At 36.2% G+C, this 277,028-nt stretch overlaps 19 protein-coding genes and 6 long non-coding RNA genes across 40 annotated transcripts in view; 15 read left to right on the top strand and 10 right to left on the bottom strand.

Moving 5' to 3' along the window:
* Positions 1 to 9,322, bottom strand: part of LOC106088421 (solute carrier family 12 member 6) — a 56,088-nt gene extending 46,766 nt beyond the window's left edge. For all 3 annotated transcript variants that reach the window (XM_013253938.2, XM_013253937.2, XM_013253936.2), the window contains exon 1: positions 9,175 to 9,322. In XM_013253938.2, the coding sequence (XP_013109392.1) occupies positions 9,175 to 9,289 (115 nt within the window). In that variant the 5' untranslated portion in view covers positions 9,290 to 9,322. The remainder of the gene's footprint in view (positions 1 to 9,174) is intronic.
* Positions 9,323 to 63,476: 54,154 nt separating this feature from the next.
* LOC106088424 (uncharacterized) lies at positions 63,477 to 72,190 on the top strand. 2 transcript variants are annotated; one of them, XR_001221446.2, is made up of 4 exons: positions 63,477 to 63,583; positions 63,662 to 63,780; positions 63,844 to 63,981; positions 72,021 to 72,190. It is a non-coding gene; the product is annotated as an uncharacterized LOC106088424 (long non-coding RNA). The 2 variants fall into 2 exon arrangements; XR_001221445.2 differs by having other exon boundaries at positions 63,662 to 63,776.
* On the bottom strand, positions 65,886 to 123,132 carry LOC106088422 (potassium voltage-gated channel unc-103). Of its 2 annotated transcripts, XM_013253939.2 has the most exons (14): positions 122,862 to 123,132; positions 121,732 to 122,770; positions 118,338 to 118,581; positions 112,921 to 113,102; positions 105,253 to 105,273; positions 96,060 to 96,214; positions 83,913 to 84,033; positions 83,558 to 83,678; positions 83,360 to 83,478; positions 83,041 to 83,231; positions 82,822 to 82,964; positions 70,873 to 71,066; positions 70,702 to 70,796; positions 65,886 to 66,863 (listed from the first exon to the last, which is right to left on the bottom strand). In XM_013253939.2, exons 2-14 carry the CDS (start codon positions 122,731 to 122,733, stop codon positions 66,728 to 66,730), a joined length of 2,724 nt encoding a protein of 907 aa, XP_013109393.1. In that variant the 5' UTR covers positions 122,734 to 122,770; positions 122,862 to 123,132; the 3' UTR covers positions 65,886 to 66,727. The 2 variants fall into 2 exon arrangements, with proteins under 2 accessions (XP_013109393.1, XP_013109394.1); XM_013253940.2 differs by lacking the exon at positions 105,253 to 105,273.
* LOC106088423 (uncharacterized) lies at positions 86,048 to 107,689 on the top strand. The gene is made up of 3 exons (XR_001221443.2): positions 86,048 to 86,514; positions 106,710 to 106,860; positions 106,939 to 107,689. It is a non-coding gene; the product is annotated as an uncharacterized LOC106088423 (long non-coding RNA).
* A 1,854-nt stretch (positions 123,133 to 124,986) lies between the features above and the next one.
* LOC106088440 (uncharacterized) lies at positions 124,987 to 126,122 on the top strand. The gene is made up of 2 exons (XR_001221449.1): positions 124,987 to 125,436; positions 125,557 to 126,122. It is a non-coding gene; the product is annotated as an uncharacterized LOC106088440 (long non-coding RNA).
* A 7,644-nt stretch (positions 126,123 to 133,766) lies between these two features.
* Positions 133,767 to 140,086, bottom strand: LOC106088439 (stomatin-like protein 2, mitochondrial). Its single transcript, XM_013253964.2, has 7 exons — positions 139,965 to 140,086; positions 139,788 to 139,892; positions 139,461 to 139,668; positions 135,695 to 135,894; positions 135,488 to 135,632; positions 134,160 to 134,275; positions 133,767 to 134,098 (listed from the first exon to the last, which is right to left on the bottom strand). Exons 1-7 carry the CDS (start codon positions 140,001 to 140,003, stop codon positions 133,799 to 133,801), a joined length of 1,113 nt encoding a protein of 370 aa, XP_013109418.1. The 5' UTR covers positions 140,004 to 140,086; the 3' UTR covers positions 133,767 to 133,798.
* Positions 140,087 to 142,288: 2,202 nt separating this feature from the next.
* On the top strand, positions 142,289 to 143,679 carry LOC106088420 (uncharacterized). Its single transcript, XM_013253935.2, has one exon. It carries the CDS (start codon positions 142,353 to 142,355, stop codon positions 143,475 to 143,477), a length of 1,125 nt encoding a protein of 374 aa, XP_013109389.1. The 5' UTR covers positions 142,289 to 142,352; the 3' UTR covers positions 143,478 to 143,679.
* A 4,595-nt stretch (positions 143,680 to 148,274) lies between these two features.
* On the top strand, positions 148,275 to 150,529 carry LOC106091935 (uncharacterized). Of its 2 annotated transcripts, XR_001222068.2 has the most exons (4): positions 148,276 to 148,527; positions 148,598 to 150,040; positions 150,128 to 150,218; positions 150,283 to 150,529. It is a non-coding gene; the product is annotated as an uncharacterized LOC106091935 (long non-coding RNA). The 2 variants fall into 2 exon arrangements; XR_009398501.1 differs by having other exon boundaries at positions 148,275 to 148,527; positions 148,598 to 150,218.
* On the bottom strand, positions 150,419 to 152,629 carry LOC106091934 (nucleosome assembly protein 1-like 4). 4 transcript variants are annotated; one of them, XM_059370056.1, is made up of 4 exons: positions 152,500 to 152,629; positions 151,907 to 152,073; positions 150,941 to 151,736; positions 150,419 to 150,880 (listed from the first exon to the last, which is right to left on the bottom strand). In XM_059370056.1, exons 2-4 carry the CDS (start codon positions 152,050 to 152,052, stop codon positions 150,656 to 150,658), a joined length of 1,167 nt encoding a protein of 388 aa, XP_059226039.1. In that variant the 5' UTR covers positions 152,053 to 152,073; positions 152,500 to 152,629; the 3' UTR covers positions 150,419 to 150,655. The 4 variants fall into 4 exon arrangements, with proteins under 4 accessions (XP_059226039.1, XP_013114095.1, XP_013114096.1 ...); XM_013258641.2 differs by having other exon boundaries at positions 152,495 to 152,629; XM_013258642.2 differs by lacking the exon at positions 152,500 to 152,629 and adding an exon at positions 152,265 to 152,390.
* A 2,369-nt stretch (positions 152,630 to 154,998) lies between these two features.
* Positions 154,999 to 155,620, top strand: LOC106093370 (DNA-directed RNA polymerase III subunit RPC10). The gene is made up of 2 exons (XM_013260424.2): positions 154,999 to 155,331; positions 155,390 to 155,620. Exons 1-2 carry the CDS (start codon positions 155,191 to 155,193, stop codon positions 155,573 to 155,575), a joined length of 327 nt encoding a protein of 108 aa, XP_013115878.1. The 5' UTR covers positions 154,999 to 155,190; the 3' UTR covers positions 155,576 to 155,620.
* A 13-nt stretch (positions 155,621 to 155,633) lies between these two features.
* Positions 155,634 to 156,487, top strand: LOC106093368 (threonylcarbamoyl-AMP synthase). Its single transcript, XM_013260422.2, has one exon. It carries the CDS (start codon positions 155,634 to 155,636, stop codon positions 156,387 to 156,389), a length of 756 nt encoding a protein of 251 aa, XP_013115876.1. The 3' UTR covers positions 156,390 to 156,487.
* On the bottom strand, positions 156,376 to 157,250 carry LOC106093369 (mitochondrial inner membrane protease subunit 2). 2 transcript variants are annotated; one of them, XM_059370057.1, is made up of 2 exons: positions 157,049 to 157,250; positions 156,376 to 156,978 (listed from the first exon to the last, which is right to left on the bottom strand). In XM_059370057.1, the coding sequence occupies exons 1-2, from the start codon at positions 157,134 to 157,136 to the stop codon at positions 156,578 to 156,580; spliced, it is 489 nt and encodes a 162-aa protein (XP_059226040.1). In that variant the 5' UTR covers positions 157,137 to 157,250; the 3' UTR covers positions 156,376 to 156,577. The 2 variants fall into 2 exon arrangements, with proteins under 2 accessions (XP_059226040.1, XP_013115877.1); XM_013260423.2 differs by having other exon boundaries at positions 156,376 to 156,996.
* Positions 157,251 to 159,015: 1,765 nt separating this feature from the next.
* On the top strand, positions 159,016 to 161,616 carry LOC106093359 (LIM domain-binding protein 2). Its single transcript, XM_013260408.2, has 2 exons — positions 159,016 to 159,118; positions 159,632 to 161,616. The coding sequence occupies exon 2, from the start codon at positions 159,654 to 159,656 to the stop codon at positions 161,385 to 161,387; it is 1,734 nt and encodes a 577-aa protein (XP_013115862.1). The 5' UTR covers positions 159,016 to 159,118; positions 159,632 to 159,653; the 3' UTR covers positions 161,388 to 161,616.
* A 1,598-nt stretch (positions 161,617 to 163,214) lies between these two features.
* Positions 163,215 to 163,795, bottom strand: LOC106093361 (large ribosomal subunit protein eL39). The gene is made up of 3 exons (XM_013260410.2): positions 163,685 to 163,795; positions 163,470 to 163,573; positions 163,215 to 163,414 (listed from the first exon to the last, which is right to left on the bottom strand). Exons 1-3 carry the CDS (start codon positions 163,778 to 163,780, stop codon positions 163,366 to 163,368), a joined length of 249 nt encoding a protein of 82 aa, XP_013115864.1. The 5' UTR covers positions 163,781 to 163,795; the 3' UTR covers positions 163,215 to 163,365.
* A 662-nt stretch (positions 163,796 to 164,457) lies between these two features.
* On the top strand, positions 164,458 to 172,144 carry LOC106093360 (gamma-soluble NSF attachment protein). The gene is made up of 7 exons (XM_013260409.2): positions 164,458 to 164,582; positions 170,710 to 170,777; positions 170,838 to 170,953; positions 171,081 to 171,275; positions 171,344 to 171,414; positions 171,482 to 171,869; positions 171,931 to 172,144. The coding sequence occupies exons 1-7, from the start codon at positions 164,530 to 164,532 to the stop codon at positions 172,018 to 172,020; spliced, it is 981 nt and encodes a 326-aa protein (XP_013115863.1). The 5' UTR covers positions 164,458 to 164,529; the 3' UTR covers positions 172,021 to 172,144.
* A 1,591-nt stretch (positions 172,145 to 173,735) lies between these two features.
* On the top strand, positions 173,736 to 174,397 carry LOC106093374 (bolA-like protein 3). The gene is made up of 3 exons (XM_013260427.2): positions 173,736 to 173,841; positions 173,901 to 173,969; positions 174,036 to 174,397. The coding sequence occupies exons 1-3, from the start codon at positions 173,821 to 173,823 to the stop codon at positions 174,297 to 174,299; spliced, it is 354 nt and encodes a 117-aa protein (XP_013115881.1). The 5' UTR covers positions 173,736 to 173,820; the 3' UTR covers positions 174,300 to 174,397.
* Positions 174,398 to 174,432: 35 nt separating this feature from the next.
* Positions 174,433 to 174,973, bottom strand: LOC131997820 (uncharacterized). Its single transcript, XR_009398438.1, has 2 exons — positions 174,795 to 174,973; positions 174,433 to 174,720 (listed from the first exon to the last, which is right to left on the bottom strand). It is a non-coding gene; the product is annotated as an uncharacterized LOC131997820 (long non-coding RNA).
* A 459-nt stretch (positions 174,974 to 175,432) lies between these two features.
* Positions 175,433 to 183,948, bottom strand: LOC106093372 (uncharacterized). 2 transcript variants are annotated; one of them, XM_059369522.1, is made up of 4 exons: positions 183,866 to 183,948; positions 177,911 to 177,972; positions 177,579 to 177,832; positions 175,433 to 177,509 (listed from the first exon to the last, which is right to left on the bottom strand). In XM_059369522.1, exons 1-4 carry the CDS (start codon positions 183,894 to 183,896, stop codon positions 175,514 to 175,516), a joined length of 2,343 nt encoding a protein of 780 aa, XP_059225505.1. In that variant the 5' UTR covers positions 183,897 to 183,948; the 3' UTR covers positions 175,433 to 175,513. The 2 variants fall into 2 exon arrangements, with proteins under 2 accessions (XP_059225505.1, XP_059225506.1); XM_059369523.1 differs by having other exon boundaries at positions 175,433 to 177,336; positions 177,571 to 177,832.
* Positions 183,949 to 198,131: 14,183 nt separating this feature from the next.
* Positions 198,132 to 207,426, top strand: LOC106093373 (carboxylesterase 5A). The gene is made up of 2 exons (XM_013260426.2): positions 198,132 to 198,643; positions 205,896 to 207,426. The coding sequence occupies exons 1-2, from the start codon at positions 198,193 to 198,195 to the stop codon at positions 207,323 to 207,325; spliced, it is 1,881 nt and encodes a 626-aa protein (XP_013115880.2). The 5' UTR covers positions 198,132 to 198,192; the 3' UTR covers positions 207,326 to 207,426.
* Positions 207,427 to 209,088: 1,662 nt separating this feature from the next.
* On the top strand, positions 209,089 to 216,771 carry LOC106093365 (protein rigor mortis). The gene is made up of 9 exons (XM_013260417.2): positions 209,089 to 210,601; positions 210,669 to 211,020; positions 211,088 to 211,256; positions 211,321 to 211,480; positions 214,341 to 215,167; positions 215,592 to 215,763; positions 215,834 to 215,984; positions 216,053 to 216,310; positions 216,392 to 216,771. Exons 1-9 carry the CDS (start codon positions 209,188 to 209,190, stop codon positions 216,501 to 216,503), a joined length of 3,615 nt encoding a protein of 1,204 aa, XP_013115871.2. The 5' UTR covers positions 209,089 to 209,187; the 3' UTR covers positions 216,504 to 216,771.
* On the bottom strand, positions 211,482 to 214,087 carry LOC106093366 (cilia- and flagella-associated protein 206). Of its 3 annotated transcripts, none has more exons than XM_013260420.2 (5): positions 213,253 to 214,087; positions 212,799 to 212,952; positions 212,389 to 212,738; positions 212,082 to 212,324; positions 211,482 to 212,012 (listed from the first exon to the last, which is right to left on the bottom strand). In XM_013260420.2, the coding sequence occupies exons 1-5, from the start codon at positions 213,883 to 213,885 to the stop codon at positions 211,521 to 211,523; spliced, it is 1,872 nt and encodes a 623-aa protein (XP_013115874.2). In that variant the 5' UTR covers positions 213,886 to 214,087; the 3' UTR covers positions 211,482 to 211,520. The 3 variants fall into 3 exon arrangements, with proteins under 3 accessions (XP_013115874.2, XP_013115873.2, XP_013115872.2); XM_013260419.2 differs by having other exon boundaries at positions 212,389 to 212,729; positions 212,799 to 212,973; XM_013260418.2 differs by having other exon boundaries at positions 212,799 to 212,973.
* A 2,408-nt stretch (positions 216,772 to 219,179) lies between the features above and the next one.
* On the bottom strand, positions 219,180 to 223,760 carry LOC106093375 (protein disulfide-isomerase A3). Its single transcript, XM_013260429.2, has 5 exons — positions 223,574 to 223,760; positions 220,825 to 220,912; positions 220,408 to 220,760; positions 220,234 to 220,347; positions 219,180 to 220,164 (listed from the first exon to the last, which is right to left on the bottom strand). Exons 1-5 carry the CDS (start codon positions 223,726 to 223,728, stop codon positions 219,399 to 219,401), a joined length of 1,476 nt encoding a protein of 491 aa, XP_013115883.1. The 5' UTR covers positions 223,729 to 223,760; the 3' UTR covers positions 219,180 to 219,398.
* Positions 223,761 to 225,988: 2,228 nt separating this feature from the next.
* On the top strand, positions 225,989 to 226,891 carry LOC106093362 (proteasome assembly chaperone 2). Its single transcript, XM_013260411.2, has one exon. It carries the CDS (start codon positions 226,032 to 226,034, stop codon positions 226,767 to 226,769), a length of 738 nt encoding a protein of 245 aa, XP_013115865.1. The 5' UTR covers positions 225,989 to 226,031; the 3' UTR covers positions 226,770 to 226,891.
* Positions 226,892 to 235,029: 8,138 nt separating this feature from the next.
* On the top strand, positions 235,030 to 235,588 carry LOC106093708 (uncharacterized). Its single transcript, XR_001222393.2, has 2 exons — positions 235,030 to 235,183; positions 235,247 to 235,588. It is a non-coding gene; the product is annotated as an uncharacterized LOC106093708 (long non-coding RNA).
* Positions 235,589 to 253,280: 17,692 nt separating this feature from the next.
* On the top strand, positions 253,281 to 272,748 carry LOC106093710 (putative inorganic phosphate cotransporter). Of its 4 annotated transcripts, none has more exons than XM_013260839.2 (3): positions 253,281 to 253,636; positions 268,418 to 269,091; positions 271,868 to 272,748. In XM_013260839.2, exons 2-3 carry the CDS (start codon positions 268,468 to 268,470, stop codon positions 272,594 to 272,596), a joined length of 1,353 nt encoding a protein of 450 aa, XP_013116293.1. In that variant the 5' UTR covers positions 253,281 to 253,636; positions 268,418 to 268,467; the 3' UTR covers positions 272,597 to 272,748. The 4 variants fall into 4 exon arrangements, with proteins under 4 accessions (XP_013116293.1, XP_013116292.1, XP_013116294.1 ...); XM_013260838.2 differs by lacking the exon at positions 253,281 to 253,636 and adding an exon at positions 256,725 to 256,866; XM_013260840.2 differs by lacking the exon at positions 253,281 to 253,636 and adding an exon at positions 258,842 to 258,984.
* Positions 272,749 to 277,028: the final 4,280 nt, after the last annotated feature.

Consider the following 277,028-nt stretch of genomic DNA (forward strand, 5'->3'; position numbering starts at 1 on the left):
TCTATATCCAAATCTGGACCTATTTGGGCTAGATTGAAAAAAGATGTCGAAGGGCCTTATACAACTCACTGTCCCAAGATTCAGCGAAATTGGACAATAAATGCGCCTTTTATGAGCCCAAGACCTCAAATCGAGAGATCATTCTATATGGCAGCTGTATCCAAATCTGAACCAATCTGGGCCAAACTGAAGAAGGATGTCGAATGGCCTAACACAACTCACTGTCTCGAATTTCATTAAAATCGGATAATAAATGTGGCTTTTAGGGGGCTAAGACCTTAATTCGGTAGATCGGTGTATATGGGGGCTATATCAAAATATAGTCCGATATAGCTCATCTTCAAACTTAACCTGCGTGTGGACAAAGTTTCAGCTCAATAGCTCTATTTTTAAAGACTGTAGCGTGATTTCAACAGATAGACAGACGGACGGACATAGCTAGATGGTCTTAGATTTTTACGACAATCAAGAATATATATACTGGAGGCCACCGTAGCTCAGAGCTTTGCATGTCCGCCTATGACGCTAAACGCCTAGCCAGACCATCAGAAAAAAATTTCAGCGGTGGTTTTTCCCTCCTAATGCTGGCAACATTTGTGAAGTACTATGCCATGTAGAACTTCTCTCCAAAGAGGTGTCGCACTGCGGCACGCCGTTCGGACTCGGCTATAAAAGGAGGCCCCTTATCATTGAGTTTGAATTTGAATCGGACTGCACTCATTGATATGTGAGAAGTTTGCCCCTGTTCCTTAGTGGAATGTTCATGGGTAAAATTAGCATAGGGTCTAAAATGGATATTTGAATGTTTTGCAAGCGAAATGAGAAAATGAACGTACCGCCATCCTTCGGTGGTGGGTAAAAAAAGGGACTATCGAGAATTAATTGAAGTTTTGATAATATTTCTTGGTGGAGACCCAGGTAATACCCCAGACAAATAATTATATGTGCATTGTATAAAACTGCGCTAAAAATTAAAACTTCTAGGAACCGAACAAGGATGATCGAGAGACCGGTAGCAATATCAGTTTATATACTGATTTGGACCGTATTTGGCAAGTCGTAACAGAACACCGCATGCAAAAATGCAGCCAAATCGGACAAAAATTGCGGCTTCCAGGGGCTCAAGAAATCAAATCGGGAGATCGGTTTAAATGGGAGCTATATCAAGTTATATACCGATTTAGACCGTACTTTGCACAGTTGTTGGAAGTCATAACAGAACACTTCAGACAAAATTTCAGGCAAATCAGACAAAAATTGCAGCTTCCAGAGGCTCAAGAAATCAAATCGGGAGATCGGTTTATATGGGAGCTATATCTAAATCTGAATTGATAAGACCCATTTGCAATCTCCAATGACCTACATCAATATTGAATATCTGTGCAAAATTTCAAGCGGCTATCTTTACGCGTTCGACCGCTATCGTGATTTTGACAGACGGACATGGCTAGATCGACTGAGAACGTCGAGACGATCAAGAAAATATGTACTTTATGGAGTCTTAGATGAATATTTCAAGGTGTTACAAACGGAATGACTAGATTAGTATACCCCCATCCTATGGTGGTGGATAAAAAAATATTACTAGTAATCTCTCAGTTCGAAATTCCTGACAGAGATAAATCTGCTCTATTGGACAGCGATGAATAGGCATCGCAACATTTTGCGCCAATGCTTGGTGCTCGGGCCCCGACATCCCCCGCCCCCTCCTGGCTACATTCCTGGTGTAGGATATTATATAGTCACCGCAGCTTGTCTCTTACCAGGATAAAAGAGAGATCTTATGTTTGTTTAAGCCTTCAACATGGGTGTGGTCGATCAATGCGATCTACCAAAGACCAAGTAGTTGTAATTGCATGCATATGAGGGAAAAAACTGCAAAAGGGGAAATCATTTTGTCATACAACACAAAGCAAAAACTGTGTTTTGCATCTACACATGTGCGTGTGCGTGTAGCACATCCTGGCATATAAAATTTGTTTTCAGTTATTTTTTATTATTTTAGTACTCGTAATACTGTTCGATTTGTCGCTGAGAAAAATAGATACACACATATACACACCATTATAAAAAAAGAGAAATTCTTAAAAGCACACATAAACGCACACATAGACCATATAGAGACCAACAACAGCGACTAGGTGGTATTGTTTCTCAATACATGTTCGGTTGTTCGTTAGGTCCTATCGTTCGTTTTCAGCCAGAACTGACCAAGTCAAGTTTTTTTAATCCGGGCCGACGAAGGTGACTAAACTCAAAATCCTATCAAGCAAAAGCAGGTGTTGTTGCGCATTTAGAAGCAGTGTTTGATGATGACAATTGCGAAGGCATATAAATTTTCTAGCATGCGATTCGACGAAGGTACGAATGGAACAAAAACAGCAGCAGGCCAGCAAGCAACCAACGCCTTTGATCTGTAAATCTGTGAAGCTTACAATTGGGGTAGGTAGTGTGTGTGCGATTTGAGTTTGCAGAAAAACGGACTTGGCTCATTTTGTTTTGCAACTCGAAGATGATAGGTAATGTATGGGGATTTATACTAGATGTGCGGTGATGAGTATGATGATGATGATGATTATGTGAAGAGCACAATCTCGAGTGTATGATGTGGCTCTGTAAAAGCCTCCTTCCCCCCTCCCTCTCCAATGGGCATGTGAGTGTGTGTATGACAGATTTTTATCATAATTTATGTAAAATATGTAGATTATCGAATTTAGCACTTGCATCTACTTATCGCCTGGCTAAATTTTAATTATTGTTTTTATTGTGGCTGCTGCTGCTGTTGTTGTTGTTATTGTTTATTGCTGTCGCCCTTGCCATTGTGTTGTTTTTCATTATTATTAACATCAAGTCAAAAAACAAAAAATGTATTAAATTTCCTTTGGATTTGACATTTTCCTGTGAGCTTGAGGTAATGTGGAAGACGGCGTGAGTGTGAACAAGAGTGGGAGAGAGTGGGGAAGGACATGGGGCTGGGATTGAGGTTATAGATTTGTAGTGCAGTTGGTTGGAAATGAAAAATGCCTTCAGAGTCAAGTGGTAGTGGGGATGAAGGTAGTCCACACGACTGTCGTCTGTTTGTTCGTTTGTAGGCATGTATGTCTGTTGGTTCTTTGTGTGGTTGTTTGTTTGTGTATGCGATGTACGGCAGGTACTCAACTTTGACAAAGAGAAAATCTGAAATGTATGGGATTTTTGTGTTCGTTTCGCTTGCAAAGCATCTCTGAGTGAGTGTGTGTATCACACGCACACGCACACGCATACATCTAACTTTGCAAATGTGTATGTATAGAGTTGTGTTGGGATTTTCTCATGTTTTTCCACTTTTGTTTTTCTTTTTTGTATTTTTTTTTTGAGAACTTACCATTTTGGTTAGATTCAATATTTGATTCATTTAATTTTGTATCCACAGAGGATGAGTTGTCGTCTCCCACAATATTTTCCGTCATTTTTAGGCAGGGCAGTGGACGTGTTGCACCACAAAAATTTCAAACAGTTAGACGAAAATTCCCACCAAAGCCAAAGACGAATTAAATCGAGTCCTGTCCACTAATCGTTTGTTGGAGCAAAATTTTCTTTGTTTTAGTCTTTCACACACCACTTTGGATTCTCGCCTCACCGTGAGTGGGGAGGGGGAATCCTGCTTATTTCGTCCTGGGGCTTTGGCTGACTTGGGATTTGCGCTAGACACACATTGAGAGTAGTCTGGCCAGGGATATTTTTGTTTGCTTTTGCTTTCGATCGGGGGCCAAAGGGCAAATAAGACGTGCTCCTAATTCATGGCAAACGTTTTCAGGCCTTCAGTATCTTCCTATTATCGCCAGATCTTTCTCTGAGATGTAAGTCTTCATTTTCTGAGTGTTTTTAACTCTTGGAAAGGTTACAACAATTTTTATTGGTTGATTTTCTTTTTTTTTTACTTTAATTTGTTAACAATTGTAGTTTTTTTTGGGTTTTCTTGTTTTTTTTTTTTTTGTTCGTTTGGAAAAGGAGGCTACCGAGCGAGCTCTCCCCGTTTAGAAAGTAAATTGCTTATGTAATTTCGGTTTTGTCAATTTTTAAATGTTATCATTAACCATTAAATAAATGCAAGTTTTTCAAAATCATTTTTCTTTTTGTTGGCAAATACAAAACGAAAAACGCCCTCGAAAGATCCTGGGAGGGCAAAACCACAAAAGATTTCGGGCTAGAAACTGGATATTCTTGTTCCTTCCCTAGATGCTTTTGATGGAACTGGAGGAGGTGATTTGTACTAGTTTTTCTTCTTCGGTTATCTTAGTCCATTTTTGCGAAAGACTTATTTTTATGGCGCTTAATATTAAGAGTCAAATGTTTGTGCTACTTAGTGAAAATTCGAACTAAACTGACTTGACTTTTCCCCGAAAAAACAACGAAAAGTGTATAGACTTGCTACGGATGCTGCCGTTGCTGCTGCCGCTGCTGCGGTGATAGCAGCTGTAAAAATTCTTGAGAGTGGTCCATGTTGTGCTGGATAAAGGACCTGCGTAGTCGATGGGAAACTGGTAATTTTGAGCGCGTACAACATTTCGCATCTCATCAAAATCCTTGATAACGAGTTTAAATGCGAAAAAAGCTTGCGAGGCCTATTGCCAGCGGCCAGTATTGCCACCTAGACGAGAACAAAACGAGAGACAGAGGGAGCGGGTGAGTGGCGAGAGAGAAGTGAGAAGTGCTGCGATGGCTGATGGTAGGCCCATACATATCCTGTTGGAAAAAATGTGGTAGAGGTCAGGCCTGCCTTTCGAACACCACCAACTCCCAACGCTCCCCCAAAATCTTTCAAAACAAATCACTGAGTATTCTTGTGTGCGAAGAGCTTTCTGCCCAGCATTTGTGGGTCACTGGGAAATGCTGTTTCAAACCATAAGCATCATCTCAGCTTCATCAGGGAGCTTTTTGTGAGATACCCATTAAAGAGAGAGAGAGAGAGAGATGTGAGCAAATCTAGGGACTCTTGTTTTCTCATATCATCTCATCGTCATCATCAGGCAGCAAAGCCATGTTAAGGGTAAAAAGCTTTTGTGGCAGCATAACCACTCCCCAGTAAGAAATTATGTAAGTTTTTTCATGTTGACCATTGCCGTTGCTTTTCAGGCATCCCTAGATTTTTATCAGCCACAAAGCAAGAGATGATGATGCTCCTCAATTGGAAGTCATCATGAAAAAACCTCAGCGAGCACATAAACTGGGAGAAACATTGCGAATACATACGGGTGACTGTGTATATATGTCAAAAATTTACATTTACACATGTTGTTCGATAACAACATCAGCAGGAGTAGCAGCAGAAGCAACAACAACAGCCAAAGGACAAACATAGCCAGGACAAAATAAGTTGGATGAAAATGAAAACAGAATACATGGTATTTCTGTGTGAGAGTGTGCAAAACGAACAGTAGGTCAGTAACACACACACACGCAGCCTAAGCTGCTTTTCAGCACAGAATAACATGAAATATGTAGAGGTGGGTACAGCATAGGGTTGCCGTTTTGATTTTGTCCGGACTTTCTCGGATTCCATAGAAGCTTATGGGCCTGCTTATGAGTCAATAAAGGATTTGTATAAAGTTGTAGCCTTAAAGACACATAAATGTGCCATTTGCGAAATGCTTTATCACAAGACTATTACCATTATCTATAGAGAAGAGCACACATAGCACACCCTGTGATAATGGTATGAGGGACAGAAGGAGAAAATCAGTCTGATATTTTTGAACGGATAGGAAAATCTTTATAAAACTTAAAATGGATGAAAATTAAGAGTCCGTAGGTTAGGTTGAAAAGAGGGTGCGGACATAAATCCCTCCCATGTCTTTATTGACATAAACCTAAACCAGGTTTAGAAAATTTTAAGTTCGGAATTCCTCAAACTCATGTCGTGTATTGTGTCCCCACCTAAGTAAGCATCTTTCAGTCGCGAAAGCCGTGCCATAACATAGGAAATGCTCCAACATCTCATATGCAGTGGGTGGGTGGGTGTCACTTATTGTATTTAAACGTAGAATGAAATTTAAAAAGACAGCCGGTTATGAATGATTTTGCTCAGTCAAAGTAACTAATTTTGTGGCTATACTATGCACTCAATGAACAAAATAGTTGGTGTATAGTTTAAAGAAGTAGGGGAGAGGATGCAGTATTTTGCAATATTTGATGGGCTCATATCTTTATTGTGTACAAAAAAAAAAAATAATTTTCTTTTTATTTGTATGTCCATGTGGATGACGTAATCTATTTTCTTGAAATGTTCGCAATGAATAATGACTCTGTAAGGATATATGTGGTAGGTCGCCTTTCCACGAACATACCCAAAAAGTATGTACATATCCGCTTTGGGTTTGTTAGAGGTAATGCGACAAAAGGCGTGATCAAAGCATTAAGGTGTCACAAATAGAAGGTCTAACGAATTTGACATATAAATATGGCGTCATATGCCTGAGGACCATCCCAGCCTCTAAAACTAACGCTCATGATAAGGTAGCACTCAACTGCGAGGGGTTTAGAAGTATGGTATCAACCAAATATCAAAATATGGATTCATCTTTCAGAGAGCCTTAACCCCAATAGGGATTAAGGGAAATATAACCTAATAATGACAATATGGGATTCAAATTCCAGATATTTTAGAGCAGTGCACGAATTTGATATCCTACTTTTTGGGTCAAGTACCTCAAGGGCCATCAATCATAGTTTCAAATAACAGGGTTTTAGGAGTGGAATACGAACGGACATTGACCATATATGGTCAAGTATCTGAGCACCCATTTTTTCTTAAAATGGTAATAAACGGACCTTTAACCCTGTCATAATATTTTGGTTTTAATTAAAATCATTTAGAAGTGAGGACATAAACGTTTTAGATCAAGTACTTTTCTTAGACAAGACTAAAATATAATTAATTTAAGCATATTTTAGGCCTGCCGGTCGGGTTTTTTTAAGAAGAAAAAATTCCCAAGTCATCCAACTTCTTCACTAAGACAGTTTCAGCATGGGTTGGGCGAAGGTAAATGCCTAACAGTATGGGAACACATTCTTCATTCCACAAGCACAAATTATATGTATATACTATTGGATTTATTGTATATCCGGATCGTAAATACTATCTTTTTACTGGTGTGGAACAAAACCAACTTAGGTGGATTAGCGTATAGATATTACTTTCTGGTAGAGAAAAAAAATTTGGCCAATGAGTTCAAATCGATTTTTTTTTTTGATAAAAATTTGCTGAGTTTTTGATGTTTGATAATCGAAGATCCCACATGGGTGGTTTTTGGGCTTGCGAAGGTTAATAAAACAAGTAAGAAGACATAAATTTCGGCCGGACGGATATCGGATATATATTTTAACCACCTTCGTTAGAATCCGGTGAAATATGCATTATTTATGAACCCATAGCAGCTATATTGAAATATGGCACCCACACAGTTTGTAGAGCAGAATATTGGTTTTTATGGCAGCTATAACTATATATATATAGTTATGTCATATATGGCACGGATGTCGAAAAGCATCACATGGGTCGCTATGCCAAATTTCAGCGAAATATGGCTTTTATGGGCTCAAGGCCTTAACTCGGTAGATCGGTCGCTATGGCAGCTATATCCAAATATAGACTGATGGAGGACATATTGAACGCGGCTTTCGAAGGGCTTTACACAGCTCACTGTGCCAAATTTCAGCAAAATCGGGTAATAAACGCTGCTTTTATGGGCCAAAGGACTAAAATCGGGAGATCGGTAAATATGACAGCTATATCCAAATATAAAGGGAAGAACGCACCGTAGCGTGATTTGAGTTACTTTTTTGAATACAACTATCTGAATTATTGAAATGGCATATGATAAATAAGTATTCAGCCTATAAAATTAATGCTTGAAAAATGTGCTACATTTTAGGTGCTTAGTCATGGCTCATCAGAGTCAAAATTTTTAGAAAATGGTAACTAAAACATTTATTTTTCAATTTTAGATATTTTTTTATTCTTTTTAGGGCTCTTATATTCCAACACTGTTAACCAAACCTTAAAAAAAATGATTCGTACTATATTTTTTTTTTTTCAAAAATTTCAAGTTGCGAAGCGTATAACTTTTAGTAGGAAAGATCGATATTTACCAATTTTTTCCTTTAATAATTAGGAGACTTTTGTAACCTTTACAATGGTGTAATCAGATTTGCAAATGATCAAGAAAAATTCCAGACATTTAGGCATTCGCGAGCTCTATCTTTTGCAAAAAGATCATGATGATCGTCCGATTAATGCTTATTTGGCGGCACTTCAAAATCTGAAATGATCGAGTTGGCCAACATTAATGCTTCGTGTCAGGGCTCTAAATTTTGCATACCTATTGGACGCTATCTCCACACTATCTCCACTATATCAAATGTCATGTAGATATCGTAATCTGTTCAAATGTTTTAGAACTATTCCAAAGTTTTTTCAACTGTGGGACATGACCTCCAAAACACTTCTTGAACTATGCATTTTTTACATTTTTTGCCTCTGAACGAAAATGGGCCAAGTACGAACAGATAAACTCTTTTGAATTATGTTCAGGTACAGTCAAAAAGCGTTTTTTTAAAATATGGCGAGGGTATAAAAGAGCTAATTTTTTTATTTGCCATCAAAATTAAAAAATAGTGACCATTTGATATTTTTTAAATAAGGATTAGCATCTCTAAGCCCGAAGAAATTAAGTATATCCAACAATAGAAAAAAGGGTATTAAAAGCTACAAAAATTGCTCAATTTAATTGTTTTGTGGCAACACCGGTTCATAGCACACATACGCACCCACTGCCATAGCAAACAGATGTAGGTTAAACGAACAACAAAGTTTTTTTGCTGGCTGGTCTTGTTTTGTACATGAACGCAAACACTAGCACACACGTACGCATGTGGGCATTGGAAAAAAAACTTCACCACCCTCTTACGGTCGCCACTAAGGATGCCTAAACTGATTAATACAGCAGCACCAGCAGCAGCAACTGATACAGGTGTTTTTGTTTTTCTTTTCTTGTCGTTTTTTTTTTCGTTCTTCTTCCCTTGCGCTTATCTTAATAATTGTTGTTGCAACAGTTTACAAAAGTTTTATGAATTTAGAAAGGGAAGCACACTTGCATACACCCAACACACACTTACTCACTAACTCAGACTTACCGTTATCACTTAAATCGTTTAATAATTTGCCAGTGCAGGACTCTTCTAAGAGATAGTCGGGGGCAGCATCACTCTCTTCAGTCTTCGTTACTATAAATCTATCCGTCATTGTCATGTGTGTTGCGTCTTTGTGAAGATATGCACAGTTCTGAAACGAGCAAATGGAAATGTTAAGAGGTAAGCAAATGATAATCATAATTCTCTTAAGAAAATTCGAACACTTCTATAAGAAAAAAAAAAAATATAAGCAAAGCTATCGTAAATGATAATTAATTACAGATACAGATGCGGTCTACGATAATGGCATGGCATTAAAAATTTATAAATAGTTATGTACACTTTGTCGCTTGGCCGTTGCCTGGAATGTGAGTCTTCATTCTTCTCTCTTGGTTTACGTTGGGGGGGGGGGTGTTGAACCACAAAAGATAAACAGCCAATATAAATTTCAATTTTGTATATTAACAAATTGTATATGCATATATACACACCTACATACATTGTATGTATTTCTGTGTGCATATGTATGTATTTACAAGCAAATATACAATCTTAAGGACAACAAACAAAATGAAATTGAAAATTATGAATGTACTCGTATATGTTGTGGATGACAGAGATTGGCAATGTTGTTTTTTTTTCAACACAACCATATTAATGACAAAATATGAATTGGTGTTTTTTTTTTGCCTTAGGCTCTGTAAGCATGAGAAAACAAAATTAAATGTTTTGCCATTAATAGTGGCACATGGAGGCCACTCGCAGTGCAGAGGTTAGTATGATGCGGATGCGGAACGCCAAAGTTCTAATTCTGGCAAAAACATCAATAAAAGTTTTCAGCGGTGTTTAACCCTTCTAATGCTGGCTTCATTTGTAAGGTATAATGCCATGTTAAAACTTCTCCCCAAAGAGGTGTCGCACTACAGCACGCCGTTCGGACTCTGCTATAAAAGCAAGGTCCCATATTATTGAGCATAAATTTGAGCCGGAGAGCATTCATTGATGTGTGAGAGTTTGCCTTGCTCCTTAATGGAATGTTTATATGCAAATTTGGCAAATGTTTCTTCTTAACTTCGGTTTAACTAAGAGTTTTTCAGTTTCATAGTGAAACATGTTTATTTTTAAGTTTTTGAAGATTTTTGTACATGAAATCACTTAAGGAAATTCGAAGAAGGGTTTGATATATAAATGGCAATAATTACACTTTTCAACAAAATGAAAAAAAACTTGGCTGTTTCCTGTATACGCATTATTTCCAAATCTAGCTAATAAAACTAGATAAAGCTTAGGGCCATAATTTACGATTTTTACCCAAGTTTCCTCTTTTTAGATACTAAAATATTTAGTAGTTTTTTTTTCGATATAAGTTTGCAAAGATGTTGTGTGTATTGATCCAAATTGTTTTCGATACATATGTGGCGTGTATATATTTGAAAAATGTAAGTCTTTATACTTTAGAATAGAATTACGTCATTAGGACAAGCCATGGGTTCCGGATATTATGTTTAGTGGAAGAAAACTATGCGATAAAGTGCGTAGCGTCAATGATTTGCATTTTTCTTTGAAAACAAATTATTGTGAAGTATTTTCATATGGGAAATGAGTGACCAAGGTGGCGTATGACATATGACATATTATCGAAAAGTTATCATACACCCCCATGTCCATTGAATTCAATGACTTCTTTGCCAACCCTTATCGAAAATAATAGTTGTAAATTATGGACTAAAACTATATCTCCAAACCGAGAGCTGTTCGAGTAAAATTGTTGATAGAAACACTGAGGAATCAGAGGAAACATGGCAGCCGGTTGTACATACCGGATTGATCCGATGAATTCCTTTATCGGCAAAGGCTGCCGCCTCAGTGTGCAACACTGCTACAACAACGGAGGAAACAAAAGTTGTGCTAACCAGTGTTATCATCGTTTTTTCTAAGGACTTTTCTGCAGCAAATTTATTGAATCTTTATGGTGTGGAGGGCTAAAAAAAACCAGTAGGGAATGGCAAAAGTTGGGCGGTGCCGATTATATAATACCCTACATCTACCCTATAATTATAATGTGAGAGCTATATCCAATTCTGAACCAATTTTGATGGACCTCTGCGTATGTTTCCAAATGGGTTATTAAATAATCCGTATCATATTTCGGGCAAATAAGTTCAAATTGTAATAACTACGGTTGACAAATGACAACATTAATGCAAATTACCCAAAATCTGACGAACATATACACCGGTGCTATATATATATCTGAACCGATTTCTACGAAATATTAAGAGTTATAAGAGTTATATAAGCATTATTACTGCAAATCGGAAGAACATATATATGGAAGCTATATCCAAATCTGATCCGACTTCGAGCAAACTTCTTATTGTGGCAGTCGTCGAGGAAAGCTTTGTGAAAAATTTTAGCAAGATTGGTCAATAAATGCGCTTGCTAAAATCGGGCGATATATATACACTAGAGCTATAGCTAAATCTGAACTGATTTCCATGAAATTCACCAGTAATGTCGAGAGTCAAGACAAAATCCTTCTTGCCATATTTCTAGAGAATCAGGCAACAAATGACCATTTTATTGCTGTATTACTGGAAATCGGGCAACTTATTGTGGTAAGTTGCCCGATCCGCAATTACTTTTTGGTTGCCCAAAAAGTAATTGCGGATTTTTTAAAAGAAAGTAAATGCATTTTTAATAAAACTTAGAATGAACTTTAATCAAATATATAATTGCCATTTTGTTCGATAACCTTTTGCCATCTTCCTGGCAAATTTAGTATTCCACGCTCATAGAACTTCTGGCCTTTATCTGCAAAAAACTGAACCAAGTGCGATTTTATAGCCTCATCATTGCCGAAAGTTTTACCATTTAAGGAGTTCTGCAAAGATCGAAATAAATGGTAGTCTGATGGTGCAAGGTCAGGGGTATATGGTGGATGCATCAACAGTACCCAGCCAAGCTCACTCAGTTTTTGGCGAGTGACCAAAGATGTGTGCGGTCTAGCGTTGTCCTGGTGGAATATGACACCTTTACGATTGACCAATTCTGGTCGCTTCTTCTTGATGTCTGTATTCAATTTGTCCAATTGTTGACAGTAAACATCCGAATTAATCGTTTGGTTACTTGGAAGCAGCTCAAAATATACCACACCCTTCCAATCCCATCAAACAGACAGCATAACCTTCTTTTGGTGGATATCAGCCTTTGAAGTGGTTTGAGCTGGTTCACCATGCTTGGACCATGATCGTTTTCGACTAACGTTGTTGTAAACAATCCATTTTTCATCTCCAGTTATGATTCGTTTTAAAAACGGATCGAATTCATTGCGTTTAAGGTGCATATCACAAGCGTTGATTCGGTTTGTTAAATGAATTTCTTTCAATACATGTGGTACCCAAATATCAAGCTTTTTCACCAGTCCAAGACTTTTTATGTGATAATGAACGGTTGATTTCGGTATATTTAAGTTCTCTCCTATCTCACTTTTAGTTACATGACGATCCAATTCGATTAATGCTTTGATTTGGTCATCATCAACTTCATTTGGCCGACCTGAACGTGGCTCATCTTTAAGTGAAAAATCTCCAGAACGGAATTTGCGAAACCAATTTTGACACTGTCTTCCTTTTAAGGCTTTATCACCATACACATCTCGTAACTTTTTAGCAACCTGCTCCGCGTTTTTTCCCTTACGGAAATAATAAAGTAAAATATGACGAAAATGCTCCTTTGTGGGCTCCATATTAAAATTGACGCCAAACAAACAAATGTAAACAAAATTTCGCGCACTTTTTTTCTAAAGCAAGCTAAAAGTAACAGCTGATAACTGACAGAAGAAAGAATGCAATTACAGAGTGACAAGCCGTTGAAAAAATTTGTCAACGCCGACTCTATGAAAAATCCGCAATTACTTTTTGGGCAACCATATATAAAAGCTATATCCAAATCTGAACCGATTTTTTCCAATTTCAATAGTCTTCTTCTCTAGGCCGAAAAACATGCCTCCACAAAATTTTAGGACGCTTGAAAACTGCGACCTGTATTTGATACACAAATTAACATGGACAGACAGACGGACAGAGAGACAGACAGACAGATAGACAGACAGACAGATAGACAGACAGACGGACATAGCTAAATCGAATCGTAACGTGATTCTAAGTCGATCGGTATACTAATCGATGGGTCTATCTCCCTTCCTTCTGTGTGTTACAAACAAATGCACTAAGTTATGTACCACAGTAGTTGTGTATTATTAGATAATTAGTATAATTAGAAACTAAAAATATACATTTCTACGTCAATATAAATGCTCGAAATAATGATCATCAAAATGGGACAAGGAAATCGAGGCTCGGACGTTAATGGGTAAATGTGTCTTCTAATTTCGGGACCAGGAAAAAGTCGCAGGACGTCAAATCCAAGGCATGCGTACGATAACCCCTTCGTTAAAAAAGCTAAAAACCAACAATTACGAGGGTGCAGATGCAATATCGTGAAGCAGATAGCTCCCGTTTAAACTTATCTCTTTCAACAATTATTTAACTTAAATTCACAAACCCTCTCGTAAGACCTTTAACAATACAACAGAAGAGTGACACATACGAAGTTTTGACACAAATAAAACTTCTCATCAATTGAAGGTATTGATGAAACCAAACTGCAGTTAATGTTCCAAGTGTATCTGTAATAAAGTGCCAACAAAAAATTCCTGCAACTGTAAAAGTGTACGCAAAACTTTCTATACAATAATTGAGCACTGCATTGATTGCCATCGATTTTCCGCAAATATGCATACATTGTCTCGATATCAACATACATTGGCGCTTCTAATTGCAATAAAATAAGGAGACAAATGCACAGAGCAATCATCACGTTTAACTCAATTTGCAAATCCGGTGCAAATGCTATTTGCTGAGACGTCACACACAAACAACGTGATAAAAGTTTGCTTTTAAAAACTCAACTCTGCCGCGTTCGGACGTTTAGTCTCTTTGATATTTAAATAAAAAGACACGAATTTCCCATTTTGCAATTAGCACTCGTACTGAATCAGTCTAATGGAACATTTTATAGAATTTTAAATTGTTTGAAAACGTTTTAATGTAAACAAAGTGGCTGATGATAAAATTGAAAAAGCCTATCGTAGTCAGAAGAGCGATTAAGTCTCATTAGTTCATGACATAAAAAATAATTCGATTTGGTTGAAGAGGATGAAACGATTACTTTGCTCGTCCCCTCCTCTGGAACAAAGACAAAAGTTGCATTTGCATTTTGCAAGCCAAAAAATCAATCGGCGGTCTTTAAAGGAAATTTCGTTGAGATTCCATATTTTATGGGAAACTACTTTAAAATTTAGGTGTTGCAGATTTGCAAATTTTTGCCCATGAACATTCCACTAAGGAACAGGGGCAAATTTCTCACATATCAATGACTGCAATGCCGATTTGCAGTAATAGTGCAGAGAATTGTTAACCGATTCTCTCGAAATTTGGCAGGAAGGAATTTCTCTTGACTCTCAACATTACTGATGAATCGATTCAGTTTTAGGTGTAGCTCTCATATTTATATATCGCCCGATTTTCACTTTCAGAACCACTGCAAGCGCATTTATTGACCAATCTTGCCAACACTTTGTAAAACGCTTTTTTCGACCACAACCACAATATCTGCAAAATTTTCTCCAAATAGGTTCAGATTTAGATATAGCTCCCATATACATGTTCGTCTGATTTTAAGAAATATTGCAATAAAGTGCACATATGTTAACCGATTCTCTCGAAATTTGGCAAGAAGGATTTTCTCTTGACTCTCGACATAACTGGTGAATTTAATGGAAATCGGTTCAGATTTAGACATGGTTCATGTATATATTGGGTTGCCCAAAAAGTAATTGCGGATTTTTTAAAAGAAAGTAAATGCATTTTTAATAAAACTTAGAATAAACTTAAATCAAATATACTTTTTTACACTTTTTTTCTAAAGCAAGCTAAAAGTAACAGCTGATAACTGACAGAAGAAAGAATGCAATTACAGAGTCACAAGCTGAGTCACAAGTGAAAAAATTTGTCAACGCCGACTATATGAAAAATCCGCAATTACTTTTTGGGCAACCTTATATCGCCCGATTTTAGCAAGCACATTTATTAACCAATCTTGCCAAAATTTTTCACAACGCGTTCCTCGTTGACTACCACAATAAGAAGTTTTCGCGAAATCGGTTCAGATTTGTATATAGCACTCATATATATATTCGTCCGATTTTGAGAAATATTTGCAATAAAGTGCTCATTTGTTAACCGGTTCTCTCGTAATTTGGTAGGAGGGATTTTCTTATAACTCTGAATATTTCGTAGAAATAGGTTCAGATAAAGATATAGCACCGGTATATATGTTCGTCAGATTTTGGGTAATTCGCATTAATGTTGTCATTTGTCAACCGTAGCTATAACAGTTTGAACATATTTGCTCGAAATATGATACGGATTGTTTAATATCCCATCTGAAAACATACGCAGATGTCCATCAAAATTAGTTCAGAATTGGATATAGCTCCCACATTATACTTACAGGGTAGATGTAGGGTATTATACAGTCGTTACCTCCTGACTTTTGCCCATCCTTACTGGTTTCTTAATGTGCGGGATTAAAAAGAAGTCATTGGGCACCAAGTTAGGGCCGTGCGGTAGACGACCCATCAATTTGACTCTTTGGCAGAAAAAATTCCCTGGTTTGAGCCGATGTGTGAGGGTTCGCATTGATATGATGAATAATGATTCGTTCGTTTCTCGTGTTCGTTTTACGAGTTTTTTTTTAAATTATTTTTTTCCAGTTTTTTTTAATTCTTTTTTTGCTGGATAGTGCTCAACAATATCCACTAGTTTCGGGGGTACACGAGTTTTAATTTTTATTTGTTGAAGTTTTGGCCGAGATTGGCTTTGTATTTCGCAATTTGTGAAGGCATTTGTGGTTTGATTTCCATTTTTGTACATGTCTTGAATTTGTGACAAAATTACAACGCAATAATTGTCCAAATCTGCTTAGTCAGTTAAAAGTTATGCAGTTCGGAAGTAAAAAAAAATAGTAGAAGTGCTAATTGCATTTTTTGGTAAAAAGAAGTATTTTGATTGATAAGTCTTTATTGAAAAAAACTTAAAAAAAAAGCTTAAATACCTTATTTCTATACCCTCCACCATAGGATGGGGTATACTAATTTCGTCATTCTGTTTGAAACTCCTCGAAATATTCATCTAAGACCCCATAATGTATATATTCTTGATCGTTCATGACATTTTAAGTCGATCTAGCCAGGTCCGTCGTTCGTCCGTCCGTCTGTCTGTCGAAAGCACGCTAACTTTTGAAGGAGTAAAGCTAGCCGTTTGAAATTCTGCACAAATTGTTCTCATTAGTGTAGGTCAGTTGGGATTGTAAATGGGCTATATCAGTCCATGTTTTGATTTAACTGCCATATAAACCGATCATGGATCTTGACTTCTTGAGCCACTAGAGAGCACAATTCTTATCAGATTCGGCTGAAACTTTGCATGAGGTGTTTTATTATGACTTCCAACAACTGTGTTGAATATGGTTGGTTGAATATGGATATGGATATGGATCGGTCCATAACCTGATATAGTTGTCATATAAACTTCTCTGGGGTCTTGACTTCTTGAGCATCTAGAGGGCGCAATTCCTATCCGATTTGGCTGAAGTCATAACATAACACGACGTCCTTAGTTATGAATTCCAACTACTGTGCTAAGTATGCTTGATATCGGTTCATAACCTGATATAGCTGCCATATAAACCGATCTGGCATCTTGACTTCTTGAGCCTCCAGAGGGCGTAATTATTATCCGATTTGTACAACGGCTTCTCCCATGACCTTCAACATACGTGTCAAATATAGTCCGAATCGGTCCATAGCCTGATACAGCTCCCATATAAACCGATCTCTCTATTTTATTTATTGAGCCCCTAAAGGACGCAATTCCTACTCGAAATGGCTACAATTTTACACAAAGACTTCTACTATGGTCTGCAACATTCAATTCAATTATGGTCCGAATCGGACTATAACTTGATATAGCTCCAATATTAAATCAATTATTTTCTTTTATCCTTTGTTTGCCTAAAATTCATATCGGGAAAAGAACTCGACAAGTGCGATCTATGGTGGAGGCCGGCCGCTTTTACTTTACTTGTTTTCTTTTATTGCTTGTAGAGAGGACATACTGTAGATGATTTTTAAGTGAAATTTGAACAAGATATGTTAACTTAAACAGGTGCTATAGGCAATGTTTTATTAATCCAGTAAGGAAAGGCAAAGTCGGGACGAATATATAATACCCTATAGCACATAGTCTGCGTACTACTTTCAATATATATGGAACTTATTGCCAAATCTAGTCAGACTTTAATTTTGGATACCTATTGAAATATCGAATAGAAGCTTGAAAAGATTTTCTTACGATAGAACAAAAATTATGGATTTCTACAGCCTTAGAAGGCCATATCGGATGAAAGATATATATGGGAGCAATATCTAAATCTGGGACCCCAAATATAATATCTCATGCCAAATATTGAAGATATCTTACCAAAATTATGGCTTTTGCTGCCTTAAATATATATATATTGGATGAAACATATATTAGGGAGCTATACATAAATCTGGACTGATTTCTATGAAATTTTTTCTGAGCCGAAAATCCTGTGGGCGATAAGAAGTTTCGACTCCTTTAAGTCGCCAGGCTCTGATGATGTATCACCGGTTGAATTACAAGCTGTATCTGATAGATTGGTTCCCTGGCTTAGACAGATATACTCAGCTTGTATCAGAATGTCATATATACCTGTAGGATAAAGGGACACGAGGATCATTTTCATTCCGAAAGCAGGAAAACCCTACTACACGAAGACTCTTGAGAGGTTGTTAGAAACATATCTTAGGGCAAAGATCCCTGGAGATCACTTGTCGCGGCAGCAGCATGCATATAGTAAAGGTAAATCCACTGAAACAGCCCTTCACGACCTAGTCGGCTACATAGAGGGGTCTCTCGCTGTCAAGGAATATACAATGGTAGCTTTTCTTGACATTGAAGGTGCTTTCAATACTGTAAAACTGAGGTCAATCATGAAGTAGTTAGAGTTTTTAGGTATCAACACTACCGTAAAAAAGTTTCTAAATAACTTACTTACTAAAAGATGCATTACGGCAGGCTTGGGATCTGTGGATCTAAAAAGATGGGTCAGCAGAGGAACACCTCGGGGAGGTGTACTGTCTCCTCTACTTGGAATAAAGCCATTAACAATATATTATTGTCTCTGGAAGAAAAAGGCGTAAAAGTGGTCGCGTATGCTGATGACTTAAGGATGCATTACAAATAATATTACGATCATTTATATTTTTGTATCCAAATATTGAGGTTTGTAGAAAAAAATCTTGGCTCATGTTAAGAAAAATTATAGTAAAAGCAACTTCTTGAAAAAAAATCCGCAGACTCTAAGTATATATTATATCATCAATATAAGTTAAAAATATACTGGCACTTATACACTCATGCCAAAACGCATCACTCGTCCAAAATGGTCTAAAAAAATATATATAATATACTACATAGACTACACCCCCTGAGAGTCATTGCATAGAAAAATGTATATAAACTAGAAAATTACTCATTATTAAAGTGAGTATGTGAAGGTATGTCAATCCATTGGAGACAGGTGGTCCTAGGTCAAATTGTGATTTTCTCAACCCGTGAATTCTTTTAACAAAAGCAAATTTTTGCCAAACTATTTAAACAAAAATTGAACTCTTATATTTTTAATTGAAACAAAATAACATTGGGTCTAAAGCTGGAAAATATCCATCCAGTTCTTCTGTTCCTCGATATTTACAATACTTGGTGCAATTGGTGTTGGGCTAAGCCTTCTGCCAAAGCAACTGGTCAGTTCATTTTGTAATGGACAAATCACATTAAGACATTGTGCTAGGTCTATAAAATGTTTGTGTGTTTGCATGCCATCACCAACAGCCTAAAGAATTTAATGAATTTTCATGGCACAATAAAAATGTTCATGAAATATACTAACTGGGAGAAGGTTTATATACTTATTGTATACATGCATGCACATATGTACGCTAGACTTGTACAAGTTATTTAACATTACGGTCAATACACGATAAAAGAAATTCGTTAACTCTTTGTGTGTGGCTGTGCACAACCCCCCATTCATGGGCCCGTGCTGTACGCTTTTATTAAGTCTCCGCTCTTTGAGGTCATTTGCCTGAATACTTTTTAATTTTATCTTTTTTTATTCTCTGCCCAATGTGTATGTATTGAGAATGTCCCCAAGAAACAGAAACGTTTATCAGCTACAATGATTTCAGCCAACTTCCGTAATATTAATTGCATTTCTTTTTATAGCAAATGCAAATGTTGCCCATGAACATTTCATTAAGAAACAGGGGCACACTTCTCAGTTATCCATGAGTGCTGTCCCATTCCAGTTTAAGCTCAATGACAGGGGGCCTCCTTTTTATAGCCGAGTCCAAACGGAGTGCCGCAATGCGTCACCTCTTTGTGGAGAAGTTCATACAGTAACTCACAAATGTCGCCAGCATTAGAAGGGAATAACCACCGCTGAAAATTTTTTCTGATGTTCTCGCCAAGATTCGAACCCAGGCGTTTAGCATCTTAGGCGGACAGGCAAACCTCTGCGCTATGGTGGCCTGCAGCATTTTATTCTATTCACTTAAAAAATAAAAAATATACGTATACGAGGGTTGCCTTTTATATTTCGGGATTGGACAACCCTTGTGTTGCAATCTGCAAACTGACAGCTCTATCGCAAGGCTTGACATTTTTGAGGTTATACGTACTCATAACGTTTTGACATACGAACGCTATTTGTGTAGCTTATAGTAACTTGAAAGATTCATCTCGGCCAAAAAATGGAATAAATCGAGAACATTTTTATGCAATTATTTTTTACAACTTTCGATGTGGATTAACGCATCGAAGAACTTAATTCAATTTTTGGCGATCAAGCTCCATCGAGGACCAGTGTTTATCGATGGTATGATGAATTCAATCGAGGTTGTAGTTCACTCCAAGGGGAACTGCGTGAAGGTTGTCCAACTTCAGTTGTTGTTCCAAAAACCATTGATGCTGTGCTCCAACTGATATTGCAAGATCGTCGTGTGACCTATCGTGAGAATGAGACAATTTTTAGGCATAAGTGGGACCAGCATCCATTCAATATTGCATGAACATTTGACCGTCAAAAAAATTTGTTTGCGTTGGATCCCACACAATTTGTCATTCGCTCAAAAAAAGGCTCGTGTCGATTGGTCAAAATAAATGCTCCAAAAATACTATCGTGGTGTTTCGAAATGCGTCTATGACATCATGACAGGTTATGAATCGTGAGTTTACGCGTATGAGCCCGAAAGTAAACAGCAGTTGACTGTATAAGTGTTTCAAAATGAATCAAATCCAACAAAAGTTGATCGCGCACGAAGCAATTCCAAGCAAATGATCGGAAAAACTGTACATGTCGCAATCGTACCACTAGAAACACGCAGAACAATCAATTCTGAGTGGTACACAACCATTTGTTTGCCAGTTGTCTTTCAAGAAATCAGCAAAACCAACCGCCGAATACGGATCACTCTTCACCACGAAAATGCGAGCTCTCACACATCGGCTCAAACAATTGCATTTTTGAGCACTCTGAACATCCGTTTGATGATTCATCCGCCGTATAGTCCGGACTTGGTACCGAACGATTTCTTTTTATTCTCGTACCCAAAAAAATAAAATGAGAGGTCAACGTTTTTCGACACCTGAGAAGCGGTTGATGCGATCAGAATGCATGTTTTGGAGGTACCTCAATCAGCGTGGGAAAAGTGCTTGCACAATTGGTTCAAACGCATGCAAAAGTGTACAAATGTTAATGGAAAATATTGTGAAAAACAACAAAGCGATTTTGTTTTTGTTCTGTAATCCCGAAATATAAAAGGCAACCCTCGTATATGTGGCAAGAAACGGTGTGTTAATACAAATTAGGGGACGATTTCCTTAAAGTAGCTATGTCACAGTCATTCTCAGTAGAATAATTCCATGAAAATTAATCCTGAGATGTAGGGATAGGAAAAAAGGGAGCGTAGCCGATTATGTTATAGCCTACTGAGTGTAGTTACTTTTAATTAGAACCAAATAGTCGATTCCAAAATAGGCAAGCCCACATATCTTGTGCTGCTTTAACTGCCTTATTGAAAACATCGATTTTTTACGAAAACCCTCAATCATGTCTAATTTCGAAATAAGATCATTGCTATAACTATATATTTTTTTCTCCAATCTGTAAATTTTCTGACTAAAGTGAACATGCATTGCAATAATTAGTTCACTTTATTCCAACTATACTATGCATATAATTTACCGAATCACATAAGTATACATTTTGTGGAGTAACAAACGGATCGGATGTACCCACCACTGGTATATAAAGATAACTTTTGTTTGGATGTTAATTCAACACTTTTTTCTCAGTGCACCTCTCACACCTGATCCCCTGGGTTTCAAATCAGCTATAAATCGATAGATAATCTGATGTTTATGAGACATACACTGTTACCCGAGTGCTATCAGCTATAAATTTGTTTTCATTAAGTTCCTTAACTTTGAATGTTCGTATGTATGTATACATATATGAGTGTGTATCTCGTTAATATCAACAACGAAATTATGTGTATGTTACGGTTGATTACACTTCTCGCACAATGATCGGTTAAAAACAAACATTTAACATCAAATTGCCGGCATTGCGTCACATGGTCGCCTGCAAGATTATTTGGCGATAGCCCCTCCCATGCGCCATTCCATTTTCCTTTATTCCCCCCTCAGCGCAATTATTAATGTGAGCACAAAATTCACACAATAACCACATTTCTTGGCTCTTTACAGACCAATTAACCATGTGTGGGACGTGGGGGTAGATATGCAAGCATGTGCGACTGAGTGCGCCAAGAACTCGTAAACAAAATAAAATCCATGAAAACGATATCAAGGCAAACAAAAAAAACCAAAAATTGAGGAGCGCATTGCGAGCACAGTTTATATGTGTGAGAGTGTAGCGGATAACTGGATGCCGCTGGATGAATTTTTGCCACAATCTTTTTTTTTTCACTGCTTGCGAACAAACTTTTGTTTACTTGCATATGTATGTGTGTGCCTTAAAGTCCATCGTTTTAGTTTTTCCTCATTTGTAATGGTATTAAGCACACATCTGGCAGCTAGTAAATACTTGATTCTCACTAAACACACACAGACAAACCCTTACACACATGCATACATCAAAAGTATGTTCAGTTATCTATTTCTCCCTTAACTGACATTGATAAGGGTCTCTATCATAGAAGGGTTTGAGTTATTCGCCTATTCGTAACGTCATTTCCAAATCTGTTGTTGCGTTAAAGGCAATAATCTCATAGACATATCGTAGCCATTGTCACGTGACCAGGTCGATAACATGGCAATGCATAGTGAGCTAGAAACATCGGCAAAGCATATCAAATTACAGTGTTTGTTTGCAGATTTAAAAATTCGTATGGTAAGATGTACATTAAGAGTCGACTAAAATAGAATCTAAAATCCAAAGAGTCCTTATATCTTAAAAAAAATAAATATCTGTGGACATTTAAAAAAAACTTATCTCGAGATAAGACAATTTTCCAGGATTTTTATTATAAATGTATCCTTTGAAGGCGGTTCTTTCTGTGCCACCAGAGTCTTTCTACAATTTGGTCAAATCAACAAATCTTCGTTCTTTTGTGAAATTCCATATGACAAAGAACATAAATCAATTTAGTTGCCCGTTTTTCAAAAGATTCGAAAAAGTCCTTTTTACAAAATAACTTATTTCAATGTAATTGGTTTTTTTCAAGAGTGCTTTTGACAAAGCAACATATTTCAATATATTTCCACTTTTTATTGAATGTCAGTTTCATAAAAGGCCACCGTAGCGCAGAGGTTAGCATGTCCGCCTATGACGCTGAACGCCGGGGTTCGAATCCTGACGAGACCATCAGACAAAATTTTCAACTGTGGTTTTCCCCTCCTAATGCTGGCAACATTTGTGAAGTACCTTTCCATGTAAAACTTCTCTCTAAAGAGGTGTCGCACTGCGACACGCTGTTCGGACTCGGCTAAAAAAGGAGGACCATTATCATTGAGCTTAAAACTTGAATCGGACTGCACTCATTGATATGTGAGAAGTTTGGCCCTGTTCCTTAGTGGAATGTTCAGGGGCAAAATTTGCATTTGCAGTTTCATAAAAAACATAATTCAATATAGGATGCCATAATTTCATTTTTGTTGCTTAATATAAATTTGACAAAACAACATATTTTATTATATATAAATTTTTCAGAAGCGGTTAGTTCTTGATATTGGAAACCTCGTGTGAGAATAGACGACTTTATCTTATTAGCCGCCCATATTTGCTTACATTGATACACAAAAAGTTTTGTATACCATTTTAGGTGTTTTTTCGCTCTACTGTAAAATTCGTATTTTCGAGATAGGTTGTTTTATCAAATGTCCACATATATGGTACAGCAATGCAGACTGATGATGGAGCTTAGTTAGCTTCGAAATCGTGATCTCTTCAGCCTGCCCAATGCATTAATCGCAACCACATTTTGCCTAAAACTTTTTAAAAAAGGTTTTATTTTGCTTACTATTCTTAATAGAAACAAAAACAAACCCTACATTGGTTTCAGTTTGAAAAGAAAATCTAACAACAACTTTTTACATTATATTAAAATATACTTTTATATTATATTTTTTTATTTATTCCTGCATAATATTGCTGCGTTTTTTCAGTATGAGGAGGAACATTACCGGCGGATCCGAACATTTCAGTTTAATTTCAGCCTTAATTAGAACAAAAAAAACTTTCTTCTCTCTAATATCCAAGGAGAAACATCATTAACTGCCTGTCCCATTAACTTTGTGTCACTGAAAGTGAGTGGTTTCATTTCGCTTTAATGTCAAAACCAGCTGATTTCATAAAGGAAAAAGATATGTTTGAGTGACTCGAGTCACTCATTTCAGTGAAACAAAATTAGTGGGATAGGCAGTAAGTCTTTGGAGGCTTATGAAGTCACATTGGGGTAACGGAGAACAGTTGTAAACCTATCTGGACTGTATTTAGTAAGGATGCTGAAGGGCACTTCCTTAATATGGAAGTCAAGTCAGAAGTCATATCATAGGCAAAATTTCAAATGCATATTTTTATCCGATTCAAGTTTAAGGTCAATGATAAGGGGCCTCCTTTTTATAGCCCAGTCCGATCGGTGTGGCGTAGCTCGACATCACTTTGAGAGAAGTTTGCACATGGCTGCCATACCATTTTTTTTAAATGGCGTGGTTCCTCAAAAATTTCGCCAGCATTAGGAGGGGATAACCACAGCTGAAATATGTTTTCTGATGTTCAAGCCAGGACTCGAATCCAGGCGTTTAGCGTCATAGGCGGATATGCTAACCTCTGCGCAACGGTGGTGTCCGTCAAATCATAGGATTCATTTATATAATGATTATATCTAAATATACAACCCTCATGACCCTATGATCAACATTGATAATAAGTGTGACAAAAAGTCACGAAGATAATTTTATTTGAACGCTCTCATAGAGGGGCGAACGGTGTAATCTTCGTATAAAATTAAATTTGAAGTGGATAAAACAACTACGTGGCTCGCAAAGGCCAAAGCCTGCGACAAAGCGCTTGAATGCATGAAAAAACTTACATCCATTTTTTCCATACCTTAAACTTTGTTTGAAAAAAAAGCTTTGCAATCAGTGTCTTTCACTAAGCCTAAACAATAAACACCTGAAGGTCCTATGAGAATTAACTACTTTAGTCGCTTTATGGTGATACACATCCCCGTTCTCTTTTTTTCACGTTTACGTTACCACATGTTGTACTTAATGAAAATCTGAGTATCTAACGATACGCAAGAGAATAACTGAGGCCAAGAAATCACCACAACGAAATGTAATGGCGTGTTCCTTTCCTATTTCTACTCAATGCCGACCTACACAACCCGCAGCACCCGGAGTAAGTCCGTCATTCAGTAAATCGACTAAAGATAGATAGACATCATTAATTGTCGTGTTTTCGCGGCACACAAACCACACTTCTAAGGTGTACATAGGTATGAATGTGTCAGTGTGCGTGTGTGTGTGTGTGTGCGTGTGCATGTTGAACTATGTAAACAAATACAATGTCTTCGTTTCCTAGTTTTTAATCCTTCATCGAGGGGTGGCGATGAATTAAGTCTGTTATTCACTTGGTAGCAGCACCATGGAAGAAGAACTTATTTGATGCCTCCACTCTTAGCTTGTTGATGGGTATTAAATGGGCGAATATACATGCACACTTACATATGTTTATTTGACTAACGAATTGTCTGCGTGTGTCTGAGTGTTGAAGTGAATATCTGTGTCGATGGTTTTTTTCCCTTGACTTGCCCATTTCCCGCCTTTTCAGTGTGTTTAATGGTTTCTGTATTTTGTCCACAGCCTTTCTTCACAAGCGCTCCATTCCCCCAAGGAGTTGTAGATAATATCTGAAACGCATTAATATCGTGCGATAATGCCGATGACCGACAGCACACAATATAAAAAATATTCAGTATACGTCACCGGCACCCCAAGATAGAGCAAAATATGCTGCTGCTTCTACATGACCTATAAAGTGTGTGCGTGTGTTGCTACGGTGCGGTAGGTAATGCCTCGACACCCCGAACGGGAAGAACTCATGCCTGTATTGTCTGTTCAAGGGTGTCAGTCAGTCATGTATTCACAAATAACTTTCAAAACGAATTGTTTCCACTTCAGTTGGTAAGGACATGGAAATGTCATTTGTACACAGAATTCAGGCACATGAAGTTAATATGACCCAGCAACAGCTAAGACCAAGTTGGGCAAATGAGTGGAAGCAACAATTATCCACAAACCTCTGTCCCAAAGTCTACTTAATGGTATGTCGGGGAATAATACCATACCACTTTATAAAATAAGAGTTTCATGGCAATGCATTAAGCAACATTTCATAGCAATGGTATCTGCAAAAGCAATATGCCTGCGATACTATCCACACACACTATTAAAAATTTTGCAATTTCAAAGTATTTTCAGTAAACATATTAAAAAATCTAAAACTAACGTTTTTCCACAATATATAAAAAAAATTAAATTAAAATGTACCAAAATATATTTAAAATCGAAAGGGAAAATTACTTTACATTTGAAATAAGGTATGAAAAAGGAACCTTCCTATTATTGACCTTAAAGTAAATGGGACAGACTACATAGTATCGTCATCGTCATTCCCTATGCATAGGAATGACGAATCGTCATGCTGATTTCATTAAATGTTATATTTTATGATGAAATTTAAATAAAATCACTATGTCATTAAGCCATTAAAGTTGACATTATCTATCAGAGGTGTGGATGCTTAGGTACTCAGATACACTACAAGTGAAGATATGTACAATGTGAATTTTTGAAGTTTACTACTTAATGTGATCATATTGAGACGTAGAACTAGTGGTTGAAAAATATTAAGCAAAAAAAACCTATTTTTCCATTTTGTTTTATTTAACACTCTTTTATATCAAAATTGCAAAAAAACATGTGCCATTTAGTAAGCATACTTCATAAAAAATCATACGCCCATTCTCTTCAGCTTTCTCAACATTCACACAAACTACTCGTTCGATTAAAAACAAAACACATCTATTATTTGATAAATTTGTATACATACATTTATAACTTTATCTATTTCAAACTATAAAGACATTGTTTTCTTAAAAATCAAAGAGTACCAAAAAAAGTGTAAATGTGAGCCATAAAATAAAATACCCCTATAAAAGTTTATTAACAATAAAGGAGACTTTTAACGATAAGCTTTCTGTGCTAAGGAATTGAAAAAAAAAAACTTAGTTCCAAAAATGTTGTGTTAAATTAATAAACATAGAATTAAATTAAAGAAAAACTCAATTATTCTTTTATTTGCTCCATATAAGCTGAGTTGTAACAAAAACTTAGAAAACAAGAGCCATTGGTCTATTATTATGGAAAAGTCCAAAAACCGTGCTTGTGTAGCCTCCCTCAAAAACTTTATAAGATGGCCAGAAAGAATGAGTTACCAACACTGAATTGATTCGTAGAGTTAAGAAATGTAAAAGGAGAAACAGAACAGTTTATTTGGCTAAGTAGAGAGACTTCGGTGAAAAACAGAGATACTACATTTCACAATGGAATAGAGTGCAACTGAGCGATCTGAGGTGACCCAGAATGATGTTGTGCAGGCTGTAGATTCTGTAAAGTCATCATCTCTTGGCCCAGATGACATAGATGCACGATTATTTGAGATTCTTATGCCATATATACTTCCACATCTTAAGAACATTTTCAACACATTCTAATGACATGTCGTCGGCCTAATACTTACTATCTTGATCCATACTAATTTTTTCTAAAATTTTTGAGCTAGGATCAGTTTCAGGGGTTTCACAGTAAGTCCTCTCAGAAATTTCAAGAAATATTTGCATATCTCCTTTAGTTTTCGAGATGTATATCAACTTAAAAAAAAGACTGTGAATATTGATCCTTTTCATAAATTTCTGCACGTGGTTCAAAGTTACATATAGACATACCAAATTGATAGTGCTATTATGTTACACGTGCTCAATTTATTCAGAATTACAACTTAAAGCAATAATGAAACGACATTTCATTGGAATAGATAATGTCAGAAGGCGTTTAAACTCGTAAATTCTTAATTTGAGACTTTACATAAGGGTTGGAGACCGTAGCGCAGAGGTTAGCATGTCCTCCTATGACGCTGAACGCCGGGGTTCGAATCCTGGCGAAACCATCAGAAAAATTTTTCAGCGGTGGTTTTCCCCTCCTACTTCTGGCAACATTTGTGAGATACTATGGCATGTAAAAGTTCTCTGCAAAAAGTTCTCGCACTGCGATACGCCGTTCGGACTCGGCTATAAAACACAGGCCCCTTATCATTGAGCTTAAAAAATTGAATCGGACTGCACTCATTGATATGTGAGAATTTTGCCTCTGTTCCCTAGTGGAATGTTCATGGGCAATATTTGCATTTTACATAAGGGTTTGAAACCAACGAATGTGAAGTGTGACCAAACTAATGCAGCATTTCATCATGCATTTATGTGTACCATAAAATTGCAATCACAAAACCGGTACCGCATTCCAATATTTCTGTCTTTTCTCACTCAAAAATTTTTTTGAGACTGACCACTAGAACTAGAAAAATATCGATGGCACTGTCGATACTATCGGTATTTTATTTATCGATTGACATTTTCCCATCGATACTATTGGCAAAGTGAAGGCCACCGTAGCACAGAGGTTAGCATGTCCGCCTATCACACTGAATGCCTGGGTTCGAATCCTGGCGAGACCATTAGAAAAAATTTTCAGCGGTGGTTTTCCCGTCCTAATTCTGGCAACATTTGTGAGTTACTTTTCCATGTAAAACTTCTTTCCAAAGATGTGTCGCACTACGGCACGCCTTTCGGACTTAGCTTTAAAAAGGATATTTGTTATCATTGAGCTTAAACTTGAATCGGACTGCACTCACTGATATGTGAGAAGTTTGCCCCTAAACCTTAGTGGAATCGTCATGGGCAAAATTTGCATTTACTATCGGCAAAGTTAAATTTGTTGTAAAATTTAACAAAAATAGAGGGGGCAATTTTCAACCGACTGGGCTCAAATTTTGTACAATGATGATTTCTGAACTGACTATATTAAATAAGCCTTTCGTGACGATTTCCTGATTTTTACTTCTTATTTTCGTTTGAAATATAGGTAATGAAAAGTTAACGATAGTATGAAGATTTATGCTAGTGGTGACTCTGTACGCCACAACAAACTGGTGTACGGGGTGGGTTGAAGAGATTTGAAAGTGTAACACCATTTGTCCAAGGGGTTTTATGGTATGGATTTTGCAATGTTGTTAGAGTTAAACATTTCACAAAATTATATACACAGCTGAATCTTAGTACTTATATGATATGTTGTTTTTCTCAAGATCTGCCAAGTTAAACGTTATTATACCAATAAAAAATCGATACCTCAGTTCTGAGAAGCAATTTGTTATAAATACTGTTCTTCTTTGATGCCCTATGTTCCACTTAACATTTTACTATTGGTCATATTTTATTGTAATATATTTAATATACTCCAACTGTAAATAAAGGACATATATATATATACTCTTCGTCTTTGGAACCACCTCCTCCGAGATTGAGATTATAATATTTGCATGATTTAAACATTTATATATGAATATTAAAGTTTTTATTATTTTTTAAATTAAGTTTTTAACTTAATTTTTTTTCTTTTTTTCAAGTTTTTTGCCTGTTAGGGAGAGATCATTAAATTTTACAATTTTTGTTTGTGTCTCTTTCGGGACGAGCTGATCATACAGATGCAAATGGAAAAGGAAAGCCAAAGATAGCAACACACACCAACGTCTTTGGTTAGAAGACTTTTCAACCATATTAGGTGTGATGGCTTCAAGAGCCGTGCATTGATATGTTGTATTTGAATCGTATTAATAGCGAAAACGCATCTATGATACAATTACCACACTAACCAAGCTCGACACAGTCCGGTCAGGATTCGAACCTGGGACCACGGCGAGAGCCATTGCCGTTGTCTTAGCGTTCGAAGCCATCAATACAACTTCCAACAGATGAACAAAATCATATGTAGTACGGAAGAAGTGGGTGCAGCGCGAGCTCACAATCGACCAAAAAGATCAGCGAATTGATGATTCTGAGGTGTGTTTAAACCTGCTTAATCATAACAATTCTTAATTTATGTGCCAACAGGTGATAATGGACGAAATATGGCTCAATCATTTCACACCAGAGACTATTTGACAGTCAACGGAGTGGGCTGCATGTGATGAACCAACTCCAAAGCGTGAAAAGATGTAATCATCAGCTGGCAAGTTTATGAAATCATCAAAAGCCCCCAAAAAACCTAAGAACGTCCTTCTTAAACAGGACAACACAATGCACGTATTCGCTGGCCAGAAATGTAGGCCTATTTTTTTCTTTTTGCTAAAGATTTGTCCTTGCCATTTTAAAAACGATATCGAAAAATTTTATGAACTGCTATAATCGTTGTATTGCCCTTAAAGGATAAAATACGGAATAACTGTTAACAATAATCAGGTTTTAATCGGATTTGTCAGGATTTTCCTAAAATTTTGCTACGATATAGTTTTCTTGAGAGGCAACTTGTGAATCCAAGAAGAAATTATTGGATGCTTTTAGTCGGTATGCCAGCAGAGTCTTCTATAATATATTGATGACGACCTTCGTGAATATATGATGAAAATGTTAAAACCTAGCCCAAGATAAACCAAATCCTATAGAAAATGTGTGAAATTCAATAATGATCCATGCTGATGAACACCATATGAATAGAGTAGCAGAAACCAAATGCAAATTTTGCCCATGAACATTCCACCAAGGAACAGTGGCAAACTTCTCACATATCAATGAGTGCAGCCCAATTAAAGTTTAAGCTCAATGATAAGGGGCCTCCTTTTTATAGGCGAGTCCAAACGGTTTGCCACAGTGCGACACCTCTTTAGAGAGAAGTTTTACATGGCATAGTACCTCACAAATGGTACCAGCATTAGGAGGGAAAAACCACCGCTGAAAATATTTTCGGATGGTCTCGCCAGGATTTGAACCCAGGCGTTCAGCGTCATAGGCGGACATCTAACCTCTGCGTTACGGCGGCCTCCAGTAACAGAAACCGGTTTACAACAAACATTCGGCCGGTAGTCCAGACTTTTGAAGGTTCTTATGTAGATAGACTGAGGCCACCGTAGCTCTGAGGTCAGCGTGTCCGCTCTTGACGCTGAACTCCTGGGTTTAAATCCCGCCAAGAATATCAGACAAAATATTTCAGTGGTATTTATCCCCTTCTAGTGCTGACGCCACTCATGTAAACTTCTCTAGTAAGCGGTGTCGCTCGGCGTTCGGACTTGGCATAACAAGAAAATCCGCTTTCATTAAGCTTAAACTTGTATCGGACGGCACTCATTGGCAGGTGTTTGCAAATGGTGGGACACACACACAAACAATTTTGAAAAATTAAAAATTTTATACTTGATCGAAGGATTTTGAGGCAAAAAATAAAAAACCAAAATAGAGATTGTATCTAAAAATTTTAGACTTTACACATTAATGGACCCAAGCTTTGGTGTATAATTTCGTTTCCTAATTCTCATTTCTTTACCATACACCACTACTGTGGTATAGAGTATTATAACTTAGTGCATTTATTTTCAACCCAGAAGCGGGAGAGATTGACCCATTAATGTTATTCAGAATCACTTTATGATTCGATTTAGCTATGTCCGTCTGTCTGCCAGTCAATGTTAATTTGTGTGCATAGAGTAGGTTGCAATTTTCACTTCTTCAAATTTGGCACAGATATTTTCTTTGGTCTAGAGACGAAACTTATTGAAATTGGGAAAATTGGTTCAGATTTAGATATACATAGCTTCCACATACTTAAGAATATTCTTGTTCTAATTTTAAAGACTCGGACCAAAGATAAGCAAACTTAATTTGAAGGAAAGCAATTTTCCAACTTTTAAGGAAACTTTTTCTTTGGTGAAAGATATTATCCCTGATATTAAGAATTTTTTATTTTAAATGATATGTAAATAAATCCTTAAGTTTACGTCTTGCGATTAAAGATAAAAAAAAAAACCAAAATGGAGATCAAAATATTGTTGTAAGCTAGAAAATTGACTAAGGTATAAGTCAGTGTATCTTTTGACTTACAAATAGGAGCATCTTTAAATGTTTAGTTTTTTAGGTGGAGATGCTGACTTAAAAAAAAGGATTTTTCAAAAAAATAACAACTTGACTGTTATCTGTGAAGTAAAATAAGAATCAATCAGCAATCGAAATTTGAAATTGGAAATAAAATTAAATTTAAAGAGAGCATCTTTATTTTAAAATGTTGGTTCTTGGACTAGCTTCCATTGCTTAAACCCTACACATGTTCACCATATACACATTTTTACCGTGTACACATGTTCACCGAGTACAAATGTTCACCGCGTACACATGTTCACCGTGATTTTGACTAATGTTGCAATAATGTGGTCATTTGCTAGCCGATCTGCCCGAAATTTAGCAACAAGTATATTCGTATAACTCTTGACTATGACGACGAGTTTCATCAAAATGGGTTCAGAATTAGATACAGCTCGTATATATATGTATCGCCCGATTTTCGCTTTTAGAGCCTTTGTAAAAATTTTGCACAATAACTTCTTTTTTGACTTTTACTATTTTTTTTACCGATTTTGGTCGAAATCGGTTCAGATTTAGATACACATTTTCGTCCGATTTTGACTAATATAATAATAATTTAAGCGAACCTAACAAATGAAGCACGAAAGTTTATCTCACGACTCTATATAAAAAGGAGGCCCCTTATCATTGAGCTGAAAATTTGAATTGGATTGGACTCATTGATATGTGAGAAGTTTGGGCAAATTTTGCATTTGCATGTAGACATACCTGTGCTACTGCATATGAGTATCTTTAGAACCCTCAAACTTAAAAATTAGTATTGTTCTTTTTATTCACAATTTCGTGACATCTAAGTATAGATAGCCACATTTCCACACCATTAACAAAATCGGAATTTTCCTCCCTTTTAATTTGACGAAAAAGAAAACAAAATCGCATTTTCCTTTTAATGTAAATATTTTTCAATTTCTGTTGTAAATGTTTCATGATGTCAAAGTTACAATATATTTTTCAATTGTTTTTTTTTTTTTTAATCTAAAACATTTGCTTTAGTTTTGGATGTTGAACGTCTAACCTTTTATTGAAATAAAACTTGGAAATAATTAGTTCCCTTTTTCTTTTCTTTTTTAAGCAGAATAGAAAAAAAATATTTTTTTAAAAGGCATGACAAGAACAACACATCACATTGAGCCATTAGATGGTATCCTGTCACTTTGCATTATTCATTTCCCTATGTGTGGGTGTATGCGGGTGTTTATGTAACTTTATGCACGCCTACAACTGCGATTGCATACGTGACCACCAAAACCGAATAATTGTTGATTGCGGTGCCTTGCCCAAGGACTTGATAAACGCAAACTAAAGATAGCAGCCCTCCAGCAATGACGAATGCACAAAAACAACCTCTCGCTTTCCTTGGATCAATAATCCTCGAGGATATCCTTTCATTTCTTCGCTGCGAATTTTCAACTTTGAGGTGTATCGATTTTTTTGCAGCCGTTGCAGTCTAGACTTGATCACACGAAGAAACCTTCACAGCAAATGCAAGCAGAGCGAGTCATATTTCTTTATATGTTTTTTTTTTGTTTGTATTGAGCAAGTTGCGATATGGTCATTGGAGGCAGTGGCCGCAGGCTGCCACCAACTTGTCGATTGATATTGTTTTGCTACCTACAAAAAAATCACTGATTTTTTCCTGAAATAATTGACGTTGCTTTTCATTGTGTTTTTATTGATATCAATTGAGGTAAATTGTAAATTGTTCAAATACGCAAGAATTGCAAAAAAGTGGTCACTGTCAGCCACACGCGATAATTGGTCAAATTCTAAAGAAGAGGAGCAGCAATAGAAAAGACAACCGTAGTGCTGGTCTAGGGGTTTCGTTATTAAAGAAATTTCAAAATATATTTAGTTTAGGAACTAAAGAACTTAGCCTTACTTGTTACATGCAGACTAGCAGGAGCGGCAGGACTTTCAAAAAGTCCTTGATGGTGAAACGTAGCGGTCACTAGTTTTTATTCCAATGAGTATTTTCATCAATTCAACACACACATACACACTAAAAATATTTGGGATTATTAGCCTTTTATTTTTTTTAATTTATTTTTATTTATATTTGTTGCTTCGAATTATTGGCGGATGTTATCAGAGTCCCAGATTATTAACCCTTAAACACCGCGAATTTAAAATATTTTTTTTTTGTTTTTTTTTTTAATTTTCCTTTTTTTGTAAAATAAATTTTTATTTATTTTTTTGTTTGCTTTGATTTTGTTATTATTATTATTTTTTTTCCCCTTTTTAGCTTTTCTGTTTAAGGCAACTTTTCAAACGAACGTCTATGCGAAAACTAATGTTTTGAAAAGCGCATGAGTAATACGAAATACGACGACGACAACGACAACGAAAACAGTGACGACGGCGACGATGGCGGCAAATGAGTGAGTGAATTTCCAACCGCGAACAACGGTACGTACGTACGTCCAACGGAATGCTATCGGCTAGTCGGTCGATTGATGATGACGTTATTTAGCTTTTTGATTTAGGTCTAAATGGTTAGCCAAATAAAATGTTTTTTTCGTTTTTGTTGTTGTTGCTTTATAACTATAATAATTACAAAAACGACATGAAACGACCGACGCGATGGAGGAAGATTCAAACGACACACTCACACGCATTCAAAACACTGGAAATTAAGAAATATCAGAAAAAATCGAAAGGGAGACGAATCGAAACAAAACGCAAGAGGCGACAATTTACAAGCAATCCGAATAATTGTGTATCTGTCTCGAAAGGGGTTCGTCACCAACGACGTTGGTGGCGACGAAGGCAACCACATACACGACCACCACAATAACCATGGGCAAGGGTAAAAGATATGCAAGGCAGCGGCCGGCGACCGAAGAGAGGACCTACCGAACGATGCACGGATATATGGACTAACTGGCAACAGCACCAGACGGATATTGTGGCGGCCTTCGCTGGGCTATTTAATGCCTGTTACGAAAGCGTAATCGGGAGATTTTGCCGCGAGAAAGTGTTAACCGTTGTTTACTTGACAAATATCAACCGTCTCTGAGAGCTACGTTTTCCGCCACATATATGTGATCAGTCATGCTTTGTACACACAAGAGAGTACGAATGATAACACACACAAATCAATAGTAGGAATAAAATGTATTTAACAAAACAAATATACATACATATATACATACATACACACACATTACACACAGAACTATGCACTATGATTGTGCACAATTTGTTTTTTTTTTTTTGTTTTTAGCTGGAAAAGATGTGTCTATTTGTTTGCGACTCTATTGGTTTTTTTTGTGCAAGCTTTAAAGTTTGCCTTTCGTTATCCCTTTGAGTTCGTTGCCATATGCATTTGCATATGTGAGTTGCCTTAAGTACCAAGAGCTCTCTTTCATGGTCGTCATATCGCCCACAAATGTCTGCATGCCCCAAGCGAAATGAAAAAGAACTTTTAATACAAAATAGAAAAAAAAAAACAACAACCAAAAACACTGCAGCAAGTGCGTGTCTGGAAGTTTGCTTTCAAAAGCTCCGTAATACACCATCCTATCCATTATAATTTTGTGAGAAGTTTAAGCTCTAAACAAATATCGCATATCGATCAGATGACACTTAGCAAGAGCGACATGAGGTGCGGAATTTGTCAAGATCCCTTTGTTCGATACCTTTGCATAAGTGACGAATATCCCTAAGTACACTGAAAAAATCGACTACTTAACACCAAGGCGGTTAATGACAGTTGGTTTGAAAAGATTTAGGGCTATCTCAAGCAGAATCGATTCGGTCACACCTCACTTTTTAGCCCCTTGGACTATAGTGACATGTGTTGGATTCCAAATAGGATTGTGCAGAAGTTTGTCACATGCCCATAAACGAATTAAGAGTATTCGCATAACTAAACAAAGAAGCAACAATCGGAATTAGAAAGACAACAAACACTGGTAGTTATAAAAACTTAAAGTTGAGTGAAAATGTAGAAATGATGAATTAATTCCACCGAAATGAAAGAAAGTCTTAAGTTTAAAACCTTAACTCGAGCATTAAACATCGATTACTCATCGGTTGCATATTTGAGTGCTTTATAATCTATGGCTTGGTATACGTCAGTCCATTTCTTTTGGTGACGTAATAAAGATATGGATCAGATGAATATCAACGTGTCCAGAAACAAGTTAAAATGCATTAAGTTTGGCCGAGCAGAACTTTTGATACCCCTCACCTTCGATATGTACCTTGTCCACATTTCGTCAAAATTCGATGAAAATTCACCATTTATCCATAATCAAATAACATTTAATCTGAATCATATACAGCACACATGTTAATGCTAATCGAAAGATCAGTCTATAATAGGGTTATTTCCGAATATATTGTCATCCATACCATACAGGACACTAATAGCGAGGATCTAACGCAACTCAGTATGTCAAATTGAAGAGAAATAGGGAAAAATGCTATTTTTCCAAGCTCAAGACATTATATCGGGAGGTCGGTCCATATGACAGCTATATCCACATCGGATCCGATCGGTATCATATTGATTGCTTATATCGAGATGATTCGTATATATCGCACTGTTCCCAACTTCAGTGAAATCGAATAATTAATGTGTTATGAGCCTAAGACCCTTACGGGAGCACAGGGGTCTAATGTTTTGTACCAAATATGTATACATCATCTCTTAAGCATCTCCAAAGTATACATGTGATTAATTCATTCTAACGGCACTCTTTAAGAATATAACCAAAAGGGAGAAGATGATATTACTTGCTTTCAGACGTGAATTAGGTGCAAAATCAAGTGAAAACAAAATATTCATAAAAAAAATAAATCAAGTTTATATTGACAAAATCTATCATGAATATTGGCAAGAAAGCTATTAACATAGGTTTTATGTAAATAAATGCCTTAATCTAATCCCATATGATTTTTTTTGGTCTATGAATTCGCTCAAGGGTTTTAGTTTGAATGTTAGGTGTACTCTACTCTTAAAATGTTAGATTTAAGAGTGTTTTCGAGGGTGAGGCGGTCCCCCCGGCACTTAGCTCTGAAAAAAAATTAAAGCATAGTTCTCTACCCTCAAATACAGAGATGGTCCGTAAGACGATTTTTTAGGTTTCCGACTGTCAAAAAGTTGTAAAAGTCGAAAACGTCGTATACTTGTATAAAACGTAGAAAAAGTCGCAAACGTCATAAACCTTAATAACTCAGTGTAAAAGTTTGATTTTTAACAAATATTATTGTCACTTATTTGTTGTATATAGAAGAGTTTATATGTAAAAAAATTTCGCAACAAAAGAAATATTAAGTTTTTTTAATTTTTGCATTTACATTTTTCACACAATAAATTGGAAATATACGCAAATTTCAAGTCAATTTATAAAGTAACGTTTAAGGATTTTTTGTGAAGCAAAAAATCAATAAATTATTAGTTTTCATCAATTATATTTAGAAATTGCAATTATTTTGTATCCTTTTGCAAAATTATTTGCTTCTCCCGTTTTAATTTGCTTTTTGAAAGCTGTTGTAAACGACATATGTATGTTAAAAATGCATGACATCTGAGGAAGTGTCAAGTGAAATGGTACATGGAGTGTTAATTATGTTATTCAAAAACAATACTTAAAAATAACTTTACTTATTCAATAAAATACTTAACACGCCATCTTCCATTTCACTTGACATTACCTCACATTAGCATACTTAACACGCCATCTACCATTTCACTTGACACTACCTCAGATGTCATTCATTTTATAACAATATTGGTAAAAATCGTGTAAACCTACGGTAGCTTTTTCTAATTCTGAACCGATTTTTTCCAATTTCAATATTGTTCGTCTCCAGGAGGAAAAAATTACTTATGCCAAAATTTTTAGTTAATCAGATCAAAAATTCGACATATTTTCGTTCGAATTTTTTTTTCTGTCAGAAACCTAGTTTTTTGGCTAGGTTTACGACGTTTTCGACTTATGTAATATACGTCGGAAATGTATGTCATATACGTCACTGTTTCTGACAGGCCATCTCTGCTCAAATACCATTTATTTAAACCTCATATTGTTATTGGATTAAGGAAATTTTATGGGATTAGGAGTCCCCAAACACTCGTAAATTTGGTTATCAAATTCGTTTTCAAATCCCCAATACCTTTCATTTGAGCCATACATTGCCATGGTAGGTAAATTTTTACTTTTTGGGGGGTGTTTTGGGGAAGGGACGGTGCCCCAAATACATGGTCTCACATTTCTATATCAGATCCGTATTCTACTCCCAAATAGCTTTGTTTGAGCCCATAGTAAATAATTGCTGTTTGTGGGTATTTTGGAAAAGAGGTAGACCCCCAGAAAATTGGTTCCGAAAGTGGGTATAAATTTTGTGCTCTACTCCCTAATACCTTTCATTTGAGCCCCACACTGACATGGTCGGTAAATATGTCCGATTTAGGGAGCGGTGTGGTTCGCCGAACACTTAGCCCTAAAAATAAATCAGCATCGTGCTCTACTTTCAAATATCATTTATTTGAACCCCATATTGCCATTGGTCTCAAAATTGGATATCAAATTCGTTTTCTAATCTCAAATACCTTTCATTTAAATCGCTTATTGGAAATGTCAGCAAATGTGTCCGGTTTGGGATAAGGCCCTAAATACTATGGTAACCAAATCCGTACAATTTGGGGGCTGTTATGGGGGTGGGACGTCCCTTAGACAGTTGGTTCCGAATGTTGAAATCACATTCGTGGTCTACTCCCAAATACCTTTTATATAAGCCCCATATTTCCATAGTAGGCAAACATGTCCGGTTCGGAGGGTGTTTAGGGGGATGGGTCGGCCACTCAGTGACTTGGCCCTGAAAAACATATCTCAGATTCGTTTTATACTACAAAAAAATCTCTTATTTGAGTCCCATAATGCAATGATCAGCAAATACGTCCTATTCGGGTGGTGTTATGGGGGTGGGGTGGCCCCATAGACACTTTTCCCAAATTTTGACATCAGATTCGTGCTTTACATCCAAAAATCTTGAGCGAAAATATCCAAAAGCTTAATGTAACTCACTGTGTTCAAATTTGGAGAAATATCACAGAGACCATTTTGTAGTTAATTCCCTACACCATCGGTCAAAATGGCAGCTATATCGAGGTTAGGTTGGGTTGAATGGGTTTCCCACCATAGGTTAGTTCATTCGGAGGCCAGCTTGGCTCACTGTGATACCCTAGAAAAATAGAAGATGTAATACCTCGGATCATATCCAGAGGTGATGCACAAATAAAAGAAAATGGAAGAATGGAGAGGAGGCCACTGTAGCCCAGAGGTGATGCACAAATAAAAGAAAATGGAAGAATGGAGAGGAGGCCACTGTAGCGCAGAGGTAAGCAGTCCGCTTATGACGCTAAACGCCTGGGTTCGAATCCTGGCGAGACCATAAGAAAAAAAATGTCAGTGATAGTTTTCCCTCCTAATGTTGGCGACATTTGTGGTGGTTCGGACTCGGCTATAAAAAGGAGGCCCCTTATCATTGAGTTTAAACTTGAATCGGACTACACTCTTTGATATGTGAGAAGTTTGCCCCTGTTCCTTAGTGGAATGTTCATAGGCAAAATTTGCAATTTAGAAGAATGGAGAACTAGATAGAAGGGTAAAAAAAGCATATCTCTCACGCAAGGTGCAATAAGATCTGGCAAAGGTACATACGTGCACCTTTGCCGGATCTTATTGCACCTTCTGTCGCAACCATCCCGTGCACAAATCTCAGAATACATCCTAGAGGTACGTTCACAAGATCACCCAGATCGAAAAAGAACCGCCTCCCCAGAAAGGAGAGCCGGCATCCCTGCAGACCCGGACATAAGCAGAGCATCCCTGAGGGCCGCCATATATGTATAGTGATTTCGAAAGCTGTAAATCCCTTCCCAGAATTTCCTTTGTGGCTATGTTTATGGCACAGAGCACTGTCCGAAAAAACATACAATCGTCCGTCCAATCCGGTCGCTGTCTCCATCTTGGAGCTATCTATAAAAACCGAGGTATCATTCCCTTCAAACACAGGTTTCGCTTCCGATTCTTCCCTTCCGGGGAAGCTTAAAGCGTCTCCTTATCGCCCGCCTTCTGACTACATTATCTCCGAAGTCCGCGTTGAAAGCTTTGTCACATACCATACAGTCACACAGGGAGAAACTCAGTTCGTAACCCGTGCTGTTCAGGACAGTGACTCTCGACCCATCATCTCGTTATTAAATGCCCTTTCAATATTCAGGAAAGCCGCCATCGTCTGCTCGTTCAGTAGGAGAGACGACTTCTCGCACCACTTCGTGGATTGCCGTCTCCCCCGACCTGCCCTTGAGGTATGCCTGAAGGTTTCCGACGTCAATCCCAACCCCACCTGCAAGTCTTTTCTGTTAATAAAATTGATTCATTTATAATGTCAAATGCTACGTTTTATAATAAGCATAATTCCCTCTTTATAATGTCAAATGCTACGTTTTATAATAAGCATAATTGCCTCTTTACATGTACGATACATTTATTTTACATGTATTGTACATTTACGAGAGCATAACCCGGCCTTTAGAACAATTAATCGTAGTGTAATATCAATGTAAAATTGAATTATAGTACAAAAAATTTCATGTAATTATATTTAAAAAAAATTATGATATTTTGTTAAAGTTTTTCGTCACAATTCTAACAAGTAAAAAAGGTGGGTATAAAAAGTTCGGCCGGGCCGAACTTTGGATACCCACTACCTCGGGTATATATGTAAACTACCTTTCGTCAAAATCCGGTAAAAAGGCATTAAGTTCGACCGGGCCGAACTTTGGATACCCACCACCTCGGGTATATATGTAAACTACCTTTCGTCAAAATCCGGTGAAAAATGCATACCTTATGCCCCATAACAGCTATACTGCAAAATTTTCCGATTTCGACCAAATACAATATTAATAAGTACAAGTCATTGTTCAATTGTGTATAACAAAATATTGATCTTTTTAGTAGATATACCCAAAAATACACCGATCTGAATCATATACGACACGGATGTCGAAAAGCCGATTTGGCCCAAATTGAAGAAGGATGTCGAAGGGCCTAACACAACTCACAACTCAATGCTCCGTTTATGGCCCCAAAACCTTAAATCGAGAGATCGGTCTATATGACAGCTATATCCAAATCTGAACCGATCTATACCATATTGCAGAAGTATGGGGAAGGGGCTAAACTTGACTCACTGTCCCAAATTGCGTCGACATCGGGCAATAAATGCACCTTTTATGGGCCCAAGTCCTTAAATCGCGAGATCGGTCTATATGGCAGCTATATCCAAATCTGATCTGATCTGAGCTACATTGAAGAAGGATGTCGAGGGGCCTAACACAACTCACTGTCCCAAATTTCAGCGAAATTGGATAATAAATGTGGCTTTCGTGGGCCTAAGACCCTAAATCGGCGGATCGGTCTATATGGGGCCTATATCAAGATACAGTCCGATATAGCCCATCTTCGAACTTAACTTGCTTATGGACAAAAAAAAGAATATGTGCAAAGTTTCAGCTCAATATCTCAATTTTTAAAGACTGTGGCGTGATTTCAACAGACAGACGGACGGAAATGACTAGATCGTCTTAGATTTTTACGCTGATCAAGAATATATAGAATATATATACTTTATAGGGTCGGAAATTGATGTTTCGATGTGTTGCAAACGGAATGTCAAAATGAATATAGCCCCATCTTTCGGTGGTGAGTATAAAAACTGAAAAGAATACATGCTTCGGGCGCACAATGGTGACGCTGGTCACCAATGCTTAGACCATTTTGTTTAAATTTTGCATTTGCACAACATGTTTACGACCTGAATCCTGAATCAAATTGTTATCGTTCCAATGGAGCCAAACCAAAAAAAAAATTCACTACTTTTGCTGTTTCCAAAATAAAAAGACCCACGAATGGAAGTTATTATTCGAAAACTGAAGAAGATCAAAAAGCCGGAATAGCTGATAGAGCTTAGGATCATTGCAAGTACCTTTAGGAACTTATTTGATGATTGGAGCCAAACGCTTGCTCATCTGTGGGCTAGCATGTAACTACCACCAACAAGTTGTTAATTTTCTAATCATGCCCACTTTGAAGTGCTCATGTATTTCCATTGATCATTCATTTCCTGCAAAATAGAAGTTTTTTCTTTTCATCTAGTAAGCACTAATTGCCTCAAGTAAAAACCTTTTTGCTTGGGCAGAACTGCGACTGTTTTAGATCTCGTCATAGTTTTCTGGTATGATACACTTCAAAGCCAAATAGTTTGTAAGGGTTTTGAATCATAGAGTGCTTATCATGGTGCTCCAGTTGGGTCTGCGTGTTAAGCAATATAAGCTCCAGCGTTTATACTGTGTCAGACTGTACCAAAAACCACATTTTCTACCAGAATTATTAAAAACTAATTTTTCTTTATATAGCATTTGGACGGAAACGTTTACACCATCCAATTCTTTCACATTTACAAAATAAGCCAAATTGAGTTCTTTTTTTACCTTGTATTTGTTTTTGCTTTAGAATTACGTCAATCACAAAAACTAGATAAAATGAATTTTTTGAAAATCGTTTGCAGCATGCATCTGTAATGCATAGCCAATGTATTTTAAACACATTTCTACATAAATAACACCGAGCGGGCATATTGCTCACATTCAGTGACATTTTTATGACATGAAATTTTTAATGCCAAAAATTCATATTTTTCGATCGATAATCGACAAATAACAGAAAAATTGGTTTGTTTCTTGAGATGAAAAAATTAAAGGAAAATCTTTGATATAAAAAATTAAATTTGGAAAAAGGGAATTTTTTAATTTATTTCTATTTTTTACAAAATAATGACTAAATCACAATACAATGTAACTATGTAAGACTCAACAACATTTCTGCAGACTAATTTTAATCTGGCGAAATTTGTCCCTGTATCCCTTAATGGAATGCTCATGGGCAAATTTGCATTTGCAATTTTAACGAAAACATATCTTTTAAGCAAATGAAAGTTCTCGTTAAATATTTTCACCGTTTTCTAGCATTCATTATTCTGCGTGTAGCAATGCAATGCACATATCCATGCAAACTGCAATATTTTTAAATCAGAGTCATCATTTACTCTGATGCCAAGAGCAAAATTGGCTATTTTAAAATGTTCTTGGTTAAATAGAAATTAAATAAACAAAATTTGTGGAAATAAAAGCACACATGCATGTTAAATAAAAAAATAAAAAAAAAAAACGTGGGCAGTGTATATAACAAAATATATATTTTAAATCCATATTACATTTGAAAGCAGAGAAAGAAGAAGAGGAATAAAATGAAATGAACCGACAAATAAAAAAAATGTTTTTATGACTACACAACACTTTCAAGAATTTATATAAAGAAGAACATTTGAAAGGAAAATAACTTTAGGAACTGGTAAACAGGGATGCTCCTTATAGACCTTGAATGGCAGTAGCGATTATGGAGAGCATCGGTATTATGATCAAGTGAGTAACGAACATTTTGAGCGATTCACATTAGTCTGTATGTCCTAGGAGCAAATCAAAATGCAAATAGCGATCGCAATTGTGGTCCTAGTTAGTTAAATTAGTCTAACAAGTCGAAAGTGGTCAAAACTGGACATAAATATTAGGGAAGAAAATGCAAGGGTGAATTGCAACGGCTTAGAACAAACTATCCTACAAACACTTCAGCCGTTGCGAAGAAAACACATCTAAAGCTTCTATGCTCCATACATTGGACTGTTTAACTATGTATGTACATTTGCCCGGAAACGCTGGAAACGGACAATGCAAAGCTATCGAAAAAATTGTCACTGAGTCAAGAATTCTTTGGGACAGTGCACAATATTAATCACAGCCAGTGTTGCCATTTGTGGTGGGTTCCTACCAAAATTAGTAGGTTTTTATCCTCTTGGTAGGTTGATAGGCTGATCTCAATTGTTGGTAGGTTTTTCCAACATACATATACGAATATACCAAGTTAATTACTGAAAAAATCGCCGGGAATAACTCAAAACTAATTCACTTCATGTCGTTTCTGTGTATTCGTTAGGAGTAAAAAAATTGCAAATTTTGCCCATGAACTTCCACTAAGGAACAGGGGCAAACTTCTCACATATCAATGAGCGCAGTGCGATTCAAGTTTAAGCTCAATGATAAGGGGCGAGTCTGAACGGCAAGCCGCAGTGCGACACCTCTTTGGAGAGAAGTTTTACATGGCATAGTACCTCACAAATGTTGCCAGCGTTAGGAGGGGTAAACCACCGCTGACAATTTTTTCTGGTGGGTTTGCCAGGATTCGAACCCAGGCGTTCAGCGTCATAGGCGGACATGCTAACCTCTGCGCTACGGTGGCCTCCATTCGTTAGGAGTGTAGAAAATAAAACCATGGATTTTACTGTTACAAGGGGTCTTACTGATTCAAATTTCAGGGAAAACGGCGTGAGTTTTGATACTGACTATAACAGGTACGAGTGTTAAGGAATTTCTTCTAGATTTCGTAAATCTGGGTAGAAAATGCGGCAAATTAGTACAAAAGGTTTAAAATCAAGATACAGGGCATTTTTGAACATAATATTGTTGGCTTGTGGAAAATTTGGTAGGTTTTGGTCTGGTTTGGTAGGATTTTTCTTAAGTTTTGGTAAGAAATAATTTTCTTGATTGGCAACACTGACCACAGCAGTAGAATTACAAGGAGTGTTCAGCAGACTGACTGACTGCTTGCCATTTGGCATTTCGTATATTTCTCATAAGTCTGTCATTGTTTGATGTAAAAAACTAAGGAGAGGTCAATAAATACATATCTCAGACCGAAGATTGGTGAAAATCCCCGATTTCGACAGCAACATGCTAATGTTATACACTGTGGCGGCAGCATTTGCCGATAAAAGATTTCTACGCGCCAATTCAATACATACAACCGGCTGCCAAGGGATTGAGCATGCTTATAGACAGGGCAGATGCAATCAAGCCTCACTTGATGACCAAGTCGGCTAAAAAGAGTTTTTTTTTTAATTTCAAGATCTACACTCAGAAAAATGCCTACCGTAACTACCTCTTAGTTACATAATACACTTTAGTTCATGATCTTTACTCATGTGTGGATAAAAATTCTTAAAGGGTTAGAAAATTAACTTGGTACATATTCAACCAGCGTATATATGAAATCGTTTAAAACTCATGTGGTGTTAGTAATTTTACTTAAAACAATTTCAATGTTGGAAAATTGTTGACCCCTTAATACCCACCACCGAAGGATGGGGGTATATTCATTTTGTCATTCCGTTTGCAACACATCGAAATATCCATTTCCGACCCTATAAAGTATATATATTCCTGATCAGCGAAAAAATCAAAGACGATCTAGCCATGTCCGCCCGTTTGTCCGTCTGTCTGTTGAAATCACGCTACAATCTTTAAAAATAGGGATATTGAGCTGAAATAAAGCTGCCATATAGACCGATCTCTCGATTTAAGGTTTTGGGCCCATAAAAAGCGCATTTATTGTCCGATGTCGCCGAAATTTGGGACAGTGATTTGTGTTGGGCCCTTCGACATTCTTCTTCAATATGGCTCAAATCGGTCCAGATTTGAATATATCTGTCATATATACCGATCTCTCGATTTAAAGTTTTGGGGCCATAAAAGGCGCATTTATTGTCTGATTTCGCCAAAATTTAGGACAGTGAAATGTGTTAGGCTCTTCGACATTTTTCTGCAACTTGGCCCAAATTGATTCTGATTTGGATATAGTTGTCATATAGACCGATAACTCGATTTAAAGTCTTGGCTCCATAAAAGGCGCAATTATAATCCGATTTCACTGAAATTTGACACAGTAACTTATGTTAGACTTTTCGACATCCGTGTCGTATATGGTTCAGATCGGTTTATTTTTAGATATAGCTATTTTTCTATACACAATTGAACAATGACTTGTACTTATTAGTATTTGGTCCAAATCGGAACATATTTCGATATAGCTGCTATGTAGCATATCTTATGCATTTTTTCACCGGATTTTGACGAAAGGTGGTTTACGTATATACACGATATGGTGGGTATCCAAAGTTCGGCCCGGCCGAACTTAACGGCTTTTACTTGTTATTTTAAATATATGCGATATTTATATTCGTTAAACCATAACGAAGTTCATTTGATGTAATTATATTTTAGATCCACATTAACTATAACCGAATGAAAATGTCTTTAGCGCTATATGAAGTTCAATTATATTCGAAAGTAGTTTATTTTAACTCAACCATTGGGTCACTTTTTTTGAGTGAACCTATTGAAATATCGAATAGAACCTTGCAAGATTTCCGACGAAAGGAAATTAATTTAGTGGCTACTGCAGTCTTAAAAGCGTATAGCGTATATTGGCTTGAAGATATATATAAATGTTATAAGTAGATTTGGCCCGATTTTGATGAGATTTTCAAAACACATTGCGACATCAAAGAAAACACCGCATGTAAAATTTTTTAAACATCTGATCTGATTTAACATATCGTACAAAAAATATATATGGAAGTTACATCTAAATCTTATCCTATTTTGTTCAAAATTAATAGAGTTAGTCCTTGGACCAAAAAAGGGACTTGCGCAAAATGTTAAAACAATCGGACAACAATTGCGACCTGTGCCGTGATCACAAGAATGCATGGACAGACAGACGGACATAGATAAATCGAAACAATAAGTATAAGTTGTAAAACTTGCTGTACTATAATTCAAAATAAAAAAATTAAATAAATTAAAATAAAAGTATATAAGTTCCGCAATCTAGCCATGTCCATTCGTCTGTCCATTGTAATCACGCTATACTCTTTTAAAACAGAGATATTGAGCTAAAACTTTGTACAGATTCTTTTTTCCATAGGCAGGTTAAGTTCGAGAATGGGCTATTCGTACTGTGCCTTGCTATAGGCCCTCTATAAACGCATCTCCAGAACTAAGGGTCTTAAGCTTTTAATTGTTGACATATTTCGCACAGTGAGTTGCTAGTGGCTCACCATACGAGGGAATATAGTTCAAATCAGTCTATAGTTGACATAGCTGCTATGTAGTTATTGCCTGATTTCGCTGAAATTAGGCATAGTGCGCTGTTTCAGACCATTCGACGTCAAAGCCGAGATTGGTCCAGATCGGACCCTATTTCGATGTAGCTGCATTGGTTGGTCATCAATAGTGAATTTTTGAATGAATTTGATTTTAGCTATCCAGAGTTCTGCCCTTAATTCCTTTTTCGTTGTCATCTGCTTGATTGTTATTCTTCTGCCAGTTTATTAATATTCTTTTTGAACCAACTATAATATATGAGTGGGAAAAATCGTTCCAAAAAGTCACTACTCTAAATTATATACATGTAAGAAACACACTTGATAAATAGTAAACCTATGGGTTGTAATTTAAACATCAACCATTTCATTTGCCAGTTAATTGATTCGTCTTGGCTTTCACTCGAAGTTTTAAGAAAGTTTTAAAAGCAAATTTAGTTTTATGCATCAAACCAAAGAAGACACTCCATTTTTCCCTGGGTAGAAACGGTGGAAACAGTTCCTCATCAAAGAAGAAATACCGCAATGTGTACACTACGTCCTGAAATGCAAACATGGTGGATAGAAAAGTTCGAAATAAATTACGGTCGATTGCATGCTTTAAGGTGGAGTTACATAATATGCGCGCGCATTAAAAATGCAACTCTGCAAACAAATCACACAAAAGCAACGCGAAAAAGTTAAACAATCTTTATCCTTGTCGATTGTACTCGAGCGTCATTTTGTGTTGCCATATAGAGTTTGTAGTCATGACATAACTACCAGATAGTGTACCGCAAACAGCTGAGTAAAATTTTTTCCCGCGAAGTACACTCTCTGTCAACGAGTTTTGTTTGTGTGTGTGTATTATAGCTAAGAACCTTACACACACAAACAACGGAAAATGGCGCGAACTACTGACATACACTAAATCAGAGTTGCACTAATCACTGTTTTTGACAGATAGTGCACTCAATATTTTGTTGTTGGGCAACTGCCACTACCTGTAAATGAATATATCGCCACTGCCACTACCTGTAAATGAATATATCGCCACTGCCACTACCTGTAAATGAATATATCGTTGAATATAGCGCGTTGCTTTTGTGGTATTTGTTTGCAGAGCTGCAGTTTTAATACGTTTTTGATAGGCGCGCATGGCATGCAACTCCACTTTTTGTCTACCATACGGTTCTTTACAATGTTTGCTACCACAATCTTTCGTTATATTTATTCGAGAACATAAGTTGTTTTAGTTTATTCCCGAAGCAAAGAAATGGCACACTGAAGCATGCAACAATCGATATGTTGGTACCTTTTTCGCTGGGCATTTGGATGGGGCTTCTGGTACATACTTCTTCAAAAGTGTGAACACATTTCGTAGTATGGGGTTAATGTGTTTCGCCGAATTATCCAGGAACTGACAGCCATTCATGGTAACATTGTAAAAACGTTGAGCTGTGCCATCAGCTCCCCCAAAGGTTAGCCAATTAACCACAGTAAGAACAGGCACGTCTTCGAAGAACGCAAAGGATCCATTTATTTTATTGCGTTGGTCCCGTTTAATTAGCTCAAAATCGAAGAGTTTGAAAATTTTTGGATTGTGTTCGTGACGAAAGGACTCGATTTCAATTATATGGGACCTCTAAAAAGAGGCGCCGGAAATGTTAACATCTTAGCTTCAGTTTGAGTTTGTCTTTTGTACTTACCAAACTATAGATCAACTGACATATAGTCAAAAGTCAAAACTATGAATATCCTCAAAATGTTACGATTATCCATTTCTTTAACTCTCAGAACAAAATGCTTTAATAGAGTTATTGAACTGAAAGGTAAGACTAATCTTATTGTCGGATAGTCACAAACAAAACAATTAAAAATCGATCAACAAAAAGTTGTGGAACAATTAGCGATATAGCCGAACATTGCACTAGAGAGATTAATTTGGAAAGTTAGCTCAAAGATGGAGTATATTTGGATGATGATGTGAGTGTATTGGTAACTAGCAAATTATTGTTAATGCACGCAAAGGACCAGAAACGTAGCCAGGATTTTATTTTGGGGGGATATAATCGTTAAATATTTCAAAAAATAAATATTGACCAATTTTTTCGAAGAACCATCTACATTCTGCATAAATGTTGTCGCTAATTTCTTCTTCGAACTTGATTGAAATCGATCGAAAATCCTGTTTTGATGGAAATGATGTCTGATAAAAATTGCATCCAACTATTGCCGTAATGCTTATAATTTGCATCATGTCTTTAAAAGTCCTAAAGTTTCCTAATGCATTGGAGATAAGATAAGAAAAGGAGGTAGAACTAAAAATCAGAAACACCCAGGGATTTCTCCGTTATTGTTGCTTTAAACTTTTTTCTTTCTTTGCCCACTAATTGATGCCAAGTGACCTAGCGGCAAACGGAAGTGTTATATAAAACCTGCTCTCATAGATAAAAGTCTGCTGACTAATATTATTTTAACACATTTCCTCACTTAAGATTGGTACTAAATTCGTGTTTCACAGTGAAAAAACACCCAGGTATTTTGCGCTTTCTGTAAATGGAACATTCTCTCCACCCAAGGACAGTACACCTCCTTGAGGTGTTCCTCTGCTGACCCATATTTCTTATGGTGGAGTTGATGCTTAGAAACTCCAACTCCTTCATGATTGACGTCGGTTTTACATTTTTGAAAGCACCTTCAATGTTAAGAAATACTAACATTGCATATTCCTTGACAGCGAGAGAGCCCTCTATTAAGCCGACTAGGTCGTGAAGGGCTGTTTCAGTGGATTTGCCTTTACTATATGCATGCTGCTGCCGCGACAGGTGATCTGCAGGGATCTTTGCCCTAAGATTAATTTCTATCAACCTCTCAAGAGTCTTCAGCATAATGGATGACAGACTAATAGGACGAAAATCTTTCTCCTTCGTGTGGTAGGGTTTTCCTGCTTTCGGAATGAAAATTACCTTCGTGTCCCTCCATCCCACAGGTATATATATCGTGAGCCATATATAGGCACACGATTCAGTAATGAGACTTGTTTATTTCAAGGCTGGCTACTACTAAATCTTCAGTGCTTAGCGACGGATGAAGAAAAACATTTAGTTGGCACACTAAGTTTGCCGAAATTATATGAGCTGAGTTGTTTTTCAGTATCGTAACGGGACACATTGGATTACGAGCTCACTTATGCTAAATCGGTGCGGCAAGTGGTAGCATGGGTATGACATGCAAGGAAGATGATGAGACGTTGAAGCATTTCCTATGACATTGCCCGGCATTCGACGCTACCATACACCGGCACTTAGGTGGGGACGCATTACAAGACACGAACCAACTTAGGGACGTGGTATAGCAAAGAATTAAGGATTTTGTAAGTAGCACAAAATTCCTGAGGTTACTATTTAGAGTACACAATAAGCCGATTAATGGCTTAGGTTTACGCCCGTTGTGGCATGCCGCACCCTCTTTTCCACCTTACCTACCTTATAAAAGTGTAGCCAAAGATCCATGGTGGTGGGTTTACAAATTTCGAACCGCACCTTTTTACTTGTTAAAAATGTTGTTTACCCTTAAATTGTTTGTTTATACTAAACATATGTTTAGAAATATTGCAGTTTTTCCCTAGAGAGAAACTCTCCAATAAATTCTTGCAACTCATCTGTCAAATTCTCTTGCACGCTCTATCTCTTTCTTTGACTCTTTTTGGTTGAAATAAATTTCAATAACAATACCCAACAAACATTGTGCGTTCGAAAATATGGGAAATATGTAAATACGGCATTTATATGTATATAAAAGACTTTCCGCAGAATAATTTCTTAAAATAACATTCTGTCGTCGTCACATGTCGTGTATTGTTTTTGAAACGGATTCAACCACTTTAATTATTCACATTGTTTATTCACTACTATGGAATAGCTGCACTGCTAGAAATACCCGTCATTCCGTTGGTAACAGCCCGAATTGTTAATATGAGAGCAAATAAGATACAAAGATCTTTTTAATCGTCTTGACATTCTGAGTCCGACTGTCCATCCACCTGTTCAAACGATTAAGGCTTCGATGTTATGATGTTTGTAATGTATATTGGGGTGGATCGTTATGGATGGCTCAAAAAAGCGCACCAAGAGGTAGTCAAAACGGTTCATAATCTGGTATAGCTGTCATATAAACCGATCTTGGATCTTGACTTCTTGAGCCCATGGAACGCGAAATTCTCAACCGATTTGGCTGAAATTTTGCATGAGGTGTTTTGTTACGACTTCCCATAACTATGCTAAGTATGGCGCAATTCTCATCCGATTTGGAAGAAATTTTGTACAACGGCTTTTCTCATGACCTTCAACATACGTGTCTAATATGATCTGAATCGATCAATAGCTTGATACAGCTCCCATATAAACCGATCTCCCGATTTTGCTTTTTGAGCTCCTACAAGACGCAATTCCCATCTGAATAAACTGAAATATTACACAATGACTTCTACAATATTCAGCATTCAATTCATTTATGATGTAGCTCCAAAAGCACAACAGTTCTTATTCAATATTCTTTGTTTACCTAATAAGAGACACTGCGCATAGTACTCGACAAATGCGATCCATGGTGGAGGGTATATACGATTCTTGCCCGGCCGAACTTAGCACGCTCTTACTTGTTTTATTTTTGTTTTGATTTTGCAGTTGTACTAATGACGATACCTCTTAATTGTACCATGGAAAACGGCGCACCCCACGAGTTTTGGGCAAATTTCCCGAAACTTAGTAATATCACCACTAGTAACCCACGTGCAAAATGCAAGTGGTTTAATTTCAGCCGTTTTGTTTATTATTCTAAACCAATTTGTTTCAGAGCGATAAGAAAGCGGAAAATTAATTTTGATTTTAGACCCTGGTTGCTTGAAATATAATTCTTAGAATTCATCGTAGGTAACGATTTGACAAACGCTCTAATGTGTACTGTAGGCGCCCATCCTAATGTATACTGATGTATCCACTGAAATCTGTCAAGCAAAGTACACAAAGTTAAAATAAAATTCCAAACATCCAATTTCTTTTTTGGCTGACATTTGGCGTGTAATGTACAAAAGTATGTATATAGGCAAAATACAGAAGCAACCGCGTTAAATCTATGGTGATGGCTATCGCAGATCATTCACAATTTAATATAAAGATGAGTATTTCTAACGCACAACAACACCATATTGGTTTACTCACTATGAACATAAGATATTCTGCACTGATGACTTAATCGTTTTTGCAAATCACTTAGATTTGTGTAAACTGTAACTTGAGAGGCGGTTTGATGGTTCATCACTTTTATTTCACAATTAGATTTATCTTCAGCGATGAGTACAAGGCTAGAAAATCATTTTTCCCCGACGTATGAATATACGTGTATGGATATTTTGCCACTAACTGTACTGTATTGGGGATGATGTATGTACCCGTCGTACATTATTAAAAAGTAATAAACTTTAATTGAAACACATCATGTTTTTTTTTGTTTATTTTTCGTGAATTTGTTGTTGTTGTTTTTGTTTGCTTGGGATATGTTTGTTTCTTAAGGTCTTAATTATGTTTATTACAATAACAATTTACGTTGTGGGGAGTTAGGGATGTTGTGACATTTTGTAGTTAATTTCGTATTGAACGGGCGAAACATGTGGTTGTTAAAGTTGTTGATGTTGTTGTTGTTCTTAATTATTAAGAATTTTCAAATAGCAGTTCGTCATAAAAGTAGGAACGAACGAACGATAAAGATCGAGATCATATTTTCATTTTTGTGTGTGTGTTATTTTTTTTTTTTTGTTATATTTTCGCTTAATAAGTTTGCGCGATGCGGCGGCAGTTGCGTTTGTTGTTAATTTCTTGTTGACTTTGATGCGGTTTTTATTTACGATTTGTTTGACTGTCATCACTTGACATTTGGATTGGATGTTCGTTCGGTTGGTTTGTTGGTGGCGGACATTAAATAAAATTGGGAAGGAATTGTATGTGAGGGAAGAATGGATAGATGGATGGATGGGACGTCTTCTTTGGTATCGACACTGATGTCTCGGTTGCTGGCAATCTGCGGGCTTGAATCTTCACATCACAGCGCTTTGTTTCACTTGCGATTCAGTCGACTCAGTCCCAATTCAATTGAATTGTATCTGTATCGAATTCATTTCATTCATTAAAATTAATCAAAAGTTCTCGGAGGAGCAGCAACAGCAGCAGCAATGTTGACAAACCAACAACGAAACACGAAAGGCGAACGTCTTTCTAGCACAACAAACATGAAAGTCTTTAGCAAGGAAACGGCAAACAGACACTGCAGACAACAACACTCATCGCCTTCGTTGCGCTCTACGCGGTACTACAGAGTATGAATAAACGCAGTCCGTATGCCGCTTCTAAAGCATTGTGTGTTAGTCTTCTTTACTTTGGAATTGTGCGCAATATGGGCGTACATATGGTTGTGTTTGTATGTGTTCATATAGCTAAATTCCAAAATAGCCCATCAGCATATAAACTTAAATATAAAACCCATACAAATTTTATCTATTGCGATAATAGCATTTCTACACACTCGCATCCATAGAAAATCTTAAGTCTTGCGACATTAAGGATTATATCAGTTATGTAAGCCATTATTAGAAGTGGCATCGTTCTGCGACACATCTATCGGACATGACCTTAAAACGAAATTTCTAATCATTAAAGCTGTCATTACACGATCAGACATGTCATATGTAATTTCATAAATATCATCAAATGTAATATGAGAAATGGATATTGGAATAAATACATATGAGATTACACCCAGAGAAAGTTGATACCAAACGTGTTCATGTCAGTACCATACGGTATTGATAGTAAATCAACACCTTATGGTAAAAAAAATACCGGATGGTATGGAAGAACTATTAAATGATTAGTTCCGTTTGATATTAGCCTTATTAACGAACTGGTATTGCCTTTAGCAACAGACCGATATTGGTTTTAGTACCAAACCGTTATTGATTATTCCACCCCCTTATTGTAAGCTTATTTTATTTCGATTATTTATGTTACTTATTACAAAAAATAATGTCACACCAAATGGTATTAAAAATATTTGCCGATGACATGAAAAAAATAATAACGGCGGTATTCGAAAAGTAGTCATTTTTCTATCAGTGTACATACAGATTAGATCGCGGTCTATTCGCTTATTCACGAAAGTTTGTGATTACAAATCGTAATAAATTCTTGCAATGCAAAGATTGATTCCCCGTTTTTCGTGCGATTTGCATTTTATTTACATTACATATCGTTGGCAACACTTAAACATCTGCAGCCTAATTGCATACGTAATACGTCTTTTTGGGTCAATTAAATGTTACCTGCTTTAGAAGAAACTTTTAAAATTGTAAAATAATTATACTGCATTATCAATATTTATTATTATTTGGTTTTGGAATCGTATGATGATAAAATGCAAAGCTAAACCCCCATTTTGTCACACCACCGTTTTATCTTCTGAACGACACAATTCGGTGCACGCGCATTTTTAGTAGCCTTTATAAACGGCAAGAACACAGCCACAAACCAAAATTTGCTAAATTCAATAGAAAAGGTCTTGCAAAGGCCCAAAGGCATTTATTTGAATAGAAAAAAAAAATAAAATATGTTCTTAATCGCTTTGCTTACGCTATAGTTGTCGGTTTCTCATTACTATCGACCGACTCACTATGATGTTGGGAGGAATTACACTTCCCTGCTTGCCTTTTTTATCAGTTGCCCCAGTTAGATAAACATTTCTGACCAAGTTCATCCTCCCAGTATATCAGATCTTGCTATGTCTGAGGAGTGACATTGTTTATGCAAGATCTCTAAGGGATTTGGCGTTCTCTGCCTTTCAATTGGAACGTTAGACTCGAAAGTGATCAGTTTATTGTCGATTGCGTAATAAAGCTAAGAGTATAATGCGATATTTCCCAAGATTTTTAATGGTATAGATTCAAGTGGAATGTGGAGGCTACTTAAGGCTAAAGGATGCATCGGAGGTGATATGGATGATATTGATCTTGATGTTCATGAACTTAATCGAGCATGTGCAAATAATGACAAATGAAAGCCGTATAAAAGGAAAACATTGCTCTTTAAGTCATTAAACAGTCTTGACGCAGGAAGCCACTAAAAGGTGATTTTTTAAGCTATTATCTTTTTGGCAACACTGACTTAAACAGCTCACGCACGTTTAGTGTCTTGTTTCACTGTCAAACATCTTTAGTTTGGTCTATAATTTAACCATGAATAGTCTTACAAACGAACAACGCCGGCAAATTGTTGAGTTTTATTATTAAAATTCGTGCTGTGTTAAGAAAGTTCATCGCGCGCTTCTTCCATTGAGCGTCATTTTTACCACAATTGGTACGTAAATAATCAGAATTGTTGATTTTGAAGTGAAGATCAGCCAGAAGCATTGCAAGAGCTACCAATGCATCCAGAAAAAGTCACAAGTTTATGGACTGGTGGCATCATTGGACCCAAGATATATTCATTTACAGATAGTGGTAGTTGCCCAACAACAAAATATTGATTCCACTATCTGCCAAAATCATTGATTAGTGCAACTCGGATTTAGTGTATGTTACTAGTTCGCGCCATTTTTCCTTATTTGTGTGTTATGGTTACACAACACAACCAAAACTCTTTGATAGATAATGCATTTTGCGAGAAAAAAATGTACTCAGCTGTTACGGGTTTACCTGGTAATTATGTCATGACTGGACCGTACTTCTTCAAAGATGATGGCAATCGTAACGTAACTGAATGGCGCGAGATGATATCCAACTTTTTTTTGCCCAAAATCCAAGAACGGTGCCACATGCCACACAGCACGCGTAACAATGGACTTATTGAGAGACGAATTCGTGAACATTTTATTTCATGTTCGGGACCGATCAATTGGCCGCCTAGATCGTGCGATTTAACTCCTTGACGCATTGGAAGACAACATTGAAGCATTTATTTGTGAGATACCGGCCGAAATGTTGGAAAAAGTATGCCAAAATTGGACCATTTGAGGCGTAGTCACGGTCAACATTTGCATAAAATGATCTTCAAGCATTAAATTATATGGAGCTTAAATTATATGGAGTACTATCGGTTCAAATAAAGATTTCATGCATTTTTTTGATTTTATGTGTTTTTTTTTTTTGAAAAACTTTCCTATAGCTCTTAAAAATTTATTCTCTATATATTATATATATACTCAACCTTCAAGCTAAAAAATTAAAAAAAAAGGATTGTTATATTCATTTACATTTCAGCCACCACCAATGAGTGTTCATACATATTTCTCCGTGGATAAATACACCATGTGTGCTGGTGTACGGTTGAGTGTAAATGCATATCTGCTGTATAGGCTAGGCTGGCTATTCGCATTCATACTCGCATTCAGCGGTATTTTGTATACATTCGACCAAGTATCCATAGAAAAACCAAAACAAGGAATGGCTACAGAAGTGAACAAAACAAACGCAAAATTAGGGGTATGGTACTCTGCATTCTCTTGTTGTTTGTCTTTTGTTTAGTGGCGTTTTTTGCGCTCGGTGTTCTTTCTTTATATCTTTTTTTGTTTCGCTTTGTTTGCCTTCGGAAGGAAATCATATGGTTGGGAAGTGCATTTGGGTCGCAGCAAACGAACGTTTCAGTTATTGGATTGTAAACAGAGAGGCGCAAACAATAGAACAGAGAGCGGGAGAGTAAGCTGAGAGTCTTCAAAAGATGTTCACAAATAGCACTCCTGGTTAAAGGCAATTGAATTACAAACACACACACGTGTTTACAATAGGTTTCCATTTTGACATCGGTATATGAAAGTTTGCTTGTTTTTTCTTGAGGGGAAACAGGTGTGGAATATAGTCCTAAGAATAAACACATTTTTAATTTACTCTCAGTGTCAAGGCTCTCAAATGCATGACCTATTTTAATGAACAAATAAATCTGTATGTCCAATACCATATAGGTAGCTATGAATGTATATTTGTTTCTTGGAAGTTGCCTTTCGTGTTGTACAATAATCCCGCACCCATGTCCAAGACTACCCCACAAACCTATATTTGCACCAATCTTAGAGTTATGATATGAGTTCAATTTTGGTGTATGGATAGCGATATACACATACTTATGTATATATAGGTATGTACTTGTGGAACAACAGGCCTGTTTTATTTAACAAGGGCCAAAAAATCGAAAATAACATATGGATATGAGTTTACCAATTACTACTATGATTTCTAACTTGGTTGGTATATAAATAATGAACTAGCGCATGAGTAACTTTTCGTTAACCACGCTATAAATTACTACTTAGTTATTTGTTTGTAACACCTGGAAGAAGCCTAGCAACGAAGCCATTTAAAATTGGAAGAAACCGGTTGAGATGTGGGTATAGCTCCCATATACATATATATTCGTCCGATTTGGAGTAATATTGCAAAAATATATTCATTTGTAAACCGATCTTCAGTTTTGAAACCTGTGTAATCGCATTTATCATCCAATCTTCTCCAAATTTTGCACAACGATACCTCTGTGACTCCTACCATACAGATTATAGTCAGAATTCTACATTTAAAATTTAAGGAAATTTTAATTTCGACGAATTAAGGATGGTACTTTATTGGGGTTTCTTGTTGAAACTCCATTAAAAAAAAAAACAAATGGAAAGATTTGCAGAAATATGTTCGTTTCGTCATAACTTGTTTTTTCTTCTAGGGAAAATTTACATTTCGGGACGCCCATTGAGAGTACAACCACAGTCGCTGTGCAACAAGTCATTTTCTTACGCAAAATATACGCGATCGCCAAACTTCGAATTGTAACTGAGTGTTAGTGATGGCGCTCACATATATTTACTCTGGCTCTTCTTACATTTGAGAGTTAATTTCTCTCACTCCCTCTCTGAATTGACACATTTTAGGTACTTTTTAAACATAGTTTGTAGAGATTTCATGATTTAAAGCAACGAAATAAATTACTATCGGCATTGTATCATTCATATTTCGCAAAATAGTTTACTACCATCGACTGTTATTGTTACAAATCTAAAAATAGATTTTTTTTTGCTGCTTGGCGCGTTAACTCAAAAATTAAGTGAATGTATGTTTACTTAAAGTAAGGCGTGTAGCACGGAGGGAGAGCATACGCTTCGCCATCGGGAGGTTGGCTGTTCAAATCCCAGTCGGGTTGATTATTGGCAAAAAATCATTCGATCGCTAAGATCGACTCGAAAAGAAAAATAGAAATTAAAGAAAGAAATAAAAATTAAAAACATTATTCGCCCTAAAGCGTAGTAGTAAATCTCACAATGTAATTAAACATTTTTATTTGGCGTGTAAAACGTTGTTTTGGTAGAAAACAGTTGTATGTTTACAACATTGTTATCAAATGGCTGTCAAAGCCATACGTGTTGAAGTCTATGCTACTTTTATTACCAGGGATATTGTAGTTCCAATTGATTCTTTCAAGAATAGTGGTATAGTACTTTTTTATCAATAATCGGCACAGACAGTGTGTAATCCATAATGCCTGGGAAACCGGGCATTGTATCAAGAATAACACATTGTTCGTAGGCGCCGCATGACCAAAGGGAAAGCTCCCTTTGCCTCACAGCAGTGGTAGCAGCAATTTGTCTAGCCGCGATGTCCAGAGGCATTGAAGAGCCGTCCACCAGACTACAACACCATATAACATAGGTCTGACAACTGCAGTATATACCCAGTGCATGATACGCAGTTTAAGCCCCAAACTTTTGACAATAGCTCTCTTGCAAGTGTATAGTACAAGAGTTGACTTTCTTGCCTTTTCCAAAATATTGGATTTGAAGTTAAATTTCCTGTCTAGCCAAACAACCAGGTATTTTGCGCTTTCAGTAAATGAAACATACTCTCCTCCCAAGGAGACAGATGCCGCTGTAAGTAACTTGAATCTCCTGCTGAAAAGACCTACTTGTGCCTTGCACGGATTTACACCTAGACCACTTTCGGGAGCCCTCTTCGCTGTTGCACGTAGAGCTTTCTGAAGTATGTCTCTTAGAGAGCTGGGAAACTTTTCCCTAACCGCAATTACCACGTCATCAGCATACGCGACCTCTATGAACTTTTTTTTACACATTTTTCTTCCATAGACAAAAATATGTATATTTTTAATAGCAAATATTCCATTCTTCTGCTGACCCATCTTTTTATATCCGCAGATCCCAGGCCTGTCGTAATGCATCTCTTACGATAGTTATGATGATGGAGAAAGTACAGGGTATTGTGGCGATGCTGATATCGAGGGCGTTAAGGAGTGCTCCAAGAGCAGCACTGAATGCGATACTTTATCTCATACCTTTGCACTTGTGCGTGGATGGCGTTGAGTACAGTCCTCTGACTGAGAGAGTCAAGAACTTGCGCTCTTCTGATTTTGAGCATTCGTTTGTTCTGCGGTAGGCAGATGGCGTGGCATGACTAAATGGCATTGCCAAGCTGATCTTTCCTAGATGGCGACTCGAAGTTTGTCTTCTCGGAGCGGGCGTCCCGAAATTCTCTGGTCCCTCTATATACACGGATTGGTCCAATATGAATGAGGGCACTGGGGATTAGAGAGTCACATAGACTTCTAATCGGGTGTAGTGTCTTTCATATCCCTAATATCTCAACAAAAAAAGTAGTTTTGAGTAGTTTTTTTAACTTATGTTAGAAAAAGTACGTCTTATGCATAGTGTGATTATTTATAGGCCTGATGGCTTCGCATTGCATGAAATGAAATAAATAAATAAAAAAAAACACAAAATAAAAAGACAACGTTACTTAAAATACTTAAACTAACGATTTTTGTAAACATATGATTGTCATAGTTCGCTGCATTTAATAGACATGTACAGTTAAAATCTACGAAATTTGACAATGTTGCTAGCCACATGTTGACATCTTTTGTAAAATGAACTTAGTACCGCTTATTTGAAAAAATTTCGTAGTCATTTCACAAATGGCAACATTTTGGCCAAAGAAACCAAAAAAAACATCTAATGTGGTAACCTTGTCAAACTACCGAAATAACGATTTTCGGAAATTTTTCCTCAAAAAGGAATGTTGTAACAGCCTTTAGCCTGCATTTCCAATGTGGTGTAGGATATCAAAAGGTCGGCTTTATCTGTCATGAAAGTTAATTAATTGAACTGAATAATAGAATCTTAAGGTAAAATTAAAAACAATGTTTATGTGTAAATACATAATACGCCCAAATATTTGTATGCATGTTTTCATCGTTTCATGCGGCAAACTATTAAATAAAATTAAACAGACCAACATTTTTATAGCTGATTTATTGCTACAGGGCAAACACTCGTTGTCAGTTTTATTTGAGGTCTCATTCAACTCTCCCAGAAATAGCGTAAACAAAAAAAATTGTTTTCTTTCCATAAACATAATTAGTAATAACCAAAATGTAAATATTAAAATTAATACCATAAACAAAATGAACCATAAAGTCAAAGAAATCTGATAGATAACCTGGTTGGTTTTTGAAAAATGAAAAACTCTTTAAGATCCTATAAGTCCTCCGGAATTCAGTTTTAGCCCATCGAACTTACAAAGCTCAAGCATTACATTTTTATAAATATTTTTATTTTAAACTATAAGTCTATTTTTTAAAAGTTTATATCAAATCTTTTATCTTAAGAAATCAGCATATCGCGCGCCGGACAACCCATCGACTCCTTCTGCCTAGCTATTATACATATTCTGCCAATTTAAGTTTAGGCTGACTAGTTGTAATATTAGGTTATATTGAAGAGGATGCAAATTATAAACCACCCTAAGCAGCTAGTGGCATACACACCAGTGGTGACCACACTTACACACGGATTTTCGTCGTCCTTCCTACCGTTTCACTGTTCCATTCTGTTAAATGCGTCTACGCCTTTAACTTGTACTGTGTCACCCTTTACATTCATCAAGTCGTCTGCCCTCTCGTTTCTCCTTACTCCGTATGAACGTATGAACGTATTTTCTATTTTTTTATACCCTCCACCATAGGATGGGGGTATACTTATTTCGTCATTCTGTTTGTAACACCTCGAAATATGCGTCTGAGACCCCATAAAGTGTATATATTCCGTCTGTCCGTCTGTCTGTCGAAAGCAAGCTAACTTTCGAAGGAGTAAAGCTAGGAGCATGGAATTCTGCACAAATACTTTTTATTAGTGTAGGTCGATTGGGATTGTAAATGGGCCAATTCGGTCCATGTTTTGATATAGCTTCCATAGAAACCGATATTGGGTCTTGTTTTTTTTAAGCCTCTAGACTGTGCATTTCTTGTCCGATTTGACTGAAAAATTGCGCGTGGTGTTTTGGTATCACTTCCAACAACTGTGTTAAATCGGGCCATGTTTTGATATAGCTGCCATATAAACCGATCATGGATCTTGACTTCTTGAGCCTCTAGAGGGCGCTATTCTTGTCCAATTTGACTGAAATGTTGAACGTGGTGTTTTGGTGTCACTTCCAACAACCATGCTAAGTGTGGTTTAAATCGGTCCATGTTTTGATATAGCTGCCATATAAACCGATCTTGGGTCTTGACTTCTTGAGCCTCTAGAGGTCGCAATTCTCATCCGATTTGGATTTTGTACAACGGCTTCTCTCATGACCTTCAACATACGTGTATAATATGGTCTGAATCGATCAATAGCTTGATACAGCTCCCAAAAAAACCGATCTCCCGATTTTGCTTCTTGAGTCCCTACAAGGCGCAATTCTTATCCGAATGGACTGAAATATTCCACAATAACTTCTACAATGTTCATCATTCAATTCATTTATGGTCCAATCAGACTATAACTTGATATAGTTCCAATAGCATAACAGTTCTTATTCAATATTCTTTGTTTGCCTAAAAAGAGATACCGCGTAAAGAACTCGACAAATGCGATCTATAGTGGAGGGTATATAAGATTCGGCCCGGCCGAACTTAGCACGCTTTTACTTGTTTATGCTAACCAGTCATTCCGTTTGTAACACCTCGAAATATTGGTATGCGACTTCATAAAGAATATACAGGGTGGCTGATGAAAGCCGCTACCAAAAAAAAATGTAATAACTTTTTTTCTATTTAATAATAATAATTTAATAATTAATTTAATTAATTAATTAATTAATTTAATTAATAATAATTTAATAATTAATTTAATAATTTAATTTAACATGAATAAAAGAAAAATGTATTCCATACACCGAAAAAAAAATGTAGCAATATTCATCATTGTAGCAATATTCATCAGCCACCCTGTATGTTCTTGATCGTCTTGACATTCTGAGTCTATCTAGCCATGTCCGTCCGTCTGTGGAAATCACGATAACGGTCGAACGCTTAAAGCTAGCCACTTGAAATTTCACAAATACTTCTTATTGATGTAGGTTTTTGGGGATTGAAAATGGGCCATATCGGTTCAGATTTGGATATAGCTCCCATATTAACGATTTCGTGATTTGAGTTCAGGAGCCCATGGAAGCCGCAATTGTTGTCCTGTTTAGCGGAAATTTTGATGGTAGAGTCTTGTTACGACTCCCACAACCGTACAAAGTATGGTCCGAACCGATCTTCCGATTTACATCCTGAGGCCCTAGAACCCACAATTGTTATCCGATTGGGCAGAAATTTCGGATGAGTGTTTGTTACGACATCCAACCAGCGACAATTTTTCCTGCTGTTTTCTAGACGGGGCGCTTCCATACAATACTGTTAGAGGCAACTTCCTAAGGTATTAATAAACAAAATATGCATATGCCATTGAACATCATGCGCCATCTTGAGCAAAACGCCTTTCATGCATGCCACCGACGAAACGCCGTTGTGTGTGCACTAATACACTAACAACACAGGCAACAGCTGAAAACTACGCAAACAACATCCCGAATACGTGATGTACGTATTCTGCGAACAAAGTCGTGACCGCTAATAAGCAAAAACGAAAAAGTCAGAATACGTGATATGAAACTAATAATTCGTATTTAATAAAAAAAAATAGTTTCTTCCATCGCATAAAAAATGTAAGCAATTATGAAATAATCACCTTTTTGTTAGTGTAAATGCATGCCCGAGCATGAAAAATGATATTGCCGGCGCAGACAAAGATGCCTGGTGAAAATATTTGTATACAAGCAAATTTGGAGAGAAATGAATTCCATCTCTTGTTTCTGTGGAAATATTTTTTTCTTTTTCTACTCTAAATAAAATTATAGGAAGACATTTTATATGCGTCAACTGCAGCGATTTTGCAGCAAGTGGTTATCATCACTATTACTAAGAAGACAACATAAAGCATTAGAGCTCGACTCGTCCCGACTTTTTGGTAAGCATAAGAAAAAAAATAAAAATTATTCTCTTAATTTACTGGTCGTTTTTCCTTTTTTATTTAACTTTATTGCAGCAACTTTTCAAAGTGATATGCGAACTACATTTTGTGTAGCTATGAAATATTCTAACGCAGATGTTTCCACAAAGGATTTATTCTAATAACTACAGCCTGACGTACACCTTTATTGGTAAGTATTAGGCAAAAAAAAATAAAACCATGTATCTATACTTAACACTTAAATTTCTTTTCAACAGTTTTTCTATGAATCAATAAAATATTGTGGATATGGTGTAACGGAACTTCTATGAAAATTAATATGGCTCTTTCCTCTTTGCGGATTTTTTACAATTGGGAAATATCAAGACGTCAAATAAAGCACCACGCCAAATTTGGTAAAGATCGGACTAAAATTGTTTCTGCTACAGGCTTAAAACTCCATATCGGATAAAAGATATATATGGGTGCTACATCTAAATTTGAAACAATTTTAATGAAATTTTGCAGTCCGATCGAAACTTCAAAAAAAAAAAAACACTTCGTGCAAAATGTTGCAAAGATCCGACCAAAATTGTGGCTGCTATATCTATAGAATTTCATATCGGATGAAAGTTATATATGGGAGCTATATCTAAATCTGAACCGATTTTAGCAAAATTTTCCACACATATGAGGACGTTGAATAAAATACTCCATGCGAAAATTTGTAAAGATCGGATGAAAGATATATATGGGAGAAATATGTAAATCTGCACCTATTTTAATGAAATTTTACATTCCGATTCAAAGAAAACCACTCGTGCAAAATTTTGTAAAGATCCGACCAAAATTATGGCTGCTATAGCCAATTTTGCACACATATGTGGATGTTGAATAAAACACCCCATGCCAAATTTTGTAAAGATCGGACCAAAATCGTGGCTTCTACAGCCTTAAAATTTCATATAGGATGAAAGATATATATGGGAACTATATCTAAATCTGTACCGATTTTTATGAAATTTTCTACACATATGAAAACGTCAAATAAAGCACCTCACGTCAAATATTGTAAAGATCGGACCAAAATTGTGGCTTCTACAGCCTTAAAAGGCTATATCTGGTCGGATGAAAAATTTATATGTGAGCTATACCTAAATCTGAACCCATTTTGTTCAAAATCAATAGCGTTCGTCCTTGGGCCAAAAAAGATACATGTGCAAAACTTCATGACAATCGGATAATAAATGCGACCTGTAACTTGATCACAAGAATACATGTACTAAATCGAATCAGAAAGTGATTTCGAGTCGATCGGTATACTTATCAATGGGTCTAGCTCTTCTCCTTCTTAGCGTTGCAAACAAATGTACAGACTTATAATACCCTTTACCACAGTGGTGGTGTAGGGTATTATGAATATTGTAAAAGAATATGTTCGGGCGGATTAACGGAATAAAATTAGTGATTTTGCAATAAATTTGTACAGATGTATTAAGACACAGATAAATTTCTAACATTTTATTCCATCAATTGTATGAATGGTTCATCATATGTAGCGAATAAAGAATAGTTTATTTCGATTTAGTTAATGTTGAAACATCACGAAGTTCATATGAGGTAGTTATTTTTAGATATACATTAACTAAAAACAAAAAAATGTCTTTAGCGCTTCGAAATCGAAAGTAGTTGATTTTAACTCAACCATGGATTCACTATTTGTTGAGTGTGCTAACTATTTCGTTGGGTATGCGTACTTTCAGCCTTAAATATTGCAGCTCAACTAACAACCAACACATCGTATCCTACTGCCCGATTATAAACAACCTCTTGTTCCAAATCCTTGTTGAATATTCGTAATGCAAATGATTATGAAATAACTAACCAAATTTTTTAATAATTTCTCTTTTTATTTTAATGTTGGCCCTTTTTAACTTAAGGGCTCTTATCGCACTTACGATCGTATTCACAAAACTTAATGAAACCTTAAACTAGGTTTATTTGGCAGTTCTGAAAAAGAATCTGTCAAATTAACCTATTTCAAAACAAAATTGGGCGCCCTGGTAGCCGAGTTGGTAGCGTGCTTGGATTACTAGTGCAGGGGTCGTGGGATCAATTCCCGCCAGAAGCCTTGGTCTGTCGCTGCTGTGGTACCACAATGGACTTAAAACTGTCTAAGTGAGTCTGTAAAGGACTGCCACTCTTACCTAACCTAACCTATTTCAAATCTACATTAAGTTTTGTGAATACCGGTGTTAATGTCTTCATGACTCGCAGAATCTGAACTGAAAATTAGCCCAACAATAAAACACAATTAGCATTTACATGATTACTAAGTAAAATATAAATATGTTCTTATTTATTTATATCATTTAAAAAAATTATTTTCGTAACACTACTGGAAAAAAGTCTTAATTTCTTTTTTTTTAAATATATATTGTAATACGAAACTTTTGCGGAAATTAGCCTTTTTTCAATTTCGCTAAAATAGCGTGTATTAACACTGTGTAATAAAATAAGTCGAATGTCGGATATTCTCCTAATTCTCTGTTTTCAGCCACATACACTGGGAAAAATTAACACTCATTATTACAATCGGCGAACGTAATTTTTCCCCGTGTACTGAAAAATACAATTCAATTGCATTTGGTGTTACGTGGTGTACGATAAAAATGTGATCTCTGTTAAAAAGTGAACTTCAAATGCGAACGATTATAAAAAAATGAATCTAAAACAAAGTAAAATATTTGTTTAGATGTTTGGTTTTTAGCTTCTTATGGGGTTATGCAAAGATATATGTGAGTATATGGGGGTGTGGATGTCTGTCCGTGGTGGTGATATTGTCCCTCCGTGAAATACAATCTCGAGCGCCGTCCTAATGTTAATGGCATATGGATTCTCAACAATTGAACTTTTCCTTAAAAATAATCTAAAAATATATTTCAAATAGGGGGAGTAAGTACATATTAAATATTAATTCATTGTGTTAACACATTATACACTTGTGGTTATTTTGTTGGTTTTGTTGTTGTTTTTTTTTTTTTTTAAGTACATTTTAAGGAATAGAATACTCGTATTCTTGTATGCATGCATGTGTTTGCATTAGCATTTTGTTTTTTTTAACATAGTGTTTTTTAAAGACTAGGCAAGTATTAAACGGCACTAACCACTTTTGGGCGCTCCATACTTATAGTTGTTACTGTCTTTGCCCACATAGATGTTCACATCGGGCGTCTCTTTAAGTGCTCCGTCACGCACGAACGCCTTATTATTCAGCTTGTTGTACTGCATGCCCACACTGAAAAATGAAAACCAATGAAAGAAGAAACACCAATAAAAACTCCAAGTCAAAGGAAAAACCTTATCAACATTGAATTTTAAAATGCCAAAGGACCTTGAGTAATGAAAAGCGTTAGTTGTTATTAAGCAAAACAGCGTAAGCCGCAAAACTTTAGAAAAAGCCTACTGCTGTTGAGCCAGAAATTGTGAATAGCGTTCTATATTCAAAGATATGTGTATATCACTAATAAAATCTCTATTTACTTCGAAAGAGTCTCCGTCAAGACTGACTGTTGTCGATGAATTGTCGAACAAATCGTGTAATAAATTGATCTATCTTCTTTATACTTTTTGTTTGTTTGTGGCTTTGAAAATTTGTTTGTTCCGTAAAGATACATAAACAGCTGAAGGGCAAATAGGCTATATAATATTTACGCCAAACCCTCTCATTTTGAAAAAAGATCCCCATTTTGACAAAATTTTTCATATTGGAAAAACTTCCCATTTTGGCTAAATTTCCCATTTTTACAAAACTTCCCATTTTGACATAATTTTCCATTTGACAAAATTTCCCATTTGATAAAATATTCCATTTTGGAAAAATTTGCCGTTTTAGAAAAAATTTCCATATATGTTAAATTCCTATTTTGACAAAATTTCACATTTTGAAAAAAATTATCATCTTGATAAATTTATTCATTCTGACAAAATTTCCCATTTTGCCAAAACCTCTCATTTCGACAAAAAAAATCTCCTCTTCGACAAAATTTTTCATATTGAAAAACTTCGCATTCTGGCAAAATTTCCCATTTTGACACAATTTCCCATTTTGACAAAATTTTCCATTTTGACAAAATTACCCATTAGATACAATTTTCCGTTTTGAAAAAATTTCCCATTTTTGAAAAAATTTCCCATTTTGACAAAATTTCCCCTTTTGACAAGATTTCACAAAACCTCTCATTTGTGAAAAAAATCCCCATTTTGACAAAATGTTTCCTATTGAAAAACTTTTTGGCAAAATTTTTTGTTCTTACAAAATTTCCCATTTGTTCAAAATTTCCCATTTGACAAAATTTTTCAATTTGGGAAAATTTCCATTTTGGAAAAATTTGCCGTTTTGGAAAAATTTTCACATATTTGTAAAATTACCCATTTTGAAAAAAATTCCTATTTCATAAAATTTCCCCTTTTTTAGAAAAATTTTCCATTTTTACAAAATTCCCTATTGACCAAATATTTCCTTTTGACAAAATTTAACATTTTGACAAAACCTCTCATTTAGACAAATTTTTTAATTTTGACTAAATTTCCCATTTTGAAAAAAATTTGCATTTTGACAAAATTTTTCATGTTAAAAAAATTCCCATTTGGAAAAATTTCGCATTTTTACAAAATTTCCCATTTGATAAAATTTTCCGTTTTGGAAACTTTTCCCGTTTTGGAAAAATTTCCGATTTTGTAAAATTTCCCATTTTGACAAAATTTCAGGTTTTTACAAAATTTCCCATTTGCTACGAAATTTCCCATTTTTACAAAATTTCCTATTTTTACAAAATTTCCCATTTAGGCAAAATTTCCCATTTTTACAAAATTTCTCATTTAGGCAAAATTTCCCATTTGATAAAATTTCCATTTTGAAAAAATTTCCCGTTTTGGAACCATTTCCCATTTTTGTAAAAAACGAACCCTCCTTCTTACTCCAAAAACACCACCCAAAATCAAAACTGAATCAACCGGGACAATATGAGTAATGATCTAATAGTATCAGAAAGAGAATATGGTATTGAAAATTGGGTTCAAGTACCCAGCCCCAAAATTCCCCCCAACGGACATTTTGGACATTCATGTAAATATGGGACTGAAATGAAAGGTATTCTGGAGTAGGTTACGAATCTGATACTAAAAATGTGTCCAAAGCATTTTGGTCCAAGTATCTGGGGGGACGCTCCAACCTTGAACCCCTCCTATCGTAACTTAATGATAGTCAAATGAAAGGTATATTGGATAAAGTTTGAGTTTAACATTAAATATTTGCCTAAAACCACCCAATAGGTCCAATGACCGATCATGACAGTGGGAGATATATTTTAGTAGTGGACGGAACTGACATCAAAGTTTATGCTAAAGGTTAGAAGGGGAGCATCAACAAACCGACACAGTATAAGAGCTATTGAAGAGTAGTTTGCAATATAAAGGGTGATTTTTTAGCTTTTATCTACTTGGCAACACTGGTTTAAACAGCTCACGCACGTTTCGTGTTTTGTTTCACTGTCAAAAATCTTCAGTTTGGTCTATAATTTAATCATGAATCGCCTAACAAACGAACAACGCCGGCAAATTATTGAATTTTATTATCAAAATGCGTACTCTGTTAAGAAAGATCATCGCGCGCTTCTTCCACTGAGCGATGAAGCTCATTTTTGGCTCAATGGATACGTAAATAAGCAGAATTTACGATTTTGGAGTGAAGATCAGCCAGAAGCATTGCAAGAGATACCAATGCATACAGAAAAAGTCACAGTTTGATGCGGTTTACGGACTAATGATATCATTGGACCGTACTTCTTCAAACATAATGCGAATCGTAGCGTAACTGTGAATGGTGAGCGTTACCGTAGGATGGAAGTTTAAGTATTACTTCCAACAATTGTGCTAAGTATTAGATTAGACTTCTTGGGATTCTAGAGGTCGCAATTCTTATCCAATTTGGTTGAAATTTTGCATATGTTTGCAACTGTTCCAAGTATGGCCTAACTTGGTTGATAAACTGATATAACTGCCATATAAACCGATCTCACAATTTGAATTTCTCTGGAGGGCGCAATTATTACTCGATTTGACTGAAATTTTGGAGGTGGTATTTTTCTATGACTTCGAACAGCCATAAGAAGAACGGTCCATATCCGCCAATTAAATGTTAAAGCTCATATATATTTGAAAAAGTCATTCAAAGAACTTGACATATGTGATCCATGGTGCAGGGTATATAAGATTCGGCCCGGCCGAACTTTGCACGTCTTTACTTGTTTATAATTGTTATCATATCTTTACCCTTTTTAAATATAATTCAGAAATACATTATAGCTTATCCGATTTTATCCGATTTTTCTGGCGATTTGGCGGTAGAAGTAGTTTTTCGTGTGCTTAACACCAACTTTTATCAAATCCAGTGAACTGAAAATGGTTTTTGTAACCATTTTTATTTAAAAATTACTTCTTGGAGCTTCAATGTTCATTTCATTAAACTTTATCTCCCCAACGATGTAGGTAAGATGAATCACTTCAAAACTGCAAACATTCTGACGGTTGCCATTAAGGGCGAAAAAGTACCGTTATACAGAACTTTGAGCAAATTTTTGTAATTGGTAGCAGTAAGTGCCGATCTTTTCATAAATAAAAAGTACTCGATACTGTCTTTATAAATATAAGACCCTTCCTTCAGTCAATATTTTTATCCTAGTGAACCGCATTGTATTAGGAAGTTACAAATGACACCACGATTAAAATACATTAAGAGGCAGACAGATAGGCAAGCATACGGAGTCGATCGCTAGACTTTAAGGTGGGTCTATCTCTTCTCCTTGCCAATAAATGCATATATATAGTGAGTGGTTAAGGGTATAACTATGTCGAGAGTTTTCGAGGAACCTTTGGTAGGGTTGGGTCGGTGGTAGGATTAGGTTAGGTCGTGCAGAGGCTTAATTTGCATAAATTCAAATTAGCGCGAATGCGAAATGTAAGATATTAACACCAACTTTTTGATCTCAAATCTAGTTTAGATACCAAATTTTAATATAAAGATTTACTGAAGATAGGTTTTATTTTATGATTTGTCTTGCAAAAACTTGACTTACATTCGTATAGAGTTCATGTCACTGGTACTACGTTCCTTGTCCATAGATTTGACGCGCAGATATTTGTGTTTCACATCCACACCAGAGTTGTATTCCTATGGACAAAATTTTGCAAAAATTATTGTTTTTGAATTCAGCTTTCTTTTCCTTTGTTCCATTGCGAATACTTACATCCCTCATGATGTACGTTATTTCTAAATTGTTAACAAAACTATCGAAGAACTCCGGATACAGATGTAGTATGTCGAGCAGATCATCTCTATGGATTTTGTGTAGATCACAGTACGTTAAGGCACGAACGTTGGCATTTGATTTGCCAATGCTTGGGTATATACAGGGATTTTCCCCAAATATATCATCCTTACCTAAAATAAAATTGTATGTACAAAAGTTGCTTCGCTACATGGGCTTAAGTAGAGCGGGGGGCGGGGGCGGGGGCGGGCGGTTATAGAAAAACAAAATTCTGCTAATTATACATGCCACATGATAACAAACACAATATTTAGGTATAGATAAAGAACGCACTCCAGCTTCTTTTGAATTCGAAAGAGAAGCCACATTTTTGCATTTATTTCGCATGGAGCAGTATGAGATTTTTCTGTCAAAAGCCAATAATGCTGTAAAGCTTTTAAAAATAAAATATATAAAAAAATTAAAATATTAAACAACTGACACACACTTATAATAGATCTGTAAAAGACAAGAAAGATAGTTGGTGAAAACAATGTTTGTGAATTTTTAGCAAAATGATTTGAGCACACTTTTTAAAATAGAAACTGAAAAAAAATGTTTTTTTACAAATTATTTTCATAGAAAATGTGCAAAATTCAATAACTTATCATTTGGTCCATGTCATTTTTATAGGACAAACGTTATTGTTGGAGATTTGCGAAAAATGACTCTAAATCGGCATAAATTTCAATTAAACATACGCAAACAATACGTTATCACAAATCAAAAAAACCTAAAATGTTCAAAAGAGTTACGGCCTTATTCACAAAACTGAATGTAGATCTGAAATAGGTTTATTTGACATATTTCCCTTATAGAAATGTCAACTAAACCAATTTAACCGTTAAACATTTAGCTATGTGATACAAGTGGAAAAAATATTTTAAATATTAAGATCATCATTATAGAGCATAATTGAAACCCAGCAATCGAGAACACTCTTTAAACCTTAGATAACGTCTGTCTGTTTCGATATAACACAATCTCAATGCAATAGAATACAAAATTAAGCTGTAGATAAATCATAAATTATAAAACACGTATGTTATAAGTAAACCTTACAACAAATCTGTAAAAATATTTTTCAGAAGATCTTGAAAACCAACTGGACAATAAGGAGATATTTAAGGACAGTTAAATTTCATATAACAAAGAATCAACTACAGGATGAAAGAACCCTGAACGCGATGCCCCTGATTATTTAACTTCATTGCAAACCAAATAGACTAACACATAGAAGGACACATTTTCAAGAGAATGCATAGAACTTTGCTTGATAATGATAATACATAACTATGTAAATTTCTATATATCATTTATATTTCTAGTATATTGTAATTAATTAATATAACCTGCAAGAGCATAGCAAGGTAGACGAAATAAATAAAATAATATAACGGCACATTTTCTTATAATCATCGCACGGTGTTTCCAAAAAACGATATCTACTATATTCAAGTCTATAGAGCTGAGTTACGAAGTAGATGGTTCTGTTCCCCATGATCCAAAACCCTGTTTTAAGCGGCAAGAGGATTTGATTTAGTAAATATCGTTTTGATTTCGTTTTTAACAATTAGAGCTAACTCTAGAAGGAGATATTTACTAGAGTGATCAGATATGTTTCTCACAACCGGATTTTGAATTTTTTTGGTCTGAATATACCAATTGGTTTCTTAAAAACTGCAATTTTTCGGGTTTATGATAAATCGGTTTGTTGCCAAAAATAATGATTAATTTCCTATCATATTTTTTGATAATTATTGCTTTCGTTGCATTGAAACTTTGTCTTTTGAAAATATTTCCTTGGGGCTTCGTCTTTAAAGGAAATGTCTTGGGAAAAAATATATCGGAATTCTTTCTTCAGAGAAAAACAGAAAGACATTTTTTCTATTAAGAACATTCAATTTAATTTTTGTGTTTGTTGTCAAATTTTTGTCTTTAGAGATCATTTAATTACAAATTGTTCTTTGGAAAATAGTTTCATCAAAATTCCTTGAAAATTTATATTTTTGTTTACAAACATACTAGATCGAAATTTTTAAAGGAAAGTGTTTTGGAATTTTTTTAAGAGAAAATTTTATTCAAAGTTTATACTTTTTCAGTTCATACAATTTTAATCTTCACAAAACATTTTAGCGACATGTTCTTTCTGTTGCAAAATAGTAACCCTTTTATTTGCAGTGTTTTAATTTAGTCCTATACACTCCTATAATCAGATGTTCTCGATAAAATTTCAATGCAACGTTGTCTTGGAAAGATATTGATAACGCGATTTGCACTAGATAGTATTAAAAGAAAACTAAGCAATTCTTAATATTTGGTCTGTTTTATTACCAAATCTAGCTGTTTCGCTAGCTTAAGGTTTGTATTTTAACGTTGATCATCACTCAGACTCATCCGAAGAAATCTTATATCAACAAAACAAAAACATAAGTCATTCATAGCTATTATTTTATCAAAATTCTTAGCAATATTTTGCATTCCAGAACGTTAAATCATTGATTAAAAATGTGTTGCGTTCTTCTTTAAATAATTTTTCTCCACACAAATATTGGGTAAATAAAACAAGCCTATTATTTCGTTTTTAGTCTGGCTTGAGGTCTTTGAAGTTCCGAACTTTCGAGCTAAATCAATGTTGCCTCAGAAACAAAAAAATGAGTGGAGTTTCTAGTCGACTTTTAACTTCATATAAAGGTTTATTCATAATATTTGGAAGGGGTTTACTTTTAAAAGAAATATCCAGTTTTTTAAGAATCTAAAAAAATTAAACAGTTTTTTTCGAAGTTTTCGAAAACCGAAAAAATCGGGTTATTGCCCACCCGAGATAATTAGCGTACAGTATAGGAATTTTGTCTGAAAAATCCCCATTTCCTAAGTAAAACATAAAAGTGGGAGCCTGATCAGAGGTAAATACATGCACCTGATAAGATAGAGCTGATAATAAAGTTGCCGATATTGCTGTATTAGGTATTAACACCTGTTAATAATTTCTTATTTCTTTATTTAACAATCGATTTAGAAACGAGAAAATAATGTATTTTTGAATTTTTTACAACTACAACCATTTCTTACTGGCGACTATAGTAAAGTCAGTTAAAAAGGCAATATGCAGTTATAATCAATACATAAGTTTCCCAAAATATCTAAAAGAAAGCACAACCGATAATTGGAACCTCAGCATACTATGCCTTAATCGTAACACAAGTGCCATCTGAAGCTGAATATTTATATACTTTCCATCGCACATAAAATTTTATTGTATGTGTGTGGGGGAATTGTATGGTAAAACTGTCGAGATAACTATCACAGTCACACTACACCTAGAAAGTTTTTTTGTGGGATTCTCAGCCGCGTTTTTTGCATAAAGAGGAACGTCTCGAAGACGTCACCGGGTCAGATGCCTATTGTCAGTTAAATGCAACTGCGGCTGTTTTTAGCAGATTATCAAGATTTCAACAGTCTGTTTGATAATAGAAAACTACAAACAATTTGCTTTAACAACGAGAAGAGTGCGAAACATCAGAAAAACTGATTATAAATATTCAACAGGCGGTGTTTACAATAGCGCGCTAAATTGAAAGTTTGTACTTTTCTACAATGCATGCATTGAATCTTTTAACATTTTTACTGTTATTCTTTGGCAAATTATTGGCATCACTATTGCTCTCAAAAGGTATCAAACGAATGCAGAATAAGTAAAAAGGCGTTAAGTTCGGCCGCGCCGAACTTTGGATACCCACCACCTCAGGTACATATGTAAACAACCTTTCGTCAAAATCCGGTGAAAAATGCATAGCTTATGTCCCATAGCAGCTATATCGAAATATGTTCCGATTTGGACCAAATACTTATAAGTACAAGTAATTTTGAAAATTATTAATTAGCTATATCTAAAAATAAACCGATCTGAACCATAAACGACACGAATGTCGAAAAGCATAACATAAGCCACTGTCCCAAATTTCGGCGAAATAGGACAATAAATGCGACTTTTATGGCCTCAAAACCTCAAACCGAGAGATAGGTCTATATGGCAGCTATATCCAAATCTGGACCGATCTGAGCCAAAATGAAGAAGAATGTCGAAGGGTTTAACTTAACTCACTGTCCCAAATCTCAGCGACATCGGACAATAAATGCGCCTTTTATGGCCTCATAACCTTAAATCGAGAGATTGGTTTATATGGCAGCTACATTCAAATCTGAACCGATGTGGGCCAAATTAAAAAAGGATGTCGCAGGGCCTAACACAACTCACCGTCCCAAATTTCGGCGACATTGGACAATAAAAGCACCTTTTATGGGTCCAAAACCTTAAATCGGCGGATCGGTCCATATGGCAGCTATATCGAAAACTGAACCGATGTGGGCCAAATTGAAGAAGGATGTCAAAGGGTCTAACACAACTCACTGTCCCGAATTTCAGCAAAATCGGAGAATAAATGTGGCTTTTATGGGCCTAAGACCCTAAATCGGCGGATCGGTCTATATGGGGGCTATATCAAGATATAGTCCGATATGGCCCATCTTCGAACTTAACCTGCTTATTGAGAAAAAAAAAGGAATCTGTGCAAAATTTCAGCTCAATATCTCTATTTTTTAAGACTAAAGCGTGATTTCAACAGACAGATGGACATGGCTAGATCGTCTTAGATTTTTACGCTGATCAAGAATATATACTTAAAAGGGTCGGAAATGGATATTTCGATGTGTTGCAAACGTAATGACAAATTGAATATACCCCCATCCTTCGGTGGTGGGTATAAAAAAGTGCCAATTCATTGACCTAAATAGCAAAAACTATTGCACATTTTTTCTATTGTTCTTTTCTCAATACACAAAGTGGTCTGTGTGGAATAATAGCAATTATTAAAAACAAATTGAATTGTCTTGCCCCTTCCTCACCTCTCGATCGAAGAGTTTTGTATACATTGTGTTCATTTTCTTTCCTTTAAATTAACAACCCAACACTTGTAGAGTGTTTCATCGGTGAAATGTTCGATAAGAGTTAGCTAATCTAACGACATAAGATATGGATAATTTACAATGGAAACCTCTTGAGTTGCTTTGGTACCACCAACACCACCACCATTACCATTACCACTATCACTTGGCGACTCAATCAAGTAGGTTCTTGTGTGATAATGTCTAATGCAATAATAATTGATAATTATGGAGAGTTTAGAGAGTGGTGTGCGTGTGTACAATAAACCCCATCATCGAGTAGGCTGTTGCGATAATACTAATTGAAATTTATAATTAATTAAAAGCACATTTTCAATTGTTAAGTAGCCTGGTAGCTATGGGCCACAGTAAATTATGAACTTCAAGATTGTGTTCTCATCCAGACGTTAATGGCTTCAAGTGCGTAAAAAAGCCATTAGGAGAATATAAATTATAATTATGAGAGTTTTGAACGAAATTTGTTTGAATACGCCGAAACCGTACAATTGGATTGCAGAAAAATACTCAACTCTTCAATTAAACTATGTATCCTTTTGGGAGGGAAGTAAAACAACATTTGTACATATCATAGAAATTCAATTGTAAATGCTTTCTTTTAACATTTTGTTTAGCGTGCCATTGTGGCATTTGGGAGGTAAAGTATGATTGATTTAAGATGCAAAGCGCACAACAAGCCGATTACTGGCATAGGTGTATGTCTGTAGTGGCATGGGCCAGAAGAATATATGCACCCTCTTTTCAACCTAACCTAACTTAAGATGCAACCAGTAAGGAAAGGCAAAAGTCAGGCGGTACCGACTTTATAATACCCTACACCTACCCTATAGGTACAAAGTGGGAGCTATAACTAACTCCGAACCAATTTTTATGAACCTCGGCGGATGTTTTCAGATGAGTTATTAAACAATCCGCATCAAATTTCGGCAATTATGTTTAAATTGTAATACATACGGTTGAAAAATGACAACATAATTACAAATTACCCAAAATCTGACGAACCAAATCTGAACCGATTTCGACCAAACTTTACGGATATTGTGGAAGTCGTCGAGGAAGGCGTTGTACAAAATTTTGAAAAGCTTGGTATATAAATGCGCTTGCAGTGGTTCTAGGATTGAAAATCGTGCGATATATATATGAGAGCTATATCTAAATCTGAACCGATTTCTATAAAACTCACCAATAATGTCAAGAGTCAAGATAAACTCATTCCTGCCAATTTTCAAGAGAATCGGTTAACAATCGACTATTTTATCGCATTATTACTGCAAATCGGACGAACATATATATAGAAGCTATATCTAAATCCAAACCGATTTTTTCCAATTGCAATAGGCTTCGTCTCTAGGCCGAAAAACATGCATGTACCAAATTTGAAGAAGATCGGATGAAAATTGCGACTTGTAGTTTGTACACAAATTAACATGGACAGACGGACATATCTAAATCGAATCAGAAAGTGAATCCGAGTCGATCGGTATACTTATCAATGTCTCTTCCTTCTGGGTGTTACAAACAAATTCAATAACTTATAATATCTTGTACTACAGTGGTGGTGTAGGGTATAAAAATCAATTTAGAGCAGATGTGTACAAAAAAAAATTTTATTGTATGCGTGCGTAACCTTCTAAACATTTTTTCAATTCTCTCCATAATTGAAAATGAAATAATTTGAGAGAACTTAATTACAAAAAAAAAATTAAATAACTTTTTTCTTCCTGTCTCTAATGTTAAATCGAAATAAAACATTATTTTTAGATTGAAAACAGAAATGCATACTCCCATACGTGCGTTCATTTATTGCTGTATTGTGTCCCCACCTAAGTACCGATGTTTGTTAGCCGCGAAAGTCGGGCAATGACACAAGAAATTACTGTTACTTCTTTAGATTAACAGCTGCAATGTGACGTTTGAAGCCAAGAGAATAAAAACATGTGTGTGAATTGTGCATCAACACTAGCGTAAAGAAAATCTTAGTTTTGTGCACCCCTTATCAGAGTTGCGGTTTTTCGTAGGTTCCTACCAAAATTGATAGGTTTTGGCTGACCTCAATTTTTAGTAGGTTTTTCCAACATACATATACATAAAGTTAATTACTAAAAAAATCGCCAGGAATAACTCAAAACTTATTCATTTCATGTCGTTTCTGTGTATTCGTTAGGAGTGCAGAATAAAATCATGGATGTTACTGTTACAAGGGGTCTCACTGCTTCAAATTTCATGAAAAGGGCGTAAGTTTTGATATTGACTATAACTGGTACGAGTGTTAAGGGATCTCTTTTAAATTTTATGCGTTTAATGCCTTCAGTCGGAAAACAACTGCATACAAATATGACAAAATCTGGTCCATACTCATACTCCATTGAACTCAGTGTTACGGCAAAAATTGCGCGTTTCTGGTCTCAAACACTTTAGTCTTGAGATAGAGTTATCCAAACTCGTCACGGTTGTTCATTGAAATTGGGACAGAAATGCGACTTCATAAACTTAAGATTTCTCATCGGAGCTATATCAGGCTATGGACCGATTCAGGCCATACTTGGCTTTTTACCTCAATCTGGCTGGAAGAAGGCATAAGTAGGTTAGAACGTCTGTAGCTAATGTTATCGAGTGTTATCCCAAAGAAAAAGGTGTAACATTTCTCTTACAGTTTCATATATTTCATTCTAGTGTATATAAATTAAGAGCAAGAACTCAATAAAGTATAGATCAAACGAAAGGTTTCGACTGTTCACATCATAGAAACATGTGGAATTATATTTTAACCATAGACAAAAAGAACAAAAACGAAATTAAAAAGGAAATTTTGATTACATGACCTCTCCCTAATAAAATAGTTGGCCATGTTTAAAAAAGATTTATTTTGAAAAATAATCTCTTCTTTATCTGTACCTAAATATTGGTAGGTATTTAGAAACTGTCATTTAAAGAAGCATGCTTTATGACAGCTTTAAAAATCCAAATTAAATGTGCACTAATATTTAATGCTTCACGTCCAATGATTCAAAAACCACGTACTATTGAATAAAAACTTAAATTTTAAATATTGCTCTGAAAACTAAATGAAATGCAAATGTGTGAAATTTTCGAAATTACAAAAACAGCACAGACAAAACATTTGACTTTAAGTATATTTGTCATGAAATTGTAAGGCTTTTGAAAAAAAAATTTAAAAAACAGTATAGAAATGAATGGAAACCTAACATACAATAGTCAAGCTGGGACCGAAACCGTGGTATCAAAGTTCGCCCAGATTTGAACAACAGTTGGACCCAAAGCACCTTACCCATGGCGCGAAATTTTAATCAAAAACCCCAAAATATACATATGTTTGTGTATATTCGTTTCATACGAATTGAGTTATCGGCTCCAAATTTGGTTTTGTGGGATTGTTAATGGCCTAAATTGGGCATAAACAATCTCCACATCCAACGCTGCTGCTAATAGAAAACTCTTTGGATAATTTAGCTCTTTAAGCCTAGTACTGACTTCGATTGTGCGGAAAATGTTGCTAAACATCAAATAAATTTTGTGAAATCTCACAATGTTTCCAACGCAATGTTTCCAACAGTGTTGCAAATTTGTTTAAATGTAATTAAACTTTTTTGTTTGACGTGTAAAGCGTTGTTTTGGTAGAAAACAGATGTATGTTGACATCATTCTTATCATATGATGAAGGTTGAGTATTGAACAGTAGTTGGATTTTTTGATGCGCCGTCCACCATATAACATTATAGATCTGACAACTGCTGTATATACCCAGTGCATGATATGCGGTTTAAGCCCCCATGTGGCAAAGTTGCCTTTCTAGCCTTTTCCAAAAGGTTGGAGTTGGAGTTCAATTTCCTGTCCAACAAAACACCCAAGTAGTGTGTGCTTTCAGTAAAAGAAACATTCTCTCCTCCCAAGGAAACAGGTGCCACTGCAGGAAACTTGTATCTCCTGCTGAGAAGAACTATACTTCAGTCTTGCACGGATTTACACCTAGACCACTTCGCTGTCTTCCGGAGAGCTTCCTGAAGTATGTCTTTTAGAGTGCAGAGAAACTTTCCCATATCCGCAATAGCTACGTCATCAGCATTCGCGACCACCTTTACACCTTCCAGAAAAAATAATATATTGTTAATGGCTATATTCCAAAGTAGAGGAGACAGTACACCTCCTTGAGGTATTCCTCTGCTGACCCATATTTTTAGATCTACAGATCCCAAGCCTGCCGTAATGCATCTTTTAGTAAGTAAGTTATTAATCAACTTTCTTACGATAGTGTTAATGATCGAGAAAGTAAAAGATATTGAGGTGGTGCTGATATCGGGGTCGACGAGGAGTGCTCCAAGAGCAGTACTGAATGCGTTGTGTTGAGTACAGTCTTCTGACTGAGAGAGTCAGGAACTCGCGCTCTTCGGATTTTGGACATTCGTTTGTTCTGAGGTAAACCAATGGCGTGGAACGACTACATGGCATTGTCATTGCCGGACTGATCTTTATTAGATGGCGACTTGGAGTTTGCCTTCTTAAAGATTTAGCTTTGGGCTTTTCTGGTCCCTTCATATACATGGATTGGTCCAATGTAAATAAGAGCACTGGAGCAGAGGTTTTTTTTTTTAAATTCCTAGGGATTAGAGAGTCACATAGACTTCTGGTCGGGTGTAGTGTCTTTTATATCCCTAATATCTTTACACAAAAAAGTAATAAAAAATAAAAAGACAACATTTCTTGAAAAATTTAAACTAACAATTCTTGTAATCAGATGATTGTCATTGTTCGCTGCATTCAATAGACAGGTACATTTAAAATCTACGAAATTTGACAATGTTGCTAGCAACACGTTGAAATTGTTTTGTAAACAAAACTTGGTACTGCTTATTTGAAAAAAATTTGTAGTCATTTCACATTTTTTGTTTATAGTGCATTTTGACAACTGTTCGGGCGAAAACTCGAAGACAGTACTAGGCTTTAAGTACGAAAAGCAACTCCAAGAAATACCAAGTAGAACCAGAATTGTTTGCTATCAGTCATAATCCGTAGTTTTAAGGGGGAGCTATTCAAAGATAAAAAGCCTTTTAAATACGAAACCGACAATGGCTTACGCAGAATGGGTAGACCTTCATGCAAATATCAAGTGGAAGTGGAAGGGAAAACTCTACGTTATGACCACCCGGGTTAGGGTTGGCATTCTGTTCTGCTTTCGGAATAGTCGCCGACATTTTTGATGGTTTCACGGAAGAAAGTTGACAGTAATTAAATGTTTTTGTTTCCATACCAAACGACGTTTTTTTTCTTTGTATTCATCGTTTAATATTTTTAAATAAAATAATTAAATGGAATAACGAACCATTGAAATCAATAAAACAAACAAAAATGATGCCGCAATATTTGTTTGCTTTGCCACACTATAATCAGAGTACTACTTTTTCACCAATGTTTTCCGACGTTTTTTTATATGGAGTTTGACAGGATTTCACTGAAAAGGTGAACAGAATACCCTGCTTAGCCTTCGCAAGTCAAAAGATTTTTATGCACGACTTGGTCCAAAACCCACCCGGGAGGGTCAACTATATATTTTGGAGGAAACTGTCATACATTTATCACAAAATTTCATACTAGTGATAAGAAAATACAACATCTCCTCCAACCCTTTCAGTAGGTTTTTTAAGAAGAAAAATTGCCTCAAGTCAACCAACTTTTTTACTCAGACAGTTTCTGCATGAATTGGGCAAAGGAACGGACGTGCCTGGCCATATGGGAACACATTATTCATCCCACAAGTTCAAATTCTTTGTATATACTATTGGATTTATTATATTATGAATCGTAGCGCTATGTTCACTTTTTTTTAATAAAATGTTATTTCTATTAATAGAGGGGCACAAAATAATTTTTAGAAAATTAGGATCGCACCACCGGAGAACATCGAGAAAAAACTAGTAAAAAATGTGCCGTGTGAGAACGGGTAGAGATAGCTATTTGAAATTTGGAATGAGTTGTTATCAAGATAGTGTGCACAATTTCAAGACCCTAGGTGGTGGGCGCCTCTTGGCAGGCCCTTAAAATTGGTCACCTTGGCATTTCGAAAAATGGTTCGGACTGCCAAACCTTAATTTTTGGTCTGATTTTCGAAATTCTTTGTTAGATAGTGCAAAAAAACCCTACAAAAAAGTCTGCTTGACGTACACAATATCCACTGGTTTTGAGGATATACGAGTTTCAATTTTTATTTGTTTAAATTTTGGCCGAGATTGGCTTCATATATTGTAATATTTTTTACTACTTTTTTCGATTTTCTCCCACTGTGCAAAGTATAATATCGAAAAATATTTAAAACAATATTTAAGGGTAATCAAAGTTAACGTTGAGATATTATTTTCTTGTAGAGATAGAAAAATTAGCCAATAAGCTCAAAGTTATTTTTTTAATTGATAAAATTTCGCCGAGTAATTGAAGTTTGAAAATCGAAGATCCCATCCGGGCTTGCGAGGGTTAAGATAGCAAAGTTTTCTTGCATGCGGTCCGTACTAGGCTATAAACAGCAGGCCTTTTATCATTGAAATATTACCCCGAATTGGAGAACACTCATTGTTATAAGAAAATCTGCTTACGGTTTATTAATGGAATGAACTCATGAATGATATTAAAATGGGTTTAATTTTTGAAAAACAAAAAAAAATTGTTTTCAGTTACTTTAACGAATTTTAAACGGAAGTTTTCCAACTAGCCTCTATAACTCCATGACAAATATCGAATTTAAACACACATTCTTAGCATTATTTATTCTAGTTGTATGAAAATATGACACTAAACACTGAGAGAGCCACATACATACTTAGGTGATATAAAGCCCATCATCTAGGAGATTCTAGAACCGCCCTTGCAAACATTTGAACTAAACTAGAACTACAAACACCACATTCCAGGTTTACTTACCCAATATAACTATTGTTGTATTCTCTCTTTGAATTTCTATGGATCCTCTAGCTATAAAAAATAATGAAGTCAACACATCGCCCTTGTGTACCAAGACATCTCCGGGCGGTGCATGGGTAGTTTTAAATTTCAATGAGAGCGCTCTACAAAAATACACACACATAAACAGAGCTCTAGAAAATAATTGATTAGAGAATAAAAAGGCACATTTGACCAGACCTCAAACAACCCGGACTAGCTCCTGTAAAGGCTGGACAATTTTGCAAGAGTTTACGATTCAAGTGTAAACATATATCGGCCTGTAGGCATTCGGGAAATCCTTTTAGCACCGAATTCATATCGATGCCGTTCGTATAGGTCCAGGCATGTTGGAAATACTCTTCTAAGCGCTGACGCAAGGGATTTGGTATCTTTTTTGTGTGTTGGTGTGAATTTCAAACGAAAACGGGGGGGAGAGAGAGAGAAAAAGCAAAACAAAGCACACCTGTAGTTGTTGATGTTCTGCCAGAGACGACGGCGGAGAAAATCGAAAATTTACCTGGTGGAATCGTATAAACTCTCTAACTCTTAACATTTGTGTATGATAACGAGCTGTACCCGAATACAATCTTTGTATAATAGCAGAGACGTTACCGAATATACTAGCATACATTAAGGCTGAAATTATATTCGAACATGAATACAGTTGTGTTGCATGATGGATCAATCACAAACATGAAACAGAAAGTAAACTTACAGCCCACCAACATCACACAAATGGTGAAAATTTTTTCTGCATCTGTATTGGGAGCCACATTGCCGAAACCCACCGAGGTCAACGAGGTGAATGTAAAATATAAAGCGGTTATATAACGGGACTGTAAACAGAACATGCAGGCAGAAGTAGAGAGACAGAGAGAGATAGAGAGAGAGAGAATGGTGGGCATTGATGGCCCCATTAGTTTACTTTGTTTAGTTGTGGTGATTGAGATTGAGTTTGTGTTGTGTTGTGTTGTGTGTGTTTGACTATCTAAGTGTTCTAAGTGTGTTTGCGTCTATGTCTGTATATGTGGTTGTGAATGTATGTTTATGTTTGAAGTAGTTCACTTTACCTTGATAGATGGACCTCCTGTTTTGTTTTCAAAGTAAGGTTCATCAATATCATTGCCCAACGTATGTAACCACCCTATATTCTTTGTAAGCATAATGCGTTCAGCATTGCCAATGGCATACCTAGGAAACACACAAAAATTCCATATTCAAATTTTCACTCAAATCACATATTCTTTGTCATCGTCATCATCATCATCATCATCATTAACATTTTCATCAAATTTCTTCATCTCATCATCATTATCAGTCACTCGTTAGATTGCTCCACAATCCACATAGCTCTAAGTATAAACAACAACATCAACAACAACAAGAAAAACACATCAAATATCAACTACGGACAAACGATACGAATGCATTCACATCAACACAAATCATCATCATCATCACCAATATCATCGACATCATTCGCAGTTCATTCGACCTGCCACAAAGCAGTTCTATCCTGGCTAGTGAAAACACAGACATCCAACAAAAAACCCAATAGAAATACAGTGTGCATCCGCTAAAACGATGAAAAATAATACAATTCCCAATTCGGAGTTAAGGAAAACAAACAAAAAAAAACAAAATTTTTGGATCTATAGTCCCTCTTACGACTTTTTCAAACAATTATTCTATAGATCATAAATCAATCGTAATGATCACTTTCATTCTGGCTATCACTCTTTACCTTGAGTCTGAGAGCTTCTCAGAACGCTTACTTTTTTCTAATTTCCTAGGGTCTTTCAATATATTAATGCATTTTTTCAAATTTGAATTGTCGTTATGCCAATTTCTTTCAAAAATTTTTTATTTTTTAAGAAAATAATGAATTGGTCTTTTAAAATATTATTAGGAAGGCAATTTTCATATAGCTGGAAATTTCATACTAAAAAGCCTTTTTATCTGTTTATTTGACAAGCTGTCAATAATTAATTAATTAATTCTTGTGCACTTTGTTGGACCACTTTCTATTTATCGCTCTCTTCCATTTGGATTTCTTTTATATTCTTTATTTTTAATGGCTGGGGAGCCAAATATTAGGTAAATATAATATAGTACCTCATTATGTTAAGAAATGAATTTAATTATCTGTTATACTCAGGTTACTGAAATGTTTGTTTGTAATTATTTTATGGGCCTTATTGGCTTTATATTACATATTTGGTTAATAAATGAAATGAAAACTAAAATAATGTAGTGTTCTTATACTTCACTTTCTACCTAATTCCCCTTAGTTTTTAATGGAACTTTCCTAGAGTTGGGAGAGCTTTTTCGTACAAATGTTGACTGGTTTTTTTTCAAGTGTATTTCATTTGTTTCATTTTAATTTATGAATGTATTTATTGTCAAAAGTGATTCCAGTAGTTTATTAATCAACGTATTTATGCACAACATCGCTCAATCCTTAACTGTATATACATAGTAGTAGTTGGTATAACCTTAACTTTATAACTTTAATTGGTCCATTGTGTCACGTTTCGACTAACTCTTATCAATCAATTTATTTGAATGGAAAGTAAAAAAAGAGCTCGAAATCATTTGTAAAAGCTATGGAGTAAATCAAAATACAACGATAGCATTGGCTAGGTCATATTGTCAGAATGATTGAAGAAACTCCAGCAAAGAAGTCTTTCGAAGGTCAACTCTGTGGTAATCGCAATAGGGGAAGACAAGAATTGTGATGGAAAGAACAAGTCGAGAGAGACATCTCGAAACTAGGTGTCAGAAATCGGAGAATGAGAGCAGAAAATCGAGGCGCTTGGAATTATATTCTATTCAGGCTAGTGCTACTAATGTAAATTATAAACTACCGTTTCGCTTTCATTCTTTTTTTTGCAAATGCCTTTAATGTCCAAAATCAATCAATCAATCAGTCTCGGACAATCAGTGGGCAACAATATGCACCCCAACAATACATCACACAGCGGCCTGATCATGGCAATGAATGAGAACAAAGCTTCATCTAAGCGCTATAATATGTAGAAATACACATTCATATGTTACCAAAGATCCCTTCAATAATTTTCTCACATTATTCTACATAGGGTATCTCTAAATAAATTATGGCCCATTACAATAAAACAAACAACACATCAAATAAAAAAATATATGTGTACATATTAAACTTAACATAAATCAAATACAAATTATAGAGCTTTTCACAAAAATAAACGTCAAAAATATTTGAAAAACATAATAAATTAAGAAAATCTTTGAACATCACAGCAAGTGTCAAATTATGAAGGACACAGATCACAAAAGTATCCCAACTATACATAGATTTGGCAATTTTCAACACGAAGTAATCACATTTCAAATTCAAACTTTTCTCAATCAAAATTCAACAACATTTCAAATAAATTTCATTATTCTTTTGAAAACAACTGAGATTGAAGATGTTTTCAACAATAAAGTTCAGAATCAGCGTTCAGAGAAAATTATGAATTCAAATGGAAAACGAGTTGATGATCGAAAAATCCTAGGGTCCTAATTTCCGCAACCGTAATCGATTTTATTACGATCGAGATATCCAAATTTTTGATGATGGCATCTGTTATCGAATAATTCTATTCGAACCGAAAGGTTCGACTTTTAGCCCGCAGCGCTGTAACTATCGTAAGTAACTAATTTTCGCATATTTTCAAAATTAAGGTAAAAAAAATAGAACATTGAAGTATTTATTTTGAAAAATAAAACAATAATTATAATATATTTTTATTTATGGTCCATTAATTTGGACAACAGTTAAATTTGTGCTCAAGACGAAATTGGCAAACCATATAATCAAATTGTCTACTAACATGACCATAGCAAAAAATTATGTCATTTAATCACCAAATTAAATGCTGCAGGATATTTTTGAAAGGCTTCTTACTTTATCCAATTACTTTTGTTGTTGTTTTCCTTGTACCTGCTCGAAGAGAACAATAAATGAAGAAGATTACGTAGCCACGTGTATTAGTCCCCTTTTACAAAAAAAATTTAATGTGAAAAAGCAGTATTCACGACATATTGTAAAAGGTGTTTTTATTTATTTTGTTACTAGTAATAACTTTTTTAAACTAACACAAGTTTATTTACCTTTGAGATGGTAAAATATGCTTGGCAGATATATTTTTTCTTCGATAGCAAACTACGTTCGTAAGCCATAATTCCGTTAGTATTTACGGATGGGAATTAATCTTCGAACAAAAACTAGCTCGATAACGCATGCGACAATTAGGCCCCAGTTTATGCAGAGGCTCAAATTCGGGATGTAATTTATCTTTCTGAATTCTGACACCAATTATTAAATTTTCATCACATTAATGTTGTAAAATCAGAAATTCACCACACACGATACAATCTACAAAACCCCTAATGTTTGCACATGGTTATATGGCTTGCGTAAACAATCGTCAATTTCGATAATAAACAGCATGCTGGTGTGGCGTATTTGCCGCATAATATGCAATCATGCACTTGTCGTATCTTCTCTCTTCCCATTAATTTGCCAGCATTGCCGTGGGTTTATTCGACCAAAAAGTGTCTAATGGCAGTTTAAACCGAAAACAAAACTTAATCTAATTTAGTTGAGATTCAATAGAATATCTAAACATAGATAAAATAGTGAAACAAATTTAATCATATCAAAGAAAGAGAAAGAAAATTAAAATTAAATAAAAGGTATAACTCAATGATTCCAATATTAAAAAAAAATATTAAGTGAATTAAAATATATACAGTAAAATAAAAAAATATGAAATACAATGAAATAAAATACACAAAAAAATTAACAAAAAAATAATAATAAAAAACTAAATTCAAATTATTTTAAAGAAAGGCAGCTACACTTAAAAAACATAATACATTAAAATAAAGAAAGATAAAAATAATAAAACAGAAACCAAAAACACAGTAAAATCAATAAAAACAAAATATTTAAATTAACTAAAAAATACAATAAAATAAAATTAAATTCAAATTATAAGGAAAAGTAAAATAAAATAAACAAATTAATAGAATAGATAACATAAACAAAAAAAAATATTATATAAAATAATAAAAAAATAAATTATATAAAAAAGCGATATAAATTAAAAAAATTTACAAACAAATGAAAATTATATAAAAAAATTAGATTAAATTAATAATAAAAAAAAACAATATCAAATGAATAAAAATAAAGTTTAAGAAATAAAATAGGTTAAAAAAGTAAAAAGTTCGACCGGGCCAAAACTTTGATGCACATCACCATGGGGTATAAAAAGCGTAACACACCATGGAACATTTAGGAGATAACATTTCTCTTGAGACATAGGCTAAGAGTAACAGAGTAAAAGCAGTGCTAACTGGACTGGTTTGAAATCACTTCTTCCACCACCCTTAGCGAGGAAAACAGAATTTAACGTCATCCAACATTCACAAGCAAGCCAAGACAAAGGAAATAGGTGTAGATCTTGTGAGACACCTCATCTTATCCGGCTGGTTATAGATGTTTGAAGGAAAAGCCGAAATTCGCGGCGTGGTTTTCTATACGGACAGAACGGTTTAGCCTAGATCAGCTAAGAGTGCAAAGACAACCAAGAAGAGCGATATTTTGAGGTACTATGAAAAGGGAGGCCACAGTGGTGCATATTTCCAAGACAAAGGAAATAGATGTAGATCTTGTGCGGCACCTCAACTTATCCGGCTGGTTATAGATGTTTGAAGGAATAGCCGAAATTCGCGGCGTGGTTATCTATACGGACAGAACGGGTTAGCCTAGATCAACTAAGAGTGTAAAGACAACCAAGAACAGCGATATTTTGGGGTTCTATGAAAAGAGAGGCCACAGTGGTGCATATGTTAGCATGTTCAGCTGTGGCCATCCCCTAACTTCAGCCAGGCAAAACTTTTCGACGGGGAGGGAAAGTCACTTGAGACTTGAATCGGACAGCTCTCATGGATATAAATTCTCCCCATTTTTTGCTAATGGAATGCTGGTGGTAAAATATGCTTTTGCACTGCAAGCAGATAGCTTAGTATACCTACGTTGGTGGGTATAAAAAGAAAATAAGACCTTAAAATATTTGTGAACCAATATAAAGCTCAATTTTTTGAAGAAACCCAAAATATCCACAAAAACAGATTGAATATAAAAATCCAATTTTTAAACTATAATAAAGTTTATAAACCAAAATACATAAAAAAATATAACATAATGCAATATATAATATATTTAATTTTAAAAATATGAAATAAAATAAAATAGAGGCCTTTAGAACGATTAAGTCGATCTCAAAATAAATTCCAAACTTTTTAATTGTTCAACTAAAAAATTTGGATAACTCAAGCTATTGGTCAGTTTTTGAGGACATTTTTATCGGAAATATGTTTGCTTGTGGCAACAGTGATTCCTCAACGCTTTTACTAAACCAGGTTAACGGGAGATAGGATTTTTAGCAAAAATAGTTTATTGTTTTGACATTTTTCAATGACCAAAAGAAGCAGCTAACATGAACTATTAACACCGAAATGTTAAGCTGTCATGGTGTTCTTTCAGAACAAAAATTTTAATTACATTGTACACATTTTGAAGACAAAATTCTAAAGTCCATATTGATTTTTAATTCACCTAGTTTTGGACTAGAGATAAATTGCAAAATCCATATTTTCTTTGAAGTAAATTGTGTAAAAACTTGGTGTGGATAACTTTGAACTAAGTCCCAATAAAATTTTCTCATAACACATTGAAAGTTGTTTAGACACTATGAAAAAATTATTAAAAGAAAAACAAAATAGATCTTTTAAAATTATTAATAATAAAAAACATAGACAAAAAATAAAATAAACTATTTACAATTTTAATATAACATATTCTATAATATCCCGACGGGAAAAGTCGCAGTAGAGAATCCACACTGTATATACAAAAAAAAAAACAATATTTTTGAGATCTATACACTATAATGCAATACAAGTCGAATGTTTGAACTGTTGATGCGTAGAATACAACACAATTATAGAAAAATATATAGATATGTTTGTATGTAAGAAATTCATATCACTAACAAACTAGAGATGATTAGAAAAATAATCGAATAGCATATTTGTTAAATATATAAATTAAAAGTGCAACCGACTCAGAAGGATCTCAATCAAGGGGTTTGCCTCAATATATGTACATACATCAGACTGAATTGTTTATTTTGTAACCTTAGAAGGTCTCTTAAATGTAAATACTCAGCTAACTATCATTGTTGGTGTCTTAAGTATTAAGTTACGTATAGTATCACAGTAGATGGTTTATAGCTTTGCTTTTCTTTAGTTGAAATTAAAGTTAAAGTGTATATAGTATAAAGCATTCATTAAAATATTATTATTATTATCAATAAAAGTAAGTTTAAGTATTTTAAAGCGTTAATGGCTTGCCCTAACATCTTCATTAAGAGAAGTATTTGCATAAGCGATAAACTTATAATTTAAGCTATAAGATCATCTCAAAGGCGTTTTTTAGTTTTATTTAAAGCATTCCCAAAGCATAGAATCTGTATCATAGAAAACATTGAAAAATGCTAATTTAATTATATAGAAATCAACAAAATGCTTAAGCGTATTAGCAAATATTTTATAAGCGAAAATAGAGCAAAAATTTTTAAAATAACTTAACTCTAATTGCAAATGCTGACACCATAGTAGTTGTGTTATTTGAAGCTGAACCATAGATGGTATTTGCTGTGATCGGTAATGTGGTTTCAATTTCAAAAATTTAAGTTCATCAACATATTTTCCATACGCCACCCAATACCAATTCTACACATTTTTAAGATTGGGTCCTCTAGGCATATGATTTTTATTTATTTGTTTTTTCATGCGTTGCTCTGACGTCTTAAGGTGGAGTTATATACCATGCGAGCGCACAGGATTTAAACGTAACCCCTTACCGATTTGACTTCTTCAGTCACCAAAAGCCTCATTCATTTGGGGGTATAATTACTTCAGAGTAGAGAAGTATTACGTAAGTTACACTACAAACGCACGTAACTTCTCTACTCTGAAGAGATTATACTCCCGAATGAATGAGGCTTTTGGTGACTGAAGAAGTCAAATCGGTAGAGGGTTACGCTTAAATCCTGTCTTAAAAATGCATCACAATATTTCTCAACTTTGGCTTTATCTATGACTAAGGGTTGGTATTCTATTCTGCTTTCGAAATAGCCACTGAAATTTGTAATTATTTCGCGAGCGAAATTTTACAGCAATCAAATGTTTTTATTTCCATACCAAAACACGTTACTTCATATACACTTATTGTTTTCTCTATTTTATATATTTTTTCTCGAAAACATAAAGAAATACGAACCATTGAAACAAGCAAAAATGATGCCGGCAATAGTTTCAAGTGTTGCCACTATAATAGTTTTTTGCAATTTTCCTCACTATTAACAGAGCACTACTTTTCCCCCAATTTTCAGTCAACATTTCGCCGGCGTTTTTTTATATGTAGTTTAACAACATTCCGCTCAAAAAACTGAACAGAATACTCAGCTTAACGCTAGGACAGCCTAATCCAGCCTAAATTGCACCGAAATCGAGAAAAGTATGCGTGTTGGGCACTTATGCTTTTGGGCTTCATGGTTTTTTGATACCTATTCGATACCATGCCTTTAAGTTACGGTACCTGTTTTGAAATGTAGCTCAAGCCCTGACAATGGCATCACAGCAGTAAGTTTGAACCAAAATCCAAAAACTCCTAACCCCCATTCTACATTTGACCTCTGAACCCCGAATGAAGGCTAGAATAATGGTAGTTTTTCAAAACTAACCCACCCAGGCACTCCCAGCTGTGCCCTTTTTTACAATACACAGAAGAAAAATTTCCTTATAATTGTTATCTAAACTTCTAGATTTTAAGGTTACATCTTGGCTTCAAAGGTTTGGGCACAATATTGGAAAACATGACACTCAGAGAAATGTAGTACTAAAATCAACATCAAATTTTGGTGTAACAACAGAAAGTCTGCTGGACATGGGATAGTAGTTTTTGCAAAAACCACAAACATTTTCTGCTGTATTCAGATGATAAAAAGTTTGCTGTACCCTACAAATGTAAAAAATACCTAAAGAAGTTGTATATTACACATTTTTTTCATTTTAATTTTTTATGCGTCATTTTCTCACACAAAATAGAAACTTAAATCATATTTATGATTTTAAACAAAAAATGTAACCTAAAATTGGCAACGTTAGGTTAGGTAAGAGTGGCAGTCCTTTGCAGACTCACTTAGACAATTTTAAGTACATTGTGATACCACAGTAGCGACAGACCAAGGCTTCTGGCGGGAATCGAACCCACGACCCCTGCACTCGTAATCCAAGCACGCTACCAACTCGGCTACCGGGAAGCCCTTGGTAAGCATGTACATAAATGTATACGAAATGCGTTAACTGTTGTTTAGAATTTAAAAACTGTTTTACTGCAATGTTAGAGACTGAATACTTTCAAGGCTTCATAGGTTCTTCTGGTTCTACATTCTTGTAACGGGTGATTTTTTAGCTTATATCTTTTTGGCAATACTGTTTTAAAAAGCTCACATACGTATCACTGTCAGTTTGGTCCAAAATTTAACCATATATTAACCATGTATCGTATCGTTCATCGCTCGCGCTTCGAAGTGCTACTACTCTACTCTTAACTACTTTTCATTTGATCAGGCTACATGTTATCTTGAAACCCTTTTTTTTTTGAGCCGTACTGATACTTGTCCTCACTTCTAATGCCATTAATTTAAGACCAATATTGTTAAAATCGAGTTATAGTTCCGTTTACTAATACAAGGAGAGGTGGGCGCTCCCTTTTATTTGAGACCATGCATGGGCTGCATGTCTCAATGAGAAGGTATTGTCATGATCGCACCTTTCGTCGCATTACGCCTACCAACGCCAAAGTGGACATGTGATTTCTATGGTTGTCATCATAGAACCATTCTTCGGTGCGAACATTTCAAGAAAATCGGTAACGTCATTGTTGAGTCTATATGGAAATATAAACAAAAAGGTATGAGCCCACCACATAATGGACTCTTCCTTACTTTTTTAAACTGCCAACCAACAATTTCCTTCTTTCGCATAGTAAAGCCGTTACTTTGACCGATTAGAATTGTTCATAACTGCCTATTTTTTTAAATTTCGCTTTCTAGAAAAATTTCGGTATTTCTGCACTTCAATATAAAACATCGCCAAAAATCGGAACATTTGTTTTAACAATAAAACGCATAGTTTTAATAAAAAAAAAGTAAAAAGGTCTTAAGCTTGGTTGAAATTGGGTTTGAACCCACTATAAAAAATATATTTTAACCCGGGAAATAAATACACCTTATGTGATCTCCAACTACGACCATATTTACCACGGATATAGAGGGGTCCAATACAACCCAACCTTCCAAATTTTTGTTGGCGAAATCAAATAAAATTGAGTCATGTATGTGATCAAGAAGGAGATAGGTCTAAATGGTAGATATATCGATGTTCGGTTAATACCACTCTATATACCAAATTTTCGAAAATGAAGGCAAAAATACGTTTCAAACTCAAGAAGCCTAAACAATCGATTTTCATGGCAGCTATGTCCAAATTATTTCATATTTGGAGTATGCAGAGAGTTTATATAGGGTTGAAAATAGGCTTTAAAAAAGAACTGTGAACTGAAGAAGTTAAGTCTGAATATCGGTTGGTATGAAGATGTGGCCTATTGCTGATACTATGTTCGTTTTTCATCAGTGAAAACACATGTTTTTCACGGTTACTTTTTTGAAACACCATAAAGCTCTCAATGATACACGGGCACACGGAGCAACAGCGCGAGCCGTTGTCTAGCGTTCAAAGCCATCAATACAACTTCAAAAAGATGCAAAAAATCATGTGTTCTACGGAAGAAGTGTAATTGCCACAGAAAAAAAGTCTGTCATTACACAAAAACACATGCATAGCCAGGGTTATCGAGCGTAATTAATGTGGTAATTGTATCATAGATGCGTTTTCGCAATTAATACGATTCAAATACAACATACCAACGCATGGCTTTGAAGCCATCAAACCTAATATGGTTGAAAAGTCTTTTAACCAAAGACGAAATGCGTCCCATAATGGTTGGTGTATGTTACTATCTTTGGCTTTCCTTTTCCATTTGCAATCTCCGATCATTGAGCTCGTCTCGAAAGAGAAACAAACAAAAATTGTAAAATTTAATGATCTTCGCCCTAAAAGGCAAAAACTTGAAAAAAGATACCAATATACTTTTATAACATTTTTTTTTTCATAAAATACTAAATGAAATCAGCATTTTTTTTGCTTCAAAATCTATTATCTAAAAAAAGTAATCGAAATGACAAAATTTCGCTAAAAGCGTATATAGGAGCCCTTATCCAAGAAATTAATCTGCACAAACCAAAAATAAATTGGCGAAAAATTGCGCAAATTTGCTAGCCCTGTCTCAAAATATGGCATTGCTTTCACACAAATAACGGATGATTAGGTAAAAATCAATAACAAAAAAAATTAATTGGAAAATTATCTTTCTATTAATGCAAATTTCATTAAAATCCATTCAGCCGTTTGGCCGTAATATGTACCGTTACAAAACCCTTGGCCGTTCAATAATATATACTATACTTCTTCAGTCCAGGTTCTGTGTGCGTCCATATAGTTAATCAAAATTGTCTAAGATTTTGTTGCAAGCGTAAGGCCAACATTAACGTATTGTCATCCATCGAACGGTTGGACAATTTTTCGTGAGCCAACCTATAAATGTCGTTACAAGGATACCATATTGTGAAATATCCGAACGTGATAACTGCAACGCCTTGTTTGATACGGAGAGTACACAAAAGTCGACGGAACTTTGTTATTTACAATGCAACAAATATGAACTTGAATTTCGAAAAAGATACCCCGAGAATGGCCAGCAGATCGAATGGAATGATAGCTAAAAAAAAAAAGAATTGCAATATACGTTTCATTACAATCGAAAATCAACAAAAAAAAACATATGTGTATGTATACAATTATTCGTAAATGAAAACATTATATATAATTTTTCCACGATATAGGAAAATTAATATTGAGTACAAATTCGACAGTGAGTTCCTTTAGTGTAGTACATATTAACATTTGCAATTCTCGATCAAGTTCGAAAATTGTTACAGAAAACACCTTTGATTGAGATCCTAATGTGTATGCCAAATTTTTGTTACACTTTAGTAAATAAATGTACGATAGCTTAAGTAATATATGTATATATAAAGGTCGGAAAACCGACCAATTTACCATCTTTACCATTCTAAATCATAACATAATTTAGAATATATACTTCATTCAACAGGAAACGAAAAATTGAAAATCTTTCCGATTCGTGCTATTAGCCAATGTCATAGTTGTATTAAAAGGAGCGCTCTTCGTTCGTTTTCCATATGTCAAAATCAGCCGATTTCACAGCGGTCAAACAGCTGCTTGAGAAAGTCAAGCCACACATATATACTCGAAATGCAGTATTGGGGGAACTAGCCGTTGAGGTTAATTAATACTTTATAAGGCTTGCGGGAACCCTTTGAGGCTTAAAAAAATCGAAATAAAAATTGCACCCAAAATATTGTAGTCTGTAATTTTTTAATTTTCTTATTGGGATTTCACCATAAATGATTTTTCGAACAGAATCCCTTGGTATGAGAAAGACGTTATTCAAAAGAATCCAACAAATGAAAAATCACTTTAGGTCGTCTCTGCAGTTTTCAAATGTGAAGCGTGTGATATCAGCTTAGATAATGTCTGAAAATCTCTGATTGTAGCACATTGACAAATGTAACGGACAAACAGTTGACTCAAGTGTATGGTTAGACCAAAGATTCTAAACCAAATAGATTTGTATGTACATGTACATATGAAGCAAAAGGCGATGGTAGAAGATGGTATTTTAACTGATAAGCTAAGATGCCATCATATCCATATAACACAAAAGTAGTTTGCAATGATAAACACAAATTAATTTTGGGTGGTACAAAGATGGGCCACTCAAAACTCATACAAATAACAAGATAGTTAACAATAACAATAATATGTCTCACTCTCCTCGATTTATCATACGATTAATCGATAATCGATAGTCGATTGTATCGTCTCGTCAAGTGTAACAAAAAAAACATTACCATATACAAGCCAGCCAGTGCGCAATGAGAACAAATGTGGCCATAAGCAGTACCAAGACAGCAGCTCCATATTCCGAATAACGATCAATTTTCCGTGCTACCCTCACCAGCCTCAGCAAACGGGCTGTTTTCAAAAGACCAATTAGAGTTGTTGTCTGGGTGATAGAGAAGATAAGACAAAGTGACATTCGATTACATTTTTAGAAAAATCACACAAGGCATGCAGCATCAACTAAACTAGGACTGTTTTTTTCTTTGTTATACTTTTGTTTTTTTTTTTAATTTTTTGTTTATCAACCAAAGCTCCTAGGCATTCTAGGTTCTTCACCTTCTTGGGCAAGGTGTCACAAAACCAAAATCACTACTTATCTAGGTATGTATAAAAGTTAAAGGATACATACGTATGTACTTACTCGCACATATGTATGCTCAGTTTTAAGTTATTCTAATGCTATGTTTTATATTTTTTTAGTTGTTTTGTGTTTTTTTTTTAACAAAAAAAGTTGTTTAAGAATTATTACCTAATGTTTATGCGTGTTGCTTATTTTCTTCTTTTTTTTTTTTTTGTATTAAAGTTTGCAATTTGTTAATTAGGCTTAATTTGATCCATGTCTATAAAATTGTGTTCAAACTAAAATTGTATCCAACAGAAATCATTTTTAAAAAGCATCTAAACACTGGAGAACAGAATCTAGTTAAGTAATTAAGTAATTATAGAAAAAAAACAAAAAAGTATTCAATTAAATTATAAACAATTAAGGACACTAACACAAATTGAATTTGAAATGTATACTCAATACCAATATCACACATACAGACGCACACACACACTCACGTATACTGTCCATTAAAATGAAAAGTATTTTAACACATACAAGTACACCAAACGAAACGAAACGAACGAACGTAACGATACGTAAGGTAACGTAACAAAATGAAAAAGGTGTCAATAAGAGAACAGAACGACACTAAATCTTTTCATGACATATCAATAAGGATTTTGAAAGCTGGAAGAGCCCAGAGCTTGCCTCCATAGCTTTCAAAACTTTCAAAACATTCTAAATAGTACATTTCTCTGCTTATGGATGAATGGGTGATCATACGAACCGATTACCAAGTTATCACAACTACATACTCGTTTGAAATTGAATCGACTTTTCGTTGGGAGCCTGAAAATATTTCAAATCAATTCATAAGGCGGCAAGCACCCCAGCGGGTGTTGATGAAATTTAAAATCTTTATTCGGTAGTTTTTATGTTTTGCATGATTCTAGAAAAATCTCAATTGTTTACTCGCATTTTTGTTTTCATGTAGCAATGGCGTAATGACATTGGACTAAAAATAAATTATAGAAAATTTCAAAATAAAATAAACATTAACCTCAATACCCCAAAATCCCACACATATAATACATACGCAAATATGTACATACTATGTTACAATTCACATTCTGGGGGACCAGACATTCGATCTAGAGATTGGTTTTTCAAAAATCTGAAGTGGCTATAAAGTGGGTATGTCTGACTCATTCTCATTTTTTTTTTAATATAAATATTTGTAAAAATTTTTTTTCAAATACCATCTATTCGGGATTGAAGGGGGAAAAAGAATTATAGGAATAATAGTGGCAAAACATGCTGGGATGGATGGATTTTAAAACGTACCTTCTTTTCTTGGCAAAACAGTTATACCTACAATATTTTCGGAAGCTCTTCAACAGATTCAAAACCTTACACTCTAGACAACAGTTTGACAATAAAACACTAAATGAAATTTAAAATATTGCTCACATTGCCATTTAAATAGTAAGTAAGCCCATTATGGGATTGTGGACCTTACTAGCAAAATTTAATCTAAATTAATAAAAATAATAAAAAAACGAATTATTTGTAATAAAAACAATCTATTATATAAAAAATGAAAGTGTTGCGCTCTGTTTGATTGTTTGTTTTGTATAGACCCGAAAACGCCTAAATTGACGCACAATTATAAATAAACGCCATATCTCGGTGATGTGTGCATAGATTTAACCAACTGGTATAAACCTTTGGTGTCGGACATCATGGAGGAGCGACCCACCCACAAAACCCATCAAATTGACATGTTATACGATTCGGATAATATGGATGTCAAATAAAAAGTGTGTAACAGTAGAACACAAATTTGATATAAAAATTTGTCCGCAAGTGTCAGGGGGCCACCTCCAAATTGAGATGTACGCCGATTGAGACAATATGGGTATCAAATGAAAGGTATTTAAAAGAACAGTACACATCTGATATAAAAATTTGGGCCAAGGTATCTGGGGGTCTCCCAACACCCAAAAAAAACCGAAAAAAAACGTATTTATACGTTGGGACAAGATGTGTATCAAATGAAAGTGTTTTGGATGTAGAATACATATATAAGTGCCAGGTATAATCAGGTACCTCCTCGCCCCTAAAAACGCCCCGATAGAACATGTAGGACTCTGACAGTAAAGTACGAGTCTGAAATTACCTTGGAAACGACTATCTAGGTCCAGTCCTACCTTTCAACAGTACATGTAGTTCACGACAACAGAGGAGTCAACTAAAAAAATTTTAACTGTAGAATGCAAAATTTTTTTATTATAAACTACCTGAACCGGGCCCGCCACGCTGCACCTTCTTATACTTTATATGGAAAAAATTTTTCTTTGAATATTTATTTTCGACAACTAAAGAGCTTTTAGTGAAATACCATGATACGAAAGTTGTATATCGCTTGACTTACAGTTTAACAATAAAAGTGCTTTTATGTGAATGCCATATGATCTCTATTGGTCTAAGAATTTAAGTTTGGATGTAAAGTGTACTTCATTCATAAAATACTTTATTTCAGCCCGATATTCTTATGATGTCTGATTAAGGGATGTTTTCGGAGGTGAGGTTGTCCTCCAGACACTTGGCCCTGAAAAAATATGAGCATCGTGCTATTCTCCCAAATACCATTTATTTAAACTTATTGCCATTTGTTTAAGGGGAGTTTACAGGATGAGGCGTCCCTAAAACACATGGTCCCAAAATTGGTTATAAAATTCGTTTTCTAATCTCAACTACCTTTCATTTGAGCCACATATTGGCATGGTCGAAAAATTGTTACCCTATGGGGGTGTTTAGGGGAAGGGGTGATGTCCTAAATACATGGTCCTATATTTGGATATCAAATTCGTTTTCTACTCACAAGCTCAATGACAATGATCAGTAAAAAATTGCTGTTTGTGGGGTATTTTGGAATAGGGGTAGACCCCAGAAAATTGGTTCCGAAAGTGGGTATCAATTCTTGCTTTACCCGCCAATACCTTTCATTTAAGCCCCACATTGACATGGTCGGTAAATATGCCCGATTTAGGGGTGTTTTGGGGAGTGGGGTGGTCCCCCGAACACTAAACCCTGAAAATATATCAGCAACGTGCTCTATTCTCATATATCTATATATCATTTATTTGAACCCCATATTCCCATTAACCTCAAAATTGGGTATCAAGTTCGTTTTCTAATCTCAAATATCGTTCATTTAAACCCTTACTGCAAAAGCCAACAAATATCTCCGGTTTGGGGTATGGGCCCTATGAATGTCGAGCTCCACTGTCTCGAAGACCCAAATTATCTTGGTGAGCAAATACGTCCAATTGGGGGGTTGTTATGGTGGTGGGACGTCCCCTAGACAGCTGGTTCCGAATGTTGATATCAGATTCATGGTCTACTCCCAAATACCTTTCATTTGAGCCCCATTTTTCCATAGTCGGCAAACATGATCGGTTTGGGGTCTGTTAGGGGATGGGGCGGTCACTCAGTGACTTGGCTTTAAAAATATATATCATATTCGTGTTCTACTCTAAAATACCTCTTATTTGAGCCTCATATTGCAATGGTCAGCAAATATTTCCTATTTGGGCGGTGATATGGGGGTGGGGTGGCCCCATAGACATTTTTCCCGAATATTGATATCAGATTCGTACTTTACTTCCAAAGACCTTTCATTTGAGCCCCATATTGCTATGGTCGTAAATTCGTCCTCTTTGGGGGATGTTCTCGGAGGTGGGCGGCCCCCCAAACACTTGGTCCCACATCTGGTTATCAAATCAAATACCTTTTATTTAAGCCCCATGTTGCCATGGTCAGTAAATAAATCCTGTTTGGGGGTGTTTTGGGGAAGGGATGGACCCCCAGAAACTTGGTCCCACATTTGGATATCAGACTCGTATTTTACTCGCAAATACCTTTCATTTGAGTCCCATATTGCCATGGTCGGTAAATATGTCCGATTTAGGGGTATTTTGGGGGTTGAGGTGGTCCCCCCAACACTTGTTCCGACAATTGATACATTCCTTAAAGGAATAGGGGCAAACTTCTCCCATATCAATGAGTGCTGTCCGGATCAAATTTAAGCTCATCCTATACGCCAATATGGTCTGATCTAACCTATTCAAGAACGTGGCAAAAGTGTGAAATTAGGATCTATGCCTAATTGCAGCTCAAATTTTAAAGACACGAGCATCGCTCAATAGTCTAATTTTTCAACGATCAAGAATATACATATATATTTAGATATGTTGCAAACGGAATGACAACATGAAACACCATTATAATGAATTCACCACCCAAAACGTCAAGTTTACAGGTGAAGGAAGGGCTTTAATGAATAGCTGCCAATGAAACACAAAGGTTAGTCTATGATGCTGAACGCCTGGGTTTGAATCCTCGCGAGAAAAAAAATTCTCAGCGTTGGTTAACCTCTCCTAATGCTGGCAACATTTGTGAGGTACTATGTCATGAATGGAAACCATCAAACCTCGAAGAGGTGTCATACTGCAGCGCGCCACGAGTTCATAACTAGGCTAAAAAATCTAGTTCCCTTATCATTGAGCTTAAATTTGAATTGGGCAGCACTCATTAATATGTGAGAAATTTGCCCCTGTTCCTTAACGGATTGTTTATGGGCAAATTTGGATTTTGCTGTAATGAATGCGCCTCAACTTTAATACAAGAATTTTATATCACATAGAAGCCTACTAGTTTGATTAGCATGATACTATTGAACAACTATCGATTCATTTCGTCATTTACATATTTTTGAAGATTAGGACTTTAGGATATTTTGTTAATAATTTGATGTTGTTATAAGAGCAAGATCGTAAGATCGAAAAAATTTCATATTGACGTGTTACAAATTGAATATACTCTTCATATATTATTTTGTAGTTGTACATCTACCACTATGTATCTCCCTCGAAATGAATGCACACTTCAAATCAGACACTTAAATTGGATGAAGGCTACTTTAAAAGGACCTTTGACATGTAAACTAGAGGAGGTGTTAAAATGTACCACTCCGCATTGCATAGACATTTCATATGACAAAATTAGACATTCGAGCTCATGAAGTCAAATCAATAAATTGGTCTACATAGTTCCATAAAGAAGCATTTGAATTGCTTGAATCGAATTTATATACTTGTATTTTTTTATAAAATATTCACTGAGACATTTATATTTTTAATTTAAATATAATTGAAAGAAAGCAATAACAAATAATAGCAAAATGAAATGATTACTCCAATAGTATTAGTTTCCTGGTTAATGGTAAATCCCAACACTGTATTGATGAAATACCTCCCCTTAACACATTGTCTAAAGGGATTTCATCGAATTTAATTTGAAACCCGTACTAAAAATATCACAAACTGTAAAGAGAAAATTATTTGAAATATAAAACAAGTAACAGTACAACAAATGAATAAAAATATTGCAAAAAATTACAAAATATATTGACAAATAAGATATAAAGTAAATGAAAGACATTTTGAATTTCGAATAAATACCAAAAACTAAAACTAATTTCTATACTAATAATAAATATCTAAAATATTTAAGAAATAAAAAAAATAAGAGTTTTCAATAAACTGTGTGTACAAATATGCTTGGAAAAAGGTAAAGTAAACTTGAAAAGATTTTGCAAAATTTCTTGAAGCTCAATCGAATTGGGAAAATATGTAGTACATTTAGCTGGCAATATTATGCAAGAACCACTGCAGTATCATTTTTCTTAATACCTATACCCCAGCACCAATAACAAACTTTGTTAAAACACATCCAAAGTCTAGCAGTAAAATGAAGATGTTGAAATGAAATTTTGTATAGATGCCAATCCTGTCTATAGGTAGATTAGGTTCGAAGATGGGCTATAACGAACTATACCTCACAAAGGGGGATTACAAAATTTATTGTCTTGAACTCATAGCAGGCATAGTTTTTAACCAATTTCGCCCATATTTAGATGTACCTGCCATATAGTTAACCATTCGGGGGTCAAGATCATAATTACATAAAAGGTTTTACTCCATTTTGCTTTCTTTCTACCAAAGGTCTGATCATATTTAGATATAGATGCCGCATTGATCTCTAGGTTAAACTTCTGGATCTCACCTTTCTCACTAATTTTTTTGCCTAATTTGTGTTGTAGAAAAGCGATTAGCAACGACGTTCCAACAACATCTTTTGGTCTGTTGAATCATTCTAATAGGATTTGTAAAATTAATAGAATGAGACAAAGTTATTGTGTAAACCACTATACCTTTTATGGGTATGCATATGCAGAAGATGATGCCACATGCATATGCAGAAGATGATGCCACAACATCTTGTGACATAAAAATTGAAAACATTCGCTTGCTTTGATAGCTCATCTTTTGTATTCATAGGGTACCTTTTTACCTTTTGCTTTTGAGATAATTAACAACAGTTGGGCTGAAATTTAAAAGTTTGTCGCTGGATGGTTCGGACAAAAACTGTATTTTGTCGTTGAAACCGTTACATATATCTCTAGTTGAGCTCCTGGCTAAGCTCCTCAATTAGTCTTTAACACTCACATGTCTAGAAAATTATTCGAATAAAAGGAAATGGCACAGAGCGATTCCTTTTTCACATCGGTAGCCCTGACACTTAAGGTTCTAATCCTCCCCAGTTTTCAGTTGCCATCAGATAGTTGCAACGGTGTATCCCATTTGCGTTGCACCGCAAAAATACTTGTCAACTCTAATCAGCACAAATGGTTTGTACAAAAACACAAATATTTTGCGGTAGAGCTGATGTGTATATAGCGTTATGAAGCGAGGGAGCGACGCCTGAGCTAAAGCTATCACCGCAAATATTTATTCTCATTAATCTCTTCTTCAAGCGGTGGAATAATGAGTGTTTGGCAAAAACAACGGAAACATCGCGAGTCAACGAGTTGTGTTGCCGCGGTCTCCTTACACCGCCATGGACAAAGACGATGTTAAAAACGGTAGTACACAAAACACAAAAATTAATGTAAGAGTATTCATACGATCGCCACTCATGTCAGTGTGCTGAGCATAAAACCGCATTAATTGCGGTGGTGTTAGATATAAGCACCGCATTTTTATGAGTACAACGCAATTCAGAAAAATACCACCGCTTGCCGTTCTCTGATTGCTATCTTCAACGACGACATGCCTGCAAGCACAGGGCACTGAAAGCTTTCAATGCTGTCAACGATGCTCATTGAGGACATAGCCGACAGTTAATGGAAGGGCACGGCTATATAACATTATAAGATAGTTGGGAGTACATGCCCCTGTTTTCTCTTCACCGAAAGAGGCCTCGCGTCAACATATTGCGTTGTTCCTCACTCCCTTCCAACCAAATAAACAGTTGGGATGTTCTCTGTCAGAAATTGGCTCAGCAACTTCTTTTCGTCCAAGTCAGCCGATTTCTCTCGAAGGGACCCAGACAAACTGATTGAACAATGGAAAGCAATCATAAGCAGTAGCCAAGAACAAATTATCGATTAAATTGTTGTTAATAAATAAAAGAACACGCATTACTTATAACTGAACCATAAATAGGAAAAAGTGTTGATGCACACACAGATGTATTAAAACTAATAAATATTAAAGAAAACTTAAAAAAGGAGAATTTTAATAAAAAAAAAACAAATAAAATATAACATACAAAATTTTCTATGAAAAAATATTCCAATTTTTAATGGCATTAATCTAAGTGAGCAAAAGTTACACATTTTAATGTTGGAAATTAAAGCTTAAGCAAAATTTGTGGAAATTTTCTTTAATTTTGTCTGTTAAGGGCCGGTCACAAAAAGATATATTTTTCTAATTTGGAATTTATATTGTTATTGGGGAGTGAACATATTCGAAGCAAAGTGTGAGCAATATTTTAGCATCCTTCAAGAACAACGCGGATATTTGTAAAATTATTGAGAAAGTTTCCTTTTTCAACAAAAATCACTGGGACAGCAACTACATCCCTGCTTAGTTTTATGAAAGGAGACGGGTATTTCCAAGCGATTAGCATTTCTGTGTGGACACGCACGGTCAATTCTCGCATATATCATCAAGCCATTCGCAATAAAATTCATAGACACACATAAAAAAGATCCGAGGAATGAAGATAGGAAGGAAGGAAAACCAAAAGGAAAATCAGAGATTCATGGGAATAAAAATGTACAAAAGTATGTAGTAGTAGTAGTAGTAGTGTGTGGGTAATCAGTATTTTTGAAATATCCAATCGTATCGAATTTTCTTTTTCGTTTTTTTGTTTCTCTGCCCGAAAATCGTTTTCGTCCATATCAGCATTTATTTTTTGAAAATAGCGGAAAAGAAGCGTGTGTATTCATTGGAAATCAAAAAGGCGGGGAGGTCGTTCTTTTTGGATTTGGAAAAACTTTTAGAGGTGCTCTGTTTTGTTAAACTCATGATTTACTTTTTCGTTTGCTTTATAGATAGGTGCACTTTGTAATTGAAGTTGTTCTTGTTGTATTTACAGGCAATACAAATTCGGCCAAATATCTAGAAGATACTTACAAGTTTTTTTGTTAGTGGCGTTTTTGTTTTTCTTGTTTTCTTGTAATTTGTCATACTTTTGCAATACAAATAGTCTGTGATAATTTCAAAACTACCACACCTAGTGCCCTGACTGACAAATCCAAAGAAAAGTAAACAATATCGTATATATATATATATTCACAAAACTCTTTATGCAAAGTAGTAGAAAATATTGAAAAATAAAACAAAATCGTGTATGTTGTGGAATATTAAAGTTTAAATTGTTGGTTGGTTGTTTTGTTGTATATTTTTTTTTTGTATTTTTTCTGGTTGGGTTTTAATAAAGTAGAAACTGGCTTTTAATACCTCTTCATTATCCAAGCCAAGCTGTAAAATATGTTTGTTAATAAAAACAACATTAAATTCGGAATTATAACATTAAAGTTTTTTTTTTTGTAAATTAAGAAAATTTTGTACGAGTATGAGAATGAGAAAGAAGGTGGATTATAGAGAAGTAGAAGAAAGTAAAAAAGCTTAATGTTCTTTTTCGTTTTTTTTTAGAATTTTTAAATTTTTGAAAACAAAAATTTCTAGTTTGAAATGAAGTAGCCAATTTCATTGTACAAAAATGATCGATTGTTTTCGTGTGTATGTGTTGGTGTAGTAAACATTTTAGGGTTTCTTTACATTCAAACATTACTTAAGATATGTCCATTGGAACAGGAATCAAGTTTCGGAATTTGATTGTTTTTTGTTAATTTTGTTTTTCTTTTTTTTTGTTTCGGAACAGCATATGAGAGTATGTTTAGAGGAGAGATTCCATATGAAGTGCTGAATGTTGCTGGGGAGAAATTGGTTTTGGAATTTTGGAAACTTTAAGAAAAAATGTAACACCAAATGAAAAACTAACACTAATTGAATTAGAAGCTACCGTGATGGTGGCAACGGATGTGTAACAATCAAAAACGAGTAAAATCGGAATTTTACTACCAGGCCTAACGTAAATGTATTAAGTTTAGATTGATGGAAAGTAGAATCGATTCGAGAATCATGAACAAAACCATTAAAAAAACAAACATGCAAGAGACCATTTGCCATTTGCCTGTAAAACATTCTAATAATGATTAACTCTGGGTACACAACATTATTTAAATCATGACTGCTTTCTTTAATTCTGTTTCTACTAAAGCAATAGATATCGATGCGATAAAATAAAAACAAAAACAAACCAATCATAAAAGTCGTTAAATCAAAATCCTTATCTTTACCTCAAGTTATATCAAAACATGTCACTATGTCCATAATAGCTCTCTTTGATTTAGAAACAATGATTTGGAGATCGCAATAATCGATCTCGTTGATGCTCACTTGAGCCACTTTAAGACATTTTAAATCCTATCTACTCATTCCGAGACTACTATTACTTGGAATACTTGGCATTTCAGAATGTAGGTAAATGGTTCAAATTATTCATTAGAGCTAATTAGTCATACTCAGAAAATGAGCTATGGTACAATAGCATATTTTTAACAATCCTATATTCCTTGTATGTGTACTTTCACAGTTTATGTTCTGCAGCTCCCCTTTGTACTTTATTGGCCATAATGAAGCATGCACGAAAATTTAAGATTTTGGCAATGAAAACGAACCAAAGAACCAACACTTTAAAATAAAGTTGCTATCTTTAAGTTTAATTTCCTATTTACTAACGAACACGACCATCCACTTTAAATTTCGATCGTTCATTGATTCTTATTTTACTTCACAGATGATTGTTCAATCATGCTTTTTTGATTTTTTTTAGCCTTTCAAATTCATTTCAGACAAATTTTAACCAACGCAGATCCCATAGTGCTCTGGTGGGAATCGATCTTTGACCCCTAAAATTCCATTTAGGGGTTGTTGATGAGCAGCATTGTCTTTCTTCTGAACTATAATCAAACTGGATTTATTAAGAAGGTACAGAAATGCGAGGTAAAGTATCGCAAACTTTGTATTCCCAAAGAAGTGTTTTTTCTGACTTGAATAACTATTTTGTCCCCTTCTAATAAGGGCAGAGAATTCATGCTGCAAAATCCCAGAATTCATGCTGCAAAATCCCAAAATCCCAGAACTCATAATGCACGACGCCTCATCAATCATGGAAAACTGTGAGCAAAACCTTCACATTCGACCGAACTTGGTGCACTTTCTTGATATTGGCTAATGCAGAAGCTTCCATTGAGATGATTAAGCTTTGATTTCCAGTTTATAACTATAAACCCATGATTATTCACCAGTTATGATCCTCTGGAGCAGGTATGAATCATCATGGACACTTTTTTTGGTCGCATTGCAAAAACATAAACAAATATCGAAAAGAGATCAAAATTAGTCCAAACAAAGCAGGTGTCACAAATTAACGGTCGATCTTGCCAGCATAACAAGCCACTCCTTCCTTTAAAAACAATTTAATTTCTAAATACTTTTGAACCATATCTATTGCTTTTGTACTTAGAAAACAGTTCCTTTTTGAATGAAAAAAAAAATTATCTTTTGCAAACAATCATTATATGTTGTTGTTATTTACGGTCTGTCTTAATATATATTATATACGCTGAAAAATAATCACTGAAATTGTTGTAATGACAAGTATTTCGCTGTCTCATTTTAACTAAAAATTAATTACTAGCATTTTAGATGATTTTTTACTAGAAATTTTATATTTAGTTCTTTACGAGACCACAATTTTTTCATAGTCTTCACCACAGTAAATATAGTTGCAATGAAGTTAAAAAATTGGTATAATCTGTATATAAATCCGATTTTTTTGCGATCTATTCTTGGTTTCGCTTTACAAACAATTTACTTAGCGATAATCACTAGAGATGGGCGATGGGTAAATACCCGAAATGCATTTACCCTGAAAATTGGGTAAATACCCGGGTAGTTACCCATTTATACCCAAAAGTTGGGTATTTATAATTTTTTTTTTTTCAAAAAATTTTTGATGATTTCGTATTTCATATGATTTCGTATATATATAGCCGCTATATAGACCGATCTTCAGACTTAAAGTCTTGAGGCAATAAATTGGTCGTTGGGTATTAGGTATTTACCCAATAAATAACCAAGCGTTGGGTATTTACCCGATAAAAACCCATCTCTTATAACCACAATTTGCGTTAAGATGTGAAGGGGAAACCAATAACAGACCTGTATGGCTACAAAAGTGGGCGGACGAAACATGTTGATCGTGACTTCCAACAGCATTGTTTTTTGTCTTCATCTATCAACAAAATCTATCATTTTAAATGGAACAAACGAAAAAGCTCAAAAACAGGATTCATAAATTTAGTGATTCGTGTATTGTAGAAATACACGGAAGATATTGATTAAAATTTTATTTGTCTACCTTCCACCAGTTTGTCATTCTTTCTTTAAAATATAAATGGTTTATATTGAACGGCAAGACATTCGAAATCTATCTGGCGATGTACGCCCCTTTTGCGTTGTCTTCCGAACGAAAACAGCTATCCGCTTTTAATTTTGCATAAATATTATGTAATGATGTTGTTCGGTTGGGATTTTGAGGGGCCAAATTGAGTAATGAAAAGCCATATTAAACATAGCAACGATATAAAATTATCTCTCGATACATTGAGCCCTATTATTATTAACACATTTTTTACTAATTTTTCGGAATGTCGTTTGGGGATGCAAATGGGCCAAATCTGGCGATATTTGCAAAAATGGAAATTTTGCCCATGGACATTCCACTAAGGAACAGGAGCAAGATTTTCACATATCAATGAGTGCAGTCCGATTTAAGTTTTAAGCTCAATAGTAAGGGGCCTCCTTTTTATAGTCGAGTTCGAACGACGTGCCGCAGTGCGAAACCTCTTTGGAGAGAAGTTTTACATGGCATAGTACCTCACAAATGTTGCCAGAATTAGGAGGGGAAACCCACCGCTGAAATTTTTTTTGTGATTGTCTCGCCACGATTCGAACCCAGGCGTTCAGCGTCATAGGCGGATATGCTAACCTCTGCGCTACAGTGGCCGCCCTGCCGATCTTTGCACATGTGTAATAACTCCCATATAAATAAATGTTTAATAACGGTTCCGATATAAATCCATGAGCCACAAGAGGGCGCAATTCTAAACACATTTTGGGCGTAGAGTTCTATTATGAGTTTCTAGTTTCACGTCATGTATAATACGAATCGTTTTATAATCCAATGAAGCTAACATATAAACCGATCTAAGATCTTCATCAGCTAGAGAGCACAGTTCATATTCGATTTAGTAATGTATCAACTGATGTTCCGCAAAATGCCTAAATCATATCCGATTTGGATGTGATTAACTTATTAAGTTATGTTTTTACTTAAAACACCCATGCCAAAAATGGTTTGAATCGATGTATATAAAACGATCGTTCGGTTACTTGTTGACCACATGCAATTAGGAATTTTTATCAAATGTTAAGAAAATTGGCCTTGTAGATTGATTGTTATGCCTTCGAAAAACTTTAAAACTTAACGCGGAGTATTATAACTTTGGGCATTCGTGTGCAATTTTTTTTTTATGACAATATCCCCGTGCATAATTTATCTCTAAATTTATGGTTTTATGAACTTTAAAAAAACTATTTCAGCGATTATTTTTCTTTCGAGGCGTAATTACTTTTATTTCACAAAAGAGAGAGTTTTTCCCAATGTATGTCTTCAAATTAACGCCCGCCTAGCCAAATTTTGTATAATTTACAAACTATTGTAAAACTAAATTTAAAATCAAAAGGAGAAAGAACCCACAAATCTACAGAAAGGGGAAATCATAAAGAACAACAACATGAACAAAATAAATTACACACATTATAACAAAAGAAATTTAATTGTTTTTTTTTGTTGTTGTGAAATTTAATGCTTGGCTTTAAACCTATTTCTATTTCTATTAAGTTATCGTTTTTTTTTTCTTCTATTTTTGTTAAATTGTTATTTGGGGTGTATTATGTGTAAATGTCAAACTATGTACGTGGATATGTATTTAACAATAGGTAAATAGTAGGTAATATGTTTGTAACTTATTTGTTTGGGTAGTCTTTGCTGTTTTTGGTTTCGTTTGGTGCCAGTTTCCTCATAACGTAGAAAGTAACAAAAAGAAAACAAAGATCAAAATAGGAGGTTTGAAAACAAAACAAACATCGTTTTTTGAGAACACAGTGAAAAGGTTTTACAATAGTAAGTCTGTTTAAGTTTGAATTTAGTTTTGGAATTTATTGCATATTACTTAAAACGTCATGAAAAGGTTTAAAGTCGTTTAAAGCCAATATATAGATGTATATGTAAACAAATAAGTCTTTAATAATACACAACACTTTTAACTTACGTAGGCTTGACAGTGTCCGATTTTCCTTGTTTTTTTGTTTTGTTTTTCTTTTATTTTCATACAGCAAACTCACAATTTGTTTTTTTTTTTATACAATCGGACCAAGGAATTTGAAATGTTCTTAAGACTTTTGCGAGAAAACAATAAACAAATACAAATAAAATGCCCATTATGTGTATCAAATACGGTGGAGTATGTCGCTCATCACAATTGAAGGGCAGGACTCTTTTGACATTGGTGCCAGAGCATTATTTGTATACACCCTCCACCATAGGATGGGGGTATACTAATTTCGTCATTCTATTTGTAACACCTCGAAATATGCGCCTAAGGCACCATAAAGTATATATATTCTTGATCGTTGTGACATTTTAAGTGGAACTAGCCATGTCCGTCCGTCTGTCTGTCGTAAGCACGCTAACTTTTGAAGGAGTAAAGCTAGCGATCTTGGGTCTTGACTTCTTTAGCCTTTAGAAGGCGCAATTCTTACCCGATTTGGCTTCCAACGTTTGTGCGAAATATGGTCCGAATCGGTCCATAACCTGGTATTGGTGCCATATAAACCGTTCTTGGATCTTGAGTTCTTGAGCCGCTAGAGGGCGCAATTCTCATCCGATTTGGCTAAAAATTTCGATTTGACAAGGCGAGTTAATGGCGCCTTTAAATAACCAATGGCCACGCTGTTCCCCGCGACGATAGGTCCTTTGGACCGGAACGAGCTTCCACCTGTTGGAACCTGACGAGGATCGCCACCTCCACAGGAAAATGTGGCTACAACAACAAGAACCCACAAAACCACCCAGATGGCAGGTTTAAATAGTTTCATAAGGTTAATGATAACAAATGACTCAAATAGGAAGATTGTGAATAGAGCTCAATCACCTCAAGGAGGGGTTTTGTACCCCTCTATGGCTTTTGGATATTTGTCGGATTTTCAGGTCATTTGAAAAGGGCAGTTAAAGATTGTTGGCTACGAGGATAACGTTGTCATCATGGTGTGTAGCCTTTCAGAGTGCATATAGTATGCTGCCAAAATACTAGGTAACATGGTATGTTCAGAGGACCTCTCCTTGAGGTAATGGAGCTGCCACTCTCACTACTGAATGTCATGAAAAGTCATAACAATGTCAGCACTTTGACCTTGCGCTAGTCACATGACAGACTTAAGCTTGATTTGTGTAGGTGAGGAGGAGTCATAGACGGTTTTGCACCTATTGTGAGACTGCCCTGAAATTGCAAGAATAGATGCAGGATTATGGCTTAACAAAAACCTATTTTCCTGTCTAAATTGTTTTCGTGCAACAGTGCTTTTGCCATTTTGGACTACTATAGCTTTAAGTAGCATATTTGAGGGAGGTTCTGCCAGGCGGTCTGGCCGTTTTGTTATCCATTTTGGCTCCTAGTCTGGCATTGCACTGACGTACATTTTATCAGTGTTCTTCTGCGCTTTTGGTATCTTTCGGGGGCGACACAATAGACCGAAATTCCCTAAATGAAACTGATATTGAATGAGGTTGCTAGATGTGTTCCATTATATTCCCTAAGTTTAAAAACCATAACAACAGCAAACACAATTTATAAAATATTTATTTTGAAGTTTATATTTTGTACGGCGAATTCAAAAATGAGTTAACATTTCACATTCTCTCAGCTGGGTAATGCGGCCACCTGGTAAATACGCCTTGAACCTACTTTAAGGCTTCATAAAGTTTTGTGATTAAGGCCGATAGTATTTAATAGTTTTTCTCCCTTGGGCGAAACATGCAAAACTGTGAAAAAGAGTGAGCGGTAAAAAAACTTTGTCATATTCGTGTGTGATTTTGCTTGTCTCAGATTTTTGGCCAGTATTATCGTAAGAGGCTTAACAATATGTTAGTCTTATTAGTCGAATATGGCTTAAATTTTTTAGCGTTTAAAAATTTATTTTGGGGTTTTTTTTTTGTTCCTCCCATGCTTCTAGCTCACTATAAACTCTGCCCAATGTTAGCTCCAAAAAATGGGTAACACTTATGCCTATTGCAAGGATGTTAAACATCTTCATCTTTTTTATTTTCAAGCCCAAAACGTAAACTAGCCGATCTAAAATAAATTAGCTGTACCAATTATGTAGCAATACACAGTCAGCCGGTTTAACAATGGTGTTATTCACTTCATATTATCCACTCTGGCCCCTAATATACATATTTCCAAGTGTATCAACCTTCTGAAGAGGACTACTAATGACTTTCATCACATTTTAGTTCAAATTGTTCCATTACCTCCAAAGCAAGAGGTCGATGATCGTCAGATCCTCCTTCAATTGTGATGTGGTGCACCTGTTGTTCTTTTTTGTTCTCTAAAGCACAACGAGTCGTGACAGGTCCCACATATATTGTAGAATTTATTTTGCGCACATGACACCTCATTCACTATTCTTTGCTGCCTTATCGAACAAAAAAGACTGGTCTGAATGATTTTTTTTCTTGTTAAAGCTTTCTAAATTAAGATGAACTAAGATATTTAAATAAATGTTAAACAAAATACAATCCATATACAATAAAAAAAAAAAACAAAAATAAATAAACAAAAGTTACTATGCGTTTCTGTTATACTGAATCAAAAAAAAAACATTTACATACTATAATCAGCTAAAGTCAATCAATATCACCAATCCATGGGGACTTACCTCGTCAGTGTCGCTGCCCACCAGTAGCAAGTCAAAGGGTATAGCCGCCACCAAATCTATGAGAAACCAGCCACTCAAGTAATGGACCGCTATGCGGCCCGGATGGGAAACGACCTCATCTTGTCCATTAACGAATGTAGTACGAAAATTGATTAAGATATCAACGATAAAAGTGACATCAACTGAAAGAATGAAAGTTGGATTCTAAAGTGAATGAAATGATCGAATGAAAGAGGGAATTGGTTACAGCTGCATGTCTTCCTTTTCTATTTCAAATTGAAACAAGATCCATGCATAGATTTCTGAAATTGAAATTTCTTGATTAGCCTTCAACTAGAACAATGGGCAAAAATGGGAAGTGGGCTAAAATGATCACATAAAAAAATATCATAAATTTTATTTGATCTCTCGTTCTGCGGAGCTTTGGAATAGTGTCAAATTGAAATGCCTTAATCTAGAAATTTCAAAAAAAAAATATCCCTTGAAATAGTCCAAAAAAGAAATAGTAGATGCTATTGATCATCGCTATTTAACAATCACATATTTTCAAACAAACGAAACCAAAATAAAATGAATAAACTAACATCTAAGTTGTATGTTATCAATTCAAAAATTCAACCAATTATCTCGGACAAGTGTTCTGAAACATGATTGAATTCTTAATCCTTCTTACCTGATTCGGCTGTCATTGTATTCACACATGTGTACATAATGCCTTTTAATTGTCAAAAGAAATTCCAACCCATTAGCATCGTCGATGATGATGAGTCTCCACTTTTATTTTGACAATTAAAAAGTTTTGGATTTTAATTTTGTCTTTTTGAAATAGGTATCAGAGACCCCATAAAGTATATGTATGGATTTCAAGGATCAGAAAAGACTGATCTACTTTTATGTTTGTATTCATCAGTGTGTTGTATACAGCTACGCTTAAAGCTTCCTTTTATAAATTTTAAAGCAGCATACATATGCCATTGTTTGTGTTTAGTTTCCATACAGAATCTATCAAAACATTTAACGACCTTTACTTGCAGTTTGGTATTATAGAAAGCCAGATGCTACGAAGATGAAGAACAACTGTGGTTGTGAGATTTATTGGTCCCTGTGCAATTTGTGAAAGCCATAGAACAGCTGGTGCCTTCCCTTATTTGATTTTTGATAACATTATTCTTTATACTATACAATACTATCCACTTAAAATATTAAATCAAGGGTAATATCTGAACGTTAAACAGATCCTTTACTAAAGTTTTCAAAAGTGCCTTGTTCTAGAGATGAGCTTACTAGCCTCTTGAAACCGCTAGAAACCATACTAATTTGATGCTTAAAGTGTTTGGGCCATTTGAGACATTTTAAACCTCATTTTTATGTCCACAACTGATGGGTTATTATTCGATATATACATTTCCGACCTTATACAGTATATGGATTCTTGATCGTCGTAAAAATCTAAAACGATCTAGACATGTCCTTCTGTCTGTTCGTCCATCTGTTGAAATCTCATTGCAGTCTCTAAAACTAAGATATTAATCTGAAACTTTAGACAGATTATTTTTCATAAGTTCGAAGATTGGCTATATCATGATATAGCCCCCATATATGCCGATCTTCCATTTTAATGTCTTAGACTCATTAAAGCCACACTTACTTACCAACTTCTCTGAAATTTTAAACAATGAGTTATGCTACGGCCCAAATCCGTCCAGATTTGGATATAGCTGCCATATACACCCATCTCCCGATTTAAGGTTTTAGGCCCATTAAAGGTGAATTTATTAACCGATTTCGCTAAAATTTGGCATAATAAGTTGTGTTAGGCCTTCGAAATTCGTTCGTGAGTATGGTCAAGATCGAAGAATATTTGGATACAGCTACCATGTAAGCAGTGATTATTACCTGATTTCGCTGAAATTTGGCGCAGTGAGCTTTGTTAGGTGTGTTATATTTGGCTATAGCTGCCATGTAGACCGATCTCCCAATTTAAGGTCTTGGTCGAACATGGATAGTCCGTTGTCAAAGAAGAAGGCACATCTGAATATGGTTATCAGAATTATAAGAGATCATAATAAGCTTAATAAACATATGTCTACTTTTGGCATTAGGAATTATGACATCTGTTGGTGGTATCATGAGATTAACGCCTTGGAGGACAGCTTTTACATTTTTTGTCAATGCCTTGCTTTTGTGTCAAAGTAGAAACAGTATATTGGGTTCTACTTTCTTTCAGGCATTAGAAAAACTGAGAGGCGTAAATCCGTATAGGATGAAGGCCTTTGCCTTTTCATTTGAGTCGCACCAGAAATTACGCTAACGGACGATTAGCTTTGTGAAGAGAATTCATCGGAAGAAGAAGAGGAATCGCAATGGGCCTTAATCTGGCCAACCAACCCAACCTTAGGTCCAGGAACCATAAAAGGGGCATTCACTGTTCGATTTCGCTTAAATTGGGATCGGATGAGATCGGTCTATACTCGGATGCTGCCACCTACATGTACCTATCTCCTCATTAAAGTTCTTGGGCCTATAAATGGTGAAATTTTTAACCAATTTCGATTTCCCTCCCAAATATGGTGGAAATCGGACTATATTTAAATATATTGGGTTGCCCAAAAAGTAATTGTCGGTAATATAGTATTGTAGGAATATAGTCGGCGTTGACAAATTTTTTCAACGGCTTGTGACTCTGTAATTGCATTCTTTCTTCTGTCAGTTATCAGCTGTTACTTTTGGCTCGCTTTAGAAAAAAAGTGCGCGAAATTTTGTTTGCATTTGTTTGTTTGGCGTCAATTTTAATATGGGTACCAGATGTATTAAAGAAATTCTTTTAACAAACCGAATCAACGCTTGTGATATGCACCTTAAACGCAATAATTTCGATCCGCTATTAAAACGAATCATAACTGGAGATGAAAAATGGATTGTTTACAACAACGTTAGTCGAAAACGATCATGGTCCAAGCATGGTGAACCAGCTCAAACCACTTCAAAGGCTGATATCCACCAAAAGAAGGTTATGCTGTCTGTTTGATGGGATTGGAATGGTGTGGTATATTTTGAGCTGCTTCAAAGGAACCAAACGATTAATTCGGATCTTTACTGTCAACAATTGGACAAATTGAATACAGCCATCAAGGAGAAGCGACCAGAATTGGTCAATCGTAAAAGTGTCATATTCCACCAGGACAACGCTAGACCGCACACATCTTTGGTCACTCGCCAAAAACTGAGTGAGCTTGGCTGGGAACTTTTGATGCATCCATCATATAGCCCTGACCCTGTACCATCAGACTACCATTTATTTCGATCTTTGCAGAACTCCTTAAATGGTAAAACTTTCGGCAATGATGAGGCTATAAAATCGCACTTGGTTCAGTTTTTTGCAGATAAAGGCCAGAAGTTCTATGAGCGTGGAATACTAAATTTCCCAGGAAGATGGCAAAAGGTTATCGAACAAAATGGCAATTATATATTTGATTAAAGTTCATTCTAAGTTTTATTAAAAATGCATTTACTTTCTTTTAAAAAATCCGCAATTACTTTTTAGGCAACCCAATAGATGCCATATTCTGCTCTACCGTCTAAAACAGTGAATTGTATTAGACCCCTCGGTGTCCTTGCCGAGTTTTGTCCCATTGCGAACATATTTCGATATAACTGCTATGGATTCATAATTAATTCATTTTTCACCGTATTATGACGAAAAGCCTTGGTGGGTATCCAAAGCTCGGCCCGGCCAAACTTAATGCCTTTGAACTAGTTTTTAATATTTTTGAAAATCATATGTAATATATACCCATAAGGGATCAATGAGTCCTTAAATGAAGAATTCGGTGTAGGTCCATATTTTATATGCCGTGAGAAGCTTAAAGACTTCGTATGGCAAAGAGGGAGTAATGAATGGTCTATAATTTATAATTCAACTACACAGATACATATGTATATGGAAGCTGAATTTCGATTTGAACCGCATTCGATCAAATCTTGCAATGGTACTGTGGAAGCTGTTATTAAGTCGGAACCAAAAATAGTATAGGAATGCTAAATGTCAAAATTCATAAAGAGCGATTGTGTGTTTAGTATTGCTATTGATTGATCCGATTACTTCAAATTCTATATAATCTATGCATATCAAAACTGCTATCTGCATTTGTACACAAAAAATAAATTGAAAGGAAATAATACTGAAGTAGCTACAGGAAGTAGCTCTGCGATGTGCTTTAAATAAGTGTTGTCACATACTGTATCTACAAGTCTTTCCTCATGTAGTCATCAAATACGTATAGAGCACGATCTAATCGGCATGTATTCCCATATGTATTGTACTTTTTTACAGACACCTGTCAACATGTATGTTGGACGAAAAAAGAGCTCTAATTAATCAAAAAAAATGCATATTCATTCCAATATCCATTTTTCATATTAAACTTTTGTACGTATCACACGATTTGTGCAGCATTTGAGCTATATATGAAAAAACCAATGAGAACACATATCATGTAATACCACAGTATTGATATTGAAGACGGATATGACAAAATCCACTTAGAAAACTGAGGTAATCTGAATAGTTTGTGTATACATTTTATCTCCAACATGACTAAATTAAGTAAAACATGACTTCTTAAGTTTCTAACGTCACCTTTTAAATATAAAGGCAATCCAAATTTTCATATTTACATTTCATTAAATCGCCAATCTTTTCAATGTTATAACCATTAACGAATCTACTAATTATACTAAAATGCTCTGATGACTGATTATGACTTCAAATAATCATATTGTTAAATATTTTTCAACAATTATTGTTCTATTTAAATGAAAACTTGTTGAACCTAATTGTACTTATCAATTTACCAACCCATGCTTTATATAAGACATTGTCTTTCGTATGGGTTTTATCATAATAAAATACAAAAATATTTATTCTGAAGATTATGTTTTAGTTGTTGTTGTAGCAGTGTGTTGTACAGTTACGGCCTTATTCAAAAACTTTATGAAGTTAATCTGTTACATAAACCTATTTCAAATCTACAATAAGTTTTCTGAATAAGGCCGTTAGGCGGCAGCCCTTACCGATGAAGGGCTCCATCGGGCCAATACGGGACGTACAACCGGCTGCCATGGGATATTTTAGTCGCACTGTCTTGCCGTTTTTTGATTTTTTTATATAAATATTAAAATTTAAATATTTGGAATAGAATATAACCTCAGTTTTTCTTTTGGTTTTAAAACAAACAAGGTCCAATTGCCAAGGTCGTTAAATGTTTTTAAGAGTTCGTGTGAAATTTCATGAGAGAGCAACGAAATAAAAAACTCAAAAGTTTGAAGAAGAAGAAGATCGTATTTCCTGATCGCAGTTAAAACTCATTTTCAAGTTTGCCTTTTTGTATAGGTCATTGTTGACTTCTTCTAATTACCTATAAGATCCACAATAACTATAGGATCACTGTTTATATACTTATTGGTACGTCTCTGATAATCTTGTTCACCCAATAAAAATGCAGCAACATATGGGGTAAATATAGCCGTGTACATAACCAATATCAAAATGACCCAATCCCAAACAGCCTTGAATGGAGAGTAGTGAAGAATTGTCCAACGATGTGTTTTAGCACCCATACTCTTTTGTTCCGGCAGAACATTGGCTCCTAATGACAACACCTGAAATGTGAAAAAGATAATATTATTCATTCTGTGGAGTTAAAATGTTTATCTTTTAATAAAAAATATTGTATTGTATTATTTAACTGATGATCAGTTAAAGTTTCTTAGTGAAAATCTATGGTTTCTTCTTGATTGTACTTCTTCTTGATTGTAGCTCGGAACTGTTGGTTTAGTGAGTCAAATAAACATTAAATTGACAAGAGAGATTTGGCTTACAGCAATGGAGACGTTTTAAATTTCTAATGCTCCATGAGGAATAACGAACACTCAAAACTCATGTAAATAAAAAAATTTATCGCGCTAAATCTAGCTATTATGTCAACTAGCCCCCAGGCTAGTGCTTCAAGAAAAAGTGGAAAACAATACGAGAAATTGTTTGGACAACCTACACTCAATGTGCATAATATGCACCTTACCGTGTGTCGTATATCACGCACAATTTTAACAACTGACAAATATCCGACCATATGGAAACATTCAAAAAGTGCCAACATCAAAAATTGAAATGAATATTGCCCCATATCAATTCTGCCTTTCTTTTCAAAAGCTTTTGAAAAGATAATCCACAAGCAAATGAGCCCATACTTAAACGAGCACCGCCTTCTATCCAGCAAACAATCTGGCTTTGGGCCAAGACACAGTTGCGTTACTGCTTTAATTGATGTTACTGATTTTTTTTTTAGTTTTTCTGCTTCTGCTGTGTTATTGGATAAAAACCATCTCTTCCAACGAATTCAGTTGGTTGTAATTAAGGATAAAATGTCGAAATCTCTGCAATTGATTAAGGGCGTTCCGCACGATTCGATTTTGGGACCACTGCTTTTCCTATATACGTTAATGATGTTCAGCTCTGTCTGGGGTTCGCCAAATCTGAAATACGTCAAGGTTTTAAAAAAAAATTAAGATTTGGGCATTATTTCCAACTGGGCTCATGCCAACTACCTTCATATAAACCTTAAAAAATCAAACTGTCTTTTATTTTCAAATCGCAACCACAATGTTATTACTGAAGAACGTATGTATATTAATTGGTGAGCATTTTCATGATTAAATCGATGTGTTGCCGTAAATATTTATTTTTATTAATTAAGTCTGGCTAATGAAGGTATCTTTAATAATTTAAATGTCAGACTGATTTTCAATTCTTTTAGGTCTTCCATGATTTATCGATGTATAGCAATAAACCAAATTGAATGTTTTAGGTTAAAAAAATAAAAATCGAAGCAGAAATGCCTTCACATTCAAAACTGACAGATTTTTTTACCATTAAATTCTGTCCCTATCCCATCGATTTATTTCATCAAATGTGTACTTTATGGCCAAAAAATCCGTTACTTGTAGGCAAACCGAAAACTTCGCTTGAGTTCTTTAAAATAAAATGTCAAGCCAATTGGCGCCATAATTCCAAAGATACGCTCAATCTACTTTTGGAAAATTTCAAAGCACACATAAAAAATATAGACCTAAATTTGACCGATTAAACATAATATTGGCTTATACAAATTTTTTCAAACAAGGTGTTAATTGCTTTAATTATTTTTTGATGCAGAAATTTGAAATTGTTAGTATCACAGCAGAGATTGGTAATAAGGCATACATAGACTATATTTTTAATTGTGGAATTAAATGGTTATTTAACAGTATAAATTATGTATTGATCAAGATTATATTGAGTTCCCTTTTCCCCATATGTAATGCGAAAAGAAGTGCGAATGAGTCAAATATATTTCTACACGCAAAAAAATAATTCGTTTCATATGAAAAAATTTTTCGCCAAGTAAACTTATTTTCTTAAAAACGTTTACGTTAAAACCTGTTGTTGTTGTTGTTGATGTTGTCACATGTGAAGTTGTTGATCCTCGTCAAGCTCCTGTAGATGAGTAAGCTCGTTCCAGTCCAAAGGATCGATCGCCGCGGGAACAATGTGGCCATTAGTTATTTTAAAGGCGCCAATAACTCGCCTTTTCGTATCGAGCATCATAGGTACTCAGTATTTGTGCAAGAGCCGGTGCCGCCCGGCCTCTCACTGAAACTATCTGCTCGATACCGCTGATTGTCCGCGACTGCCGTTGCAGTTACTTCGTATGGAGCGTTTCACTATCTGTCCGGTAGCTCGCAGCAATGAACACCACATTGATCGGACCTCACTGTTCCAGTCTGTGAGGTACTCACAGCTACCCCGTGCTGGTTACGACAAAATTTCACGATTTTTGTCAAAAATTCTTGCAAGAATTTGTGACAATTATAAAGCCTTTTTTTATACCCTCCACCATAGGATGGGGGTATACTAATTTCGTCATTCTGTTTGTGACTCCTCGAAATATTGGTCTTAGACCCCATAAAGTATATATATTATTGATCGTCATGGCATTTTAAGTCGATCTAGCCATGTCCGTCCGTCTGTCTGTCTGTCGAAAGCACGCTGACTTCGAAGGAGTAAATGAAATTTTGCACAAATAATTTTTATTTGTGTAGGTCGGTTGGGATTGTAAATTGGCCATATCGTATCGTATGGCGAAACTTAAAAATTTGGCGGCTATTGAAACAAGTTTACCGATAAAGAGCTTTTGGTTTTACAACAAAAGAAAGGTACTTTTACCGTAGGCAAAGTTACAATAAACACAATTAGTTACATTCAATAATGATACGTTTATTGTTAACGTTTGATATGTTTAAGCGAAACGCTACATGGCTACAATCAAAGAAAAACTTCAAAATAAAAGTATTTCGTTTCTCGTAAATATGCCACAAAAGTTTTATTTTTTGCGTGTAGCTTCTATCACATACAGATACAAAGAGGCGTGGCTATACAAAAAAAATATTCAAGAAAATTAGAAGTGTGGTTTTTATCTCTGCATAAAATGCACTTTTTTTGTTATAATTTTTAAGATAAACTAATTTATTGTGAAATATTTTGCGCCCTATATTGCTAAAGGATGCCTCCGGGATACTTTTTTGGAAACCACAAACCGTTAGAACATTGCATTTGGGACCATAGTGCGTAGTTAAACGCTTTTCGTAAATGTTTTAACGTCCAACGACACCGGTTTACCCACCCCACCATATGTGGGTGCTTTTTGTGAAAAAAGAGCCTTCGTTTTTTTTTTGTCAAACAATCAAGTTGTTATTTGGAATTACTTTACTTACCGTTTCGACGGGGTCCGGAAATTTTATTTCCATTTTTGGGCTTAATAACGCCTCTTTGTCCAGAGTGTCTTCGCCCAACTCACTGACGTGTTTGGAGGACAACTTTCTTCCGAAGATTTGCGAGGAAAATTTGTATTTGTTGTTGCTGCTGGTATTGTTGTTATTAACATTCTTTCTCTTCTCATCGGGGGTGGTCTGGCAACTTTGAATGTTGGATTTGGAGTAACCCTGATCGTAGCTGTAACCATCGGATTTTGGTATTTTCTTACTCTTTTCGCTGATGTTATCCATCCCGCCCAGACTCGTTTGTATGAGCACTGCTTTGTGACGTTGCTTTTCGCATTTGTCACACGACACAATGCCCATGTCCGCTTTGTACGCTCCTGATTTTAGCGTACAGTTCTCCATAGTCGAATGGGGTTGGTGTAGGTGATGGGAACCCACCACCTTCTGCTGTTGTTGTTGCTGCCTATACAATTGCTGTTGTTGTTGCTTGCGTTTATGTTGTATGGCCTCGTATGCATTGGAGCCATACTTTTTGCCCTGCTTAAGATTTTCATGCAGGCAATTTTTGATGTTTTCCAAGCAATTCTGTGACAACTCATTTTTAGCACACTTCCTGTACATGAACTCGTCTTCGCCATCTTCAATGTTGGTCCGCAGTATCTTGTGATACATTCGGAAGTTGTTGGGGTTCTTTTGACAATTGTTACGTAAAAAATATTTGCCATTCTCATCTTTATGGGAAAAGAGATTGGAATTCATCAAAATATCCGACACAAACACACTTTTCTTATTCATTCTATTGGCCGTGCACATCATGGAGAAGAGCTCTCGCTCCACGAATTTCAGTTTTTGTTTGCTTAAGATTTGGAATTTCGTTTTACGCGTTTCCACTAGGGGGGGAGTTTGCTTATTCTTCGATACGTAAATTTCACATTGGCGTAGAATCTCGTCTAATTTACGTATCTCATTTAGTTCAATGCAGGATTTCTGTGACATAATGTTGAAGTGCTAATCCGAAGTGCGACAAGAACATCTTCAAAAATACAAAAAATTAAAAAAAAAATATTAGGACGAAACGTTTCACATGTATTTTTCGTTTTCTTCATATCCACATTTAAACTCACAATATTACATCAGCCTCAAAGTATACTATATTCTATGAAATTACATCAGCCTTAAAGTATACTATGATGAGCAACGCAAGGTAACAACACATTTCTTTCGAATAAAATTCATTTTTCCGTTTTCACTGCAGTCGCTGCTTAACCCAAAATGTATATTATTTTATTTATTTCCTCTCTTTAACATCTATAACTCCACTGCAACATGGAAAAGTATTCTACATATTTTTTTTGCTGCTACTGACTTGCAAGAAAATTCTTTTTCACCTTAATGACTTATGTACGAGAGTTGCCACTATATGGTTTAATAAAGCAGCATTTAAAGATTCATTTAAACTCATGTAGATGGCGCTAGAAAATCAAATGAATTTCGATTTCCAAACATGATGCTTGTGATTTCCACCAGTAGTTACCATTTGCTTCGCTTTGGACTTGGTATTTGCATATGATCATAGCAATTAATCTTACAATTGAAATTATTAAAAAGTGCCGCCCTAAAATATATTTTTTTCAATGGAAGTTTATTATAATGGTACTACAATGGTATATGCAATCTCTTTAACAGATACCTCCAGGTAGGTATTGTTGTTGTTTATTTGAAAGTATTCCGAGTTGTGCGTTGCTGAGATAATTGAATATGCTTCAGTACCCGTAGCGAAGCTTTCTGAATCTGCAGTAGAAGAAAAACAATAAAGATATTAAAAATTAATTCTCTTTTTATTTTTTTTCCAAGACGATCGAAGAATTGTTTTTTGCAATGGAAAACTAAAGCAAGAAGATACCACAGCACTGCGGCCTCTTAGTAGGGGAGGTCTCATGGGATACTTTTAGGTGTAAAGCCCTAAAGGGCCGTACGTTCGTAGGTTGTACTTATATCGAATTTATTGCAAAAACGCCTTCTATGATCTAGGTACGACAGTAAACAAGCTTAGTGTGTAATGATAGACTTTGTGTCTACGCAACTACAATGACTTCCATGGTTTAGATCCCGTCCGGGCTCGGATGAGTTTTATTTTCATGTTTTTTGTCTATTGGAGCGAAGAACTCTCATTTTATTTCTCATTAGAGACGAACTTTATGATCACAGAATTTTTTTTGGCTACGAAAAGTCAAGCTGTGAGGTATCACAACACCAACGCGTATGTATGACACGTTTAAAAATCTTGGTTAAGTGGATTGTTGTTGTAGCCATATTTTCCTGTGGAGTTGGCGATCCTCATCAAGCTCTTATAGGCGAGAAAGCTCATTCCGGTCGTTACGACCGATCGCCGCGGGAACATTGGTTATTTAAAAGCGCCAATATCTCGCCTTGTCGTATCGAGCATCATAGACACTCAGTATTTAAGCAAGAGCCGGTGCCACCCGGCCTCTGAGACTCTCCACTCGATACCGCTGATAGTCCACGATTGCAGTTGCAGCTACTCCGTATGGAGCATTTCACTAACCACAACATGTGGACGCGCCCAGTAGCTCACATCTAAGCTTCTCGTGATAGCGAAGAACACCATACAGATTGTAGCTTAAATTTCCAGCCTGTGTGATGTTCATAGTTATCCCCTGTCAGGATAACTTCGGATACTTTTATATGTAAAGGCTTCAAGGCTTATTCATTGCGAAAGCGCCTTTTACGATAAAAAAATTATATTTAAAACTATTGGTTTGTGTGATAAAAAATCTCGTATTTTTAAGAAACACAATTCGTGATTTGTTGGGTGAGTTATAAGCTTTAGAATATTATCCTAAACTTTATACGAATATTCGTTTAACTATATTGTGTAAATACTTTTTTCAAACTTTAAATTATATCAACATTTGTTGAAAAATTAAACCTTTAATATAACTGAAATCTGGCGGAACCACTATTAGGGGCTATGTCAAAAAATGGACCCATATTGAAAGTTCCTGGTTTGCACATTTTTTGCTCTCTGGAAAGCCAAAATATCAAACATTTGTTGGAAACTACGGTCAAGTCCTTTAAAACAGGTAGTAGCATCGGACGGTACCGTTTTATAGTAGCTGTACCTAAACGTGGACGCATGGTTATAATTTTATTGTGAATGTGTTTTTACCCACTAGGAACCTATGATAAAGATTTCAAATCAATAGCTTTATAAGAAATATTTTTGTCGCAACTTCCCACATACAGTAGCGCAAAAGTTGGCATATCGGAATCCAGGCCCGAACAACAGACTAATTACCTGTTTATACTGGCGATTATATACAAGTTCTCTACCAAGTGTTGTCTTCATGCGACATGCGAACACGGCTATAATCTTATCATTGAGCTGCAAGTTGAATTGGACAATCTAAAATGTTGGTGGAAAACTTGCATTCGCTTAACCCAGGAAGCGCAGATGGGTCCGGCCATACCAATTTTGGCTTTATGGCTTCCATACAATTCATTAAGTTTTTCTATGAAAAGGGAACTTGATGTATAAGTGAACTGAAGGGTTCTAAGTATGTTAAAAAAACATAAAATTTTGAACTATTTTCGATATTATATTCTAATGAAAAGAATACCTACGGATTTGAACGGACATGGTCTGGCTGGACCACAATATATATTTTGCAAATTCTGGTACTGTCAACTGGTTTAAAACATTTAATATAATTTTATAGCTAAAAACAAAGCTAACTTAATTTGAAAATGTAAAATTTATTCATAGAATATTATATTTATTTATGTTTTGTACTTAAGGCCTGCCAATGTCGGATTTTTTCTATTAACGCCATCTGTCGAAAGCAAATGCATTGCTATGATATGCCATCATCAACGCAACGACAGCAAAAACGCAAGGGCTGTTAGAGATTTCTATGCGGAGACAAACACGATGCTACAAACTTTTAGACAGCAACATGGCATACCTGCAATACATCAGTCATCAATGTAAATTTTAAAGAAATTTGAGATAAGAAAAAACCGAAAGAAATTTCATTGTCTATTATATGATGGCGTCAAACGAACATTTGAACAAATGGGTGAAGGCATCATAACTATTTTGTAATTAAGGACTTATAACCAGTTTGTAATGAAGGATTTTTATGGTACTGCAATTAGCCGTTAAAAAGTAATTACAGATTTTTGCGGTATTTTTGTTACTATATTATGGTTCATATTGATGCAGATTGTGTGCGAGTGTTTCATCTATTGCAACTAGCCATCTATTTGAAAAATTGTAGTAGGTTTTTAGGTACGTAATTATATTTTTAAACATGCTCAAACTTGGACCGTTGAAATAAATTTATTTAAAATAAAAAATGTAACCCATTAAAATCAGTCCATCGATTTTGATGATATTTCGTATATTCGCTATTTACGGCATACATAGTGGCGTAGTATGTTTCTTAACTTCTTAACATTTTTTTTTAATTTATTGAAACAAATCTAAAAAAATCTTTTAATTTTATTAGTCACCAAAACGTGACATCATATGGTAACAAAAAATCAAGGCGTATTTATAAGGTGGCCGCATCGGCGAATTGCTACAATAAAACATCTTTTTTGGGAACCTGATATGTCAAAATTTGTAAACAGGGAGAAGACAATTCGATTCGCCGTGATATTTAAAATTTTCAGCAAATTTGCTTCGACCAATCAAAGCAACAAGAGAGATGTTTATTGATTTTTGAGTGTCACGCTAGAAAAAACAATTTCCCATTAGCTTCAGGGGGTTTACCCACAAAACTATCAAGATGGCGATTAAAATAGTTTTCACTAGATTATTGTATCGGTTTAAAAGGTCGTGACAAGCAATCGCAATGTCAAGACTTCGCGCTGGACACATGGCGGGCTTACGCATTATAGACGGTTGAGCACGGTTGTGTCACTGCCTGAAATTGCGGTGGCAGGTTTAGGATTATGGCTAAACAAACACCTTTCTTCTTGTCTATATTATTATCAGGCATATAGTCCTTTCACCATTCTTGACTACAATAGGGGCTTGAAATGACAGATTGAAGGGAGCATCTTCCGCTCGCCTGGGCCCTTTATTATCATACATGTTGGCACTTCACCTTCTTCATTCTTATATCTAGCATTGTATTTTGTGTGTTTTTGAGGGCTTTTGCATATTTTTCGGGGGCGACAAAATGAACCTTGTACCTCGAATAAAGCTGATAACGATTGAGGTTGAAGAATTTCTCTTAAATATATTTTTCCACAATTTATTTACAAAGTTTTTGGAATATGTACTCTATATTTCTCAATTCGACGCCTTTCTTTGCAGAGCTCACTCGCGAATAGCCTATGGCAACAAACCACGCTTGACAGCATGCTGTTTTGTTTTGATCAACCTGAGATTTTCGTGACCTACCTGTCGCTGTTAATGCATGCCATGCTGCTCAAGGGCTTGGCTGAATTTACGAGTGTAGTATGCAGTTGTGATGGCCAGTTGTCTGTTAGTTTATGTGTACGGCATGGCTTAACAGGACAATGACATGCTGCCACAGCTGGCAAGGGTTCATTCAATTCGGCTTGTGCAGCACTTTATTTTATACCCACCACCATAGGATGATGGAAATCACTATAGCGTTCGGTAAAATAAAGATATCCGCTTGAAATTTAGCACAAGGAATTCTTGTTGTTGTAGGTCGCTTGGAATTGTCCTATTGGCTCAGATTTAGGCCTTGTCCGTTCAGATTTGAATACATCCCTATATAAACCGATCTCCCGATTTGACTTCTTGAGCCTCTAGAAGCTGTTATTACACAATATGACGGACTGATGAAATTTAAAAATTTTCTAAGAATTCTTATATAAAAATAAAATATGTCGTAAACTTATTTTTACTCTTAATTAATAAATTTTAATTTTTATAGAATATGTTACGTTATTGATCTCTTGGCGTATAGTTGAACATCTCACATGCATTTGTTTTGTATGGATTAATTTTGTGAAATTATTTCTGGTATTTCATTTGACTACGACTAACACTTATCGAGTTTTTTTTATCTTATCAAAATAACAAAAAGCACAGATTTAAATAAAAGGAACCACAATATTACTAACGAATGAATACTACTCTTGATTATATTCGCATGCTATTAATGAGAGTGTGTTCACTTACTCCTCCAAAATTTGTGCCTGAATCTGTAATGAATCTTCTTAGTCAAAATCTATACACCATAAAGTACGGTTTGTGGCAAGTCTGTGCACGCACAGTCACATCTTTTTGGTCCAAATAGTGAATGAAATTCTATTTTTTTTAGTATCGCTGTCGTATTGCCAACATGGGGCCTTGAAAATGCTAAGACAAAGTCAAATGATATGTTCATTAAAATAATTGTCAAAATTTTAACTTCATACATAATTTCGTAGAAATTTGATTGATTGACAAGTATGTGGACGATATACTATTTTGTGTATTGGAAAAAACTGAAGTCGAAAACACAATGTAAGTTCTAAATTTCTTTCACCCACAAATACAGTTCACAAAGCAATGGAAATCAAACAACAGATTGTCATATCTTGTCCACCGACAACAAAATAAGTTAAAATGGGAGACTCGTCAAGTAACATTCAAATCATCCGAGAAGATTAAAAATAATTTAAATACAATAAATATTTGAATTAAATATATCCCAGACAACCCTATTAAGGACCTTATAAAATTCCTCAAGAATAAAACGGATATAGTTTTTGGCACAGTTTAAGAGACAAACGCGTTTTTGCACGGCTCCATTAAATTGAAGTTTATTACCTGTTCCCGGCCTGGCTTGAACCCAACAAAGAAACACCACAACCACGGCTGCTTCGGAAGCTCTGGAGCATGGAATGCTGAGGATGCATTGACTGGTTTGGCTGATTTCCTTGTTATAATTTCAACAAAAATCTTGAGAATCGGCGAAAAAAAGTTTATTTTATTGGAAGAAAATTGGAAAAGTCTCTCTCACGCTGTTAACCGGAAGATTTTTTTGCACTTTCACCACTCTGTAACACAACAAAAACAGCTGGTACGCCTGACAGATTTTATGTGGTATGTTCAGTAGGTCTACAAGTAATGCATGCAAAATACAACTGTATAATCCGAGACTTGTCACATAACGTAGAAACGATTGTAGGACTAATCGCACAACTAATCATCCGAGTCCACATCTGTAGTACAATTGAGTCATTCGAACCAATTATTATTGCGCCTTAAAGTATACTTCATATTATAAAAATCTAAAGCTACAGGATAAATAATCACTAGATATGCCTAACACACCTGTTGCAAGCACATCCCAACAAACAAAGCGTAAGATAGGCGAAACATCACCAGAAAATAATAACATGGCAAAGAAACCTGTTGGTAGTATGGAGGTCAGTGAACTTATGGAAATTATGAAATTCACTATGAATAATATACTTGAAGAGAAAATTAAGAATCTGCCCACCAAACAAGATATGGAAGATGTTAAAGCCGGTATATCATTTGCAACTTCTGAAATTGCCAATCTGAAGACTGAAAATATTCAGTTAAAACAGGAAGTGGAATTGCTCAAGAACAAACTGGAAGAAAGCGACAGGAATGTGGCATGGTTGGAGCATCAAATACAAAACACAAAGCTTGTCTTTAAAAATATTTCAAAAGATAAGCCTGCTCTGAATATAGTCAAACAGATATGTAATGACATGCTAAACATCAACCCCCCTATAGCTTCGGCAAGAACCCTTTATGAACGAAACGGATTGCAAACTGTAATAGCCGAGTTCCCAAATGAAAATGCAGTAGTTGAGGTTCTGAAAAATACTAAAGCTTTAGCAGGGTCTGCAATCTCAATTGAAAGAGATCTGAACCCTAGAAGGCAGAGAAACAAGATAGCTATGCTGCTCATAAGAAAGTCAATTCTCGAAGAATCAAGAAAACATAAAATCGTAGTTAGAGATGATAAATTAAACATCAATAACAAGTGGTTCTATTGGAACAGCGAAAGAAAATTAATGTGTGGGCGAGAAGAGGGGGAGTCCGTATTAAAAGAATTATATGGGAATGAACTGACAACAGCATTCTACAATAATATTTTTGAAAAAATTGCGTCAAAAAACTAGATGATCTCCAAGGGAGACAAAGCTCAAAGAAAAAACAAAATAATATGGAAATTAAAATTATATCGTACAATGTAAACGGAGTATCAAATAAATATTTGTTCCCTAATTTTTTTAACTATCTAAAGGAGTTTGAAATCATTATCCTCATAGAAACACATATCACAGCACAAAAAAGATCTCAAACCGAAAAATACTTTCCCGAGTATGAAATATATTGGGTAGATGCCATAAAAATAAATAGATTTGGTCGTGCTATCGGCGGAGTATTCGTAGGAGTGAAAAAATCTTTAAATAAAGCAGGCATAAAGCATACATTTATTCTTAATCAGACACTCTGTGGATTACAGATTATAACAGAAAATTTTCAACTGTTGATAGTTCCACTCTATATAAGGGGCTCAGACTGGATACGAGAGTTTGCCCTAGCAAAATTGTTCATGGAAGAAATGAAATGCGAAAACCTTATAGTGCTAGGTGATATAAACGTTAGAATAGGCGAATCACAACAAGGCATTGTTGATCTATATAGAGATTCGTTCCACGCATGTACTGGGCCGAGAAAGTCTAAAGATAAAGAATTAAATACGAATGGACGAAGGTATATCGACTACTGCAATGAACATAACCTGGTAATTCTAAATGGCCAAACATTAGGAGATGAGGACGGTAATTTTACATATTTGAGCAACACCGGAACCTCAGTAAATGATATATGCTCAGTATCCATAAACATGCTTCAATATGTGGAAAGCTTCAAGGTGGTAGACAAAATCTGGTCAGATCATTTGCCAATAACTCTTAACCTAAAGCTAAACAACACAGTAGTCCCACAAAATAGGCTCAATTTACTACCGAAGCTGCATTGGAAAGATAGTCATAAATTGCAATACCAGGAAAACCTCACCGCTAATCTGAGCTTACAATTAATGTCCAACAATATAACATGTCTCAAGCACATGACAAATACAATTGTTGCATCGGCAGTTCAGCAAAACAAAGCGCAGCAGTACGTACCACAGAAAAAGTGGTTTAATGATAGATGCTACTGGGCAAGAAGGAAAACATTTGAAATCTTATCGAAATTTCGGAAATCATCGTCGGAAACAGATAGACAGGCATATTTGAGCGCAAAAAAAAGATATAAGGACATTTGCGAAGTATCTAAAAGAATGTACTACGCCAATATCTCTGAGAAACTAAATAATACATCGAATGCAAAAGAATGGTGGAGTTTAGTAAGAGAGTTAAATGGCCAGGACTTTCGTATCAGTCATACTTTATCCGCAGAGATACTTAGAACCCATTTTATGGAACTGCTCAGGCAGGAACAATCGTCTTTGAGAGTTCATTACGCACCTGCACTGATCGTAAACGACATTCTAGATAAAGACATAACATTAGAGGAAATTAAGTATACCCTTGCCAAAACAAAACCGAACAAGGCGCCAGGTGAAGACCGAATTCCCTATGAATTCTATTCAAATGCTACTGATGAATTCCTGACCCAGCTTGCAGCAATTTTCAACAAGATCTACACCGAGGGCAAAATTGAGGAAGAATTTCAGAAAACAGTTATATTCCCTATTCATAAAAAAGGCAGACTCGATGATGCATCGAATTATAGAGGTATATCCTTTATGAATTCCGTGGCTAAAATATTCATGGGTGTACTAAATGATAGACTGGGACAATGGGTTGAAGAAAACAATATATTGGTTGAATTCCAGGCAGGTTTTCGAAAAAACTATTCTACGGTGGACAATATATATAATTTAGCTTCGATGGTCAATATCAAGCTGGCGGAAAAGAAGAAGGTTTACGCGTTTTTTGTAGATTTTCGAGCGGCATTTGACAAAATTTCACGAAACTTACTTTTCTACAAATTAAATCAGATTGGCATCTCTTTCAAATTTATAAAGATGATAGAAGCTGTCTATCAAAACACTCAGTCAGCAGTGTGGACTGGAGAAGAGCTGTCTGGTTATTTTGATACAGAATCTGGTGTAAAACAAGGGTGCTTACTATCGCCATTATTATTTTCTCTTTATATAAACGACTTAAGCGATGCACTGGAAGGAGGTGTAGATATAGAAGGCATAAACATAAAAACCCTGCTGTATGCTGACGACATAGTAATTTTAGCGGAGGATTCAACTACCCTGCAACAAATGATAGCAAACTTGGAAGAATTTTGTAAAAAATGGAGCTTAATAGTCAACACTGAGAAGTCTAAAATCATGGTATTCCGAAACGGGGGAAGACTATCACAGCAGGATAAATGGTTCTTCCATGCAGAACCATTAGAAGTGGTATCAGAATATAAGTACTTAGGGGTGGTACTAACGCCCAAAATGAAGTTCTTGAAGCATATTCAGTCCCGGACAACACAAGCTAAAAGTGCTATAAAAGCAACATGGAAAAACTTCTTAAAGAAAGACGAAATATCCCTGCAAGATAAATGGAACTTGTACATGGCGGTTTGCAGATCGGTACAGTCGTATGCAGCGCAGGTCTGGGGCTATGAATATTTTGAAGAAGTTGACCAATTGCAGCGTTTTTTCTTAAAAACTGTTCTTAATTTGCCAGACTCTACACCAAATTATGCTCTCTATATGGAAACAGACTTACAAGAAAGTCATTTATACACACTGGGACTGCATTTGAAGTATATATCTAGTACGTTGTACAGATATAAAAGGGATAGACTGCCGCATAAACTTACACTTATAATGGTCCAGAAACAAATATTTTGGGTGAAAGCTTTAAACGACATTCTAAATGAGCTGGATATGCAACCATTGGTTGGAAATATAACGCAAGGTGAATGGAACAGTATGACTAATTCCATCATAGATTCACTATCGCAAGCTAACAAGCAAAGATTGCTGCAGAAAGCTTTACAAAGCAGGTCACGGTTTTATAAAAACCTGGATTTCACAAGAGGGTGTTTGTACCTAAATGGCGAATATAAAGTTAAGGACATTACGTGGATATTTAAAGCACGGGTCGATTTGATATACCTCAATGCTAATCAAAGAGGCTTAAATTTGGTTGACAACGATTTGTGCACGCTATGCAATTTGAGGGAGAGAGAGACAATATACCATTTTCTTGCCGTATGTCCCATACTAAGAAGCCAACGCATGCTTTTCTTTCACAGGCCGACGCTGACAGAACCTGAATTAATTAGCATCTTAGATGGAAGAGAGGTAGCAGACTGGGATAATCTTATAAAATATACCAAAAATGCCTTACAATACCGAAAGCTAATATTAACCGAGTACGCCTAATACTATTAAGCATAGACTAAAATGTCCCTTAAACACAGCTTTGAAAATGTTTCTTTAAATCCGGCTGACGACTTGAAGTCATAGCCGTAAATCTTTATTTTGATGGATTAACTCTGAAATACGCTAATATATTGCTTTTATTTTATTTTAAGTTTATTTAGACATTATTGTATTGAAAAAGAAAATAATGAAAATAAAGATTACTACTACTACTACTACTACTACTAAAACGGAAAACAAAAAAAGGAGCCATCACCAAAAATCTTCAAAAAAAGTCGTATAAACCAGATGCAGAATTACCGCATGCGTGAAGCATTCAAATGTTCGGCGATATTTGAGAATAGACTATGCGGTATTTGTCGAATTTTAATCTCCATACAAATGAACGAAATGTTTTTTATAATCATATCAGCGGTTTACATAACTGATCATACGCTAGGAAATATCACGATTTAAAAGTCGTGCACATGTAAAAAAAAAGCATGAAAAAACAGGAAATAGGACAACCTTTTGCACCTTCGTTGCCATGAAAACCAAACAGATATTGAACAGCCAGCCACTTATCGAAAAGCAAATATAACAATACAATTTTGTTTATAACATTTTAATACAGTTTTCTATTATTCAATGTCTATTTTCGATACATTTGCTGTTTGTAGTTTCTTCCGCTCTTTGGAATCAGAGATACCATCACTTTGATTCAGAGTACTGGACTTCAAACTAAAATCGTTGGCATTCATTGCCTGTGATTCTATGTTTTGCGAGGAAACTGTCTGATATACGCTTAAAGCTTGTGCCACCAATGACGATATATCACCGGTATTTGCTGGAAGAATTAAAGTGTTATTGGTTTTTGCTAAATGCTTAAATGCGGAAATGTATTGCTCAGCTAAAGTTAAAGAAGCCGCATTTTTCCCATTCTGAAATAAAAAATAATAGTATTTATTAATGAGGCAGATTTAATGTACAACAAATAAATACCAAGTCTTGTAATGCTTTTGACAGGGTTTGAAGACCACGAGCTCTTGCATCAGCTACGGCCAGCATAGCAGCTGCTTCACCACTTGCTTTGTTAATTTGTTCCTGACGATCGGCTTCTACTCAAAACCAATAAAGTATGTCAATACCTTAATAAAGTGGGTCGATTATGGATTGCAATTCTTCTTCATTCTATCTTCAATTGCCTTGCCAATTTTTTTTCTTTTTCATTTATTCAGATAATGCAACTCGAAGCCACGCAGTGGTTAATTTAAACAAATTTGCTCAAATATTAGCTGAGCCCTAAGACCTTAGTTGACTAATGGACTACATTTAAGTTAATATATTGGGTTGCCCAAAAAGTAATTGCGGATTTTTCATATAGTCGGCGTTGACATTCTTTCTTCTGTCAGTTATCAGCTGTTACTTTTAGCTTGCTTTAGAAAAAAAGTGCGCGAAATTTCTTTACATTTGTTTGTTTGGGGTCAATTTTAATATGGGTACCACATGTATTGAAAGAAATTCATTTAACAAACCGAATCAACGCTTGTGATATGCACCTTAAACGCAATGAATTCGATCCGTTTTTAAAACGAATCATAACTGGAGATGAAAAATGGATTGTTTACAACAACGTTAGTCGAAAACGATCATGGTCCAAGCATGGTGAACCAGCTCAAACCACTTCAAAGGCTGATAACCACCAAAAGAAGGTTATGCTGTCTGTTTGGTGGGATTGGAAGGGTGTGGTATATTTTGAGCTGCTTCCAAGGAACCAAACGATTAATTCGGATCTTTACTGTCAACAATTGGACAAATTGAATACAGCCATCAAGGAGAAGCGACCAGAATTGGTCAATCGTAAAGGTGTCATATTCCACCAGGACAACGCTAGACCGCACACATCTTTGGTCACTCGCCAAAAACTGAGTGAGCTTGGCTGGGAACTTTTGATGCATCCACCATATAGCCCTGACCTTGCACCATCAGACTACCATTTATTTCGATCTTTGCAGAACTCCTTAAATGGTAAAACTTTCGGCAATGATGAGGCACTTGGTTCAGTTTTTTGCAGATAAAAGCCAGAAGTTCTATGAGCGTGGAATACTAAATTTGCCAGGAAGATGGCAAAAGGTTATCGAACAAAATGGCAATTATATATTTGATTAAAGTTCATTCTAAGTTTTATTAAAAATGCATTTACTTTCTTTTAAAAAATCCGCAATTACTTTTTAGGCAACCCAATAGTTTAATCTCCTGCCAACTCAATTACAGTTGAGTTGCAATCTATAATCGACTCATAAAGATTTGTTAATAGGCTTAAGAATTACCTGAAGCCAGTATCCTTGATTGGCGTTTGCCTTCAGCAATATTTATGTCGGCTTCTCGTCTTCCCTCAGATTCTAAGATGGCAGCACGTTTCCTTCTCTCGGCTTCGACTTGCATTTGCATAGCTTCGTGCACTCTTGAGGGAAGCTTAAAAACAAGTTTCAAGTGTTATCGCATGTTATTTTTAAAATTCTGTTGAGATAGCTTACTCTTATATCTCTGATTTCATAACGGAGACACGCTATGCCCCAAGCTTCACTAGCTTTATTAATTGAATCTACAATGCTCACATTGAGCGATTCTCTTTCCCGAAATACTTTATCCAACGACATTTTACCCAGCTCTGAACGCATAGTTGTTTGGGCCAGTTGTGTTATAGCAAACTCTGGATCTTCGACGCCATAAGAAGCTGCAATCAAAGTATGCAACAAGTATGTTATATTTTTTTACCATTAAGGTTAAAATTTTAAAGCTATCTCCAAATGAAAATACTAGTATCAATATCGGGTTAGCTATAGCTCCCATTTAGGCAGCTCTGGTATCTTTATCTTAAGCCATACCTGAAAAAAATTCAACATTATGCTGTGTGGTGATTATTTCTATACTTTAAATTGTTTTCACACCGGACCCCAATTGCAATTTGCCCACGAACATCCATCCCATTAAGTAACAGCGAGGAGCTCAATGATAAGGGACCTAGCTTTGTAGCCGAGTCCAAACGGCATGGTGCTGAGCGCCACCACTTACAAGAAACCTACATTAATAACGAAAAATGTACGGCTATTCATGAGGGTTCAAACGGATGTTCGGTTTAAATGGAAACCTGAGAGTGAAAAATTATTGTGGTGGCATGACGTTCAGTTCCAAAGACGGCTTAAAGCATGTTATTCGAATTCTATCCAAAAATGGTTTGCGAATTTGCCATAGTATCAAACTACTTGCGAGGTCGTACTCAGTCTGTCGTAACTCAAGATAATATATCGAATCCTTTGAGAGTTAAACATGGTGTTCCTCAAGGTTCAATACTGGTACCCTTACTGTTTTGCATGTACAATATATAAATGACCTACTCCATCAACTTGACTTTACAAATATACAAATTTATGCGGACGATGTTCAACTATACTTAAGCTTTCCTAATTCGCAACTTATAGATGGAATATAGAAGTTGAATAATGATTTAAACTGCGTATAGAAATGGGCAAAAAAAGGCTCAACATAAAACCGTGTAAACATCCCAAAACCTCGGTATTAAACAGGACCCTTACATGGAATGACTTCATCGTTGCGGCAACTGGAAAGTTATTTGGAATGCTGAGAACTCTCTATAAAACACACCTGTACACACCAAAACATTCCCGATCACTCCTGGCAAATGCATATCTTTACCCCGTGCTACTTTATGGTTGTGAGTTGTTTGGCAAATGCGACTCGAGAAGCAAATCTCGCTGAAAACGGCGAATGAAGCCATTATAAGGCATTTGTACGGTCTAAGAAGATACGATAGCTGTTCACAATTTGCAAAGAGCCTTCTTCACGTAGCGTTTGGGGATCTACTAAATATAAAAACGCTGCTGTTACTATTTTAAATGGTTATACTATATATAACTATTTTAAAAAGTTTTGGTCTAGAATCTAATAAGCAATTCGATTAATAATACTAAATGTACCTTTATTATTAGAAAAAAACGAACAAGTTAATTTTATCAGTATTGCTATACCATTGTGTCCTACAATATATGTCAAGTACCAGTGTAAGTCACATACTGTAATTAAAAGATTAATTCTTGTTGTTTGTTAATCTGAAGAAGGCATATGAGTCAGGCTACAGGGACCTTACTAAAGACGCATTCCGCCCACTTCAGATGCTCACAGCACAGCAAGAGTTCTGGCAGCACAAGAATATGTGAACATAACGAAGAGACCGTGGCACAGAGGTTAGCATGTCCGACTAAGACGTCTAACGCATGGATTCAAATCCCGGCGTGAACATAATAAAAATTTTCAGCGGTGGTTAATCCCATTCTAATGTTGGCTATATTTGTCAGGTATCCTGCCATGTTCATAAACTTCTATACCAAGTGGTGTCGCTATTCGGCTCGCCGTTTGGACTAAAAGATATCATTTAGCTTAAACTTTAATCGAACTGCAATTTTGTGTGCGAAATGTACTGTTAGAAATAAAGATACTGACAGGTTGATGAAAATAATAAAAATTGGCAGCGTTGGCTGATGCTCATACATTAGGGTGAATACTTGACGGATGCTCTAAATCTGTCCGTCTCCACCCTGGTGATTGCAGACATATGAACATATAAATAGTAGGTCGATCAAGGAGAGTACAGGCAAATCTCTTTCTCTCTCTCTTATGGCCATACCTCTGATTCCAGCAGATCACCAACACGCATTCTTTGGAATAATATTCATCTTTCAAAATGCCGCCCTTCGATCTGCGACGAGCTGTCTTCTAAGTTCTCATGTGGACCACCTCCATCAGGAGACAAAGATCCTACCAGTGCGAAGACATAACTACATGCTGTCTAAGCAATACCTTTTGGTCTGTTATCGCAGAGACCATCCAAATCATCATCTTGTGGATAGGTATCCACCGCCCAAAAGCCTCAAGGTAGATCTACATGATCTAGTGCGTGTGACTGCCAAGCCAGAACCACTCGAATCAGACCCAGATCCCTCTGGACGCACCCCATCCTAGTTGCAGAGTTCCTTGATCTGGACACTGAACAGAATCAGACAGACGAAAGATAAAACACAACAAACGGCTACAACAACAACGGATTGCGTAAAACGCATAGCACTACAACAGCACTCTCTTGTAGCGCTGAACCTAGAGCGTAGATTCAGCGCTACAAGAGAGAACCTCTAGATCGAGCGGCATATCAAGCAGGTCCAGACAACATTCATGCAAACACGGTAGCAGATTCGGTAAATATCTACTGGGTGAATGTAGTCCTTGGAGAACGACCGCCTCTCATTGCACCTGAAGAAATTGATCTGAAAAATATGTGCTCGTTTGGAGCAGTAACGCTTTGTGTCAGCTACCCTGTAGTATCTCTTATAAGTTTTGGCTTTCAACATTCATCTTTCACAGGTTGCGCACAGTGAAATACTTCGTATACGGAATAGCTGCAATTGCAGCCGCAGACACTCAGCGATATCGAGTGAAGAGCCTCAATGAGGGACCGGATCTTGCAAAAATTCTGAGTACCTGTGATACTCGATAAGACAAGACGAGTTATTGGCGCCTTTGAATGACCAATGACCATAACGTTCCTACCGTGATTCATCGGAAGGAACTTGCTCACCTATAGAGCTTGACAAGGATCGCCACTATCCCATACAAAAATGTCTGGCTACAACTACTTATGAGTTAGAACTATTTATCATCCAATAACTACCGTTTATCATGCAATAACAATTAAATAAATAAATATTCGAGATAGAAGAAAATCTGAAGGAGCACCACAGAGAACGTTGTAGTTCCTTTACGGGTACAAAGGCGAGAGCAATTTAAAGAATGCTACTTAAGAGATGGAACGGTCACTTGCAACCCCAAAGACAACAATAGAAGAGGTAGAATAACCAATATCTAAAGAAGACGAATGGAAAATGAAAAAACTTTCAATGTACAATAATTGTTGGACAATAACAAAAACATTTCATGGAATTTTGTTCCAATCTGAAGTCATAGTGAATCAATACCATGTGTTATAGGTTATAATATAATCGGCAACGTCAATTTTATTTTAATTTGATTTGCTTAACGATAATTATTATAGGTGCACTTTTTTATATTGAAGAAATGTCTAACTACTGCAAGGTAAAACGGTAACATACTTTTGGTAAATTGACATTTCCCGCAAGATTAAGGTTAGGATAACTACACCTAACGTACAGAAAACCTTTAGCTTAAAACGATTGAATTGGGCGTAAAACTAAACCATAACAATACACTTACCTCGGTATGGGTCTATTATCCGTAAATACAATACACCGTCTATGCTAAGAGTAACGTTGTCCGATGTGATTGCGCTCTGTTTGGGAACATCAATGGCTATTTCTTTTAGACTTTGGACATATTTTATTTTATCCATGATGGGCAGCAAAACATTAAGACCAGGCTCTAAAATTCGATGAAACCTTCCCATGCGTTCCACAATCCACGCCTGAAAGGGTTGATTTTAGAAAGTTATCTAATAAAGTTGGGTTTCTCTCGTAAAGTTTTACATGATTTAGACATAGATTTAGATAAAAGTGGTAGTAGTAGTAACATTTTACGACCTACCTCTTGTTGGGGCACGAACATGATTATGGTGTTCATTGGAGTAGAAGTTTTAGTTCTGCATTGGTGTATTAGAGCATTTGTACACCGGCGGCGTGTGATTACTTGCTAAAATTTAGTAAAGCAAAATTTATTTGTTTATTAAAGTCAACAAGTTCATAAATAAACATTGAATTTTACCCTTGCTAATAGCCTTCCCGTATTCACATAAATCGACATTTTAACAATAATAATTGATTGGTAACTTGTATAAAAAGGTCGATTAACTTTCTGCAAAAATAATATGTTCTAATCGTGCATTGTTGCCATGCAATTGCATATAGTTTATTAAGCCCCAGCCATAATCAGCGCGTTAGGCGTTGTTTCACAAATGCTTAGGTGTGTGCTACGTTTTATTTTAAGCCTAGTACTGACTTCGACTTTTCGGCCAAACAACTGTCAGAACGCATTAAGCCTAATACTGACTTTAACTTTTCACACGAACAACTCTCAAAATTCATTGTAAAAAATGTAACGAAGATAATGCGAACACATTCCGTACAAGTGGTACTGAGTTCCATGAGCAAAATAGTAGCGACATGTCGCTGGATTAGAATAAATTTCGCACAATTTTAAATGAAAATGCAAATGTATTTAAACACTCACGAAATTGTCAACTGGGAAGTTTCCGCAGCATGACATAATTACCAGGTAGTGTGCCGTTAGCAACTGAATTCAATTTTTTCTCGCGAAGTGCACTATCTCAACGAGTTTCGGTTGTGTGTGTGTATTATAGTTAAAAACCATGAAACACACACGACCAACGAAAAATGGCGCGAACTAGTAACATACACAAAATCAGAGTTGCACTTATCACTGATTTTGACAGTTTTGTTGTTGGGCAACTGCCACCACCTGTAAATTAATATATCTTGGATGGTCGTGTCACTTGCCCAACAATACAACCCTGTGGGGATGGGAGTAGAAATTCCCACTCTTCTGCCAAACTTTTGTAAACAGCCATCCCGAGTAAAAAGAATTATATGGTCAGATCCAAATACATATATCTGGGATAAAATAAATTTGGTTCTAATTAGATCCAATTATATATAATTATATCTGACGCTATATATAACTACAAGGCGGATTTAACAAGGCGGCCTCGCGCGAGGTGCTGTTAACAGCCGGCCAGGTTTGACGGTATTAAGATGTCAGATTTTTGTTTGTATTCTCTTTGTTGTTATATTCTTTCTCGCATATACTCTACACATGTACGCACACGTATAGACACACGCACACAAATTTCTTTATGTAGGTTGGCAAAACTCGATCAGCTTGATGGGACAATGGCGGATTGCACCATATGATTTGTGGTGTTATACAAATGAGACCACCTTTAATTGTTTCGCCGTGATATAACTATATCTGATTTTGTTCTTTCAGAGTTTTAACGTAGATATTAAAACCCGGTTTCACTGCTCTTCAGCTGAAGTGAGCCTGCTGCTTTTATGAGCTGTATAAACGGGGTTTTAATCATGACATAATTACCAGGTAGTGTACAGTTGAGTACTATTTTTTTCTCGCAAAGTGCACTATCTGTCAACGAGTTTTGGTTGTGTGTGTATTATAGTTAAGAACTATACACACATAAACAAGGAAAGATGGCGCGAACTAGTAACATACATCAAATCAGAGTTGCACTAATCACTGTTTTGACAGAGAGTGTACTTAATATTTTGTTGATGGGCAACTGCCACTTCCTGTAAATAAATATATCTTAGTTAAACATATATCATGATAAAATTAAGAGGTAGTTTCATTAGCACAACAACAAAAACTACCCCCAACGAAACTACCTTGGGTGGCAAATGTCGTAAATTGGTTTTAGAAATACAGTTTCTTTATCAACTTATCTTTTTCAAATGTGTTTTATATTTATATTTTCATTATTACAACACTGTTTGTTGCTATGTGTGGAAAATCATATAGAACATATTTTTAAGATTTTAGAAAAATATCACAGGTGTGTTATCAAACCTTTGGCATTTAGATATACGACAAAATCAAAACAAATATAAAAAATTTGTACTCAGCTGTTCACATGAAAGCACATTAAAATTGCATCCTGAATTAAAAACAACACTATTTAGATGTAAAATAAGCAAAAAACAGCACTTTTTTTTATTTTAAGATTCAACTATATATTATATATAATTGGTGAGGAGACCACCACCGCTGAAAATGTTTTAAGGTGTTCTCGCGGTAGGATTTTGTGTATTACATACTTAAATGGTTTGTAAATGCGGGTTTTTGGGCAAATGCTTATCAGTTGTTTATAAAACTTTCATTTAACTTTTTGTGAATACTGCTGTAAGTTTTTCGCTGTGAAACACGAACTTGGTACCGACTTGCTGAAATGGCAACATTCATCGGAGATTCTTTTGACAGACGTTACTGCCTGTCGTTGGCAGACATCGACCTCGATTTTTTCACACACATAGTCGAATTATCGATTAGTGTAAAATCGACTTTAAGATCCCCAACAGAAAACTAACAACAATTAAGAAGTCGGGATAAAAACAGTATAATATGGATTTTATTGATGATTTTATTCAAGAATACCGGAATAATCCGTGTCTTTGGAAAGCTGATTCCGTAAATTATAAGAATCGATCAAAACGCCAAGAAGCATATCTTAAATTAATTGATGTAGCTGCCCGCCATGGAGAGCACTACAATGTGGAAAGAACCAAACAGAAGATTAATAATCTGAGATGTGCTTTTCGACATCAGCTAAAGAAATACAATGAACTTAAAAGCAAAGGCGAAAAGGAGGAACCCTACTGTCCAAAAAGGAAGTACTTTGAGTCGCTTATGTTTTTAAAAGATGAAGAGACTGTGGACAAACGGAATAAGCAAGAGAGCACAAACGACAGTGTCTCCACCAATACCAATAATAGTAGTGGCAGCAATGGGAAAAACAACGAAGCGGCGCGACTATTGGCGGAGGCAGAATCTGGATCAGTCGAAATTGTCGAGGTGGACAAAATATCTAACAGTGGTAATGTCGACGATTCATTGCAGGTGCAAAATAATTTATTCTCAGACATTTGTAAAGAAATCCACAAAGAAAACAATGCCAATGAACCTGACGAAGACACCACGAACACAGATGAGGCCGCCGTGACAATCTCGGTCATATCTGATAAAGGGGATATTGAGGAAATTACTGCTATTACACCTGTAAAAAAGGATCAAGTTATTGTAATCGAAAATGCAGCCACCGTTACTCCAAGCACAGGCGCTACTAATAACCATGTTTCGAACTTAACGTCGCCCCAAAAACAGATGCACCAACAACAAAGCAGCAGCAAATCCCGGAAACGCTCATCATCTTTCTCTTCGCAGCATTCAAACGAAACAACTGATACCACACCAACCCCAATCAAAACATCTAAAAGTGATGTTACTTTTGACATAGAAAATCTACTCTCTTTGGCATGTAAGAGCTTTCAAAAGAATACTGTCGATCACCATACCAGTTTCGGTGAGATTGTTGCCTATAAACTCCGCACAATGGATGCGACACAAGCTCTATACGCCGAAAAGATCATCTCTGACATCTTGTATCAAGGTCATATGAAATACTTGTCCCCCGCGGCCATACAACGCTGTTCAAACCTGGAACGATTACAGACACAGGAGCACAAGTAATGTTCATTTATCTGTAGGAAAAAAAGTATCGACAAAATCTAAATGACTCTCATAACAATTTCTATAATAATTGTAATCAATAAGATATATTAAGCTACGACTTCTAAGTATAACAAATTAAAACAATTTGTTTTTTAGACGAAAATCTTTTTAAAAAGAAATGTTCAAATTTCACAATATATAAAGTATATACATTATATAATTTAAATTTGTTTCATTTTAAATTTGGTTTTGTTTTCAAAACTGGCGTATTTTTGATGTTATTACGATAATCGGGCCCTATTTTCTTAATAAATCATTGCACTCTTCCACGTTAGCATGTCATATATGTAATGAATTACGCAATCTAATAAAATTTACGTAAATAATATTCGTTAAATTCAATCAAAGTGAATTCAAATATCGAAAAATATATGTACATATATTTGCTCTTGCTATTAGTTGGTTGAGAGTCCAAATCACAATACACCTGTCTTTTGAAGATACCTAATCCATTTTTGAAAAGGAGATCAACAATTTTAAATATTGAGTCTGTTATGGATTTCACACAAACAAAACAAATTGCCAAATTTAATTCTGTGGTAAAAAAAACTTCATTGATTTGATTTTCGAAATCTTATTTTAAAAATTTCGAAACTACCCGCGTGATAATAACAAACAAAGGGTGAAAGGGAAAGCGAACACATAAGTTTTTTAACCGTCATATAGAATTTATAAGGGCTCTGTTGATAATTTTGAATTGATTAGCTCTAGGAACACATGAATATCTAAATGCTGGAGCTCGTACCCACACAGATTTGCATGGTTTTTCCTTTATAATAAAAAAAGTTAAATGCACAAACTTTCTTTCGCCTAAGATAGTTATTGGTTTCACATTTGCAGCACCTCGGGGAGACTACGGTTTACATACCCGCCTCTGACGCTAAACGCCTGAGTTTGAATCCTGACGAGTATATCAGAAAATTTTTCACTGGCGGTTATTCACTCCTAATGCTGGTGAGCTACTATACCATGCATGGGAGCCACGTAAAAGCCATACAAAAAGGATCACTGATCTTATAAAAACTTGCTTCGGACAGCTCTCATTGATATGTGAGAAGTTTGCCTTAATGGAATGTTTTTTTTCTTCAAATTTTCATCTGCTATTATGTTTTTATTGTTGAAGATGCCACATATTCGAATGTGGAGGAAGCGATCCTCGTCAAGCTCCTATACGTGAGTTCGCCACGGGTACATGATGGTCATTGGTTATGTAAAGACGCCAAAAATTTGCTTTTTGTTGTTGTTTTAGCCACATATTTGAATGTAAAAGTCCTCGTCAAGCTCGATAGCTGAGCAAGCTCATTTGAGTTCAAAAAACCGTTCGCGATGTACGTCCATTGATTACTTAAACGCGCTAAAAACTCGTTTCGAGTAATAACTCCTATCGAGTATCACAAGCACTCTTCACTGTGAGTCTCCACTCGATATCGCTGTTTGTCCGTGACTGCAATTGCGGCTACTGCGTACACAAAGCTTACCACTATCTGCCACCTGTGGACGCGTGCTATGATGACAATGAACACCACACAAATCTGAGCACAGATTTCCAACCGGTGTGGTGCTCATCGTTATCCGGTGCTGGGACTCGCCTTGTCATGTCGAGTATCAAAGGCATTCAGTATTTAAGCAAGAGCCGATGCTACCCGGCCCATCGTTACCGTTGAGAATTTTGAAAAGGTTGCACCAGATATTGTTGATTGTCCTAAAAAATCGACAATTATTATTTAACACTTTATAAAAGATTAAAACAGAAAACTAAGTAAGTCGGGCGATCGTGACTTTGAATAAATGGAAGAAGTTGCTCCAACTTGGTAGTCAGGTGAATAAACAATCTAGTGGTTCACACAGACTGCAACGACAGTAAAAAAGAACGGGCATAGAAATCTCGAAATTCGATTGGAAATTAAAGAAAAACCCACAATACAGAGGAAACAGATTTTCTTATTTTAATCAAAAATCTTTCTCTGAAATTTTATTAAAGTTGCACTTTGCATATTTAAGCAGAGTCTCAAAAAATAGTCAATTTCGAAAGTTTTTAAACTATAAAAAGACCAGAAATTAGACTCACAACGGTTACACTGACCTGCCCTCTCACTGAAACTCTTCAATGGATACCGCTGGGTGTCCGCCATTGCAATTGCAGTTAATCCGTATAAATGCGGAGCATCCCACTGTCGGCAACCTTAACCTCACCGCGATAGCTCCCAGGTGAGCTTCTCATAATAACGATGAAGACCACACGGAACCCGAAGTCCCAACCTGTGGTGTTCAATTCACTTCTTGTGTTTTCCTTTATTATAAAATAAGTTGACCACCATATGGTTGTCTTGTAAAAATACGATATTATAAAGATCGGGATGACTTTAGAATTTAGTTTTCTATGGGGTATGTCTCAGAATGTTGACTTGGCCTAAGTTTTCAACGCTCAAACCTGATCTCCTGTTAACAAAATATTATATCTGCATCATAAATGCATATATATGTATGTCTCTGTTATATAAAAATTAAAGTGTTGCGCTTTGTTTGTTTGTTCCGAATAGACTCAAAAACGCCTGAACCGATTTTCAAAAAATATTCACAGATGATAGAGTTTAGACCCCCGGCAAAAATAGTGTACCTCATTTTGTGATCCGCACCCCTCGCGGGTGCGGATGCAGATATAACCACAACTTTTAAAAACTCAAGATTTCGGATGGTTGCATCGGTTTAAGTAAAATTTTGTACGCCACATTATCGTAACACAAAATTGGTATAAAACCGTGGGGGACGCCCGACTCCAAAAACCACCCAAACAGACATGTTTACCAATTGGGACAATATGGGTATCAAATGAAAGGTAATTGGAAGTAGAATACGAAACTAATATAAAAATATAGGACCAAGTCCCAAGGGAACGCCCACCCCAAAAATCATCATCATAGGTCGACGGTATAGGATTAAAACGAAAGGTACTTGAAAGTAGAATACTACAATTATATATTGGGTCGCCCAAAAAGTAATTGCGGATTTTTTAAAAGAAACTAAATGCATTTTTAATAAAACTTAGAATAAACTTTAATCAAATATACTTTTTTTACACTTTTTTTCTAAAGCAAGCTAAAAGTAACAGCTGATAACTGACAGAAGAAAGAATGCAATTACAGAGTCACAAGCTGTGAAAAATTTTGTCAACGCCGACTATATGAAAAATCGGCAATTACTTTTTGGGCAACAAAATAAAAATTTGAGCCCACTCCCGGGGGGTCGCCCCACCCCAAAATTATGGCCCAAATGGACATGTATAAAAAACGGCACGCGATTCTAATGAAAGTTATTTGAGAGTTTAATATAATAATATAATTATTTTCAAATTTGGACCATGTTAAAAGGGGACTGCAAAAACATATGGGTGTAGCGAAGCACACCGGCAAGCTAGCATTCATATAAAAATGAACCAAACGAGAACTGTTTAAAAAGGAGTGCGAATCTAAAATTTGAATGAGAATAGAGTATCTTAAGGCTGGTACTGCGATCGCTTTTTGCGTTTAAAAATCAATATTATTTTTCGCAATTAATTTTTTAAACAATACAAAAGTTTTAACATACTCCGCAGGGAACATACGAGCAATACTCTTATTAAAATTTTGTTCTAAATAATGAGTAGATAGGTATATATGCAAATGCCTATATTTTTTGGAGCATGGGAAAAAATTTAAACGCACAGAAAATCGTTTCGTGTCCTTTAAGTACTTTAGTCCATAAAAACAAATATATTACTCGATTTATGTGAAATTTGGAAAATTGGCTCGTACCAATTATAGTCCATAGCAGAACATGTTTGGATATAGCTGACATATAGTTCGATCTCCCGATTTGGGGTGTCTTGAGTCCATAAAAGGTGTATTGCAATACTAATTATAGAATCTATATATCGTTATTAAATATATGTGTTAAAACTTTTACAAAACAAGTGAAAAGACTTAAAGTACTGCTGGGCCGAACTTTGGTTACCCACTACCTCAAGTATGCTACAAAGTGTGTATATATTAACCAAATTTCATCGAAATCATGTAAAAAATGCAAAATTTATATACCCATAGCAGTTTTACTGTAACATGGTGGACCATACTCGGTACGAAGTTCGGGGGGCCTTAGCTGCGAGCTACAGGGCGCGTATACAGGTTATGGTGGAACTGTAACGGCAGTCGCGGAAAATCAGCGGTATCGAGCGGAGAGTCTCAGTGAGAGGCCAGGCGGCACCGGCTCTTGCATAAATACAGAGTGCCAATGATGCTCGATATGTTAAGGCGAGTTATTGGCGCCTTTAAATTACTAATGGCCACCCCGTTCCGGAATGAGCTTATTCAATTACAGGAGCTTGACGAGGATCGCCACCTCCATATGGAGATGTGGCTACAACAACAACAACATTGAACGATCTTGGTCTGTATGAATAATATAGATGGGACGAATACAACTCGATGTGCGAAATGTGAAATAAATCTGGGGTCTGTACTAAAATATATTCCGATCGGAAACATATTCGGCAAAATATAAAAGTACTTGAAAACATAGCCGTTGCCTCATTCAAGATTCTAAACTTATCTATTTTGGCTCGTACATTTTGCATATTTTTTGCATTAAAAATACATATTTCAGATATACACTCAAAATTCGTTTCTAACTCCAATTTATTTATTAATCAATCAAACTCCTTCAGTGGAATATACAAATTTTGGTAAAAAAAAGGCCCATAAACATAAAGTGCGTATTATTCCGCTTTCTAGTAATGAGGGCCTTCAGTGCTACTGAATGAATGTCTAAAAAATGTAAACACGAAAAATATTGATTTTCGTCGCGAAAAGCGAACTTGGTACAAACCTTTATACACTAATTTGTGGTCAACTGACGGAGGTGCGGTGGGAATGTACCCCTAAAATAATCCTAATACAAAGATCAGAACAAATTAATATGGTGTATTCTAAATTTCACATTCCCTTTCACCCTTTGAACAACTTTCTATTGTCACGTAAATAAATTGTTGAAATTCCATGGATTATCATCATTAAACTTTCTCGTTTTCTTCCTTTTGCTATTAGAATTACGTCAACTTGGTCTCACACCGTTAAAGCCTCACATATTTTATTGCTTGTAGGTGTACTGTGGCATTAATTTACAGCACTTAAAAATACAACTCATTGTCTTTAATCGAGTAGTACGATATATTTTTGGACTCAAATTAAGTGGCCATGTGTCTGATCGCTAGAGAATTTCTCCACTGCTCTTTTAAACATTTTTTGATAATAAAACATATATTGTCATTGTACCATTTAAAGACAACCCAAGAACCTTGAGAAGTTACCGATTTGTTTAATTTTTTGCGATCTGCCAACTTTGCGAAGTCATCAATCTGTGAAGCATGATCTTCCAGATGGCAATACCAGATTTCTGTCAATCCAACTATGACGATGGCAGCAGTGTCCCGCACTCGACCTTAAGTGTCGTCTTTCAGGTTCCCTATCGTCGCCTCGATTATATCACGATAGTATAACCTGTTCCTATCCTATATCCATTCTCGCAAGACAACCTCGTGACCAGCAGATTTCAGTCTTCTCTGGGTTAACATTGAACCCCCTAGATCCAGCCCAGTCGTATGCAATCTCCAGGACCCTTTCGGTACTTCTACATAGCTGTTTCGAATCCTTACCCCTTAGAAATATTATAACATCGTGCGTAGCAGACGGATTCAAATCCCTCCTCAGTCAGGATCCGTAATAGGTTATTTATGGTGGGGTCCCATAGATGTGGCTATAAAATGGATATCTTAAGATCGAATTCTTTATTTTAAAATTTAGATACACTTATAAAAAGATTTGAATCGATTATTTTTTATTTAGACTCGTAAACTCGTATTCAATTACAAAAATAAATCAACTAATTTTTTAGTTGAATACATTTTATTTAACATTAAAAAAATTTTTGCAATTTTTTTGTGTATCCGTCGTGTAAAAAAAAACCTGAGATTCAAATTTATTTAATCAAATGTCGGGTGCGGCAGCTGATTGTACGTTCCGGATTGAGCCGATGCAGTACTTCTTTGGCAAGGGTTCCCGCCTCAGTGTACAAAACACAGCTACAACAACAACAACAACTGACCCACCAGTGAAAACGAAACTCATAACTGCCCCGAATATTTTTATCTTTAAAAATTCGCCACTATAATGATATGTTTTAAACAGTCCGCAATCTCACCTAGCCTTTACAAAGGATCGTTCAAATACAGTGTGAGATAAACCTTCGGTGCGAATTTCGTGTTGAATTAAAATTGGACATTAAAGAATAAGCTAAGGCATCTTTTAAAACGTGTTGAATGGACACCCAAAGTACTGATTAGAAAAGTATGTAGTTTTACATGCAACGACAACCGAGGATATGTCGCAGCATTTCGTGAAAGCTCTGAAGGGTTTTGTTTGAACGCTGCCTTGATTTGGACAGACGCATGGAGGGAGGTGGTGGTTATTACAATTCGTTGCAATAACTTGGTATATTTTTTTCTTTCATTCGTTATTGTTATCTCTTTTAATTAATATTTACCACGTTCCTAATTAAAATGTATTCACGAAATCCAGTTACAAAGAGCATGTTTGATGTATAAAAAGAGTACTATTTTGGAAAACTGTAATCATTTTACAATGTTGCTAAACCATGACTTCATTTGGGGTAAGCCAATAAAATTTAATTTTTAAATAATAAAATAAATTTTCTTTAATATAAAACACAACAGTGACCAAATCCTTGATAAAAAGTATTGTAATTGTGGTTGCCGTTTATGGTGCCCACACTGACCGCAGGTTATTCGCCGTAGATGGATGATATTGGCATAGCTCCAATCGCTTCCCAATTTGAAGAACACACATAGATTTATGGGGATGAAGACAATATTTTGACCTTTCAAATCGATTTTTATTTTTCCAAATATGTAATAAATTCATAATTAAAAAAAAAAGTCCTCTGGATTCAAATTTAGATAATTTGATCACTGTTTTTAGAAAACTACAGTATTGTAAAAAATGAAATTTCATTTCATTTTTAATGAATATATCCGGTGTGATTGTGTGAGTGTTGTGTTCATGCGAATTGTGAAATATAAATTAGATTTATTGATTTGGACAATCGTTGGGCATAGGCTTTTTCTTGTGACCCCCACCCATACGGGGATGTTCTTTTTCATCGCCCGATTCTTCGTCCTCCTCCTCTTCACCATCGAACGAGTCATCATCCTCGTCTTCATCATCGATAACATCTCCCGTATAATACAAAACGGCTTTAGGAATGATTCTTGCACGCAAGAAATGACCGATTTCGTAATCCGTAGCTAAAATCTAAAATACAAAGCACATTTTATTTAATGATATAAATATTTGCTCTTATTTCCAACTTACGCCTTGTGATTCTTCATCGATTTCTTCCTTATCATCGGATACTTCAGGTGGGTTAAAGAAGTTGAAGAAGGAATCATTGGGTACCAATTTTACAATGGTTCTCACAGCAGCCCTTTGCTTATGTTTTTGTTTCTTTCTAATTGTTCTCACAGTTAAATTCATTTTCTTCTCCCAATTTATGTTGCATCCCTTGCATTTGTATATCTCTGGCCCCTCGAAGCCAAATGGATAGTCTTCATCTAGAGCAGACTTCAAAAAATATTGTTTGGTCAGAACTTCATTTGTGAAGTAATCGTTTTTATCGAAGTGGAATTCTAAAGTGTACGAATGCTCATCGTCGTATTTGATGGTGATGTCAGTTAATTTTTGCAGCACAGGTTCATCGTGCTCTTGCACCATCTCAGAAAGAATTTCTGTGTTACGGAAGATAGTTAGCCAAAAATTAGGAATTCCCTTGGTGTCCTCAGGAATTTCTTTAAACTTCTTCAACAGTTTGCCAAACTCGGGCACACTCTCCATACTTTCTTCCTCTGGTTCGACTTTCCATTTTGGATCTTCCTTGGGCGGATCCACTTCACCTGTCACAATGGTTCTGCGTTGCTCGAACAAAACTTTATATTTCTCTTGGTATTTCTTTTCTAGCTCGTAGACCTCATCGAAAAATTGAGCTTCTAATTTCAAGTGTTCCAATTGGATATTTTTCAAAACTGTTATACGATCTTGTAATTTGGCGGGCAGATTTTTTACCATCTCTTGTAGGAATTGCCGGCGCAAAATAGCATTCATATAAGCAGGCCTTAAAGGAAACGGTCAATGTATTTATGTTGTGCATTAAAACTTTACACATGGTTTTATGTGCGGTGCTGCTAAGCCCAAAACCGGTTTATACGCCGGCTTTGAAGAACCAACTGCTAATCATGGGGCTTTGCAGGGTAAGAACTTTTTATATGAGTGTATTCTACTTACACCATTTGATTCGTGGAACATTCCTTCTCCCCCTCATTTTCACTCATGGAAGATCCATCCTCGTTGTCGTGCTGGGCGTCATCGTCGCTCATTAGTGCGTCATCTTTGCCCTTTGCAGCAACATCTTTTCCTTTTTTGGCATCCATGTCTCTAATTCAATTCAATTGCTGAAAATGCAAAAAAACACACACGTACTTTTATATGCCTTCATGTATGGGTAAAAATTTCTTCATGCATACTATACACATATATGTGTGAAGAAAATTTAAAACTGCGTATTTCCTCAATTATTAATTCTAATTTAAGAATTTTTAACTCAAAAGCTTAGGTTATTTAAAATATTTTCATAGAACTGTACGTTATACTTGTGCCCGGATTTAATTGAAACGCTGCAGTAACAAATATCGGATAATGTGATTCGATATAGACGTTGCATGTATAAATTTGTCACTAGAGAAAAGGAGGTACTGAAACACGTGCACCATCAAATACCACAAATTTTCGAACTATACTAATCCAACCGAATATAATACATACATACAACTAATCAAAACGAAAACTTCATAATGTATAAGCGACGAGACAAACCTTACCAATACAATCAAAACCGGAGAATTTGCAAAAATTTTAAAATCGCAAATTCTATTCCTGAAGTCAAGCTCACTTCGCTATCGTACGGAAAGAAAGAAATACGAGACACACAACAGGGAACAGGGATGTAAATCGATACAGCCGCAACGGAACAGAGCTGCAAAAATGCCATTATAAACGATAACATATAAGTCTAATGGGGACTTTACATGGCACATCATGATGCGTGTTCGTTGTAATAGTATTGGTGATAACAAGGTTTATGCGCCACATGTAAACAAAACCCTTAGTCATGGCTGAAAAATCAAAATCATTTGATTTTTCGATGACTAGCGTCTATCGATTACCGTTTACAGCGCAGTATGCACCTAAGCGAAATCTTCGTTACCTGTACCGTTATCGAAAATTTCGCTTGTCACGTTTTTGTCGTCATGCGAACAGCTGAGTACAATTTTTTTATTGATTTTGCACAGGAATGTGTAATCTTTACTTGACAGATATTAAAAAACACATTCATTCCAAACTAAAGTTATAAAAAGAGAAGGAAAGTATAGAAAATTTAATAAATACAAAGACAATAAAATTTCGATGTACCGTGTTTGGCAAAAGCCGTAATCACGATGAGTACGAATAAGATGTAACGTATAAATGACCTATTACATTGAAATATGATCCCATGACATAACTAGCAGGTAGTGTACCGTTAACAGGTGATTACAATTTTTTCTCGCGAAGTTCACTATCTGTCAACCAGTTTTAGTTGTGTGTGTATTATTGTTAAGAACCATTACACACACAAACAACGAAAATTGCACTAATCGCTGATTTTGACATAGAGTGCATTCCATATTTTGTTTTTGGGGAACTGCCACTACCTGCAAATGAATATATCTTGATTGATCCGTCGGTTTTTTGAGATATTATGTCAGTCGAAAACGTTTGTTTATTATTATAATAATCGGCATAGTTTGTGGCTTATGACTGCAGTCAATTATTTGTGTTTAAATAAATTGCAAACATAATTTACTGCTCTCGAAATGGGTACCATTCAACTCTGTTTCAATGATGATGTTGTTGTTGTAGCCACATTTGCATGTGGAGGTGGCGATCCTCGTCAAGCTCCTATAGGTGAGCAAGCTCGTTCCGGTCTATACGACCGATCGCAGCGGGAACATGATGGCCATTGGTTATTTAAAAGCGCTAATATCTCGCCTTGTCGTAGCAAGCATCATATTCACTCAGTATTTAAGCAAGAGCCGGTGCCACCCGGCCTCTCGCTGAGACTCTCCACTCGATACCGCCGATTGTCCGCGACTGCAATAGCAGCTACTACGTATGAAGCATTCCACTATCCGCAACCTGTGAACGCACCCGGTAGCTCCCAGCTAAGCTTTTCATGACAGCAATGAACACCACACAAATCGGCCCTCAATGTTCCAGCCTGTGTGGTGATCACAAATATCCCGTAATGATGTTTTTGTTGCATGTTGTTGTTTGACTTTTGTTTGTGTTCTGGCAAAAAATAGAGTACGTCGGTTTTAGCAATATTTTAATAAGCATTTTCGCTACGAATGAAGCCAGTACTAGGTTTTAAGCGGAGTTTCTCGCTTAGATTGTATGAAGAAAAATTCTATCCCCCTTTAGCTAAGCGGCTTATCTTATCGCCGCTTATAATAGCCCGATATTAAAAGATATATGTCATCATTCAATTTAAATGACAAAAATAAGAGGAAGAACGCAACACATTTTTTCACTGATAAAAGGGGAAACCGAGCTGAGCTTTGTTTTTGAGCGTCGTGTTGGAAATATGCAACTCTGCACACAAATTCGATAAAAGCAACACAGAAAGTTAAAAAGTTTTCAACTTTGACGCTTAAAAGTGGGCGTTGCCCCACGTCAAGTAGCAAGGCGGATTTAAAAATGTGGTCTCACGCGAAAAGCTGTTAACAGACGGCCAGGTTTGACAGTTTTAAGATGAGAGATTTTTGTTTGCATTCTTTTTGTTGTTATGTTATTTCTCGCATATCCTCTGCTCATGTACGCACATGTATACACACACACGCACACAAATTTCTTTTTTTGTGTTGGCAAAACGTCGATCAGCTTGATGGCAACATTGCGGATTGCACAATATGACTTGTAGTTGTTGTACAAATGAGACCACATTTTCGCCATGGTCAAGTAGTGTTTTTATTCGACAAAGCTAAAAATTGTTTAACTTTTGCTAGTTGCTTTTTAAATTGCTTTTAAATCTTTGCAGACTTTCATTTTTCAACGCGACGCTCATCAACTCGCACATTTGTTTAAGCCTTAAACGGCAAAATTGCTCAGGAATTTAATAAAATCACATTTATGAACTCCGAGAAACATTTATTTAAAACTTAAATTATTTATTTTGTTTGTTTTATTGATATTTGATTATTTCAGATGTGTCAGTGCTACCTACCAAAACTCGTTGACAGATAGTGCGAAAAATATTGTATTCATCTGTTTACGGTACATTACCTGGTAATTATGTCATGGACAATACCTTATAATTGCACCATGCGAATTACCTTGTGTTGTCATTTTTATACATCTTGAGGGCAACGTTGATTTATTCCTGATCCAAATACTGCTGTTAAGAAACGTGCTTGTTTTTTTTTTGAAATAAATGAATAAAAGAAGTGCTTGATTGATTTGAATTTTGAATAATGCTGTTGTTCTGTCCACAGTGCAGCAACATATTAATGGTAGAACAGGGTACTTCCGGCCACCGCTTTTCTTGCAATACTTGTCCTTATATTTTCAACATAAAAAAAAAGTCATCGACTAAGACATATCCACGTTTAAAGGTGCGTTTGCTTAATAAAACATTCTTGTACCGCCCGTATAACACTTCTTTTATTACAGGAGGTTGACCACGTAATGGGTGGTGCTGCTGCATGGGAAAACGTTGATTCCACTGATGCCGAGTGCCCCTCTTGTTCACATAAAAAAGCATACTTTATGCAAATGCAAACAAGGTCTGCAGATGAACCTATGACTACATTCTATAAATGCGCTAATCAATTGTGTGGACATAATTGGAGAGATTAAAAAGTTTAAGACATCAAAATAAATTCACTTATTTTATATACCATATTTACAATAATTAATGCTCGTAACACCGAGAATTTTAGGTCGATCTGTGGACAGGTGCTTGAAACAGCATACATCTCTATATGCCATGAAGTCTTTTAGCAAACAAACTGCCATTCACAACTTGGTAGATGAAGAGCAAACTTTGGATATTGCCGCAAACTGCTTAAGATATGGAGCAGTTATTGCCTTACCCACAGATACAGTCTATGGCTTGGCTTGCGATGCAAACAACGAAAAAGCAATTCAAAAGTTGTATGATATCAAGGGGCGAGAATTCCACAAACCTGTAGCGATATGTGTTGCGAATCTGAAAGCCTTGCGGAAATATGGACGGGCCGAACATCTTAGTGAGCAACTGCTGTCTAAATTATTGCCGGGGCCTATCACAATCGTTATAGAGAGAACGAAATATCTACATAATCCCTTCCTTAATCCAAACACTAGCAAAATAGGCATACGCATTCCAGACTTTCCTTTTATTCAAAAGCTGTGCGCTATATTCCACGAACAACCATTAGCTCTAACAAGTGCAAATAAGTCATCTGAACCAAGTAGTCTTCATATTAACGAGTTCCAAAGCCTGTGGCCATTGCTGGGAGGTGTTTTCGACGCTGGCCCAATTGGTCTCTCAGATGAACGAAGGTCTGCATCGACTGTAGTTGATTTGTCAATGCCAGGACGATATAAAATAGTACGGGAAGGTGTTGCCCTAAAATATACCATTGAAGCCCTGCATCAACATGGACTTACCTCAATTGAATCGTCATAGATTTATTTCGAAAACCTGTTTTAATACTTGTACTATTTTTGGTATTGTGTTATATAGTTAGAGTTATGAATTAAATAAAAGATATATCTATAAGATAATTTAAAGCCCTTGTTATGCTTGCACATAAATACCGGTCTAACTTCTAGACAAAAAAATTTCAAAGTGATGAAATTTTGATATTGCTTCGCTTAATTATAATGGGTTGATTTGGCTATTTGTATCGGCATCCTTTTCCTCGGGAGTTCACTGGGTAAACTTCGCCACCTTTCGGGAGGCCACACAATAAATGCGGCCCTAGCAGTCATTAATCCTAGAGCTATGGGCCCAAATGTGTTGGAATCAAGCGAATGACCAGTGTGATCGCCTTCTATCCAAGCGTGACCTTCTGGAACACGAACAATTTCCTGCTTATATCCCAATGTAGCAACTACATCGCCTTGAAGGCCTACAATTCGTTTGATTATTTTTTGAGATGGATCTTTCGGCGAAATCAGAGAAACTATATCTCCTCGCTCAACACTGTTACTTCGAACAGCCCAACGAGACAGAAAAACATAATCCGTTTGATTAGAAGATTCGGGATTTAAAGCTGGTTGCATGGAAATTCCTGAAATTGATCTCCGAATAGATATTAAAAATTATTTTCCTTGTGTACCTACCATCAACGCGTGCAACGTAACCAACACAGTCTAGGAAAGTAACACCAATTGGTATGCCAAACAATACGGATTTCAGGAAGCGATACATGTGATTGTACTTATAAAACAGTCTTTTTAAAAATATGTGCAATAGTTATATTATCTAAGAATTAAGCGATTTAGAAGTCAAAACATTGCTATGTTTGTGTGTATAACTCGATGACATTTGACTTCTACAATTGAGACTACCACCAAAGACAAGCTCTCATTGTTGGCGTCTGTCATCCATAGAGTACAGGGTGCGCCAGAAAATTAATTATTTAATGGCCAATAAAATCAAAAGTACGGCCCAAGACATAATTATCTGTTATAGTACCGTAAACAGCAGCGTAAAATTTTTTCTCGCGAAGTGCACTATCTGTCTACGAGCTTTAGTTTTGTGTATTATAGTTAATAACCAAAACACACACAAACAACACAAAATTGCGCGGACTAGTAACATACACAAAATCAGAGCTGCAGTATTCACTGATTTTGACAGATAGTGCACTCAATATTTTATTGTTGGACAACTGCCACTCCCTGTAAATGAATACATCTTGGTCCGTACTTGGCTTAATTGCGAGAAAAAATTCTGAAATGCCGTTTGTCATCCTGTTTCAAAAAAGTAACCGTTAAAAACATCTGCTTTCAGCTGCGAAAAACGTATATAGTAACCATGACATAATTACCAGGTAATGCACCGTAAACAGCTGAGTACAAATTTTTCCCGGAAAATTCGCTATCTCTGTACCGTAAAAAGTTGAGTACAATTTTTTCTTGCGAAGTGCACTATTTGTCAATGATTTTTGGTTGTGTGTGTGTATTATAGTTAAGAACCATACACACAAACAACGAAAAATGGCGCGAACTAGTAACATACACACAATCAGAGTTGCACTGATTTTGACAGATAGTGTGAGTGCACATTTTGTTGTTGAGCAACTGTCACTACCTGTAAATGAATATATCTTGTTTAACGTAGCCCCACAAAAAAGTCTAAAGGCGTAAAATCGCACTATCTAGGTGGCCCATTGAACGTGAAATAAAATTTTCATCGAACTCGCCTCTCAATAAGTCCATTATTACGCGTGCAGTGTTGATATGGCGTCTAGTTGAAACCACATGCCATGCAAGTCAAGATCTTATAATTTGGGCAAAAAGTTGATTTCATCTCACGGCAGCGCTCACCATTCACAACTACGTTACGAAGCGCATCATCTCTGAAGAAGTACGGCCCAATGATGCCACCATCCCATAAACCGCACCAATCTGTGACATTTTCTGTATGCATTGGTAGCTCTTGCAATGCTTCTGGCTTATGTTTACTCCAAAATTGACAATTCTGCTTATTTACGTACCCATTGAGCCAAAAAAGAGCTTGTACCTTAAGAAGACGAAGCGCGCGATGAACTTTTGATAATAAACTTAAATAATTTGCAAGCGTTGTTTGTTTGTAAAACGATTCAAGGTTAAATTACAGACCAAACTGGAGATGTTTGGCAACACTGGTTTAAACAGCTCACGCACGTTTCGTGAGCTGTTTAAACCAGTGTTGTCAAAAAAATAATAACTAAGAAATCACCCTTTATATATGCAGTGTTTCAAAAAGTAATCGCGAAAAAGTGGGGGTTTAACTGTGAAAAACGAACATAGTATTACGCTTTAGTTAGGGTTTATTTCGTGGATATTATATGATTATGAAATAAATCTCAAATAAGGAAATAAAAAAAAATTCCAAAAAAATATTTAAAATAAGAGCCTAGAAGTAGGAAGCGGAGTAGTTTCGCGGTCGTGTTTTTTATATGGAGTTTGCCAGCATTCCGCTCAAAATGCTGTACAGAATACACAGCTTATGATACAGCTATTGACAACAATTATCGATAATCTTTCTTCAATTTCTTTACAAAAAAAAAAAAAAAATACAGTGATTGTAATATAATATCACAGTTGACATCACTGTTTAATACTTTTTGACGTACAAATTGTCTGTCTATACGTATATACGCGTCTTCTATATTGGAAAAATATATTAAGAGTGAGAAATTAAAGGTGACGACTTTTAATAATTTATCCTTGGTATAAAATTTGCATTAGGGTTTCTTTTAGCTAAAAAATAAATCTATGCTTTGTGTTGTGTTCCAATTTTATGGTTTTACATTATTTGTACGAAATAATGCTATGTGGAATGGATAATTATTGTTTGAGAAAAGTAGTATTCGTAAGCACAAAAGGGTGATTAATAGGGCTCATCATATCCTTATTTCATTTCCAAATCTTGTTGCATTGATTGGAACTAAAGTTTATTAAGGGTTAGCTTGTTAAAAAATGACAAATACATACAGGATGGAGCAACAGACTAAACCCAGTCTATTAGTCTATTGGTCTGGGATACATTATCTTACAAAGTGTAGGTAGGACTTTTTAGTTAAGAATGTCGTAACAAGAAGCAGGGACGAGCAATATTCCAAAATATTTAGGACAATTCGTAAATCAATAATTGATTTTCTGTGGAGCTCTACTCGTATGTACTCATTAAATAAACATTGTCTTCTTTATTTTCAGGAAAGAAATGAACTGTTGAGTTATGAATCGCAGAGGAATCAATACAAATACAAATTTAAATTCACAATCAGTCATGGATGATGCCAGTTGGAAAAATGTTAACGTGCCCGAAAACCCTTCAATGATGGGTGGCGGAGGCAATAACCCGTCTTTAAATCCAGATGGATCCAATCAGGGAGGATTTGCTCAAGGCAATATGCCTTACGGGGGTTCAAATACTCCCTATTCTCAAGGTGGGCAGAATTCACCAGCAGGTAATCAGGGGCTGGTGTTTCCAAACGCGAATCCAACAGGATCAAATACACCACAGTATACATCATCACCAGCACCATCGGGCTCGTCGACACCCGGACCTGTGTCACAGCAAAATATGTCTGGCCCTTACCCGCAGCCATCGAATTCGGGAAATTTTAATGGTCCTGTAGGTGGACCCTTTGGATCTCCCTCATCCGGGATGGGGCAGTTTAGTCGTCCCGCTAGTTCTGGCACGCCTTTTAACAGTCAAGGTGGTCATTTCCCCGGGCAAGCTGTATTTAACGTAGGCGGTCAGTTTAATTCAATGCCTCCTGCTTCTGGATTCGGTCATGGTGGTGGTCATCCTATGATGGGAGGACCACAGATGGACCGTATTGACCCCGGATATAGACGACACAATTCTTATTTTAGCCATACCGAACATCGTGTGTTTGAAATGAACAAACGGCTACAGCAAAGAACTGAGGAAAGTGATAATTGTTGGTGGGACTCGTTCACCACAGAGTTTTTCGAGGATGATGCAAAATTAACAGTTCTGTTCTGCTTGGAGGATGGACCCAAACGTTATACGATTGGACGCACATTAATACCGAGATTTTTTCGCAGCATCTATGAGGGAGGAGTATCCGATTTGTATTTCCAACTCAAACATGCCAAGGAATCATTTCACAATACATCAATCACATTAGATTGTGACCAGTGCACAGTTATTACCCAACATGGTAAACCATTCTTTACCAAAGTATGCGCCGACGCTCGACTTATTTTGGAATTTATCTATGACGATTATATGCGGATAAAGTCATGGCACATGACAATCAAAGGGCATAGAGAACTTATACCCAGATCTGTTATTGGGACATCTTTACCATCAGATCCTATGATTCTCGAACAAATTACCAAAAATATCACAAGGGCTGGCATCACAAACTCTACATTGAACTATTTGCGACTTTGTGTTATACTGGAACCTATGCAGGAGTTAATGTCACGACACAAAGCATATGCATTAAGCCCTCGTGATTGTTTAAAGACGACCCTTTTTCAGAAGTGGCAAAGGATGGTCGCACCCCCTGGGAAAAAAGACCCGCAGAGGCCGGCCAACAAAAGGCGCAAAAGAAAGGGGTCAAACTCGGGCGGGGGCGCAAACGCAAACACCCCACCCGTGAGTAATCAGAAGCGCTCCCCGTCCGGTCACAACTTTTCATTATCTTCACAAGACGTTATGGTTGTTGGCGAGCCCACTTTAATGGGCGGTGAATTTGGCGAAGAAGATGAACGTTTAATAACGCGTTTGGAAAACACCCAATATGATGGTTCCAATGCAATGGATCACGAGAATCATACCGGTTTTGGTCATTCGGATTCTCCAATATCTGGTGCAAATCCTTGGAACATGGATAGATCAGGTGCAATACCAGCTAGTCCCGGGAGTGGGTCAGTACAGAACAATGCAAATATGGCCGACATAGATAAAAAGAGCCCGATAGTGTCGCAGTAAAAGAATATAATTATATATATATTTTTTTTTTTTGAAAAACTAGCGTAGTGTATATTACATTAAGTTAACGTTTTTATTTTGACATAAAAAATTAATTATTGATTAGAGCAAAGTAATTAATATGGATAAAGTATTTCTCATTAACTGCCGCCCCCATATACCCTACCTAATGTATGTAAGGCAGTACCATTTATTATTAATCGTATAAAATAAAAGACCAATGACAAAAGTTTTGCGCTTTCCGAAAATTGCTTTGCTGGCTTAGAGATGAACAAGAAAAAAATAGTACATCGATTAAGTTTAAAAAAAATTACCATACAACTGTGTTCTTACCATACAACTGTCTGTTGTTGTTGTTGTGTCAGCCCTTGCCGATAAGGGACTTTATCGGGTCAATCCGGTACGTACAACCGACTGCCATGGGATTGTGGGCCTGTTGTAACGTTATTTGCTAGCTGGGTTATGCTATATTTATATTCATATTTACATGTGGAGGAAGCAATCTTTGTCAAGCCCCTATAGCTCGAAGGCCATTGGCTATTTATTTGTCATATCGATCATCATTGGCAATCACTATTTTAGCAAGAGCCGGAGAGGCCGGCATCTCACTGCGTACCGATACATATAAATGTGTGCTGTCTGATTCAAGTTTAAGCTCAATGATAAGAAACCTGCTTTACCTACGTTTTTACATGGCAGAGTACCTCACAAATATCGCCTGCCTTGGGAGGCGATAACCACCGTTGACAATTTTTTCTGATGTTCTCTCAAGGAAACGAACACACGTTCAACGTCATAGGTGGAAATATTTTTCTACACAAAACTGCAAAAAAAACACTCATATTTGCATGTGTTCTGGAATTCCCGTCCACTTTTCCTTTAAAAACAAATTATTATTATCACGTAAACAAAACAAAAATGTGGCTCAAACTTCTTTGATTTTATTTAAAAAATTTTGTAATGAAAAATCATGAAGTGTTGACACATCATTCGCGTGATAATAAGTTGCTTCAATGGGGTAAAGGGGCGTGAAATTTAGAACCCTCCAAATTGTTACAATTTTATTGGTTGAGGCTGTAGTTTTTATCTAAATCGTATTAAATTCGTCATTAAACTTTTGTTATTAAAAATTTATTAAAACAGCATACACCAAGCACTTATGTATATGCTTTCACGGTAAGGAGGGAGAACGGCTGTTTTCGTTTTGGTCTCACAAGGATAACAGACTCTATAGTGCCATCTATTAAGAGTTTGGGTTTTTGTTGTTGTTAAAGCAGTGTGTTGTACACTGAGGCACCAGCCTTTGCCGATAAAGGACTCCATCGGATCAATTCGGTACGTAGGTCCAGCTGCCATGGGATTAGTTGGAATTTGGTCTAAAGTCTTATTGACTTTTAACATCATTAAAGACATTCGCAAAGGCCAATCGCTATTAATGAAATAATAGTCAGTTATAAACCAGTGCATTTAGATGCCTTTAAAACAAAATCCTTGCAAATACCCATTTATTAATGTTTTAGTTATAGTTTATATAAGTAAATATTCGTATGACAAATTACAGAAAAAAAGATCTCCAAATCTTTTAAAGTCGATTGCTAATTTTATAAAAGGATAAAAATTCGAAAATCAGAATCTTTTTAAAATTAATAAATTGTATATTGTAATGTCGTCGGCCTAATGCTATCTTTTCAAAATATTGAGGTGTAAATATTTATATATAAATATATGAAAATCATGCAAAAATTCAATAAGATTTTTTTATACAAATGGCAGCAGCCATAGTTTTTGTCTTTGCTTTTAATCAACGACTCAAAAAAATGTATCCAATCTTTTTTGTTAAAAAACAAAATGTTTTTTTTTATTTTTTTTTTTACGTGACACACAGTATCTCAGCGAACATACTAAATAATTGAAGATGAAGAACATCAACCAGAAGCATTCCCATCATTGTGTTGCAGTGGGAACTGTAGGATGCAGCTTACAACTTCAACTTGGTGCGTCTCCAGTGGCGTCTCTTGGCGTTATATCTAAAACATGAAAAACGTTAATATTGTCACACAATTTCACGTTAATTTATCAAACCTAATGGTGTTGCCTGTGCGCAAACGAATCCATTGTGGCACGGAACGGTTTTGTTTCAACTTCTTAGCAAGCTTTTGCTTAATTCTGAAGGTTTTATGGGCCGCCTAAAATGTGGAATATATAGTTTAGATGGTTCACGTATCATCTCTACCAGCACAAATTTCATTTATTTGATGATTGCAATTATTTTTATGGATTAAAACCGAAATACGCACCATCTCGTCTTCCTTGTTTGAGACAAAAGAGGGAAAAGAAATGCTGTCAAATTGCAAATAATAATCGATAACAGCATAGACATTGTCAACAGACATCGATAACAATAATATACAGCTTTGAATCAAAGTTGGTAGCACTTCAGTTTGGATCTATCTATATCCACAGTATATTGTACAACATATCTTCTTATAGACGACCCCTAAAGCCCAGTACTGACATTACAGCGAAAATGCCTATTAAATAATTGTGAAATCCAAAGTCAAACAACAACACACAACAATAGGCAACAGCATTCCATTTTGAGAGCATTTAATAAAATTTGCAATTAATTGAAGCGAAATTTCTACTGACGTACCGGCGTGTTGCTACTATTTTGTTCATAGAACTCATGTGTTCGTTACATCGTCGTCATTTTTTTTATAATGCATAAGGCACTGTTCGGGCGAAAAATCGAACGCAGTTGTTCGGGCGAAAAGTTCGAAGTCGGTACTAGGCTTAACGGTTTATTCCAGAGCGAAAACTCTTTGTAGAGGAGTTTCACAAGCTCAAACTACGAACATTTAGTGAGAAACAATCAATACAAAATATTTGACTGAATATATGCAGTCATAAGCCACAAACTAAACCGACTTTTATTCTGATGAACCAACGTCTTCGGCTAAAAAATATCTCAAAAACCGACGGATAAATCGTCCAATGTAAATCAATCATCAGCAATTGTTATTATAAATCGATTTGTCAAATTGGTCAAATTTCCCATCTCTAATTTCGATGTCTGTCGTCTGTGTTTATTGATTTTCGGTTTTTGCAAGGAAAGAAAAGAAAATTTTAAAAATAAATAATAATGAGTAGTAAAATTGAAGAAGGTCAGGAGCTGATGAGACAAGCTGAGAAAAGGTATTTAATATTAATATTTTGCCAATGCACAAGTTGCCATGAGTCATATGTAATAAGAGTGAAAAACTTTTCTGAAAACGAAATGCATAGTACGCTGTTTGAAGCTTTGTAAAATTAAAATTTTGTGAAATATAAACGGAAAGGTTAATAATTATCAATGACGCTGACTTATTCCACTGCCAATTGTTTGATAAATAAGTTTGAAGTATTTTTCACAGAATACCTTACGAGGTAAGGTATGTGTGTATATATGATATATCAGAATGCCAAACACCCTGGAACAAACATCCCCCTAATGGTCCTTTTAAAAGTACAAAAGTACGTTGTTACAATAACAAGTCATCAGACAGTATACGAAATGATGCGCACCAAATAAATATTTCGGATATATATTCGATTCTTTCAATTGGTAAGGAAATTGCTAAAAAGGAAAATATACAAAAAACATTAAATAACTAGCTGGCATGGTGGGCTCTGCTACACCAAAATTTTTAAAGCATTGTTAAGTTGGTGATTAAGACATTCAGAGCTAAGACCCGGAAGACGAGTTCTTTGAGTCCTTTATTGTCGCCATCTTCATGTCTTGCTGAATGGCAGGACATGACCCAGATACTTGGATTCTTATATCAACATTAAATTGGAACTCTACTGTCATAGAACTTTCTTTCAATTCCTATACTATTTCGATCGAACCACACGTCGTATTGAATGGTATTGAGTGGGTGGGCCGGTCCCAGACTATACCAGATTCGTAGTCAACTCCGTTTTGGACATTCATTCTCGTTTTGGAGGTTTGTTTTTAAGGTTGGGAGGTCCCGTAGACACCTTGGACCAAATTCTTATAATAGACGGTACTCAACTTCCAAATAGTTTTCATTTGATAACCATATTGTACCTATCTGTAAATATGTTCTGTTGAGGGGGTTTGGGGGTGGGCAGGTGCCTCAGCCATCAAGGAATAATTACCTTTCATTTCTTATCCATATTGTCCCAATTGGTAACTATGGCCTGTTAGGGGTTTTGGGGGGGTGGGGAGGTGCCTCAGACACAGGAAAAAATTTTTATATCAGATTCTTATTCCACTTTTAAATACCTTATATTTCATACCCATGTTTTCCAAATTGGTAAATATGCTCTGCTGGGGGGTTTTGGGATGTGGGGAGGAGCCTCAGACACCAAAGAATACATTTTTCTGTCTGATTTGTACTCTACTTTTAAATACCTTTCATTTAGTACTCACCCAAAGCGGTGAAAGTGTCCCGTTGGGGATTTTCGGGGGTGAAAATCTGTGAAAATTTCATGAAAATCGGTTCTGCCGTTTTTTGAGTCTATACGGAACAGACAAACTATCAAATAATAGATATATGTTTACTGTTCTCATACTTTTATGGGTACATGTTAAACTATTACAAAATTTGCAGGTATTATAACTTAGTGCATTATTACAAAATGTACAGGGTGTTATAACTTAGTGCAGTTGTTTGTAACACCTAGAAGAAAGAGAGAGAGACCCATTGATAAGTATACCGATTGACTCCGAATCATTTTCTGATTCGAATTTAACTATGTCTGTCTGTCTGTCCATGTTAATTTGCAGTTTTCATCCGATAGTCTTAAAATTTGGTACAGAAAGTTTTTCGGCCTAGAGGCAAAGCCTATGAAAATCGGTTTAGATTTGGATATAGCTCCCATATATATGTTCGTCCGATTTGCAGTAATAATACAATAAAATGGTCATTTGTTAACCGATTCTCACGAACTTAAGCAGGAAGGATTTTCTCTTGAATCTCGACATTACTGGTCAATTTCATGGATATCGGTTCAGATTTAGATATAGCTGCAATATAGCAGCCACTGCAAGCGAATTTATTGACCAATCTAGCTAAAATTTCCACACAACGCTTTCCTCGATAATTACCACAATACCTGGGAAGTTTGCTCGAAATCGGTTCAGTTTTAGATATAGGTCCCATATATATATGTTCGTCAGATTTTGGGTAATTTGCAATAATGTTGTCATTTTTCAACCGTTACATTATTACAGTTTGAACATATTTGCTCCAAATTCGATACAGATTGTTTAATAATCCATCTAAAAACATTCGCCGAGGTCCATCAAAATTGGTTCAAAATAGGATATAGCTCCCACATTGTACTTATAGGGTAGGTGTAGGGTATAATACTGTCGGCACCGCACGGCTTTTGCACTTCCTTACTGGTTTTGTAGAGTACATAGTACATAAAATTATGGCAATGAGTGCAGTGGATAATATCCATAGTCTACATACGATTTTACTCCGTAGTAAACAAAAGGTTTGCCTTACTTAGTCAAATGTAGCATCCGCTGGTAAACAGTTTTTCTATATTGATCTCAAAACTGATATCGTTTCTTTTTCATATGGCGGTACTGAGGTAAGAAAGTCGATGACATTTTAAAAATTGTTGCTCATAATGTTTAGGCTCGTCTTCAAGGCGCTTACTAATCCTTCAATGATTGAATTTGTTCTTTAAAAGTTGATTTTAATTTTAATTTTTTTAACTTTATTCCATCTCTGCTTACTGACCCACTTCGTCTGATCCTTCCTCAAATACTCCAAGTCCGGGTTTAAAAAGTCCGACTGCTTTTCTCTTCCCTGGTATTCCCGTTATCTCTACCAGATGAGCTTCTTCATCTATTCGCGATTTGCAAATTTGTTTGTCTTTCTTCCGTTTTCTCTAATATTTTTGGGTGGACGAATCCTATTAGCCTCTGTTATGTGATGTTTCTTTGTGCAGGCACAATTTTTCGAAAGTTCTTTCTTACTTTTAATTTCATGGTAGGTTCTGTTGTCGTATATTCTCGTAAAGTAAAACAATTTCTCATGATGTTTATAACCTCATTCTTTCGTGTTTTATTTTAACAATCGAAATATAATACTAGATTTGTAAAAAAATAAATAATATTTAATACACAACTGCCCTGTACGGGATAACTATCAGCACCACACAGCTGTGTGGTGATCATCCGTATTATGAGAAGCATTGACGTAGCTAGGGGGTGATAGTGGGGGTTCTAAGGACCCCCCAGCGAATCTGTAGCACCCACTAGTTCTTTGTCCAGTATCTCTTTTTAGGCAAACAAGGGATAGTGCATACGAATTGCTATGATAATGGAGCTATTTCAAGTTAGGGTCCAATTCGGACGATAATTACATTGTATGTTGGAGATCAAAGTAGAAGTCATTACGTAAATTTCAGCCAATTCGGATAAGAATTGCGCCTAAGAAGTAAAATTCGCAGATTGGTTTATATGGGATCTGTATCAGGCTATAGAACGATTCAGATAAGATAATGGATCAAGCCGTTTTACAAAATTTCAGCCAGTTCGGATAAGAATTGCGCCCTTAAGAGGCTTAAAAAGTATACTCGGGAGATCGTTATGATTTAGACCAAACTTGGCCTACAATACTAACCAACCTACACCTAATGAAGTATTACATTCTTATAATAAATACTCTGGCGTAATTTCACATAAAATTGCCATTAAGAAAAAACATCCGACCAACAATCTCGAAAAAAACATGAGCAAGGTGGGAAGCAGGCTACGATTGAAAAAAACCAATACACTCAATATTCTTATTTAAAAAAGTTTATATTATAGAGTAGAACCACAATAAACCAAACACGTATTATATGTGCCGATTTTGATGAATTTTAGCAGAGACTTTCAGTCGCGTAATAAAACATGCCGTACCAAATTCCGTCCAAATCGGTTGAAAATTGTACCAAACATCCTTATAAGTGAAAATCCAGCGATATATATGCGTTCGTCTGTTTACTGAACTCACGCTGCAGTCTTTAAAATATAAGATTATGAGTTGAAACTTTGAACAGATTATTTTTATGTCCATAGGCAGGTTAAGTACGATTATGGCCACATCGGACTATATCCTGATATAGCCCCCATAAAGGCTCGTAAAAGCTGTATTTATTTCCCGATTTGGTTGAAATTTGGCACAATGATTTGTGTTGAGATCCTCGACATCTGTGCCTTATCGGATTATATCTTAATATAGTCCCCATGTGGACCCATCTTCTGAATTAAGGTCCTAGGGCCATAAAATCTGAAATTATTACCTGATTAGGCTGAATTTTTGACAAATCGGCGTTTGTTTTAATATAGCCCTCATATATATCGATTTGCCGATTAAAGATCTCAGGCCCATAAAAGCCGCATATGTTTGGTGTGCTGAGCTATGTTAGATTTCCATGCCGGGTATGGTTTAGATTGGACCTTTTTTGGTATAGGTCGATTGAAGGTAATAAATAGAGAATTTTATTACCCGACTTTGTTGAAATTAAGTCCAGTGAGCAGCAATATGTATCGTTCTCCCGATTAAGGGTCTTGAACCCATAAGACCCCTTTATTGGCAGATTTTGTTGAAATGATGAAGAGCTATTTGTGTTGGATCCACAACTGAATGTGGAGATAGCGATCCTCGTCAAGCTCAAAGCCCGTTCCGGCCCATAGGACGAATCGGCGAGGGAACATTATGGCCATTGTCATATCGAGTATCACAGGCACTGAGTCTTCAAGCCGGTGCCGCCTGCCTTTCATGTTCATAGTCATTCTGCACCGGATTTTAGCGAGGTGTTGTTTATACAGTTTGATCTCGATTATGCGGGTCGCTCGAGATCGAACTGAAATGTTGGAATCAATCCCAGCCCCATTGAAATTGAGCTAGAACTACCCTGGCCTACCGTGGAAGGTTAAATGCATACTAAGTAGCTAGTTTAGCGCTAGAACAACCTAGTGAAAACTATTTAAACCTGCCATCTTGATGGATTTGTCTGGAGCTAATTGGAATTTTAAACATTTTTAAAGTTGTTTTTTTTGCTTGACACTCCAAATTAAAAAAAAAAAGCTTCTTTCTTCTTGCTCTGATTGCTCGAAGCAAATTTGCCAAAAATTTTAAATGTCACGGCGAATTGAATTTTCTTCGCCCTGTTTACAAATTTTGATATATCAAGTCGCCGATGCGTCCACCTTATAAATACGCCTTGATATAAGGTATAGTCAGATGACCAACAACAACAAAATTGGGATACAGCTCTGTTCCACTTACTTGTCAAAGCAAATCTAAACACAGAAATGTCGACAAGTTCATATTTTTAACGTTGGCCATCGTTGGAGGCCACCGTATCTCAGAGGATAGCATGCCGCCTTAGACTCTGAACTTCTGGGTTCGAATACTGGCGAGAACATCAGAACAATTTTTCAGCGGTGGTTGTCCCCTCCTTGTGCTGCCGACATTTGAGAGGTACTTCGCCATATAAAAACTTCTCCCCAAAGAGGTGTTGCTCTGCGGCACGCCATTTGCTATAAAAAGGTGCCTTTTTATAATTGAGCTTAAGCTTGCATTGGACAGTACTCATTGATATGTGAGAAGTTGGGACAAACAAAGGAAGTATCTGAATGAACATAAAATCGATATCATAGATTTTATGGCGTTTTGCATGTGGACCCTTCCGCGATCACTACCTTTGTTGTTGTTGTTGTATCAGTGTGTTGTACACTGTGTCGGCAGCCCATGCCGATGGAGGACTCCATCGGGTCAATCTGGTACGTACAACCGGCTGCCATGGGATTGATCAATACCTTTCTAGGACACATGCGAGTATAGACAGTTATTCTATGGCTATTTAGAATGATTTGTGTGGATTGTATTCTCGCAAAACCAATGGAAAAATATATAAATAAGAAGGCATCTGACCTGCCTCTAGACTATTAGGATAATAATGCATGTCGAAAAACCACTAAAATCCCATGGCAGTCGGTTGTACGTACCGGATTGACCCGATTGAGTTCTCCATCGGCAAGGGCTGCCGCCTCAGTGTACAACACACTGCTACAACAACATCAATAAAAAGACTGTAGTAGCTCGCCCATGCCCTGCCTCCTTATAAATATTTATAATTTTATACGAATCACTAAGGAATCTATATTGACATGAAATTGTAATGATTAAACAATTTAATGTTCACAAAACCTTTGTTCACATATATTTAGAAATATTAACTTGATGTGTGTGTTTATTTCTCGGGGAAAATAACACCGCGTATTTATATTTATTTATTAATTTTTCAGTCTTAAAACCGGTCTTTTAAAATGGCGTCCAGAGTATGACACTGCAGCTGATTGCTATACGAAAGCAGGTACTACCTTCTTAAAATAATATATTCTTTATTTTAAATGAAATTGAATTTATATTTCAGCAACCGCCTTTCGAATAGCGAAGTCATACGATCAAAGCAAAGATTGTTTTCTAAGGGCTGCCGATTGCCATAAGAACAATAACTCGTGGTTCCATGCCGCCAAATGCTATGAACAGGTGAGATAATTATTAAAAAACTCGCATAGTTGTGATTTTATTTATATCCAAATTGTGTAATTGGTTTGTCTCTATGTGACGATATTTAATGAAAACGAATAAAAAAAATTCATTTATTTTATTACAGATTATTTTACTTTGTAAAGAAACTAATAACTTGCTGAGCGTTGAGGAGTATGCGGGCAGAGCCTGTCACTTGTATCAACAACACGGTTCCCCTGAGTCTGCCGCCTCCGCCTTGGACAAAGCATCAAAAGTTGTTGAACAAAAACATCCAGAAATAGCACTTCGTTTCTATCAAAGAGCATTGGAGATTAGCATGGTTTGCATGATTAGATTAATTAATACAGCTATCTTTTTAATTCACAAACATAAATATTTTCTATGTAGATTGAGGACTCATCGCGAACAGCAGCCGAATATGCCAGCAAAGTTTCACGTATTTTGGTGAAATTACAAATGTAACCCTTCAGCCCTTCTATTGATGGTTCAAGTTATAAATGTCTTCCTCTTTCCTTTAATCTTAAGGTATGACCAAGCCACAGATGCTCTAAGGCGTGAAATTGGAATTAACCAACAAACAGAATCGTATGGTCAAATCGGTAGATTAGCGGTTGCTTTGGTTCTAGTTCAGTTAGCAAGAGGAGATCAGGTAGCCGCAGAAAAAGCTTTTAAAGAATGGGGAAACTGCTGCGATCCCCAAGAGGTCCAAACTTTGGAAATGCTATTACAAGCTTATGACGATGAGGATCCTGATACGGCCAAGCGTGCATTGGCTTCGCCCTTCATAAGGCATATGGACGTGGAGTATTCCAAACTAGCGTTAATTGTACCATTACCTCAAGGACTACCAAATGCTTCAAAACCTGCTGTTATCAAAAATGCTACAGCTTCGTATACATCGACTTCCATGGAGGTGTGTTAAAAATAGGGGTTTCATGTGCTTAAACTTTTGTAAAATTTTTTTACGTTTTCAGGCCTCCAAATCTGGGGGTAATGAGGGTGAGACAGGGGGATATGCTGGAGCACAGAATGACGAAGATGATGACGAAGGTGGTCTTTGTTAATCTTACTATTTGTTTAAGCTTAAATGTTATAATGCTATTTATTATATAATATTGATGTATAATTAATAATATTGCTATTAAAATATTTCATTCCAAATATAGTCAAATATCGTTACAACTAAAATTTGATGTATATTTTTAATTTTTAGAAAGTTGTTAAAATAGATACGTCCTACAAACATCCAATTGGGGAAGTACATATCTTATATCGTGCAGTGATCTCTCATTCATATTATGGTTCGAGGTCCAAACGCAACCCGTGATTTAATAAAAATTATTCGTGCATGAGTGTGAGTGAATGAAATGATGCTCATGACTCCAATCACAATTGAGTCGTGTCTTTTTCGTGAGGAGTGATTTTCTCGTAAGTAGTGCGTGAGTATATATTAACGGGCGCGATCGTGAACCAATATGGAGAGTTCGTGCTTAAGCATGCGTAATTAAAATTTGTGAGCGTGAGTGAAAAATCATTCACGTGTACATCTTTAGTTCCGACCCGATATGTCGTGTTATAAAAACTGGACGCGAAGAGAGTCTTTAAAAAATAAGATAAAAGTGCCTCCGTTTTTATCCAATTGGAACGAAATTTTTGCATGCAATTTTATTCTGTACTTATATCACCTACAAATACTAATCTGAAAGGTACGTGGAATTTTAAGCGTTTTGAATTCGTGGTATACTTTATTTTTTATTCAAGACTTTAATTCAAATTTCTCTCTTATTAAAATTTCTCTTTCATTGTGGGACGGGACAATACCATCTCACAGCTTTCCACCAAAACACACTCCCAACCAGTATTTATATACCGACCTTGTCAATATGGGGCGCAAATAAAAGGTGATTTTCATGTTGGGCCAATCAAGGCAGTGATGGTTGGTATAGATTTATATTGTTAGGCAAGTGACCCTACCTCTTGAGTTTACCCTGCTCTTCTGCAAATTTTTATTGACAAAATTTTTTCTGAAAAGGACCCACACTTTGCATTTAGAATTCGTCTGAAGCGGACGCTTCGGGATTCGATGCTTAGTCATCGTTATACACAGTACAGTTATAACTGTACATTGGTTTTAATTCTGTATTTTTAATACACGTGTTTTAATTTACAGTTGGTGGGGACACCAACTTCGGAAGTACAACCTGGCATATAGAGTCGTACTCTGCCATTTCGTTTAAAGTCCAAAAAAAAAAAAAAAAAAAAAAGAAAAGAAAAGGACCCAAACACACGTAATATATACAGGTTGGCTGACACGTATTGTTTCCAAATACGGTCGCCAGCGGATGAGATAAAGGAATGACCCTTTCCGATGACTCCATCGGGTCAATCCGGTACGTACAAGCGGCTACCGTGGGATTGGTTGTTGTCCATATATCGTTATAATGGTAATGTTAGCAATGTCAAACGCCGTAATGGTGATCCAATAAGATGTAATAAAAATTAAATATTACAAACATTATAAAAACTATAGTAAAGGAAAACTAAACAACAATTATTTTAATTTACTATTTATACACAAAACAGGATCCCCAGCCAGGTAACTCAGTAAAAGTAATAGCATAAGAAATTTGTGCAAATTTGTAGGAAATTTTACCGGAAGTCGTTTGGTGATTGAGAGCGTGCAAACTTCTGATAGTGGTTGTTCTTCGCAGCAGCAACATCGAACAAACGTTTTCTTAAACCAGCTGTTTTATTGGAAAAATACACGAACAGACCTTGCAACATATGACAGGTAATACGCACATCACACACAGGCTACAGATGTTTATTCGGCAAAGCGGTGACAGGAAAAGAACCAACCAGCTATGTCAGGTCTAGGAAGATTAGTAAGGCAATAATAGTGTTGTAAAATTAATTTAAATAAAATAATTTGTTTTGTCTACAGTCGATAGCTAAGTTCCTTAACTCATTTGCCGGTAAACCCGTGACGGTAAAAGCAAAATGTTTAGACTGGGTATGAGTTATGTAGGAACATACTTTTGTATTATTATTAATAACAAAATGTTATATAAAATTGCAGCTTGTAAAGCGCGAATTTTCCAGCAATAATTCGGAAAAAATTATTCAGCAAACATTAGCAACACGCTTCCCTAAAGCTACAACCATCGAGGTTAGGGACGTCTCTGGAGGATGCGGAGCAATGTTTGAGGTTTTTGTGGAAACAGATGAATTTGTCGGCCTTAACACACTGAAACAGCACAAGCTCGTCACCAATACACTTAAGGATCAAATCAAGGAAATGCATGGCGTCCGAATTCACACTGCTATTCCCGCTTCCAAATAAATGTACAATTAAATTTAGCTACAAGTCGAGATACCTGTTTCTTACAACTTGAAATGTAAATTATAGTAAGTAAAATTATAATCCACTACTATTGGAAATGTTGCTTCAATTATTTAGTCAAGTTTCGGAAATATTGAAGCGGCAATAAAAACATTGCATTTGTTTATTTGCATACACATACATATGAAGATCATTAACTTAATAAGACGAATTGATTGCAATGTAACATCATAGACCCTACAATTTTTTATGCCTATATACTTTTCAGATTTTACAAAAATTTTGTTTTTGAGCTCGTTTTTGGTTATACCATTCTGGTTATGGTAATTTTTTTGCATGGAAAATATTTTATTCTATGCGCTCAAATTGTCGCTCAATTTGTACACCACGGAGATATTGTCATACATACATGGCAGAACACCTATTGGGAACAGATAAAAGAAGTTATGATGTTATTATTTTAGATGAAAAAGAAATTTTTTAGAAAAATTTTACTAAATTTGGGGATCCGAAGTGTTTATCAGATGTTGTCAAAGCTGTTTCGGTTGTTGTTAGAGCTGTTTCGGAAAGTAATTCGTGAGTCAAGTTCTGCCATGGAATTGTAGATTCTGGTTAGGCCATCTATGTATTTTGTAGTGTAGTTTTATCAAACTGACATATTTATCAATGTTGCCACACTTTTTTTTTTTTTTTTTTTTTGGACTTTAATTGAAATGGCAGAGTACGACTCTATATGCCAGGTTGTACTTCCGAAGTTGGTGTCCCCACCAACTGTATATAAAAACACGTGTAATAAAATTACAGAATTAAAAACAATGTACAGTTATAACTGTACTGAGTATAACGATGACTATGCACCGAATCCCGAAGCGTCCACTTCAGACGAATTCTAAATGCAAAGTGGTTGCCACACTTAATGAGGGGTAATCGCCGCTAGGAAGTGCTATTTTGATATCACCCTGATTCATATCACAGGATTGCTTGCCTGGCTATTGGCCCTACAAACATATGTAAGTTAGGAAAGATACTTCTACGCAATATGATCTATATAAAATCTTTAGATGTATAACTGCTACTCCTTGAAATAATAAAATAATTTCCCTCTTTGGGTACAGTAATAAATTGAGGGATGATACAAGTAAAAAAAAGGAAATTTATTTAATTGCTCAACTCTAAAAAAAATATGAAAGGTTGCAATGGATTTGTGTAGAAATTTATATCTTTGCTAAATGACTATTTTTAAAATATATTTCAATGGGCAAAGGTGGAACGCCGTCACCATCCTTGGGTTGAGATACTTGTTGCTGTTTTTCATCGTGTGCCTCATTGGTCATCGAATGGCTATTCTTTGTTCTTGATTTCGACTCAGAATTATGGTGTTTTCTCGTTAACGATTTGGAGACAGTGGCAGAACTTCGAGTAGACAATGATGATATCGTCGATGAAATTGTTGCAGTGGTAGTAGTACTATGCCGTCTTCGTGTTTTCTGTGTACGCGTTTTATTTGTGACAGCTTCATTAGATTTTTCAGTTGAACTAACGTTTTGTACTCGTTTGGAATTTCGACGTTTGGCATTGGCAGCATTCCTTTGCAGCTTATGATTTGTGGGAGTCGATTTAGTTGATAAACTTGTGGGCAAGACAGATGTGGTTGTAATCGCTGCTACCGCTTTCATTTTTTCGGTAGTTTCTTCAAGTGGTGTCGATTGTGTAGTGGATGTAGCTGTCGGATGTAGTTTTTTTAGATGTTTATTTTTTTTCGATTTGTACTGGCGGTATTTGGGGGATTTCTGTAAACTGTTTGAAATTGGGAGTGATGTTGACGTTGCAGTGATATTCTTAAATGGTTTGATTTGACCTCGTAGACTCTTTGGATATTTTTGTGCTGATGCTAGAACTTGGAAATAAGGACGTTTCAAATTTACTTTGTTAAATTTGGGCTGGCTCGGAGTAGTTAATGGTGTCGGCGGGGAGGTATGTACAGTATGTTTGGCTCTGGTGGTCGTGGTTTCGAACACGTTCTCAACAACTTTGTTTGGGTAATCCCTTGTTGTTGAAATAGTTGAATGTGTTACCGGCTCCTCGAAAATTTCAATCGAATTTGGATATGTGGTTGTTCTTAAAGCTCTTTTGTTGCTTAAATTCTTTGGAGTTGAGGTAAAATAATTAAATGGTACACTCTCTGTTGATGCGATTCTTTGCGAATTTTCCAAAATTGAGTTTGTTGCATTGGGCCAGTAGGTTCTCCCATGGATAATTTTGTTTTGCTGATTCTGTTGGTTTTTGTATGGTTCAAATATTTCTTTTTCTTGGCTTTCGCTATGAGAAAAGTCGTCTTCCGTGGCCTCCAAAGATTCAAAAATATTGTCGTCAAAAAAATTTTGTAAAAAGCTTTTCGGAGTTGATTGGTTGTAATTCTTTTTAAGTCCAATGCCTTGTTGGGGCTTTGCAGAGTAAAGTTGTTGTTTCTTAGCATGTCTATAGGCCTCCAAGGGACTATTGAAGACCTGGTTCATAGGGGTTAATTTCGTTATGGCATCTTCAATAGTGAAAAAGCTGTGTTGGGCCCCACTTCGTACTGGTGAATTCTGTGTCGGCTTCAATTTAAAAATGCTATTGTCGTTTTGTTTCAATGGCAAAAAAGTTGTGTAGTGTGAAGTTATTATCGCCGTTGGTTGAATCGCCTTGCTGACATCATGCAGCGGAGTTGGCAAAAAAGTCATTTGCGTTGTTTTGGCAAGATTCATATCAGATTTACCACTCGCAGGTGACGTGGATGGCAGCAAATGTTCTTCAAGGTCTTCTGTTTGCGGTGTGTTGTTATTTTGGTGATAATTAGAATAAATGTTACAGTAATAAGTGGTACTTATTTGAATGGAGTCGTCATTCATTGATTTTCTACCGCAAGGATACTCGCTTTCCTTTTTGCCCTGAGTGCTTTCGAAAGGGTTTCTCAAGTTATCATGCTGTTGGTGTTCGATGTGATAATTTTGGGGTAGTTCTTGCGCTACTATTGGTATTCTGGTGATATTTGACCCTGTGTGTGCATTTGTATTCATGTGTGGGAAAAATATCTGTCTGTTACTCCTATAATTTTGGAAAGTTGAAAAATGCTGCGATGATTGTGGAGTGGGAGGAGGAGGAGGTGGAAAGTGTGGCTTTGGTATCAGAGCATTTATAATGGTGATATGATGATATCCCCCGTGTTTTCTGTCCCAAATAAATGATTTGAATGATTAGTAAAGCAACATCCAATGTTTGAAGAGTTTACCTTTATACCTTTTTTCGCTTAAATCTTTCACGGCTGTATACGGATAATGTCTTTGCATAGTAGTTGGTAATGCCAACATATAACCCGGTTGATGAATTGGAGCAGCCATATGGGGAAAACCGTAACGATTATAGTTCATAGGAATTTGGGCAGGCATGAAAGGTGATTTCTGACTCATGTATATTTGTTGTGGCAGAATTGATTTCCACAGGTAAAATCGTTGCGGTGTGAATAAATCTTGACGGCTATTTGGGCGCCATTGCTGCAATGGAAAAGTACGTATTGCACTTAATTATTTATAAACCGTAAGTGTCGTATGTATGTACGCTCGAATACAAACCTTGTCGTTTTTATAATGTCGAACATTTTGTATACCATTTATTTGGCCAAATAAAAAGGAAGCTATAACATGCAAAATTATTGGTTTTAATGATAATCATGTAAATGAAGAGATAAAATTTTTTGAAAGATAATAATTGGTATCAAGATACTTTGAGGGATGTTTCAATTCTCTGTAATTGTATTAAATTCCGTTAAAAATTTAAAGACGCGTTTAAACACACCGCCATGTTATATTAATCCCGTAGGAGAATTACTATTCGCCGAGCATCAACATGGATTTCGAAGACTGCATAGCACCACAACTGCTTTGCATGCCATCACCGCATACATTTGCCGTGGCTTCAATCAGCCCATGCCATGTGATAGGACGGTCCTCGTGGCACTGGACCTATCGAAGGCATTCGTCACGGTCAGCCATGCCAAACTATTTGAGCACATCGCCAACACGTCCGTCAGCCTGAAACGCTTTGTCGTGAATTATCTGGTCGTCTGCCATTTGTGGAATTTAGGGATAAGAAGTCCAATCACCGTAGGGTGAAACAGAGAGTTCTCCAAGGCGGGGTGATTTCTCCGGCACTGTTTAACCTCTACCTATCCTCCATTGCAGCCCCCAGACGGCATAGAGAAGAAGACGGCATATGTGGACGATTGTACGATCATGGCATCAGGCCCCGGACCTTTTGATGACATCTGCGATAGGTTGAACGTCTACTTCAACGAACTTGCCTCATATTTCGCTGCAATATATCTGAACATACCTGCCACCAAATCTTTAGCCACATTGTTCATTACAAATACGCGTCAAGGGAATACCGAGCTGACTGTGAAGGTCGATGGAGAAATGATTCTGACCATCTAGTGTCCCAAAATACTTGGTGTCACATTTGACAGCTCTTACACATTCTACACGCAAGCCACAGCTATTTGTGATAAAGTCAGAAATAGAAACAAGGTGGTCACTTGCCGGCAGCACTTGGGGTGCTGACAAAGAAACCTTGTAGGGCACGTACAAAGCAATTGGCCGGTCTGTGATAAGTTATACAGTGCCAGTGTGTTCTCGTCCGCTCTGTAACACGCAGTGGAATAATATTCAGATCTGTCAGAATGCCGCCCTTCGAACTGCGACTGGCTGTTTCCTAAGTTCTCATGTGCACCATCTCCATCAGGAGACAAATATCCTACCAGCGCGAAGACATAACTACATGCTGTCTAAGCCCAGAAGTCTTAAAGTAGATCTACATAACCTATAGCATGAGGTTCAGCGCTACAAGAGAGAACCTCTAGATCAAGCGGGTCTAGACAACATTCATGCATAGTAGGAGGGGTTAAATAGATACGGGGTGAATGTAGTCCTTGGAGAACGACCGCCTCCAGTTGCACGTGAAGAAATTGACCTCCACAGGCAAACCAGAGTAGTTCTGGCTCAATCATGTTCCGGCAGATACAGCCGCCTCAATTCCTACAAAGCAAGGAGTCTGAGTACCAGGGACCACTCAGACCCAGATCCCTCTCTACGCACCACATCTTAGTCGCAGAATTCCTGGATCTGGACACTCAACAGAATCAAGCAGACGAAAGATAGAACACAACAAATAGCTACAACAACAACTAATCTCGTCATTCCATTGGTATCACTTCAAAATATTTATATGGGATCCTATAAAAAATCTTATTGATCCGATTTAAATTACCCAATTTGACTTATTAAGGCCCTAAGAAGATTATTTTATGCCTAACTTGCCTAAAATTTGCTTCTCAACGCCGATTCTCGCTTTGCTCTTTAAGACATTCGAAATATTAATAATTCATTAATAATTGGAATCCTCGAAATAATCGGATGTCAAAGGTTTTATTTTGGATATATGTATAGCAGAATACATGGTGTTACTGCTGGTTTCAAGTGTGTTTCCTTTAGGCTAGCTTTTAAAACTTCTCGGACTTTTGCTCAGGGCTGCGGAGTTTAGCCCTCGATTCCGACCCGGGGTCGGTGTCTAAGTCGCAGTATTAAACCGGAGTCGGAAAGCGGTTCGGGGCCGGGTAAAGCATGCTTAACCCCGACTTTGGCTCAATAGTCCGAATCCGACTTCGAACTCAAAAAATCGACTCCGGTCGACTCCGGCTCGAATCCTGGCGAAAAAATCCGAAAATATGTCCTTTTACCGATATATTATCACGCTGCAGCGACTTAAAATTAAAAGCTAAAACTTGGTACAGAACAAAATTTCGAATTGTGCCAACCAAAATTTACTGGAACTGTACCTAAAAAGGGGATGGATTGAAAACGGCAAAATTCATAAACTGCCGACTACTGGTACACTTAGCCTATACGTTGTTTCTCCCAAAGGGAGAGTGAGTTGATCTAATGAGAATGAGCAGAAATAGAAAGATTTAATTGAACAACACGTTTCTAGCGTGGCTAATGCTATCATAAGTGTCGTAGTGTTGCTCTCTAACCTTCCGTCTGTTGGGCCTACAGCTCATACACCCAGATAAATTAACAGGCTGAAATCAGCAAACCCGGCCGATACAGGATAACTATGAGCACCACACCGGCTGGAACTTTGAGCTCCGACTTGTGTGATGGCCATCGTTATCACGGGAAGCTTAGCTGAAAGCTACCGGGCGCGTCCACAGGTTGCGGATAGTGGAAAGCTCCGTTTTTATGCGGAGTAGCTGCAAATGCGGCCGCGGGTAGTCAGCGATTTTCGAGAGGAGAGTCTCAGTGAGGAGTCAGGTGGCACTGGCTCTTAGTTAAATACTGAGTGCCAATGATACTCGAGATGACAAGGCGAGAGTAGCTAGATAATTTGTAGCGTCAAACTTAAATCCAAATGGAAATGGCACATTTGATTTTTAAGTTTGACCACTACAGTGTGATACGTTTCAAGCAGTTATTCTTGGCCATGTGAGTTAGTCGAGCTTATGACCATGCGAATGAATATCACTAGAAATTAAAGGATTTAATAATAACAAAATTTAATGTTGTGACAAAGAAATTACTTTTAGTATATAGATAAGGGATTTCCATTATGTTCAAACAAGTAGAAACGTGCTAAGCTCGGCCGGGCAGAATATTGGGAACCCGCCACCATAGATTCCGCTAATAATATACCCTAATTAACTCAGTAACAAAATAATTCAAATACACATATTTGAATTATTTTGTAACAATCAAATACTCGTAAAGAATTGATTGCCGCTTCTATGGTCTCAAGAAGTCAAATCCGGGGATCGTTTAAGTATATAGACCGATTCGGATCATGCTTGGCAAGTTAGAACAAAAGCCTTATGCCAAATTTTAGCCAAAACGGGTGAAAATTGAGGACTCTAGGGACAAATCTGAACCGATTTGGCACGTTTGCTATTCCGAACGACGTACATCATTTAAAAGTATTGGTGCAAAATTTCAAATGGATATCTTTATTCGTTAGAACGCTATTGTGATTTCGACAATCGGACAGATGGACGGATAAGGCTAGATCGACTCAGAACGCCAAAACGATCAAGAATATATTTAGTTTATAGTGTCTCAGATCAATACTACAAGGTGTTGAAAATGGATTGACAGGATTAGTATGCCACCTATCCTATGGTGGTGGCTATAAAAATGAATTTGGAGCCCGCGGCTGGCTCGAATAAATTGCTGCCAAGAGGTAAAATTTTTAAGTACATACATTTAAGCAAAAGTTATTAATTTATTCATTATGTGTAAGTCTGTCTACCCATTACACTGGTCAACACATCTGTCTGTCCGTCTGTCCATGTTAATTTGTGTACAAACTACAAGTCGCAATTTTCATCCGATCGTCTTCAAATTTGGTACGGGCATGTTTTTCGGCCTAAAAAAAATTGGGAAACATCGGTTTGTATTTGGATATAGCTCCCATATATATGTTAACCGATTCTCTCGAAATATGGCAGGAAAGATTTACTTATAACTCTCGTCATTACTGGTGAATTTCATGGAAATCGGTTCCAATTTGTTTAAAGTTTGCTTGAAATCGGTTCATATTTGGACATAGCTATAGGGATATATATTCGTCCGATTTGTTGTATATGTTCATCTGATTTTGAGAAATATTGCAATAAAACGCTCATATTTTTATCAATTCTCTCGAAACTTGGCAGGAAGGATTTTCTTATGACTCTGGACATCACTGATCAATACCATAGAAATCACAACGCTTTTCTCGACGAGTACCGCATAATCTGCGAAGTTTGCTCGAAATCGGTTTAAAATTAAATATAGCTCCCGTCAAATTTTGACTATTTTGCAATAATGTTGTAATTTGTGATGCGTATTTATTTGAACATATTTGCTCGAAATGTGATACGGATTGTTTAATAACCCATCTGAAAACATCCATTTATCGAACTTAAATAATAGCATATAAAATATCCACTACTATTATATTTATGCTTTTAAACAAAAAAATTATGCCTAAAATTGGCATTTTTTTATTTTTATATAGGCAATGTCGCCATTATTTTTTAGAAGTTCAAAAATTTTCAATGGATTTAGTCAAAAGTTTAAAGTTTTTAATTTAATATCAGCAGACAGTGTTTGCTGACGTTAGCAGACTAATTTTTCTGGGTGCAGTGTACAGAAAAACGAAAATCTGGAAAAAATCGATAGTTATGCCCCTAAGCAATAACTCGAAAACAAGAGCTGTTAGAGAAAACTATTGCTGGATTTGGAAATAACGCTCCAATTTGAGAAAAAAAACTCTAATAAAATTCAGAGGAAACACTCCACTTTATTCGTTTTGTTGACCAGGGTTACGAGTAATGAATATGAAAAAAGTTTGTCTAAATTAAAAACTACAGGCTCACCCGTTTCAGAACCAGAACCCACACCTATGCCTACCCGGAACACTAGGAATGCCATTAGATCTGCAACGCCGTTTCCCGGACTCACCACCATTTTTACCGACACCCTTTAATACGGTCTATCACGCCCCACACACCATTATAAACCAAGTGGGTATCGCCAGGACTAAAGAATACTCGGCTCACTATTTTAGTATCACACTCGTTCGAAAGACTATGCAGCAATTTCAAGTAGGATGCCTTCTTCTGAGACAACTCACAGCGCTATATACTTATGAATTAAAAACCATTCCAGAATATGTTTTTTTCTCGGTATGTATGTCACTACATATACTTTTCATTCATATATATTCACATTTTAATTTGAATATTAATGCGGGCATTACATGCAATAAAAAGCTGAAACTGATGTTTTGCAAAAAAAAAGTTTGGCCCGTAATAAATTTGTTTAATAATATAAGTATGCGACCGACTTTGTGGCCCATTTTATGCACATTTTTTGAGTACGCCAACAGAGGTAATGTTTCCTTCTATACCCACCGCCAAAGGACGATTTGAAGCTGTGGCTCCATTAAATGCCCATTTTTTAACCGATTTCGTTATATTGGGTTGCCCAAAAAGTAATTGCGGATTTTTCATATAGTCGGCGTTGACAAATTTTTTCAACGGCTTGTGACTCTGTAATTGCATTCTTTCTTCTGTCAGTTATTAGCTGTTACTTTTAGCTTGCTTTAGAAAAAAGTATATTTGATTAAAGTTCATTCTAAGTTTTATTAAAAATGCATTTACTTTCTTTTAAAAAATCCGCAATTACTTTTTGGGCAACCCAATAAATTGGAAAAGTGATTGTATTAGACACCGCGACATCCCTATCAAATATGATATGAATCGGACCATATTGCCACAAACGGGCAATAAAGAGCGTTTTGATGTAAGGGTAAGGTATTGTGTAGATCGAACCATAATTTTATATAGCTGCATATAGACCGATCAACTAAATGATGGGTTTTCTTTTAAATTCGACGAAATTTGGGTAAGATAGAACTTAATGCGTTTTTCTTGTTTTTTACACTTGCACGTAGAACCCATCCGCATATAAATTCAAAAAATTTTTCATTACCACAAGTTATAAACAATAGCGCTAGATGAAACATTTGCCCTCGAGTACTTTCTTTAAACGATATTTGTTGTTTGTTTTTAACTTGATTGTGCTTTGTCGTATGCAGCTCTTAGACTAAACTTGATAAAGAATAATTTCATTTGTTCAAATGCCTACAGATGAGTTGGATGTTGCTGAAGCGTAACGGTAGCATGCATTTTCACCACATTTGAGAAAACATCCAGAGGCCGGCGATATTGTTCATGCAGACTTATTAAAATTGTACATGCATCTATAGTTTATACATATAGATACAACTTGTAACACTATATTACAATATTTTAATGTTTTCAGCAAATGGAGCTTCTAGGGGCTTAATAAGCTATTTACATCCAAATGTTAATTTCCTATTTGCAATCCCCAACGACCTACAAAATATAAAGCAGATGACTTCATTCCATCAAATGCTAATGTGAGCGACGGACACTGCTCAATCGACGTCGAATGTCAAGATAATTAAGAACATCTGTATATAATTTAAAGGGTCGCAGATCAAAGTCCATATATATGGGAGCTATATCCAAATCTGATATGTTAGGATTAGTAAAAAAACAATCCATGTCAAATTTTGTGCAGGTCGGTTGAAAATTTAAGCTTCTACGGCCATTTAAGTTAATATCGGACGAAACATATATATGGTAGCTATATCTTAATCTGAACCGATTTTAATGAAATCTTGCACATCAGTAACAAAACAAATTTTATCTAATAAAATTTTAATGATTTATGACAACACGAGCCGGACCCCTCTCGAAATTGTATTAAATTGTATTAAAACAAAATTTCTTTAAATTTCTTCTAAAGACAAAATTTGTATAAAAAAATTTTAAATTTTAAAATTTTATTAATTATTTTCCAACCCAAGTGGCTAAAGCTAGAGTCATGAAATTTTGCACGAATGTGGGTCTTGGGCTTACAACCCAAGACCCGCGATAAGACGGGGTTTTGTGATATTCGTACGTTTAGGTACGAAAAAGTACGAAATAGTGACTTTTTACCCAGCGTGAACGCATGGCGCTAGAAATATGATTTTGGGCTCTAATTAAAGATCGTCTCTAAAAAATAAGATTTGCTTACAAAAGTTTCGTAAAATAGTACTGGAAGTGGAAAAAATGGTACGGTTAGTATCGCAATTGGTCCTTTTTGGTACCTTGTTCGTTAATTGAGCTAGAGCTTTGAGTTTTGGAATTTGAGACACTATGGCAACCTAAATTGGTACGCCAAAAGAGTTTTTGGACAATTAGAAACAAAAAGTACCAAAAAATGGTACGAAATATGTGAAATAAAAAGGGTAGATATAGCAATGGGTAGAAACAGTAATGAAAACGGAAGAAGTACCTTACCGTATTTGGTACCATTTCATACTTTTACGTTTTAGTCTATCTAGGCACTATGTACCGAGCGACTAGAAGATTTTTTAGATATTAGTTCATTTTGGTACTAAAACATACATAGTGGAACTTTATTTAAAGACTAAGCTCTATCTGTGATATTAGAGATACAAGTACATCTTGGCAGTATGTAATGGATGACTAGAAGATTGTTTTGAAATTTTTGAAAAAAAATCTTTTTAATTCCTAAGCCTCTACAACAAAAAAATCATTTTCTTAATATTTTATGACCATTTAGCGAAGGAAGCTGGATTTAACGATTTTGGCATAAAATAGAACCTGTCATAAATTTGTTTTTTTTTATGAAACCATCAAAAGCAACAAGACATTAAAAATTATTCCAGAAATCTCACTGCTAAGAATTTTAAGAAATTTTTTCGCTAGAATTTTTCAAGGCGGCTCTATTCTTGGGTACTTTTCGTCGTTAATGTGAACCTGAGCACACGGAGCAGCAGCAAGAGCCGTTGCCGTTGTATACCATTCGAAGCCATAAATACAACTTCCAAAAGACATTTGCACTGTGTTGGCAATCAGTGTAAAATTCAGCTCTGACTTTTTGATCAAATGTCATCGCCGATGTGTCAGTTCCTGCACCAAATAGCTACCACAATTTTGAAAAAAAAATTGAGCTATCTTTACCATTTTCACAGTAATACACACTTTGACAATTTTCGATTTTGAAAATTGTTGCTCCTACGACCATTTGAGTGCAAATCGCACGATACAGCTATATCTAAATCTGAACTCATTTTTACCAAAATCAAAAAAAAAAAATGATATGTGCAAAATTTCATGATGATTGGGCTACAAATACGACCTGCACTTTGATTACAAGAATACATGGACTCTCAGACGAACAGACGGACATGGCTAAATCGAATTAGAAAGTGATTCTGAGTCGAACAATATACTTATCAATGGGTCTAGCTCTTCCCCATATTAGCATTGCAAACAAATGCACAAACTTATAATACCCTATACCACAGTGGTGGTGTAGGTAATAAAAAAGCAACAGCAAAAACAAACCAGCTAAAACGTGTTCAACTTTGAATACCCACCAACATGGATATATTAATCACTTATTCAATTATAACTCCACTGCCATATCTAAATAGGGGTTGGTCTGGATCATATTTGATTCAGGTGCCGATAACTTTTACACAAGTCACAGTTTCTGCGAAATCAGGCAATAAATCTGCTTTTTATGGAATGAAGACCCTAAAGAAGATCGATCTACATATGTATATGGCAGTTACATCTAAATATAGTCTGATCTGGATCATATTATGGTCGAATGGTCACTGTGTCGAATTCCAGCGAAATCGGATAATAAATACGTCTTTTACGGGACACTGTGCCGGCAGATCGGTCTTAAGGTAGCTATATCTAAATATCGTTCGATTTGAACCATATTTGGGTCGGATGTGGGGAGGCTTAAAACTATCCACTATTTAAAATTTCAGCAAAATCGGGTAATTAATTGGCAGAACGGTCTATATTGCAGCTACAATATATCTAAATCCGAACTGAACCATAATATTTTTTTTATTTATTTGTGTGTTACAAATGTTTTTGGTGGTTGTTGGTTTCACCAAGGTGAAAATCGCCAGAAATCAATAATTCTTGATGTTAGAAGTAATGAAGGCAAACTCAATTGCAGCACGGGTTGTGCGTGTGCAAAGAATTCCCTCCGCGTTATTCTGAAGAATAGTTGATAGTGTCAAAAGATTTTCAAGCGAAGATGAAAATGGATTAAAAGAAACCTAGACATCATAAGTTACTACAACAGAGATTCATGTAATTTTTTTTTTTTTTTTTTTTTTTTTGTTGGTAAGTGTAATCTAATGAGATACAAAAACTTAAAAAAGTAAACGATTGGCTAAAATGCGATAGCCGATTAAACACGATTGATGAATGTATGTAGCTGCAAAAGAAAGTGAGAGTAGTCAGTTTGCGAAATTTCTAAACTTTAAAGTGAATATGGATTTTAAGTTTTTTAAACTTGTAATGCATACATCACTATGTAAAAAGCAAAGAAACATAGAGCCGAATAAAAATAAAAGCAGTTTTAATTTTACTACAAAAATGTTTTTAGCTGAAACAAGTAAAAAGGCGTTAAGTTCAGCCGGGCCGAACTTTGGATACCCACCACCTCGGTTACATATATAAACCACCTTTCGTCAAACTCCGGTGAAAAATGCATACCTTATGCCCTATAGCAGCTATATCGAAATATGTTCCGATTTGGGCCAAACACTAATAGGTACAAGTCATTGTTCAATTATATAGACCAAAATATTGATCTTTTTGTAGCTATATCTAAAAATAAACCGATCTGAACCATATACGACTTAGATGTCGAAAAGCTTAACACAAGTCAATGTGTCAAATTTCAGTGAAATCGGATTATAAATGCGCTTTTTATGGGACCAAGACTTCAAATCGAGATATCGGTCTATTTAGCAGCTATATTCAAATCTGTACCGATCTGGGCAAAGTTTCAGAAAAATGTCCCAAATTTTGGCGAAATCGGCTATATCCAAATCTGGACCGATCTGTGCCATATTGCAGAAGTATGTCGAGGGGCTTAACTTAACTTACTGTTTCAAATGACAGCAAAATCGGATAATAAATGTGGCTTTTATGGGCCTAAGGCTCTAAATCGGTGGATCGGTCTAGATGTCAGCTATATCCAAATCTGGACCGATCTGAGCCAAATTGAAGAAGGATGTCGAAGGGCCTAACACAACTCACTGTCCCATATTTCAGCAAAATCGGATAATAAATGTGGCTTTTATGGGCCTTAGACCCTAAATCGGGGGATCGGTCTATATGGGGGCTATATCAAGACATAGTCCGATATAGCCCATCTTCGAACTTAACCTGCTTATGGACAAAAAAAGAATATGTGCAAAGTTTCAGCTTAATATCTCTTTTTTTTATGACTGTAGCGTGATTTCAACAGAAAGACGGACAGACAGATTTTTACGGTGATCAAGAATATATATACTTTATAGGGTCGGAAAGGATATTTCGATGTGTTGCAAACGGTATGACAAAATGAAAATCCCCCCATCCTTCGGTGGTGGGTATAAAAAGCAATTTAAAATAAGTAAACAACGCTATATCTTAACTCCATATACAAAGTTTGGATGGGCTGGTACACGACAAAGTTTCAACACCTCTAGATGGGCTATATGATTTTTCTAAATAATAAGGGGCACATTCTTGTCTATTGAAACCACCCAACGAAAAAAATGTTTGTAATAGATTTGCTAAACGCTTCATCATGCCGTTAAAACCAAACGGTTTGTCATATGTTGCCATGACGAAATGACCATAGTGCCATACATTGCTGTAGCTCTCTCACTACAACTGTTGCATTCATGTGTCAATACTGTTGACTGAAAATAATTAAACAAAATAACAGAAAACTCCCAACGATACTTATTTACCTGCTTTATAATGGCTTCAAATGGAGGTTCGACTGTAATGATTGAAAGGCATTATACAAACTTCATATATTGTAGTTCCCTTTTTTTTAATATAGGATTTTTAAGATGTTTTTAGTGCCTTAATACGTTAGATGTGGAATGTTTTAACATATATTACAAATAGTTTCTTTAAAAACTACGTCGTTTTCGCATGTATCTGAAAATGGTCGTTTTTTTTTACTTTCATGCAACCTTTTTTTGCAGAGCTCAACCGTATATAGAATTCGCGTAAGATATCCATGCCCAAGACATGATATTTTGCTACTGTTAATTCATGACATGGCGAGATTGAAAGTCAGTCAATGTAGTCGCCGGCTTCTCGGTTGGTGTTCCAAAAATCAAATTGCACAATTGCTAGATTGACCATTCTTTATTTTTCATATTTGAAAAATGCTGTTTATCCTATTTGGCTTTTCAGGAACAGTTACGAGTACTTACAAAAAATAACTTAAATAAAACAACGGTATTGGATCCGTTCCAAAGAATTGAATTCGAAACATTTTATCAATTTTGATTTACTTATAATTAAATAATTCGTTTGAAAAAGCACTTGAAGATGCTTGACCTTTCAATTAATGCACCATACAGTTGGGGCGTTAGTGGAATGACTTCACAACCAGTTCAAGGCTGGGAAAAGCATAGACACCTGAGATCACACCAAGAACATGAAAATGGACTTCAATGTTGAAATCCATATATGGAAAATTATATATCTCGAATTTCTATTGAGATGTTAGGACTCGTTTATATATATAAACTCAATCACGTTCGTGTTTTGGGTTAACCTTAATGTGGGTGTTAAAATTCGTCTAAATAATTACTATAAGTAGTATAATTCGGCGAACCTAAAACTCAAATAAATATATCCAGTTTATCTAAAGATTATATTGAAACAATAAGAACTCAAAGAACTCCGGAAGACATATCGGGAGATCACTATGTATTTGAGCTACGTTTTTTATGGAAACTATTGAGTCTAAAATTCGTCAAAATTTACGTTTCTGGGGCGTCAAGATGTCAATTGGTTTATATGGGGGAAGAGGAGGACAAGGTAAGTGTGGTACACATTAATTAATTTCTCAGGCGAGAAATCTTAAAAATGTGATTATATATCCAGAAAAAATTTAGACCTGAATTTGCCAGATTAAACATGGTATTGACTTACAAAAATCTTTTCAACAAAGGGGTTAATTGTTTTAATTATTTTTGACATAGAAATTCGATATTTTTTGTATCACTGCAAGTGATTGGCAATGAAGGTATGCGCTGAACATATTTTTATATTATTATACTGTGTTCCCTTTCTCACATATGCATCGCAAAAAGAAGTGCGAATGAGTCAAATATATGTCTAGCTTGTATCACATACAAATACAAGTGACGTGACGAGAAAACTAGAAGCGTGGTTTTTATCTCTACATATAATTTATTTTTTTTATTATAATTGTAAAGTAAAACAAATTTATTGGAAAAATTTTTGCGTTGAAATAGTGTAATGCAGAAAAATGCCGGCTGTTTACATATAGAATGGATAAATCCCAAACGCAAGACATTGTAGAATTTCGAAAAGTATAAAACTGATCCATAAATTTAGCGCACGATACGTTGAGTCCGCCCAATCCCAAAACACACATGCCGAACGAGATGGTATGGAACCCAAATAAAATATATTTGGGTGTAGTGTACAAATTGATTTTATTATCATTTTGGACCACGTGTGTGGAGTCTGATCTCGGCCGACCAACCGACCGAAATGGAGCTATATTTTTGACCAGATTTGAACAAAGGGTTCGAATTTTTGGGGAAAGTATCGGCAAAATACTGGCATCACTGAATATGAAAGAAAAAAATTGGAAAAAAGGGCAAACTTCTCATATATCAAAGATGCTGTCCGATCCAAGTTTACGCTCAATGATAAGGAATCTTTTTTATATCCGACTCAGAACGGCATGCTGTAGTACGACACATCTTTGGGGAGAAGTTTTTACATGGCATAGTACCTAACAAATGTTACCAGCATTAGGAGGGGATAACCACCACTGAAGAATCCACCCCCTTCCGACATCAAAAATTATATTTCTTATTGTTCCTTCCGGGCCAGTTTTTGAGTCTGTACGGAAAAAACAAACATACAAATAAAATTTGATTTTTATATATAAGATATATTTATATATGAACCTATCAAAGATTTGGTTTTGGTAATGGAGGGTGTAAACATTCTTTACACACCGAATTTAAGCAAACTCGGACAAAAATTGTGGCTTTACGGTCTCAACAAGTATAGTTAAGTTAGTTTTGTTTTCAGTTCTGTTCTTTCCATTAATTTATTTTGCAAAAAAATCATTTAGATTTATATCCTCCAGAAGCAAGATGAAATGTGCTTAATTTCCAACACCCTATATCTCACCCTGTGTTGACTAAGGGAGTCAACAACAAATGCGGACTTGCTGATAGCTTATGTCCTCCTCTTCAAATGTCTACAGCATATCGTATCGATCAGACTAAACGTTTACTCGGTATGAATTTTCGTTAAAAACTATGGGTGCGCCAAAACATAGTGAGTTGCTGCAACTCCAGCAACATCATTTGGTTGAGGCTTGTTGCCTTTTGTTTAAGTCTTGTTGCATTTTGCTTAAGGCTTGGTGTTTGTTGTCGTTGAGTGTGGTGTGTGAAGGCCACTGTAGCACAGAGGTTAGCATGTCCGCCTTTGACGCTGAACGCCTGGGCTCGAATCCTGGCGAGACCATCAGAAAAAATTTTCATTTTGGTTTTCCCCTCCTAATGCTGGCAACATTTATGAGGTACTATGCCATGTACAACTTCTCTCCAAAGAGGTGTCGCACTGCGGCACGCCGTTCGGACTCGGCTATAAAAAAAGGAGGCCCCTTATCATTGAGCTTAAACTTGAATCGAACTGCACTCATTGATATGTGAGAAGTTTGCACCTGTTCCTTAGTGGAATGTTCAAAGGAAAAATTTGCATTTTTGCATTTGCATTTGTGTACGATAGCAACAGTGACTTCAGTGTGATTGCAAAAATCAAACCAGTGACGAAAGGCAAAAGTCGGGGGGTGCCGACTACATAATACCCTACAGCACCTAGTACTATTTTTAATATATAGAACTCATTTCCAAGTCTAGTCAGACTTTAATTTTGCACACCTCTTGAAATATCGAACAAAGCCTTGTACGATTATCTTAGGATATAACGAAAATTGTGGATATCTACAGCCATAAAAAGTCTTATCGGGTAAAAGATATATATGGGAGCAATATCTAAATCTAGGACATCAAATATAATATTTCAGACCCAATATTGTAGAAATTTGATCTTAAAAGTCCATATCAGATGAAATATATATATGGGAGCTTTACCAAAATCAGGACCGATTTTATTGAAATTTTCTGCATGTATTGGGACACCAAATAAAACTCATGCTAAATTTTGTAAAGATCGGACCAAAATTGTGGATTCTATGGGAGCTATATCAAAATCTGGTACGATTTTCATGAAATTTCGCACAGATATTAGGACGCCATATAAAACACGTTGTGCTTCGTTTTTTAGAGATAGGACCAAAATTGTGGCTATTACAGCCTTAAAACTCCATATCGGATGAAAGATAATATATGGGTGCTATAACTAAATCTGGACCGAATTTGACGAAATTTTGTGCACATGTGTAGACGTCAAACAAAACACCTCACGCTAAATTTTGTAAAGATCAGACCAAAATTGTGGCTTCTACAGCCTTAAAACGCCATATCGGATGAAAGATAAATATGGGAGCTATTTACAAACCTGAATCGATTTTCATGCATAGATTTTGTACACATATGTAGGCGTCAAATAAAACACTTCGTGCCAAATTTGGTAAAGATTGGACCAAAATTGTGGCTGCTATAGCCTTAATAGGCGATATCGGATGAAAGAAATATATGGGAGCTATTTCTAAATCTGAATCGATTTTCATGCATCGATTTTGCACACATAAGTAGGCGACAAATAAAACACTTCGTGCCAAATTTGGTAAAGATTGGACCAAAATTGTGGCTTCTACAGCCTTTAATCGTATGAAAGATATATGATAATCGGAGTATAAATGCGTCCTGATCATAAGAATACATGGACAGACAGACGGATATAGCTAAATCCAATCAGGAAGTGATTCTAAGCCGATCGGTATACTTTACAATGGGTCTAGCTCTTCTCCTTCTAAGCGTTGCAAACCAATGCACAAACTTAGGATACCCTGTACCACAGTGGTGGTGTAGGGTATAAACAATGCACACACACTAGCTCGATCGCTTCGTGTGCATCACACTTAACGCGGCATTCATTTGTGTTTTTTTACACTCACCATTTGGTCACGGTAATATTGCCAAACGATTAATTGCTTTGAGGCGTAGTCTTGTGCAGTTCACTAGCAGGGAGATCTCTTTGAATGGTTACGGCTGAGGTGTTAGCGAGATCGTGTGTAAAATTTCAAGGTCCTTGGTTGTCGGGGGGCCTTTGGCAGGCCGATAAAGTTGGTCACCTCGGTATCTCGAAAATTTGTTGGGACTGCCAAATCTTCGTTCATAGTAATAGATCAAGAAATGCCCAAACAATTTTACCACGTTATAATCCTATAAAAATAGGATTCAATAATAAAGTATATATATATATATATATATGTATATATATATATATAAATATATATATATATATATATATATATATATATATATATATATATATATATATATATATATATATATATATATATTTATATATATATATATATATATATATATATATTGATTTCTTTTAGTCCTTTGCGGAGCATTTGGTAGTAGCATTGGATTCTAACTATCTTATCTCTATTTTGTGCGTGATATTCTAAACTATTTAAACTTCAAATACCCATATCGTCTTCGATTTCTAGTTTTCGTCTCCTCATTAATGACGAGCATCTTCTTCGTTTGCTTCCTTGCAGATTGTAGTCTAGGGCTTATCTTTCAAGTTTACAAAAAAATTGAATTTTTCCAAATATATTTCGTTTGCCGCTATTTAAATATTCGTTTCACGATGGGAATGTTAACCCAGTGTTGACTTTGACTTCTTTTCGCATTTACGGGTTTAATTCTAGCATTTATTCTAGATTTAATGATATTTTCACTACAAAAATTCAAATCTAACACCTACTCCTCTTAACGTTTTATTATAAGCGGTGATTTTTTCGAATATAACATTTGATTGATGGCAAATAAAACCATCAAGAAAACTACGTCGGTTTGGTTGAGGTCCATGCAATTAACGCCTAATTTTGGCAGAAAAAATTAGCTACGAAATGAACAAAAAGTCGATAAATGATTATAGCTTACGCGGCACGAAAAGAGTCTTGTTACAGTGCAATGTCCGCCCAGAGAATCCTTAATTCAGCCTTTTCAAATCCTTGAATGTGATATAAAAAATCGATAAAACCATTTTCGCCATATGCCAGATTAAATGTGTTTACCTGCTTTCAAACAGGTGACGATATGTAAATATGTAAATGTTCTACGTGTGCACGTACAATCGCATACATGAACGACTACATTTTAGGTACACTCAGAGAAACTATGGAAGTATGTTTGAAACCATTTAGATATACATTTAATATTCAAAGTAATGGTCATCACATGCAGCACCTTTCTTTCTGTGACAATCGACTGATTCCAGCGTTAAAGGTCTTCTCCTCGGGAAGTCAGCTGAAATTGGGACTGCTGTAATTTTTTGCTAAAACATTAGACATTTGCTGCTGTTTCCAAATGATAAACCGTTAAAAAATGCTTAAAAATTTCATATATATTCGAAACATTTTGATATTCCATCACATCTTTCAATTTCACAAGCATATAACCCCGGCGCTGGGCTAGTAACCAGCCCCCGGAAAACTATTAGAATCACTCTGAGAAACAAAAGAATAGTAAAAATAGACGCCCCTAATGTTGACGACCCACTCAAATGAAAAAAGGACCATAATTTGCGGATCTGCACCTGGAATGTCCGCACTCTTTATAGAGAAGGTGTAGTTTAGGCACTGGCGGATGTATTGAAGAAGTACAAGACAGATATTACCGCCTTACAGAAAGTGCGATGGACCGCGAATGGCGTCACAACAACACCAAACGATGACGAACTTTACTATATCTGCCATCACACGAGACGTGAATTTGGCTATGGATTTGTTGTTAATCGGGGATTGAAGCACATTGTCTTAAGCTTTACTCTGGTGGATGAGAGACTAGCCACAATCCGCATAAAAGCCAAATTCTTCACGGAAAACAAGGACGAGCAGATCAAGGATATTTTCTACGAGCGGCTATCTTCGCATTAAAATCGTTCTGGGAAGGAAAACATCTTTAATCCAACAGTCGGAAAGTTTAGCCTCCGCGAGTTAACGTTCGATAATGGGTTAAGGCTGATAGATTGCGCCGGGGCAAAAAACATTGTAGTTAGGAGCACCATATTTCAAAGTATAAATATTCACAAGGCCACATGACTGTCACCAGTTCAAAACACGAGGAACCAAATCAATCACGTTGTGATAGATGGAAGGCATTCATCCAGTATTGTAGATGTACGATCGATCCGTGGAACGAATATAGAGGCTCGCAACCGTTTGAGCATGGAGAGGAAAGTACGATCTGACACTGCAAGAAGCTGGACATTGAAAAGATTACTCCACTCGACTGACCCAACTGTTTAATGAAAGCACTCCTTGTTCTGATGATACAATGGCGCAATGCCAAACCATTGATCACTCCATGGAAAATATCGTGAAATCCGTACTTGGGTTCCGGAAGTCTCCCTCAAGGAATCCATGGTACAACCAAGAGTGTCGTACCATGGATTCCTCTGTATGTATACAGAGCAACCATGTAATCAGTAGTAACGCGCCAGATGAAGGAGAGGTATAGGAAGAAAAGGAGAGAGGAGAAACCTCTATTCCGCAGAAAGAAAAAGGAAATGGAAAGACGTGAGTGTGATCGAATAGAGATGTACAGAATGAAGTCCGGAAATTTAACCAAAGAATTAACCATCAAACCGATGGCTTTGGTGCAGGCACATCCTACTGCAGAGACAAAGAACGGAATCTGGTGACTGACACAGATAGCATGCTGAGGATATGGAAATAACATTTTACCCAACTGCTAGTTTCCGACGATGGCGGCAAAGAGGATATCGCAGAACCAACCCCTGATGATGGTATAGAATGTTTACCTCAGTATGAGGTCCAAGTAGCAGTGACCCGACTGAACAACAAGGCAGCAGGAGCCGACGGGTTACCCGGTGAACTATTTAATACCGGAGGCGCTACGCTGATAAGGCGTATGCATCAGCTTGTCTGCGCAATCTGGCTAGAAGAACTCATACCCGACGATTGGAACCTCAGCATACTATGTCACGTACACAATAAAGGAGACAAGACGGAATGTGCCAACTACAGAGAAACAAGTATCCTCCCCATCGCATACAATATCTCGAGCGTGCTGTGTCTGAGTGAAAGGTTGAAACCTAAAGTCAATGAGATAATTGGACCCTATCAATGCGGATATTCACACTGCGCCGAATCCTGGAAAATACCCGAGAAGGAAAAAAGTGCTGATTTGTCCTTCTCCTTGTTGACTACAAAGCCGCTTTCAATACCCCTATACGTTGAAAAGTATTTCAAGCCATGTCTGAGTTTGATATCCCTGCAAAATTAATAAGACTCTGCAGAATGACACTTGGTGATACACGTTCCTCAGTAGGAATAAGAAAGAATCTCTCTGAACCATTTAATACCAAACGAGGTTTCAGACAAGGAGACAGCCTATCATGTGATATCTTTAATATCCTGCTGGAGAAGATTATACGAGAGGCAGATGTGAATAGATATGTCAAACTACTCACAAGACAACAAATGCTACTCGCCTATGCCGACGACATCGATATCATAAGTCGGCCACCGGAAGAAGTAACTGCAGCCGAAATGGATGGTATCAACTCCCAAAACGCCCTGCACAACGGATCAGATAAAGAAAATGTAGAAAGTTGGGCCACAAGTTTGAGATAGTCAGCAACTTTTTCTACGTCGGCACCGCGGTAACCCAAACGAATGATACCAGTTTTGAAATAAATGAATGAATAATGCTGGCAAACAGATGCTACTTTGGATTGAGTAAGCAGTTTAGAAACAAGCCTCTGATTTTAATAGTAATTTTGTCTGCTGTTATTCAAAATCGCAAAAAAAATCTCAAATTGTAGAAAATATTTTGCGATATACGTACCATTGAAAGATGAGATGAAAATACGAATATATGATGCATTTATTATATTTTTAGTCCATATTCAAATGTTTACCATCTAAAGACAGCAGAAAATATTTTGTTATTTTAGCAAAAATTACTGCTTCTTCGCTTTCAGTTGGCTTTCTGCTGCTAAAGCAAACATTTTTGCTGTTTTTTGTTTTGAGTGCTCCACCGAACTTCACTTTTTGTTTGTTTTTTTTTTTGCATTATTTTACAAATAGGATCAAAACTAAAACTGCTTAGGAGTTGAACCTACGACCTATATTAATAAGAAGTATATATGTATGTTTTCGTCGGACATCGCGTTTTAGAAAATTGTTTCAAGATGGACGATGGAATTGTGGTTTTAAAGTTTATAGTCTACGAGACTATAACACTTGCAGTTCATCTTCTTTTAGCAATCATATGCATTTTTTATGGAAGCGGAAATCGCAGTTTAACTGCGTATTGTTCTTTATTTGTAGAGAAAGTTCAGCGAAATTTAAAAAGAGTGGTGAAATATGAAAAGTTTGAAAAATATTTCTTCAAGTTTTTTTCCTTGCATATTCGCCAGTTTAAACTAAAGGAACATTTATTTCTTTAGAAAAAGAATTTGTATTTCATCTGCGCATTGACCCTGAAAGCACATACTTTTTAAAGTACCCGTAGAATAATGGGACAACAAATAGTAATTTTGCTCCCTGTTCTTTGGTTTCTAACATTTCATAAAATGTTCGGCATGGAAATACATTCTGCGAGTGTACGCAGCCTCAATTTCAAAAACGGACGCCTTGAGAGCGCCACATTCTATTAAAGTCTTAGTCATCATGATTTCAGTTCATGTTTACTCCAAATTCACGTCAAATCAAGGACATCGAAAATATAATAATTCGCAATTGAAGAACCAGTAATAAATTCACCCCCATGCCCAAAAATAATCATCGGTTGTGTGTCACGAAACGAATATCCTGGCAACGACGACAATTAACGCCATGACAACGAAAATGGTAGTAATTTTATATTCACCCTCGTACGAATTGAGAGCAATGCTTTTACTAAACGACTTTTGCCTGAACTGCATTCCTTTAGTTATTCCTTAAGTCCGAACATGTCAACAACAAATTCGAAACTTTCCCATCTTCCAAAAGTGCTGTCCATGAAGTTTCTCCTCTTGTTACTCGCCCACTTGGTGGTGCAACATATTGACATAATATCTTGCCTGGAGGCTCCAACCGTGCATCTGCCGAATCAGGGAGTGATTGTGGGGATGTACATGAAAATGTTCCGTACTCAAAACATTAAAGCCTATCTCGGAATTAAGTACGCCAGGGCTCCTAGATTCGCGCCTCCGGTCGAAATAAAAGTGAACAAATGGAATATGGTCTACAATGCCACGTCGTACGGACCAAAATGTTGGCAACGTCTGAAAGATAACAAACAGATGGACAAACAAACAGCCACCATTCAAGAGTTGCTCATGACATCCACTACTGGGGGTGCCAGTTTTCGTGACGGTTATGACGAAGAGTGTTTATATTTGAACATCTTCATACCTGACGGTTAGTACAAAAAAAACGATGCCAAAAAAGAACACTTGCACCGAGAACATAATAGCGAGACATGATTGAACTAAATCTGAAATAACATTACTTTATTATTCAAAAACCATTAAAAAAAGTGAGAAATAATTTGTATGTCGTCTTCTAATGAAAGAACGTTGCAATAATATGATAACATACCAAAATGGCAATTTTTGCAGCAGCAAATATTTCCAGCGTGGATATCAAAAACCATTGTCAATTTGTTTTTTTTATGGTGTTTTTATCATTTTTGTACTAAATTAACGTTTGACTTTAATATGAAGTCAATAAGGTGCTAGATTTTAATATGCTTGCTTGTTTAATCATACCTATTGCAACATATAGAAATATAATTCCCATAAGTCCAATCCCAGCGAAAAAGCCACATTTCCCAATGCTGCAGGCACAATAGGCCAGCCATATAAGCCCTCCAGGATCGATTTGAACAACGCGTGGTAAGAATATTAGAAGTCATCACAGAACAGGACATGCAAAATGTTAGGCAATTTGGAAAAAAATTATACCCTCTAAAGGATCACAAAAGTAAATCGTCGCACTGGTTTACATGAGACATGTGTAACTTAACATAAACCGATTTGGTTCATAAAAATCCCCACGATATGCATTCAAAGTCGATCTAGCCATGCCATTTTTTCAGTCAAAATATTTAAGCTATCCGCTTCAAATTTACTAAAGCACACATTGTCTGCTGATTTATTTATTTTTTTAATAGTAATACATAAGCCTCCTCGGCCAAAAAAAAAACGCATTACAACGATATATACTTCTAAATAAACATTAAAATATTAAATACTTCACAGTTACATAGAGATGTAAGATTCTTAGCCTAATTCATTTTAATTGGCTCCCCAGCCATAACAAGATTATGCAAAAATTTAAACTGTTGGATTTTTCAACAAGTCCCATGTTAGCAATACAAAAAGATTCAAGCAACAACACTAAGTTTGATCTGTAGAATAGAAGTTAAAAAGTTTTAAGCGAAAAACATTATTCGAGTGTGAAAAGATTCTTAACATGGCGGGCAATACATTCCAACACCTGGTCACACGAATACAGATTGATCTTTCGAAAACAGACCAAAATATGCCGGGCAAGCGAGAAAAATTGAAGTATCTACGCAGTGTTACCGGTGTTTCACTTTTTATAACTTTGTAAAAGAATAAAATATTTTGTAGATCAATAAAACGGTCAAAAGAAGTTTCCAAAGAGGTTTTGACACAGCCTGAAATGTAGTCACGAACACGTACATTATATACAAACCTAGCTACTGTATTCATCACCCGTTTCAGTTTTAGAAGACTATAGTCAAACGTTCCTGACGTTATCTCCAAGCCATATAAAAGTTGAGGCATTAATAGAGCGTGAGCAAGTCTGACTTTCACCCACGAAGGGAAATAAATACCTGCCGAATACAACCGACGCAAAATACCATAAACACGAGAATAGAGAGAGAGTCAATATGACAACCGAAATTGAGGTCTTTATCAACCACTATCCCCAAACATTTAATCCTATCAACAACATTAACTCTAGATTGAAGATTTTAAAATCTTTAAAAGAAACTATTAAAAATGTTTGAACTTCAAAACGTAAATTTTTAGTAGCAGGAGGAGAACATAGATTTTCATTTAATGCACTCATACAACTAATTCACATTTGACCAGCTTTATGGAGATAACTTTAAAAATAATGAACATATTTACGTGATTCCTGCAAAAGGGAAGATTTTAAGAAGATCTAAGGAAAATGTGGAAATTGCTTCGATCACGCCATCGTGTACCGTTTTTGAAATACAGACAAAAAATATTAAATAATCTCAATTGTACCCCACTCTATTTTAAGTATTTTCCTAATAACACCGTAAGTTTTTAAACTATGTACCGGAAACTGATCAAGAATGTCCATCAACCAAGTAAACACGAATTATATTTGTCCGGGATACTCAAAACCTTGCATTTATTACTTATACAGTTTTCGTCGAAGTTGGATGAACATTAGTATTTTATCTGCCCAAGACGTTTATTCGCCAGATCGGTCGACACAGCATCAGGTATGTCTAAACATAGTCCTATCTGGAATATAATTCGCATAATACATTAGTTGTTCCAAATGTCACCGAAATCTATATATATATAAGAGAGAGAGAGGCATGACTGAATGACTGATCAACGCCCATCCCAAATGATTAAAACTAAAACCATGAAACTTGACACGAACGTGAGTTTTGGGTCGCAGACAAATAGGAAATGTTTGTAGAGAAGTAACGGAAAAGATTAGGAGATCAAATAAAGAATGTCTCGAAAAAATAAGATTTGGTGAAAAACTGTGGAGAGTTATTCTAGAAACGGCAGAAAACGTACGTTTAGTACCGAATCTTGTGTAATTTAGTACTTTCTTTGCGGATTAAGCTAGAGGTCGGAATTTTGGCATTTAAGTACAACTAGAAAATATATGATAGGCGACTAAATGATTTTCTAAACTCGTACATTTTGGTACCAAAACGCAAATAGCTTACGTTCGTCCATAGCAAACGGCGATGGCTTGAATTAAGCAATTCGGTAAAAACAATCGCGAAAACAATGGATATGCCGAAACAAATCCTATCAAAAGTGGAAGAACACATACCATAATGCTGTATTTGGTACCTTATTTACCGATTGAGTTAGAGCTCTTATGTTTGGGATAAAAGTACAAATTGACAGTGTATATCGAGCGAATGGGAAGCCCGTACATTTAGGTACTTAAACTTACAAAAAGATACTTTCCTTACGTATTGAGCTAGAACTCTAGCTCTACACTTTGAGAGTAAACATTTAGGTACTAACGCGTAGAAAATGGTTCTTTCTTTACGGATTGAGATGGAGCTCCTAAATATGGAATACAGGCACACCTTGACAGTATATATCGGGACCATAGTGGATTTTTTGAAAGTCGTATTAAAACGTGCACAATGGTACTTTCTTTATTGATTGAACTAAAGCTCTCAAAATTGGAATATAGGTACACGTTGACAACATATACTTGGTGACAGAAATAATTTTTTAATTCGTTCATTTAGGTGCTTAACGTTCATTTAGGTGCTTTGGAATACAGGTACACCTTGAGAGTATATTTTAGCCGACTAGAAGAATTTTGAAATTCGTACTTTAAGGTACTTTCTTAACAGATTGGGCCGCTGCTCCCAAAATCAAAATGCTGATTCTGTCAAGGGACAGTATATATCGGGGGAGAAGGAGACTTTTTTGGAATTCGAACATTTAGGTACTAAAACGTACTTTCTTTACGAATGCTGCTAAAGCTCTGAAATTTGGTATGTAGGCACACTTTGGCAGTATACATCGGGCGACTATGAGATTTTTTTGATATTTGTACATTTAGGTACTAAAACGTACAAAATTTTACTTTCTTTACAGATTGAGCTATAGCTCTCAAAATTTGAATACAGTTACTCCTTAACAGAATATATCGAGCGGCAAGAATATATTTTTTTTAATTCGTGCATTTAGGTACTAAAACGTACAAAATTACACTTTCTTAATGGATTGTTTCAGAGGTCTGAAATAATCGATACAAGTACAAATTGAGAGTGAAAGCCGGTAGACTAGATATATTTTTTGAAGTTCGTACATCTAGGTTCTAAATCTTAAAAATGGTACTTTCTTAACGTGCTGGAGGCTTGAAATTTTCGATACAAGTATACATTGGGACTATAAACGGGGAGACTAGATTTTTTTTTTAATTCGTACATCTAGGTACTTAAACGTACAAAATTTTAATTTCCTTTACAGATTGAGCAATAGCTCTCAAAATTAGGATACAGTTAAGCCTTAATCAAGCTACTACATATTACAAATTTGTACTTTCTTTACGGGTTGGCTAAAGCTCTTACAATTAGGATACAGTTGCTCCTTGGCAGTATATATTGGCCACTAGAAGAGTTTTTTTTTTTTTTTTAATTTGTACCTTAAAGTAATAAATAGTATAAAATAGGATATTATGATTTATCTTAGTTCACAATGGCACAAATGGCAACTCAATCCATCCTCAATAGATTCAAGATGGGAGTAGCTCATACCATCGCGGTATAATGGAGACGAAGATAGTAAACCTGGAAGGAAGGGAAGAGGTTTTCGATCGGATACCTGAGATGAACCTTGAAGTCGAGTGCGAGGCACTGCTGCCATCGTCACAGTCTTGGATTGACGGAACCCTAGTATTGCCATCTGGAAGATCATGTTACAATCAATAATTTTATCAGATGGATCAAAGCTAGAGGACAGAGTGGACCTGGGGGTATACATTAAGAACTGCCTGTCCTGCAGGCGGAGATCCGGGCGATCACGGAATGCGTAAGGTGGTGTGGCGCTAACGCGAGGACGTCGAGTGTGAACATCTTTCGCGACAGTAAAATTGCCATAATGGCAATAACAACCACAATGGTAAGGTCACGAACAGTCTTGCAGTGTAAGAAAGAGACTAATGCCTTCTCTGAGGATAGCAAAATCCGCATCGTTGGGTGCCGGGCCATAACGGAGTAAGGGGAAATGAAAGGGCGGGCAATTTCGCGATGAAGGCAAGAGGACTGCCGTCAATAAACTTGGTAAACCCGAAGCCTTTCGGGTCGCCGCAGTCCGAGTTAAGGGAGTGGGCGACGAATGCGCATGCAACATTGTGGAACAGTGAAACGGTCGGTAGGATGGCGAAAATCCTATGGGGGGATCCAGATCGTGAGAAGACGAGGCTATTACAGAAAGGAAGTAAGGAGAAGGTCAGTATAGCTATTTGTATCATAACGGGACACATATGACTACGAGCTCACTTATGTAAAATCGGTGCGGCAAGTGAAAGCATGTGTAGGAGATGTGGGGAAGATGATGAGATGTTAGAGCATTTCCTTTGTCATTGCCTGGCTTTCGCGTCCAACAGATACCGGCACTTAGGTGGAGACACAATACCAGACATGAACCAATATAGGTTAAATTTAAAATTAACTTAAAATTTTCTTTATAAAGGTTACTTATAGTTTTTAGAGCGCACAACAAGCCGATTATTGGTTTAGGTTTTGTTTATAGTGGGATGAATTAATATCTGGACCCTCTTTTCAACCTAACTTAAACAAAAGGATAGAAAAGGACTTACGGAAAAAGGTACATTTAGTACTACTTTAGGCACTATTACGTACTTTTGGATTGAGCTTGAGCCTGCAATTTTGGGATACAGAATGGGTATATATTGGGCACTAGAAGAGTTTTCTTAAAATTGTATCTTAAGAAAATATATAGTATAAAATAGGACATTATGATTTATCTTAGTCCACAACGGCACAAATCGCATCTTAAACAAAAGAATAGAAAATGACGTACAGAAAACGGAAAAAGGTACATTTAGTACTACTTTAGGTACTTTTACGTATTTATAAATTGAGCTAGAGCCTGAAATTTTGGGATACAGATACAGAAGTTTTTGTGTACATTCAGGTATTAAAACGTTCAAAATGGTACTTTACTTTAATTAGAGCTCAGAAAATGAAGATATATTTACACCTTGACAGCGACTAGAGTTTTTTTGGAAATTAGTACATTTAGGCACAAAAGCTTACAAGATTTTACTTTCTTTGCGGATTGGGCTAAAGCTCTTTAAATTACCGTACAGTTATACCTTGACATTGGGTGTAAAATCGGGAGCGGCGAAGCGACCGGGTGTATGACGTGTAATAATGCATTTTTTATGAGGTCATGACCATAAATTTAAAATTAGAAAGAAAAAGCAGCAAAATTCGAAAGATTTACCGGATATTAGTCAACAGTTTAGACATTAGTCAATCGAATTTTGAAGTAATTGATACACTATATACTTTTCACATTTTTCCCAATCAATAATTGTAAAATAAACAAGTAAAAGCGTGCTAAGTTCGGCGGGCCGAATCTTATATACTCTCCACCATGTATTGCATTTGTCAAGATCTTAGAATGACATTTTCAAATAGAAAAACACTACCACCAAAATTTCCGGCAAATCGAGTTATAATTGCGCCCTCCAGAGGCTCAAAAAGTCAAACTGGGAGTTCAGTTTATATGGCAGCTATATCAGGTTATATACCGATTTAGACCATCTTGGAATAGTTGTTGGAAGTCGTACCAAAACGACATATGCAAAATTTGAAGCATATTGGATAAGGATAAGATAAGATAAGGAAAGCAAGAGCTGTTGGACAAAGATTGTTAACGGATTTGGAAATAACGTATCAATTGGAGATAGAAACGCAAAAATCAGAGGAATTAAAAGTCGCGTTGACAAGTGTGGTAAGCAAACTCCAAAGTTGCCCCCGAAATTCCATTAAGGAACAGGGGGCAAACTTTTCGCATGTCAATGAGTGCTATCCGATTCTAGTTTAAGCTCAATGATAATAGGTTTATGTGGTTTAGAGTCCAAATCCACTTGATTTGAGGTAATCTCCTAAACCCGTTTGCATTTATCAACAGGGATATTTTTGACAGCGTTACTGTGTTCAGCCTCTATATTGTGGCCACCAATTAAATTGGTGAAGCGAAATTTAATTACAAAATTTTAGAATTTCAATAGAAAATTGCCAGATGTTGGGAAAAAGTGCTGCTCAAAACTAACGATAATAAGCGGGATTCAATACAAACGCAGTGTTGCTTTTGAATTTCGAAGGAGATTTACTGCAAATCTCCCCCAAATAAGTAGATTTGCTCACACTCGCTGCAAAACACGAGATTTACGAAATCTCGTCGCAAATCCAGATTTGCTCCAACTGACAACATGGTCTTATGGAACAAATAAGAGGGAAACTAACTTCTCACAATATCAATTGAGTGCTGCCCGATTCAAATTTAAGCTCAATGATAAGGGGACCTCCTGGTTTATGCCGAGTCCGAACGGCGTGTCACTGAAAAGTGACACCTCTTTGTTGAGAAGTTGTACATGATGAATGAAATAATTTTGTAACCATAAAAGTAAGAAACCCAAACACGAAAGAAGCGCAAATACGAGTTTAATATTTAGATTTTTCTTGCAAGTCCGTTTACTTTCATTTTGACCATCCATCAGTTGTTTGACATTTTGCAAATAATGTCAATAAAACTGTGCCCTAATAAGGTTAAATGTGTATTGTTTAATAGAAAACACAGATCTAATTGATTTATCATTAACTTTTTAAATAATTTTTTTTTTGTTTTGGTTACCACAGGGTCGCCGGGCTTATCTGGATACGCAGTAATGGTATATTTCCACGGTGGTGATTTCTCTACTGGTAGTCCTACCGACATTGATCCTTTTCAAATGGTTTTTAAACAAAAGGTGATTGTGGTAACTGTGGCCTACAGGCTAAGCATAATGGGATTTCTTTCAACTGGAGATAGTGAGGCGCCCGGAAACTTTGGCCTTATGGATCAATCAGCTGCCCTTTTGTGGATTCGAAAAAATATTGCTCACTTCGGTGGCGATGCCAAGAAAGTGACAATTATTGGCATAGCATCGGGTGCCATTAGTGCTGGACTTCATTTAACTTCGGGGGAATGGTCTAGAGGCGGATTTCACAAAGCTATTTTAATGTCAGGGAATCCATTGACCGAAGAGACAGTAAGAACATTCGAGGCCTTTAGTCCAGAATTAGATTTGATTTCTAATATTTTTGGTTGTAACCGTAAACCCACTACAATGCTGATACAATGTTTGAAAAGGCTTGATGCCAAAAGGCTTATGGACAACCTGCCAGACGTCGAGTTTGGTCCGATAATCGACAAGGGTTTCAGTAGCACTTCCAAAGGATTTATCGAAGATTTCCCCGTGGTTCTTTTGAAAAATGGAAATTATAACAAAGTGCCTGTTATGGTGGGAATGACAGATATGGAAGATGTCTTACAAATCTTAGATGATGAAGAGCGTGAGGGAACGCAGATGACGAGTGAAGATTTCGAAACTTTTGCTTCCAAGGTTGCGATGAGTGATATCCAAAAGGCAAATCAAAGCGATTTGTGGTGTACCGACTACCCCATAGTCCTGGACTCCATTAATCTCATGTACAAAAATGAAGAGAACGTCAACCAAGAAACAGTTTTGAACAATTTCATTAGTTTCCACACCGATAGAATGCATTTGGCGCCACTCTTCCTTCTGGCCAATCAACTCAGCACTGATGAGGACGTTTATGTCTACTATTTTAATGTGCGACCAAAAACCGAATTCTACACAATACCCAGTTGGATAGGCGTTCCAAAATATTTCGACCAAATTTTCATATGGGGAGTCCCATACATGAATAATAACATGTTCATAAACCGATGGAATGCCACAGACAAGAAAATATCAGAAATTGTTATGACTTTGTGGGCCAACTTTGCCAAGTCGTCAAATCCAACAGCTTCCAATGTATACATAAAGTGGAACGCCTACAATGTCAACAACCAGTCATATTTAGTCATTAACGAGGACTTCAACGTGAGGGCTGTAGCCGAGAATCATAAAATCAATTTTTGGAACGATTACTATCCCAAGTTAATAGATTTTGCCATAGAGTGCTGTGCTTCCAGGAATACCAGTAAATCATTGCTTTCTTCCACAGGTTTCAATACACTCCTTATAACAATAATTTTTATTTTACAAATAGTTTTAGTGTAATGTTGTTATTACATATTTACTTATATACAATCTATATGTATATATATTTATATATATAACTGTGAAATATAATAAACTTTTACTACACTGACGTTCTTTAATTTTTTGTTTTTTTTTTTTACAATTCTTAGCATAAAGTATAAATTTTTAAACCGTTTTGCATCATTTGGGTACATGTATTTTATTCTTCTTTTGCTAAAGTAATTTTCCCAATTTAAGAAGTTTTGTACATGGACCCTTCTTCACGAACCATTACTTCGCGAAAAATTAATGCAAATGCAAATTTGCTTTTACATTTTTCTATTGCTTACATGAAAAGGATCAAGATATATTCATTTACAGGTAGTGGCAGTTGCCCGACAACAAAATATTGAGTGCTCTATCTGTCAAAATCAGTGATTAGGCCAACTCTGATTTTGTGTATGTTACTAGCTTGCGCCATCTTTCCTTGTTTATGTGTGTTATGGTTCTTAACTATAATACACACGCAACCAAAACTCGTTGACAGATAGTGCAATTCGCGTGAAAAAATTGTACACAGCTGTTTACGTTACCTTACCTGGTAATTATTTCATGAATGAAACCAAGATACATTAATTTACAGGTAGTGGCAGTTGCCCAACAACAAAATATTGAGTGCACTATCTGTCAAAATCAGTGATTAGGGCAACTCTGATTTTGAGTATGTATAATAGATCGCGCCATTTTTTGCCAGATAGTGCACTTCGAGAGAAAAAATTGTACTCAGCTGTTTACAGTACACTACCATTATGTCATGGGCTCACGATGTCAAATCGGGAGAAAGTTTTATTCGGTTTATTTGACCATACTTGACATGATTGTTAGAAATTGTAACAGAACACTACGAGTTATTCAGCCCAATCGAATAAAAATTGCATTTTCTAGAGGTTTAGAAGTCAAATCGAAAGATTAATTAATATGAGAGCTATATCGAAATCTGAACAAAAATGACCCAATTGCAAGTGACCCAAAATTTCAAGGAATAGCTTAATTCGTTCGACCACTATCATGGTTTCAACAGACGGACGGATGGACGGATATGAATAGATCGACTTAGAATGTCAAGACCATCAATAATTATACACACCACACACATATTTCGAGGTGTTACGAACGGAATGACTAGATAAGTATACCCCCCATCCGAAGGTACTGCGTATAAAAAGTTATCTTAGTATTTTGGATGTAGTGACCTTAGTTGACCTTAAATAGTTGGACACATTTTCAGCTACAGTACGATGGACTAAGGCTAATGCCTCCTAATGTCTATCATATTCATGTTCAATTTCTCATCTCGGGGGACACGTTTCTACAGCAAACATCAGTGTAGGTGAATATGCTTTCTATTAAATCACTTCTAATCAAGGGGTATTGGCCAGCATTAAACATAATAAAAATTCGTATACCTAAGAAAACTATTTTTAAAGCTATGCTGACGTTATTTCCCCTAGAAAATTCCCAATTTTAACCTTTTCCCTATCAAAATCCCCGTACCCCAAATGAGAAAAAATTTTCCCCAATCATAAAAAAAATTCCTGTTTGGGGAAAAATCCTCTAATCTGACAAAACTGCACACAATTAACATAATAATTGTGTAGTGAGGAAGTCACCGTTTAGCACAACAAAACATAATATTTTTTCAGTGTAAAAAATATCCACCAGTCGATTTTATAATCGATTATTCGATTTTTGTTTACTATAATTTGTCGAAAATCGACTTTAGATTATCTAAATTAGATAGGATAGCGGCATCGGTCTTTAAAGAAAGGAAGTTTGGAAGTTTAATTAAGAACCAGGAGAGACACGTTTTTTAGTGGTTTAATACAAAGGTGAACGAGGAAATGACGAAATTTCCATTGGTGGCGCAATGGAATGTAAACCGGTGTTGTGTGTGCACTCCGGACGGTGGGATTCTGTATGTTGGATCTCGAAGTATTAATTATATAGGCCCTATCGAAAATGAGGAAATAGCTCCAGACATAAAGTCCTTCCACAATAAAAGTGTTCCCATAAGCATAGACATTGATCCTCATTGGGGAGAAAAGGAGCAAGGTGTTGGTGCCAATAATGAAGCAAATAATTCGAAACTTTTTGTTGTCTTGTCGCAGGACAATTCTGTACAAATATGGGATTTTAACAAAGGTTGTGCTCTACAAGGTCATAAGGCTCATTTGGCTTGTATGCGGTATATGGAAGGAAATGGACCATATCCACAACATGCAGGTGATGTTTTTATTAGCTATATGGTCAATCGAAATGTTCTATCCGTGGATAATCAGGACATTGTGGTCTATTGCGTTGCTTCCAATTCTTTTTGTCGGCGGCCTATGTTTATTTCACCGCGAAACCATCAATTGACTGCAATGAAATGTTCACCTTTCAACGAAAATCACTTTGCGGTGGGTACCAGTAGAGGACTGGTTTTACTTTGTGATTTGCAAAAAATGATAACATTATACACACTACGCGGCCATGATGCATCTATAACATCTTTGGCTTGGAATCGTGTTGCGAACTCGGATCTTTTTCTTGTCATCGAGGATAATAAAGAAATTAAATTGGAAAAATCTCGAATGAAACCCGTAAAATTGACCAGGACGGACACCACGATTATTGACGCTGACGATATCTTTGACATATACGACTATGACTATTTAGACAATGAATTTGGAGCTGCTCCCCAGAACAAGGTAGATCCAATTTCCGAATTTGTTGGAATTGAAAAATCCAATGAATCATCGGGAACTGCTGCGGAATTTGATTTTGCTGAAGCCTGTCAAAGTCTTAAGGAAGAAATTAATGCCTTGAGAGAAGAGCAGGGGCAAGGATCCCCTGACCATGTGTCCGTCTCGTTAGAAGATTGCAAGAATGCTGATGTAAAAGACGACACATCTTCCTATGACAGTGCTACGGACAATGAAGATGAACATCGCAGGTCTGGCAGCCTTGTGCGTTTGGTTTGTGGGACACCGTCATCTGAAGAAAGTGTTATCGTAGATGGGATAGATCGTATTTGTGCCCAACAACAAGTTGTATGCCAGGCGGAAGTTCACGCGGCACTGGTGACCGATACGAAAACACATAATATGCCAAATTTAGAGGATGAGGTTGTGATGACAGCAGATAATACTCTTGGCGACGTTCTCTTAGCTTCAGTCAGTAATGATGGTGCATTATATATTTGGAATGCCTCAACAGGGGCTACATGTGATCATCACAAAATTCGTGGACCTCATGCGGGTAAAACCAAGAAAAGTAAGTTTACAGAAAATCCTCTCTCTAAAAATGTACAAAAATGACATTCACTCGCTTTTATTTTTAGATACCAACGTCGAAGTATGCTGGTTTAGTTCTACCTCATTCATAACGTCAAACAAAGCTGGCGAACTCCAGTTATGGACCATGCAGACACAGACGATGAATAAATCAAAAAACTCAAAGCTCGTAGATCCGCAAGTGAAAAGATACAAATTCATGGAGAGCAACAAGCGGCGCTGGCATCAAGGCTCTATTGTTTCGTTTGCGGCTTGTCCCGCACACCAACTTTTATGGTGTATATCTTCCAATCGCGAAATTTATCTAGAGGATATGACAATGAATAGAACGAAACTAAAATACGGCTGTGTTTCAACAAATATAGCAGCTCTGCGTGAATGTCCAGACGATATGAACAAGTGAGTTAAGTTTTACTTTTGCTGAAGCATGAATCATGTTTGCCTTATTTTTGTGTTTTTGTTTCAGAATTGCTTTGGCTTTCTCCGACAGAAGAATTGGAATCGTTGACATTTCAAAGTTGTCACCTGTTTTAATACATATCGAAAATTTTGTACAGCGGGTCGAATCCTGCGTAACATCGTTAGTTTGGAGTCCAGATTGCAAAAAACTAGCCTACGGCACTTATGAAGGAAGGGTAGGAGTGGTGGGATATGGATATTAAATGCCTACGATCTAGTATGTCTTTTTTTTCTTTTCAGATTGGGGTGATTTCGGTTGAAGGTGGTCACAAGCAGCCACCTTTAATATTCAATTCTGTGTGCGGTAAAACCATATATTCAATATGCTGGCAAGACAGACACCTTTATGTGGTATGCAATGATTGTATTGCAGTATACGAAGACAATCCAAACAAGAAGGGTAGGAAGATATAATTTTATTGTTTGTTTTTATTTTAATTTCAATGAAGTTGGTTAATACCATCGCCGCTACATTGGTTTTGTGAGTTTCTCTTTCCAGAAGAGACAATTGTTTGTGTAGAATTTGTTTGTTTCTTCCTTACATTGGCCAAGGCAATTGTTTTGCGATGATAGTCCCATACATTCCAAGTGTTTTCCATTTTATTTTGTCCCGAAAGCAATGTACCGCTTTCGGTCTGCGTAGACGAATCCTTGTTGTTGGACACAATTTGTCTGACTAAATCCACGTCTTGTCTAATTATTTGTCCTTCTAGCTCGAAGAGCAACACCATATCCGCTGAATTGAAAATGACATGTTTAAATGTGCTAAAAAACAGCGACAAATGTTCTTCCGAAGACTGGGCTACATTAATATTGGCAAAGCCAAAGGTTATATCCATATTTTGACTTAGTTTCCTCTCCACTTGCGATGGTACTAAAAGTCCATTTGTCAGGGCCAGTGTAAATGCACAATAATCTTTGAGAAAATTTTGCTAAGGAGACAATGTATGTATATGATTATACGAGTATGAACGTGTTTAGGCGTGTTGAAGCCAACTTACCGTTTTTAAAGGATCAAGCTTTCCTTCTACCTCGCTATTCACAAACATTAACTCGTGGAAAGATGCTTCCATGGCACAAAATTTATTAAAATTTTTCGTCGCATCACATATGGAGTGATAATGATTTTCCATATTTTCATTCAACAATTCATCCAAATGGTCCTTTAGTTTGTTGATTTCAGTCAGATGGTTTAAATGCAAAACCAATGATAACCACACATTGCTAAGGTACACAAAATGGGGCTGGGCAATGGAAAAATTGTTAACACAGATATTAACACAGTGAACGAATTGATATACAACTTACAAATATAACATCCGTTTCAATGGCTGATCGATGCTTAATGATATCACTAATTTTGTCTATGACGCATTTAAACTTTTTCTGTGTAACTTCAATCAAACTTTGTGTCTTCTCAAACTCCCCTTTTATGCGCTCCAGATGTCTTCTGTATACCAAGAAAAGTATAACAAACTTGTTTATTTCACGTGTTTTTGCCGCCGCATAGAAATATTGAACTTTTTGCTGGACAGTATCAACTCTGATAAGGCTTTGCATAATACGGGTTCCCTTCTGAATACACATGGACGCCCGTTTCAAACCCTCATCTAGAGCATCCTTGGTGTTATTCTGTGCCATTTCCAAATCTGTCATAACTAAAATATTACAAATCATAAAAGAAAACCTTTGGATGCCTTGCATTTTGTACTACTTACTATGGTTGTCCTTGTTCTTTTGTTGTTTATAATTATTGAAAGTCACTATGCCACACACCGTTGAGCTTAGCCTCTGCAGATAGTCCAAGCGATGGTATCTTTTCTTCAATACATACTTCTGTAGATCGCCTTTGCCCAAGACACTGTTTAAACTCTGACGCGTTTGTTTCAATAGCTGTAGTACAAATGGGTTTATTATTACAAACTCTCATATCGTCGGTTCAATGCTATCATGTTCCATACGCCACTATTAATTTTGATTTTGCACTATGCATTGAAATAGGGCTCATGTATGCTATATTAAAGCTTCAATATCTTGAAAACTACGTGAAATTTCTTGGAGGTGCTGAAAGGGGAGGGCCTTAAAATCACAAATACTGATCCCAACTCAAAAAACTCGAAAATGGTTCGTGGAACAATATAGCATTAAGCCGACGATATGTTGTTTGCGTACCTCTGCATTTTGGGGACATCCAATGTTAAAGTTGGTTATAATAAACACTTGCATCTTGACGAACATTTCCTCTAGTTGCTTTGGATTACTAGTTTCGGGATATTGTAGTATGCCTGCAATTAATTTGCTCAGCTTTTCTTTGGCATTCAATTCGTACTTTTTCTTGGCATATTCAAAATCTATTTCTAGACAATTCTTTGCATAGTAACATATCTTCATATTGCAAATAGTTGGATCGAAAGGTTGCGCATATTTATCCAAACATTTTCGCAAAAATCTATCGAGTTTACCAATGGTAAATTGACTAGCTTTAGGCAGACCATCGTGCAAATCTCTTATTAATATGTGAAGGAGATAACTGCCGAAGTATCTATCGATGCTCATGAAATTTTGCTCACATTCGTCTATAAAGTGTGGCACCAAATCGTCGATAGTTATAAATGGTTTCAAGTCTGATTTGGGCTTGTTTGGGGCACTTTTTAAATAATAGTCGCCTTCTTTGCCCTTTATCCTGTGGCTTTTGAATATGAGACGCAATAGATAATCACCCAGTTTTTTGGGTACATGTCCTTTGGATAATTCTTGAAGAAAATCTGGTAAAAAATCTCGTACATTTATAAATGTATAATTCATTTCCGGACTGCGCAAAGTTAAAAAAATTTCAGACTCGTTTTTGTGCAAGATAAACTGTAGAAGGACTTCTTTTTCTTAGGTAAAATAAATTCTGCAAATTTATCGTTAGGCCTAGATAAAAAATAGATATCGATTGAAACGGACTTTTCCACGACTAGAAAAAATTTTAGATTTAAAATAAAATATTACTCATATATCTGTAGTAATGGAGTAAAATGACATTCTACTACTGCCTAGCTGCAGTAACATGTTCTCATAACAACCAAATAAACAATCAACGGATTGCTCATGGACGTAGTTTGTAGAGGGGTATATCTTATAGTAGGCCTTCACAAGGCACATTCAAAGGGATAAAGGGGCAGCATGAATGTTTGTCCAGAAAACGCCATATTATTTACCACTCTAGCTACTACTAACCACATTTGATGTTGATATTTTCCTTTCTATTTCTTTAGATGCATACGTAATACCTGATATTTCCATGGTGTCCGCTCTATCCGTGAGGAATAATTTTCTGTTTGCTGGTACACAAAACGGTCGTCTTCGTTTATACGAACGCAAATGTAGCGATCAGTCATTCCAATTGGATTATGATTTAAAAAAGGAATTAGAACTCTCCTCTCGGTACATAACTGACATTGTTTGGAGCCCCATTGCCACCAATAAATTGGCAGTGATATCGAATGCCAACAACATACATATCCTAAAATTTGAAGATGAAACTGGATCTCTGGAGATTGTGCGTAAAATTGATATTAAATCAGGCAAAGCGGGAAACTCATGTGCCAAATGGAGCAACCGAAATGAAAATTTGTTATTGACTTGCGGATTTGATGGGGCAATTCGCGTTTGGGATTTATCGTCTGAAGCAAATAATGAAAGTTTCGTCAAGTTATATCATTGTCCTATGAAGTGTGGTCTTTTTTTGCCCACTGATGAGGATGTGTTGTTGTGCGCGGGTACGAGCACCTCTTTGGAATTTATTGATATGCGTGTAGAAAAACAGGATGAAAGTTCTAATAAATCAAAGCGTTCGAATCCGCGTACTTTAGACAACGTTCAGTGGGCTACTAAGGCTTCAACGCGACACGAGAGCAAACAAGGACAAGGAGAGAAAAAGCAAATAAAAGGTATGGATCTCAAACCAAGTTGCTGCGCAGAGCAAAAAAATTGTCCCGATCAAAGTGATCCTTCTAACTGCGATGATGTTTCCAAAATGTTGGAAAAACTCGAATTACAAAAGAATGATAAAATAGGCGGATGCACTTCAATTTACATGAAGGTATGAACTACTTCCATGTTCGGGATGTAGCATTCTCAAATCGCAGATTTATAACCCCTATCACTTCGCAGCCGACGCATGCTTTAGAATTAAACAAGGCTGGAAATACACTCACTAACTAGGGTATTATTTTGTAGATGGAAATTGATCCAAAAACCAGAGAAAAGTTCTTACTTAAATTTTTCGTCATAATGTTAGTGGTGAATACGTATTTAGGTTCCAATCTATGTTGTAATGTCTCGTCAGAGCAAGACAAATCCCAAAAATAAACAAAATCCACGGAATACCATCAAAGAACAAGGATTGCTATCGGTTTATTGTTCTAAAACTTCAAAAAAAAACAACAAAATAATCTTGCGATTTGCGAATGTGTAAATTTAAGTATGTAGATGAAAATCTGATTACCAGTTGTTTCTTACCTCAGATACCCACTACTTTATTATACCTCACTACAAAGGAGCTGAACAAAGATGCTCTAGAAATAATGTTCAATCTTTTGCAAGTACCTGCAAGTGACAAGTCAACCGAAAAGCAGTCGCTGTGTGCCAAATTATTTGGTTCAAAAGCAGAAGCTGCGCAGCTTTTGTCTGAAGAACGTAATGCAACTTACCACATTTCATTTCATTTCAAACAATTTTATTTAATGTGCATTTTATTTAATGATAGTAAAGAACCACCAAAATAGCGAAACCAAAGGTATATCAAACCTTTTCATGCCCCAATTGAATGGCAATATAAAAGAAGAAATTCTTAGATGTGTCCAAACAAAACAGCTGTGTGAATGGCACGTTTCAATCGCTCCCAGTATTTCTTATAGGTATGTCGATAAATTTCCAACTCAGTGCTAACAATTTCAGCGATTATCTTCATCTCTATCAATTTTAGTTTTTGGAAAAAATGCTGTCAAGCCTATGCCGAACAATTGCAAGAACAGGGCTATACATTGCAAAGTGTTGTGTACATGTTGGCTATTCACTTGGAGTGTGATGCCATAGAGATGCTTCTGAAAAAAGCCTTTTTCAAGGAGGCTCTTTTAATAGCACGCATTTATTTACAACCAGAGGATCCTTTGAATGATAAGATTACCGAGCAATGGATAACTCACCTTTACAATAATGGAAATTTAACCGGTGCTGCATTGTTGTAAGTAAAAAACGAATTATTTACATTTAGAACTCTCAAATTTTTAACCAATCCACTGTTTTTATTTTGTATTGTGGAAAGGTGTCTGCTAAGTAAACAGAATAATCGTGCCTACGATTGCCTTGTTAAAATCCGTAATACTGGGGCAGATATTGAACGAGTTATTCGATTATTGAAGAAATCGGAAAACTGATTATTCCATTCCATTGGGTAAATCATTTCGCTTGGTAATATTTTCGAAGGGCAGGGCAAACAGTTGACAGCTTATGACTGTCGATGCAGTTTTACTCGCCTATCGTTACGCTTAATTTAATTTTTGGTTCCATAAATTGTTTTTTAATCAAATGAATTTTTTAAGTTATACAAAATCTCTCATTACTCTTTTGTATGGATTCTATTACCCTATATAATACAATTATTTGAAGAATGAAAGAAATAAAACAAATTTTTCTGAATTAAAATATATTTGTTATTATTATTATAACCTGGTATGCTCTAGGATTCACTTCTACCTTCCCTCCTTGAAACAAAAAATCATACATATTCATCTTAGGATTTCTTAAATAAAACTGAACAAGTGTTTCATCACAAGAAATTAATTTTGGCAATTTGTTTAGGTGGTAATAACAATTTGTTTTTAAGGGAAAATAAAAAGGAAATCGCAGAATTTTTCTTTGGAAATAAATGGATTGTTTTATTTACCAGTCTAGCGGATTCGTCTTATTGAATGAAATCAGCAAGTTTTTTTTTCTTCAAAATCTATTATTTGAAACAAGTAATCATTCAAATTTCGCTAAAAGCAAACATAGTAGCACCCTTGACGTTCGAAATAAAAATTTCTATTATATATTGCCACTTTTGTTAATTGATATGTACTAATCGTAGTCTTTTTGGCAGTCGGGCAGCTAGAAAAATTGTATACTGCATTTTAAGTCTAATTTAAAGCAGTGTGAACTATTCTACTATACTATAGAAAAACTATCCTCGCCCTAAAGGCTGCTACTATATTCGTTTTTCACAGTTGAAAACACATGTTTTTCGCTGTTACTTTTGTGAAACACTACAAAAATTTCAATGATAAGATAATATTTTTACGAAAAATGTTTCATCAGTAATGATGGAATGTCCGAAATAGTGAATGAAATCCGCAAGCCTTTTTGCTTAAACATTAAAAAGTAATCACGAAAAAATTTCGCGACAAGGGAACATAGTACCAGCCATAATATCGGGCATACAATGTTATGTCGCCATTTGCTGCCCTCTTCAATGGTTTTCTTTAGCTGCAAAAATCAACATATCTTCAACACCAAAGATCTCGCTTACTAGATTTACAGCCAAGATCTATCTCATGGCAGCCGGTTGCACGCAACGGATTGGTCAGATGGAGAGCTGCATAAGCCGCCTTAGTGTACAACACACTTCTACATCAGTCTTAGCAACTGGCATTGTCAACTTCAGTTGAAAGTTGCCATCCGTCTTATAAAATGTTCCATTATATAACCTCCACTATGGATCGCATTTGACAATTTCTTTGAACGACTTCCTAATTTATGTAGAATCTATATAGAAACTGTATCATAACAAAATACAGTTTCAAAAATTTCAACAATCAGATGATAACAATTTCGACCTCAAGAAGCTCAATAAGTGAAGGCGGGAGATCGGTTTATATGAGGGCTATATCAGGTTCTGAATCGATTTGTATCATTCTTTACATGGATTTTCCGACTCGTAGGCACACTGGGTGCAAAATTTCTAATAACGATTCCAAATTAATTATTTGTTGTAAGATCTTTTTTTTTTGGTTTTATTTTAAAAATCGAATGATGAAAATTTGGGAAATTTTTAAACTGTATTAACATGATAATAAGCAGTTCATTTTAGCGAAAAAATAAAAAAAAAACGCGTTGTATACGATGCACCCTCGATTTAGATGGGTCACATATGTAAAATTCCTGGAACACAAATTTAGGGTTTTGTTTGGGTCCATGATCACTCCTTCTTAAATTGCAATGGACAAGATTGTTTCCCGAAGCGGGATTAGGCCTACCCAGAAAAAGTAAAGGCATAAATTTGAGCGATTAAACATGGTATTGACTTATAAAAAACTTTTCAAACAATGTGTTAATTGCGTTAATTATTTTTGACATTGAAATTCGATTTTTGGAGGAGGAATTGGATTTTATAAAAACGATTTGTGAGTATCTATTTCTGCATTCTGTTGTGTCCTTTTTCACACATATGTAATGCGAAGAAGTGAGAATGAACCAAATATTGGGTTGCCCAAAAAGTAAATGCGGATTCTTTAAAAGAAAGTAAATGCATTTTTAATAAAACTTAGAATGAACTTTAATCAAATATACTTTTTTTCTAAAGCAAGCTAAAAGTAACAGCTGATAATTGACAGAAGAAAGAATGCAATTACAGAGTCACAAGCTGTGAAAAAATTTGGCAACGCCGACTATATGAAAAATCCGCAATTACTTTTTGGGCAACCCAATATATGCAGACGCATTGTCGCATGGCTAGACAAATAATATCAAGAATTATACCCTGTACCACAGTAGTGGTGAAGGGTTTTATTACTGGGGCGGATTAATTTGTGCCGTATTGCAGCCTGTGCTGTGCTCATAGTTATCTTGATTATTAATGTTTCCCTATAGTTTGGGAGTGTTTTCCTTAAGCAACTGGGTAAACTTCTGTGTGGTGTGGGATCGGATCAAATCTATCCTTTATTCCTATATAACCCCTTTTAAATCTCTTAGCACTTATGGCCGAAAATTCGGTTGAAACACTTACCCCAATTAAAAACAAAAATAAATAAATAATGGATAAAGTATCTTAAATGACAGAGAAAAAAGTACATATGTAACATTTAAAGGAATACTTTAATAATCTTATTTTTTTTATTATTAATAAAATTCAGTTAAAAAAAGATTCTCGTTTTTACATTAAATGCTAGAAAACTATAGAAGGAATTAAATGTTATGTCGAAAATTTCTTCCCTACTATTGAAACATGTGTAAAATGGAATTGTGAATGAAGTTCCCCCTCTGATATTACTATGTATTTAGAACTCTAACATAAATTACAGTTCCGTCTTTTTGGGTTTACCGCTGCGGTCATAACCGTTCAGTTCGTTGGTTGCATGTTTGGAAATAAATTTAATGAAGTCATCTACTTCACGTCCTTCGTTGTAGGGGACAGGTTTGGTCTTGGAATCCTTGGGAAGCCAAAATAGTGTGGGGAAACCGCGAACATTGAACTCGGGAGGAACATCATTTGCGGTGGCATCCATTTTGGCAATAACAACATCCTCATCCTGTAATTTTTCTGCCAACTCATCGTAGATGGGTGTTAGCTTTTTGCAATGGCCGCACCATGGAGCGTAGAATTCTATTAAGGTATCCTTGCCATTATTCATGACTTCTTCTTCGAAGTTCTTAGCAACAGCCACCTTGACAGGTGCACTATTATCTTCTGGAACGGGTTCAGATTTGATGTACGGCTCTAATTCACCTTCCAATAGCTTTTCAGCGAAATCACGTAAATTCTCTACGGAGAATTCTTCTTTAAGGGCGTATTTTAAGTTTTTAGCGTCACGAGCCAAAATAACTGGCTTTTCGCCCACAAAATCATATCCATACTCGTTAAGTTCATGTTGGAAGTCATCTTTGGCAGAGATAGCAAAGTTCAGTTTGCCAGCAAACTCCTTAGCTACCTTAAGTACACGGTTTCTCCAGTAGTTGGTACCCTTGGCATTTTTAACATAGTCCACTGAATAATAAGCAGTAATCAAGGGGTTTTTAAAGTCACGAACAGTTTCTTGAGTGCGATGACCAACTAAACCATGGCTATTTGATAGAAACAGAACTAAAACTTTAGCAATACAAATAACCTTTATATAGTCAATCGTTACTCACAAGTTATCTTTAACGAAAGTGGTCAAGTCCGATTCGGAAGTGCCATCAAATTTAACTGAGGAATCTTCAAATTTATTGCTCAAATGTGGAGCACGAACCAGAACAATGCTATCGCTAAGTAAATAAAATAATTATTTTACGTTTTCCAGTGTTTTCAAAACTAGAAAATCCTACCTTTCTCCAGCCTTTTCCAAAACATCGGCATTGCTGCTATGACCAAAGCGATATTTTTCACGGTTTTTATCTGCGAACTTTAAGAATGTTTTAGCCAATTTGGAATCCATATCTTTAAAGTAGCCGAATAGAGTAGTTTCCTTAACGCTCAGGAATTTGTCGAAATCAGCCACAGAGCCAATATCCTTGGAGGCAGGACCAACTTGTGCACGCATGAACTTAGCAATACCAGCTGCTTCACGGGGGCCATTGTAATCTTGCGAAACTTCATCACCTTTGAAAATCTTTAAAGTGGGATAGCCGCTAACAGAGAATTTATTACACGTTTCTTTACCGCCCTCTGTACAATCGACCTGGAGAGGTGTGTAATTATTATTTTACATTTCGAAATGGAATAATGTATTTATATATATATACCTTAGCCAAAGAAATGGGAGGATCATCATCTTTAACTAATTCAGCCGCCTTTGCGTATTCTGGCTTCAAACGTTTGCAATGTCCACACCTTTATGGATAAAAAATAAAAAGGAAAACATTGGTTGTTGGCAATGAAATATAAATAAGGAAATACTTTTAGATCAAAAAGTGAAATCCGACACGTACGTCTGTGTATAAAAGTCTGATAGGCGATGAGATGTTTTCAACATGAATTTTTTCCTCTGCTACATAACTACAAATTTCAAAGAAGTGCGTTTGAGAAACTCTAACACTATTCTTGTTTTTATCAGCAAACAAAGTGTCTTTGAAATGTTATTTTGTTATCAATCACACAATTAACTTGGAATTCAAAGGGGAAATGATGTGTTGCTTTTATCAGTTTTTTTTTTTTCAAATACTCCGGAACATATAAACATTTTTGTTTAATGCAGGAGGTGTAAATTTTCTACCAAGCAATGTTTACTTTGTATATAATGAACCTGAAAGTTGTTATCAGTAAAGTGAAATATTTCGTTGTGCACAACGTGTCGTGCCTTTTAACTGTAGCCTTTATGAATAAAAATAGTATTTGGCGATGCAATAGATTATTCTGGGCTACATGGAAGCTGAAACAGCAGTTTGGATAATTTATGGAAAATCAGAAGTTTTTGTTTTACAGAACCTACATGACTTAAAAACAGCTTCTTTACTTGAAACTATTTTCTAGTAAATTCTTAAAACTGTATTTACTTTCAACCGCAAATCTTGGAATTAACCACCTATGCATAGTCCGAAATGAAGAAAAAATTAAAACTTAGTTGGGCTAAACATTGAATACATTGATAGAACTTGGCAATTATATAAATAATTTTAATAAAATCAGTTATAAATTGCGACTGCGAAAGCTTCAAAAAGACATATGGAGGTATCGGTTTTCAGCCCCTATATCCTCTAAGGCATCAATCGGGACCGTATTTATTGGATCTCCAGAAGTCAGACTGCGAGAAAAGAATTTATGGGGGCTAAATCTATCCTATAAACAATCTTAAAAATATTTTTTTTTACATATGTTAAAAACTTACTTCTTTTAATATGCTAAAAAATTATTTCTTATGCATAGATTTAATATTGCATAAAATTATATAAATGAAATGAAATATGTAATGATTTATCTGCCCATTACTTGCAGTGCGCATTGAATGACTTAAATGTACTTTCCGTACACAATCTTTAATTTTATACTGATTGTCGAGGTTCGATATTTTTACCAAATGATATAATTTTTGAAGACGAAAAATCTTTAATCTGATTGATATCACGTGAGTCGACCTCCATTCCTAATTTGGTGAAAACGATTACGACGATCGTGGAATGAAGGCCATGGATCACATTATTTTACTATATCTATTAACAAACTGTGGAAGGCAAAAAACAATACTACGAAATATGCCTAAGAATGCTGTTGAATGCTCCTTTGACAACCAGAATGAGGGTAAATATATTACCCTAGATTAAAAAAATCTAAGTTATTAGTGGAGAGCCTACAAATATTGAATGTATATGCCTTTAAATAACCAATGACCATCATGTACGGAACAAACTTGCTCAATTAAATAAATTTTAGCTATTTTCGTTAGTAACTCCACTAAGTACATCGCCATTTTAACAATAACAACAACCTGTGTAATTTTTTCAAATGACTTCGTTCCTTGGGACAATCTCGGACCCGACTTTTGCACAAACTATATTTTTGTTTGCCTCCATCAACTACGATAATACTTTAATTTAATTTATGTATGTAAATTTTAAAGTGACTTCTTCCTTGGGGCAACTGTCAAGGTATGAAATAGGGAAAGGAACTCCCTTTCATTCTATCTGAAAAGTGTGTCTTGAAATACATTAAAGCTAGCGTGTTTCATGAATATACAGATTGGTAAAAATTCTTCTCAAAAGATATAGTTGAGAGCCAAAACTTGGCAAAAATACCTATATCCACATGTTTAACTTATTTTGGACTGTCTTTATGTTGTGCGGTTATAATGACAGCCTGCGATCAAACTGATTTTGGCATATTCGTCTAATCTTAGCATAGCAAAGTATTACAACATTCAGAATCTTTACGAGGAAGATATAGTCAATAAGTATCATGTTTGTGGCATTGCAAGTTCCCGCATTACTATTGCATACTCATGACTGGTTAAATTAAATCCTGGTATTAACACACTGAGACGCCCAGTTTCGACTATAAAAATTTATACTAGATTATATGAATTTTAGTTTAGACTTATTTGCCATAAGTAATTTATGCAGGTACATACATAGGTTTCTTTCGATTAAGAAAATAGAATTCTTTGATCTTCACAAAAACGAACAAATTACTGTGTATTTTGTCTGCATTTCTAAAATTTCTATTCATGCCTACCACATCTAATCAAATTGGATATATTTGGTTATATATGGAACAAAGGATTTGATAACCTTTGTTTTATAGCCGCTATTTAGTTATATGCAAGATAAGTTAAAGTTGCCAGTTGATTTACACATACATGAACAACGTTAATTTATGTATACATTACACTCATAACCTTTATTCGCAGGAATGTGTATTAGAGTTTAAATAGAAAAAGTTATAAAAACCGGCTTGAATTAAAAAAAACTATTAAGATGACGTGTATTTGTATTTTTTGGCGATGAACAATTTTAAACCTTTCCAGAAAACTGCAGCCAAGTAAAAAAAAGAGAAACTTACCAAGGGGCATAGAACATCACCAAAGTAGTTTCATGCTGGGCCAAGGTGGATACGAAGTTGTCATCGTTTAATTCTAAAACATCACTTTCAGCTGCGTTGGTTAGGGTCGACCACCCCAATCCAATGATGATGCAAAAAACTAACGTAGATTTCATTTGATGTCCGAGTGTTTACAAATAAAATCTTAGTATTTCCACAACGCCCAACAACCGGCAAATGGGGGTAAGTGAATTTCTGAATTTCTCAAGATGTAACAAGGCCACGTCAGAGCTTGTTCAAAATGAACAAGCACGCCAAACACAATCACATCGCCCAATGTTTGATTCGCCATAGCTTTATCGTTTAGATAAATCTGAACGATAAAACCATATTTACACTTGGAATCAAGCATGGTGAAACAATTACAGGTGGTCTCATTTGTACAACAAACAAAAATCATATTTTCCAATCTGACATCTTGTCATCAAGCTGACCCAACACACGCAAAGAAATTTGCATGCGTGTGTCTATACGTGTGCGTACCTGAGCAGATAATATGCTAGAAAGAAGATAACAACAAAGAGAATGCAAACAAAAATCTGTCATCATAATACCGTCAAACCTGTCCAGCTGTTAACGGCTGTTCGCGTGAGACCACCTTTTTCCTTGGAAATCAAGGTGGATTTAAAAAGGTGGTCTCACGCATGACATCATTACCAGGTAGGGAACCGTAAACAGCTGAGAACAATTTTTCTTGCGAATTGCACTATCTGTCATCGAATTTTTGCAAGGCGAATTTAAAAAGGTGGTCTTACGCGAACATCTGCTTGTTTGCATTTTCTTGGTTGTTATGTTCTTTTCTTGCAAACAAAAAACGGATTTAAGGCTCTGGTCAGCTAATTTTATAAAGGAAAAATAGACGATCGAGCCATCTAATCCGGATTTAAAGAGCAGTGTAAACGGGGTTTTACACAAATTGAAAGTCGGCTCGGACATATAGGCAATTTCAATCTTTAATTTAAATACAAAAAAGGGAAGGGAAGGGAAGGGCAATGTGGAAACTTTTGCAATACACCAAATGTTGGCTTTATGATAACGGGTGGGTTTTGATATAAAAATGCTCCAATCTTGCATTTAAAACACTCCTTAATGCCTTCCCTTTATGAAAATACAAAGAAATGATTACATCTTGATGGCAAACATTTACGAAAATTTGTAGGAAATATTTTGAAAGTTTTGGGAAATTTTCGACAACATTTTTGCACAGGATTCCATGAATAAGGTTAAGCCAAGCGATCAGCCGACATACAATTTTTTAATTTTTGGCAGTACTTGGCATTGAGGATGTCAACTTGTCCTATTTTTACATTCATTCTTTGTTTACGATTTTGCATTGGTGGACTTTTTGATGATGTCGAAAAGTCCACTTTTTGCAAAATAAGTCGACTTTTGCTATTTTGATAAAAGTCGACTTTTCGTCCCAACTTGGAATCTCTACTCAGTACCACATTTTCTTCGTAACCATTTTTTTAAAATGCGTTGCGACAGTTGATCGGGCGAAAGTAAAGGGTGATTTTTTTGAGGTTAGGATTTTCATGCATTAGTATTTGACAGATCACGTGGGATTTCAGACATGGTGTCAAAGAGAAAGATGCTCAGTATGCTTTGACATTTCATCATGAATAGACTTACTAACGAGCAACGCTTGCAAATCATTGAATTTTATTACCAAAATCAGTGTTCGGTTCGAAATGTGTTCATTCACCGTAACGTTGCGTCCAACAGCATCTTTGAAAAAATACGGTCCAATGATTCCACCAGCGTACAAACCACACCAAACAGTGCATTTTTCGGGATGCATGGGCAGTTCTTGAACGGCTTCTGGTTGCTCTTCACTCCAAATGCGGCAATTTTGCTTATTTACGTAGCCATTCAACCAGAAATGAGCCTCATCGCTGAACAAAATTTGTCAAAATTTGAACACATTTCGAACCGAACACTGATTTTGGTAATAAAATTCAATGATTTGCAAGCGTTGCTCGTTAGTAAGTCTATTCATGATGAAATGTCAAAGCATACTGAGCATCTTTCTCTTTGACACCATGTCTGAAATCCCACGTGATCTGTCAAATACTAATGCATGAAAATCCTAACCTCAAAAAAATCACCCTTTAGAAGTCAGTATTAGGCCCTATGCAGAGGCGATGAATGTGTGGTGTACCTTCATTTGACGTATGACCTTGAACTGGACGATGCAGGCAGTGTGTTTCGCAGACGAGCGTGATTCGTTGTATTGAGCCCAAAATTAGCGAGCCGAATCTGGAAGCAAACAGATAGGAACAAATTTGAACGATTAGTTTTCAAATGTTTTTATGTTGGAAATGACTCCCTAAGTGGGAGCCACCCTTTGGTTACTAACATCAGCTGGAGTTTCAGCTTGAAAATAACAAAGTCATTCGCAATCAATCAATCAAACAAAATGTTGCTGCAATTGGTAAATAACGTAGCTGAAAAGGATTTCAATGGTTATACAGTTATTGTGCCCAGCGTGTGTATTGGAAATGCTGCTCAATTAGCTTGCGATCTGTTAATATCATCGAAAGGTTTAAAACGCGTGGGCTCCATAGCACATCCGGCGTTAATTCCTATATACGGACCATCCGCGTTTGAACTAGATGACCAGCAGAAAAGTGCCGCCTGCGAGCTATATTCGTGCCCAGCTAGTCGCATTTTGGTTTTCCAATTTCGATCTCCGTTTATATCACGTCATGTAAGCAGTTTACACAAAGATTTGGGAGAGTTTCTGAAAAAATTTGCTTCTAAAGTTATTGTACTAAGCGGAAGTCTTGGTTTTGAGAAACGAATAATTGACTCCTGCCCATATGAGTATAAAGCAAGCGATTCATTCAAAGATCAACACGCAGATAAACTTAAGAGAATGAAATGGAATGAGTTCCAAGGGGAGACAATTTTTGGCGGTGGCAATGCTTTGCAGTTATATCAAGTTTTAGATGAGCAGAAAGTGCCTACAATGATATTATTCCGTTATTTGCTGGAGGGTGACAATTCAACAGATGCAGGGCTTATATTGAACGAGTTGTCAGAACTCTGTGAAGGATTTTTGGGTTTAAAAACCGATGATGGTGGCATGCAACTGAAGGTGCCAATATCTTGGAAACTTTTGTTTGGGAATGATATTCCAGAACTTATTTTTTAAATTTGTATATCGGGCAAATGTTAAATTAAATTTTTGTTTTTATTAAATTTTCCGTATTTTGTAGGATTATATAGAACGTAAAGGATTTTTGGGAGAAAAAAATAAACAAACAATTAAACTGATGTATTGCGTTTTTTAATTCCTTACAAACTGCTTATATCTACATAATACAAATTTCTCAGTGTACGTGTTCGTCTTTTTTCGTCATGGGAGAGGCACATCCCGGAGTGCCTTCTCCGTATGCTTCTGGTCCGTGCCGGGATTGAGAAGAACCCCGGACCCTGGTTCTGTTCCGTTTGCCAGAACCGCCTTCATCATCGGTCAGTGTCGGTGAGGTGTAACCGGTGCTTGGAGTGGGTACGTTTCCGTTCTTGCTCTGGCCTAACCTCGCTACGGGAGTATAGTCATACTGGCTATGTCGCTAGGTGCTGTGCGAACATAGCCAGCAGTGGGTCACAAGCGTAGCCGTCGTCGCCTTCGGCGTCCTCGTCGTCGGACTATGTGACCCCCCCGACCTCTCCCGTACGGCAATTTATGCAACGACAGCACCCTAGCCCTACTATTGCCAGGCCAGTGTCGGGAAATGTATCGTTCTTGCAGTTAAACTGCAATGGACTGCGAGGCAAGATTGATGAGATTGTAGATTTTATGAGTCGGAGGAGCATATCGGTCGCGGCGATCCAGGAGACAAAGCTGACTAACACCTGTAGCTTGCACAGTTGTCACGGCTACAATGTGCTACGTAAGGATCGCTCAAGGAATGGAGGTGGGGGTTGACCTTCGTTATACACCATTCCGTGCAGTATAGACCTATCTCGCCTGCGCTTGACGCTAGTGACCCATACATGGAATGTATGGGGGTAGCAGTCAGGTCCGGTACTGCCGAGATAGAGATATACAACGTGTATATACCGCCGGTTGGTAGCTGTGTCCCGATTAATGGCCAGGCCTACAGCCCCGACATTACTGGGTTGCTATCTGGCCATAGTCGTCTGGTTCTGGGGGATTTTAATGCACATCACTCGTCATGGCATTCTCCCCTAGGTAACGACCAGCGTGGCATAGCTTTGGCAGAGCAGATAGATAGCTCCACGTTTTGAACGGTGAATGAGGATGCCCCCACTCGGATTACGAGGGGGTGCAGCAGCTCGCCAGACATCTCAATCGCATCCCCTGATCTCCTGAGTGACGTATCCTGGCAAGCCGTCATCTCTTTGGGGTCAGACCACCTCCACATAATCCTCACCATCGACCGACCACCCGACTTCATAACCTCTGAGCGCCGGACGTTCATCAATTACAGGAAGGCCAATTGGACTGGCTTCAGAGAGTATACCAATCGCCGCTTCAATGAACTGCCACCCCCCTCTGATGTGCTTGTGGCCGAGAGGAAATTCCGAGACATCATCAACGCAGCAGCCGCTCGCTTTATACCAGCCGGTCGAATACCGCAAGTGCGACCCAATTTCCCGGCGCAAGCAGTGGTAGTCGCAGATGAGCGTGATGGGATTCGTGCTATGGACCCCGCTTACCCCAGAATCAGCCAGCTGAATCTGGAGATAAACAGGGTAGTCAACGAACATAAGCGGAATTTGTGGCTGGAACACTTGGAGCAATGTAACTTAGGCGCCGGTGCAGGCAAATTGTGGGCCACTGTTAAATCTCTCTCGAACCCCGGTAGACGGGACGACAGGACCTCAGTCACTTTTGGCGAGTTAACCGTGACTGATCCGAAGAGATGCGCCAGGTTGTTCAACCGTCAATTTATTGTGCATCCCGAGGAGGAGAGCCATTCGCCGTATTCGTGGTCTCCGAGCCGATGAACAGCCATCACAATTTACCGTGGGCGAAGTTACGAATGTCATCCGTGGCGCCAAATCTTCCAAGGCGTTGGGCCCCGACGGAATCTCTACATTGATGCTGAAGAATCTGGATTTACCTGGAGTTGAGTACCTTACCACAGTCCTCAACCTGTCATTGAACACTCTTATAGTTCCCGATGTCTGGAAAATGGGCAGAGTGATCCCGCTACTGAAGCATGGTAGGGACCCGAGTTTGGGGGAGTCGTACAGACCGATCTCCCTTCTCTCACCAGTGGCTAAGACGCTTGAGGCATTACTCCTCCCGAGCCTCGTAGGAGAATTTCCATTCGCCGAGCATCAACACGGATTTCGGAGACTGCACAGCACAACAACAGCTTTGCATGCCATCACCACACACATTTGCCGAGGCTTCAATCAACCCAGGCCATGTGATAGGACGGTCCTCGTGGCACTGGACCTATCGAAGGCATTCGACACGGTCAGCCATGCCAAATTATTTGAGGACATCGCCAACACGTCCCTCCAGCCAGGCCTGAAACGTTGGGTCGCGAATTATGTGTGTGGCCGCCAGTCATTTGTGGAATTTGGGGATAAGAAGTCAAAACACCGTAGAGTGAAACAGGGAGTTCCCCAAGGTGGGGTGATATCTCCGGCTCTGTTTAACCTCTACCTATCCTCCATCCCACCTCCTCCAGACGGCATAGAGATCGTATGATATGCGGACGACTGTACGATCATGGTATCAGGCCCCCCACCCATTGATGACATCTGCGATAGGTTGAACGTCTTCCTCAACGAGCTTGCCTCATATTTCGCTGCAAGAAATCTGAGGATATCCGCCACCAAATCTTCAGCCACACTGTTCATTACAAATACGCGTGAGGTGAATTCTGAGCTGAATGTGATGGTCGATGGAGAAATGATTCAGACCATCAAGTGTCCCAAAATACTTGGCGTCACATTTGACAGCTCCTACACTTTCTCCCCACATGCCACAGCAATCTGCAATAAAGTCAAAAGTAGAAACAAGGTCCTCAAGTCACTCGCTGGCAGCACTTGGGGTGCAGACAAAGAAACCTTGTTGACCACGTACAAAGCAATTGGCCGGTCTGTGGTAAGTTATGCAGCGCCAGTGTGGTCACGTCAACTTTGTGACACGCAGTGGAATAATATTCATATCTGTCAGAATGCCGCCCTCCGAACTGCGACGGGCTGTCTCCTTAGTTCTCATGTGGACCACCTCCATCAGGAGACAAAGATCCTACCAGTGCGAAGACATAACTACATGCTGTCTAAGCAATACCTTCTGGGCTGTTATCGCAGAAATCATCCAAATCATCATCTTGTGGATAGATACCCACCGCCCAGAAGCCTTAAGGCTGATCTACACGATCTAGAGCATGAGGTCCAACGCTACAAGAGAGAACCTCTAGATCAAGCGGCATATCAAGCGGGTCTGAACAACATTCATGCAGACACGGTAGCAGACGCGTTAATTGGCTACCGGGTGAATGTAGTCCTTGGAGAACGACCGCCACCCATTGCACCCGAAGAAATCGACCTCCCCCGGCAAACCAGAGTGGTTCTGGCTCAATTACGTTCCGGCAGATGCAGCCGCCTCAATTCCCACAGAGCTAGGATTGATGCCGACGTGCAAGATGTATGTCCCGATTGTAACCAGGGACCGCACGATACACGTCACCTGTTTAACTGCCCGGCCAGACCCACTCGACTCAGACCCAGATCCCTGTGGACGCACCCCATCTTAGTCGCGGAGTTCCTGGGTCTTGACACTCAACAGAATCAAGCAGACGAAAGATAGTACACAATAAACTGCTACAACAACAACAACAACAACAAATTTCTTGTTAATCGAACTCTATTTTCTCACCATACAACAGTTACAATTGGGCAATCGTTTTGGAGGCCACCGTAGCAAGTTAGCATTTCCGCCTATGATGCTAAACGCATGGGTTCGAGTTCTGGCGTGGTTATCCCTTCCTTATGCCGGCGAATTTGTGAAGAACTAAGTTATTAAAAAAAATTGTTTTTGTTGTAGTCACATTTTCGTGTGGAGGTGGCGACCCTCTTCAAGATCCTATAGGTGAGCAAGCTCGTTCGGGTACAAAGGACCGACCGCCGAGGGAACAAGGCGGCCATTGGTTATTTAAAGGCGCCAATAACCCGCCTTGTCATATCGAGCATCATAGATACTCAGTATTTGTGCAAGAGCCGGTGCCGCCCGGCATCTCACTGAGTTTCTCTGATCGATACCGCTAACAGTCCGCGACTACCGTTGCAACTACTCCGTATAGAGCATTGCACTATCCGCAACCTGTGGACGCGCCAGGTAGCTCGCAGCTTCTCGTGACAGCAATGAGCACCACAGAGATCGGAGTAGCGATGATTTTTATGTACGTTTAAACTGTTGAGTAATTTTTTTCTTTATTATTATTATTTGGGAGTAGTAAAGATCTCATTGTAAGTTAAAATTGTTATTCTTAAATGTGTTGAATGGCTTCGATTGCATGTTCGAATATATAAACATAAATCTTATAAAAGCATTAGACGAGAAAATATTTAAATCATTAGTGAGTGATAAAAAACAACTTATTTTGGTAAGACCTTGAGAAATGGAAATTATAAACTCCTCCGAACTATTATTCAAACTAAAATTGAGGAAAGATGACCGAGAGGTAGAAAAGAGACTACTTTCATACTACACCACTCACTTAATCGCTCTCTTAATAGTATAGAATACTACTCTCTAAAATGTAAGTTTAAGATGTCATATTTAGACACTACTTTCAAATACCGGTTGTACGTACCGGATTGACCTGATGAAGTCCTTCATCGGCAAGGGCTGCCGCCTCATTGTACGTCACACTGCTACAACAACATCATTCATCCTATTCGCATATTGAAAATTGGTCCAAATTTGTTATATTCATTTGATTCCTATTTTGTCCTGATCGGTCTACATATTCGCACAGAGAGGTTTAATTTATATATTGTTTTGATTAGTCTATAGTCGGATACGCTTATTTAAAAGCCGTTTAATTGAAAATCTAGGTTAATAATATTAAAAAGGTCAAATGTCAATGACATTTACTTCGCTTAATTGAAAACATCGGATAATTGAAAAAAAAAATCCTTATTTTTCTGTTTTCAGTGTCGAGCTAATATGACCATGAAAATTAAAAGCACCGGAAATGTTTTTGTAGCCATATTTATATGTGGTAATTCCGATAGTAGTCAATCTCCATAGTTCTATCGCTGTGGAAAAATTGTGGCCATTGGTTATTTAAAGGCGCCTTGTCATATCGAGCATCATGGGCATTCAGTATTTAAGCAAGAACCGGTGCCTGTCAACCCCTCACTGAGACTTGAGACTTACTTCCATCCAATAAGAGGTTCAACTAAAATTGTAATCCAATTTTTAGAAAATTTTGAATGAATTATTCTGCTTTATCCGATATGCACCAGTAGTGGGTACATCCAGTGTTGTAGGGCATTACATAAGCATGATTTATGAGGTAATACGATGATTATGATGTACAACTTTAAATTTCTATATCCACCTCTGTAGGATAGGGATAAATTACAATGCACCGAAATAAATATTATTGATTTTGACGTCGTAAAAATCTCATTCTTCAAATGTGGTCATTTTCATTCAATTTCGTCCTTCAAACGCCTCAATAACGCTATAAACTATTCGATATTGAAGGTTTTCCACTTTCAAGGTATAATGATCGGTGTTGTAGTTTTTTGGTAGGTTTTAGCATGTTATGAACTCAAGAAGGCAATTTATAAGATTGATTTATGTATATCTATATAAAAAATAAAAGAAATTATAGAGTTAGGATTGGGTCTAGACTATATTTCCCACGGGGGATTTAACAAAAATCTCTTTTCAGCTAAATCTGATAAAATAGTTGTCTTCAGTGAGCCCAAAATGTAACATCAGGTGATAAGTCTATAGACAGCTAAATTCAAATAATATTTTTACGAAAGTCTGACTGTTTCCAATTTCAGCGAGAAGTTCAATAAGTTCTTATATTGGCTATAACTGGTATGAGTGTCAGGGTATGATCCAAATTTCATAAATTCTGGGTAAGAAATGTGTATTTTGTGCCTTCAATGTCATATATCGGGAGGTAGTTTGAAAGTTTCAATCATAGGGTATATGAAGGATCCTTTGTAATATGTAATATAAAAGGCTATGGAATATTTTACCAATTAGTGTGAAAACATTCTCTTATCTAACGTTTGTATCGGCAACTCAATTATATTTGTCTCTCATAACTGACCATTAGTGACTAAATGTGCGGCTTTTGTAGTGTTTGAGGCGAATGAGTTTGCGTTAGACCAATTTACTTATTTTTAATATAATTATATTTTTACAATAATTAAATTGTCAATTATTTAATTTTTAGTGGCAGTATTTTATACGTTAGACAAATACTTACTACTCTTTAAAATAATTATATTTTTACAATAATTAAATTGTCTTTTGTTTATTTTTAGTGGTAGTATTTCATAATTTTTAATGTCATGTGACCGTCTAGACGATTATTGAAAATTCTTTATTTTATTTAAAGCTCAAGTACATACAAATATGGTCAGATTTGGTCCATACTCGGATGTTGAGGGTCCATTGTAACTAATTGTTACGACCAAAACTTGCGCTTTAAATCGGTAGTTTACTTTATCTCAACTCGACGCATTTGTACGACGAGCCAAAAATACGACTTTTATGAGCTCAAGAATTCTTATCTGGATATAGATAATCTTTGAACTGTACCCATTATTTTTATAGTACTTATGTGATGGTGTCTGCATGTGACGCAGAACGCCTGGTTTCAAATCATCAAAAAAATTTCAGCTGGTGACATTTGTGAGGTACTTTGCCATGTAAAGACTTCTCCCCAAACAGGTTTAAGTTTAAACTTAAATTGGACAGCACTCATTGATATGTGAGATGTTTGCCCTGTTTTCTAACGGAATGTTCGTTGGCAACTCTTCGTAGTTGGATATAAAAAATGTACCCCATTTTTGGCTTGTAGAATATTTAGTAGGCTTTGTCGGTTTTGGTAGGATTTGTTAAAATTTTTGTTGGAAAATAATAGGAAATAATTCTTTCCTTGGGCCGTCTATTGCATGCATAGAACATGGTGCTCATTTCGCTTTGTTTAAAATTAGCAAACAACTTTTCAACGGTTAATTTTTCCAACGTAGATTCCGTATAAAAGGGTGCTTTATTTACCCATTAAGCGGATTTTCTCACTTAGTTTGTATCAAGGTATATTTACTTAAAGGTAGTGGCAGTTGTCAAACAACAAAATATTGAGTGCACTATCTGTCAAAATCAGTGATTAGTGCAACAATGATTTTGAGTTCGTGCCATTTTTCGTTGTTTGTGTGTGTTATGGTTCTTAACTATAATACACACACAACCAAAACTTGTTGACTTCGCGAGAAAAAATTGTACTCAGCGGTTGACGGCACACTAACTGGTAATTATGTCATGGTTTGTATCATGGTGAAATAATTAAAAATGGTCTCATTTGTACAACAATTACAAATCATATGGTGCAATCCGCCATCTTGTCATCAGGCTGATCACCGTTTTGCCAACAGACGCAATCAAATTTGTGAGCGTGTGTGTTTACGTGTGTGTACATGAGCAGAGAATATGAGAGAAAGAAGATAGCAACAAAAATCTGACATCTTAATACCGTCAAACCCGGCCGGCTGTAAACAGCGTGAGACCACCTTTTTAAATCCGCCTTGGGTTTGTATGCAAAAAATATGCTATCCCCGATTAGCTAAACGGCTAATCTTATCGCCGTTTATTAAAAAGTATGCTGTCATCCTTTAATTTGAATGACAAAACTATATGAGGAAGAAGGTAACATATTTATCAATGATTAAACATTCTGGAATGGCAAAATTGCTTAGGATTTTAATAAGATCACATTTATGAACTTCGAGAAACATTTATGTAAAATTCAGATGCTATATTTTTTTTTTGTTTTGCTAATATTTGATTATTTCGGATGTGTGTCAGTGCTGGCAACGTTTAAAGTACAAAACATTATTCGGGCCGGCCAACCTTAGCACGTTTTTACTTGAAGTACTAAGGGTGTACTACGGCTTACATAGGGCCAACTTAGTCTAGTGGGACTGGTAAATAAAACAACCCAAATGTTTATCAAGCCAACACTTGGTTTCAACAATATTTTGTTTAGGTTAAAAGTAATGCTCTTATAACATAGGAATTTCCATTTTATTCATAGTTTTCGAACTTACCAAGAGTTGTCAGTGGCTATAGATTTTTGTGGTTGAACAGGTGGCCCTATTTTTTTAGTGTACCCTGACACCAACCCTGTAAAAAATGACTTAATTTCGTTTATATACTATTATTATTCTATTTTTATTCGATCGAAAGAGAAATATTTGTTCAGTTTTGCACGCTGCTGTATGTTGCCGGTAACTGGTTGGCGCTAACCCACTTTTATCCCGTGCCAGAAAAGTCAGTACATTAGCTGACATTGCTATTATATAAATTTTTACAATATATAATATGTAAGTCTTTATTTGTGTTTTGTCATTTTAATTTTATTGTTAATCAAATCTGTCGCATTGTAGGGAATTAAAAGCGCAAAATGAAGGTGTATTAATGAGTGTTAATAATATGATGACTTATGTTGATTTTGCAAAAAATATTTGGACTTTTAACTTCGTGCGTCCAAAATATAGGCATAGATAAAAGCGAAAGAAAATGGTGTAGAGATAAATGGGGGATTTCTAATATTTGTAAGCTTTCTTGATTTTGCATTAAACACTGTGTGAACATTATATGTAGGTACATGGATTTCTGTCATTATAATGTAATAAACCATTTGAGGGCGAAAATATCGCCAACGATAAAAGAGAAAGAAAAAAATGCACATATGTTAATGTAAAAATAAACAAGTCATAAACATTTTATACGCGAAAATTTTAACTGGCTCCTTCCGCTGCGCTTTCTTTTACGATATAAGGCTGGTACTACGTTCTTTTTTGTGGAAAATTTTCCGAAAATGTTCTTTTGGTGGTTTGACAAGCTTACCACATTTGATTTTTTTTTGGGGTTTCTTTGGCCAAAATGTTGCCATTTAAATATTAAAATTAAAATGGCATCAAACAATTTATCAGCTGCTTATGTGCATGTGTACACACTCGAATGTGAGTGTGTGGACCGCTGTCAAATTAACATATGTTGTTGCAATTTGAACTAAAACCCACCCCTTCGTATTTAATTAATAATGAAAAACAAAACAATTTCAAAAAAGAGACAATTTCAGCATTTATTTGTACAAATAATTAGATTTTGAAGTATTTCCACTGTTATAAGTTAATAAATAATCGCTACTTTTCAAAAGCCTTTGTCAGCATCTTTCACTTTTATCCAAATATTGCTCTTGTAATTGCAGACTAAAAGCACAGCACATTCTTTCACAAACCTTCTTATTTCGTACAGATTGATTAGTAGCTTGTTGTTAAGGAAATATTTATTGTCCTTTCAAGAATATTTATTTATATTTAAAAAATACTTTCTTATTTATGCCTCCACAAACACTTTGTTTTCCACCCAGAGTAAATACATGTGAGCAACATCACTAACACAAATAAACACTCAGTTACAATTAGAAGTTTGGCGATCGCGTTTATTTTGCGTAAGAAAATGATTTGGTGCACAGCAACTGAGGTTGTGCTCTCAAGGTGCGTCCCGAAATGTAAATTTTTCCTAGATGAAAAAACAAGTTATGACGAAACTAACACATTTCGTCTAATTTTTCTGTTTGTTTTTTTATGTTTATGGAGATTCAACGCGAAAACTGAATATAGTACCGGCCTGTAAGGAATAAAATTCCCTTTGAATAGTGAAGAGCTTTTAGTATAATACTATGGTCATGAAATTAAATTTGTTATTTGATTAAAATATTGCCTTGGTGAGTAAAGATGTCTTTTTTTTAGATAAGCAGCGGAACCGCAGATAGTTTGTCCCTGAAATGAATGTCTGTTTCGTGCGCTACAGTCAGAGAGATTTGTTAGTAAAAATAGGAAAAAATTTTTGAAAAATTTGCATTAATCAAATTCAAATTTTTAAGTGCCTCAGTCATGACGATCAAGAATATATGCACTTTATGGGGTCTTGGACGAATATTCCGAGGAGTTAGAAACAGAATGACGAAATTAGTATACCTCCATTCTATGGTGGTGGGTATAAAAAAAGAAAAAAAAAAGACTGAAGAAGACACTCATTTTTTGATAAAGCAACACATACTTACCTTCAACGATATACGGACGAACATAGACGGACGGACGGACACTACGTAAGCGTCCAGTTGGAGCGATACACTATCCTAGGCGACAGGAGCCACAGAAGAAGACGAGAAGATATTAGTTTTCCTTTGAAGCAACTGCCGCTGAAACTGGAGAGGATTAATTAGTTTATGAGTTTTGTTTGTAAATTTATTCTTTCGTTAATGTCACATGTTAAAGAGAGGAAGATGAAATGATCACACTGCAATTACCATAAATATTACCGTCAATTAGTTTGATTTTTTTTTATTAGATGCTGTGAACTTAATTGATATGAGTAAGAAATTAAGCATGCATTTTTGTGTCAATAAAGGAAACTGCTTTGAAAAGTTTATAATGTTTATTTAAGATTCTGCCTTTGATTAAGGTCATGTAGATCTTACGCTAGACGTGGATAGGAAGGGGATAAGATGAAGAGGTAGGAAAGGGACAACAGAAGTTCCAAGTTGCTAAAGTGGAGCTGCGACTCCAGAGGGAGGGCTATCCTTGCAATGAGACCAGGTGAGAAGGAATTTCGACAGGTAGGTGTGGTTCTTTTTCAGGCAAGACATGCCCTTTTATATCATTCGCTTATGACAGTGTAGTGGCGCTTGTGGCTGTGTTGGTTTAAATCTTTCTTTTCTTTTTTTGTTCTTTTTCCGGTTTGTGGCCAGACTGATTGTGTTATGGTGTTGGTGGCTTGGTTTGGCAAATAGCTCCCTAGATTATACCTGTGATTTCGCACATTACATTTAATCGCTGTTATATCTATGCTATGCCATTGAGTCTTTATGCCCTAGGCAATGATGTTATCTCCTTTTCTCCGCGACATATTGAGTTTGTTTTGCATTGGTATATGTCGGGCCATTTCTTTTTTTGTTGTAAACTTTGCTAAGAGCTTGGGAAATTCTGATGCTTTGGCGAGAGTAGAAAAGGGCCTGGCCGAGAAGCCATCTTCCTCATTTTTGGCAAGCTTTCCCAGAGTGAACAAGTGTACATAAAGCTACGATCGTTGTTTGTTGAGTCAATTTTTAATAAAACCGCTGTGAATTTTTTTTTTATTGAAACGTCATCCGTTTTTTTTATGAAAACCGCTCAGTTTTCGGAACTTCTTTAATTATCCATTGTGAGTTTTTCATATTTTTCGGGTGTCGGTAGGTCGGCATAAAGTGATTTGCTTTCATTTATTTCGAATTTTCTTTTTTTTCCTGTTTTAAGGTTGGAATTTTATTCTAACTTATGTTAAATTTTCCAATAAGGGTGTTTGGATAAATTTTTGAGCCAAACTACCATTGAATCATAATTTATTTCCGGTCATTTAAATTATTGATTTGCCGCATATGAAACCCGCATTAACCATTTCCACATTAAAAACCTACAAAGGTAAATTAAGTTTTGTTTCTTTTTTGCTTTGCTCCAATTCTAATAAGAGGTCGTGTGTTTCCCTCAGGTTTCTAACTCTCTTTGGTCGATTTGGTTTCTCTTTTGAGGCGAACGAAGTCCCTGGCTTGACTTGGAGTACCATTGCATCCCATTTACACGGAACCCATCAGTCTGTTACTCAGCGTCGTGAAATTAACTCGTTCCTACTCCCCGCGTTGTGTCCGTGGTCAGGGGAGTGGAGAGGAAGTATTCGGGGACTGCGGCGAAGCCCTGACCGCCTTTGTGTGCTATATAACCCCAAACAAAAAAAAAAAAAATAGTGTGTTCCTGCTCATATTCGCAGCCTTAAAAGTGACCTATTTTATAGTGCGAATTAGAAAAGAAAAAGATCGTTGCTTTGATAGCCTGAAAACTGTAAGAACCTGAAAAAGAAAGAATTTGATTTTTTTTCCAAGCAGAAGTCTGCTTTGCATGCATGAAAATCTCATGATATTTGTTCGTATGTGTTGTTTGATTTTGAACCGCTTCCATTTATATTCATTTTTTTTTTAAATCGGTTCTTTGGAGAAAAAGTAACATTTTTAACAACTTTATAGTGTCTCTAAAATTTATTTAGTTTCCAAAATTTTAAAGGGTAAAAATTACGCAAGTGGTCGAAGAAAAAAAGGATATATTTAAAAAATTTAGAAAAAAGTGAAACACTAATAAAGAAAAAGAAAATCATATTAAAACATTCCACCCAAAGACTACAACAACAAGTCACATAAAAGAGACAATAAATAAAACAACCAACAAATCTAGTAAGTTATAAGAACATCCACCAGTGTTGGGAAGTGCAAATAGCCCTGCCCCGCATACCCCTGCTGAAAGGCCTTTCATCGTGGGATCTAAACGACAAGTAAGTGGTTTCTTTACTCTTTTGTTTTGTTGTTGTTGTTGCTTTATTTGAAAACACCACTTGCTGTCATTAATGCTGTGGCTGCATGGACTAGTTGTGCCAATCATTTGAGCAGACCGTTAGAATATTGAAGAGCAGTGGTGGTTTCAATGAAGATTCTCTTTTATTTTCAATAAATTCAAAATATATTTCTTTGGTCACAAATTCAGCTGCAATAAATTTCAAATAGATCAAAATAATTAGAACATTTTATAAATCCTGGTAAAAGGACTCGAAAATAACATTCACGTAGGCGTTCAAGGGTTTTTTTTTTCCTTTTGTGTATGCCTTGTTATTTTCTCTTTACAGCTTTAGAGGCATTGAAACATATAGCGAGCTCTTGGCTGCAGTTTAATAGGCTCACTTGTTTTTTGAATGGTGGTCCCTTACTCTCAGTACATAAATGCATAGCCGTACAAACGTGAATGTTGTTTTTGTTGTTTTCCCTATGGTAAACCAGTTGATGTGACCAAAAGAATCGTTTTACTTTTTCATTTGTTGTTGTAATTATTGCATTGGGTTTTATGTCTTGAAACTATGACACAATTTTAAGCAGCAAATAAGACCAAACAGAGAATAACACTAATACATTTGCAATTTCACCTGTCCGTCCGGAAACAGGTCATTGAACTTCGATCATTTTGCTTTGCGTTTTTTTTTATTTTGCTTTTGCTTTCTTATGCATATTGAACATATGCGCATTAACATTTTTGTTTAACATTTCAGTCGATCGTAACAGACACCTACGAACAAACCTCTATCACTGTTAATCATTTCGTTTTAAATTTTAGCCATATAGTTAACAACAGCAGTTAAGCAAGTTATTTTGATTTGTTTGTTTTTCATCTTTTTTTGGTTTTTTTATTATTATCTTTTGTATATATATATATAAGGGTTTAGAGAAAAATGTTTGTGAATTTAAAATGAATATGTTTGTTTTTGAATTAATAATAAAATCGATAGATATGTGCTAAGCAATTTCTTTATGTTTGATTCCTGAAGGCACCGCAGTAGCGTAGAGGGGAGGTTTTGGTTATGGGTTACCAGGGATATATTGGTGGATACCAGGTAACATGGATGGGTGGGCATAGACTTTTCAGGTTGCTACAACTATAACCTGAATACAATAGGCTCTGCAAAATCGATTTTCTTCTTTCTCTTTTCTACTTCTTGCGTTGCTATTTCGTCCCCATCTTAGCTTAACTTGCACGCTTTATAGACAATTCTTTTTAAAGTTTTATGGTAGCGTTTTCGAGCTTGACAATGGCAAGATCCCATACCCACCGACGAGCAATAAGGCCGAGCCGAATAAGCGTGCCAATGCCAACTTGTCTGCTCATTGACTTGATCAACATGTACTGGCTTTTCAAGAAATTGAAATTGACCGTTGTATGCTACATATATAAAATTTTTGGCGCCCAACGTGGGGCCCGAGCGTTTTGAAACTGATTTTCGTAAATTAATTTATTTTTTTTAAACTTCAAAATATTTTTTTTTATATTTTGGCAAAATCGCTCAGCTCCTATTTTCCTTTTCTCTCTTTTTGTGTATTCCCATCCTTTCCAATTTTTCAATTTTCTTCTGTGTATCTCAATTTCAATGGAATTTGTATTTCGTTAAATGCAGTGGTGCTGTCGAATACTACCAGTTATAGGGGTACACGGCCTTGTATCTTTATGAAGGTATCTTTTGTATTTTGCTGTTTGGCGAATTCAGGATTTTGGACCTCTGTCTAATACTGACCTAGACTTTAAAATTCTTAAGATATTTTCTCTCTAATTTACGTATTGGAATTTGTGAATGTTTTCGATTACGTTTGCAACCAACGTAAGCTTATCTTTTCTTTTAGATCTAACTTTCTCTTTTGGGGAATCTCTTTTTTTTTAGAGCCTAGATATATTTTATATTTTGTTCTCCCTTTCTACTGGTGGTCGCCTAAAGGAATCAAATAATTTCATGATTATTTTGGGTTTTGGAAATTTCGATTTTTATTAGATTTTTTTTCCATTATTGGTTTTTTATTTTTTTTTTTTTTTGCTTTATTTTTGGTTATTTATTCTTTTTTATTTTAGATTTTTTTTCCGTCTTGGAATATATTTTTTTCTCTTGATTTTTAAGAGTAACATTTTTTATTTTTTTTGGGATTTATTTTGACTTCCATACTTTTGTTTTTGTTTTTGAATAATAAAAAGCGAAATATTTTTTTCTGAATATTTTTAGCTTTTCAAATTCAAATATTTTTGGGTTTTTTTTTACTTTTCTTGAAGTCGTCTGGTGAAGGAGTTTACTTCGATTTTTCTTCTCTTGTTGTCTTGGGTTTTTTTTTAAAATGGTACTCCAACGTAGTAATGAGGATTTGCCTACCGCGCTAGCTAGTGAGGAAAACGGTCCAAAATGTGGCGTGTGCAATGCTACTGTCCCAGATAAGTCCGTTTTGACCGAAACTGTTTGCAGGCATTTATTTCACAAGACTTGTGTTAGCAATCACATTAAAACCAATCCTAATTGCCCAGTGTGTGGTAAGAAAATTACGAAAGATCCTACTCCGTCGGCGCCTAAGCCTGCTTCATCACCTGTAGCTACTAGATCTTCATCGAAAGCCAAGAATTTTGACTCAATGAGATCAACCGATTTAGTCCCATCTACATCTAGTCAATCAGGAAATGCGACTAATGTTTCACAGGGAAAACCTTCTAATACCTCCTCTAGTACGACCCTTGGTATGTCTGAATTTTCTTTGAATGACATTCAGAGTATGGTATCTAGGATTGTTTCTGAACAGCAATCCCAACTTTTGTCCGCTTTGTCCAGCCAAATATCGACTTTGGTTGATAAGAGTGTTGAGACCAGTTTGTCTAGATTGGGTTCGAATGCCTTCCAAATGGGCCACATTCAGAGTAATCCACCTCAATTGAACAGAGTGGATATAAATTCTTCTCATGCCTTGAACACGTCTTCACCGGATGCTAACAGAGCACCACGAATGCATACATTACCTGATGTAGAGCAGCGCACACTTGAGCAGCTCCTTGGTTTGCCTTCATCATCAAATAATCGGCCGAATGTTAGTGGTGGTCAGGATTCTTTTGATGCTAGGCTTGGTACTAATCGCCCGTACTCTGCAGGATCAGTCACCGTGCCTGATTTATGTATCCGACCCGATAAGGTTAGCCAAATTATGTTTAACTGGAAGATGAAATTTAATGGAAGCTCAAACTGTTTGCCGGTCGACAGTTTTATCTATAGGGTTGAAGCGTTGACAAACCAAACCTTAGGTGGCAATTTTCATTTGTTGTGTGGCAATGCTAGTGCGTTATTTGACGGGAAAGCCAACGATTGGTTTTGGCGATTCCACAAGACGGTAGATATTGTTAAGTGGCCAGATCTTTGTCGTGCACTGCGTGAACAGTATAAGGATTCGCGTACGGATGTAGATATTAGGGAGATGATCCGAGACCGGAAACAAAAGTCTCATGAATCTTTTGACTCCTTTTACGAATCGGTTATCGACCTCGTGGATCGATTGGAGCAGCCTTTGAGTGGTAAAACACTGGTTGAGATCTTGAGACGTAATCTTTTGCCAGAAATCCAGCACGAAATTTTGAATATGAAAATAGAATCTATCGGTCAACTTCGTGAGATTTGCCGCCGCCGTGAATTTTTCATTCAGGACGTTTATAAAAGGCATGGTGTTTCTGGTAGTAAGGTGGGTCACCTCCATAAGCGGTTATCCGAGATTGATATCGAACCTGAACAGACACCGGTATTAGAGTTGCTGCCACCTGATGAGGATATAGCAGAAATTAGTTTGATTTGCTGGAATTGCCGAGGGGCGGGACACCGTTACCAAGATTGTTTGGCAGAACGCACCATATTTTGTTATGGGTGTGGGGCACCACAGACATACAAACCCAGCTGTAGGAAATGCAGCTCGAATCCAAAAAACTATTCAGCGATGGCACCAAAGGGTGCAGCCAAAACGAGTCATGCTCGAACGAGCCCCGAAACAAAATAGGGTGTGAGGATATTTTACCCAATTTTGACAGTACTCTAACCGGATATGACAATAATTTACCCAGATTTGAAAATAAATCACCCAGCTTTAACGATGGAAATGATGGTGTTAACTATACAGGAAATGGAAATGAAAAGGGATTACTTTGTACAGATAACCCTGAGTTAGAACGACGATTAGGTCCTAATCCTTTGGTTCCTTTCCATGAGAGACTTAGGAATTATTATGAAGTCAGAAAGAGGATTTTTGGTGAAGACTACAGGCCTAGTAGGTCGAGTATTAGAATGAAAACTTTTTGGAAAAAGATTAAATCTGTGAGGAAAATCTTCTCTGTTTCTGTCCTAGACAGACCTGGAGATGTAAGACCCTATGCTGAAGTTCAGTTGTTAGGCAGAAATATGATAGGTCTCCTCGATACTGGCGCTTCCGTATCCTGTTTAGGTTCTGATGCGGCTACACGAATGTTACATTCGGATATTCCATACAAACCTCTTCACACCACAGTGAACACTGCCGATGGCAAAGCTCAAAAGGTTTTAGGGATTTTGGAGACTTCAATTGAATTTCGAGGTCGAAAAATGGACATAAGGCTTTTCATTGTACCTACTCTCTCGCAGAATCTGATTTTAGGGATCGATTTTTGGCGTTTATATGACCTTTTACCACCGTCTTTGTTACCGGCCATAGGTTCGCTTAATCTTTTCCCTGACGTTTGTGAGATTTTGGGTGATATTGTGTTGACCTCCGAGCAGCGGTTCGAGATGCAAAAGGTGATAGGTCTTTTCCCTTCATTCGCGAAGGCGGGCCTGGGAAAGACTAATGTTTTATGCCATACCATCGATACTGGTGATGCAAAACCAGTTAAACAACGGCACTTCCCAGTCTCTCCGGCGATTGAGAAGTTGATTTATGAAGAGTTGGACCGAATGCTTGCCATGGGGGTGATAGAAGAATCCTCTAGTGCCTGGTCTTCTCCAGTGGTGCTACATAGAAAACCTGGCAAAAATAGATTGTGTCTCGACAGCAGGAAACTAAACTCTCTGACAATAGGTGACGCTTATCCGCTTCCACATATCGACGGCATTTTAAGCCGTCTGCCCAAGGCGGAATTTATCAGTAGTTTGGACCTCAAAGATGCCTTTTGGCAAATACCACTTGATGACTCATCGAAAGATAAGACAGCATTCACGGTACCTGGGAGGCCGCTGTATCATTTCAAAGTCATGCCCTTCGGTCTATGCAATGCGCCACAGACCATGTGCAGGCTCATGGACCGGGTGATACCTGCGGACCTCAGATCGGAAGTGTTTGTCTATCTGGATGATCTTCTTGTGGTATCGGCATCCTTTGAGCGACATATTGCTGTGTTAATGGAAGTGGCTAAGTGTCTACGAAACGCTGGTTTAACCATAAATGTCGAGAAAAGTAAATTTTGCGTGACTGAAGTCCGATATTTAGGCCATGTTGTGGGAAACGGGGTTATCCGAACAGACCCAGATAAAGTTGCCGCCGTTACAGAATTCCCGACACCGAGGTCTGTTAAACAGGTCAGACGTTTTCTTGGTATGTCGGGTTGGTACCGGAAATTTATTAGGAACTATGCTGCCCTTTCGACTCCTTTAACAGATTTGTTAAAGGCAAAAAGAAAATTTGCGTGGACCGATGATGCCCAGAAAGCTTTTGAGGATTTAAAGTCAATCTTGAGTTCAGCCCCTGTTTTGCATAGTCCTGATTTCTCGCAGCCTTTTTACATACACTGCGATGCTAGCAAAACAGGAATAGGAAGTGTATTGGTGCAGAAGAATGCGGAGGGTGATGAGTTTCCGATAGCTTTTATGTCTAAGAAACTCAACCAAGCCCAACGCAACTACAGTGTCACCGAACAAGAATGCTTGGCAGCAATGCTGAGTATAAAGAAATTCAGGGCTTATGTCGAGGGGCATGAGTTCACTGTGATAACTGATCACGCATCATTAAAATGGCTCATGTCCCAAACAGACCTAAGCACAAGGCTGGCCAGATGGGCTTTGAAACTACAAGGCTATCGGTTTAAGATTGAGCATCGAAAGGGTACGCAAAATATAGTTCCTGATACGCTTTCCCGTGTCAACTCTGATGACTTGTCCGAGGTCTTGTGTTTGTCCGAGATAGGTAAGGACAGTGGGGTTTTTGTAGATTTGAATTCTATCCACTTTAACTCCGAAGACTACAAAGACTTGTTAAGAAGGGTTCAAGCTAATATCGATCATACACCTGACTTAAAAATAATCGATGGGTTTTTGTATAGAAGGACAGAGCACGCACGCGGAGAACAAACAACTGACGACTTGGCATGGAAACTTTGGATTCCATCGGGTTTAGTTCCTGAGGTCCTGCGAAAGCACCACGATGACCCCTTCTCATCTCATTGCGGAATTAATAAGGCACTGGAGAGAATCCGAAGATATTACTACTGGCCAAATTTGGTCGATGATGTCCGAAATTACATTAACAGTTGTGAGATCTGCAAATCCACTAAACACCCGAATTACATTATGAGACCACCGATGGGTAAGGCAGGGGAGACTCATAGGTTCTTCCAGAGGCTGTATGTGGACTTTTTAGGACCGTATCCTAGGTCCAGAACCGGTAACGTAGGAATTTTTGTGGCGTTGGACCATTTTTCGAAATTTTGTTTTATCCATCCTGTTAAGAAGTTTACGGCCGATATAGTTGTCAAGTTCCTGGAGGAGTATCTTTTTCACACTTTTGGCGTCCCCGAGGTTGTTGTTTCCGACAACGGAACCCAATTTAAGGCGAATAATTTCAATAAACTTCTGCAACATTATGGCATTTCTCATGTTTATACTGCGGTTCACTCTCCCCAGGCAAATGCGTCTGAGAGAGTGAACAGATCAGTTATTTCTGCGATAAAGGCGTATGTAAATCCTAACCAGAAGGATTGGGATGAGAATCTGAGTCGAATTGCATGTGCACTTAGGTCTACAGTTCACTCCTCCGTTGGTACTTCCCCTTATTTCATGGCATTCGGTCAGCATATGGTGACCAATGGTGCTTCTTATAAATTATTAAGAAACTTGGGCATGTTAGATGATAGGGCTGTCAATTTCAATCGTTCGGACTCATTTGATATTATTCGTGCTAAGGCTTCGGATTTCATGAGGAAGCAGTTTGAGCGCAATGAAAGGGCATATAACCTTCGGTCCAGACAGGTTTCCTACGAAGTTGGTCAAGAGGTTTTCCGGAGAAATTTTCGCCAAAGCAACTTTGAGCAGGGTTACAATGCCAAGTTGGCTCCAACTTTTGTTAAAGCCCGGATACGTAGGAAACTGGGCAATTACTATTACGAACTTGAGGATCTACAAGGACGATCCCTTGGTAATTATCATGCGAAGGATATAAGGCAATGAACATCCACAAGCGTGATCAGCTTTCGAGTTTTTTTTCCTCCCCGAAACCTGATTTTGGCGGGGGGGTAAATGTAGTGGCGCTTGTGGCTGTGTTGGTTTAAATCTTTCTTTTCTTTTTTTGTTCCTTTTCCGGTTTGTGGCCAGACTGATTGTGTTATGGTGTTGGTGGCTTGGTTTGGCAAATAGCTCCCTAGATTATACCTGTGATTTCGCACATTACATTTAATCGCTGTTATATCTATGCTATGCCATTGAGTCTTTATGCCCTAGGCAATGATGTTATCTCCTTTTCTCCGCGACATATTGAGTTTGTTTTGCATTGGTATATGTCGGGCCATTTCTTTTTTTGTTGTAAACTTTGCTAAGAGCTTGGGAAATTCTGATGCTTTGGCGAGAGTAGAAAAGGGCCTGGCCGAGAAGCCATCTTCCTCATTTTTGGCAAGCTTTCCCAGAGTGAACAAGTGTACATAAAGCTACGATCGTTGTTTGTTGAGTCAATTTTTAATAAAACCGCTGTGAATTTTTTTTTATTGAAACGTCATCCGTTTTTTTTTATGAAAACCGCTCAGTTTTCGGAACTTCTTTAATTATCCATTGTGAGTTTTTCTTATTTTTCGGGTGTCGGTAGGTCGGCATAAAGTGATTTGCTTTCATTTATTTCGAATTTTCTTTTTTTTTCTGTTTTAAGGTTGGAATTTTATTCTAACTTATGTTAAATTTTCCAATAAGGGTGTTTGGATAAATTTTTGAGCCAAACTACCATTGAATCATAATTTATTTCCGGTCATTTAAATTATTGATTTGCCGCATATGAAACCCGCATTAACCATTTCCACATTAAAAACCTACAAAGGTAAATTAAGTTTTGTTTCTTTTTTGCTTTGCTCCAATTCTAATAAGAGGTCGTGTGTTTCCCTCAGGTTTCTAACTCTCTTTGGTCGATTTGGTTTCTCTTTTGAGGCGAACGAAGTCCCTGGCTTGACTTGGAGTACCATTGCATCCCATTTACACGGAAACCATCAGTCTGTTACTCAGCGTCGTGAAATTAACTCGTTCCTACTCCCCGCGTTGTGTCCGTGGTCAGGGGAGTGGAGAGGAAGTATTCGGGGACTGCGGCGAAGCCCTGACCGCCTTTGTGTGCTATATAACCCCAAACAAAAAAAAAAAAAATAGTGTGTTCCTGCTCATATTCGCAGCCTTAAAAGTGACCTATTTTATAGTGCGAATTAGAAAAGAAAAAGATCGTTGCTTTGATAGCCTGAAAACTGTAAGAACCTGTAAAAGAAAGAAATTGATTTTTTTTCCAAGCAGAAGTCTGCTTTGCATGCATGAAAATCTCATGATATTTGTTCGTATGTGTTGTTTGATTTTGAACCGCTTCCATTTATATTCATTTTTTTTTTAAATCGGTTCTTTGGAGAAAAAGTAACATTTTTAACAACTTTATAGTGTCTCTAAAATTTATTTAGTTTCCAAAATTTTAAAGGGTAAAAATTACGCAAGTGGTCGAAGAAAAAAAGGATATATTTAAAAAATTTAGAAAAAAGTGAAACACTAATAAAGAAAAAGAAAATCATATTAAAACATTCCACCCAAAGACTACAACAACAAGTCACATAAAAGAGACAATAAATAAAACAACCAACAAATCTAGTAAGTTATAAGAACATCCACCAGTGTTGGGAAGTGCAAATAGCCCTGCCCCGCATACCCCTGCTGAAAGGCCTTTCATCGTGGGATCTAAACGACAAGTAAGTGGTTTCTTTACTCTTTTGTTTTGTTGTTGTTGTTGCTTTATTTGAAAACACCACTTGCTGTCATTAATGCTGTGGCTGCATGGACTAGTTGTGCCAATCATTTGAGCAGACCGTTAGAATATTGAAGAGCAGTGGTGGTTTCAATGAAGATTCTCTTTTATTTTCAATAAATTCAAAATATATTTCTTTGGTCACAAATTCAGCTGCAATAAATTTCAAATAGATCAAAATAATTAGAACATTTTATAAATCCTGGTAAAAGGACTCGAAAATAACATTCACGTAGGCGTTCAAGGGTTTTTTTTTTCCTTTTGTGTATGCCTTGTTATTTTCTCTTTACAGCTTTAGAGGCATTGAAACATATAGCGAGCTCTTGGCTGCAGTTTAATAGGCTCACTTGTTTTTTGAATGGTGGTCCCTTACTCTCAGTACATAAATGCATAGCCGTACAAACGTGAATGTTGTTTTTGTTGTTTTCCCTATGGTAAACCAGTTGATGTGACCAAAAGAATCGTTTTACTTTTTCATTTGTTGTTGTAATTATTGCATTGGGTTTTATGTCTTGAAACTATGACACAATTTTGAGCAGCAAATAAGACCAAACAGAGAATAACACTAATACATTTGCAATTTCACCTGTCCGTCCGGAAACAGGTCATTGAACTTCGATCATTTTGCTTTGCGTTTTTTTTGCTTTTTGCTTTTGCTTTCTTATGCATATTGAACATATGCGCATTAACATTTTTGTTTAACATTTCAGTCGATCGTAACAGACACCTACGAACAAACCTCTATCACTGTTAATCATTTCGTTTTAAATTTTAGCCATATAGTTAACAACAGCAGTTAAGCAAGTTATTTTGATTTGTTTGTTTTTCATCTTTTTTTGGTTTTTTTATTATTATCTTTTGTATATATATATATAAGGGTTTAGAGAAAAATGTTTGTGAATTTAAAATGAATATGTTTGTTTTTGAATTAATAATAAAATCGATAGATATGTGCTAAGCAATTTCTTTATGTTTGATTCCTGAAGGCACCGCAGTAGCGTAGAGGGGAGGTTTTGGTTATGGGTTACCAGGGATATATTGGTGGATACCAGGTAACATGGATGGGTGGGCATAGACTTTTCAGGTTGCTACAACTATAACCTGAATACAATAGGCTCTGCAAAATCGATTTTCTTCTTTCTCTTTTCTACTTCTTGCGTTGCTATTTCGTCCCCATCTTAGCTTAACTTGCACGCTTTATAGACAATTCTTTTTAAAGTTTTATGGTAGCGTTTTCGAGCTTGACAATGGCAAGATCCCATACCCACCGACGAGCAATAAGGCCGAGCCGAATAAGCGTGCCAATGCCAACTTGTCTGCTCATTGACTTGATCAACATGTACTGGCTTTTCAAGAAATTGAAATTGACCGTTGTATGCTACAACAGGCTAATCGAATGATATAAAAACTTTATGTACCTGATAGTGGGATACGCTTGCGAAATGACCCACCCCATTCGGTAAGCACCAGCCGCGTAAACGCCATCATGACAGCGAGCGGTCAACGAAGATACTAGCACAATAATTGGACCAGGACAGAACAACACCTTGAGCTTAAACAATTATAAGAAATCACTTGTTGATATGCGGGGCGATATAACTCCCATATAAACCGGTCTTCCGATCTATTTTCTTGAGAAGCTGAAGGTGGACTTTGAATTCAACGTTTGGTAATTTTCAACATTTATGCCAAGTTTTATTCAAACCGGTCTTAAAAACTATATACTTCTCTTAATATACACAGATGTTCATTTTAAGGCCACCGTAGCGCAGAGGTTAGCATGTCCGCCTATGACGCCGAATGCCTGGGTTCAAATCCTGGCGAGATCATAACAAAAAAAAAATTCAGCGGTGGTTTTGTCCTCCTTATGCTGGGAATATTTGTGAGGTGTCGCACTGCGGCATGCCGTTGAAACTTGAATCGGACTGCACTAATTTGTATGTGAGAAGTTTTTCCGCTGTTCCTTAGTGGAATATTCATGGGCAAAATATGCATTTGCAAATTTTAAACCCTGAAACTAAATAGCTTAATTAACAAAAAAAAATCGTTTAGTCGATTCCCACATTGTTATGATCGAGGTACATGCGTACACTAACTAAATTTCCCATGAAAATTACACAAAGGAACAGGGGATACTTCTCTCATGTCAATGAGTGCAGTTCTATTAATGTTTAAGCTCATGAAAATGGGCCTCCTTTTTATGTCGGGTTCGAACGGTATGACGCTTAGCGGCATCACTTGATATAAAAGTTTAAACATGACAGGATACCTCACAAATGAAGCTAGCATTAGTAAGGAGATAACCACCGCTGATGTGATGTTAACGCCGGGAATCTAACCCAGGCGTTTGTCGTCATTGTTCACACGTCTCTAAAATATAGATATTCTGTACTAAATTGATATATATAATTTACGTCAGGGGGAGTGTTTGCTTTGTTGTGGTTCCTTCCATATCTCCATAAAATATTCCGCAAACTTAAATTTCTTCGAGAACTTTGTTACTATGTCCAAACATTTGACAGACATTTGTTTTTTTTAAGATTGTATTCAAAATGATTTTGACAGAAATTAATAACTGATTTGTTTTCGTGGATTTTTTTTTTGAGATTTGATTTTTTAGATAGCGAAGTTTATTTAATCAGGCTTTTTTGTTTATCTATATATAGATTATGGAACAAAAATATCAGCCGGAATTAGAAAACAATTGTCATATATATAGTATAAATTTTGAGAGCTCTTGAAATAACTTAAAATAATCGCAATGATATGAAAAAAAAATATGAAAACAAGTTCATGTTTACTTCGTACTTGGACTATGACATACACTCAAAGAAATGTGTGTGTGTGTGTTAGCTTAAGTAACACCATACAACCAGTTAAAAAATCTTCAACCCAAATTTAAAACTACTATCGGTAAGAAAAATAGCATCCCAAATTGAAGTATCTGAAAACCTTATAAAAATTTGTTAAAAAAAATATTTTGTAATTTTTTGCTGAAGCTTACTACCATCGGTTGTGCGTACTTGTTAATTTGAAGTTCATTACGTTTAAAAAGCAGGTACAAATATATTTCATAGACAAATTTTTAGGGATAAATCAGTGATGGGCCTACCAACACAGTTGAAAAAACAAAAATCCGTTTTACGAGGGGCAGTGTAAACCGAACGGTCAATTCCAGGAAGTATGTATATATGCTGAATAACAACAAAGCCACACGACGTCGCTTACACTGTATGTGTGCTACTGTTGGTTTTCCTAAGTCCGTGACCATAGGAATCTATGTGCGTGTGTTGTGCCCATCTGCGCTTTAAATGCACCTGTCTTCGCTGCTGTTAAAACTTATGGCCCCTTACAGTCGAAATTTATTAGAATGTGTTTTTTTATGTTTGTGCATGCTGAAAAACGAAGCGATGCCTGTGGCGCATAAAACTGCATGCATACATACATACGTCTCAAATAGGCAATTGTCTGCTTATTCTTGCATTGAGATTAACGGGCTGCACAAGTCAGCAAAAGTGTGTTGTTGCTAGAAGCATTTGACTGGCTATCCGTATCGCGATTTCAATTTCGATCAAGATACATCGTCCGGTGACGATGTCAATGGATCATAGTGCTTTACATACCATCCCAACTAGAGTAGGTTGTAAAGAATACATCTGAATTTGAACAGTGCTCTTTAAGACGACTTGATTCACAAGCGCAATAGAAAACAAATAAAATCTTACTTTTTCTTTTGCGCTTGTGAATCAAGTCGTCTTAAAGAGCACTGTTCAAATTCAGATGTATGCTTTACAACCTACTCTAGTTGGGATGGTATGTAAAGCACCATGATCCATTTGACATCGTCCACTGATTATATTTCTTGCTCGAATTTGAAATCGCGATACGGATAGCCAGTCAAATGCTTCTGGCAACCACACACTTTTACTGACATAAAACATTTTTTTTGTTCTGAAATGCTCCAAAGTCTCATAATCTTCCCCGCATGCCCTACACATTGCCGCACCAATGTGTATCCCGTCATGATACCAATAGCTATACTGACCTCCTTCTTACTTTCTTTCAGTAATAGCATCGTCTTCTCACGATCCTATAGGGGTTTTGCTGTTTCACAGTGTTGCATGCGCATTCGTAGCCCACGCCCTTAACTCGGGCTGCTGCGACCCGAAAGGCTCAGAGATATCTATGTATATAGATAATCTCCTTCTTACACTGCTAGACTGTTAGTAACCTTCCGTCCTGGTTGTTATTGCCGTCATGGCAATTTTGCTGTCCGTAAAGATGCTCACACTCGACGACCATTCGTTAGCACCACACGACTTCATGCATTTATATTATAAAAAAGTGAAAAATTTATGTCAATTGTTAACACGCAATCAACTTTTAACTCTCAGTTTGACTAAAAACTCCAACTTATTACGAGGTATGCACAAAAAAACAACCAAATTAAGTGCGCCAACGCATTCTCAATGTTGACTGTGGCATATGGTGACGCTATTTTGAACAAAGGCAACATTTTCAGGCGATACTAAACCGTAAGTCATGAATAAATTAAAAATTCGCTACACTTTTATTATAGTAATAGTTATTTCTCAAAAAAAAACCTATTATTTTTAAAACATTAAACTGCAATTTATTGTGAAAGATAATAGCTTATTCGTAATTATTGCTGAAAATTGTGTTATCCGTTTTTTATGATGGCTACCCTTATGAATTATACATGACGGCAACTCTGAACAGCTGTCAAATCTGATGAAGATGAGTGCAGCGAAAGTCTTGTTTTGGTCGTTAACGGAGAAGCACTGCCAATCCATTTTTCTATGTGTGCGGAAATACGTTACATTATTGTGAAATTCATACGTGTGTCTTATAGAGCAGTGGACGAATAGTGACAGATCGAGGAATAGCTTTTACATCGTCGATGTTTGCCACTTATTGTAAAGAGTTCGATATTCAATACATCAAGGTTGTAGTAAGGAAAGTTTTGCAATTCGACAGATACGTCACTGAAGACATCGAGGAAGCATCGCGAAATCAACGTAAATTCAGCACTGTAGCCAGCAGCAACAAGATGAAGCTATGATGTGCTAAGAAGATGAGGGCCATTCCGAAAACCCCTTGCAAGTCGAGTTATCGTCAGGTAGGTCGAGTTGTAATCCGTTTTTTGGATGATGGCTACCGTTATGAATTAAACGTGACGGCACTTATGAGCAGATGTCAAATCCGAAGAAGATGAGTGCAGCAGAAAGTCTTGTTTTAGTCGTTAACAAACAAGCATTTCAATAGAGCTTTGCCATACTATTTTTTTTAATTATAAACACACAGTACAATTATTTGAATTAACAAACATTTAGAATTTCAAACTTTATCCCATTCGCCCATCCTTTGACAAAGCAATAAATTGAATAAACTAATCGAGTGAAAATATCTTTGCCGCCAAATCATGAACAATTTTACTATGATTTAGTTAGTTTTTCGTTAATTTGGGGGTCAATTTTTTTTTAGTGTAACTAACCTAATCAATAAATAAATGTAACTAGCCTAATCAATAAGTCGAGTCCGACATTGTCATGACCGCAGTTACATGTCAAATGAATGACTATAAATCACTACACACATCTCAAAAATATAGATTCATATTTGAAATGTACTTTCGAGGAAGGGTCTGCTTTCTATTCATATACCAACGCTTTCTATGCGGTTAACACTACTTCCCTATCTCCATAAAATATTCTCCAAAATTAATTTTCTGGGAAAAGTTTTTTTTTTTTAAATGTTCAAACATTTGACAGGCATTTGATTTTTTAAAATGATTGCATTCCAAATCATGTTGCTGGAAATTAACAATTGATTTGTTTTTAGTGGATGGTTTGTTTTTTTGAAATTTGATTTTTTAGATAAAGAAGTTTATTTACTCAATCAGGCTTTATTTTTGTTTATTTATATATATAGATTATGGAACAAAAACGTCAACCGAAATTAGAAAACAATTGGCATATATATAGTATAGCTCTTGAGAGTTCTTGAATAACACAAATATAATCGCAATGATATGAAAAATTGAAAAAAAAAATATAAAAACATCATGTTTACTTCATACTTGGACTATGGCATACACTCAAATAAATTTTGTTAGTTAGGTGAGGTTATGAAGGTTAACGTTGTATTAAATTTGGAAAAAAAATCTAATTTACGCTTTTACACAAAAGCCAACTTCCAAGCAATTTTTTACGTAATCGTTTGATTTCTTTTTCCAGCTGAAACCAATTAGCCAATTGCTTCTATTTAGACTAGAAAGCAAAATTAAAACCTTTTTAAAAATGTAAGCCATATGTGGTGTGCTTAAATGCATTGGACAGGCTACGGAGATCGAATTCGAAACTTACCAATTACCATTGCCCAGCTCACTAATTGGTGGAAGCATGTAATCTTTTTGGGGCTTATCAGACTGACGATGAAGCATTGGTAAACTTCGAAATCGCGCGTATCCTGCCCAGAGCATTTAAGCACACTACATATGACTTGACTCGAGTAAAAAGGTTTTTATTTTGTTTAAATTCTAAAATTGAAGCAAAAAAAAGCCTATTAATTGGTTTCAGCTGTAACAAGTAAGAGCGCGCTAAGTTCGGCCGGGTCGAATCTGATATACTCTCCACCATGGATCGCATTTGTCGAGTTCTATGCGCGGTATCTCTTTTTAGGCAAACATAGAATATTGAATAAGAACTGTTATGCTATTGGAGCTATATCAAGTTATAGTCCGAATCGGACCATGAATGAATTTTGAACATTGTAGAAGTCATAGTGTAATATTCCAGTTCATTCGGATAAGAATTGTGCCTTGTAGGGGCTCGAGAAGCAAAATCGGGAGATCGGTTTACATGGGAGCTGTATCAAGCTATTAATCGAGTCAGACCATATTGAACACGTATGTTGAAAGTCACGAGAGAAGCCGTTGTACAAAATTTCTGCCGAATCGGATGAGAATTGCGCCCTCTCAAGAAGTCAAGATCCCAGATCGGTTTATATGGCAGCTATATCATGTTATGTACCGAATTGAACCATACTTATCGCAGTTGTTGGAAGTAATACCAAAACACCTCATGCAGACTTTCAACCAAATCGGATGAGAACTGCGTGCTCTACTGGCTCAAGAAGTCAAGATCCAAGATCGGCTTATATGACAGCTATACCAGATTATGAACCGATTTGAGTCATACAAAACACAGTTGTTGGAAGTAATACCAAAATATTACATGCAAAATTTTCGGTCCAATTGGACGAGAATTGTGCCCTCTAGCGGCTCAAGAAGTCGTGTCCCAAGATCGGTTTATATGGGAGCTATATCAAAACATGGACCGATTTGGACCACTTACAATCCCAACCGACTATACTAATAAAAAGCATTTGTGCAAAATTTCAAGCGGCTAGCTTTACTCCTTCCAAAGTTAGCATGCTTTCGACAGACGGACGGACGGACATGGCTCGATCGACTTAAAATGTCATGACGATCAAGAATATATATATACTTTATGGGGTCTCAGACGCATATTTCGAGGTGTTACAAACAGAATGACGAAATTAGTATTCCCCCCATCTATGGTGGAGGGTATACAAAATAATATTCGATGCTGCTAAAAACAGCAGACTTATTTCTATGAGCGTACTTTTTATAATCCAACTCTTGAAAACTAAGTGGAGTTTATAAAGAGCTTATTCAGTAAAAAATGGAAGTTAAAAGAAGGGCATCGAACCGAAATTGATAACAGTTTGTTTTATCAAATTCTGTAAGTGCAAATGTCACATATTTTTGACAAAATGATAAACAAAAACAATAATTTATAATTATGTTACACAGTAATAAAAATCGGGCGACATCTGCAATCAGTACCTGATTTCTTTATGACATTAGAAGGTACTTTTTTCCGTTCAGTTGCTAATGAGAACCCATTCATGATGTTTTTAGTTCACACCGTCGCCAAGATTAAGTAACCGTTTAGGGCAATAATATGCGCAGATAAGAACAATAAATGAAGCATTCCAAGAAACTCCCTTCAATAGCCGCCAGAATGCATCCGTAGTAAAAATGGTTTCGAGATAATCGTAAGCTTGAAGCATATAAGTTATGCCAATAAAATACTAATTGCACACAAATGCTCTTATAATTGTTTAATCAGTTATTAATTTCAAGTATCAGATAAAAAGGCAAGGTAGTACCACCATCGAATTCAGTCGGCGGCAACAAGTCGTTTGGAAAACATTCGCCCTTCTCTTCAGCAGTAAATTCGGAAAACAACTGTTTTGTGCGCTTTATCCGAACCATGGGCGCATTCGAAAGAAAAAACTCATCCAGTGATATAATAGAAAAGCGTGAGTGTTCAAAATATCGTAACATACGTGTATTCATCAGCAAAAAATTCAAAATATCTCGCGAGTGATTCCTTAAAGTGCTCTTGTGTGGAAAAAAGTAATTAAAAATAATAAAAATTTGGCAACACAAAACTTCAATCAATCAAGAAAATAATGTTTCTGCCGACCACCAGAGGTCGGCAAGTTTTGAGTTTTTTTGATCGTTGACAGAAAAAATAACTATTTACATAAACAAAAATGAGGGTTAACATTAAAAAAAAAGAAGAAACACTGTTTCATTTTATATTTTAAGTCCCGCAATGAAAAAACATTTATTATTGCAAATACAATGTTTTAAAACTTAGTACAATTATTTGAACCACGTATGAGGAACAAAAATAGGCCCATCGTTAAGTGCGAGGTCTGAACAAAAAGTATCACGAATTTAGAATTTCTGTTGGCTATGTGTATTCGATGTTTGATTGTTTTTGTTGTTTCGTTACGGAGTTCGGGTTTTCGCTCAAAAAACTGTGAAAATGAGTAAAAGCTTGTTTGTTCGTCCGGCCCAAATTGTATATTCCCTCCATCATGACTCGCATATGACGCGTTCTTTGAATGGCGTTTTCAAATATAAAGCACACATATCAAGTTATACACCGATGTGAACCGTACTTGCTACGACTGCTGGATGCCATTAAAAAAATACGACGATATAATTTCCGCCAAACCGGACAATAATTGCGTTCTCTAGTGGCTCAAAAAGTTATAAAGGGCAACCGGTATATAAGGGATCTATATCAGGTTATGAACCGATTTGGATCATACATGGCACGGTTGTTGGAAACAAAAGTTCAGTCAAATCGGGTGGTAATTGCTCCTTCTGAAGATCGGCAGCAATATCAGGTTAAGACCCGGTTTGAACCATGCAAAGCGCTGTTATTGGAAGTCATATCAAAACACTACGTGGTAAATTTCAGTCAATTCGTGTGGTAATTGCTCCTTCTAGAGGCTCAAGAAGCCAAATCTGAAGTAGGTCGTCGGTGTCGACCACCAAAGGAAAAGAGGTATAATTTTGTCAATCCGTCTGCAACTAAACAAAATATCAATTTCCGACCATACAAGGTATATATATTTGATCCTCTTAAAATTCTAAGACGACTTAACAATGTCCGTGCGTCTGACCGTCAGTGTGTCCGTTGTAATCACGTTACAGCGTTTAAAACTTGAGATATTGTGCTGAATCGTCGGTGTCGACCACCAAAGGAAAGGAGGTATAATTTTGTCAATCCGTCTGCAACTAAACAAAATATCAATTTCCGACCATTCAAGGTATATATATTTGTAAAATTCGAAGACGACTTAACAATGTCCGTGCGTCTGACCGTCAGTGTGTCCGTTGTAATCACGTTACAGCGTTTAAAACTTGAGATATTGTGCTGAAATTTGACTCGTATTTTTCCATACCTAGGTTAAGTTTTTTGTCGGGCAAACTCGGATCATATTTACATATAAATGCTTGAGCCTCTAAAAGGCGCATTTATTATTCGATTTCGCCCAAATTTAAAACAGAGAGTTGTATTAATCTTCTCGACACCTATTATGGCCCCATACGGAACCATATTTGGAAAGAATACCGAGGGAATGATAGAAGAAAGCGTTGTGCAAAATTTTGAGATCGGTTAGTAAATGTTCTTGCAAAGGCTCTAAATCTGAATCGATTGATATGAAATACACCAATAATTTGAAGGATCATAAAAGAAGCTTTCGTGCCAAATTTTATGAGGATCGAAGAAATTAACAACGAAAATATGTATAAGAGCTATATCTAAACCTGAACCGATTTCGTCCAAAATCGGTATACATATTAAAAGTAAAAGTACCCATAATTTTGCTTGAGGTGCGTACTGGGCCCAATCGAAACAAATTCGCGAAAAGAGAACGTAGTACCAGCTAAAGGGTGAAATTTTAGCTCTTAAATTGCATAAAAAAATTTAAGAAATTCACACTCTCCGATAAATGTATAAGAGCTTTATTTAAATCTGAACCGATTTCGTCCAAAATCGGTACACATATTAAAAGTAAAAGTGAGAAGGATGCAAAATTAAAGTCTATATGAAAGTACCAGAAATTTCGCTTGAGGTGAGTACTCGTCTTAATCGTGAAAAAAATTTTGCGAAAAGTGAACATAGTACCAGCTAAAAGGAGAAATTTTAGCTCTTAAATTGCAAAAAATAATGTAAGAAATTTACTCTCTCCAATATACCCGAAATTTAAATAGCAGTCTTCGTATATGTGGACTTTAAGGAGTTTCAAAGAAATTGTGTGAGTGAAAACCAAGGACTTTTTTAGACTAATTTGGTCATTTTAGTAGTATGTGACACTCGTTTGTCGGCTGGTTAAAGTGCCTTGCCTGTCTGACAATTCATATCTCTACAAGTATATAATCTCATGAATGCAGCCTTCATAAGATAAAAAGACACTTAATTCCCATTAATGGTATATAAATTATTTAATATACCAAAAACGTTTCTCAATAACTCTTACTTATTTATGAACAAATAAATAATAAAACAGATAATTTTAAAGCCCATTTGCGCCTGGTGTTTGTTCTTCTTGACCGATTTTGATGAAATTTCAAATATTCATTATTAAGGGTATTGAAATTGAAGTAGTAATTATTTTAATCAGATTTGGATTGGACTTTTGTTATAAACTCCAACAGGAACATGACGTATGGTCCGAATTGCTCCATAAACTGGTAAAGCTTTCATATGAACCGATCTCTCGATTTTATTGGGCATCTCGAGGGCGCAATTTTTGTTCAATTTGGTTGATATTTTGCACGATGACTTGTTTTAGGACCTCCAGGATCTGTACCAAATATGGTCTATATTCTAATAGAGCTCCACATAAACCGATATCTCGAATTGACTTATAGAGCCTCTAAAGGGCGCAATTCTTAACCAATTTGCAAAAATTTCGCACAACGACTTCTGTTATGACTTCCAAGAATTTGTAAAGTATCTAATATAGGTCCCATATAAATCGATCTCCGAATTTGACTTCTTGAGCATCAAGAGGCTGAAATTAAAATAGAAGGGGTAATTTTCATTCAATTTGGCTGAAATTATGACCGATGACTTCTGTTAGGACCTCCAAGATCTACCATGGTCTAGATCGGTCTTTCACCTCCTAATTATGGTGGAGGGCATATGAGATTCGGCCCAGCCGAACTTTACACGCGTTTAATCTTGTCATTCCGTTGGTTACTACTACTAAATTTCCCATGAACATTCCATTTAGGAATAAGGTCTACTTCCCTCATATCAATGAATGCAGTCCGACTAAATGTTAAGCTCAGTGATAAAAGGCCTTCTTTTTCTTGGAGCAAAACGACACCACTTGGTGGAGAAGTTTTAACGACTCACAAATGTAGCCAGAATCAGTAAGGGGATAACCGTTGGTTACACCTGGAAATACTGACCAAAACCATATACATTATGTATGTACATGTATGTATTTTTCGATATCAGTCTAACAGTGCAATTCTACACAGAAAAAATGATAAACTATGTTTAATTAAGAAATTTGTAAATTCAATTACAAATTTCCTGAAATGGGATTTATAAAGGAATTTGTAAATTTGATTAACAATTTTGCAATTTGATTTATGATAAGCTCAAAAATCCAATTAAAGTGGTTATTAATTAAGTAAACTGTTCATTAAAATTTGTCATTTTTTTAAATAACGTTTTTGCTGATTTAATAAAAATAAATAATTGATATTTTTCACATTGACAAATTACTTTTTATTTCATTGGATTAAATTGCGTATAAAACATGAAAAATATAGCTTAAAATTATTTGCACTTTTTTTTATTGGTCCCAGGAAAATTATTGATTCCATTTTGACCATTTTGGTACTATCTTTAAAGAGTATTATAAACAATATAATTTATATAAATATTTAAAATTAATCGTAATAAATAGCAATGGCATTTTACGTGGAATGCAACGAAATCTTGATCCACATGTGTTATCTTACATCCTCAGCGCCCAAGCCAATATAATCTATAAATCGATAATAAAATATTAAAACAAGATAATATTAATAAAATTTATTTATAAATTCCATGTTTACATTCTACAATATCTTTCAATTTGTTGCGTTTGGCATTTATCCATACTATTTGTTCACATAGGGCATTTTTCTGCATTGCACAATTTCGGCGCAAAATTTTTAAAATTTCACATTTGTTTACATATTATGTAACTTTGTGTCTGTATGTGATAGGAACTAGACATATATTTGACTCATTTGCACTTCTTTTCGCATTGCATATGTGTGAAAGGGAACACAGTATAATCTTGGTCAACACACAATTTATACTATTAAATAACAATTTATTATGTTCAAAGTATGAGTTATTTACCAATCACTTGCCATGATAAAAAAATATCGAATTTTTATTTCAAATAAAGCAATGAGCACCTAGTTTGAAAAGATTTTTATAAGTCAATACTAGTTTAGACCTATATATTTTCTGTGTAGGCCATATTCAAAATGTGAACTTCAGCCTACAGAGGCAGGTGAGACTATATGGCAGCTATATCGTCAGATTTGCAAGTATATGGTTTGCTAACCAATACTTCTCATTGTTATGAGTTAAAAAAATTAAAATTCAGTGAACGGTTCATACGGCGGTTATGCCTTCGAACTAAACTATTTATAGGAACTACAGGGAAACTTTCTCCTAACATTAGCTGTGTTTTATTTACCCATTAAGCGGATTTTTTCGCTAAGTTTGTTTGGAGAAAAATGTTATTCCCGACTAGCTAAGCGACTAATCTTACAGCATAAAAACATGTGGCGTCATCCTTCAATCTGAATGACAAAACTAAAAGAGGCAGAACACAACATATTTATTCCATGATTAAACGTTTTGGAATGCAGAAATTGTTTAGGATTTTAATAAATTTACATTAATAAACTCCGAGCAACATTCATTTAAAATTAAAATGACTTATTTTGTTAGTGTTGTTAATATTTGATTATTTTGAATGTGTGTTAGTGCTGGCAACGTTTAAAGTGCTAAGCGTTAAGCATTTAGCGGGATGAGCGTTTTATTTATCCATAAGCTAGCGAATTCGCTAGACTCAACGACACAATTGATTCAAGCCTTCGATCCAAGGCGGATTAAGCAAAGTGGTCTCACGCGAACAGCTGTTAACAGCCGACTGGGTTTGACGTTATTAAGATGTTCGATTTTTGTTTGCATTCTATTTGTTGTTATCTTCTTTCTCGCATATTCTCCGCTCATGCACGCACACGTATACACACTCGCAAACACATTTGTTTGCGTGTTTGGCAAAACGACGATCAGCTTGATAGCAAGATGGCGGATTGCACCATATGATTTGTGGTTGTTGTACAAATGAGATCACCTTTAATTGTTTCGCCATTGCCTTCGATCGTTGAACATAGGAAAAACAAACGGACGCATCCGTAAAGTGTTCGGGTAACGGAATGTCGTCGTTTCACAAATCTACTTCACTTAGTAAAACGTTTGGTTTGTACTGCTCCTCATACAAACACAATTTGTTCTTTTCAAATGTGTTAGGGCGCCCATCACAGTTTTAGAACAATAATTTCTTTAGATCATTGATTTCTTGAAACTACTCCAGACATAAACTGAATTAATATGTGTACATTTTAAGCAGAATTCATGGTAACGCATACCCAAGATTTAGGCCGGCCAATCTTAGCACGTTGTTACTTGAAGTACTAAAGGTGTACTACCGTTTACATAGGCCCAACTAAGTTGGCAACCACATATGTTATTGTGGCATACTAAATTAGGCCCTGTCACACAAAATGACTTTTTATTTGTTATATTTAAAGCATTTCGTGATTCTACGCCAGTGGTGGGCAAATACAGACACACAATTGCGCATTATTTATGTACTTGTAGAAGAACATAAGCCCATACGGGCTAGGAAATATTTTACACACTAACAAATTTGCCCATCACTGTTCGACGCCCATGGCCAAAGAATTCGAGTATTGAACAAACTAATTAGGAAATTTAAATAAGATTTTGTTTTCGGCATACAGAAAGCTAACCCACCAATTGTGTTCTCACACAAAAATGCTGGATTCAAGAAACACCTGTAGGTATGGTACGAGTATATCACAAACTAAATCATACCCAAATACAATCAATTGCCGTCTTTTCTCGTCAAAACTGTGGTCCCTACACAAAAAAAAGAATACTGACTAAAATTTGACCAATTAAACATGGTATTGCTTTATAAAATATTTTTAACAATGTGATTAATTGCTTTGATAATTGTTGACATTGAAATTCTATTTGACATTGAATCATGACATATCGTCGGCCTACTGCTTTTTGTTCCATATTCAATTTTAAATTTTTTTTTGAATTAGGTTTACTTTCTAAGGTTTTTAGGTACAAACTTTTTTCAATTTTCAATACATTTTGACGAATCTCTCTTAGTTTCTGAGATATTGAGATGTAATTTTGTTTCATATCCACAAAAAAGAGTGCACTTTGCTCCATATCCAAAATTTCTGGACGTGGAACAATATTACATGTTTTTTTGACAAATGAAATTGATATCACGTTCCACGTGCTAAATTTTTATACAATTTTAAATATAACGAAAAGTAATAATAATACAACCTTTCATTGAAATATATATTGACAGAAGGTCCTAATTTTTTATTTCTTAATTTTAGACTTACCATACGAGTTTGAATGCAATGAAAGGGGAAAATAACATGGTTTTGATTCTAGAAGAAGCCCTACAGAATGAATGTTATTGGATTAAGCGAATGAAAAGTGTGACTAAACTAATGCAGCATTTTATCGTTCATTCAGGTGTACCATAAAATTGCAATCAGAATACCAGTACCGCTATCAAATATTTCTATAGTCTCTCTTCAAAATATTAGAAGTCACTCAGAAACTTTTTTGAGCTTGACCACTCTAATATAGAATAAATCGATGGCATACATTCAGTTATCGAGAAGTATTCAACATATTTGAAGATAATTGATTATATCACCTTATTGAGTTGTTATCAAAGATAGATCTACCAAGAGAAGGCTTTCTATATTGATTAAATTTTTTTACACTCCACCACCGAATATTTTCGTTGTAAACACATTGCCGCAGCCTTTAAAAATTGAGATATTGAGCTTAAATTTGCCACAAATTCTTTTTGCATACTCAGGTTGTATTAGGCTCGTCGATATTCTTGTTGAATATGGTCCACATCGATGAATATATCTGCCACATACGTTTATATTATATTTCGCCGCAATTTGGATTAGTGATTTGTATTAGACCTCTCGATAGCCGTTCCAAATATGGTCCAGATTACACCATATTTGGATATTGCTGCCATATAGATAGGTCTATCGATTAAAGATTCTTCACCTATTAAAGGCTTATATGTTACCCGATTTCGCACATGGGCAGCCATGCCGCATATGATCTTTATCGGGGCATATTAGGATATAACTGGATATAACTATATTCCAAGACTGTTCGTGACTTTACCGTCCTGTCCGTCAAGATGTTCACACTCGACGTCCACGCGTTGGCACCATACCATCTCACGCATTCCGTGATCGGCCGGAACTTCGTCTGCCGGACCCTATTATGGTCAGGCAGTCTAAAACAGATCTCAGGTCCTGGGTTCTCGATATAGACTCCCAGACCCACTCTGTTCTCTAGCTTAGATCCATCCGTGTAACATGATCTTCCAGATGACGCTGGCAGCAGTACCTCGTACTCGACCTCAAGTGACCTCTTAACGGAAACCTCTTCCATTCCTTCCAGGTTTCCTATAGTCGCCTCGATTATTCCACGATGGTATGAGTGGAACCTATCCTCAATCCATTCTTCTATCACCTTAAGTCTCATAGCCGCAGTGGCTGCCTCGCACTTAATCTGTGTGTGAATAGGTCGGATATCTAAAATAGTCTCCAGTGCCCTAGTGGGCGTAGTCCTCATCGCTTCGCCTATCGCAAGACAACATGTTCTCTGAACCTGTTGTATCTCATTAATTAACAAAATATTTTAGTTGGCACCATGTATTTAGATGACGATAAATCCAAGTCAACTTTTTCAACCGTGATTGAATTTTTTTTGATACTGGCAGCCATTACAATAGCTATATGTGCAGGTAGATGGAATATTAGCAAAGGGATTGGACTGAACGTCGTTCACTTGGATATTTACTTTACGCCTCATACCATTTTCATCGCAGGTGCCATCTCTGTAAAATGTTAACCGAAGAAATTATTTTTTATTGAAAAAATTCGTAACGAAAACCAACCTTAGTATTTCGTCTTTAATATATTGATGTATTGATACACTTGAAGGAATGTATTAAGGAATTTGTATTAATAGTTGTTTGTTGTTGGGAAAAAAACAAAATAAATACACAGAAAAAATTAAAAACTAGGTTCAATAAGGAAATTTGTACATTTAATTAAAAATTTGCAGAAATCAGTCTTATAAAGAAATTTGTACTATTGATTAATAATTTTGCAATTTAGATTTATGAGAAGCTCAAAAATCCAATCAAAGTTGTCATTAACTCTATAAACCAATTATTTGGAAGTTGCCCTTTCTTTTAAAGAAACCTCCCCCTTACCCCAAAAGTACCACCCAAAAATAAAAGTGGATCGATCGGGACAATACGGGATTTAAATGAAAGGTATTCAAGAGTAGAGTACGAATTTCATAATAAAAGTTGGGTCCAAGTACCTGGGGGCCGCCAAGGCCCAAAACCCCTTAAAATAGGTTTATTTGACGACCATGACAATATGGAACTCAAATGAAAGGTTTTCGGGAGTAGATTACAAATATGGCCGAGAAGAAGGAATAGGTTTCATAATTTATTGATATCGTTACCCCAATAATACAACCCAAAATCATAAGTGGATCGACAAGCACAATATCGGTATCAAATGAAAAGTGAGCGGGAGTAGATAACGAATCTGGAGAGTGACTATATAATTTTTAGATATCCCATGGGGGCGGACCCTCCCCCTTACCTCAAAAACGCCACTCTTAACCAAAAACGATGGTCCGATGGGCATAATAAGGGTATCAAATGAAAGGTATTAGAGACTGGAAAACGAATATAGTATTCAAATTAGGGTCCAAGTACCCAGCGGACCGCCTAAAAACCAAAAATCCTCCAGAGATGTGTTCGGAGATCATTCCAATATTTCCTCAAATGGGACTCAAATGAAAAGTATTCGGCAGTAGATTACACATATGGCATAAAAAATTAGGTTTAAGTAATGGGAGGTCCCCCCACCCCCAAATGGGCATATTAGGCGATCATGGCTCTATGGGACTCATATGAAATGTATTTGGGAGTAGATTACGAATATGACATTAAAATTTGCGTTCAAGTCCAGGTGGCGCTTTTCCTCCAAAAAAAATGCGTCAAATAGGTTAATTGTCCCATTATGACAATATGGGACTCAAATGAAAGGTATTTCAGAGTAGAAAACGAATTTGATTTCCAATTTTGGAGCCAAGTGTTTGCGGTATGCCCTAAAGCACCCCCTAAACTGAACTTCTTTTCCGACTATGGCAATATGGAGCTCAAATCAACGGTATTTGGGAGTAAAACAAATGTCATATCTTTCGGGACAAAGACCTTGGGTGAACACCGCACCCCCAAACAGAACTTAGTAACTGATCATGCCAAAATGGGGCTTTTATAAAATGTATTTGAAAGTGGAGCACGTAGCTTATATTTACTTTCAGGGCCAAGTGTCTGGGCCCTTAAAGTAAATATACGGAGGCCGCCGTAGCGCAGAGGTTAGCATGTCCGCCTATGACGCTGAACGCCTGGGTTCGAATCCTGGCACCGTTTTAACTGGGCTATAAAAAGGAGGCCCCTTATCATTGAGCTTAAAAAAAACTTGAATCAGACAGCACTCATTGATATGTGAGAAGTTCCCTGTTCCTTAATGGAATGTTCATGGGCAAATTTGCTTTTGCCACGTGTCTGGGTGGCCATTCCGACCCCGAAATACCCCGTAAACAGGAAATATTTACCAAAGTGGTAAGATAGGGCTCAAAAAAAAAAATGCATTTGGGAGTACAGTAAAAGGGACCTTTGTTTATAGCCAAGTCCGAACGGCGTGCGACAGCTCTTTGGGGAGAATTTACATGATCATGCATGGCGTTGCACCTCGCAAATTTCACCAGCATTAGGAGGGGATAACCACCGCTTCAACATTTGTTCGATGTTCTCGCCAGGATTCGCACGCAGGTGTCCAGCGTCACATAGCCGACATAGGCTACAGTGGATATTCACATTTAGGGCGAAGTGTCCCCACCCTAAAAAGACATTAGAGAGTTAAAGAAGGCGCAGCGGAGCGGGCCCGGTCCGGCTAGTAATATGTATTAATACCACGTCCATCCATTCCATTATATTTGTTCACATCCTTATTATTTCCGCTTTTCACTATTTCTGTGTAACGTTTATCACAATATATTTTTTTTACTTTGAAATTATAATTATATAAAATATAAATAATTTATAAATATAAATTATTTATATTTTACGGAGAGATATAAAAAATACGCCTTATATTTTTCTTGATAGTTTTTTTTTTGTTTAGCGCTACTTATTGTCGGTATATAATAGAAGCGGGACATATATTTGACTCACTTTCACTCTTTTTCGATATTACATACGATATGTGTGAAAGGGAACGCAATATAAACTTGATAAATGCCAATTTATACTATTAAATAACAATTTAATTCGTACAATTAAAAATATGTTCAACGTATGCCTTGATTACCAATCACTTGCCATGAGATAAAAGAAAAACGAATTTCTTTTTCAAAAAATTTTAAAGCAATTAACACATTGTTTGAAAAGTTTTCAATATGTCAATATCATATTCAATCGGTCAAATTTAAGTAAAATTGTTCGTTGTAACCGCTTTAATTGAACTATTCAGATTGTCATAAATGCAAAATGCAAAATCGTTCTATTATAGGACCGATTTCTTTATCAAATCAAGATTTGATTTTTTTCTGTGTAGTCTGCTACTGTATATAAATAAAAATAACTATAAAATGCCGTTAAACAATAAAAAAAGAAACACCAAATTAATCATGCCAATATAGATTTAATGACAAACGCTGTAAATCGATTCAATATCAATATTCTTGCTATTCCTAATGTGAACTTGACGTTGCTGCAGTAAACGATTTATGGCCTTTCTGCACTTGAATTTTGTTGTTAGGAACAATGCCTATCTTTATGCAAATCTACACAAAGTCAGCTGTATTTTTTCATTTTAAAATACTATCGTTAGTGTTCGGTTAGGTGCGGTTGGAGGAAACGTTTTTTGTAGACCAACAAGATGGTTGTGTTATTTGACACAGAATCCACTCCCCTATTGAAGAAGCATAGCACACAATTAGAATATAGTAAATAAAGAACTTTAAGAGTGTGAAAACTGGAGATTTATTTGCATGGATTTTTCTTCTAATTGCAGCCAATTTAGTTGGAATACGTCATGCCCAAGCCCTACTTCTATTTCTTGGAATGGCTTTTGGCTATTTTTTACGGGTCAACATATCCGCGGCTATTGTACCCATGACCCAATGTGATGGCAATCACTCGTGCTACGATTGGGACTCGTCAACAAAAAGTCTGATCCTGTCCAGTTTCTTTTGGGGCTATGTGGTCAGTCAAATGCCTTCGAGCTTGTTGGCGAAGCGTTTTGGAGGAAAACTGGTGTTGGGAGTGGCCACGGCTATTTGCTCGCTTACAACCATTTTCGTGCCTTTGGCAGCTGCTAAAGGAGATTGGATTTTGGTATGCGTTTTGAGGGTCATCATTGGTTTTACTCAGGGCAGTGTTTATCCATGCGTTCACACTCTGTTGGCACAGTGGGTGCCTCGAAACGAAAGAGGCTTTTTGTTGACGTCCGTCTATTCGGGTGCCCAATTTGGTACAGCTCTTCTTTTGGCAGTGAGTGGCAGCATGTTTGATTCGTCCATGGGATGGCCATCTATATTTTACATTACTGGATCCGTGGGCATTTTATGGTCGGCCGCCTTCTTAATTTTTGGAGCTGATACACCAAGGGATACGAAATTTATTTCTGAAGCAGAGCAGAAATATATTGAAGCGACCACTGGAAGCGCCCACCACCAACAGGATACGGTAAGTTATACACTGACAAAACTGGTCGGCATATCCACATTGTTATATACCACACAAAGAACTTAGTTTAGTATACTATTTTTTTACCGTAATACTATTTCGCCCCCTAAATGTTTTAATGTTCATATCCCATGCTATAAAGAGAAAACAATTTTTATCAAATAGAGAAAGAAACTTCATGTAGCTTTAAATTAGGTTTATTTGGCAGATTCCGCAAAAATATATATGTTACGTAAACTTCTAGGTTTTATGGTTGCACCTTAGCATCAAATGTATGTTTACAATATTGCCAAAAAGTTACACTCAGAGAAATTTTTATTAAAATCAACAACAAAAAGTATTCTGGGAATTAAAGAACAGTATTTTTTTCAAAAACCGCAAACATTTTCTACTGATTTCACATGGGGAAAAGTTGGGTATATCCTAAAAATATCAAAAATACTTTAAGAAGTTGTATTTTATATCTTATCTTTTCTTTGAGTACATAACTTGTTTGGGACTTCTGCAGGTGGACGGAACAGGCTCTCATGATCTTGTTTCATGTTTCAATGCCTGTTCGTACACTACTCCTAAACCCCTTTGATACTTGGCCCAAAATTTGGTCATATGGACCGGAAGTAGCTTGCTTACATATATGGAGTTTGACGAGGATCTCTACCTCCGTATTAGAGATGAGCGCGTGAGTGATTTTTACTCACGCTTACGAGAAAAAAATGTAACGCACTCTCATGCACGTTTGTCAGCTGTCAGCGTGTCAGCCCTGCATTTTTAACCATCTGTTGACAGAGTTGTACGTTAAAATACCGTATGGTTTGAGAGCATGTGAAATATTTGTTATTTTTTCGTTATTTTTCGCGAGTGTCTTGTGAGTCGTGATTTTCTAGGGAGTCGTGATTAGTGTCATGACCATGATTTCACTCACTCATGCACGAATAATTTTAATTCAATCACGGTCGCGCACTATCACATGATAAGATTTGGATCTCACTCACGAACCACGAGACTCACGTGTGAGTGAGAAGTTTACTCGGTTAATTACTTAGGGTAAATTACCTCATGAGTGCCGCCCCCACCCGGAGGGGATAATTACCGCTAGACATTTTTTCTGATGTTTTCCGTCGGAATTAAATCAAGGCACATGCACTCACACTATTGGAAATTATTGGGCACGTAGCCCGGTCTGATCCAGGTTTCGAAAATACGGTTTTAGTATAGTGGGCATCTATTTCTTAAGCTATTTCTTTGTGTACAAAGCACAAGACGAATTTTTCATCCGATCATCATAGGTATTATTTTTATATTGAAATTGGAAGAAATCGGCTTGGATTTGGTTATAGCTCCCATAACATATATGCTCGTCCGATTTGGAGTACAACAACAATGTGGAGACTTGTTAACCAATCCCAGCGATATTTGACATGAAGGACTCTCACATTACTCTCGTTATAACTGGTGCATTTCAAAGTAATCGGTTAAAATTTAGATATCGCCATATATGTATGTATGTGTATTGGCCGATTTGCACTTGTACAGCCTTTGATACCGCATATATCTCACGATCTTCTCAATATTTGGTACAACTCTTATCTCTACGACTACCATAATATGTCTGGACATTGGACGATTCAGCTTTAGATAAACAGTCGGACCTCGATTATCCGGTATGCTCGCGACCGGAGGCATTACGGATAATCGATTTTCCCGGATAACGGAGTATAAAAAATTTTCAGTTTCTACACATTCTTTTAAAAGCATTTGTCTTGGTCCGAAATGCCAGAGCAGCCAGGGCCCTCCAAGAAGTCCAAATTTGTGGAATCATGTATTGCTTCTTTTAAAACAAACACCCGTTGGTGTTTGTCTATATGGACATTGGACGGATTTATATCCGCAACATTTTTTTAACTTAGTTTTTCGCTTGAAATAAATTATTTCAACATTATGGCAACTACAAAATCAGCAGAGGTTTTTTCTGCTTCAGCCTTATGCCTGTGAATTTCATTTCTCTTCTTCAACTTTTGCAATCAGCTGTTAGAACATTGACATGTCGAACTTATCTTCAATTTTGAGTGGATTATTTTAGTCTTTTACTTTATCAATGAGTCTGTTACCGAATTTCCATTCTTAAATTTCCAAGTCCCCTTTTGGTTCTTCTGCGTTTTCCAAAGCTTTAAAAAAATCAAAACAAGGGAATTTCCATCTTCGATTTATATTCATTTAGTTTTTAAAATATTACGGTAAAGTGTGCTAATACTCCCGGATAATGGAGGTAATTACGGATAATCGAAGCAATGAAAAAAATTCAAAAATATCTTGCTTATCCCGGATAATGGAGGTTTCCGGATAATCGATTCTCGGATAATCGAGGTCCGACTGTATCTTCCCAATATATGTACGTCCGATTTTGAGTAGTATATGTCTTCATTTTACAACCGATCCTTACCAAATTCTTCAAATCGGTTCAAATATCTTAATATAGCTCCAATTTATATATAAAATCGATCTGCTTATACTTATAGATCAGTAGTTATATCTTTTTTGAACATATTTGTTTGAAATTTGGTACATATTGTTTTTTTATCCATATGAAACCTAAGCGGAAGACCATCAAAATCGGTTCAGAATTAGATATGGCGCCCATATTGGTACATTGTCCAATTTCAACTTATATGATGTTAGGTGTAGATTATTATTGAGTCGACACCGCCCTCTATCTCTATCCTTTTCATAATTGTTTGAACGTGAAATAATTTTTATGACAACATTGTTACATTTTCAGCCTCTGCCGATTCCCTGGAAAGCGATGTTCACCTCATCATGTTTCTATGGATTGATAGCTGCCCATTGTGGTTTTACATGGGGCTTCTACACTCTCTTGACGGAAATTCCCACCTATATGACCAACATATTGCATTTTAATGTGAAAACAAACGCTTTGCTGTCGGCCCTACCGTACTTTTTTATGTGGATCCTCTGTTTGATAGTGAGCCCCATTGCTGATGCGCTTATTAACCACAATGTCCTAAGTGTTACGGTCTCTCGAAAGATATTCAACTCCATCGGGCAATGGGTGCCAATGTGTTGTCTTATTGCTTTGGGCTACATGAGCGAGGATGAAAAAGTGTTGGCCATCACTTTATTAACATTTGGTGTGGGCTTCAATGCAGCCTCCTTCTGTGGATACCTGGTCAACCATATGGATTTATCTCCTAATTTTGCCGGCACCATGATGGGCATTACCAATGGCTTATCAAATCTATTGTCCGTATTTGCTCCTTTAGTGGTGGGAGCTATAGTGGTGGACGAAGAAAGTCCCGAGCAATGGCGCATTGTATTTTTCATTACAGCCGCTGTGTATCTAGTGGGCAATGGACTATTTTTGATATTTGGTAAGGCCACCGTGCAACCGTGGAATTATGCAGATACATCCAGCAGTACGGCAACGCTGTCTAATAATATTGCTCAAACATCAGCAGTCAGCGAGCTCTCCCTAAAGAGTGCATCATAAAAAATGAGGGCAAGAAAATGTCAAAGAAAATCTGCGCTCAGATACTAGTTTCCCTTCTCGCTCAATGCCAAATCGGCAAAGAAAAGAAAGCAAAGGTCATCCCCAGGAAAAATAAATGCGTTTAAAACTGTGACTTTACACTGTACTACTCGAAATGTGTTGCGAAGGCACCGAATGATATGGATTATCGAATGCTTTTATTCGACTTATTGGCTCAAGATTGAAATGGAAGATCATGGATATATAGCATGGATATTTTTTGTCGTTTTATTGGCGGTACCCAAACGGATGGACAGGACGGGGCTAAGACGGCTATGCCAGGGACATATTGGGATAGTACCAGTATACCTGTGGGGTCAAAAGGCATACGGACCCCAGTATATATGATTCCAGCCATGGTATATGCCATCTGCCTGGCGATGCCCCATTATGATAAGTGCCCCTGGTTGACATCACCAATGGCCGACCATACACCGAAGAGACCAGACGTATTGACATATGGCTCATCTTTTCGGCAGGCGTTGGAAAGTGCTTTGTGTTGTTGCTTTGGCGATTATTGGGTGGATGAGCTATAGCGATAGCTTTGTGCTGGAATTATAGTTATGAAGACAGCACAGTATATTTTGTTGGAATTCATTTCGATTCGTTGTTGCTTAATGCCCATATTCATAAAACTTAAAAGAAGCGTTAGAGTTGGCTTATTTGACAGATTCCAGCAAAACTGTCTAATAAGCCTACTATGAAGCTGTTTTGGGTTCTGTGAATACGGGTGTGAGTCTATATGTTTTGCTTTATTCATATGTATGTAGGCCGGCATGACAGAGATGTCACCTCGAAGTATTGCTATTGGGCCGGTTGGAAGACAATACATCATTGGGCAGGTGCGTTTTGCCCACCCCATTTCATGAATCTGGCAGGGAATTGTTTCCCGTGCTTTGCCATGTCTGGTCCAGAAGACAATTATTTTGCTTGTAGATTTATATTTTTTTTCTGCCATAAACATGCATTTCGCTGCATAGCCACATTTACGATACGAAGTGGTTTTTGGTGGCGAGTATGTATGTATGTGTGTGCGTGCTCTATAAGCAAATGACTTGATTTTCTTTTGTACAATTTCTGGCCGGTATTTTTTTATTTGCCATGGGCCAGAAGGTGACCAGTAGGCTGATGTATGTTTTTTATTGTCAGTGGAATGGAATGTGCCTCAGTTTTTATGCGGTGAAAGAAATTAATTTTAATTTCTTTTTATCTTTTCTTTGATATTTGTGTGTCTGCTCTGTTGCTTGCTTTGTGTGGAATGGCGTGGTTTGTCTGACAGCAACATGTGAGGAAGTGGTCGGAGGCATCGAAGTTTTTACGATAAGCGGAGTTGCATAAAATAGTAGTCGTCCATTCATAAATCCCGGAGGACATGGGGAATGACGACAATGGGATGTAGGACTGGGGAAAAGCAACGGGTGAAAACTTTAAAACAAAAGAAAATCAAAACCTGGTTTCGAAGATAAAATGCAGATTAAAGAAATGGCGTATTGCGGCTTGGGTAGATTGAGTATAAATAGGGTAGAAGCGTCAAAGATTGCCATTTTTAAAAAAAGTCAAATATTGCGACGGACGGATCTCTGGTGTTTAAATAAAAAAAAAAAAGAAATAAAAAGTAAAGTAAATACGTGCAAATAGTGGAATGGTTAACATTTGGTAATATATTGTTGTTTTAGTCACAGATTTTTTTTCATTGGGTCCAAGGAATTTAATTGAAGAATTCCAATTTTTGAAATAATTTTTCGCGCGCAATATCGAAATAAGAATTCGTGTGAGTATAGACAACGAAGTGAAAAACTTCACGTGAATTACCATGTTTTTAATTTGATAGGAAGCTATTGGCCTCCTGATCTATCAGGAGGCGGCAGTCCCTTTTTGGAATTTTGGTGCCCTATTTGGAGGTACATGGTCTTTGACACACGTTGCGCCCAGAATTGTGTTTTGACAACATCCATTCGTGCCAGAGTAAACACCCTCATATACCCAACCAACAGTAATATTCCCCCCAAATCCGTGGACATAAAGGTAGGAATCAAAAGTTGTAATCCCTGATAGCAATCTGTGGGTGTAAAGCACCAGCAACCTTTAGTCCGTCCGACCGTGTGGCCACTCTTGCCTTTTGTTGTCCAATTGGAACAGCGCTAATAACATCTCGTAATTGGAAGAATAACATAACCCCCAGTACTGGCTGTTAGATATGTTCGTGTGTGTGTGCCTGTAACTCATAGCAGAGCATTGTACTCGGTGAGACGTGTGTTTAACAGCCAAGTAAGAAGAAAGCCCGATTTTTAATTTAATGAATTTTGTGCTGATAACGTCATAATTGTCATTAAAGACATTATGAGATAAAAAGATTTTTATATTCCCAAAGAGAAAGAATTATTATGAACCTAAATAATCATTCATTTTTATATACATATTGACCCTATTTATGCAAATTTTTTTTTATAATATATTTATTTTTATGATTTATGTAGTGTCGTAGTTATAAGTTTAACCATCTTTTTATCCTTTCCTTACCTTTTTTTTGTGTTTTTTTTATTAAATATTATTTGTTAGGGATACTACAAAGTGAATCGGAAGCCATGTGTTGTTGATAGGGGCATATTTACTAATGTTTAACCCCAGATTAGAATCTACTTAATAGAGCTCTTTTAGGTAGGAAAAGTAACGTAAATTTTTAAAACCAGTATTTGGGATGGTCCCAGGAACTTTGTAGGTCTCATGTTTTCTTCTGATTCGTTTTTTTTTATTTTTTATCATATTGACCAATTTTGACAATATTGATTATTTTTACCAAATTTTATTATAAAAGAAAGGAAAATATGAATAAATATGTGTTTTGATTTAAGGGTATTAATAACCTATATGTTTTGAGTTCTTGATTCATTGAGAGGCAATATGTGAAGGCATAATGGAGTGACTTGAGGCTTAGGAAAAGGGGTTCACGGAAAATCAGGATTTGGTATGAGTGAACCATGGTAGGGAGGGCTGAGTGGGAGGTCTGGTCATCAAGGACCTCATAATAATGCAGATATCCCTTTACGTAGCGTGTTTTTGTTTTGTCAGATGTGTTCATTTTTTTTTTGTAAGCATACTTTTTTTTTCTTTGTTATGCCTCAGGCTGGGTTTCGGCGGGTTAAGAACCTCCTGAGTATGGTTGAGCTGCCGGTTTGCCGGACCTAGTGCTATAAAGGGGACATAACAGTAATGGCGCCCAAACGAAAATTTGATACTTTTGTATTACAGATGATAGTGATAGGGACCGGAAGTAGAGTGGGTGTTGTCCTGAGGAACTTTCACTTTGTGATATTGGAAGTAGTGTATAATAAGGGTACGCAACATCTAAGTACCACGCAATAGCATACTAGTTGATTATAATAGCCCGGATCGAATCGAGTCGATACTAGATATGTCTAATAAGTGTTGCAGCCGGACTTTCCTATAAAGTCATTTGTTGTGCAATATTATGATTAGATTTATTTTAGTGGATAGACTGGATTTTAGGATATCTTAATGGGTCAAGTGCAATATCTTGTTCGTCTACGTGTAACAATGATTGTTTGTAAGGACCTGTGTTATATGTCGTAATTATACTTTTTATTTATACATATTGTTTGTGTTTGATTCTTTCCGAGGAAAGGAGGAATGTATTAGCCGTTGTAGAGACATGTTTTTTGCAAGTCAGATGTAATACGATACTCCACAATTCTTGTTTTGATTCGAATGGATACGAAACTGCCAGAATTTCGGAAGATCAATGCACGTTTGTTTTAGAATGTTAATTTAGATTTGTCTTGGATATCTGCATCAGAATTCCCCATAGGGGAACACTCTAATATATTTCTAGGTTGATTTGCCTCAGACTTTGGCACCTTGGTATATATTCCAAGCAGTCGACTTTTGACCGTCATGAATACAGGATTGGTCTACGAATCATAGCCTGGATCGGATTGTCAAGTTTAGGAGAGAAAGGGCAAATCGAACGATCTCGTCACTCCCATGTTTATATGCACCACATATTCCTCTCAAGATTTTTGTTTGTGTTATCAGAAATCGTGAAAAAGCTTCCAGGTGAAGTGGGTTGTCTTTAATTATCTTATTCAATAATTTTTTTTGTTTTCATGAATAATTAATATACGTATAGAACTTTGATTAAAGCAATTATATTTTTTTGTATACTACTGTAGAAATATTTTTTTTTGTGATTAAATTATTTATAAATAAACAAATACTTTAATATATACCTAAAATAATCACTCAAAGAAGAAGTATATAATAACATAAATAAATAGATTAACAATAAATAAATCAAATAGAATATTGGGGAACTTGTGGCAAAGGGAGATTTATACAGTAGATTGTAGGTTATGAATACACGGTCTCGAAGCCG

The sequence above is a fragment of the Stomoxys calcitrans genome, chromosome 5, assembly GCF_963082655.1.
Source record: "Stomoxys calcitrans chromosome 5, idStoCalc2.1, whole genome shotgun sequence".
NCBI classification, from domain to species: domain Eukaryota; kingdom Metazoa; phylum Arthropoda; class Insecta; order Diptera; family Muscidae; genus Stomoxys; species Stomoxys calcitrans.

What these genes read in the sequence shown, in the direction of transcription:
- LOC106088422 (XM_013253939.2), bottom strand. Translation starts at nt 122,733, where the DNA reads ATGTCACAGAAATCCTGCATTGAACTAAATGAGATACGTAAATTAGAC. An exon ending in TTGTGTGATGTTGGTGGGCT is followed by an intron (nt 83,479 to 83,557) that starts GTAAGTTTACTT and finishes ATATAATTTCAG; the next exon opens with CCTTAATGTATGCTAGTATA. An exon ending in TAACGTACATCATGAGGGAT is followed by an intron (nt 70,797 to 70,872) that starts GTAAGTATTCGC and finishes TTTTGTCCATAG; the next exon opens with GAATACAACTCTGGTGTGGA.
- LOC106088439 (XM_013253964.2), bottom strand. Translation starts at nt 140,003, where the DNA reads ATGTCGATTTATGTGAATACGGGAAGGCTATTAGCAAGG. An exon ending in TGTTCGTGCCCCAACAAGAG is followed by an intron (nt 139,669 to 139,787) that starts GTAGGTCGTAAA and finishes CAACCCTTTCAG; the next exon opens with GCGTGGATTGTGGAACGCAT. An exon ending in ATCAAGGATACTGGCTTCAG is followed by an intron (nt 134,276 to 135,487) that starts GTAATTCTTAAG and finishes GGTTTTGAGTAG; the next exon opens with AAGCCGATCGTCAGGAACAA.
- LOC106088420 (XM_013253935.2), top strand. Translation starts at nt 142,353, where the DNA reads ATGGATTTTATTGATGATTTTATTCAAGAATACCGGAATAATCCGTGT.
- LOC106091934 (XM_059370056.1), bottom strand. Translation starts at nt 152,052, where the DNA reads ATGGATGCCAAAAAAGGAAAAGATGTTGCTGCAAAGGGCAAAGATGAC. An exon ending in TGTTCCACGAATCAAATGGT is followed by an intron (nt 151,737 to 151,906) that starts GTAAGTAGAATA and finishes GTTTCCTTTAAG; the next exon opens with GCCTGCTTATATGAATGCTA. An exon ending in TCGATGAAGAATCACAAGGC is followed by an intron (nt 150,881 to 150,940) that starts GTAAGTTGGAAA and finishes TTTGTATTTTAG; the next exon opens with ATTTTAGCTACGGATTACGA.
- LOC106093370 (XM_013260424.2), top strand. Translation starts at nt 155,191, where the DNA reads ATGCTGTTGTTCTGTCCACAGTGCAGCAACATATTAATGGTAGAACAG. An exon ending in AGACATATCCACGTTTAAAG is followed by an intron (nt 155,332 to 155,389) that starts GTGCGTTTGCTT and finishes CTTTTATTACAG; the next exon opens with GAGGTTGACCACGTAATGGG.
- LOC106093368 (XM_013260422.2), top strand. Translation starts at nt 155,634, where the DNA reads ATGCTCGTAACACCGAGAATTTTAGGTCGATCTGTGGACAGGTGCTTG.
- LOC106093369 (XM_013260423.2), bottom strand. Translation starts at nt 157,136, where the DNA reads ATGTATCGCTTCCTGAAATCCGTATTGTTTGGCATACCAATTGGTGTT. An exon ending in TTACGTTGCACGCGTTGATG is followed by an intron (nt 156,997 to 157,048) that starts GTAGGTACACAA and finishes GATCAATTTCAG; the next exon opens with GAATTTCCATGCAACCAGCT.
- LOC106093359 (XM_013260408.2), top strand. Translation starts at nt 159,654, where the DNA reads ATGAATCGCAGAGGAATCAATACAAATACAAATTTAAATTCACAATCA.
- LOC106093361 (XM_013260410.2), bottom strand. Translation starts at nt 163,780, where the DNA reads ATGTCTGTTGACAATGTCTATGCTGTTATCGATTATTATTTGCAATTT. An exon ending in CAAACAAGGAAGACGAGATG is followed by an intron (nt 163,574 to 163,684) that starts GTGCGTATTTCG and finishes TCCACATTTTAG; the next exon opens with GCGGCCCATAAAACCTTCAG. An exon ending in CGCACAGGCAACACCATTAG is followed by an intron (nt 163,415 to 163,469) that starts GTTTGATAAATT and finishes TTCATGTTTTAG; the next exon opens with ATATAACGCCAAGAGACGCC.
- LOC106093360 (XM_013260409.2), top strand. Translation starts at nt 164,530, where the DNA reads ATGAGTAGTAAAATTGAAGAAGGTCAGGAGCTGATGAGACAAGCTGAG. An exon ending in TGATTGCTATACGAAAGCAG is followed by an intron (nt 170,778 to 170,837) that starts GTACTACCTTCT and finishes TTTATATTTCAG; the next exon opens with CAACCGCCTTTCGAATAGCG. An exon ending in GAGCATTGGAGATTAGCATG is followed by an intron (nt 171,276 to 171,343) that starts GTTTGCATGATT and finishes TTTTCTATGTAG; the next exon opens with ATTGAGGACTCATCGCGAAC.
- LOC106093374 (XM_013260427.2), top strand. Translation starts at nt 173,821, where the DNA reads ATGTCAGGTCTAGGAAGATTA. An exon ending in TGTCAGGTCTAGGAAGATTA is followed by an intron (nt 173,842 to 173,900) that starts GTAAGGCAATAA and finishes TTTTGTCTACAG; the next exon opens with TCGATAGCTAAGTTCCTTAA. An exon ending in AAGCAAAATGTTTAGACTGG is followed by an intron (nt 173,970 to 174,035) that starts GTATGAGTTATG and finishes ATAAAATTGCAG; the next exon opens with CTTGTAAAGCGCGAATTTTC.
- LOC106093372 (XM_059369522.1), bottom strand. Translation starts at nt 183,896, where the DNA reads ATGTTTCATCTAGCGCTATTGTTTATAACTT. An exon ending in AGCGCTATTGTTTATAACTT is followed by an intron (nt 177,973 to 183,865) that starts GTGGTAATGAAA and finishes TGCATGTTATAG; the next exon opens with CTTCCTTTTTATTTGGCCAA. An exon ending in GACATTATAAAAACGACAAG is followed by an intron (nt 177,833 to 177,910) that starts GTTTGTATTCGA and finishes TTTCCATTGCAG; the next exon opens with CAATGGCGCCCAAATAGCCG.
- LOC106093373 (XM_013260426.2), top strand. Translation starts at nt 198,193, where the DNA reads ATGTCAACAACAAATTCGAAACTTTCCCATCTTCCAAAAGTGCTGTCC. An exon ending in GAACATCTTCATACCTGACG is followed by an intron (nt 198,644 to 205,895) that starts GTTAGTACAAAA and finishes TGGTTACCACAG; the next exon opens with GGTCGCCGGGCTTATCTGGA.
- LOC106093365 (XM_013260417.2), top strand. Translation starts at nt 209,188, where the DNA reads ATGACGAAATTTCCATTGGTGGCGCAATGGAATGTAAACCGGTGTTGT. An exon ending in TGCGGGTAAAACCAAGAAAA is followed by an intron (nt 210,602 to 210,668) that starts GTAAGTTTACAG and finishes TTTTATTTTTAG; the next exon opens with ATACCAACGTCGAAGTATGC. An exon ending in GCTCCCAGTATTTCTTATAG is followed by an intron (nt 215,985 to 216,052) that starts GTATGTCGATAA and finishes TATCAATTTTAG; the next exon opens with TTTTTGGAAAAAATGCTGTC.
- LOC106093366 (XM_013260418.2), bottom strand. Translation starts at nt 213,885, where the DNA reads ATGAATTATACATTTATAAATGTACGAGATTTTTTACCAGATTTTCTT. An exon ending in AAAGAACAAGGACAACCATA is followed by an intron (nt 212,739 to 212,798) that starts GTAAGTAGTACA and finishes GTAATATTTTAG; the next exon opens with TTATGACAGATTTGGAAATG. An exon ending in AGCTTGATCCTTTAAAAACG is followed by an intron (nt 212,013 to 212,081) that starts GTAAGTTGGCTT and finishes TTGTCTCCTTAG; the next exon opens with CAAAATTTTCTCAAAGATTA.
- LOC106093375 (XM_013260429.2), bottom strand. Translation starts at nt 223,728, where the DNA reads ATGAAATCTACGTTAGTTTTTTGCATCATCATTGGATTGGGGTGGTCG. An exon ending in CTCCCATTTCTTTGGCTAAG is followed by an intron (nt 220,761 to 220,824) that starts GTATATATATAT and finishes ACACCTCTCCAG; the next exon opens with GTCGATTGTACAGAGGGCGG. An exon ending in TTGGAAAAGGCTGGAGAAAG is followed by an intron (nt 220,348 to 220,407) that starts GTAGGATTTTCT and finishes TTATTTACTTAG; the next exon opens with CGATAGCATTGTTCTGGTTC.
- LOC106093362 (XM_013260411.2), top strand. Translation starts at nt 226,032, where the DNA reads ATGTTGCTGCAATTGGTAAATAACGTAGCTGAAAAGGATTTCAATGGT.
- LOC106093710 (XM_013260837.2), top strand. Translation starts at nt 268,283, where the DNA reads ATGGTTGTGTTATTTGACACAGAATCCACTCCCCTATTGAAGAAGCAT. An exon ending in TAGCACACAATTAGAATATA is followed by an intron (nt 268,350 to 268,417) that starts GTAAATAAAGAA and finishes TTCTAATTGCAG; the next exon opens with CCAATTTAGTTGGAATACGT. An exon ending in CCCACCACCAACAGGATACG is followed by an intron (nt 269,092 to 271,867) that starts GTAAGTTATACA and finishes TTACATTTTCAG; the next exon opens with CCTCTGCCGATTCCCTGGAA.